The sequence below is a fragment of the Notamacropus eugenii genome, chromosome 4 (assembly GCF_028372415.1).
Source record: "Notamacropus eugenii isolate mMacEug1 chromosome 4, mMacEug1.pri_v2, whole genome shotgun sequence".
NCBI lineage: Eukaryota > Metazoa > Chordata > Mammalia > Diprotodontia > Macropodidae > Notamacropus > Notamacropus eugenii.
The window spans coordinates 164,270,038-164,551,136 of NC_092875.1; the positions used below are offsets into that span (position 1 = coordinate 164,270,038).

The following is a 281,099-nucleotide window of genomic DNA, read 5'->3' on the forward strand; positions in this document are numbered from 1 at the left end:
TGATGGTCTATGAGTGGAAAGGAGATGAATGTGTGATACTGAGGAGGTAGACTCAAAAAGCCTTTGCAAATGGTGGGATAGAGAGGAGGTTCGGAGAGAATGGAGTGTTGAGGATGTCATAAAAGTTGTGAACCTGAGTAATAAAATGGATGACGGTGTCTTTGACAAATAGGAATGTTCAGAAAAGCAAAGAGTTTTGGGGGAAGAAAGAATGAATTCTGTTTTACACATGTTAAGTTTGACGTATTTGTGAAATATCCATTAAGAAATGTTCAATACACAGCTGGTGTTGCAACATGAGCTCGAGAGAGAAACTAGAACTAGATATATAGTTTTGGCATTAATCTGTATGGAGTTTATAGTTAGTTATTTTTCCCTGCTGAATAATATTCTATTATATTCACATACCACAGAGTTGTTTTTTCTTTTTAGACATTCTCCAAGCTGATAAGTACACATTTTATTTCTAAATCTTTGATACTGCAAAAGATGTTTCTATTTTGGTACTTCCTTGGGATGCAAACACATACACATACACGCACACACACACACACACACACACACATATATATATATATATATATATATACACATATATTATGTGTATAATATATATATTCAGAAGTAGGATTGCTGGACCAAAGAGACATGTTAGCCATTTTGCATAACTTTGAATTGAACTCCTTTTGTAGCTTCACCAATGGTGTTCATTGGTTTTCTCATAACCAACATTGATCTAATTTTTGGTCATTTTCTTGCCAATTTACCTAATGTGGGTAAAATATTAGACTTCCTTTAATTTACATTTTCTAAATATTAGGGATATTTTCCTGGGATCATTTAATTTTTAATTCTTTTTTAAACTTCATATCTTTTGGCTTTATCTGTATTGGGAAATGACTCCTGGGTTGTTTAAATTCCTTATCTATTTTGGATTTTGAACTTTTATCAATGATATTTGCTGTGAATTTTAAAATTCTGTCTATTTAAGATCAGGAGTAGACTGTGTTTGGGAAAGTATATGTCTATAGATGGATGTATTTATGTTTATCTGTATGTATATATTTATAGCTATAGAGAAACATATCCAAACTTTATTGTAGCCTTCGGGGGAGGGGAAGGAGAGAAAAAAAGAACAAAGTAAAAAGGTGTATAGCAGAGAACAAATGAAATCACAAGGAAGCAAAGAAAATATGGACAATTTTCAACACAACAAATATTTATCATACAGGCTTTCTTGAAATGAAAATTTATTGTTACATAACTTGAATCCTCTCCTGTGTTCTGCTATGCACCTGACATTTTTTTTTCTTTTAACTTTGTATTTAAGTTCCATTATTTAAGTTTATGATATATTTTTAGTTCTTTTCTCTATTCTGTATTTGTGTTCTGGTGCTTAGTCTAAAATAAAATTTAAAAAAAAATTTTAAATTTTAGTTGTTTATTATTATTTGTTTTTCAGTCATAGTTATTTGAAAGAGAGAAAAACATTGAGAGACAACAGTTGAATCTGGGTAAGAAAGGACTAAGTGAAAAGAGATGGAAATAGAATGAATATTTAGAGGAAGGAGAAGCCTATACATATGCTACCAGTTGATGGCAGGGATGGCTGTGGTTTGAATGCGGTAGCATATGACTTCTAAAGAGGAAATTCTGCTTTGACTAATTTTGGAATATCTCTCCAGTACAGCTTTTGGCATATAATGACCATAAAGGCATGTGATCCTGATGGACTATTTAACACTGAAAGGAAAAATATCTTTTTTTTTGAAAATTTTGGGAATGTCCCAGTTTTTATTTTATTTGCCCATTCTACACTCAAATATGAATTAAACAGAGAGAAAAATGAATCTAGTAACTACAAGTGTAGTCAGTGTAACATTGTTCAGAACTTAATATTGAGGTGGCCTGTCATTATTACTAGATATAGGAAGAGAGATGCAAAGATTGAGGTTCAAATAGGAAGGCATCTCTCCTCTCATCCATGCTTGTCAGCTCCCTGGCTAATTTTCTTGCTCAAATCCTTTCCTACTCACAAATCTTCTTAGCGCCAGATTACCTCATACTCACATCTACTTGTCAATTTATACATTTTAATATCATTAGTCTTTTACCAAAATCTGTCTACCTAAGTTTTCCTGTGATGCTACATCATGGTATGGAGTTGACTTTGGATTCTCAAAGGCTCTTGATGTTAAAAAGAGTACAAGGTTATGCAAGTTATCCAAGGTGAAAAGGATTTTGAGTTCAGATCTGGTAATGGAAAATGTACCTGGCCTCCAAAGGTCAACTTTGCTAAGTAAGGATGTGCTCATCAACCAGAAGGTTGGCCAATTGGTGTGAATTTTTTTTCTCTCTTATGGTAAGCAATGAAGACCACCTAATGAACTAAAGAGAACCACATCCATGAAATTATGGGTCTGGCTAACTACAGGCAGCCTCCCCTTGGCCTGATAACCTCAAGATACTACTGGCTCTGCTAAACTTAGTGTTACAGAATCCTTTTGAATCAGGAGTTCTTAACCTAAATTTCAGGGGGTCCTATGAACTTGGATGAGAAAACAAATAAAACTAGGAGATTTTCAGTAATAACAGATAAGGGGCAGCTGGGTGCACAGTGGATAGAATGCTGTCACTGGAGTCAGAAAGAATCATCTTCCTGAACTCAAATCTGGCCTCAGATACTTACTAGCTGCATGACCCTGGGCAAGTCACTTAACACTATTTACATTAGTTTCCTCATCTGAAGATGAGCTGGAGCAAACCACTCTAGTATCTTTAACAAGAAACCCTCCAAAAGGGTCATGAAGAATCAGACACAACTGAAAATGACTGAACAGCAACAATAACAAAATAACATAAATAACTAACTGTCGTGAATTATTTTAAAGAGAGGGATAACCAAACTGCCAACACCAAAAGTGAAAAACAATTCCTACCAAATGAAAGGAAAACAAAGGGAATTGTTGGAAATAATTTTGCCTGATTATATGCCAACAATTAGCTGGTCAGCCAGCTATGTGCCCTGCACTAATTGAGAGCTTAAGGAAAATGCATGATTTAATTATAAAACCCCTAAATTAGCAGAGAAAGAAACAGAGTCTCAGAAAAATAACTAAAATAAGCCATAAATGAATCCCTGAAGAAAAAAAAAACCTAAAGCCAGGATCAGGTAGATTATGACACTGGAGTGACCTGGTGGACAAGTTCAGGTCTTCACTTAGATACTTAAAAACTAGGTGATTTGGGGCAAGTCCCTCCTCTCTTAGCCTCAGTTAACTTTGGAGAGGCAATGTGGTATAGTGTATAGATCACTGGGGTTTTGGAGTCAAGAAGATCTGGGTTTTAATGCTGACAGAGGCACTTACCAGCTGTGTGACCCTGGACTAGTCATTTACCCTTTCTGGGTCTCAGTTTCTTTAACTGTAAAATGAGGAATTTGACTTAATCACCTCAAAAGCCCCTTCCATCTCTAAAAATATGATAATATGATTTACAAATGAATTATGTATAAAATTTAAAGAACAATTAACTCTAATATCATATAAGCTATTTATTAAAAAGTGAAAAAGAAAGGACATTATTAAATTACCCCTATGATACACATACAGTATTGACACCTAAACCAGAAAAAGATAAAATAGAGCAAGAAAAGTATAAACAAATCACACAAAAATATTACTAATGACACAAAAATATTTAATTAAATATTAGCAAAGAGGCTTTGGGCAACTAGGTTTCATTGCGGATAGAGTGCCGGACCTGGAGTCAGGAAGACTCCTCTTTCTAAGTTCAAATATGACCTCCGACACTTACTAGCTGTGTGATCCTGGGCAAGTAATTTAACTCTGTTTGCCTCAATTTCCTCATCTGCAAAATTAGCTGGAGAGGGAAATAGCAAGCCACTTTAGTAACTTTGCCAAGAAAACCCCCAATGGGGTCATGAAGAATTGAACAGGACTGAAAATAACTCAGCAAAAACAAAGAACAACAAAGAGGCTTTAGCAACACGTTAGAAGATAATGTACTTTGACCAGGTTGAATTTATATCAGGGATTCATTCAGGATTGATTCAACATTAGGAAATCTACAAATATAACAAGAACAATGAAAATCAAATCATTGTATTAATGGATATAGAAAACATTTTTGACAACATACAATACCCATTTCTGTGAAAAAAATGAAGCACTTAAGAATTTATAGACCTTTTCCTAGTCTCATAAATAGGATAATAGTTATCATTTATGTGACGCTTTAAGTTTTGCAAAGAATTTTACATATTTATGTATTATTTTATGAATTTTACATGCATTCCTTTTTTTTCTTTCACTTTGGATAACTTGTCAGACATCAAGAAACTTTGAGAATCCAGTATCAATTCCACACTATGATAAAGCATCAGAGGAAGACTTTAGCAGACAGATTTTGGTATGGGGCTAATTACATTAAAATGTATAATTTTCATTTTAATTACACTTGATCCTCACAAGGAAGTTGACATATATAGGTGCTGTTATTTTATTTTTCTGCATTTTACTGATGAAGAAAATGGGGTTGAATAAGTTATGTAGCAAAAAAGTATCTGAACTCAGATTTGAATGGAAATATGCCCAAAGGGCTATAAAATTGTGCATAACTTTTGATCCAGCAATATCATTTCTAGGCTGTATCCCAAAGAGGTTATAAAAACAGGAGAAGGACCCACATGTACAAAAATATTTATAGCTGTTCTTTTTGTGGTGGCTAAGAACTGGAAATCAAGGGGATGCCCATTAATTGGGGAATGGCTGAACAAGTTGTGGTATATGAATGTACTGGAATACTATTATGCTATAAGAAATGACAAACAGAAAAACCCGGAAAGACTCATGTGAACCGATGCTGAGTGAAATGAGCAGAACCAGGAGAACATTGTACATCGTAACAACCACAGTGTGCGAGGAGTGTTTGTAATAGAGTTTGCCCTTCACAGCAGTGAAAGGACCTAAAACATTTCCAAAATGCAATCCACATTCAGAGAAAGAACTATAGAACTGGAGCTCAGAATAAAGCAGATTATTTTCTCTTTTGTTATGTTTTGTTTTGGCTTTTCTCATGTTTTCTCCCATTCATTTTAATTCTTCTATGCAACATGACTAATGTGAAAATGTGTTTAATAAGAACATATGTGCAGAGCCCGTAAAAGATTACCTGCTGTCTTGGGGAGGGAGGAGGAGAAAATTTAAAACTTATGGAAGTGATTGTTGAAAACTGAAAACAAATTAATATTAACAAAACAACAAAAAAGAATGGACACTTTTTGTTACCTATTCCATGTCAAGGTTACAGGGCCAGTATTCCATAGCATTTATTTCTTTCCTCAGGGGCATTCAGAGTCTTCAGTTGGAGTTCTGAAACCAGAAATTCTCCAGTGAGTTCATTGCCTGGTTCCTTTGATATAGTCTTAGACTCAGTCTCATCTTCCTTGTTAAAATCAACCAAAAGTTTTCTTAGAAGGTCTCCAGGCACTTGAGCTACATGCTGTAGCATCTTCATATCTCTCTTTCTGCATTTCTAGAGATGATATAGCTAGGTGATATAGTAGATTGAGTGATAGGCTTGGAGTCAGGAAGACATGAGTTCAAATCCAGCTTCAGACACTAGCTGTTTGTTTGAACTTGGGCAAGTCACTTAGCTTCTTCCTGTCTTAGTTTCCTCAGTTGTAAAATGGGGATAATAATAGCAACTACTTCGTAGGTATTTGTAAATCACTTAGCATAGCGTGTGGCACATAGTAGGTACTTAGTAAATGCTCCTTTTGACATTGATGCAAGAGTTCTTCTGCCCCCTGGTCATTGTGTGTACTCGTTGCCAGTTTTGTGGGCCCCCTTTGCTAGATATCACAGGGTCTGGCCCAAAACTTGAGCAGAGGTATGGCCACAGTTAGCAGCAACCATATGATAGATTCTTAATAAGCGTTTGTTGAGTAATTGATTGGTTGATAGTCAGTGGCAAAGTTAGGATTTGAACCTTTTTCTTATGATATCAGATTCATGATCCTTTATGTGGGTCCTTGCTATTGTCCAGAAGGAAAATGATGATGATAATACCACTTTAATCTATCCTGCACAAATCCCATTTGGAGTATTATATTCAATTTTGAGCATCAACTTTTGAGAAAAATAAACTTTGAAAAATTAGTGTACCCAGAAGTGGGTGCCTAGGATGTTGAGGAAACTTGAAGTCATACAGATATGAAGATCTGGAGAAGGAACTGAAGACATTTAATCTTGAGAAGAAGAGACAAGAAAACTTGAAGAGATGTGATAATGGTCTCCAAAGGCATAGAGGCAGCTAAGTGGTACAATGGACAGAGAGCTGGGAGTCAGGAAGACATAAGTTCAAATCTGAACTCAGAGTATTACTAATAGTGTAACCCTGGCCAAGTCAACTTCTGTCTGCTTTAGTTTCTTCATCTGTAAAATTAGAATAATAGAACACCTACCTCCCAGGGTTATTTTGAGGATAAAATGAGATAATATTTGTGAAGCTCTTTGTAATCCTTAAAGTGCTATAGGAATGCTAGCTATTACTCTATGTGGGCTCAGTTGTATATCCAATTAATAGAAGATACACTGAATCAATTATTAGACTATATGCCCACTTTCTTATCTCTGTGAGAATGGTTCTTCAACTTATAGAGGGTATCCTTAATAAAGACAAAAGAAAGCAAGAGCTGTGCTTTGACAAATGATTTTCCAGATCACACCTTTGCATTCACCCAATTGTCTTAGTAGGGGGACAGAATATAACTATGTTTATGTTTTGCTGATCACAAAAAAAATTTCCCTAAGCAGAATTAAATTTAGCCTTAAAAATATTTCTTTTACAAAGTCTTTCCCATTTATATACTAAAATTATAAGATTGTTAATTTGTTAATAGATCAAACAACAGAGATGACTGTTCAACAGTCAAGCAAAGAATGCTGGAGAAAGATTTGCTTACCATAACTGTCTACTGGAATCATGGGAGATGATTTACTTAAGGTCCAAGTAGAAGAGGGAATCCCTGTAGATGGTGAGGTTTTCCAGATAGGAATGGAGTTTGCAGATGTCATTTTTTAGAATGTATCCCTGGAACACTACATAACGTCCTGTTTGAGATCTGTGGCCCCTCAAAAGGGACTGACCTAGCAGTCTTCACAAGGAGAAAACAAGTGGATAAAGAAAATATATCACCCTCATTTTGACATGTATTAGGATGCTTTAGAAAAAATTCCAGGCTTCTCTCTGCCACAAAAGCCTGTGTTTTTCTTTTTTTTTAATTAAAAAGTTTTATTATAAGTTTCAAATTCTCTCCTTCCCTTCACCCTTTCCCACCCATTGAAAAGTTATAAAATATTACATTCAATTTACATATGAAGTCATGCAAAACATATTTTCATGTTAGCTATGTTTTAAAAAAATCAAGAAAAATTAAAAAAAAAACACCACCTACTGCATTCTGTACTCAGAGTACATCAGTTCTCTATCTGGAGGTAGATAGCATTTTTTATCATAAATCTTTTGGAATTATTGTAGATCATCATATTGATCAGAATTACTAAATTTTTCACAGTTGATTATTTATGTCATATTGCTCTTACTGTGTACATAGTTCCTTTAGTTCTGTTCACTTCACTTTACCCCTATTCATATAAATCTTCCCAGGTTTTCCTGAAACCATCCCCTTCCTCATTTTTTATGGCACAATAATATTCCATCATGATCATATACCACAACCATTCCCCAAAGGATGGACACCCCCTCAGTTTCCAATTCTTTGTCACCACAAAAAAGAGCTGCTGTTTTGTATATATGGGTCATTTTCCTTTTTCGTTGATGTCCTTGAGGTATAGCTCTAGCAGTAGTAAAACTGGGTCAAACTTTGCAATTTTATAGCACTTTTGGACGTAGTTCCTATTTGTCCTCCAGAATTGTTGGAGCTCCACCAGCAATGCATTAGCATACCTATTTTCCCACATCTCCCCCAGCATTTGTCATTTTCTTTTTCTGTAATCTTAGCAAATCTGATTGGTGTAAGTTGGTACCTCAGAGTTTTTAATTTTCATTTCTCTAATTATTAGTGATTTAGAGTACTTTTTGACATGGCTATTGATAGGTTTGATTTGTTTTCTTCTGAAAACTGCCTGTTTATATCCTTTGATTGTTTATCAATTGAGGAATGAAGAACTCATCTTTTTAAATAGCAGTGTTCTTTTGATAATGCACTAGAACATTATGGCCCCAGAAGAATTAAGATTGTGGGCTACACAAAGAGCCATGGAAAAATGGGCAAAAGCATCAGAAGATCATAAATTTATGTCTTAAAGGTCAAATGTAAGCCCTTTATTTTACAGACGAGGAAACTGAGATCTAGAGAGGCTAAGTGACTTGCTGGAGATCACACAGCTAGCACACGTCTAATGAGGCAGAATTTAAACTGAGATCTTCTTCTCACTCACTCATTGTCCTCCTGGTCCTCTTCATGAATTTCTGGACTTCAAAATCATGCCTCCTCTACTGCTGGTTCAACCTGGAACGTCCCAAGTACCTGGGCTTCCTTGTCTTAAAACCACCTGTGACCTGTTCAATATTAAATATTTCTGCACAAGAACTGTCCCCCTTCTCCCATTCATGAGTTCCTCCTAAAACTTCCATTTTGTGGAAGGACCTAGGCTGATCATGCTTCATTTTTTATCCCAGTTCTGTTTCTGGCCTCCTCTCTCCTTCCCTGCCCATGTCCCCAAGTTTTCTGCTGCTTTTTGCGTGTTGTCTTCTCTCATAAAAATGTAAGCTTCTTGAGGGCAGGAGCTATCTTTCTTTTTGCTTGTATTTAAATCCCCAGCATTTAGTGCAATGCCTGGCATATAGTAGGTACTTAATGAATGTTGTTTCTTTCCTTCCCCAAAATAATCTTCTGGCAATGAAATATGGCAGTAAATCATAAAACATCTTGACTTTGGAAGAACCAAAATTGTGGTTTACCCAAAGGGTTACATTTTCTTTAAAATAAAAATAACAGCATCTACTTTCCAAGGTTATTAAACAAGATAATATTTGTAATGTGCTTGGCAAACATTCAAACGCTCTGTAAATACTAGTGATGATGATGATGATGATGATGATGATGATGATGATGATGATGATGACAACGATGATGATGATGGAAAGATGGAAAGTGCCCTGCAGTATATTTCCAACAATAACTCCAATGTGAAAAGTGATGCAAAACATATCACTGACATGTCAGGACAAGAGACGGACTGCTCTCTTGTGGTATATGAATATAATGGAATATTATTGTGCTATAAAAAATTATGAGTAGGCTGTTCTCAGAAAAACTTGAAAAGACTTATATGAACTGGTGCTGAGTGAAGTGGGTAGAACCAGAACATTGTACACAGTAACAGCCACATTGTGCAATGACTGACTTTGATAAGACTTAGCTTTTCTAGGCAATGCAAGGACCTAAAACAACTCTAAAGGACTCATGATGGAAAATGCCATCCATATCCAGAGAAAGAAATATGGAGTCTGAATTCAGATTGAAGCATACTACTTGCTCTCTTTTTTGTTTTGTTTTATTTTTTCTTTCTCATGGTTCCTCCCATTCATTGTAATTCTTCTAGACAACATGACTAATGTGAAAATATTTTAATAAGAATATTTATGTAGAGCCTATATCATATTGCACACTGCCTTGGGAAAGGGGGAGTGGAGGGAGGTAGAGAAAATTTAAAATTTATGGAAGTGAATGTTGAAAACTAAAACTAAATAAATAAATAGATTTTTAAAAAAGATGGGCTGCTCTTGTACGAATGGGCTGATTATCGTATGCAAAGTATTCAAATACTCAGAGGAGAGCCAGTAGTACATTGGGTCCATCCTCTAGTGGACCCAATGTGGAAGAACATGAACAAGAATTGCACAGAATGAGTCTATATAGAGCACTTCTCAGGTAGGGAGCTGGATTGGATGATCCCCATCTTTCCTTCTGACCTTAAGATTCTATGGTTCTGTGATTTAAAGTAAAGCAGAGTTGTTGAGTTATGGTGGGAGGGGTGCTGATTTGGAAATGACCCCAAGAAACAGGGAGAAAGTTAGCTTCTAGCCCGTTGGCTCAGCATTGCTAGGTTGGCTGAGGCCATCTTGTCCATTCTCATCCTGTTGTCAGGATCTTTCAATTTGTAATATTTTTCTAAGGGAAAGAGATACCATAAAATTTTACGGAGGTGATACAAAGGGCATATGTAATGACATGAGCTAGCATCTATGTAGTGCTTTAAGGTTTCTAGAATACTTTACATATATTGCCTCATTTGGTATTCACAACAACACTGTGAGATAGATGCTGTTATTATTCCCATTTTACAGATGAGATAACTAAAGCTGAGAAAAAATAAATGACCTGTCCTATGTCATACAGACAGTAAGTATAGGAGACAAGATTGGAATTGAGGTCTTCTTGATTCTAAGTCTAGCACTCTACCCATGTGCCACCAAGCTGCCTCAGCGAGAACTAGACAAAAGAATGACAACATTCATGTGATGGAAAAAATAATCCTAATAACAACAATAACAACAGCTAACATTTATATAACACTTATTATGCAACAGGCATGGTGCAAGCACTTTATAATTATTATTTCATTTGATCCTCATAATCCTGGGAGGTAGGTGTTATTATTATTCTCATCTTACAGGTGAGGAAACTGAGGCAAAGATAGACTAAGTGTACTGCCCAAGATCACATAGCTAGAAAGTATCAGAGACTATATTTGAACTCAAATCTTTCTGTCTTCAGGTGCTCTGTCCACTGTTCTACCTCGTCAAGAACGTGAAGGAAAATATTTAAAAATTGTGGAACTAAAGAAGACTTGACATGCACATATACCAAACTATATTATAAACAGTAATCATCAGAACTACTTGGTATTACCTAAAATAATAGTAATCAATGGTCAGCACTGATCAGTAATATTGATCAATTGATTATTAGACTGGAGAGGGAGAATAAGATCCAGACACAATGGTAGTATTCAAGAAAGTCATCAACACAAAGCAGTAGAGCAAGCAAGGTCTTCTTATTTGACAAGAGCTTCTAGGGAAAAAGATGAATAAGTTACTGGACATTTATTAAGTGCCTTTCATGTTCTAGGCACTGTGCTAAGCCCTAGGGTACAGAGAAAGGTAAAAAAACAGTCATTACATTTAGAGAGCTCAAAATCTGTCAGGAAATATACAAATAACTATGTACAGACATGTTCAGGAGACATATGGTGAATTCCAGGAGGACTAGCACCTCTGATGTGAGGGCTAACAGAGCCCTTTTCAGGGTCGCTAATCTACCTTTGATGTCCACCTTCACCCAACTCTCACCTATGACTCCAAGATGCTGTTGCATATGCAGCAGCATATCCAAGTAAAAAAACTGTCTGGACAGATGGGCTAAACCAGGTTGAGGATAACCAACCACCCTCAAATCCATTGGTGAGTTACAGAAATGTCTAACTCAAACACATGAAGAATATACTTGTCGGAATGGGAAGATGTGGACAATGTATTATAATAGCCACGAAGGCAGCTGAAGCAGGCACTGTGGAGAGTGGAGAGCTAAGAGCTTAGTCAAATATGGAAGATGCTAAGGTTATCCATTGTATCCTGGGCCATCGCCAGTCATTCTGACTTTTGTCTTGTAACTGGACTGCAGTGACTCTGGAAAAGAGAGTGAGTGAGGCTCATGACTTTGTGCAACTCTACTTCACTTAAATCCAATTCAGGTGCAAGTCAAGACATCACCCTGTGATATCATTGGTCCTCTTTGAAAATGAAGGATGAAGAGTAACAGCATAAATTGGAGGTAATCAACAACAGAGGAAAGGCACTAGTGTTAAGACAGGGATGGAGAAAGGCTTCCTGTAGAAGACAGAATTTTAGTTGAGGCTTGAGGGAATCCAGGGAAGTAAGGGAAGTCAGGAGGTGGAAATGAGGAAGAAGAGTATTTTATGCACAGAGGGACAGCCAGAGAAAATTCCTGGAGGTAGAAGGTGGAGTGTCTTGTTCACGGAACAACCAGGAATCAATCCAGGGTCACTGGATGGAAGAATATAGGACAGGGGGTAGAAGGCATAAGAAGACTGGGAAAGAGGAGGAGAAGGTTATGAAGGGCTTTGAATTCCAAACAGAGAATTTTTATTTGATCCTGGAAGTGATAGCAAGACATCCTACATCACACACTATAATAAGCTTCAAATAAATATGTGAACTAAATATAGAAGTTTGCATTATTTAAAAAAGTAGATGAAAATGCAAAGAAGTACCTTACACAGCTATGACTAGGATGATAATTCTTTTATTTATTTAGTTTTAGTTTTCAACATTCATTTTTAAAGATTTTGAGTTCTAATTTTTTCCCCTCCACCTCTACCATTCCCGAAACAACTCATGTGATTGTATTAAACATATTTCCATATTAGATATGTTGTGAAAGAAGAATCAGAACAAAAGGGAAAAACCATGGGAAAGAAGGAAAAAAGGAAAATAGTATGCTTTGATTTACCTTCAGACTCCATAGCTCTTTCTCTGGATGTGGATAGCATTTTCCATCATGAGTTTTTTGAAATTGTCTTAGAATCAGATTTGGATTTAGTCTAAGGGCTGCCCTTGAAGACTTAGAGGGCTACATGCAATCTCTAGGCTGCAGGTTCCCCACCTCCATCGCACTGCTAAGAGTTAAGTCTATCAAAGTTGGTCATCACACAATGTTGCTGTTACTATGTACAATGTTCTTCTGGTTCTGCTCACTTCATGCAGCATCAGTTCATATAACTTTTTCCAGGTTTTTCCAAAATCTACCTACTCATCCTTTTTTTTGGAACTATAGTGTTCCACTGCATTAATAAGCCACAACTTGTTCAGTCATTCCTCAATTGATGGGCATCCTCTCAATTTCCAATTCTTGGCCACCACAAAAAGAGCTGCTGTAAATATTTTTGTACAAATAGGCTCTTTTCCCTTTTTAATGATCTCTTTGGGATGCAGTGGTGGTATTGCTGGATCAAAAGGTATGCACAGTTTTATAGCCCTTTGGGCAAAGTTCCAAATTGCTCTCCATTATTGTTTGGATAAATTCACAACTCCACCAACAATGCATTAGGTTCCAATTTTCCCACATCTTCTCCAGCATTTATCATTTTCCTGCTCTGTCATGTTAACTAGTCTGATAGGTGTAAAATGGTACCTCAGAGTTGTTTCAATGTGTATTTTTTTAGTCAATAGAGATTTTAATTATTTTTAGTGACAATTATTTACCAGAAAAAGGACAGACATTATTTAAAAATGTGAAATAGGTAATTATGATGAAAAAAACTTAAGCTTTCATATGACCAAAATCAGTATAGCTAGCTAGATTAAGAAGAGAAACTATCAATCAAGGAGGGAAATATTCAAATTCAATATTTCTAATAAAATTCTGATATCCAAAATATATTGGGAAATAAAATAAATAAAAATATATAAGGAAAAGATCCATTATCAAATATAAGTGGTCAAAATATGAACCAGAAGATTTTTTGAAAAAGAAATGAAAACAACTATAGAAAAGAGTGTTCCAAATCACTAGTAATTAGAGAAAAGTAAAATAAAACAGCTCTTGTCACTTCAGCTTTCACCCAATAGATTACCAAATGTTATAAAAGTTACATTTGGTAAATACTGGAGGGCCTATAGGAAGATAGGCATACTAAAGCACTCTGATTGGAGCTGCAAATTGTTCTAACTATTCTGGAAAACAATTTGGAATTATACTAGATAAACCACCAAACTATACATACTCTTTGATCTTGCAGTATTATAGGGAAGCCAAAGTCATGACATAAAAATATCTATAATGGTACTTTTTATAGTAGCATCCTTATAGGTATAAAATGGGTACCCATAAAGTAAATTGAGGCATATGAAAGTAATGGAATATTATTGCATTGTAAAAAATTATGAATATGAAGAATTCAGAGAACTTTGGAAAGAAATAAACTGGTGAAGATAAAAGCAAAGCAAAACTAATTTACATGATCATCACAATAATGTAAAAGAAAGCATCACTGAAAGACATCAGAATTCGGATCAATTTTGTGACCAATAAACTATGCATGAAACATATCTCCTTCCTTTCAGCAGAAAGGTGGTGGACTCTAGATGTGGAATGAGGCATACCATGTTGGACTTTTTTTTTTTTTTTAGTAATTTTTCAGTCATGTCTAACTCTTCACAACCTCTTTTGGGGTTTTCTTGGCAAAGACACTGGAGTAATTAATCATTTCCTTCTCCAGCTCATTTTACAGAGCAGAAACCTGAGGTAAACAAGGTTGTGACTTGCCCAGTGACACACAAAGACAAATCTATCTTTGACCAGATTTGAACTCAGGAAAAGAAATCTTTCTGACTCCACTCTGAGCACTTCGACACTGCACCACCTAGCTACCACCAAAGAGGAGTCTCAAGGTATTGTTTTGTTAGGATATGAAAGAATGTAGGTACCTCAAGGGTAGACATTGTTTTGTGTCCATCTTTGTGGTCATGGCATCTAGCACAGTGACTGGTGCATAGCAGGTGCTGTTTGAATACTATTGAATTGAACAGTATTTGTTGTTACAAAGGAAGGTTCTATATAAGTGGCGTGTTTGAAAAGTGATAGCATTTTTAAAAAATCCTTAAAATTTTAAAAAAAGTTGCTATTGAAGATGCGACTTTCTCTGATCTTGTGACCCAGATTTCAACCTAGTCAAATCTGTTGGTATCTTGGTCCCAAAGATGTCAAGTAGCTTGAAACCTTAGTTTAGCACATAAGAAACACTTGGGGAAATAGACCTGCAACACAAGTTATTTTTAATTCTCTGGTACTTTGTTGCATCATCTTAGACTTTTGGCTAAATGATCTCTGACATCCTTTCCAACTTTCAGTTTTGGCATTTCTGTGTTATTCTCAAAAGCTCTTGTTTGAGATTTTAAAAAAAAATCCTTGGAATAGAATGATAAATTGCTATATTTAAAGAACAGAAAAAAAATGATTTTCATCCCTAAGTAACCTTATTAGAACTTTTCTTCTGCCCATTGCTGCATCATCATTTCAGTTAGACTTAGATCATGTGATCTAACAGCCTTGTTCTGACTGTAAGAGTGTTACATAGAATGACAAGTTGGAAGACTATTGTAGCTTATTTACAATATGTTGTTATTAATTTATTTTCCAATCATGAGAGTTTCAAAGAAATATGTTGGTACATTCCTAAAATTCATCTTTTGGGAGCTTTCTCTGAATTTGTCCACATGCATGTATTTTCCTCCCCTCTCTCGGTGCACACAAACAGGATGTTGAGCAACATCTGAAAAACCTGCTCCAGCTAATGCGTCACTGAAATGGGAAATTCTTTCTCATTGTGCTCAGACAGGAATGGCTTCGGATCTGTTGAATCCCTTAGAACAATAAACACTCTTTAGTGATATTGTAAATTGTGATGCTATTCCTTGATATCAATTTTTCCTTGATGAATCCCTAATAGTAATTACTCATTAGCTATAGTTGATTTTCCCTCAAATCCCAAACTATGCTCAGTAAAGACAGATCTGAACACAACAATATTGAAGTTTGAAATATTTTAATCATATAAATATTGAAAACTCAGTGGCATAGGTAACTGACAAAAGGAGTGAAAGGGTTAATATCAAAAATACAAAAAGACATGGATACAAAGAATCAAGGTTGTAGCTTAATCTCATTCCATTAAAAATGGTATAGAAGGTAAACCTTAAGCAAATTCTATTGGGCTTTTTCTTCTGTTTTCTCCTGTTTGACATCCAGGTCTGACAGACAACAGTAGCACAAATCTGAACATACTTTGTAGTTGAAACTGCAACATACACGATCAAAAGTGATTAAGTCAAATTGGTAAGATTAAACCTTTTAAAATAATACCCACATGCATTATGAAACTAGACTAAATATTTTGCTCAGCCATAGATCTGGAAAAATGTAAAGTTTTTCAATGGCTCCTTTACCTTTCTGCAAACTTGTATCTCATCATTCCATCATGATATATATGAATATATCTCATTTAAAAAAAATCTTGGAAAGTCAATTCTGTTAGTATCATTACTGTTATTACCTCATGAATTCATCTTCTATATAACTACCCAAGTGGTTTTCCTAAAGTATAGGTCTGAAAAATATGACTTCACTACTCAGTACTTTCCAATAATTTCCTATTGCCTCGAGGGTCAGATAAAAATTCTTATTTAGCCTTCATAATCTGACCCCATCCTACTTTCCAACCTTATTATAAATTATTCCCTTTCCAGTCACACTGGCCTTATTATTTTTCATACATGATATTTATTGTCCTATCTCTTTGCCTTTGTACTGGCTGTCCCTCATTCCTGGAATACATTTCCTCCCCCCTTCCATCTTTTGAAAACATATTTTCTTAGACTCAGCTGAAGCACCATCACCTATATTTGTATCTTCATCTACATGAAGAAACCTTTCATGATTCCTTCCCTTCCCAATTTCTTACTAGTGACCTTCCAAAATTTACCTTGTATGTCTTTTGTGTGTATTCTATATGGTTAAGAGTAGTTGTTCAGGATGCCTCTCAACAAATTATTTCCTCTAAGCCCACAGAAAGGAATCACAGAAAGTAAGGGAACAGGCAACACAGACAATAAGGTATTATGATCTTAAATGAGTACAAAGAACGGTTTTCGTTCTGTTATTTCTTTATGAAGTACGACAGATCTCTTTTTGATGGAATTAGAAAGCAGCTAGCTATTGTCTATCAAAAGCCTGAACACATCCCTAGGAGTCCTATACAAAATTAAAGCACATTCTCCAGTGACTCAGTCTTCAAAGGCACTGTTCTACAAAATGGGGGCCAAAACATCCACCATAACCTCAACTCATGGTATGTGGAAAAGGTTTGTACTCTCCTCTTCCTGTGATGGGACTCAACTTCAACATAGCCACACCTACCCTTATCCCCCATTACTCTCCCACTCTTATTCTTGTGCTAGGCTCCAGCCTCCCCACCCTTTCTTTGCTGGGTCTCAAGACCCTCAAGAAAATTATTTAATCATTACTTGGATATTTACAGCAAGAGCAATGCATCTGTCATTGGGAAAGTCAATACCTTTACCCCCAGTATAACTATCTGCTGAACTGTCCCCTCCCCCCCAGATCATTCAGTAGCTATGGTACACACCCCTCACAGGGTGAGTTTGATGTTTCAAGGAAGTAACTAAACAGTAAACCTCACCTCTCTCTTTTAATTTTCAGTAGGACAGTCTTATTCTATGAGTAGTCATCAATAGGATGTGACATCAGATATAAACTTCCCCCTCAAATCCACCCCTTTTCTGAGTTTCCCTAACATTATTGAAAAATCCATCCCTCTTCCAGTTTCCCAGGCACACCTTTCAATTCCGTCTCTCTCTCTCTCACCTGATATATCCAATCTATGGTCAAATCTTGTTTGTCTATCTCTACAACCTTTCTTGAATACATTCCTCTAGTTTCAAGGCTGTCCTAGCTCAAGATGTCGTCATCTATCACTTGGACTATTACGATAGTCTCCCATTTGAACTCCCAGTCTTAAGCTTCTCCCATCTCCAATCCATTCTCCATACAGCTACCAAAGTGATTTTACTAAAACACAGGTCTCATATCACCCCCTCTCCCTCATATCCCCCTCTCAGTAAGTTCTGATGGATCCCTATTGATTCTAGGAGCAAATATAATTTCATTTTATCTTTCTTGCAATTTCTATTCCTATTGTGGAATTTTTGTGGGGATATGGACTAGATATATAGGATGTTTTTCAGTATTTGGAACTCCTGGATGAGGAAACTTTCTCTATCAATGTAGGTCAGCAACTTCTCTGTAATTTATTTTCTGAGAGAGTGGCCTAGAATACTGAGAAGTGACTGCTGGGTGACATAGTCAGCGTCAGAGGCACAGTTTTTAGAGTAGTTTGTTGTCGTTCATTAGTTGTGGAAGAGGACCAATGATATCAGCAGCATGAAGTCTTGACTAGCAAGTGAATTTGATTTAAGTGAGAGAGAGCTGTGTAGAGTTATCAGCCTCATTTCTCCTCCAGAGTCATTGGAGTCCAGTGGTAGGACATAGGTGAGGACGACTGGTGATGGTCCCAGATGCAATGCAAGACCTTGATCTGTTTAAGCTAAGGTCTTTCTTAGGTCTCAGTTTGCCTAAGGCAACACTCCTTTAATAGTTAAAGGCTAGGTAAGAATTGAGGCAAAAGAGGACCTAGTTTGTCTTCACTTACACAAAAAATTCAGTCTGGAAGGGGAAGATGCTCAGAGATTCTGAACAGAACAGAAACAACTGCTATTTACACCCACTTTGAGACATCAAACATAAACAAGTGAGGTTTGGGCTGGGACCTATTATGAGCCAATCAGTGAAAGCCAGAGTGATTTGAGTTTAAAGACATAGTCAAGTAGCTCCATTTGAATAATAATCAAGAGTATGGATGTTCAGAGTACCCTAAATTGGGGAGGGGGCATAATTGCCCTCTTAGGCACCCAAGCTGCAAGTATTAGATGGGAGATAGCCTCAGAGGAGGCCATTACACCTCTCTATTCTTATTTGGATGCATATTGGCCACAATAGAATGTGAGGTCTTTGTGTGAAGGCACTGTTTGCTGTATTTATTCATTCACTTATTCATTCGTTTGCTTTTTTATTAGCCCCAGTGCTTAGTAGAGTGCCTGGTCTATAGTAGTCACTCACTTAACAACAGGCTTGTTGATTGATTGATTTTCCTTAGCAACTAAGTTATTGGCCAATAATCCTCATTCACCTTAAACAAATATTTGTGAAATGTTTACTTTGTGCAAAGTCCCATGCTAGAAATTCAAAGTGACTCAAAGATAAATAATGAAAAGTCTCTGACTTCAGTGAGTTAAAACCTGGACCCTAGAAGAAGATATCTATATCTATATCTATATCTATCTATATCTATATCTATATCTATCTATCTATCTATCTATCTATAAACATATATATATGACACAATACACATTAGAATATAACAGCATAAGAAAAATAAAAGTATACTTGAGTTCAGAGGGTTTTGATTAGTATGATAAAGCCCAAGTATTGAGAAGATTGTTCTAACAGCATATGTAGCATAGATAAGAGGGTAAGGAGAATAAATGTAGGGCATTACAGTAATCTAGACAAAAGGTGACAAGGACCTGAATTCTAGAGATGGCGGTGGGAATGGAAAGGAAAGGCTTGATATAAAATATTGCAGAGATACAGTTGGAAAAACTCAGAGACTGATGTGTGGAATAGAGAAGAGACAAAAAGGTTATGTGACTGGATGACTGGGAGAATAAGCATGTCAAAAGAGGAAAGGGGCTTTAGAGAAGAGATGAGTTCTTTTTTTTTTTTTTTTTTTTTAAAGATATTTTGTGTTTTGAGCTTGGAGTGCTAATGGGAAATCCAGACTGATTTCTGATAATTGGATTTGGGAATCTAAGTTTGGAAAAGAGGTCAGTGATAAAGATATAAATTTGAGTGACCTGAAAAATGATTTTTTAAGCTGCTACTATCTACTACTGTAGATAAAATCATCAAAGGAAAAGATATGGATTGAGAAGAAGGTTGAAACTAGAACCTTGCTGAATGTTCATATTTAGAGGACAGGAGGAGCAGTCAGTGAAGGAATCAGAAAAATAGTTAGGAAGCAGGCAAAGAATCAGGAGCATATAATAAGCTGGAAACTAAAGGATTAGACAACATTGAAGCATTGTTGGTTAAAAGTATCATTGTAGGTCAGTGAGGACAAGGCTTGAGAAACAGCCACTGAATTTGGCAATTAGGAGGTCATTGCTGACCTTTCAAAGAAGGACTTTAATAGAGTTCCAAGAAAAGAAACTGAAAGAGATTAAGAAAACTAGTGACTAAATTCATTCTTTCCTGCTTCTTATTTCTCCTGCCCTTTCATTGGTTTTGCTTTGCTCTGCTCTATTTCTGTGGAACTAACTACTCCCATATAATGAAAAAAAAAATACATACTACTATGTATTCCTGGAGCCAATTAGAGATGATAGACTTGGTATGTCTGTATACAAATGAACAGTTTTTAAAGAAAATAGCTATTTACACATTAAAGCTACATGGAACATAATGCAATGTGCTTTTGATGATAAAGCCTTGGTTACTAATTTCCTGTTTCCCCATAGAGAAACTAGTGACTAAACTAAATCTGTGATAAAATGCTCATGGGAGTATACTGTTCATTCATAGACATTTACAAAGGTTAAAATGGGTTATTATCCTCTTATAGCTTAGAAGAGAGTTCTGTTCTCTCTTAGGAGTGTTTGAACCTATTTTTAATTAATCCCTGAATCTCTTCCATATTCTTCCTTACTATCTATATTTCTCATTCTAAAGTGATTAGGTAATGGACCCAGCCAAATGCTACTTATGTGAAACTAGCTACTCTTCCATAATCTTTTACTCCTGTCCTTCCCCCCATCCTTCCCTCCACCCTTTCTCTACGGCGATATAAGAACACAAATGATTGACTGTCCATTCTACATATACACATGTATATACATTGTTAAATATCTTTTTTTTACTCTTGTCAGGGTAAGTTCCAGGACTCTCCTTTTGGTTAACACACAGACTTAGAAACCATTAGGTAGCAAAGCTAATTATGAGAGAGAGTAGTGAGCAGTCAGTAAACAAATACTTATTAAGTGCCAGGTACTGTTCTAAACTCTGGTGATACAAAGAAAGGCAAAAAAAAAAAAAAAAAGTCTCTCGGAGCTAACAATCTAATAGGAGACAACATGTAAACAACCATGTACAAATAAGATATATACAAAGTGTAGATAATTAACAGAGGGAAGGCACTAGTATTCAGGAGGAGCGGGAAAGAAGACTTCATACAGAAGGCCAGACTTTACTGGGACCTGAAGGAAGATAGAGAGGCCAAGAAACAACGATGAGGAGAGAGAGCATTCTACGTATGGAGAACAATCAGTAAAAATGACTAATCAGGAGATGGTGTGTCTTGCACAAGGGCCTGCAAGAAGGCCAGTGTCAATGGACTGCAGAGTATGTAGAGGGAGGGAGAAGAAGAATGTATAACAAGACTGGAAAAGTAGGAAGGGGTCAGGTTATGGATGACATTGAATTCCAAACAGAAGATTTAATGTTTTATGAAGTTGAGCTACTGAAATTTACTGAATAGGAGTGGAAATGTGACATGGTTAGTCCTGAGGTTTGGAAAGATCAATTTGACAGATGAGTGGAGGATGTACTCAAGTGGAGAGAAAGCTGAGACAAACAGACTAAACAGAAAGCTACTGCAATAATACAGGCATGAGTTTTCCATTTACCAATAGTGATTTCAGAATGGGATTTTTAAAGACCAAATCATGGGATCTCATGGGAATTTGAGCTCATGTTTCTTATCATAGAACCTTTGGAGACATGGAGGTCTCTTCTCAGCTGATAAATACACTCCCAAGAAATATACAGGTATTTAAATAAACTCCCAAGATATATATAGGTATTCCAGACAAACCAGTTCCAATTCCAATGAAAAAATTAATAGTGTCACTGTAGAGAGGTATAATCACCAGGAAAAGAGTACACAGGCAATAAACCACTGGAAAGAAAAGGCTGAGGTATTATAAAAGGTATTAAAAGGAAACAAAAAAAATGGAAGAAATTAAGTAGAGGGGGGAAAACAACCTTAAATTGCTATTTTTCTAACTAGGGTTTATAGACCTAGGGAGATTACCAAATGCTAGATACCTCTCTTCTCCCCACAGGCTCTCACTCATGTTCCCACCCCATCCCTCAATGAATGTTAAGTAGGTTATAACACTGATGTATAAATGAGAGGAATAAACCCAATGGATCCATAAATGTTATGACCTCAAACTGGGGCAGCTCTCATGTCCAAATTAGATTATTACTGTTAAATTAATCAATGGTGTCACAGGAGATAGCCTAAAGAGAACTGACTGAAAAATGAATCAGTCAAGGGCCATTTATAGATCTGAATTAGCCTTGTCAACACTGACATTTCTAACTTGATTTTTAATCTCCACTTAAATGAGAGAATAACTGGGTGATGAGAAAAATATGAATGATAATATGTGCATTATAATTAAAAAATATAAATCATTTGATTGTTGATGTATTACCACATTTATTATGTTCTCCTGTCTCTGGAATCTGAGAAAAAATAGACAGGGATTGTCTAATGTTATTGTTTAAGCTATTAACAAAAGCTGGATCTCAAATTGTATTTAAACAGCAATTATCAAAACCACTTGGCACTGGCTAAGAAATAGAAGGCTAGACAAGTGGAATAAGCTAGGTACTCAAGACACAGTAGGCAATTAATATAGTAATCTCCCGTTTGATAAACCCAAGGACCCCAGCTTCTGGGATAAGAACTCACTGTTCGACAAAAATTGTCGAACTGGATAACAGTGTGACAGAAACTAGGCATAGACCCATGCCTGACACCCTACACAAGAATAAAGTCCAAATGGGCACATGATCTAGGTATAAAGATTGATATCATGGACAAACTGAAGGAGAAAGGGATAGTGTATTTATTAGATTTATGGAGAAGGGAAGAATTTTTGACTAAAGAAGAGATAGAAAGCATTATGAAATGCAAGATGGATAATTTTGATTACATTAAACTGAAAAGTTTTTGCACAACCAAACCCAGTGCAACCAAAATTCGGGGGATATAGTATATTGGGAAAAAATTTTTATAGCTAATCTCGAGGATAAAGGCCTCATTTCTAGAATATATAGACAACTGAGTCAAATGTACAACAATACAAGTCATTCCCCAATTGATAAATAGTCAAAGGATATGAACAGGCAATTTTCAGAGGAAGAAATTAAAGATATCTATAATCATATGAAAAAATGCTCTAAATCACTTTTGATTAGAGAGATGCAAATCAAAACAACTCTGAGGCACCACATCATACCGATTAGATTGGCAAACATGACAGAACAGGAAAATGATAAATGCTGGAGAGGATGTGGGAGAGTTGGAACACTAATTCATTCTTGGTAGAATTGTGAGCTCATCCAACCATTCTCGAGAGAGGTTTGGAACTATGCCCAAAGGGCTACAAAAATGTGCGTACCCTTTAAGGGTCCCATATGTACAAAAATATTTATAGCAGCACTCTTTGTAGTGGCCAAAAACTGGAAATCAAGGGGATGCCCATCAACTGGGGAATGGCTGAATAAATTATGGCATATGAATGTAATGGAATACTATTGCACCATAAGAAATGATGAACAAAAAGACTTCAGAGAGGCCTGGAAAGACTTATAAGACCTTATACTGAGTGAAACAAGCAGAGCCAGGAGAACTTTATGCACAACAATGACCACAGTGTGTGAGAGGTTTTTTTCTGGTAGACTTGGATCTTCATAGCAATGCAAGGACATTAAAAAAAAAAAATCCCAATTGTCTTCTAAGGCAATATGCCTTCCACATTCACAGAAAGAACTATGGAATTCAATTGCAGAACGTAGCAGATCATTTTTTTTTTGTTTTGTGTTTGTGTGTGTGTGTATTATGTTTTGGTTTGTTATATGATTTCTCCCATTTATTTTAGTTCTTCTACACAGCATGACTATAATGAAAAAGTATTCAATAGGAACGTATGTGTAGATCCTTTATAGAATTGTATGCCATCTTGGGGAGAGAGGAGGGTAGGGGGTAGGTAGAAGAAAAAAAAATCTAAGTTTTATGGTAGTGATTGTAGAGCATTAAAAATAAATAAAATGAAAAAAAAAAGCTGGGTACAAATTTGCATAGTTATTACCAAAAGTGTTCAGTATACTTAAGTTTATATTTAAAAGTATATGTCTCCTGATAAATTTTGGAAATGACACCATAAAAATGATCTTCTGTGTTCCTATCTTACCACAAAAGTGATATCATTAATGGAGAAACAAATGAATCCATTTCTCAGAATGAAGAAATAACTGAGAGATTACATGCTATGCTGTTAAAGAGGTGCCTGAGGCAAGTGATTTATATGTGGACACATGACTAGTAAGCGTCAGAGGCAGGAATCTTGACTCTAAATCCAACACGACTTCTATTACGAAACATTGCCCATTTTTCAGTCTTGTTACTGATTCATGTAAGCAGTGGGCTGAACTAAATACCTGAGCAAGAAACTAGCAAACCAAACTTTCTCAGAGGCAAAATCATTTTTCTCTTCCTAGAAATTTATGTTGATTTTGGTAGTTCTTATTTAGCAATTAGAAGTGTTTAAGGAAATAAACTAGTTTTATGGTGTATAAGGATCTGTGTCCATATTATCTGGTTTTTAAGGCGTCTTGAAGGAGATATAGAGTTCTTTCCTTCTTCGATTTCATGACCTTCTCCCTCTACAATTCTTCTTCCCATATTTTCCTTTCAATCGACTTTTGTATTCTATCCTATTCCTTCATGTTCTTTTATTAACTCTTTTCCTTCATACCTCTTATCTCTGATGTAGTCTCCCTTTATCGGTTCATCTACTTTCAGAAAACTACTTGTATGTTATTTCCCCAAATCAATCCTTTAATTAAAATTAAGCTTTCCTTTTTTGGGGTGGTGGTAGAATAGACTACTAAAGGAAACAAAGAATGAAATGCACTACAAAAAATAGAATGAATGTCATGTGTTTGCTGAGAGCTAGGTGGCACAATGAATAAATAGAGTGCTATACCCAGAGACAGGAAGAGCTGCGTTAAAATCCTGCATCAGACAGTTACTAGCTGTATGACCCTAGGCAAGCCACCTAACCTGTTTGCCTCATTTTCCTCAACTATGAAATGAGGATAATAATAGTATCCACTTCATAGGGTGGTTGTGAGGATCAAATAAGATAATACTTGTAAAGTGCTTAGCACAGTATCTGGCATGTAGTAGGCACTATATAAATACTATTATTGTTGTTAATTTCTGATTATAAAAGAAATCTCAGATGTGCCCACAAAATTTTATTTTATTTTTTAAGACTGCATCTCCTTATCTCATCCACACTGGAAGTTCAAGGGCTACTCATAGGGCTACTCTGATTGATACAGGTTTGACCTGCTCCCCTTCTGAGAGCTCATTATATTCATGCTGAACGTAGTGTAGATACCCTCTCCTCATGGGTCGCTATAGTTTGGAATTCCTGAGTCTGAAATCTCCTAGCCTGACTGTCCCGACCCTCCCTCCACCCAGTAGCTGTGATTACAGGTGAGAGCTACTTTCCCAAATACGTAGTTTTCAAAGGAGCAATTTGTGTACCAGACACTCAGTTGTAAAGAATTGTTCGATAAATTTTACTCACTTTGATTGGCCTTGGCCTATTGGGCTCTAAATATCTCAGGTACATTAATCCTGCAATAGATAGCCTGAAAAATAGCCAATAGCTGAATGAATAGTAGTTTATGAGTTGAAAAACATCTTCCACCAGGAGATAAAGCAATGTTGTCAATCCGTATAAAAGTTTTAAAAATCCATTAATAGGGTCAGCACAAATGATAATAACTGAAATGAATATAGAACTTTGAACATATTGTACCATTGGATCTTTCCAAAAGCCCTGTGAAGTAGGTCCTATAGGAGGATTTCAGCCTGCAATTATCAGCGATGTAAGGACTTCCTTGGTGTAAAAGCTCTCCACTCTGATACAAAACAATCAGAAAGCCCTAAAACACTTCAATAAACTGCTTTCTCCATCAAAGACACTGGAACAACCATAGTTTCAGTAGTGCCCATAGAGGAGCACTAAATAAATTAAAGATGGGAAAAGCAGCCAGATTTGACTAAGTGAATATAAAGGAAATTTGTGCTAAAGATGAAGCATCTGTGAGAGAGTTGAGGACATGATATACAAGATATCTGAAGGAGGAGAAGATGTCAAAGGAACATTAACAAATGGCAGACCTTAAATACTGAAAGAAAAGATGACTAAGGCCGTCGATAATTACTCGTCTATCTGCCTCTTCTCCCATCTGCACCAAATCTTAATGAGAATCATAAATGCACAAACAAGTACATTTTCAATGAAGGTAACAGTTAGGGAACTAGAGGGCTTTCACAAGCAGTATTCAACAACAGATCACATCTTTATCATTCCACAGTTAATGGAAAGATGCAGAGAGAAGCAAATCCCATTTTATTAATTGTGTATTGATTATGAAAAAGCATTTGATTTGGTAGAACAAAATACTTCTTTTTAAGCTCTTTTACTACAAGATTTCAGGAGATGAAGTATATTGTGAGAGCAACAGCAAAGAGGCCCATGTCATTGGATTGCAAAGTACAGGGGAGAAGTAAGGTGAAGGAAAACTAGAAAAGTAGGAATGGAAGGGCTTTGAATGCCAAACAGGATTTTATATAGATCCGAGAAGTGACAAGGAGTTACTAGAGTTTATTGAATAGCGGGGATATGGTCAGATCTGCACTTTAGGAAGATAACTGGACAGCTGAGAGGAGGATGGGCTAGAGGAAGTAAAGATGCGAGGCAGGGAGACCAACCAGTAGGCTATTGCAATAGTCCAGCCTTGAGGTGAAGAAGGTCTGCACCAGGGTGGTGGCAATGTTACCTATAGATTATATCCAACCATATGTATATCTGAGACAGACTATGTAGATGAACCATAATCTGGAGCTCAGAATTGAATTGGAAGGGGAGAGCAGACTGGATTGCTCTAAGGAAATTTCAAAGGTCTTTCATTGATCCCTCATGACAGGGAAGGCCCATCTTAATGCTAACATTTTTCTAGTGTTGCCATATGACAGCAAGACAGGGAACACCACTGTCTCTGAAGGACTAAAAATAAGTATCATACAGAAAGCAATAATGATCATGATGATGATAGCATTTGCATAGGACTTAAAGGTTTGAAAAGTGTTTTATAAATATTAACTCATTTGATCCTTACAATGATCCTGGGAAGTAGGTGCTATTATTATCTCCTTCTTACAGATGAGGAAACTGAGGCAGACAGAGGGTAAATGGCTTGCCCAGGGGCACACAGCTAGTAAATATCTAGACTTGAACTCAGGTCTTCCTGACTCCAAGCCCAGTGTCCCAGTCACTGCAATGGAGATGCACAAGACGGGAGTATGCAGGCTGTGACATGTAACCAAGAAGGGATTCCAAAGAAGGAGAGGGGTAAAGGACATTACCAAGGAGTTGGATATAGAAAGGGAAGATGGACTGATCATGCGGCAAGAGCTAAAAATAACTGTTGGACAGCCGCAGTCCTCCACTGATCCCTTTGAGAAAATGGAGGGAGGAAGGCCTCCAACCCTAATGAACCTCTTTGGGACAAAACTTTGTGTGGACATGGAAAAGAGTTTCACAAGGACATATAGTCTTGGACAGCTCCTGATTTGTGTCTTTGGAGAGAACTTCTGGATTGATGATATCATTGATCCATTTGGGTATCACTTATTTGGTTTATAGTTCCTGCCTCATCTCTTGGTAGAGAATGCCATGGATAGGGGGCTCATGCTCTCTTTGCATACATGCATGATTCCTGCAAACATTATGCACTCGATCTGGGAGAACAAGGAGTGTCAGAACCACATGTGACTACTGCTACACAAGCCTATGCATGTATCTTTGCTTCCTGTCTAAAATACTCTTTTCCATCCTTCTTGTCAAATTGTCTGTTGTTATGTGGACTGGAACTTGTCTCTAACCTGTGGATGGCTGGAGTGGAACAGAGCAGGATAGAGACAGCAGTCATAAATCAAACAGAATTTTAATTTCAAAGTGAAAATTTTAATTTTCAAAGTGCAGAACAATTTGCAAGCAAGGACACATGTGCTGGAGCCTTGCCTCTAGAGGGAGGGACCCAAAGCAGAGTGGGGAGATCTCCATACTTGACTACACAATGAACTGTTTGATTCTTAGCAGGGCTTCATTACTGGAATATGGGTACTGAAGGTTCTTGTCCAAGCTCAGAGAATGCCTGGTGCTGGTATGAAATAATTTTGGGATTTTGCTGTGACTGAGATCATCCAGAGGGTGAGTGCAAAGGATTGTTGTTATGCCAAGCTCAGGGCACAGCCTACTTTCTGGGCTTTAGCTCAGCAAAACAGGGTATCGCCTAATATATTTCTTGACACTATCAACTCCATCAATATCCAGATCAAAATCTACCTCTTGGAAACCGTTCTGAATCACTTCAATCTTACTCTGCCTTCCCTGTTGAGTTTGTCTATACTTTTCCAGGAACCATCTTATCCAACATTACCTGTAACTATTTGTCATTCCATGTAATGCATATATGTTTTGTCTCTCTCATCTAGATACTTCCTCCCACCCCTGATGCACCCTCTAGACAGGCAGAGTGGTATAGTAGATAGCTGACTTCAACATTAGAAAGTTTAGGTTTCAAGGTTTTAAGTCCTACTTCTGTCTATGTGACCCTGGGTAAATTAGTTAACCCATTAGATTATGAATTCTGAAGGACAGGGACTGTCTTCTGCCTTTCTTTGTATCCCCAGCATTCATCACAGCCTTAATAAATGCTTATTGACTAACCGATTGAATTAACCTCCCTGGGACCCAGGCAATTCTCTAAGAACAGTTGTTGATTTGCATTGGTAGAGGAATTTTCCTTACTAGAAGTCCTCTCCCCAATCAATCTGTCTATTAGGGCAGACCATGTTTTCTATTCTTTTATCTATCTTCTCTCAACACTGTAGCACCAGTACCATAATCTACACAGTACAAAATCTTTTATTAATAGGAATTAATTTCATAGAAATGAAAAATTCCCCATCATTAGTTGTTCTAAGAGTCATATAGTAGGGATAACTTTAAATTTTTCTAAAAGAAATACTAGACTAGTAGAAATATATAAGCTATAGTTCTCTATTATGCAACACAGAGGACAGAAACGAGCATTGAAATGTCAGAGTTATGTGCGTGACGCATGAGTCACAGACCTGAATTTCCCCCTGTCCAAAGGGAATAGAAGAGGCAACCGCTATGGCTTGGCAAACTCCAGTTAATCAGAATAACTTGCTTTAAACACTCCTGTTAAGAGGAATACGTTTACGTTTATATTAAAAAAGAATTGTGATGTTCCTCAAATAATAGCAAAACTAACGTACAAAGGGCAACTTGCGAACTACCCTTCTTTTTCCTTTTTGAGACAATTGAAGTTAAGTGACATACCCAGGGTCACACAGTTACTAAGTATCTGAGGGAGAGCTACCTTTTCAAAATTAAAATACATAGTCTTTATTTCTTTTTATCAATTGGCAAATAATGGAAGAGTATGGTTGCATATGCCAGTGCTTACAACTTCTTTTTTATGCCATTTTGTTTAATTATGCATGAGGCTGGGGGTTTATTGTTTGTTTATTCTAGGATTGGTTTTGTTGGGAGAAATAAGTTTATTCCCTTAAAGATGATATTCCATAGCTTCACATGTAAGATATATAAGCAAGTTTTCCCAGTCAAGAAAGATGAGACAGTCCTTAAGCCTGAGTCTCCAAAGCTGTGGGAAACAGGCTGAGTTGAAAATAAAATCACAAGTGACAATATCTTAGATTTGGGAAAGAATCTTAGAGATCACATAGTCAAACCTGTAGCTCTAACTATGCAGGGATCTTCACTACAATATCTTGAACAAGAGGTCATTCAACCTCTGCTTGAAAACTTCCAATAACAAGGATATTCAGTACTTCCCAGGGAAACATTACAGGTATTTGTAGGATTACATTTACAGGTATCTATATCTATATCTATATATTTATATTAGCAGGGCCTGAAGTCAGAAAGACCTGACTTCAGATCTGAACATAGACTTATTATCTGTGTGACCCTGGATAAGTCACTTAACCTGTTTGTCTCAGTTCATTTATCTGTAAAAGGAGCTGGAGAAGGAAATGATAAACCACTTCAGTATCTTTGCCAAGAAAATCCCAAATGGGGTCACAAAGAATCAGATATGACTGAAACAACGGAACAACAACAATATATGAAAAAATTCCCTAATATCTAGCCTCTCTGCATCATCCAACTGTTACCCCTGATTTTGTCCTCTGGGGCCAAGCAGGGAAAGTTAGATCTCTCCTCTATATGACATCATTTCAAAAGCTTAAAGATAGCTATTTTATTTTTTTAAGTTTTTTCTTCTCCAGGCTAACCATTGCCAGTTCCTTCCACCGATCTTTATCAGACATGGAATCCAGTACCTACTCAGTTGCCCTCTTCGATCCAGAACATTTAAAAAATCATATGTTAATAGCATCCCTAGAAAGTGTCTAGAGTTGCAGAGAAAGTTCTCCAGAGAGCCTTCAGTTATTCCAAAGCACTACTCTGTGTGAGATAGGAAGAAAGATCATGGGATCTGGAGTCAGAATATGAGTTCAAATTTCAGTGCTACTGATGAGGGCTGGAAAGGGGGTGTGAGACCCCCACAAAGACCAGGGTACCAAGGGCAGGTCATCTGGAGAAAAATTTACAAACTCAAGCATTGTTGAAGTCAAGGTAAAGATTTATTACGCTTTTCAATGGGCAAGAAGAACTCTTGCAGCCTTAAAGGGGTACAGGGAAAGTTTATATAGGATATTCTATACTTGTGCCAAATATGCTAACTAGGTGTTTTGGGGTGGGATTAGGGAGGGGTTAAGGAGTAGTCAGTTCTTAAAGGAACATGCACTTTTGGTATCTACTGCACAGGCATTTTACCTGTCAGGTCAGGACTGACCAGGAAAAATCAGGCTTCTCTCGTTAGACAAGATTAATGTAAGGGAGTATAGATATGTCTAAGTCTAGAATACATATGATCGGTCAGTGAGTAGTAAATGTCGTTACACAGTTCAGTACACAGCTGGCTCATGCTAATGATTTCTGTAGATGCAGGCAACTATAGCAGGAAAGGAGATAACGGCTGTTGCTAGGGCAGGCTGTGTCCTTGGGCTGCGGAGAAACTGCCTGAGATACTATTTTGAGGCTAGGGAGAAATGTGATTTTTAAAGAGAAACGTGATTTTAGAATTGAGGCCCAAGTACGTGCACACAAGCACCCCATCACCACCATTAAGTAACTTTGGGCAAGTCAGCCTCACTGATCTTTGGTTCCCTCATCAATAAAACACACAAAAAATTGATTAGATAATTTCTGAAGTCCCTTCTAGTTTTAAAGTACTATAGTCCTGTAAGTGACAGAAAAAATGTCCAAGTCAAGGGCCACATATAGACATGACCATTGGCTTCTATGTCTGTCTTATACAGACTGAATCATGAGTTCTGATTTTTTTTTCCTGGTTCCATTTCCAGAAAGGATGGTTAGGACATATACCTTCTGGGAATGGTATGCAGAGCAGTTGCACAAGAGTCAGTCATATCTGACTCTATGTGACCCCATTTGGGGTTTTCTTGGCAAAGATACTGTAAGTGTTTTATTCTAGGATTGGTTTTGTTGGGAGAAATAAGTTTATTCCCTTAAAGATGATATTCCATAGCTTCACATGTAAGATATACAAGCAAGTTTTCCCAGTCAAGAAAGATGAGACAGTCCTTAGGCCTGAGTCTCCAAAGCTGTGGGAAACAGGCTTTTTCCAGCTCATTTTACAGACGAGGAAACTGAGGTAAACAGGGTTAACTGACTTGCCCAGGGTCATAGCTAGTAAGTGTCTGAGGCTGGATTTGAATTCAGGTCTTCCTGACTCCAGGTCTGGTTCCCTATCCGCTGTGCCACCTAGCTGCCTGCTGCAGGGCTAGAGCTGCACATTCATGCCTACCTATCACTCTAAGCACATTAAGTAAATAAGTTCAACTGAAGGTCTTCCCTGGGAAGAAACCCAAGAAGAGTCAGCCCAATGTGCCTCATCCTTTCTTGCTAAATTAAATTTATTTCTTAATTTAATTCTCACATAAATGAAAGAAAATGGAGGGGATGGGAGTCTGTTAAAAATCTGTTTTATGTAATGTAAGAAGCATTTTTACTTACACTGAAGAGCAGAGCAGGAACTGGAGTGAAACAGTTGGCATGTATCATACTAGAGTGGCAGGGGAGGTGCCTTCTCTTGAGCCAACATAAAACAGCCTGGAAAACAGGTGGGGGAATTGGGAGGCTTGGATTGACATTCGCTAGATTTGTTTTCAAACTTTTCTTTTTTATCTTGAGCTTACCAGGTATGAACATTTCAACTCACAAAGGACATAGGAAATGGACTGTAGATGAAACTGTGAACTATTATAGGGAGTTTAGTTTTTTTTTTTAAGTGTAAGCAAATAAAATGTAACTTACATATATAAAGGTAGTGTGTAGTAGTGGATAGAGAGTTGGGCTGTAAGTCCAGGTAGACTTGAATTCAGGATCTCCTGATATCCCTGCTGTCTGACCCTTTCCTCACTCTGTATTTCCCCTGACATTCCCTATCCCTATAAATAGAACACAATAGTAACAAAATTGCTTGTCTCTGTACAAATCTGAACTCTCTTTTGTGAACTTTAAAAATTGTTTCCTTGACTCATTTCTTTCTCCTCCCCGCTTTTTTGCATCACTTATCCCTGCCCACCAACTCTCCTCCCCCACAATGTTTAATTTGTATTATTAACATTTTCTCCATAACTTCTTTAAGTCTGGAAATCAACCAGAGAAAATGAGAGGGGGAGAGAGGAGAGAGGGAGAGAGGGAGAGAGGGAGAGAGAGAGGGAGGGAGGGAGGAAGGGAGGGAGGGAGGGAGGGAGGGAGAGAGAGAGGAAGTTTCATTTCATCAATGGAAATATGTCATCAAACTTGGGGGCTTCCCTAAGGAACTAATTCTCTTTCCCAAAGCTGATCAGCATCCGGAGCACCGGGAGGTGCCCCAAGGAATGACAGAGGTGGGATCTCGTTGCCTCCGAGGCTAGCTCTCAGTTCATCAGCTCATTCATGCGCCCCGCTTCTGCTTCTCCTCTGCTGTAGTAACATTAGTCAGTGAGATGCTGCTCAGTTCACTCTGAACTCTCTCCCACTCAGCCCTTTTGTTCAGCAGTGCTTTTTCTTTTGGCAGTTTCCTTGTCTGCAGCAATCTTTTCGTGCAACACTTCCTCCTTTAGTTGCCTGAAGACAAAGGACACTTTCCTTTCAGTCCTGAAAGGAAAATTAGATTCTGCTTTCACAAGGGCCACAGTCGCATAGAACTAAAGAGGGCCATGAACGCTCCCTGGTCCTCTCTCGACTATGCCCTTCCTCTCGAAAGCCCCCAAATAAGTCTGCAACGTAAAACGTGACCGAACACTCATTGTGCTTTGCCACTTTTTGTTCAGTTAACGTGATGCAACATAGAAACTATGGGTTTCTGTTAGATTAGCTTTAAAAACAACACAAAAAATCTTATTGGGGGACATTCAAGTTCTATTAAATGCCCATTATGTTCAAGGTACAGCTACCAGTTAGAGAAATAGAAAGATGACTGGGAGGTGATGGATCTCCTAGTAGCTCTGGGGCTCTCCTGAGGGAAGGGGTCGCCACGTGCACAGGAATTTGCAGACAATTGCAACAAATTAGAAGAACGAAATCAGTATAAACTATGGGCTAAAGGTTCAGGAAAGGGCAAGGTCTGCCAGGTCTGGGGGGGGGGGCAGGTGAGAGGGGCATTTTGTGGACACCTGGAGCTTTTCCTACCTGGAAGCTGCAACGAGTGATGAATTGAATCCATTGAAACAAGACATGGCTACTACAAGAGGAATTAGCCCCTGAGCATAGTAGAAGACCTTGTTGCCAAATGTCTATTAAAAAATAATAATAAAGGAGAAAAACAGTATAGCAATAAGCATATTTCTTAAAAGTAAAACACACTGAAAAATAATTTGTTAGAATGAATCTCATGAGGAAACTTTTTTAGAAAAGTCACATTAAGACAGAATGGATTAAAATAGAATGGACTGACGAGATTATGAAATGACCAAATTTGCCAAAAAAGCTTGCCTGATACGGCATATGTTAAAGGGAAGTCTGCAAAGGCTGCTCCTTCCATTCTGTTCTACAATAAGATCATAGAATAGGAGACTGAGAGATAGAAGGGACCTTAGTGGCCATCTAGTTCAACACTCTCATTTTACACTTGAGGAAACTGAGGCCCAGAGATGATAAGTTACTTTGAGGCCCAGAGATGGCTTTTCCAAAGTCATACAGGTACCCCAAATCTTCTTCCTTCAAGGGTGTGCTGGTAAATACAGGGGAAATGTACATAAAATTCACTTTAAAGTTTAATCTATTTATTAACATTTTCTCCATAACTTCTTTAAGTTTAGACTGCAGGGATGGGGAACCTGTGACCTCAAGGCCACATGTGGCCTTCTGGGTCCTTGGGTGCAGCCTTTTGATTGAATCCAAGTTTTACAGAACAAATTCTTTTGTTAAGAGTATTTATTCTGTGAAATTTTGGTTCAGTCAAAGGGCCACACCTGAGGACCTAGAGGGCCACATGTGACCTTGAGGTGGCAGGCTCCACACCCCAGTTCTAGACAATCAACAGAAAATAAATCAAGGCTTGATCTGTAGCGTTTGCTGATTTCTGAGGTATAAATGCTCACAATGAATATTTTAAGTTAGCTCTCTTAAGCTGTATGAACTGGGTACAGAAAATCCCTTTATAAAGAACAGCTAGGTTAAAATTAGAATTAGACTACTAATAGCCAACAAAAAGTCTTTGGTCTAAGAAAATGACTTGAGTGCTTGACTGATAATCAGCAAGAATGCTTTTATTTGTAAAAGAAAAGTTCTGAAGCAAGATAAACCAAGATCACATAATAAGACACTATTGCTTTCATCGTATGTACTACTTCTCTGCTAAGTTATCTTATGTAAATAAATATACTCCTAGTTACTTGGTCAACCAATTGACTCATAAGTAATGACATACATTTCTCTAGCACTTAATAGCTTACAAAGCACTCTGGCCAATAGAGGACCACTGAGGCCAAGAATATATCATCACAGTATGATCAGGCATTACCGAAAGGTCAGTTTGACCCATTATGGCCCATTTTCTTTGGTCTGTGAATCAAAGAATGATATACTTCGAATCAGAAGGGACCTCAGAGGACATATCAACTAACTTCTACCTAAATCATGAATCCAGTCTTTAATGTTTGTTTCATGGTTATCCAACTTCTGCTGTAAGTCTTATAACACAGAAAACTAACCCATGAGGCAGCTCATGTCACATGAGCACCTGGGTCCTAGAAATACTCGTCATGCTACTTGTAGGACTATCTTAAGGAGACACAGAAATAGTGACCCTTTTTTTTTTTATCATTTCTTATTCTGTCTTGTTTCTGTTACCATGATATGAAAGAAAAAAATAATTGCAACATGGGATTGTAAGATTTAGAGTTGGAAGAGACCTTGGAAATCCCCTGGCTTCATTTTATGGTTGAGGAAACAGGTCCAAAGAAAGAAGGTGGTTTTTGAAAGATCATTTAGGTAGTATGTAGTAATCAGCTGATGTGGAATTTGGATCTAGGTTTTCTGATGCAAGAACCAGTAATCCTTCTGCCACACTGCCTTGAAATCATAACTTCCTGCTGACCCAAAATCATGACAAAAGCAAGTCCAGGAAGTTGGTGCCTGAAATTGAACTCAACAAACATTGATTAAGTATTTACTATGTTAAGGCCTTTGAAGGATGGGATTGTTTCATTTGTGACTTTTATGACATCTAGCACAGAGCTTTATGTAAATAGGAGGCTCTGAGTCCATGTTTATTGAACAAATTTATTTGTTTCAAGTGGGTGAGTGCAAAGAAGAAATTATACCCTTCTTTGGGGGAAGAGAACACAGCACATGCACAGAGAAAGAAAGATAAAATAATCTTAGGAGTATGGGTTAAAAACTAGGGACACTGAGTACATAGAGAGAGAATCAGGAAAGACTGATGGTAAGAACCAGTTGGCACCTGAGCTGAGACCTGAGAGATTTGAGGGATACTAAGGGTGAAGGGAAGAAATAAAACATTTTAGGCATGGAGCTTGGATATGAGAGATCAAAGATCAAGTTCATAAAATAGCTATTCTAGGAGGTCTTCACCTTTTTTTTTTTTTTTTTGGTCCTTGACCCCATAGGCAGTCTGGTTAAGACTTCTAAGAACAATAATATTTTTTAGATACATAAAATACAAAGGAAACCAAGTATATGAGAATACAGTTATTAAAATAATAAAAAACAAAAAATTCATGTCCTTCTTCCTATCCCTCCCCCCATGTTAAGATCTCCACAGCTAGATGTTTACTTTGGAAGAAACAAAGAATGAGTGAAGGAGAGTAGTATGAGAAAAAGCCTGGAAAGGTAGGTTAGAGTCATATTGGTTGAGTTTTAAAACCCAGGATAAGGAATTTATATTTTGTCCTCTAAGCAATAGGGAGTCTAGGGCAGCTAGATGATGCAGTGGATAGAGTGCAGGGCCTGGAGTCAGGTGGACTCCTTTTCCTAAAATTCATCTGGCCTTAGAGACTTACTAGCTGTGTGACCCTGGGCAAGTCACTTACCCCTGTTTGCCTCAGTTTCCTCATCTGTAAAATGAGCTAGAGAAGGAAATGGCAAACCATTCTGATGCAGTTTGAGGGTGGGTTCAAGGACCCCTCAAAGACCAGAATATTGGACAAGGTCATCTGGGATGAATTCACAGACTCAAGCATTCTTTAAGTCAAGTTGACAAAGATTTATTTTTACCCTTTTCAGGAGGCAAAAGTTCTTAAGGAACCTGTGAACTTAAAGGGGTATAGTTAAAGTTTATATAGGATAAATATAGTAAAACATGTGCCAAATATGCTAACTAGGTGATGTGGGGTGGGACTAGGGAATGGTTAAGGAGTGGTCAGTTCTTAAAGGAGTGGTCATTCACTTTTTGTATCTACTATGCAAGTGTTTTACCCAGAGTTCACCAGGAAAAGCCCAAGGGGGAGCCACAGGGAGGTATGGGTTTAGGCCTGCTATTAAGTCAACTGGCTGTGAGGATTGGCTGAGGATTTCTCAGTCTGCCACCAATCAATCAATATCTTGTTTGACAAGCTAGATATAGGGAGTATACATATGCCTGAAGTCTAGGATATACATAATGAGGACTCCAGGATGCATATAATGAGGTAGGGAGTTAGAATAGATAATCCATTGAGTACAGGATATCTTTACGAGCTACTACAAAGCCAATTCACACTAATAATTCTTGCTGGTGCAGTTTGTTACTATAGCGGGGAGAGGTATAAGTGTGTTGCTGGAGCCCACTCATGAGTAATTGCTAAATCATACATGAGGATTCTTGTGGACTACATAGGCATAGCATCCTTGGGTTGGGGAGAAGCTGCTAGGGATAATGTTTTGAGTCTAAGGAGAAATGGGATCTTGGAATTGGGGTCTAAGCACAGACACTCAAGTACGCCAACAATTCCAGTATCATTTCCAAGAAAATCCCCAAATGGGGTTACAAAGAATTGGGCATGAATGAAATAACAAAATAGCAAATAAGGAGCCACTGAAGATTTTTAATATGGCGCTAACAAAGTCTTGCCTGTGATTTAAGGATTTTATTTGGCAGCTGTGATTTGTGAGAGATTAGAAGCAGAAAGATGAATTAATAGGATGTCTTATCATGAAAGATAATAAGGTGGTGAGGGCCTGAACTAGTGTAATGGTGGGGCCAGTGGAGAGAAAGGGACAGATGTGATAGAAACAATCGACTTGACTTGTTGACTAATTGGCAGCAGGGGTTGATGATGGAAAGGGCCATGGATGATTCTAAGGTTGCAAACCACAGTAATTGGAAGAATGGGGCTACCCTCATCACACATATGAAAACTTGGGGGATTGGCATATTTAGGAGAAAAATAATGAATTCTATGATGGCAGTTCACATCTGAAGACTCACCACTGCTACAGCATCACTTCCCAGAACTACTGACATGTCCAGGACTATATAATAAGTCACATTAGTCAGCAAATCAATGATGGTGACAATGGGCATGGATACTGCAATTGCCAATGGCAGGTTCCTAAGAAGGAGAATGTAAAGGACACAGTAGTTGTAATTATTTTTAACTAGTAAAGAATTTTGATCAACTCTTAAGCATCTGCTATATTTAAGGTACTGTGGGTGATGTAGTGATAAGAATTTGAAGACCTCTCAATTCAGTAGAGAGAATAGGACATAAACACAAATAACCACGGAAAAACTGGAATGAGATAAGTCAATAAGAAATGTAGAAATAAAGTGCTATATGTTTAGAGGAGAGAGAACACTATCTCCTGGACAGCTCAAGGAACGCTTCATGAAGAAAGAATATTTTAAGTGAGCCTTGAAGGATGGATAGGATTTTAGCAGGCAGCTGTGAAAATGAGGGACATGTTTGGTTGATAAATCAGTTTAATTGTAGCAGATGGGAGGAGGGAGTAGGGTGAGCTAAGACTTAGGTTAAAACCATATTGTTGATGTCCAGAAGTGCTGGACTAAGGAGTTTAGACTTTATCCAGTAGGTAGCAGGTTCATCAAATGTGATGATCAAGCCTGTTAATCTGGAAAATTAGTGTGGTCTACAGTATGGATGAGAAGGAGGTGGTGAGATTGGAGATAAAGAAATGTTTCTTCATCTCTAAAGTCGGGGTATTAATACTGGGCACTTCTCATATCAAATTGTGATTGTGCAGATAATGTCAGGTAAAGTGTAGAGCATTATAGAAATGGAAGAAATTTTTGTCATCGTCTTCATTCAGTTACAAAATTATTACAATATTCCAGCTAAAATAATGAGAGGCTGTGAGAGCCTGAATTAGGATGGGGACAGATTTGAGAGCTATTGAGGAGATAGAATTTGATAGGACTTGGTGCCTGATTAGATATCAAGGGTGGGAGAAAAGGGAGAGTCAAAGATGACTTAGAGGTTATGAGCGTGGGTAACTTGAAAAATGAAGGTGCCATTGAAAGAATGTAGGAAGTCAAGAAGAGGGACAGGTTTCAGAAGAAATTGATGAACCCAATATAAGCAGACATATTTTGATCAATACTGTGAGTCTTGTTGTATACTACCATATTTCTCTCTAAAAAGTTCATTCTGACTAATCTCAACAATCATGTAATAGAGTATTTCCTTAAAGATACAGTAACATTGAACTTGATCATTTGTTTTGCTACTTTTTTTTAATTTAATGAGCACAAAGTGGTAATGTTACATTGTCTTGATGTATATTTCTCTGTGAATTTGAGACTACAAACAAATTTTCTTGTGATTATTAATAATTTGTAATTCCTCATTTCAATTTAACAAGCAAATTGATTAATTACCAATGGATAGCCTAACCGCTGGGACCAACATCATCACTAAGGATCCTCCTTTTTTTTGTCCCAGACTGCCAATGTATAACCTTTTCACAAGGATTATCCCCAGAAGCAATTTGGGGAGGCCATCAACCTTCTCCTCCAACCTAAGTCCAAATACCTCACTTCCCTGTTCTTGTCATGCTGGATGCTGAGATTTCCTCTAGTGCCATTTTCTACCAGGAGTATTTTAGAACTCTATTCTATTCCGTTGCTTGGATCTACCATCTTCTTGTACCAGCCTTTGCTTCTTCCTCAGGGCACTTGTCATTTGTCCTCCTGTTTGTCTACCAGAAGTCAAGTACCACTTAGTGTTTCTGTCTGTCATTTACTGAACCCTCCTTTACGTGTTCCCTCCCCAAGTTAGACTGTGAGCTTTTTGAGAGCAGAGTTTGTCTCATTTTTCTACTTGTATCCCAAGTAGTTGAGAGGCAGCATGGCAGTATAGTTCCTGAACCTACATGTCACCAGAACACTACCAAAAATGGTCCGCACTAGATTAAAGTGTAATTGAGAATTATTTAACAAAATAGTAAAATACAATAAACATGTAATAACATTTAAATACTAAACTAATATGTAGTCCACAAGAATCCTCATGTATGATTTAGTGGCCCCATTTCAGCTTGACCACTGATGTAATTAGTGGACAGTCTAAGAGCACAGGTTTCTGTTCTGACCGCTTTCACACATGCTGGTCATGTGACCCGGAGCAAGTCACTTACATTCTTTGTACTCTAGGCAATTTTCTAAGAACATAAGTAGTGCAGAAAGTGCCAATCTGCTATAGTAGATTTTCTTCTCCTGGCAGTTCCCTATACCAAGGAAATCACAGGTCTAGTCCCTATCCCCTGTTTCCAATGCTTAGCCCTAATAAGCTCTTATTCAACGCTTTCCCATCCCATTCTACCTACTGTGTACTAGACACTGGAAATACAAAGGTAGAAATGAAACACTCTCCTCATTATATTACATTCTAATAGAATATAATTTCTAGTACTGGAATTTTCCTCTTTTAGAAACTGCTTATATCATTTGTCCAATATTCAATTAAACAGTGTATTATCCACTCATAGATATGTTCTTTTCTTATAAAATCTAGAAGTTAGATCTCCATCATGTTTATTTACTACATATTTTTCCACAATATATTTTCTTTTAATTTTAGATATTTTTTTCCTTCAATAATATTCTTTTGTCTTTATGTCATGGAGTCTATCAACTGGAACAAATAAACCATTCCTTTTTCTTTGAGGTTTTGGGTTGTTTTTTAACATTAAGATTGTAGATCCAATTAGAATTTATTATTTAGAAAGAATAGCATAGATTCAAACTCTTTTCGTGCAATCCCCTAGTCAATAATTTTTGCCAAATTGAGTCCATTCCTTGGTATTTTTTGTATGGGGGTTTCTCAACTCAAAATTCTAGTTCTGAGTTTTATATTCTATCCCATTGATTCATCTTTCTAGAATTAGGTAGATTTTATAAAAGCAATTGCTGATTTATAGGTTCTTCTTGATATTTTGCCCATTTTGATTGGTATTATTGACATTTTTACTATATTTCTTTGATCCAAACACAAAACCATAACTAGGAATTCTAACAAGGATCTGTACTGACTGAGTTAGCTTTAAATGAGGAGAGATGGTTGTTGAGTGATGGTAACAGAGGAAGGAGGAGTATATCAAATCTTTCTACTGTATGTTAAAGGGTGTATGAAAAAGAAAAGTCAGCTTCAGAGAAGATTCCAAAAGATGTGGTGTCTAGTGGAAAAGGCTAGGTTTCAGTGACACATAAGAAGTTGGAAAAAATAGGAGATGAAGGCCAAAAGGATGAAGAAGAACTTGGTAAAATCTCAGAAGTCAGAATAGAAAGGGAGAGTAGAGGATTATAGAGCCTGGGAGGGTTAGATGGGAGCAGAATGAAAGTTAATAGATTCCCCCCCAACACGCTTATTCTGCACTAATTCTGCTTGTCCTGTGTGGTATGAGTTCTCAGTTCACACATCCTATCAGGGGTGAGCCATGTGAGTGGGAAGGAGAGCCCCAGCAAAGAGGCATCATGGTTAAGTGATGCTTGGGAATAGCAGCCAGGTGGTCAAGGAGGGAAAGAATCAGTCAGGTGATTAGTGTTCCTAGGAAGGAGAGGAGATTGGAAGGATAAAGGGGAGATGTAACCCCTAGGACAAGAAAATGCCAATGTTGGCATCTGGGGCAGATCCCTGATCACCCTGTGATATTTTTTATTCTGTCCACTTATGATTTCAGGATATGCCTCTACTTATTCAGATATTGATTTCTGTTAACAACCATTTTAAAGTAATCTTTGCTATATTGGCTATTGTTTATAATAAAATATCCAGCAATTAATTCATTAATAAAGTTTTATTACAATCAAACAATCTAGAGTTTCCTTGGATTTTGTTATAATATTATTCTTGTAGTAGCTATTATTTGAGGAATTCTACACTTCAGATTTTTATATAATTGTGGATATAGTACCTTTCAGGATTCCTCATTTCCTCAGTGATAAAATTCAGTGTATCCCATCCAGAGTAGGAAAAAAGAGCTGAGTATAGAGCTTGTGCCATAGGTCCCGGGTCACTGGTGGAACCTTCAAATGGATCCTTAAAATTGTCTGTTTCTCCTACAATAATTTAATAAGTCAGTGTTTGGGTATAAGAAAATACATTTCCAGCTGATATCTGTGTGAAGTGAAGGGATAAGTAAAGAAAGGAAGGAAATAAGCATTTATCAAGCATCTGCTGTATGCCAGGCACTGTGCTAAGCACTTTTCAAACATTATTTCATTTTGTCCTCACAAAAACCCTATTAAATGGGTGCTATTCTAATTCTGATTTTACAGATGAGAAAACTGAGGCAGGCAGCCATTAAGTGACTTACCCTGCATCATACAGCCTAGCGCTAGGACTCACTTAGCTTGGGTTCCAAATTAAGATGAAATGAGGCACCCATAAGTTATTGAACAGTGGTAAAGTGGTTTTCTTTACCATTATAGAATAAGGTGTTACAAGGTATGAAGACCTTCAGATGTTGCAGAGTCAGAGAGGCATCAAATCCATGTGAATGGGAATTTTTATGACTTCAGATGACTAGGAAATTGTGTCAAGGAAGGTGGGGATCAGTTAAGTCTCAGCGACATCTTCATTACTTTTAAGGAAAATTAATCCCTAGGATTTAAAGGAGCTCTGGTCCTGTTATAGGGGTACATGAACTATTTCTGGCCATTATACTCATGGCCCTATGAAAAGGCAATGAGAGAAGTGAATATCTTTAGGTTAATAATGGTTTTATACACAAAACATGTTATGTATATGATTTATATATGTGTGTATGTGTCAAATATATATTTGATTGTTATAAGGAGTTCAGGAGAGTCAAAGAGGTAGGAAAGAGTTTGCAAGAATATAGGCAAATCATATGTTTTATCACTTTACTGAGAAGTTATAGGCAATTCCCCATATCCTACAGCAACAATCCTAATAGCAGAATTACAGTTATATGATCATAAGACTTGAAGCTGGCAGGGAAATTAGAAATCATCTGTCTAATCCCCTCACTTTCCAAGTAGATGTCATTTGAAAAGAGGTATGAGACTAAGGATATGTAATTTGTGTTGACTTATGCCAACGTGGAATATTTGGAAAGATGCTTTTGAGTTGTGGTGCTAGTGAAGAGTTTTGAATGTCCCTTGGATAGCAAGAATATCAGGTCAACCAATACTCAAAGAAGTTAATTCAGGTTATTCACTAGAAGGTCAAATACTGAAGTGGAAGAGTAAATACTTTGATCACATAATCACAGAAGACTGGACTCATTAGAAAAGACCTCGATGCTGGGAAAGATTGAAGGCAAAAGGAAAAGGGGATGGTAGAGGATGAGGTGGATAGATAATGTTATAGAAGCAATGAACATGAGTTTGGAGAGACTTTGAGGGATAGTGGAGAGTACAAGGACCTTGCCTGATATGGTCCATGGGTCATGAAGAGTCAGACATAAATGAACAACTCAACAATAATATGAACAACAAATATAATAACATGATTCCTCTCCCTCCAGTTCTTCCCTTTTCTCTTCAGACCCAGCCAGAATAACAACTGTGTCTGTCAGTTCTTTCAGCACCCTGGAATGCAGTTCATCTGGGTCTAATGACTAGAGTTCATCAGTGGTAGTTAGGTCCTCTCTACTATTTTCCTACTTGGGTTTCAACTTTGTATTAGCTATTTTAGTCCTACTTTAGTTTAAACTCATTCTCCTTGGTAAAAAACAATATTGTCAGTTATCATTGTCTCATCAGCAATGATTCTGAGAATTTTTTCTTTTTGTTTACCCAATACAGCTCAAAAAACGTGTTTATTTCGTCTATATCATTCTTTGTCAGCCTCAACTCATGATTATTGTCCTCCGTTTTCAAAGAAGACCAAAATGATATCACCATGATAAAGTCAAATTTCAATGTGTCCAACTGGCTGATAAGACCAATAAGAGCTCGAATGGGCACAGATGGACTTCTGAACATTTGGGGTGGATATTCCAAATTTGCGCATTCTACATTTCCTTTGTGCTGTTTCAATTCTGCTTTGCTCATAGAGCACAGTATCTTCTCTCATGTGGGCACACCATGCTGAGCAGTCCTGTGCCAGTGTCTCCCATGTCACATAATCAAATCCAAAGTTCTTGAGAGAGACCTCGAGAGTGTCCTTGTATCGCTTCTTCTGCTCAGCATGTGGTCGCCTGCCCCATGCAAGTTCTCCATAAAATAGTCTTTTTGGCAAGGGTACATTGTGCATTTGAACAATGTGGCTAGCCCATTACAGTAGTGCTCTCTGAAGCATAGTTTGAATTACTGGCAGTTTAGTTTGTGCAAAGACCTCAGTATCTGGAACCATATCCTGCCAAGCAATCTTCAGAATCTTCCTAAGACAGATAAAATGGAAGAGATTCAGTTTCCTGACATGGCACTGGTAGACTGTCCATGTTTCACAGACATACAACGAGGTCAGCACAAAGACCCTTGTAGACCTTCAGTTTGGTGGTCAGTCTAATACCTCTTGTCTCCCATATTTCTCTTCAGAGCCTCTCAAACACAAAGCTAGCTCTGGCAATGCAGGCATCAACCTCATTTTCAATGTATACATCCCTGGAAAGTACACTACCTAGGTAAATGAACTTATCCTAGCATTCAAAATGTCTCCATTTCTTGTAACTGATGGTTTCATGTATGGATGGTGTGGGGGTGGCTGATGGAGTGTTGGGGGACAGCTCTGGACCGGGGTCCCCCGTGAGGAGCGTGAGACGCCTGAGGGTCCGAACCTGCTTACGTGGCAGGCTAGCTGGTCTAGCAAGCCACGAGGTACTGGGATGGCCCTGGTAACAGGCTGGCTCCACCCACGGGGAGGCACTTGGGAGGAGCTCGCCCACCCATGGGAGGTACGGGGGAGGAGACAGGGGATAATAAAAGGGGATGACCATGAGAGCTGGAGAGAGAGAAACGGAATAAAGCTTGCTGGCTGCAACTCCTTTCGGGTGCTCTGCCTGTTTATTCCCCTTCCCCAACAGGGAGAGGGAATTCCCTCCCCCGAACCAGGAGGAGGGCTGGAGATGTCCGAGGACGGGGATAGGTAAGTAGAAGGCGAAGGCCTGGGAGTCGCCCCGGGCAATGGAGCACCTGTGTTTTCTTGGTGTTAATTGTTAGGCCCAAATTAGCAGAGAATTAGACAGCAGAGAATTGATCCATACTTTGTCACATCTCAGCCTCAGAGGCTGCAGTGAGTGCACAATCATCTGCAAACAGAAAATCATGCACCAACACTCCCTCCACTTTAGTCTTGGCTTGGAACCTTTTCAAATTGACCTTGAAGCCATGTTCATCCTCACTGAAAGCATTTGACAGCATGACTGAAAGCTGCATGCTAAAAAGCATGGGAGAAAGCACACAGCCCTGTTTCACTCCATTAGTGTAGGAAGGCATGAGAGCATTGTCTACTATTCAGAACCCAGACAAATATGCCATCATGAAATTGATGTACAATACTGGTGAACTTCTTTGGGCGGCCAAATTTTGACATAATTTTCCATAAGCCCTCATGACTGACAGTGTCAAAGGCCTTGGTCAGATTTACAAACATTGTGTACAGACCTCTGTTCTGCTCCTGGCATTTCTGCTGGAGTTGTTGGGCAGGAAACACCATATCGACTGTTCCTTGACCCTGTCTGAAACCACACTGGCTCTCAGGTATACAGCCATCTTCCAGGTGAAGGATCAGCAAATTTAGAAGAACTCTAGAAAGAATCTTGCCATCAATGACTAAGAGAGAGACCCTCCCCCACCCTCATGATTGTCAGAGGACAATCTATTTCCTTTACCTTTATAGAGATGGACAGTGGAGGCATCCTTGAACTCCTGGGGGATAACCTCCTATTGTCATATAGCCTGGAAAATTTCAGTCAACTTTTGTATGAGCAATGATCCCTCTATCTTGTAAATCTCAGGTGGAATAGAATCAGCACCAGGTGCTTTGCCACATGAAAGGGTCCTAATGGCCCTCAAAACCTCTTTTTCAGTTGGAAGTTCATCTAAGGAAGAATTGACTTCCTCAGCATTGATTGATGACAGTCTGTTGAGAACACTATGGAAGTGTCCAGTCCTCAATTCATGACACAATTCTGTTAGGATCACGATATGCTTTCATATTTTTCCTCCACATTTGTCCTTTGGAAGCAGGGGACTACAGGTGGTCCATTTGATCCTAAAGCATAGGCTGTATCACAAATAATCAGTAATTATAGAATGATAAGATCAGAGATGTAGTGTTTGAAGTCACCTTAAAGACCATTAAATCCAATATTTCTTTTTACAGGTGAGGAAACTGAGACCCAGAGAAGTAAACTGACTTGCCTAGTCCCACACAGCTAGTTAGTGTTTGAGATGGAACAGAAATTTGTCTCCAGGCTTTACTGACTCCAAATCTAGTATTATCTCCAGTACAACTTGTAGACAGAATCCTTAAACCCACAATGGTTTTTTCACTAGCGTTTTCTAAACATATGTTTTGTATAAACATCTATCATCCAGAGGCTTGTAGATGATGCAGTAGAGAGGCAGGCATGAAGTCAGGAAGACATGAATTCAAATCCAGCATCAGATACTTACTAGCTCTGTGACCCTGGACAAGTCACCTCTGTCTCAGTTTTCTCAATTGTAAAGTGAGAATAACAATGGCATCTATCTCATAGGTTGTTGTGGGTATCAAATGAATTAATGTTGTAAAGCACTTAGCACAGTTTCTGGCACATAGTAAGAGCTTAATAAATACTTGCTCCCTTTCCCCATCTAAAAGAAATGAGCACCATTAATTTTTTTTTGAAGTTTAATTAATTAATTTGTTTTCAGTTTTTTTACAATCACTTCCATAAGTTTTAAATTTTCTCCTTCTCCCTCCTAACTCCCTCCCCAAGACAGCAGGAAATCTTTTATGAGCTCTACACATATGTTCTTATTAAACACATTTTCACACTATTCATGTTGCATAGAAGAATTAAAACGAATGAGAGAAACCATGAGAAAAACCAAACCAAACCAAAACATAACACAAGATAAAATAGTCTGCTTTATTCTGTGTTCTGATTCCATACTTCTTTCTCTGGATGTGGATGACATTTTGCCTCAAGAAACATTTGGAAATGTTTTAGGTTTTTGCATTGCTGAGAAGGGCTAAGTCTATCAGAAATAGTCCTCGAACACTGTGACTGTTACTGTGTATAATGTTCTTCCAGTTCTACTCATTTCACTCAGCATCAGTTCATATAAGTCTTTCTAGGTTTTTCTGAATTCTGACTGTTCATAATTTATTATAGCATAATAGTATTACATTCCATTCATATGCCATAACTTGTTCAACCATTCCCCAATTAATGGGCATTCGCTTGATTTCCAGTTCTTGGCCACCACAAAAAGAGCTGCTATAAATATTTTGTACATGTGTGACCTTTTCCCATTTTTATGATCTCTTTGGGATACAGCCTAGAAGCGATATTTCTGGGTAAAAGGATATGCACATTTTTGTAGCCCTTTGGGCATAGTTCCAAACGAGCATCATTAATTTAAACAAACATAGATCTAAATTTGTGAAACTTTTTTTTCCAGCGTGACTTCTAAAGTTCTTGAGTTTAAGGGAAGAATTGATTTGCATAGCAGGAAGTTGATTAAACGGTGATCTGGGAAATCTTTACATTGTGATCATAAAGCAATAAGGAATTATAGACATCACAGGTGGAATAAATCATAACCTCTGATATAATCATAAAAATTACAGAATGTCCAAGGTGAGATATTTTAGAAAGTCATATAATTTTAGGACTGGAGAGAAGCTTAAAAATGATCTACTTCATACCCTTCGTTTTACAAAAGAGACACCTCCAGCCCAAATTTTGGAAGTAACTGGCCCCAGGACATTCACAGATAATGATAGAATGAGGCCTAGAACCCACCTCTCTTGATGCCAGGTCCAATGATCTTTCTACAACAAACATCTTTATTTCAATGTGTCTTTTATGGTTTTTTTTTTAATACTCAGAGCCATAACTAGTGAACTCCTGTGGCAAGGAAAGCCAACTGGGGCAAGCAGTATATTCATTAACTTTGTGATTCATGATGTGAAATAATGAAAGAAACAATGAAGATGAAGGGAGAGAAAATCAGTCGTCAAAGTAACTGAACGAGTCAAATCTAAGAATCAGAAGGAGCTCTGGAGGTCATCTTGTCCAGTCTACAGGATGTTGTTTTTGCTCCACCAGAGAGATTTTCTCAAATATCTATTAGCTGGGAAATGACTGAACAAATTGCGGTATATGAATGTGACAGAACATTATCGTGCTCTAAGAAATTGATGAGGAGGGTTGGGTTCTGAAAAAACTGGGAAGATATGTGGAATGATGCCAAGTAAAGCAGGCAGAACCAGAACATTGTTTACACAACAATATTGTTCATGATAACTAATTGTGAAAGACTTAGCTAACTGATCAATACAAGGACTCATGATGTAAAATGCTATCCATCTCCAGAGGGGGAACTGATGAACTCTGAGTGTAGATTGAAGCCTAATTTTTCCCCTGGCTTTCTCTATTTTTCTTGCATTTTTTTCTTTTTCAACATGGATGATACGAAATTATGTTTTGCATGATTTCACATATATAATGGTTATTATGTTGCTTGTTTTTTCACTGAGAAGGGGAGGGGTCAGAGGGAGGAAGAGAATTTGGAACTCAAAATAAAAAAAAGAAAAATTTTAAAAAACAGAGTAAAAAAGAAGAGGCTTTTTGAAGAGAATCCCATCCTCACAACCTGGGAGAGAGAAGTTGGCTTTGGTGTTAGTATTCACCCTTCCTGAGGTAAGAAGTAGGTATTAGTGGAGGGAGGGCAGAAGAGAGGGGAATGGGCAGGAATGGACTAGTTGGTGATCTCTTTATAGGATGAGCAAAGATGGAGGGAGTGAACAAGTTTCAGTCCAGGACTCCACAGCAACCTAGAAACATAATTTTTTTTTTTTTTTTTGCTTTACCCCCTTCCCTTGGTCAGTCTCAGCTCTGTTCCCCTTACCTCCTAATTTGCAGAAGGAGAACTTAGATTACATTTGTGCCATCTAAATTTTCTACCCTAAGGCCTAGCCTTGTCTAATTTTGGCTTTACAAATGGATCTTAGCATGACTCAAGGTGTATAGAGTTTTTGTGCTTCAAAAGGGTGGGATGGTGGTGGTAAGAGAATCAATATTGTAGTTTTAGTTCATTAAATTGGTAGGCTAACAAAATACTCCTAAAGGTCTTTGTAGCCTATACAGTACCTTTTCTATAGGGGGGTTTTATTTTTTAATCTGGATCTCTGAATTAATTAATCTAGGGAACTCCCAGTAAGAAATCTCTCTCAAGAGTGAATGAACTGGGGTCCGGAACATCTTCAAGAATAGACATAACTGGTCTAACTTTGGCTTCTCTTTTAAGTATTCTGCTTACATATTTGATTTTGTTTACTCACATTGTCATATTCAATCCTGCTTTCCTTACCTTTACAAATTTTATAGACACCCACAGATATGTTCAGGATGAGGGTCAAGATCTTGGCAAATGTGAAAATATCCTGCACTCTAGTTCCCCACTTCAGATTGATGCAGTTAATGAATGTTAAGGAGCCTGTGGAGGAAAAAAAAAAGTCTTAAGGTATCTGTGGAGAAAATGGAAATAGAATTGACATAACTATAGTGTTATAAATTTTGTAAGGTACAATGAGTGGATTATCTCAGTAAAGTCTCCCAACAATTCAATGATGTAATGAAGTTCAGACAGTAAATGATTAATTGCCAAGGCCACACTACTTTTAGGTTCTAGAAGCAGTATTTGAAGGAGGAGTGTGCTGGTAAATGTTTAACAACTGGCTCTCCAGGAAAAAAAAAATATATATGTACAGCACACTTTTAAGTTCAATCTGCATTATTGACATTTTCTCCACACTTTCCTAAGTCTAGACAATCAATGAAATGACAAATCAACCTCTTATTTGTAACATTTGCCAAATTCCAAGATATAAATGCTCCCCCTGAAAATTTAATAATTGACTCTTAGGAGCTAGTTCAAACTGGCTCCATCATTCTCTTGATTTGAATGCTGATTTGAGAAAGGTGGAGTTTATCACTCCAAGTGCAGCACCCCATACACTACTATAAGGCTGTCTCTTCATGGAATGGAACATTATACTAATCAGTCATATTTCAATGAAAACTCTTAAAAGGACAAATGTGTAGTTGTCAGCTTTTTTAAAGGCAATACAGCAAAAGAAATAGGATAATAATGACAGAAGCTGCTAACATTTAGATACTATTTTAAAGTTAGCAAAATGCTATATATAAATACATATATATTATCTCCTTTGATCTTCATAACAACCCTGTATGGGAGCTGTTTTTATTATCATCATTTTACAGATGAGGAAACTGAGGCTACGACAAGTTAAGCAACTTACCCAACATACAGCTAGTTGGGTCTGAGGTGTGTCTACCAAAATAATCCTTCTTTCTCTAGGAGTTTTCTGTCTCCTTGCTTCCCTGTTTGGTCATCTCCCCCCAGTAGCTGGAGAAGTGCCACATGCCCCTAAATACAATACTGCTAAGATTATAAATTGAGCCACAGCACTGTGAGATTTCAGAGCTGGAAGGACCTTAGAGATCATCTCATTAGTGTGTCATAGATTTAGAAAAAAGGACACTACGTAAGAAACTCAATACTACACTTATTCTATGATTTAAGGTCATCAATCTCATAGGCCAGTCATTCAGTTGTATTTGACTTTTGATGACCCTGTTTGGGGTTTTCTTGGCAAAGATACTGGAATGGTTTGCCATTTCCTTCTCCAGCTCATTTTACAGATGAGGAAGCTGAAGCAAACAGGGTTAAGTGACTTGCTCAGGGTCACACGAAGTGTCTGAGACTGAATTTGAACTCAGGTCTTCCTCACTCCAGGTCCAGCACTCTAACCACTACACCACTTAGCTGCCTAGAGGTTAATTAAGTACAATTGAAGATCTTTATAGACCATACAGTAGCTAGACTTGCCCAGGGCACCCAGGAGAGTAAGTCATCCTCTTATCCACTGTGTCGTGCTGCTTCTAGTGAGTTTATCTTAATAATTAGAAATCTTTGACTGAGGAAATTTCAAAGAGGGTCCATGAAATCACCTTAGATAAAGAAAAGTTGTAGAAGTAACAAAGATAACAGGAATTGTACTCACATAGGCAGGCAGCTACGATCCATCTGACAGCCGAGTACTGGGGGCTCAGAGTATGGGAAAAGGGGTTGAACAATATAATTAGCAAAGGTAATGGCTATGACAGCCTGTGTTGTTGGCTCAGTGATGAGTAAAGATGACCACAGTCTAATAAAGGCTACAAAACCTCCAAAGGCTTCCAAGAAGTAGGCATAGCTTGCTCTGGACTTAATGATAGTGGTCCCCAGCTCTGCATAACACAAAGCTCCAAATAATGAAAAAATCCCTCCAAGAAACCAAATAATCAGGGAAAGTCTGTAAGAAGTGCTGTGCCTCAGAACCCCTTTGGGAGACACAGATATCCCAGACCCTATCATGTTTCCCAATATTAAAGAGATATCATTCAGCAAGGTGATACTTTGTTTCATCTGTATCTTAAACCCCTGCGCATGATCTGGTTTTCTTTTTTCCAATTCTCCATTATTACAAGGGGTGTGTTTTCTGCAGCACAGAGTGGAAGGATTTGCCATTTTTTGTAGTTTTCAGACCTGTGGAGGAGGAAAGAGGAATCCTTATTAATAGCAACCTTAGCTTGACATTGGGGATGAACTGAGTGCCTAAAATAGTTGAAAAGCAAAATTAAAAAAAAGGAACACTTGGCCACATCAGTAAGCAGTCTCTCACGGTACCAAAGCTTAGTACAAAGGAGAGGGCACTAGGCTGAGAGTCAGAGAGCTTGGGTTCAAGCCCTGGCTCTGGTAAATGCTAATTGTGTGACCTTGGACAAATCACTTAACTTTGCTGGACTTCAGTTTCTTCTCCTAAAATCAAAGAGGTATGAACTACATATCTTCTGAGACTTATGATCTTCCAGACTTATGATTTTGGGATAAGATAACCACGAAGTTGGTGAAATGCCCCCTTATTGATAACCCTGTGCATGTCTCACAATCTGTATTTTATGATGGAGAAAATAAAATAAATTTTGACACTAACTACACCAGCCATATGTCTTGACCTATTGATAAAAATCCAATTGAACACACATTTATTAAGTACCTACTCAATGCTAGACACTATATTAGATTGAGGAAAAGGAAACAAAATAGTCCTTGATTTCAAGAAACTTAAAACCTTAAACTTTTTGGTTCTGAAAAATGAAAAAAAAAAAGAACCTTCAGGACAGATTTCGCGCATCCCAGGAAAGGCAGGTTACACAATCATTTGGGTCTTTATTACCCTGGGTAACTGTCAGAGGCTACATTTGAGCCTAGGTTTTTCCAGCTTCAAGCCTAGCTCTCTATCCACTTTGCAAGGATGCCTGTTCAAGTTATTATTTTTCTTGTTACTGGCATTTAGAGAGTCATCTTAAAGAGAAAATCAATCAACTCAGGGTTTTGGAAAACAATGTCACAGTCATCCTCTTAAGTGTAAGGATATGCTACGGATGAAATCAATGTGGCTAAAGTCATAAAACCTTTCATTCAAAGTCAGAGCAAAAACAAGTCAACTCTCTTCTCTGGACAGTGAGCAAACTGCAAAGTTCATCAGCAAACAAAGGGATACAAGGGGTACTCTGTGTCCCTGAAAATGGACTTCAAAAATCAGACTTCCAAACACTTCCAAATGAGCATGAGTTTCTGCTATGGAGTAAATTGAGCCTTTGTGATGAGTGCTCTGAGGAACTATGTCCAACTTTACAATTGCTCAGAGAAGCCAAATCCTATTAATCACTGGGGGAGAATACTTAAGTTCTGAAGTTAACTGAGGAAGAAGAATGGGAACAAAGAAAACCTGAATAGACTGAAGATTAAAAAATATAAAGATCCCAACCCTACAAAATGAGCCTCAACTTCTGGTCATATCAATATTGCAAAATAAGTCTGAACTACTGGGTTTTTGGTTGGTTCGTTCCCTACTCTAAGCAGTGACAACAGTTCTGTTGCTACGAAAGTCCACTGGTGACTCTCATCTAATAAAGTAAACACCTGAAGAAATAGGGATACTTTAAAGAGGAAGCAAAGGCTTACCAGGGTACGTTGGCTATGTGGCTTTGTTTTGGACAAAGCGTTTTGGAATTTCTGGAAGGAAAGATTTTGACCTTGTGTACTTTCCCTGTACAAGTGAATGAACAGCTGCCTTTCTGTGCCTGGAAACTGACGTAAACAAGTAAAGTCATCCCACCGCTGGATATATGGGCCTGCCTCTTTTTGCTTCTTCTGTTTTTGAGAATATCAGTCCTTAGATGCAAATGATACTGATTTGAGATGCTGGCTTGAGATAAACTGGAGGAAGTTTCAACTTTCTTGAGCTGAACTGTGTTAACCCACTAATGATGATGATAATGATAACTTTTATACAGTACTTACTATGTGCCAGGCCCTGTGCTAAAACTTTACAACTTTGATCTCATTTGATCCTCATAATAAACCTGGGAGTTGGGTGCTATTATTATCCTCATTTTACAGATGAGAAAACTGAGGCAAACATAGGTTAAGTGACCTACCTGTCCAAAGTCACACTGCTACTAAGTATTTGAGGCTAGATTTGAGCTTAAGTCTTCCTGACTCCAGGCTAGGGTTCTCCTAGTCATCCTGATGCGTATCAGGCCACCCGACCCAGATGGCTCAGGAGAAGAAAGTGAGGTTGGTGACCTTGCACAGCCCTCCCTCACTCAAATCAAAGTCAGCTGCAAGTCATGCCATCATCCTGATATCATGGTCCTCTTCCAGAACTAAGGACAAACATAACAGTTGCCTGACCAATTGCAAATTTTTGGAGTTTCCTCTTTTAATAGTTCTTAAAAAATGGGTTACTTACTTTTTCCAAAAGCAAAAGGGACTTTTTGTATTCAGTAACCCTAGCCTTACTGTTGCCAAGCTATCCATCAGGAATGCCTTTGACTTGTCTAGAGTTAAATCTACTCATTTTTGAAGTATTAAGAAACATATTTATCCAAGTTGACGGTAAAATAGAAATCAGAGCAAGTATAGATAGGAGAATATATATCAAAGAATAGAGTGAGCAAATCTTTCATGGGGAGTGTGGTAACTCAGCTCAACCAAGAAAGTCCCAGATTTTACCCAAGGGGAAATTCTCCAAAGTCTCTAGTATAGCAAACCGGGGAGAGGGACATGACGGAGAGGACATAGACTTCTTCCCAGTCTTATTCTGCCTGCATCTATCTGAAAGGTGATTAGTTAGCACCATCCATCTTCTATCTCAAAACTGGAAGCCCAAAGAAGACATAGAAACTGAATCCTGAAACTGGCAGCTAGCATTTCTGTAGCCCTTTAATGTTTGCAAAGCACATTACTTCTATCACCTCCTTTGATGCTCATCAGTCCTGTGAGGTAGGTGCTAGTATTGCTCTATTTTAACTGATGAGGAAACTGAGGTTGAGAAATTAGGTGATTTGTCCAGCATCACACAGCTGGTGAGCAGGACCTGATCTCAGGTCTTCCTGCCTCAATCATTACAGCACTTATTGACCGTGGAGGTAGGAGAGTAGGAAGAGGAAGAATTAGGTGAGGCAACGTAAAAGAGCAACCAATATGATTCTTTTTTTCTAGATTTTATGGATTAAAACAAGCATTGCTGTAACATGATTAACATAATAAAACTGCAAACCTGTTATGTACAACTTGTTATTCCTTTTAAATATATAATAGTCATCATATAAATTTATTTTTTTTCCTTTCCTCACCCCACCCTAGAGATGGCTACTATTAGACATAAATGTCTTCGTGTGTGTGTGTGTATGTGTGTGTGTGTGTGTGTGTGTGTGTGTGTGTGTGTATGAATTAATTCTATACATCTATTTATCAGTTCTTTCTCTGGATGCAGATAGGGTCTTTCTTTATATGACCTTTTTAGTTAATTTAAGTACTTATAATAGTCAAAATGACTCAAAGTTGTTCTTAAAACAGTATTGCTATGTATAATGTTCCCTTGGCTCTGCTCACTTGTCTCTTCATTATTTCATGCAAATCTATCCAGATTTTTCTAACATCATTGGGCTTATCATTTCCTATAGCACGGTAGTATTCCATCGCAATCATATACCAAACTTGTTCAGTTATTCACCAGTTATATAGTACAGGTTCTTACCAGACAGTGGCAGAAAAACTAGAGGAAATGGCTCCGTTCTCTACTGGGGGAGCTGGTCTTCTCTTCTGTGTCTTCTTGTCACATATTTGTCTCCTTCTGTTCTGTCTCCATCTGTAAAATCTCTTTCTCTGTCCCATTGCCAGGGCTGCTAATGTTAGAGAGGATACTGTCCATGCCTCCTTTGGGACAGCATTACTTCATACCTCAGGGAGTTTTATCCTGATCTGAACCACTCAGATTTCCTAAATCTGCCTCTTGTTTGCATTGTACTTTATCAGGAATTAGAGTAGACAGAAAGGCTATTTAATCAGCTATCATTGGGAGGATTTGCTAATTCATACAGAGATTATTCAGAGTTTCAGGATATTCTAAATAAATTCTATTTAACTGGAAAATCCTTTCAACTCTAGTTTTGAAAAAGCACTATTAAACTATAAAGATTATTCAGTGTATCAGTACAGCATTCTCCAGTTCTTTCAAGCAAGAGTGAGGATAGGATCTAAGACCTTTAGAAATATGGAAGGAATGAGGCAAGAGCTACAGGTATCTTAGGCTTTACCTACTTTATTACTTTATTACTACTTTATTATTACTTTATTACTACTAAGGAGCTAGGTGGAGTGGAGAGAGAACTGGACCTGGAATTAGGAAGACCTGAGTTCAAATCAAGCCCCAGATATTTACTAGCTACAAGATCCTTGGGCACTTAATCTCAGTTTGCCTCAGTTTACTCAGTTGGAAAGTGGAGATAACTGTAGTTACTTGCTCATGCCCAAATGGCCTACAAGCATCAAAAACATATTATTAACACAGTGAAAAAGTGAAAGATATGTGAGCATAGATATTCTAGACTAAGTCTGGAACTCAGTCCACACTATACCACACTTCATTTCAGCATTTGTATCTCTTGAAACCAAGCATCTTTTATGTTCCTACTTTTTTTTTTTTGTCATAACAGAAGCACTCAGCCTAACTCCTTGAAAAAGTCACCCACACTTGGTAAGGCTTTATTTCCTTTCCTCTTTCTCTTCTTTGTTGCTAGTTTAGTTGTTCTGAGTTGTGATTTACTCTTTGTGACTCCTTTTGGGGTTTTCGGAAGGGGATACTAAAGTGGTTTGTCATTCCTTTTCCAGCTTATTTTACAGATGAGGCAAACAGGGTTAAGTGACTTGCCCAGGGTGGCACAGATAGTAAGAAACTGAGGCCAGATTTGAACCTGACTTCAGAGCTTATACTCTATCCACCCTGCCACTGGCCTTTGACCTCATAGCTCAACTGAAACTGCCCTCTCCAAAGCCCTCTCCAACTATCTCCTAAAAGCCAAGTCTAATGACTTCTCCCAAATCCTCATCTTTCACCTCTTTGCTGCAGTTATTATTGCTGACAGTTCTGTTCTCCTGGATGTTCTTTCCTCTGGATTTTCAAGACACTAGCCTTTTGATTCTCCTCCTATTAGTCCAATTACCCCTCTCCATCTCTGTCTGATTCTACAGACTCCGATTGTGCCTTGGAGACTTTTCTCTTTTTTTCTGTATTCCTTCTTATCAACTCCCAAGTTTAATCATCATCTCAGTGCAGGTGAATCCCAGATCTATATAAACATTTCCAATCTCTCTCCAGCATTACTAACCTATTACACATTTTAAACTGGATGACCCAAAGTCATCTTTAACTCAACATGTTTAAAATAGTGTTCATCATTTTCTCTCTCCCTCCACCCCAAACTTTCTTCGTTTCCAAAGGCATCACTATCCTTGCACTCATGCATGTTCTTACCCTAAATGTCATCCTTAACTCCTCATTTTCATTTACTCTGTATATTCAATCAGTTGTCAAATCTTGTGCTTTTATCTCCACAACATCTTTTCCATCTATCTCCTATCTACTCTTGCAGCCAATACTCCACTTATCCCCTCTTGGCAAGACTATCGCATTAACCTATAATTATTTTCTCTGCATCAAGCCTCTCCCCACTGAAATCCATCTTTCCTTTGCCAAAGTGACTTTCCTACAGCACAGGTCTGATTGTCTTACGACTCCTACTCAGTAACCTCCAGCAGCTTTCCTATTGCCTCCAGAATCAAATATGAACTCAGGATGACATTTGAATCTGTTTACAAACTGGCCGTTTCCTAGATTTTCCATCTTCTTGTAGTTTACTTCCCTTATTGCATTCTGCCATCCAGTCACAGTGGCCTACACACACACACATACACATACCACACACACACACACACGAGTCCCCATCTCTGCTTTCTGTGCCCTTGTACTTTCTGTCCACCTACGCCTGCAATTTGCTCCTCTTTCACCTCTACCTCTTGGAATTCCTGGTTTCCTTCAAGGTTCAGCTTGGGTTCCACCTTCTGCATGAAACCTTTCCTGGTCCCCCAGGTGCTAGTGCCTCCATTCTTCCTTATCAGGGGTGGGGAATTGGCCTTAAGGTCACATATGGCCCTCCAGATCCTCAGGTACAGCCTTTTGACTGATTAGGGCCACATGTGAGGACCTGGAGGACAACCTGTGGTCTCAAGGTCACAGGTTCCCCACCTCTACTCCACACCTTCTATTAATTTCATTTATATTCTTCATAGAAATTTATGTTGTTTCCCTTATTTCAATGTAAATTCCTTGTGGGCAGAGATTACTTTACTTATGTTTTTCTTGTTGCCATCACTTGTTGAGTGATTGATAAATAATTTTTAATCCTGAAAGGATTATTATGGTGACTTTTTTTAAAGCATTATTTCCAAGGGTCCTGATAAATCCTATTATGATGCCTCATCATGGCATAGAAGTGGACCTGGTTTCTTAAAGCAAACTCTAGCAAATTCTTCCACATTGGAGAGACTTCAAATCTTGTTCCCAAGACAAACTGTGTCTGCTATCCGAGAATTAACCTTCCTAAGTACTGAAAAGCTCATTACCAGTATGCTTATCTTTAGATAAAGAATTCTCTGACCATGGAAACACATGAAACAAAGAAAAATACCTAATGTCTCTCTATCTTCTATTATACTTCTGCCTTACAGTGATGTAAGAGAGTTTGAAAAAGGAGTAGAGGGGGCCAAGTATTACAATTTTTAGACTATCTTTAGATATTAATTCAACTGTTGGTAGTTTAAAAGTGAGATCCCTTTCCAGTACCCAATGAATCTACATAATACTGAAGGCAGCTAGGTGGTGCAGGGGACAGGACACTGCCCCAGGAGTAAGGAAAGACCTGAATTAAAATCTGACCTCAGACACGCTTGCTAGCTGTGTGACTTTGGGTAAATCACTTAATCTTTGTCTGCCTCAGTTTCTCAACTATAAAATGGGGCACATAATAGCAGCTACCTTCCAAGGTTTTTGTGAGGATGAATGAGATAATATTTGTAAAGCACTTAGCGCAGTGCCTGGCACAGAGTAGGTGCTATATAAATGCTAGCTGAAGGAATTAGCTATTACTGAAGGAATTAAACCTTATTAAAAAAAATAGATATTCTTGCTACAAATCATGGCAGATTATATATGCAAGTTGCAGCTAAGTACAAGAATGACTTACAGGTTCTTTTTGAAGAGACAGAGGATGCAGAGGATGAAGAAAGTGGTAAAGAAATTCTATAAAGAACTTTACAAACTTACAAACAAAATAAACACACACACACATAAGATATTATCAGTAGGAAGGTAGAGACGGAGTCAGGCGAAAGACATGTTGGAAAGTGTAGTTCGGGATTAAGAAATGAGAGAGGACAAAGGTTATTGACTTTTCAAAATGCCTCACGGTGGCTAATAGCAAACATATGTAGAAAGAGGTTCCAACACAGGGTTGTGTGCTGAATAGGAGCCACTGTGCACTTTTGGGCTCTGTACTTCCATGATTCCTTTTGGAGATCTTCAAGAACCAGCATGGGATAACTTGTATAACCATGCCTAGTGACCAGAGAGTAAGACTAAGAGACTGAAAAAAGATGTGACAGAGACTCATGGGGAGTTCTGATTCTTTTTGGAGTGCTAGATCAGGGACTGGGTAATCAAATGATCGTCAATCAATGAGCATTCCTGTTTTCCTTAATAGTGTTTTTTTTTCTAATTACATGTAAAGATAGTTTTCAACATTCATTTTTGTAAAATTTTGAATTCCAAATGTTTCTCTCTTTCTCCCTTCCTTCCTCCCTCCCAAGACAGCAAGCAATCTGATATAGGTTTTACATATACAATCATGTTAAACATATTTCCACATTAGTCATGTGAAAAAAGAATAAAAACAAAAGGAAAAAAAACACAAGAAAAAAAACAAACAAATAAACAAAAAATGTGAAAATAATTTGCTTGATCTGCACTCAGACTCCATCAATCTTTCTCTAGATGTGGTTATCGTTTTCCACCACAACTCTTTTGAAATTCTCTCAGATCATTGCATTGCTGAGAAAAGCTAAGTGTATCACAGTTAATCATTGCACAATGTTGCTTCAACAAGCATTCCTAAGCACCTTCTGTGTGCCAGAAACATATTGAATGGCATGTGGGTGAAGATCTATAGAAGCAGAAAAAGAAGCAATATTGCCATCGGGAGCACTTGGACAAAATAAAGAAATAAATGAGGAAAGGAGTAAAAATCACAAGCTTGGCATGGAGGCTTGCTGTAATGGTGACAATGGACCTGTATTTTTGGGGACATCTACTGTAGTCCTTTCTCTGCCAGTACTGATGCACCTAATAATTTCCTGGCTTGTCCTAACAACAGCTTCATCCTTCAGAGGGTGGAGGATTCTCCCCTCATTTTTACTCTCTTTTCCTCTCCTTCTTTCTCCTCTCCTTCCCTCTCCATCCCTTTCTCCTCTTTCCTCTCCTCCCCTCTTCTGCCCTCTACTCCTTTCTCTCCTCCCCTCTCACCTCTCCTCTCCTTTCTTCTCCTGCCCTTTCCTATCCTCTCTTCTCCTTTCTTTCTCTCCCCTCTTCTCCTTTCTTCTCCTCTCTTGTCTTATCAATTTATTTTTTAATGAATGAATAAATCTTGATGTAGCTTTCTTTTTTAACTGTTGAAGAACATTTGGGTGAAGATCATTAGGGGTGAAAAGAGAAGTTCTATGCCATTACAATATTCTCCAGACTACCTAGAACAACCAATGTGTTGCTAACTCTTAGAATTTTAGAATTGGCAGGGAGTTTAGAGGTCCTCAACTAATTTTCTTCTCAAGGCAGGAATCTCTTCTGTGGCGTTCCTCATAGGTATCACTAACACAGCCTCTGTTGAAGTCATTTCAGTGATAGACTATGTATTTTGCCTCCTCCATTTTTTAAAAAGAGCTCTAATTGCTAGAAAGTCATTAATCTAGTATCCCTTTTATCTACAACCTCAAAAATCCAAGTTTACTTTCTAGGGGTATTAGCATACCATTTTATTGGTCCCACTTGGAAACTTGGAATACATTCTCTCTTAGATATCCTTACAGTCTGTATTTAAAAGCCCATGAAGTTCAAGTGGCGTTCTTTGTCACAGTTCTATTTCTCTCTCCCACCCTACCCTCCACCCCCACTAACCTCAACCACTCTTTGTAGCTCTTTTTAAGGCATTTAAGCCTACTTCCCCAAATGGTCTACTATTTTGGAAGCAGTTCTAATGGTACTTCCTACCTCTGCAGTTTTCTGCTGTGGGGGAGGGAGGAGGAGGAGAGTTAAGGATGTCCCAGACCAAGACTCATCTGCACTTTCCAGGGGTCTGCAGCTCCCCCAGTTTGTGTTAGTCCTTCCTTGCTGAAGAAGACCATGCCATCAGAGAAATGATGACATGACTTGCACTTAACTTTGTTTTGAGTGAGGGCGGGTTGTGCCAGCCACCAGCCTCACTTCTCCTCCAGAGTCATCTGAATGCAGTGACCAGATATTCATTAGGATGACTGGAACTCCCCCAGATATCTGCATGCTATAAGAAGAGAGCCTGGAAGTTCTCTCAGTCTAATGAAGGCAGACTCTTCCAACCAAAGCTTCTGATCTATGTTCAACTTGTATCTTGTATGAGCGTGCATGTTTGTATTCCCCCCCAAATTCTGGCACTCATGGTTGATGCTATTTATGTAGCATTTACATACTGCCTTTAGTATATTACGTCTTGCTTCATAGTTAGTGTTAGAAATAACTAGGTCATGAGTGAATTAAGGAAAAAAGATTATTTCATGTCATTATCTGACAGCTGACTTGGCCTCTAAACCCTTGGGAAGAGGGGCTGGGCACAAGCAACCTTAAAATAGTTACGAAAACCATTTTATAATCATCCAGATTTGAATTTCACACCTTGAACCCTATTGGCCAGCATTCCAGTGTTCACTAAATCTCACCCCTTGATTGCATTTTCTCATTTCCACATTTCAATCCCCCCTCCCTTCTCATCTTCATTTACTTTATTCTTTATTTAATAAAAGAAACACTCTCAGCCCCCTCCCCATTTGTCTGCATCAGATAACATGAGAGAGGAATTTTCAATTGCTAAGAGAACTGGCAAAAGTGTGAATTTGAAGATCTGAACCCAGGATGTCTATGATAGAAGTCCTATTATAATGGACCTAATTTTCATTCTTTGTGAATGAGACTGGGCCTGGCAGCTCTTTTGATATACAGAAAAAATTCTTCTCAGAACAAAGAATAGTAGTAGATATGCTGATTTTCAGGCAGTCAACATCCACCATTGCCTTCTACAAGCAGTTTTTGTCTCTGACATTAGCCGTCAGTATGAATTACAATTTATTTTATATAATGTCTGTAGAAACAAAATTCAATCATACCTTACAGCTAAAGTATGAGTGACCTATATCTTATAAGTCTTTGTATTCCCCAACAGTGCCTTTTATATGGTAGACCCTTAATAGAGGACAGCATCATAGAATAGTAGAGTTGGAAGGTATGTCAGAGGCCTCCTCATTCATTACATGTCTGACCAATAATCACTTCTATATCATCTTGGTTGATTTATTCTAATGTGATCCTTCTTGGTTTGTCAGCTGTACTTGCTCATAGTCAGGTAACCCAGCAAGGATTTGCATTGTCAGTTCTAAAAAAACAATCCTGTGTGATGCCTGTAATCCACTCTCCCTACTCCCTATTACTGCCTCTTAAAAGGCACAATTCAATTGACATCTTCTCCATAAAGCATTTCAGATCCCTTTAACTCAGTGGGATCTTATCCTTCTCTCTTTGCCTTTTATCTGAATATTTCCACAGTCTATTTTGTATTAAAGCTATTTGATCATATGTCTGATAATAAAGGGTAAGCTAGTAATGGGACTATTTCTTATTTTCCCAGGGGTATTGTGAGATTGAAATAAGGTAATGTATGTTAATATTTCATATGAGATAATACAGTGTAGTGGTTAAAAAGCTGTCCATGGGACCAGGAAGACCTGGTATGAATCCTGCTTCTGATACATATTAAATGTATGACCCTGGGTGAATAACTTAATATATCAGTGCCCCAGGTTATTGCTTAAGATTACTAATTGAAGAGAAAGTTTTGATTTCATGCCCATGAAATCAAAGGCTTGGTTATGATAATCATTTAATATAAATTTTGGACTTTGATAAGGGCCCAAGCCTGAACTAATCACTCAGACTGCTTTGCTTTGCTCTAAAAATGTCCTTTTCTGTGTCATCAACTTCAAAGACCTGTTTATGACAGCATACCTACAACCAGAGTGATGGGATTTTCTCCTTATCTTGTGTCACAGAGATATATACTATATAGAGGAAATTCACACATCCTGGAATCATAAATTCCAACTGATACCACTTTGTTAATCGTCTTGTCTCACTAAATATACAACTTATTCAACTGAGAAAGTTCCTTTCTTGTGGTAAAGTGTATTTAAGCCTGATCATTCTTGTATCAGACAGTCAGAATTCTTTTCTAGGCACCTCAGGATTCTTTTTCCTGAAATCTTAAGCCTTGACAGGGTTGGGGTAAGTCTTTCTATTCCCAACTTCCAAAGGATTCCCACTGGTTTGGTTGAAGTCTGAAAATTCTCTTTAAGTTAGCTTTGGGGATGGAGACCAATTCGCATTAAATCTCTTTGTACTAACTGGGTCTCCTTTGAGGAGCGATCTAAGAAAATTAGCTAGCTATGTGTCAATCAAAAACTAAAATTAGAAATCTAACTGACAAGACCCCTGCTTCTTATATGTCAAACCATTACCAACCTTCCCTATCACAAAATATCAAAATCACCCAGCAGGAGTGGCAGTCTAAACATCCACAGTTTGTAGCTTAACTTGCTTCCCAGCTCACCCAGACCCTAGCAACACAGACTGAGGAAGACTTAGACGCAAAAAGCGAACTTCAAACTAAAAAGGAAACCTTCTCCCTTAAGACTCCCAATGCTGCTTCAGCACCAGCCCAGTGCTGGCTAACTCCCTCTACCTCAAGGGCCCCAGGCTGTCATTCCCTTTCACTCCCTTGGCCCCATTTCTCACCTCCTTTCTTCCTCCCCTTCCCCTTAAAGGCTTTGATCTAGGGAGGATGATGGCACCTAGCCATTATCTCCTCCCTCCTCACCTTCCCTTACTTACTCTAACAATGAGGAGGATAACTTTGTTCAAGCCTCCATTGCTTCTTCCTCCTCCTTCCCCCATCCTGCTTTTCCTTAAGGACTCTGGTCTTGAGGAGGACAGTTACAATCCACCTACAGATTAGAGACCTGAACCTATTCCCATGGGGCCTATTTCTTTAACGTAGTCAGAAACCATGGCTTCACACCCCTCCAATGACCATAGGGGTGCTCTGAGCAAAGGTTGCAGGATCCACTCTTATTCTATCAGGTCTTGAATCCTTGCAACCTTCTTTCCTCAGAATAATAATAGCCAATTCATGATGGAGATTTCTAACAAGTTTCTGATTCCCCCTCTCTCTGTTGTTTACTGTGAGCTCTGTTTGTATTTGTCCTGTCATTAATTGTCAGTTTGTCTGTCAGTGTACATCTCTGTCTGTATCATGTGTGCTGTGAATGAGTCTGTTATCTTGCAAGGAGCCAGACTTCTAAGGGCTGTAGCTATGGAAATAAACAAACAAAACTTTAAGACTTTTTCTTGTTGTTCTGGTCTAGCCAATCTGGAATTACAGTGAAAAGTTAGACCATCTTAGGTAAAATCATTTTAGCAGATTTGTAGGTTGTGAGATTAATCATTAAAAAGTTTGAAAGCTTATCATTTGGAATTGCTAGAAAAGAACTCCTAAGACTATAGGTAGCTCCAGGAGCTCACCTTGCTAAAACACCCCTTCACAATCTTGATCACTTAGCATTCCCCACTCCCTCTCAGAGTTAAGAAGATATCTCAGAATGGGGATTTTGAACAGCTATAAGGGTTCATGTTAATCCCTCTCATACCAGATCTAATTATAGAGAGGAGAATGTAGGAGAAGTTTAGTGGCAGCAATTCACAAACTGGCAGTGATTCTAACAATCCTGTGACCTTGGGCACCTTGTAGCCCACCCTTCTAGGTAAAGCTTGGAAATGTCACCTAGGTGATATACATTCTGCCCACCCTGTCCCAGCAGCTGCAAACTGCTCCAGGCTTAGTAAATTCTGCAGCTGTGGGAGAAAGGAGAGGTGGATGGATCAGGCCTTTGGTGAACATTCCCTAAGCTCTGCAGATAAGAATCATCACCACTGGGACACCAGCCTCTCTGCTCTTGGTAAGCTTCGCTTTTCTATTCCAGTTGCAAAAATGTAATTTTTCTCTGTTTGACCCATTTCCTGATGTGTAAAAGTAAAAATAGTAATGGTTGTTGTTATGGGATCAAAATGATAAAATGATTGTAAAATGCTTAACATAATGACTAGTATATGTTACATACAATATTATTATTATTATCTTTCTCTAATGTAATTGTCAACTTTGAAGTGGTTTTAATTACCAAAAGCAATAAGAACAATAATTTCTGGAAATGAAAACGATATCATCTGAATGTATTGTTGTGTTATTTTTAAAATTATATTGTATTTCTGAATTTCTCTTGGATTGTAAAAATTGAGTGACCACTGTAATTCAGAAATAGTGTTAGACAAAGAAATTTTTAATCTGAATTTTGTTGAAACTAAAAGATGTTGGTAAAATTGTGTAAAACCAGTTATGTTACTTTATCAGTCCTGCTAGCCTTGTTTTATAATGTTTTGTAATTGCCACTTAGAAAGACAGGTATTTTCACCTTTGCCTGTTAAAGAGGTTAAAGCTAAAACAATTTGGCTATCACTTATGAAAGCTGTAAGATTGTTAACCAAGTTATTTGGGATTACTATTTTAACACTGAAACCTAAAATTGTTAAGTGATTACTGTGTATGGAAAGGAGGGATTTGAGTGAAAACTTTATTTAGATTTGTTCTGCCCATTCAGAACAGTCCTCCTGTATGTTGGCAGGCAGGGGAAGTAGCATCAACTCCCTCCCTGGGGTCTGTGCCAATTCCCCTTATTTTGTAAAACTGACAAGGCCCCTGGAAATCATCCATGTGGGCAAGGTCATCAGCCCTAGGAAAGGAATTTGTTTGGCTTATGTGTTTCCTAAACAATGAATATGACTTGCTCAAAAAGTTGTAATAGATAGAAAGGATTTTTAACACTTTTAACCATCAGGACAAGTTTTAAATTTGAGAAGGAAAGATGTCAAATGGAATCCCTTATGTACGTGTGTCCTGGTAAATCTTTATTGCGTATTACAACTCCATGATAATGGAAAAAAGCTGTATCTGGCTCTAAGCTGTGATTAGTGAGACTTTCTGTTTAAGGTAAAAGGCATTTGGGACCATAACTATTTTTGTTTTGAGTTTGAATTTGGGTATAGCTATCTGCATTGAATCAGTATCTGAGAGAAGTGCCACAAACTAAGAGGGAATGTGATCCTGTACTATTAACGGGTAAAGTTTGTATCTGGAAAGGAAACACTGGGGGGACAATTCTAGACTCAATCTAGGATGGGATCCTCCTGGTCAGTTTTCCCATTGCGCTCCTTTAAAAAGGAGTGTTTTCCACATCTGAAAAACAGAGTTTTCTTGAGTCTGGCTTTGAAACAGATACTTTATGATTGGAGAATTTTACTCTCATCTGAATTCAAACCGAGTAAAGGATGTTTTATCCTGTCATATTTGGTATGTCACATGTCCCTGCTTTTTCCTTCGGTAGCAAATTTCTATGATCAATAGCATGTGAACCCTTTTGTGTAATCTTACTGGGAAATCTAATATTATTTTTATCTGAAATTAGAACATGTGCAGAAATTTGTGTAAATTACTTAAGACCTACCTTAAGATGTTCCCATTGTTTAAAAGGATTTTAAAAGTACAAGTGTTTTTCTGTGATCAGTCTCTTACAGTTACCAATGCGAGATTCCATCACAACATCGTTTTTACTAAAGTATTTTGTGATATCTAGGAATTCTGCAATAACTTAGAATTCAGTTTGTTATAATACTTTGGGAATTCATGTTACTTAAGGACATTTTTATAACAACTCAGCTTCAATGAATTTCAATTTTAAAGGTTTATTTTTGTTTTAAGGAGGAAGAAAGAAATATCTATCATTTTAAAAATTTCCAACTAATTTTCTTCATAACAGTTTAGTGAACATTAGAATAAATTTTAAACCATTTTTAGAGAAAGGGAAATACTTTTATAAGAAACATTTGGAAAAATCTTGTGTGATTTTTAGAAGGCCTACTAAAATTTCAAAATAATTTACTGTTAAATTATGCTAAAAAGCAGAAGAGATCTTGCTGTTTTCATCTGAATTTGTAGTCATTCTATGGCCTAAACAAGAGTTAAAATTTGTGTTTGAATTTACCTTATCTGAATGATACCAGCCAATTTTATTTGCTATTTAAGACTGGGACTGGAATTTACTATTGTTTGAAGCTCTGATTACAGGAATAGTTGTCTAAGTTATCATAAAGCCAATTGACATGTGCCACAAGCTGAGAATGGTGGATGCCTGGAAAGGTTTTGAAGATGATTTTGGACAAGACCTAGGTAGGATCTTCCTAACTCTATCTCCCACATGTGGTATTTCCTTTCTGAAAAAGCAAATTCCTCTCCTGATCACTTCTAAGTCTTGCTTTCAGCACCTGGTGACTATATGATTGGCTGTCAGATAACGGTTCATTCCTGGAATCAAACAGGACTAAGGAAGTTCTTTCCTTCTGTTAATGTATATGACATTGTCCCTCTTTTTCTTTTATAACAAATCTCTATAATCAATAAGTTCTGTAAGTACAAGACTGAATCCATTAAATAAATGGAAATTGGAATATCTCTGAGTTACTATAATGGGATGCAAGAATGAACAGAATAGCTTACAATTTTCACCTATATTCATGGCCAAATAAATATAATATAGAAATAACATCCTCCAAAGGAGGAAATGATTAAGACCAAGTAATAAGATAAACATGTAAGGTGATAGATGTCTAATTAAATAGGATAGCAGATTTTGAGGAAAAACAGGATCAGACTGATTTTTCTAAGAATTATATACAGATGTACATGATTGGCTTCTAGAATTTGTCATGTTTTGATAATAAATTTGGATTTTTGCACAAAAATTGTATAAGATAGTTGTAAAAGTAAGTGAAATTAATTCTTCTTTGTTAAAATATCTGTCCAATAATTTTAAAGGGCAAATGAGTTTACTTTATGGTTGAACTCTCACATTTTAAAAGATTCTTATTCCATGTACAGGATTTAGGTAAAGACAGAAACAGCAAATAATATAAACTGAAATTCTCTGAAGTTTCCAAAAATAGAGAACAAATTTTAAGTGATTGTACTAATTTATATTGTCAGAAGTATCTGGGAACTTCTAGATCTGAAACAAGGAAGCAGAACTTCCTTTTTGAACTGTCTGAAGAATAAAATCTATTGTCAAAGAAAGGATATCTAGGCATCAGATAACTACATGAGACATCTGGGATTCAAAAAAAAGTGATGTTTAAATGGATTAAGAAAGGATTACTGGGATACAAAGAGCTTAATGTTAATTAACATTGGAAACAATGATTGCATTTATTTGTATGGTTCATGTTTAACTTTCTTGTTTAACTTGGTGACATGTAAATCTTCCTCTCAAAAGTAATCTATTGTGAACCATCCAAGTTTAATCTGTATCTGACAATGTAAAAACGCAATTTTGTGAACTGTGAGAAAAACTTCAGTGTGTTGTTTGAACCTAGCCCTGCATGGCTGGGAAACTGAACTATTTCTATGTGCCTTTAACCATGTTAACTTTGTTGTACTGTTTTATCGTTTATCATCAAATCATATGCTTTTTGGCAGCCCCTGTCAGGTTTTGCTGCATAGACTCTTTGATCCATATGTCACTTCCATTACTCCTGCTCCCGAGTGGACCGTGCCCTCCAGTTTTGAAAGGAACTGAAGAAGATGACATAGACAGCTTTCCCCAGACCTGCAGGAAGAACAACTCCCTCCCTTTCTTCACTTTTGCATACCTAGGACTTGTTATTTAGACGTTTTTTTCATACCTTTGTTGAGGTGAAGCCTTCATCTTGCCTTTGACCAAAAGGAAGGATGATAGTCATTTAATGTAAATTTTGGACTTTAATAAGGGTCCAAGACTGAACTAATCAATCAGACTGCTTTGCTCTAAAAATGCCCCTTTCTGTGTCAGCAACTTTGAAGACCTGTTTATGACAGGATGCCTACAAATAGAGTGGTGGAATTTTCTCCTTATCTTGTGTCACAGAGACATATGCTATATAGAGGAAATTCATACATCATAAATGTATGGATCATAAATTCCATATCATAATCATAATCATAAATTCCAACTGACACCACTTTGTTTATTGTCTTGTCTCACTAAATTTACTACTTGTTCAATTAAGAAAGTTCCTTTCTCATGGTAAAGTGTATTTAAGCCTGATCATTCTTGTATCAGACAGTCAGAATTCTTTTCTGGTTCCATGATTACCTGATGATAACGTAACTGCTGACTTTAAGGGAATAAACTGTATGCATTTAGCCTGTTGCCTTTTTCTTAACCTAACTTTCAGGTTGACAGTTAAAAACAACTTTAAAGTGTCTTTTGTCAGTTTTTATGAATATATCATTAATTATATTTGTCTTTCTTGAGCATAAAGCCTACTGCTTTACCCATAATAGGTGCTCAACCTATGCCTGTTGAACTTAGCTCATTTGGAGATCACAGATTGCTTTGTGTTTTCTTTTAAACAGTGTTGAGGACGTACCATACTGGAAGCCCCAAAGAGGAAGAATTTAGAAGTCAGGTGAATGTTGGTTTACTAGGCCAGGAGTAATTATTTTAACAGCAACTTTTATTTATATTATTTCTTACTTTTGAGGAATTGATAGGTTTGAATGAACATTGTTATTTTAATCTGGACAGCATCAGTGAAGTGTCATTATCTACCCTCTCAAGAAGATCTTTGGGTACAAGAAATTGATCAAAAAACATTTGTTAAACACCCACTACATACCAACATTTTTCCAGATATTGAAACAACCATGAAACTGACCCTTGAAGCTTACATTTTAATAAAATCAATGTAGCCTAGATGAGAAGGAAAGCAGAAAATTGGGGAAAAAAATTTTATAGGCAATTTCCCAGATAAAGATCTTATATCTCAAATATATAGAGAACTTTGTCAAATTTATGAAAATATGAGTCATTTGACAATTGATAAAATGGTCAAAGGATACGAATAGGCAATTTTTGGATGAAGAAATCAAAGCTACATATAGTCATATGAAAAAATGCTCTAAATCATTATTGATTGGAAAAATGCAAATTAAAACACTTTGAGATATCATCTTATAGATTATCTAAAATGATAGAAGGGGAAAATGACATGTTGGAAGGGATGTTGAAAAATTGGGACCCTCATAAACTGTTGGTGGAACTGTGATCCAGCCATTTTGAAGAGCAATCTGGAATTATGCCCAAAGATTTATAAAACTGTGTATATCTTTTGATCCAGCAATATCCCTATTAGGTCTGTTTCCAAAGGTTACCTGGGAAAAAGGAAAAGAACCTATATGTTCTAAAGTATTTATAGTATCTCTCTTTGTGATAGCAAAGAATTAGAAATTGAGAGGATGCCTATCAATTGGGGAATGGCTGAACAAGTTGTGGTATGTAATTGTGAAGGAATACTACTGTGCCACAAGAAATGATGAATTGAATGATTTTAGGAAAACATGGAAAGATTTGCATTAAATAACAAAGAGTGAAATGAGCAGAACCAAGAGAACATTATATACAGTAAACAACAACTGTTGAACAGCTAAGTTATTCTGAGTATTATAAATACTCAAATCAACTACAAAGGCCCATGAAGGAAGATGCCATCAAAATCTGGAGAAAGAACTCATAAACAGAAGTATGTATAGCATGGTTTTACAAATATGTATGTAGATGTAAAACACACATATGTATATATATATGCATATATATATACATATGTGTGTATGTATATATATATACATACACACAAAAGTACATTCAAAAGTGTTTCTCACCTGTGGCCCTCTCATGCCTAATTTCTGTACTTAAGTTACTTTACATATTGGTTGAAGAAAATATGGTATTGTATGTTTATGAGAGTGAACTCTTAAGTTTATTGGGGTTGTGGCAACATTGTGGTAGAGTTCCAACGTAAATATTACCACACTTTTCCAGTAAATTCCTTTGCTTTGGCCTAATTATGTCCTCTAACAAGGTAAGCAAATGCCTTCGTGATGACTGCTAAGCTATAGTGTTGGGAGTTCAGCCCATAATGTACTGTATCTCTGGTCAAGTTGTCCTCTGAGGAACCTTTTAAGTTGAGGGGGTAGGAAAAGGGATGTTATACAAAGTTAATACAAGCAGCAGCTAAGTATTGGATAAGTATCAGTGGATAGAGTGTTGGACCTGGAAAACCTGAGTTCAGTTCTGACCACGGATTTTTAACTAGTTATGTTACTCTGGGCAAGTTATAATCTCTGTCTACCTCAGTTTCTGTCTCTGTAAAATGAAGATAATGATAGCATCTACTTCCTAAGTTGTCCTAAGGATAAAATGAGACAATATTTACAAAGCACTTTGAAAACCTTACAGTGCTACATAAATGCTAGTTAGCATCATCATCACCAACAGTGAAGGAAAGGATTAGTAACTGGGGAGATGAAGAAAGGCTTTATGGAGGAAGTGCCGATGAAGCTCTACCTTGTAAGAGTCTAGGGGCTCTAATTCTCAGAAGGGAGGAGGCAATTCATTCTCAGCTTTGGGGATAGTCTGTGCAAAACCCAGGGACAGGGGAGAATGTTGTGTTTAGGAAATCATGAAGGCCAGTATAGCTGGATCAGAAAGTGAGTAAAGAAGAAAAATGTATAAACAAGAAGTCTAGAAAAATTAGTAGGAGCCAGATGATAAAGAACTACATATGCCAAACAGAGTTTGCTTTTAATAGAAAAGTATGTGTTTACTTTGCCTTCTCAGAAGCCATCTGTTTTCTTGACACCATTGCAAACCATTTCTTTTACTTTACTATAAACAATAGTGAATATGTCTCTTATACTTCAAGGGTCAATACAATAAGGACAGCAAAAAGCGTTTATTAAGTGCTTACTTTATAGTAGACACTACTCTAAGCACTTTACAAATATCTCATTTGATGCTATAATACCCTTTCTATTCTTTTTAAAAGATTGTCCCAACATGATTGATTCATACCTGTGCCCTCTATCTATGTAGACACCTTCTATCTATCCAGAAATGATTAGGTTCTTAGGAGTTACAAGTATCATGTTCCTATATAGGAATGTAAGTAGTTTAACCATATTAATTCCCTTATGATTTTTCTTTCATGTTTCCTTTTTTATGCTTCACTTGGATCTTGTGTTTGAGTGTTCAGTTTTCTATTCAGCTCTGGTCTTTTCATCAAAAATGATTTAAAGTCCTCTATTTCATTTAATATCAATTTTTTCTCCTGAGAGATTATACTCAGATTTTTCTGAGTAGGCTATTATAAATTGTAATCCTAGTTTTTTTGCTTCCTGGAATGCCATAATCCAAGCCCTCTGCATCATTACTTTGGAAGTTGTTCAGTCTTTTGTGATCCTTTCTGTGACTCCATGATTTTTTCATTGTTTCTTTCTGGATGCTTACAATATTTTCTCCTTGACCTGAGAGCTCTGGGATGTGACTATAATATTCATTGGGGTTTTCATTTTGAGATCTCTTTCAGGAGGTGATCAGTGAATTCTTTCGATTTCTATTATACTCTCTGGATCTAAAATATCAGCTTTCTTTTATAATTTCTGGAAATATAATATCTAGCTTCCTTTTTTGATCATGATTTTCAGGTAGTCCAAAGATTTTTAAATTATCTCTCTTCAATTTGTTTTCTAGGTCAGTTGTTTTTCTGATGAGATATTTTACATTATCTTGTATTTTTCCCCATTCTTTTAACTTCCTTTTATTGTTTCTTCATGTTTCATAGAGCCTTTGGCTTCCACATGTCCAATTTTAATTTTTTAAAAATTAAAATTTTTTTTAACATTTCTTTTTTCTTTAAGTTATTAATTAATTAATTTTAAGTTTTCAACATTCATTTCCACAAAATTTTGAGTTCCCCTCTCTCCTCCCCTGCCACCCCAAAACACCAAGCATTCTGATGACCCCTTCCACCAATCTTCCCTCCCTTCTATCACATCCCTCTCTTCCCTTATCCCCATCTTCTCTTTTGTCCTGTAGGGTAAGATAAATTTGTATACCCCATTACCTGTATTTCTTATTTCTCAGTTGTATGCAGGAACAATACTCAACATTTGTTACTAAAACTTTGAGTTCCAACTTCTCTTCCTTCCTCCCTCCCCACCCATCTCTACTGAGAAGGCAAGCAATTCAATATAGGCTATATATGTGTAGTTTTGCAAATGACTTCCACGACAATCATGTTGTGTAAGACTAACTATATTTCCCTCCATCCTATCTTGCCCCCCCATTTCTTCCATTCTCTCTTTTGACCTTGTCCTTCCCCAAGAGTGTTTACTTTTAATTGCTCTCTCCTCCCATTTGCTCTCCTTTCCATCATCCCTCCCACCCTCTTATCCCCTTTGCCCCTACTTTCCTGTATTGTAAGATAGGTTTTCATAACAAATTGAATGTACATGTTATTCCTTCCTTGAGCCAAATGTGATGACAGTAAGCTTCACTTTTTCCCTCTCACCTCCCCCCTTCTTCCCTCCATTGGAAAGGCTTTTTCTTGCCTCTTTTATGAGAGATAATTTGTTCCATTCCATTTCTCCTTTTCTCCTCCAAATATATTCCTCTCTCACCCCTTAATTTTACTTTTTTAGATATGATCCCTTCCTATTCAACTCACCCTGTGCGCTCTCTCTCTCTCTCTCTCTCTCTCTCTCTCTCCATGTACATATATATACATACATATATATGTGTGTGTGTGTGTGTGTGTGTGTGTGTGTGTGTGTGTGTGTGTGTGTGTGTGTAATCCCACCAACTACCCAGGTACTGAGAAAAGTTTCAAGAGTTACAAATATTGTCTTTCCATGTAGGAATGTAAATGTAAATAGACTTACTTTAGTAAGTCTCTTGTGATTTCTCTTTCCTGTTTACCTTTTAATGCTTCTCTTGACTCTTGTATTTGAAAGTCAAATTTTCTATTCAGCTCTCGTCTTTTCATCAAGAATGCTTGAAAGTCCTCTATTTCACTGAATGATCATTTTTTCCCCTGAAGTATTATACTCAGTTTTGCTGGATAGGTGATTCTTGGTTTTAGTCCTAGTTCCTTTGACTTCTGGAAAATCATATTCCAAGCTCTTCGATCCCTTAATGTAACAGCTGCCAGACCCTGTGTTCTTCTGATTGTATCTCCACAATACTCGAGTTGTTTCTTTCTGGCTGCTTGCAATATTTTCTTCTTGACCTAGGAACTCTGGAATTTGGCTATAATATTTCTAGGAGTTTTTCTTTTCAGATTTCTTTCAGGAGGTGATCAGTGAATTCTTTCAATGTTCATTTTACCTTCTGGTTCCAAAATGTTAGGGCAGTTTTCCTTGATAATTTCATGAAAAATGATGTCTAGGCTCTTTTTTTTTATCATGGTTTTCAAGTAGTCTCATAATTTTTATATTGTCTCTCTCGAATCTATTTTTCAGGTCATCTGTTTTTCCAATGAGGTATTTCATATTATCTTCCATTTTTTCATTCTTTTGGTTTTGTTTTGTGATTTCTTGGTTTCTCATAAAGTCAATAGCTTCCAGATGTTCCAGTGTAATTTTTAAAGAACTATTTTCTTCAGTGAGCTTTTGAACCTCCTTTTCCATTTGGCTAATTCTGCTTTTTAAAGCATTCTTCTCCTCATTGGCTTTTTGAACCTCTTTTGCCAATTGAGTTTGCCTATTTTTAAAGGTGTTATTTTCTTCAGCATTTTTTTGGGTTTCCTTTAGCAAGCTGTTGACTTGCTTTTCACGATTTTCTTGCATCTCTCTCATTTCTCTTCCCAATTTTTCCTTCACCTCTCTTACTTTATTTTCACAATCCTTTTTGAACTCTTCCATGGCCTGAGACCATTGAATGTTTATTTTGGATGTTTGGGATACAGGAGCCTTGACTTTTATGTCTTTCCCTGGTGGTAAGCATTGTTCTTCCTCATCTGAAAGGATGGGAGAAGGTACCTGTTCACCAAGAAAGTAACCTTCTGTAGTCTTATTTTTTTCCTTTTTGAGGCATTTTCCTAATCAGTTATTTGAATTTTGGGTTCTTTGTCAAGAGTAGGGTTTACTCTGGGGACCTGTAAGATCTCAGTTCCTCCAAGTTGGTACAATCAAGCCTGTACACTGATCTGGGAGGAACCAGAAACTTTTGTGCCCAGAATTTGCGAGTGGTAGAATTTCCTCTCTACACAGCCTCACCTCCAGTTCTGCCATGACAGCACTCAGGGCTGAGGTACAGATCAGCTGCTCAATTCCCCCAGGGGCTTTAGACAGGGGTCAGACCAGGGCTGTAACTCAGGGTTGCGGGTCAGATCAGCTGCTCAGTTTCCCCAGGGGCTTTATAATGAGGCCTCCAACAAAAGATATTGGCTGCTGCTTGCCTTAGGAGCCACTGCCTCCCACTGTGGCCTCTGCCGCCACTGCCTGGGGCCAGAGTTATGGGGGGAGACCTGCTCCCTTATCGGCCAGCTGGAAAAGCCTTGTCACTGACCTTTAGCACCTGTGGGTTGAGGGATCTGCAAACCACCACTGCTGCCACTGGGGATTCTGCCCCTGAGGTCTGCTCCTGTCCTGGTCTGCAAGTCTCCTCCACTCTGTCATTCTGTGGCTTCTGCTGCTCTAGAATTTGTTAAGAGTCATTCTTTATAGGTATTTTATGGGCTGTGGGGGAAGTGCTAGAGTATATGCATCTTTATATTCTGGCATCTTGGCCTTGCCCCTCCAATTCTAATTTTTAAGGATTGATTTTTTTTCAGTGAATTTTTATACCTCCTTTTCCATTTGACTAATTTTGCTTCTATAGTAATTATTTTGTTCATTATTTTTGTACCTCTTTTACCAAGCTGTAAATTCTCTTTTCATAATTTTCTTGAATAGCTCTTATTTCTTTCCCCAATTTTCCTCTACCACTCTTATTTGACTTAAAACCTTTTTTTTTTCTTTTTTACTTCTTTAAAAAATCTCTTTACTTTTCTCTTCTAGGAATTCTTGTTGGACTTGTGTCCAGTCTGCACTCTTCTTTGAGGGGAAGGGGTTTTGCTTGTAATGTTTTCATGTTGTTATCTTCTGAGTTTGTTTCTTGAGCTTCCCTGTTTCTTGACTTTGAACTTTATATTAGAATTGTTCTTTACTCAATTCTGAAGCAGGGATGGAGATGACTATCCCAAACATCTGGTCCTGCTTTTTTTGCAACTACTTTTAGGGATCTGAAAATTTTCAATGCTTCCAAGATAGTGTGATCTGGGGAAAGGTGAAGTCACTGATCTTTTGTGCTCTCTTGGTCTGCACTCTGGTCCTTAACTATGAAGGGTACCTGCTCCCTTATGAACACAGTCACTATGCTCCTCTTTCTGCCCTGGAATTGCTACCAGGAACTAGAACCCCATTTTCTCTCTCTCTCTCTCTCTCTCTCTCTCTCTCTCTCTCTCTCTCTCTCTGACTTAGAACTGGGACCATGGCCCCTGCTCCCTTGTGACCTATCCTGGAACTGGTACTTGGAACTGGGTAGTGAGCAATGGAGTTACCAAGTGGCAGCTGGTCCTGCCTCCAGTGCCAGCACAGTGGTCCCCTGTAATCTCTTCTGACCAATTGTCCAATCCCATTACTGTCTCTGGGCAGTAAGCTCCCCAAACTGCTGCTACTTCTATTACTGTTGTTGTTGCTGCTGTTGCTGCTGCAGTCTCCAAAATCCACAGCTGGTATTGCCACCTATGCTCTGGGTCAGCTCCCACCCCATACTTCTCCTTTTTGACTTCCTAAGTTGTCTTGGGCTGGAAAAAATGTCTAAATTGTAAATTGGCTAAGCTACTCTAGAATTAGACTTATATTATTTGGATAAGTTTTGGAAGGGAATGTTCAAAGAATTCACCTAGAGTGCTCTTTCGACTCCACTGTTTTGGCTCTACCTTTCCAAATTTGCTTTTCTTAAGGAAATGTGTCTACAGCTTGTACTTCCTCATTTTAATTGAGGGCAAGCTTTAGTTATGCAACACCCTAGCTAAACACATTACAGTCTACCGAGAAGGGAAGGAACCCTGGGTTTCAGACTATTTTCTTTGTCAATGCCCACTAAAAGATCGTGTTATAGATGTGGTCTATTTTAATGGGAACAATGGAGCAACTGGGTAACTTAGAACTCCAAGTGCATAGGATCAGGAGCCCTCTGGCGCTTTAATTTCTTGTGGATTTAGATAAGTACAAACAGTATTATGAAACTACCATTCTCTTAGGAGAGTTTACAACAGTATAACATTACCTTGGGGGAAAACAGTCCTGGGATTGTGGTTTTTATCACTTCTAGAGGCTGAGAATAATCTGTGAGACCTACAATTTATTTCCTAGGGGAAATAGTTTTCTTTCTATTAATTCCAAAAATTGTTCTCTACCAACAGAAAATCACGTGTTTATTTTAGGAAATTTAAAAAGTTTCTTCCCATCCCCCACTATCTTTTTAAAAATCAGTATGATTTTACAAAAATATGTGTTTAGATGATGGAACTTAGGGCCATAATATGAAAGAATTGGAAAACACCTCAGAAATCAGATAGTCCAGTGACCCTTACCTTAAAACATGAATCTACTCAACAACATTATTTGTGAATAGTTATTGGATCTTTTACTGTGAAAGGGAACTTACTACTTTATAAGGCAGCTCATTACAGTTGTATATTTTTCTAGATCGATTCATTTATTATCATGTAACACACATTTATGAAGCATCTAGTATGTTCTAGGCACTGTGCTAGTGTACTAGGTGGTTACAGATTATAAATCTTCTATGTGTTTCTAAATTAGAATGTGTGGAATCACTCATACCATTTTAGAATAGCTAAATGATTTGATCCTCATTATTACTTAATTATCCACTAACAAAGTATTCTACCCAAAGGAATCTATCTATCTATCTATCTATCTATCTATCTATCTATCTATCTATCTATCTATCTATGTGATTGATGAAACCTCTAAAGATATCTTGGGATTTAGTGGATAGAGTTCTTAAGAACCATGCTTTAAACTCAATTCACCCTAGCTCTCATTCTGACCAACAAGAGATCGCAGCCCAACCTTCGTTTAGGGGTCATTGTTTGGACCCAGATGACTCAAAGTGAATATAAATAGCACTTGTTTCTGTTTTGGCCAGAAACCCTGAGGATCTTTCCCTCCCAGATTGATTTTTTTTTAATAGTTAAAAGAGGCCATTCTTTGTCTCATTTCTTACCTAGCCTTCAAACTGAGATCTGAAAAAGACTTTAGCTTTAGAAAGGTCAAGGACTCCTACTGCATCCAGTGCTATCTCTAGTTGTCCGGATTTATATGTTGTCACTGGACCCAGATGGCCCCAGAGGAGAAAGTGAGGCTGGTGATGCTGCACAGCCCTCCCTCACTTAAATCCAATTTACTTGCAAGTCATGACATCACCTTTCTGATGCCATGGTCCTCTTCGAGAACAAAAGACAAACAACCCCAATCATCAGCTCCCACGGACCATCTTTATGCTGTTGTGGTTCAGTCATTTTCGGTCATGTCTGACTAAAAATATTGGAGTGGTTTGCCATTTCCTTCTCCAAATCATTTTATAGTAGAACTAAGGTAAACAGGTGTAAATTAAGCCCAGGGTCACACAGATAATAAGTGTTTGAGGTTTCATTTAAACTTATGAAGGTGAGTCTTCCTGATTCTAAACTCAGTGCTCTATCATTCCACTACCTACTTGCCCATGTCCCATCCTTATGTTCATACTTACATAGATCTTTTCTGCCCTGATCTCTCTGTTGACCTCCAACCTCACATGTCCAACTGCCTTTCACACCTGTCCAACTACATGTCCAGTAAATATCTTTAACTCAATATATCTGAAGCAAAACTCATTATCTTTTCCCCTAAACCCACCCTTCTGGCTTACCTTTTATGTTATTGTAGAAGGCAACACCATCCTCCCAGTCCTTCAGGCTCAAAACCTGAGAATCATCCTGGATTCCTCACTATCTCTCATCCACAATATCCAAATTGTTGCTAAGCGTTGTTGATTTGACTTTTGCACCTATCTCGAATACACCTCCTTCTCTCCTCTGATGCTTTGACCACTCTAGAATAGGCCTTCATCAACTGATACCTGGATTACTGCAAGAGCTGACTGGTGGATCTGTTTGCCTCAAATTTCTTCCCCTTCCAATCCATCTTCTTTTCAGCCTCTAAAATGACTTTCTTAAAATGCAGGTCAGATCATGTCACCTCCAATGCTGCTTCTCAATAAACTCCAGTAACTTCCTATTGCCTCAAGAAGCAAATATAAGATGTTACATTTGGCATTCAAAGCCCTGCATAACCTCACCCTCTCCTACCTCCTGCCTTCTTATACCTTAATTCCTGCCATTTACTCTTCAATCTAGTGACACTAGATCTTACTCCATCTCTTGGCTCTGGGCATTCTTTCTAGTTGTTCCCTATGAGTGGAATATTTTCTTCCTACACTCTATAGATTGACTTCCGTGCTTCCGTTAAGTCTCAACTAAAATCTCACCTTCTACACTGTCTTCTCCAACTTGTTTTCATTTCAGTACCTTCCCTCTGTATCTTGCTTTGCATACATTTGTTGGCATGTTGTCTCTCCCATTAGATTGCTGTCCTTGAGGACAAAGACTATCTTTTGCCTTTTTTTGTATTCCCAGTTTAGCACAGTTCCTGTACCATACTTAAGAAATGTTTATTTATTGATTGATAACATGTAAACTTCATTTGACACATGTACTTATTCAATAGGTGCTTGGAAGTCTTGTACATGGCTGTTCAAATATTTCTATCTTCAGTTATTAGTTCCTAGAGATCAGAAGGCAAGTCTATAAATTCACTTGGTGCAGCAGCACTTAATCTGGCATACCACACACAGACTTGTCAATGTTTCAAGGATCTGTGATTTTGTACAGGTGAAGTTTCTCCACCAATGAACATTATAACTCTTCTTTGAAGCAGTGGCTTTCTATTTTTGCTATGATACTGTACTCTTTGCCTTTTAGCATCTGAAACAACAATTTTCTTATTATCATGATCTCTAATTCCTTTTCAGTTCTTATCTATCTACTTTATGATCAAAAGGCTTTCATTGTAGTTTGTTTTTCAAATTGTTCTACATTTAGTAATCTCAGCTCAGCCAGATGTTGAAATTTAACCCAGCCAAGAGAAAGTGATTATATTAACTGAAGCCCCAAAGACTGAAGAGCTGTTTTTTGGAAGGAGGTTTGGCAACACTTCTTTTGTAAACATTTCACATTCTAAACAACTCATTTAGGTCAGATCAGAATGGTTGTGAATACACTTGCAATTAGAGATCTGATTTCCTAACGAGTCTTTAGGTTGCTGTCATCTTCTTAAAGGTTTTTCTCTGAGAACGATAGGATGGAGTAATGACATTGCATTTTTGTTTGTGATAAACTATCTTAAGAAGTTTCTGCTCAGGGTATTCCCAAAGACACCATGGAAAGGGCTAAAAAGAACTGAGGTCTCAGACAATTGACAAGAAAGGACTGGTACATCAAATATCAGTTTGGATTCAGATCATAATTTACATAGAGGAATTTTTTTTGGTCTATACCTTATTCCCTAAACATATGGAGATGAAGCTATAAATAAGGTTTATGCTTTAATCTGGCCCTTGGAATCCTATATCCAGGCATTTACTGATGTGACACAGTACAAGCAATCTAAATACATATGTGTGGCTTAATGCCTACAGTAAGCTTACAGGATGATAGTGTATCATTTTATTAATTATCCAGTATCTTAGTTGCCCATCAAAGACTTTTCTTGAGCCATCAGACCCAGTGTTTTCATTGGTTTCTCTTTGAGGAACGTATAAGAGAAATTTTCTAAAAGCCTATATACTAGAAGACACTCACATGCAATTGCCCAGCCAGTGCCCCCTCACCACCAAATCCATGGTTTTAAAGGATACTAAATTTAGAGTTAGGAGGGATGTAAGAGTCCATGTAGACCAGGCCCCTCATTTTATAGGTGAGGAAGTTGAGGCACAGAGACATCAAGTGGCTTGACTAGGGTCACACAGCTAGTTAAGTATCTGAGGTAGGATTTTAGCCCAGGCCTTCCAGAAGCTTAGTATCCTATCTGTTGTAGTCTGCTGTTTTAATAATAGCACCAAGTATTTTACCTTAATCCCAACTGGCCATATCTAGAATTAATCTGAAAAATGGAATAGCACTAAAATAACATTTCTGACCTGTACATAACTCATAAAGTGCCCCCCTGGCTGGATTCCCTTCAGAGCCCACTATACTCACCTCACCTGTATACTTGTCTTGTCATATAGTATACAGCATCAAGTGAAAGGAAGTAGATCAAACACTCCTGATTAGAGTTGCTTCTAACTTTTCCTTTTTGTCCTTTCTAGTTTTTGGAGAGATCAGTGGGAATTTTGGAGAGGGATTAGAGGGAACCACTTGCATCTGTGGCACCTTCAGGAGGGGGATAAGTGACAGGAAGGTGTTCATCCCTTCCTCAGGATGAACAAGACAAAGTAGGAAAAGGAGGGAGGGGACTCCTAGGTAAATGGAATTTACAACAGCTGGTTGTCCTGGCAACTTGGTATCTTCTTTTTCCTTGTGGCTGCCATCCCATCTCTCTGCTCCAGGACAGGAATCTCTCCCACATTTCTGATTTCCAGTCTTTCACTCACACAACAGTAGCATTTCTTGCTGTAGCAGTGACAGCAGTCGCTGCCGCAAAAGCCCAGCAGGTTATAAACAAGATCATTAGTCATTTCCCCAGTTATGGTCATGGCAGCCAAAAAGTCTGATGCTCAGAAGCAACAGGAGGAAAAGAGAATGTCAGCCCTGGATGTTGAAGAGTACAGAATGTGTCCCTCTCTTTCTTTCTCGAGACTTCTGATCAATTGGAATCACATGTTCCTTGAGACCCCAAAGACATTCACCCTCTCATGTGTCAGGATCATCAAAAAATACTGTCAGTCTCTTCCTCATGGTCCCTGTGGGCTCAAGGATAAATGACAATTCAAAGAGATAGAGAAAGACCCAGCACGCACAAAATAAACTAACCCAGATTAGATAAAATTGTCCACAATCACCCTTGCTCAGCTGCGCTGGAAGTTGGAGAGTGAATTCTTGGTCCAAAGCCACTCTGCCATTTATAAATCTTCACACCAAAACATTGAGAAACAATTGTTTACACTTGCTGCTTTCACATTTTAAACTCATTCACTTCACAACACCTTGAAAACACTGACCTCACCCCTCTATTGAAACTGCTCTCCTAAAGAATACTAATGATAGCTTTACTTGCTAAGTCTGATGGTCTTTTTTCCCTCCTCATCCTCTTGGACCTCTCTACAGGCTATGACAGCTGACCACCCATAGTTCTTGGATATTCTCTTTCCTTGACTTTGCACATACTCCTTTCTCCTTTCTGTTTGAAAGCTCCTCTTCCTCCTTCTCCTCTATATCCTATTTCCTTTAGTGTGAGTGTCCCCCAGGTCTCAGTCTTGAGGACTCTTCTCTTTCCTCTAAGATCTCTCCCTTGAGGATCTCTTCAGCTCCCAAGGGTTCAATCAGTTACAACTGGTAATGTACAACAAAATGAACCTCCTAAAGTGATCACATCTTCAAATATGTACTATGCAGAGTTATAATTATATCAACGTAGCAATTGGTTCCAGCACAGTGGAAATATGTAGTGCTAATCCAAATAGAACTAAATTCTGATACTAATATATAATGAGATAAAATGCAAAATGGCTGCAACTATTTTAAAGATTAAACCGTATTTTATAGACATCAGAATCATCATTAGTCTAGTGGAAAGCACTAGATTTTGAGACCTGGCTTCAAATTCCATCTCTGCCCATCTCATGGGCAAGTCATTAAGGGTTTCTCTTTCCTATAAACTAATGAGGTGGGGCCAGGTGATCTCTGAAGTCTCAGATTAGGAGATCAGTGATGTTGGACAGGAAAGGCATTTCCAAGTTCTTCCACTCAGTCAATCTTGCTTAATGCACTACTACAGTGTCAGGCACTGTTCTAAGTGCTGGGGATACAAAAAGAGGCACAAGATAATCCCTATCCTCAAGGGACTCACAATCCAATGGGGAGGAGACCACAAGCAAATGAATATATATACAAACATGCTATATACAGGTTAAATAAGAAGTAATCAACAGAGGGAAGAACTAAGAGGGATTATCCTATTGCTTCCGGTAGAAGGGAGGAGGGATTTGAAGAAAGTCAGGGAAACTAGGAAGGAAAGCATTGCAGGCCTGGGGGACAGAGAAAATACCCAGAGCTGAGATATGGAGTAGCAAGAGGTCAGGGTCACTGAGTCAGAGCACATTTTGGAGAGTAAGGTTTAAGAAGGTGAGGGGAGGGGAAACCATGAAGGACTTTGAATGCCAGAAAGATAATTTTTTTATTTGATCCTAGAGGTAACAGGGAATCACTGGAGTTTGTCGAATGGGGGTTGGTCCAGAGGGTACCCCTAGATCTGGGAGGTTATGACAGGGAAATGCAAACTAAATTCTTACTAAGATGGAAAGGCTTTGACTATCAGCCTAAGATGGACTGCCTGGAGGATCACATATCTAAAGCTAAAAGGCATCTTTGAGACTATCTAGCCATTTTGAAGATAAAGATATTAAGGCCCATGGAAATTCAATGACTTATCCAAGGTTGCACAAGTATTAAGAGTCCAAATTAGGATATGAATCCCAGATCCCTGACTTGAAAACTAGACGACTTTTCCCTGTGCCACACTGTGGTCTAAGGATCAGGCTAGTCAAATTCAAAGAAGGCACAGTTATTTTTTTTTTAGCCACAACAATAACTAGAAACTATCTAAGAGAGGTAGTGTGTCGTAGTGGATAATACTAATTATTATATATACCAGTTCATATTTATATAGCACTTCAAGGTTTCCCAAAGACTTTGAATCATGTTATTAACTAATTTGATCTTCAAAACTATCCTTTGAAGCAGGTGCGATTTGACATGTGAATAAACTGAGACACAAAGAGATTCCTTTGGTGTCTTGCCCCAGGGTCACACAGCAAATAAGTGTGGAAGGAAGGTCTTTCTGACTCCAAGGCCCACGTTTTACTTATTGTGCCATCTTGCTTTATTTTAAATAGACTGTCTCCATGTAAGGAAGGCCTGGGTTCAAGTCCAGATTCTGATACATACTTGTGACTCTGGGCAAACCATTTAAACTCTCAGTAACATCCCCCAACTACAAATTGCAGAGGTGTCAAATTGCATTGGTACAGGGAGTTTCCTTACCTAGGAGTTCTGCAAACCAAAGAAATTAATCACAGATTTGATTTTAAAACAAAACAGACCCCCCAAAACTCCTAAACTGAAAAGGAACTTCCATCTTGCATTGATAGTGGAAGTGGTCACCTTTCCAAAAGACAGACAGATCCCTGAAATACTGAAGTATTTTTGTCCGATAACTTGGCCTGGAGTCAGGAAAGCCTGAGTTCAAATTTGGCCTCAGACACTTACTAGCCGTGTGGCTCTAGGCAAGACCTTTATCTTCTGTTTGCCTCTGTTTTCTCATCTTTAAAATGGGGATTAAAGAGAACACCTACTTCTCAGGGTCACCATGGGATCAAACGAGGTAATAATCACAGCACTTAGCCTAGGGCTGGCCTATGGTAAGTGCTACAGAAGTGTCAGTTATTCTTATTATTTCTTCTATTCTTGCCCTGCGATTTATTTGATGAACAAAGAGATGCTTTTTGAAACCTTAATGTACTTTAGACAAGTAATAAATGCTTTACAAAGCTAACAACTGTAGAAATGACTTGCATCAGGAAAATACAATATCACACAGCACTTTTTATGAACAAGTACAATGCCTTTATCCTTAAAACAACATCAATTTACAAAACGCAATATAGTAAGCTACCTACCACAATGAAAGTTTTCCACTTATATTCATAAAAAAATACTTTGATGTCCTGTGGAGTTGGATCCAGAAATAATTATATTAACTTTAAAAGAGATCTCAGTGATATACCTAATTCTCAAAATATTGTTTATAATTAAAGTTGTAGCTGAAGCATGGGAGAGAAGAAAAAATGTCCTTTCATAAATCGACTTTCCCTCCTGGTAAGCAAATATTTAAAGGCTTTTATTTTGGAATAAATTTAAAGATGTTCCTCTAGAAACCACAGTTATTTCTGGGTAAGGCTGAAGACCCAATTGTCTGTTATCTTTCAATTTCTGTACTATAATTTTGGCAAACTCTTCTCCTTGAATGTCAGATGTATCCAGCATTTGCCTGACTTTTGATGTCCTTGTAGGCTTGGTGCTAATAAGTTCATAGTCTTCCTTCATAAGCAAATCCTTAGACAGAAGGGCATCCAGGCACTGGTTGAGGCAAGCTTCTGTCATCTGGTTCACAATGTCTTCCCTTTTGCTTTGGATCCACTGTTGGGCAACACCATTTCCCAGACTCTCTGGCAGTGTATCTAATGGGAAAAAATACAAAAGGCAGGTGTACACTTACAGTAAACTATTTTTACTTTTTTCTTGCAGAAATCCTAGCAGTTTTCTGCTTAAAAAATCCTCTAATGGTTCACTAGCATGTGCAAGTAAGGATTATATTCATTAGGCATGGCTCTTCTAGATGGAGAAAGGGAAATGAAAGTCACAGTGAGGACAATGGTGGAAAGTTGGGATGTTCTTTTCATGCCCAGATCATCTTTCCCACTTACTCTAAATTCACCAATATTTAAAGCAAAGATGTGTATATATTTTTTAATTTAAGAAAATGGTCTTTCAGTTTAAAATGGTTCTCTTTTCTAGGTTAAAATGTGATTTTGTTCTTGTCATAAAAACCTATTTCCTCCATTTTAACCATGTCTGAAGGGTACTACTGACCAACTCTGTTGAAATCTTACCCATCAAAACCCACCTCAAATGCCACCTTCTCAAGTACCTTTGTCTTATCTCATTTTACCTCAGTTGAAAATGATCTCTCTTGCACTTAAGAGTCTAATGTATACTGTAAATTTTTTGAGCATATGTTAACTCTCCTAGAAGCTTCTTGAGGACAAAGATCAAACCTTATTCATTTCTGTATCACACTATGTGACTAACACAGATGATACATTCAAATAATATTTATAGAATTCATTAAAATTTCTTTTCTCCGAAGAAAATATGATTTAAATATTCTGATGCTTGAATACGTCACAATTTTAAGAAGCATTAAATTATAGGAAATTCTTAAGATACTGTTCTTTACCTTTCTTCACAGTCAGATATTCATGCAACATCATCTTGACCAATGCTACTGATTACATTTCAGCATGGTAATGTATAATGTGTCAACGAGTATAGGCAGCAGATGGTACAGTCGATATAGCTCTGGACTGGGAGTTAGGAAGACATGAGTAAAAGTCTGGTACCAAGAACTTCCTAGCAGTGTGACCTTGAGTAAGTCACTTAAACTTTGTCTGCCTCAGTTTCCTCCTCTGTAAAATGGGGATAATAATAATGCCTACTTCCCCCAGGGTTGTTATGAGGTTCAAATGAGGTAACATTTGTGAAGCACTTTGCAAACCTTACAGAGCTACATAAATGTTAATTATTATTATTGTCGTTGATATTGTCATCATCGTCATCATCACCGTCATCATCATCATGATCATCATGATGGAATTAAGGACAAAGCAATCAGGCTTACTATGAGACACCCTTATTGATTATTCATATAGCCAACAATGTCATTTAAAAATATCAAGTAGCAAATATTTTACCTGAATTTCCTTCCGTTGTGAGTGGCTGTATTACTGCTGAAAAAAAAGATGTCTGGTGGTTGCAAAATTTAGCCTTTTGGACTGAAGAAATGGCATCATCCCAGCTGCGATTTACTGCAGAATGAGGCAGTGTTGAATACTCCTGATTTTGTACTGTAAGACACAAAGTTTTCATTAGGTCATCTTATTGCAAAATATCCCTTACATCACTCTGGAAGTCCCATTCCATTAAGTTCATATCAAAAGGCACAGCTCAAGGCTAAGAATATAAAGCTAGATGAAAACCAGTCCTTGTGCTCAACTTAACTTTGTCCAGGGAATACAACACTGCTTAGAAAAAGGCAGTTAACATGTCTTTAGGAGAAGGAGAATATTAAAAAGAAGACTAGGAAAGTCTTCCTGGAACAGGTAGAGACTCATTGTGTCTTGAAGTAGGTAGGAAGGAGTGTTTTGTGAAATGAAGATGAGTATCTAAAGAAAGAGAGCATACAGTACTGGCTGTAGAGAAAGAAATGCTATGGCGGTTGGCAGCTCACTGCTGACATAATTCATATGACTTAGCATGAAAAAAGAGGAGGTATGCCATCTTCTCCAGACAGACCAAGGATATCATAGAAAATCTCCCAACACTTGCCAAACTCAACAACTGATAGGAACATCTGGTGATTCACATGAAGATATAATACCAAAGAAACCCTTCAAGCATCCCTAGAGATTTTGAAAGCCTGGGCAAGAAACTAAAGAACAGGTGGTATTTTTGTCACAGTTGCTCAGTTAAAGGATGGGCTTCATTTACAAAATGGGGTTAATAATAGTGTCTATCTCATTGGGTTGTTGTAAGTATCAAATGAGATTGCATGGTTATATATGTAGCAGTGGTGGTAGTGGTGGTGGTGGTGGTGGTGGTGGTAGTGGTGGCAGTAGTACTTGTGGTGACAGTGATGGTGAGGGTAGTGGTAGCAGTAGCAGTAGCAGTAACAGTATTAGTAATAATAATGGTGTTAGTAGTAATACTAGTGGTGGTAATAGTAGTATGCAGAAAAGAAAAAGATAGATATGAGAAGAGAACAGCTGTCTATGAAGATGGTGTTTCAGAATGAGATTTGGATATGAGAATAGGAGACTCCTGGGCCAATTTGATCTAGTCTAATCTAATTAACACTGGCCAGACATAGAATATATTTAATATAGGCCACAAAGAATATATTTGCCTAGAGACTTTTATATATGATCAAAAGAATTTTAACCTGAAAATCAAAAAGGAGACCTGGTCAAAGACTAACAACTCCTATTTTTTCTTCTAAAGATAATTCAATTTGGATTGGAAATGACAGAATAAAAATGGGGAATGGGAAATTGAAACGTGAGAAGATGGAGATAGACAGCTTTGCTTGTCAAATGACTACAAGTCACCATGCCTATGGAAGATACCTCCCCAATTAGTGAAACAATTTGAGAATGTTATTTATTGTTATTATTGTTAATAGTAGTTAGCATTTATATGTAGTTATAAGGTTTTCAAAGCACTTTATTGATGTTTGTCATTAAAAAAATTATGGTGCATGGGAAATATGTTGTAGGACAAGAAATGGGGGCAACATCTTCCTGACTTGCAAAAAGAAGGTACACTTTTTAAACTATTGGTATATGATCCTGACTTCTATTTTTGACAAAATTGAAGAACATAGGATTAAAGGGAAAGTTTATGAGCCCGTAGGGAAGTGGTCACTAATATGAGTCAGTCTGGGTTGCCAGATTAACCTAATTTCCTTTTTTTGACAGGGTCACTTGATTGGAGCCTCAAAGGAATGGTGTAGCTATAGTAACCCTGAGTTTCTGTAGAATATCTGAGAAAGTACCTCATGATGATCACTATGTACAAAATGGAGAAAAGTGGGCTCTATGATAGAATAGCGAAATGCATTTGAAACTGGTTGAAGAAACAGACCCAAAGAAGAGTCATCAGTAGATTGATGTCAACCTGGATAGAGGTCTTCAGTGGAGTACCTGAGATGGGATGTAAAGACTGATACAAAGCTGGGGGTAGGTGTTTGTTAACACAGTGGATGAGAGGTAAGATCCTTTTCAACAGATTAGAGCAGGGATTCTTAACCTGGGGTCTATGAACTGTCAAAACATTTTATTGACATTATTTCAATATAATTGGTTTCCTTTGTTATTTTATGTATTTAAAAACATTATTCTGTGAAGAGGTCTATAGGTTTTATCAGACTGCCAAAGGGATGCAGGAACCAAAAAAAGTTTAAGAACCTCTGGCCTAGAATAATGGACTGAAATTAATAAAGAGAACTATAACAGAAATAAATGTAAAGTCCTACACTTAGGTTGAAAAATATAGTACAGGATAGGATAAATGTGGCAAGACAGTGTAGGTGAAAGAACACTTGGGTCTTTCATGCTCTGTATGAGCCAACTACATGATATGGCAAAGGCATAATTTCATTCCTGGTCTCATTATTAAAAGTATGTTGTTTGGTTTTTTCAGTTGTGTCTCACTCTTCACAACCCCATTTGAGGTTTTCCTGGCAAAGGTACTGGAGGGGTTTGCCATTTCCTTTTCCAGCTTATATGACAGATGAGGAAACTGAGGCAAACAGAGTTAAATGACTTGCCCAGGGTCACAGCTAGTAAGTGCCTGAGGTCAGATTTGAACTCAGGAAGAGGACTCCAGGCCCTGACTTTAGGTCCAGCACTCTATACAGTATGCCACCAAGATGTCCATTAGAAATACAGCATCCATAAAACAATGAAAGTCATAGTTCTACTGCTCATATAACATCTATTTTGTTCAGTTCTGGATGCCAGAATTTAGGAAGGTTATTTACATGCTAGAGCAGTGGTGTCAAACATGAGATTACTCCCTATATTGGTGCAGCTGGCACCCTACCCATACTTCCTTGCCCTGTGCAATTATTATTCCTGTCCTCTTAAATCTTTCAACATATTGAAGACTTCTTCCTAAGGTCTTTCTTTATAGTAAATTGTGATTGTTATTACTGCCCCAAATCTGTTATTTCATTCATATAGGAACTTCTGGTGAGGCAATTGCTTATACCAATTGTATCGGGAGAACTACTCTACAATTTACAATCTTAAGCAGTTCCCTTGGGGCACTAAGATGCTGAGTGATTTGCCCAGGGTCAAAAAGCCTGTATATATCAGAAGTAAAATGAACCACAGTCTTCCTAACTTGGAGGGTAGCTCTCTGTCTACTACTCCATGCTGTAGCTCACTATCTTCATCATCATTATTAACATTAATATTGCAATGGACTTTGAATATACATAGGAAATATCTACTATATAAATGAGAGCTGCTTTCCAAGAATGTTGAATTTTAAGAGAAAAAAGGAAAACTTTCAAATTAATACTGAGTGACAAGCTTACACACCAGAAGAAAAGAGGTTGTCTTGAGTGGTCGATACGGACCTTGCTATTTCAGGATTACTCTTTATATTAAACTGAGTTCCACAGGATTCCTAAAATGAGAAAGAGACAAACCAAGTAGTATTATTTTTTCAAAGCTGTTCAATAGCATAACTTCTAAAGGATCTGAAGTCTTACATTTGCTTTTCAAATGTAATATAATTGATTAAAGCACTATTATTTATCTGTTTTTTTGTTCTGGAGCTAGGATTTTGACTGTAAATAGAACTGGCACCATCTTGTCTTAGATGGGCAGCGTGACATAGTGGATAGGATGTTGGTCTTGGAGTTATAAACACCTGAACTTGAGTCCTGCCTCTGACTTCTACCAGCTGTATGGATAGGTTATGTAACCTCACTTTCCTCCAGACAGTTATCTGATTATCACAAATTGGACAATTAAAAAAACAAGCAAACAGAAAAACAAGTAAATAATGAACATGTCTTAAATATTTAGGTCTATTATCCACAAAATCCAGGGAGTGATGGCAAAGAGAGCATCTCTTTTCTGCCCCTTCCCCATCATTCCTTATGAATGAAAAAATTTTTTATTTGGGATAGAACATTGAATAAAATGTCTGAAATTGGTGACCCTAACTGTTGGTTTACAGAAAGTAATTAAATCTGTTCACATTTGTGTTTCACCATCAGAAAGGTAATATAGTTTCATGAAATGAGCACTTGAAATGAATCAGTTATTCATATCTTACAGTCTGACAAAGAAACTATAAGGTATTGATATTTAATTAAATCCAATAGAATTAAATCAATTAATTAACTAATTAATTAAATTCAATAGAAACTATTTAAATGCTTGACTTACTGTGTGCAAAGCACTGTGCTAGGCACCAGAGATACAAAGATGAGTAATGGCAGTCTTGGCTCTCAAGGGTGCTATATTTTTCACTTGGAGGATATGAAATTTTCATGAGTACATATACTATTGAATGTTATATGTGGGTGAAAGCTCATATACATATGAGGGAGAATGATTCAGACAAAAATTTTTTTCCTAGAGCACCAGGAAAATTTAAAGAGAGAAAGAGTAATTTCTGCTGAGAGGTCCAAAGATGGCTTCATTGGAAGATCAGGAATCTGAGTGAAATCTTCAAGAGGATTTCAATAAGTAAAAATGAGCACAGAAACATATTTCAGGCATGAAGGGCAGTCTGGGTAAAGGTGGGAAATAGGAGACAACAGGACAAGAATGTAGAGTAGTCCAAGTTGACTGGATCACAGAAGGGAAAGGTAGGTTAGGGCTAAAATGTGCAGAGTCTTAAATGCCAAGGCAAGGAGTTTATCTGATAGGCTATATGTAGCCACTGGAGGTTGTTGTTGCAGTTTCTAATTAAATTCATGATCAGACCTGTGCTCAGGGAAAGTTGGCTTGACAGTTATGTGAAGAATGAACATAGAAATTAAGAAGAGGAAGGTTGCTATTACAATAGTCTAAGGGGAAGTGGTTAGTGTGGAAAGAAGACAGATATGAGAAACAGTGTATAAGTAGAATCCATAGGGTTTTGTAACTAATTGGCTGTGGGTCATTAGGGAAAGTATCTGATATGACTCCAAAGCTTTAAGACTGGGTTACTAGGAGGATAGTAGAAATGGAAAGTTGGAGGTAAAGGTATATTTAAAGAAGATGAATTCATTTTGGCACATGTCAAATTCAAGGTGTTGGTAGTTAGAGCTGACTAGGAGGCAATTAGAGAGATGAACTGAGAAGGGAAGATTGGAGATCTTTATATGCAGATTTGGAAGTTATTAGCACAAAACTGAGATCACCAAGGGATAGAATATAGAGACAAGTAAATAAAACTCAGGACTAAGCTTGAAGAAAGGAGTAGGAGGAACCAGAAAAGGAGATGAAGGAATAGAGAGATAGGGAGGAGAAACAGGGAAAAGCACTGTTATGAAAGCCAAGAAAAAAATAGAATATCCCGAAAGAGATAGGGGTGAGCAGTATCACATGCCACAGAAAGACCATGGAGGATGAAGACAGAGGAATAAAAGTATTTGTATTTAGCATCTGAAGGTCTTCAGGGACACTGGAAAGAGTTGTTTTAGTCATGATGGGAGAGAAATACAAATTATAAGGAGCTGAAGAATGGATGGATAGATAGATGTGTGTTCGTCCTTTGTTGCCGAAGAAGACCATATCATCAGAGAAATAATGGCATGACTTGCACTTGACTTTGTTTTGAGTGAGGGAGGGGTGTGCAGGTCACCAGCCTCATTTCTCCTCCAGAGCCATCTGAATCCAGTGACCATATGTTCATCAGTATGACTGGAGATGACCCAGGATGAGGCAGTTGGGGTTAAGTGACTTGCCCAATGTCACACAGCTAGTGAGTGTCAAGTATCTGAGGTGAGATTTGAACTCAGGTCCTCCTGACTCCTGTACTGATCCTCAGATAGATAGGTGGTGATGAAGTAGAGGAAGTGATTGTAAATTGCTTTTTTTAGACACGGCAATCAAAGGGAGATGATGATTTCTTAATGTAATGGTAAGGTCAAGGGAAAAATTTTGTTTATTTTTCTGGAGAGTAGAGACCTGAGAACTTTGTAGACTGAAAATGTAAGAAGGGGGCAATCAATACAGCAAATTTCTGAAGAGAACAAGAAAGTCTAAGATAAAGATCCTACAGGCAGAGGTTGCCCTTGCCAAGGAGGAGAGCCACCTCATCATCAGACTGAAGCAAAGACTGTGTGAAAATACAGAGGACAGGAGATAAAGCAGCTTATGACTGATGGTTTCAATCTATGGAAAAAAACTCAGAACAAGAGTGATATACTGGGAGAACAGGAAAGTTTTTAATGACTAGAGGTCATGGTAAGAATGGACAGCAGATTCAGGAAGAGTAGGAGGGTGAGGAGGAGGAAAAATAGAACACTGTTATAAGACACGTTTGAGGACCCTGTTGCCTTGAGTCCATGACACATGTAGTCTTCTAGGTCCTCAGGTACAACTTTTTGACTGAGTCCAAGTTTTACAGAACAAATCTTTTCATTAAGAGGATTTGTTCTATGAAGTTTGGATTCACTCAAAGGGTGGCACTTGAGGACCTGGAGGGCTCATACCCATTATAAGAGAAGGGGACTTGAGAGTTCAAGATCTTGGAAGTTGTACAGTTTTGAGTAGTGGTGAGGCTTAAGCTGTTATGATCCTTATTAGTAGCTATCAGGAGGCCAATTCTGGAAAGCATTTTGAATCTATGTCCCCAGTGTTACTAAACTGTACATTTCCTTTGACTCAATGATACCACTAGGCCTACACTGTAAAGAGAATTAAGAAAGAGGAAACAGACCCATTTGTGCAAACATTTTTATAGCAGCTCTTTTTGTGGTAGCCAACAAAACAAACCCTGGAAATTAAGTGCCTATCTACCACTGGGGAATTGCCTGAGAAAACTACTGCATATGAATTTAATGAAATATTATTGTGCCCTAAGAAATGATGAAGGAGATGATTTTAGAGAAACCTGGAAAGACTTGTATGAACCAATGAATAGTGATGTGAGTGAGACCAGGCCAATTTAAACATTTACAACACAAGTCTTGAGAACTCTGATCAGCCATAATTCTAGAGGACAGAGGATGAAGAGGAAGGATGATTAAGAGGTACATACCTCTTAACAGAGAGAAGGTGATGAACTCAGGGTGCAGAATGAGACATGTCATTTAGACAGAATCAACTGGGAATTTGTTCTGCTTGACTATGTATATTTGTTAAAACGGTTTTTCTCTACGTATTTTTTTTATTTGGTGAAAGGGGTGATGGGGGAGAAAATGAATGTGTGTTAATAAAAAAAACTTAAAGAAGAAATTTAAAAAGAATTTATAGAAAGGTAATCAATAAAATGTTTTCCTTAAGATTAAAATAATAAAACTAAAATTAGTGATGGATTTGCTGACTGTCTCAAGGATAACTTCATTACTTTGATGGATGTGTGATCTCATGAATATAAGCAATCTCCAACAGTGTAAAATATGCTGCCTTCTCATCCTATGTGAATATCGTACATAGATCTTCCATAACTTGTTTACAGAGGATCAACCAGTGTTCTAGGGAATCTTCCTCTACATCTCTTGACATTTTGTGGACACCACTAGAGCGTGCAGGATGTCGATTAGCTATCACTTGCTGCTGTTACATGACTTACTCATTTCTCTTTCTGGTTTATTTCTCTTGGATAATGACCTTTATGCAATTTTTGTACGAAATTCTGCATTGATACAATGCTGCAGCCTATTCATGCCTTCCAGTATACCTCTTCATTGCCCTTTGGGTGATCTACAACTTTAATTCTTTGTTCAGTGACTTGAAGTGATAATCACTGGAGGAAAGCTGATAATTAAAAGGTGGGCTTTTTTTTAAGGAGAAATATTTTACTGAGAAAATGGAGGCCATTCATTATGAGCTCCTTCTTCTTCCTTTTTTTTAATCTCAAAACTAACTGACCTCCAGCCTCTCTTCCTTTGCCCCAGTCTAGGTTGGAAGAGATGGCCATGTTCCTTGCTAAAATAAATCTCTCTATCTGTACCCTTAATCTCAGCCTCTGCCCTCTCCTGCAATAGGCTGCCCACCAAATCACTCCCCCTACTCTTTCACCTTCAATAGCTTTCTACTGGCAGCTTCCCTGTTGCCTACAAACACACTAAACTTTCCCTATCCTTAAAAAACCCCAATCCGGTTACTGCATTCCTCCTTAGCTGTCCACCTTCATTACCTCCCTTTCTTATCCCCTCAATCCCATTTTAATCCCTGAGCCTCTTGCCCACTTTTATTTCTTTGGAAAGAAAAAGAAAAGAAATACAATTGCATTTTAAGTTTTATCCCCGGAACTATCTATGGATTTGGCTCAGGAGAAGTTAAAATCAGAGACAGATGGAACTGAGAGAGATGTGTGGGCAGCAGCTACTCTGTGTGTGAGTGTGTCTGTGTGTGCAGTTCATGTATGTATATATATGTAGTGTATACACACACTGTATACCATATACAAATATATACACACATATTGTTCTATCTCTAATTTTAACTTCTCATGAACCAAATACACACACACAAATATACCTACACATCTATATACATATATATACACACATATACACCTCTAAATACCATGTTTGTATGTGGTTGTTTTCATGTTAACTCACTCATTAGACTGTGAGCTCCTTGAAAGCAGGAAATGGTATTGTTTTTTTCTATTCTTTGTATTCCCAGAGATTAGCACAGTGCCTGGCACTTACTTAGCAAATAACACACATACCTGTATTTATTTCTATATGGGTGTAGGTATGTGTTTCTATAACCCTGGGTCTCTTTCCTATTTCCCTATCACCAAAAACCTCTTTGACATTTTGAACTGGATGCCCTGAAAAAAATCTCAAACTTCAAATGACCAAAACAGATTTTATTATCTTTACCGTTAAACCTATTTTTTTATTTGCCCCATTTCTATCAAGGGTACCACTATCTTGGACATGAAGGCTTGTAACCTTAGGAGTCCTTCCCAGCTCTTCACTCTCCCTCACCCACGTTCACTCTATCCCATTGAATCTGCCTCCATATCTCTTGCTTCTTTCCCCTTACATAGTTACTGCCCTCATTTAGGTCCTCATTGTGTCTCACTTGGACTATTATCATAGCCTCCTACTTGATTTTCCTGCCTCATCTTTCCCTTCTTGAATCCACCCAATGCACAGCTATCAAAATGATTTTTTTTAAAGCACAATGGCTAATAGGTGGCATTTTATATAGATATTTAAAGTTTGCAAAGTTTTTTTAAAATATGGTCTCATTTGATCCTCCTAACAAGCCTGCGAGGTAGATGCTATTATTATCCCCATTTTAGAGATGAAGAAACTAAAGCCAACAGAGGTTAAGTGATGTGCCCAGGGACACACAGCTACTAAATGTCTAAGGTCAGATTTGAACTCAGATCTTTCTGACTTCAGGCTCAATATTATCTCCACTGCACCATGTCATTTCCCTGCTCAGTACACTCAAGAGCCTTCTCATTATCTGTTGATAAAATACGAACTCCTGTTAGACATTTAAAGCCCTAAAGAATTTGGCTCCAGTCTATCTTTTCAGGTTTATTATATAGTATTATGCTGAATTTGTTATATTTTATTTACATTATTATGTTTAATTTATTATATATCTGTTTAATTATTATTATGCTTAACTATAGTCTAGTCACAATGTCCTTCTTAGGCTTTCTCATATGTGATATGCCATCTCCCATCTCTCTAATTTTTCACTGACTGTCCCCTATGCCCGAAATGTACTCCTTCCCTCATCCCCGTGCCTTAAAATGACTAGTTCCCTTCAAAGCTCAACTTAAGTGCCACATGAAATCTTTCCTGATCTCCCATGTTACCAATGACTTCTTTCAAAAAAAAATCTTCTTTGTCATCATTTTTCATCAGGTGCCATATTATAGTCTAGACCACCAGTGGTGTCAGACTCAGACAGAAATGAGAGACCACTAAACCATATACAAGGATTCCTGTGGACTGAATATTGACTTAGATAACCACATATTAGCTTTATCTATGTTTCATCATATTTTTACTTATTATTAAAGAATTCTCAGCTATATTTTTTCCTTGTTATATTTTAATGAGGTTTCAGCCCTGGGCCGTGTGTTTGACATTTTTGGTCTAGACAATAGGCAATCTTTAACTATTATTTTCTCTATGGACAATCAAATCAAACTCTTCTGAGTGATTTTGTTCTCATTTGCTCTGCAATATGTTGGAGCTCAATGCAGTCACCACTATGTCCCCTACAAACTGGAACCCCTGGAGGATCTTAACATTTGGAAGGAATCCCTCTTCCATTTAGAACTGCTACTGAATATCCTAGTTCCACAGTGGATAGAATGCCAGCCCTAGAGTCAGAAGGGTCCAAATCTGACCTTATACACTTATTAGCTGCACAACACTGGACAGGTCACTTAACCTTGTTTGCCTCAGTTTCCTCATCTGTAAAATGAGCTGGAGAAGGAAATGGCAAACCACTCGAGTATATTTGCCAAGAAATCCCCAAATGGGGTCACAAAGAGTTGGTCATAATCAAAGAAAGACTAAGCAAAAAACTGAACATCCTTCATGTCAATATATACTTTTGGAAAGATTATGCCTCCTTGTTTTATGTCTTGCTTCATGTTCATAGTCAGAGGGGTTTTAAATAGCTCTCTGTGGTTACATCTTTCAAAGAGTCTTTTATGATTTTAATATATGCAAAGGAGACAACTTGTTGGAGGAGAGTCTTTTTGCTTTATCAAATTGAAAATTTTTTACAGACAACAAATAGTTTTCATACTGGGGTCTTCTATCCTTGGCACCATGAAGTCAATTTCTGGTAATGAAAATTCTCCATGGCATCTAGCAGAAAGATATTTATACTCTCTTATGCAGCAAAATAAGATGATAACCATAAATGCTCACTTTCTCAATCATCACAGTCATTCTGATTTGCATCCTGGCTAACAATGGGAATCAGAGCAAAAATGGTAGAAAGGAAACCAGTATTACAGAAGCACCACTAGTTTTATAGCGTGAAGACTCCAGTTGTAATCCAAGCTCTGCCAGTGGCTAGCTCTGTGACCTTGGACAATTCAAGTTATCCCTTTCCGTCTTTGTTTCTTCGCTTGTAAAATCCCTGAGACAAACTATGACTTTTTAGTGCCTTTCAGACTAGAGAATCTATAAAGTAATATTTTACCTCCTGTGGACCGTGACTTAGAGGTATGTTGAGAGGGTACTCCATTGTCTTCTTGGAACATAAGGGAATGATACTTGAATTATTCTGTAACAGAAGAAAATAGATTTGTATTTTTAGTTAGAGATGAATATGAAATTACAGAAAGGCAATAAGATCTACTTAAAACCTAAATTCAATTTATTCTCACTTTTTGCTTTGATCATTTGAACTACAATGAAGAGAAAATTCAAGATACTTTAGGGTAAACTTTATGTAAAATATTGTTTACTTTTGGATTTTAAAAAAATCAATGACTTTTCCTTTAACCAGTTAGTTTAATAAATTTTCAGACCTATCTGTCATTGTTATTTTGTGCTTATAAAATTCAGCTAAATAATTCTGATGCTGAAAAAAGTTTCTTTGATTAATGTAAATTGATATACAGATAATATTCCTTGTCAACTGTGGTAAACTCAAAACAGAATCATGAGTTAACTAACTAATGAGAGAAAATACAGTGAATTACCAAGGCATACTTTTTTGGGGGAGGAGGAAAGTCTCAATTTTTGCCATTAAAGGAATAGGAAAAATTAGCTTTAGAAAGCATATGCTGTTTGAAGCTAGAAGAGATTTAAAAGGACCTAAAATTTTCAAACAGAACAAGTCAGCAAGAATGGTTGATTTTTTTTCCCAAAACATTCTAGAGGAAATAAAAATGCTAACTCATCAGGAAACCTGGGTTCTGTTTCTGGTATTATTTTTAACTAGATCTCTTCATGGCTCTGTGCTTCATTTTCACTTAGTGGCTCCATGGATAGAGTGTTGGACCTAGAATCAGGGATACCTGAGTTCAAATCTGGGCTCAGATACCAACCAGCTGTGTGACCCTGGGCAAGTCATTTAGCCTGTTTACCTTAATCCAGTTGAGAAGGAAATGGCAAACCACTCCAATATCTTTACCAAGAAAACCACAGGGACAGTACAGGCATGCTATGGTCCATGTGATCATTACAAGTCTGACATGATTGAATGACTGAACAACAGTATTTGCCCTATTCTGTTTCTCAGGGTAATTATGAGGACAAAATAAAATAATTGATATCATAACACTTAGGAAAAGTTAAATGCATTATGTAAATAAAAAACATTAAATAGCAAACATATCAAAATGTTCCCAAAGTAATAGGTAGTCCTAAGCATATAATCTATTTTGAAAAAATCCCCAGTAGTGGGGATTGCAAGTCACACCTGTCAAAGTATTTGGAGGGAATCCCTCTAAACTCTTTGGTATTCTAAAAACATAGGTACACTCTTAAGCACAGCCTATTCTATTAATATGGGACTCCAGGATAGACAACAGACATATAAATATACGGTCAATTTCAAGCTTTAAGTCAATCATATAGAGAACTGGAGTTTGTTCTAGAGCAAAACTTCACTTTGCCAAATTACCTGGAGCTTTTACGTGAAAACAGTTGATTTTTGGACCTAAATCATCCAATTACTCCATTGCCAATATTATTTCAGTAGCAATGGCATATATAAATACAAAATTTAACCAGCAAGGTAAAGGATAGATATTTAGGATAGACATCACATTCTCAAAATTGCATTATCAATTATTTTTACACCTTTAACATTACAAAAGAAATAAATACTGTCTTTCCAACAACTCTTGCACAAGAATTGGTCCTCCGTGAATATTTGTTCATTCGTTTTGCTTTAATAAAAAACCTGCTGGGAAAAGTTGTTAGAGTCTCCAGAATGTGGTAGAAGACAAAGGTGATCTTAAGGGAGGGGAAAACTAAATTATTTAATATCTATTTAGTTGGAAAGTGAGAAAGGTACTGGTGATAGGCTCTGAGAATTGCTGTCTCCTTTGCTCAGGCCCAGCTATATACATAACAGAAACTCCCTGTCCTCATAAAAAAACAAACAAAAACCAAAAACACAAAACAAAAAAAAAACTAAACAGATTTAGAGTTAGAAAGGGCCAAACCTAATCCTTTCACTTTACAGGTGAAGAAAGTGAGGCCCAGATAATTGCTTAGGTTATACAAGTAGTAAATGTCAAGAGCCAGGATTTGAATCCAGGTCTCCGGTTACAAATCTAACATACTTTCCATTGCTAAAATATTTCCTCCTGAGTTAGCAGAAAGGACCAAGGTAGGAAAAGCTGAAAGATCTTTTGGAGAAGCTGGGATCCTTTCCCTAAGGTCTGAAGCACAGTGAATAACAGTTAATGTTTAACATAGATACTACTTGCCTTAGCTTTCTTCAGCTGGAGAACAGCTTCCAGAATGCTTATGTCTTCAAAGGTTCTCATAACTGGTTCAAGTTCTATTAAACATTCTAAGTAAAAAAGGAAATTCACATGTTCAGCTGCTAGTTCATAAAAGAAAAATAAACAAACAAAATAGTAATTTCAGCTACAGATGACAGTTCAATTCTATTTTTAGCCTAAATGATCTGAACTCCCTTATCTACTTTTAAGATTTTATTCTAATCAAGTCAGGGAATAGGGAAAGGACTCAGTCTTCCCTGAATGAATGATTGTTCTTGGATGTTTTTGGAATGACTCTTCTTAAGATAACTCCAATGACCAGAACTCAGCATCTTATGAGAGAGTTTGAGGGAACTAATAGGAAATTCTTTCTTATATAAATTCAGAATCTGCCTCCCTTTTATTTCCATTCATAGTTCCAAAAGGTAGAGATTTTATAGTGCTCTTTTGTAAATGAATGAAATTATAGTTAGTGCAAACTAAGAATGAAGAGTTGTCTCCTTAGAAAAGACAACTGCATACTTCAAGTTCAAGTTTCTTTATTTTTGGCTTAAGATCAAATTCCCTAACAAAGGTTAGTGATAAAAACTTGCAAATATTTAATAGAATTGAGTTATTCAGAAAAAGATGCTCAAGACCACAGTCTTTGCTACACATACACATATCCTTTAAATCATGTTAGAGGTTCTTATCGTGTGTGTATGTGTGTGTGTGTGTGTGTGTGTGTGTGTGTGTGTGTGTGTGTGTGTCCCCTTTGGTAAGTCTATGAAGTCCATTTCAAAATAATACTTTTAAATGCATAAAATAAAATACTTAGGATGAGAAAAGAAACCAAAAGTAATGGAAATAAAGAGGTAATTTTTTCTCTACATCCAAATTCACAGATCACCCGAAATATTTTCATAGAAGTTAAGAATCCTTGCCCCAAATTACAGTAACAAGGGAAAGTGCAATTTGATTTATGGAATACTTGAGAAACTTCAATCTTATTACTTTTAAGTACACAAGGTACTGCCTAAGTTAATTCTTAGACTTGCTTCAGTGAAACCATGTGAATGATTTTTAACTAGCACAGCGACAATAAATGACACAATCAGAGCTCCTGAAGGTACTCAAAAAGTTTGCCTTTTCTCTTAGACATTTTAAACACCTTCCAGAAATTTAAACATTCTTCCCATAGCCATGTTTACAATTTTAATCTGTACTGCTTGTGAATAAGAGGTCTGTCAAAAAAGGGAAATTTCAGTCCATCCTATGATCAATGAAAGCCAATTCTAAATGAATGGAGTTTAAACAAATAACAAAATTCAAAGCAAGTTCAGTGTTTCTCATTATAGTTTGATGATGGTGCTCCTTGAAGAACATGTAATGACATAAAACAATCACATTACTATCTGGGGTACCTTGCTATTTTCATAGCCAACTCTAGTTTCAGAATCAGGATGATCATTTATAAAGGTTTTTGATTTGTTTGAAAAGCTTTAAAGCAGTTATGTCTGGATTAAAAGATATCCAAAATTAAGAAACTATGCTTGAACTTTCTCTTCAATAAAAACCTCCAATAAATTCCCTTTTTTCATTCAATTTATCTGCAATTCTCATAAAAAATAATTAAAACTTCTTTAAGATTTGCGATGTTTCTATATTTCTTTTTTCCCTTGAGATAATGATGTAGCTCTCTCTGGAATTCTAAATTTTGCACATGGAACAAACACCCATTCCTTGTTGTATATTTCCATCTCAATTTTAAGTTCAATCCAATATATGTAATCTTCTAAAATTTAGACAAAAGTTTCACAATATGATATAATTTAGATAACAAAAAAAGAGTTAAGTAGATTTGACGCTAGTCAATCTCACTTGCAGGACTTTACCAGGGTAAAAGACTTCTTGGAATGTCACAATTACAATATTTTGGTGATTTGGGAGAATTTAAGTGACTCAAGATTAAATGAATAAACTCACTTAAAAAAGATGGTCTTTCATCTGGATTTTGTGCCCATCCACTTTCAATTAGGGAAATCATCTGAGCTCGATGTGGAATGTCAAGTGGTAAACTTTCTTTCTCAGTGTCAGGTCGATTTCCCTTTGACACACTATACATTATCTGCAAGGGGTTGATAAATTCTGTCAAAACAGATATCACACATGTATTAGACATTAATTAGGATCTGATACAATCAATGTGATCAAAACTAACCAAATAAAAATGGTCAAGCCTTAAAATTTCGCAAAAGGTCATCAAGAATCTTAACTGCTAACTGGAAAAAATAGCCCTCTCAAAACAACTACCTAAAAAAATGAACTTATCTAGGTTTGCACAGTTACCTCGGCACAGAGCTGGTACTCTAACCAGGAGTGTGCTCGAGTCAGCTTGTACTGGCTCTCAGGCGCCAACTGTTTTACAAATCAGGGATTGAGATTTTTTGTTGATTGTCTAGATTTAAGAAAGTGATGGAGAAAATGTTAGTAATGCATATTGTTTGTAAATTTTCAGAGATCTTGTTGTTAAACACTTATCAGCACTCTCCTGACTAATTTCCTCAGTCGTGAACCAGTGTACTCATTCCACTCCACTATACATGGTGTCTCAATTAGTATCTTTGTTAAATATTAGGTACATTCAGACTAAGATAATTTTTAGTTGGTGGTGCATATAATCATTTAACAGGTCTTTTAAGCACAGTAAGGTGGACAAAATGCTCAAGCTTACTTACCTTCAAAGGGCTGTTTTCTGGACAATACCTCCCACATGATCATAGCAAAGCTGTTTAAGAAAGAAACATATTGGAACATTTTATAAACTCAATTTACACATTAGAAATAATAGATTTTAGATGATGACCATGGTGCTGTCTTTTCTTGAAAGAGGTACAGTGGTGAAATGTAATAGAAATGCTAAATGTCCAAAGAGGCTAGGTGGCTAATGTTTGATTTTTTTTTTTGTTAAGGGAAGAAAATTAGCTCTGCTTTCTCTGAGTTGAATTAGTTTTGTAGATATGTTGTAAATCTTTATTACTAGGAGATCTTTAAAGACTGGGCAGGAATTAATCATTCTAGATTAGTTTTAGTAGTCATATCTCAAGAACTAGAAAACCTGACCAAGTATCTTTAAATATGAGGATTTCATTATTTAGGCAAAACTAAAACCAAAACTATAACAGTTTTACAGTCTAACTGACATCTTGATTTTTCTTTTATATTGAACAAGATGCTTTTCATTCCCCAGTGTCAGAGAAAATTAGGGAATCCAAATATGACCCTAACACCTCTCTTTTGGAATAATCCTTCCTCCAGAGACTGTTTAAAAAGCTGACTAAGTCTTGGTGGAGGAAAATGATTTCAGCTATGTGAGTATGGTTCACTTTTGAAATAAAAGCTTCATCATTTTCAGACTTCTAATTATCTGTGAATCCACAGTGAGAACTGTGGAAAAACAGCCCACCACTTACTTTTGGTGGAAATTGTCTTTTATAGACATTCTCTATGTAAAGTGTTTTTCTTATTTCAAACCTTAAAGAATTCTGGAAAAATCACTCATCTGGATTAGGAAATATTGAATAGGTGTGGAACATGAATAAGGAACCAGAAAGAACCTAGGGAAGTGGGAAGACCTGGTAACCTGAGCATTAAAGGACCTATTACCATTGGATTCAGGGTATGCCAGTAATTTCTGCCCTGGAAATGAACCCAGAACTAGACTAGACTCCCTCCGATCAGATATAGGACAACAATAATTAACAATGATGATAGTAATGACAGCACTCATATAGTGCTTTAAACTTTGCAAAATGTTTTACATTTGATAGGATGAAGTGGAAGGTCCAATGGCGGTGCAGGCTTTGACAAAGAAGCAAATTTTAGAAGAGATCAAGAAATCTACCAAATGGGGCAGCAATGTCAACCTGGATTGACACTAAGAGTCTTGATAATCCAACCCAGAGTTGAAGTGAATAGGAATGAGGCTTGGGTATGCTGTACATTGTGTCAGAGAGGCCAGCACATGGCTAGACTTTAGCTATGTCACAACAAGGACTGAGTTCTACAAATGTGGATATTTCTAAGCTTTTGTAATTTTTTTTGCTTTCCCCTCCCTTCACTTGATCTGACTGCTGTGGCATGAATGTGACTCTGGGTTCTCAAAGGTTGTGCTAGTGGATTGGAGGTGCTTCATCAAGTGCTATATCAAGAAAACTTTCAAATGGGGGCCTAGAGATGGTGTGAATGGCAGTTATCTGAGGACATGCTTCACTAACTTGGGCAAGGTTCATCATCAGGTTGGCCAAAGGATGGTAGATTTCTTGGCCATGTTAACTCTTGAAGATCATTTCTTAAGACAGACCTCATATTATTACACTTTGTTCTACAACTCTGGAATGTACTTATCATGTTAGGTTATATAATTAGCACTAAAGGGAAGACTTGCCCTGATGGGAGGCAAACCTGTCCATCCCCCAAACAACAAACTACCCAAACCAAAAACTATCATGCTTCCATTAAGCACTAAAAAGAGTTTCTAGGGTAGGAGTTCTTGAAAAAACATCATGCTTGTTTTGACTGAACTAAGGGATCTATCCATGCTTAAGTCAAGATAGACTAGGGAGGTATGCATATCTAAAGAGGTCAGGTATGATGGTAGCATCTGTTGTCATGGTTCCAAGGCCAACGAGGGTGGAACAGACTATGAAAACATAAGATAAGAGAACAAGTGAGATTATATATCCTGGGGTTTTCCCTCATGGGGCCTGGGGTTTTCCCCTTATTGAATCCTAGATACATAGAGTTTATTGTCTTGGGCAAATATTTAATACTCAACTGTCTTGGAGTATTTGTGTGAATATGTGTTTGTTGAAGGGAGGTACTATAGAGATTTACAGGGGAAATCCCTACTGACATCACTGGAGCACTGGTAATCCCCTCTGAATCTCCTTGTGTAATGTAGGAAGTATGACAGAACAGAATCTAGTGATGTCTAACCCTAGTTCACAACTCTAGAGGACAGTCAGTTTTGATTAGTCCTGAGGTTATCAATTCAGACTAGAACAAAGTTATTCAATGTTAATTTTAAATTCACCCCAGACTCAACTCATAGTCTCAGGAGTACAAGGAACCAACAAGATCCCAGTATTAGCTGGGAAAGGGTCACTTAAGTCAGTTAGTCAAGACATTTTTTAAGAGCTTACTATGAGCTAGGCACAGTACTAAATTCTACGGATTAAAAGAAAGGTAAGAATAGTTCTTGCCCTCAAAGAGCTAACGTGCTAATGGAAGATACACTGTGCAAACAACTAAGATACATACAGAATAAATGGAGGCTGTTCCATGAACAAGATGCTCATCTCTTGGCTCCGGGCATTTTTTCTGGCTGATCCCTCTGCCTGGAATGCTCTCTCTCCTCCACTCCAACTACTGACCTCCCTGGCTTCCTTTCTTGTTTTTGTCCTTCATTCTCAAAGAAGGCCAGTCACATTGGGAAAGTGATGTCTTGATTTTGCAGTGAATTAGATCTAAGTGAGGTAAGGCTGTGCAAAGTCACCAGCCTCACTCTCTCCTCAACAGCCAGTGGCAAGACAGATCAGAAGAACTGGAGATGGCCCTGGAAGCAGTGGGAGACCTTGGCCTTTTTAGCTGAGGTCTTTTCAGGTCTCAATTTGTCTGAGGCAACACCCATTTAATGATTAAAGCTAGGTCAGAAATGAAGCAAAAAAAACCCGTTCTCTTTTATCTACTCAGAAAAAAAAAAATCAGTCTGGGAAGAGAAGCCCTTCAGAGTTTCTAGCTAGAACAGAAACAAATGCAATTTGTACTCACTAGGAAACAACAAAACCCAAACAGTGACCAAATGGGGCTTGGGTTGGGGCCAATACTGACCAATCAGTGACAGCCAGAGTGTTTTCTGTTTAAAAAACAGCCAATTAGCTCCATTTGAATCCCTGGTTTGCTTTAAGTCCCAACTAAAATCCCATCTTCCACAGCAAGCGGGCCCTTCTTAATTCTAGTGCCTTCCCTCTGTTATTTCTTATTTATGCTGTATGTAGTTTGCCTTGTATGTACTTGTTTGCATGCTGTTTCCCCCACTAAGTTGCAAGCCCCATTGGGGTAGGGATTTTTTCTTTTGGCACCTTTTGTTTACCCAGCAATTAGCAAAATGCCTGGCTCATAGTAGGTAAATAACTAATCTTTGAAGACGTATTGAGGCAATCTCAGAGAAAAGGCACTAATAGTTGAGAGGGACTGGGAAAGGCCTCTTGAAGGTCATATTTGAGTTGAATCTTTAAGGAAGTCAGGGAAGCAAGGAGGCAAAAGTGAGGAGGGAGACCATTGCAGGTATGAAGGACAGCCAACGAAAAGTTAGAGTTGTGAAAGGGAGTATGTCAGAAACAGCATGGAGGCCAGTGCAGTTGCATGGAGAGTGCAGAGGAGAAAAGGGAAAGACTGAAAGGTAGAGAGGAGTCGGTTTGTGAAGGGTAGTAAAAGCTAAATAAAGGATTTTATATTTTTTTCTCCGGGCAGCTGGGAACCACTGGAGGAGACTGAATAGGGGAGGTGACTTGGTTAGACCAGCACTTTCTCTTCAGTCTGTTGGACTCTTCCTGACTCCATTTGGGGTTTTCTTGGCAAAGATGCCCGGAGTAGTTTGCCATTCCTTCTCCTGCTCATTTTTACAGATCAAGGAACTGAGGCAAACAAGGTTAAGTGACTTGCCCAGGGTCACACAATTAGTGTCTGAGGCAGCATTTGAACTCAGGAAGATGAGTATTCCTGACTCTGGGGGTCTAGTACTCTGGATGTAGCACCACCTACCTGTCCCCTGCAGGTTTGGAAACAATGAAATTCCCTAAAGGTAGGAATATAAGGTGATGCCCTGAAGTAAGATAATTAACATGCTAAAAAAGCTATTAAACAAAGAGCCCCAGATTTGGCATCAGAGGGCTTGCTGCTTAGTCTTTATTGGGCTATGACTTTAGATAAGTCACTCCACTTCTCTGGGGTTCAGTTTCCTCATCTATAAAATAAAGGAATTGGACTACATGATATCTAAGGTCTTTTTCAGCTCCCAAACTATGAAATCTCTTAGACATTAGGCAGTTACATAGGGGATGGAAAAATTTCTCAGATCCTGTGTTTTCTATATTCTTTTTCTCTTGCCAAATAGCCCTATTTCTTTGGAACATCATAGTGTGATATGTGTTGCTCTTTACTGTTCTAACAACACAGGTGTGGCCTGGCATCTATGTAAATAAAAATCCCACATTATGAAACACATGTATATATTGGGCAGTTATTTGCATTACAAGATTTCTTCATACATGAAAATATTCAGCACAGGAATGCTTTAAATAACCTTTCCCCTAGTCAATTTAAGAACATGTTAGCTTGTCTAAAGTGAATTGTTAGTGGTCTTCCTTCCTAGCTACTTTGCATTTGCTTTTATTAATTCTTTTTATGACCTGTTTAGAGATGTATTTTTTCCTCTCTTCCATTACAAAGTAAACTCCTAGCCAGTAGGGATTATTTCATTCTTGGATTTTGAATCTCCAGCACCCAGCACAGTAACTGGTATATAACAAGCACCTAATGTTTGTTGATTGATTTAAAAAACAAACAAACCACCTCTGATATTGTAATGTAAAGCAGCAGGAAAACAGATTGTGATTAACACAACCTTTCCAGAATTTGTGTTGCATTAAAATGAGATATATCTGTAGTTAAAACACTTGCCCATTGAATCTCAATAATTTTTTTTTTTACCTCATCTTGAAATAAGGGAATAACCTTCTAAAGAAGTTAACTATAAGCCAAGGCAATGTACTGTACCTGTATATATCATGTTTGATGCTGGCTCGAGACTTCTGGCTGAGGTCATAGTTTTCAGGTGGCATGTAGATGATGGTCCCGCCCCCTGGGGTAGATGCACTACTCCTTGATTGTGATAAAGACATCTGTCGCCATTTTGATAAACCAAAATCTGCAATCTGTAAATAACCATTAATAACCATATAATAACCATTTTCCCTTGGATTCCTATGCTACATTAGTCTCCTAAATCTCTATTTCACTTACCATTTCATGTTGTATTTTATAGTAATCTGCATTTTTATGTCATTCCTCTAGTAGAGTGAAAGTTCTAGGAAGGCAAGGATCATGTCTTATCCAAACTTCATATTTTCCACAGTGTTTAAGCACAGTTCTCTATATAATAAGAATCTCAAAAGAAACTTTCTGAATGAACTATGTTTTAAAAATAGACTTTATACTTTTTTGCTATTAATGTCACAGAAGTGACTTACTCTTGGTACGTAGCAAATCTCTCAATATCACATTTTTTCTAACATCTTGCTAATTGAGATTTCATCATAAATGCTGATAAATTCATATCCCTTTCATGATCCCAAGTTGCATTCTCATAGCAAACTAGCAGCATTAGAAGATCAACAATTTTACAAGATAGCCTGGTAACCCATCTGGATCCCATTATTAAGGATATTTGAATGTCTCACATTTTGTTAATTTCATTGGTGTGGACACTTCCAATCAGGCACTGTATCCTTTCTGCTTTTTGGAGACTATTTTAATAGTTGTAGGTAATAAAAAAATCACCTGAAGGCTAACTTCTGGGAATGAGCCTCTTCAAATTTAGCAAGGCTTATCCCTAAATGCCAGTGTGTCTTCTGGCATGTGCTGGCAATCTTTTCAGCCTGTTAAGACCTGACAAAGCTTGGCACAATCATTTAAAACAAACACACACACACACACACACACACACACACACACACACACACACACCAAAAAACCCAGGTCACTTTCATGTAATGATGAATTCTCATACAAATTATATGAATAAAAAATTTTGCTTTTCAAAACTGAGTATTTATATCTGTAGAGAAAACTGCTTCTATTGTATATAACTTCAAAATCTCTCTATCTACTTATATCTCACAGACCTGGACCTATATTTTACATATAGGTCCGCATATACATATATATACATATGTATATATGTATATATATACATACATATGTATATATATACATATGTATATATGTATATATATACATACATATGTGGAACTGATATCATACATTAAACTTAGTTGCTCTTATTGTAATCAACAACGGGCCCTCATGTCTAAAACACAACAAAATACCACTCTAATGGAGCTGCCAGTTGCTGTAGTTCTTCCTTCATCTTCAAACAGAACCAAAGACATCATGAGGTGATGTCTTGTCTTGTGCAAGAATTGGATTTAAGGGAGGTGGAGTCGCACAAAGTTGTCAGCCTCACTCTCTCTTCCAGAGTCACTGAAGTCCAATGGCAGCAGAAGTGTCAAGACTGGCAATTGGCCTGGCATGCAGTGGATGCCCTTGGTGTCTTCTGTTTCTGACTAAGCTCTAAGCACCCCACAATGCCTGCTTTAGCCACCTTCATGGAACTGCAAGTAATATGATTTTGATAGACCACTGGTAAGATAACACGCCCAACACCCTAAAGCGAAACACCACGGTAAGTCAATGAAGGAAATAATTACAAGCTCTTTTTCCAGGGCCAGGATTATAAAGAGACCCTATCATTAACCCTTTTGTCCATGAAGTTTCTATAGCAAAATGGAAATGAAGACTGAAAGTCCGTGTCTACACCCACATTCAACAGACAACATTCTTCTGAAGTTTTTGCTGGGGATGACTAACAAACAATTTACCTAACAAAGATTTAATAAATGTTTGTACTATTTAAAGTTGACCTTAATTCAACGGGGAAAGCTAGGTGTGTGAATCATTTGTATATATTGTCAGACTTGGTTGATAGGTTGGTTAATTTTGCTGAATTTTTAAAAAATTCTTTTTTTATACTTTATTACAAGGGATGAATTGCTAGTGAGAGGCGATAAGAGGGGAATAAAGGCGATGGAAAACAAAAATGCATCAATAAGATTTTTTTTCAAAAGAAAAATTATTTGTCCACCTGATGAAATAAACTTTATTCAATTCTCGGTAGATACAATATTTGTTATTTGCCCCAGAAAAAGCACTTGCTTTGAAGTCAGAGGCTCTGCCTCTGATTTGGACTTTTGCGACCTTGAATAAGTCGCTTAACTTCCCAAGGCCTCCCTTTCCTTATCTGTAAAATGAGGGGGTGGACTAGATAGTTTCTGAAGTCTTTTCTAGTTTTGAGTCTATGATCCTAAATTTGTCAGAAAATGTGGAGTTTGCATTACCAAGTGAGAACAAATAAGCAACATCGCCCTCAGGACTTTTTGCCTGAAAAAGTGACCCAAAAAAACCTGAGAAGCACAGTTTTATGTTAATAGGAACAGTTTTTAGAGACATTTCAAATCCCTACTCTTCTTAAATTAAAAATTAAGGTCTGAACAATTGATGAGCTCTGTGTGAGACATCATGCATGCCAGGAAATGGGAATACAAAGACAAAAACTCATCTCTGGGTGCTTAATCTCTAATTGGCAGAGGAGGAAGACATGAATTAAAATTGTTTAATGTCCTGACAGTTTTGTAATCAAATGTAATTAAATGTTAAAAGGCATGTTCTTCCATGTTAAAATGTTCACTCATTCATTCAGTGAACATTTATTAAGGATTTGTTCTGTGCAAAGTACTATGTTAGGGAATAGGGGAGATATAAAGTTGGAATGAGACATAGTCCATTATCCTTATGGGGAGGCTTTTTGGGAGGGGTTGTGTCACAAACACAAATAATTAAAACATCAATATATGGTATTTTCAGGCAGGACTATATACAACATTTATTAATTTGATTAAATACTGCCATTGCTTCTATGATGTTCTTTTGAAAATGTTTTACTTTGCAAGTATTTCTATATACTTCCTCTGAAGGTGTTGAAGCAATACATGGAACTCTACTGGGCTGGCCTGGGGATGTTAGTGTACCCTATCACTGGAAATCTTCAAGCAAAGACTGGATGTCACTTGTCAGAGACACTGTTAAAATGATCCCTGTGCAGGTGCTGGCTGGACTCATTCTCTGAGATTTCTGGGTGCCAGTGAGAGGGAAGAAGAAACACCACTAAGGTAATTAAGGTGACTGCTCAAGGACTCCAGGACTCTGCTCTCAGGTAGTAAGTGACAGCAGCCTCTCAGTTTGGGAAAGAGAAGCTTCTTGTTCTCTGAGAACTTTGTGCATTCCAGAACTGACTTTCTGTTGCCTGCCTCTGCCTCACCCCAGATTCCTGATGTCTGTGTTTACAATTGAAGACGAGTAACCAGACCTGATTTCTGACTGCTCTCTTTGTTAGAGGGTTTGTTTTTGCCTCTGACCTTGGACTGTGAGCCAGGACAATAATTAACAAAGCCACAATCTTAGGTGGGAAGGGCCAGACACAAAGGGCTCACACCAGAAAATGTGACTCAGTGAGCCTGATTCTTCATCAGTGCTGGAGGGGAAGGTAGGAGGAACGATGGTGAAGTCTACTATCCAGACATAATAGTAGCTTGTGGTTGGAAATTTTCAGTCATCTACTCAATTCATTCTGATGAATGGGAACAAATTCTTTCACTAACAGAGGAAATAAGACCCACCGCCATGCTGCTTTACTGTCAATCAGTATCTCCTTAAGAGTTGATGCTATCCATAGGTTTAGCAAGTATTTGAAGATAGTAGGATACATAGTAGAATGGTGTAGTGGATAGGGCTCTGGGTCTAAAGTCAGGAAGACTCATCTTCCTAAGTTCAAATCTGGCCTTAGATACTTAGCTGTGTGACCCTGGGCAAGTCACTTAACTCAATTTCCACATCTGTAAAATGAGCTGGAAAAGGAAATGTCCAACCACTCCACTCTCTTGGCCAAGAAAACCCCAAATGCAGTAACAAAGGGTCAGAGACGACTGAAATGATTCAACAAATGGTTAGGAAGTTTCCTCTTAGATCAAGGCTAAATTGGTCTTTTGGTACTCTCTACTCACTTCCTGAATCTTGTCTAAGACACTTATAGCAACATAACTCTGGGAAAGTAGCTTAACCTGTTTCCTCATCTGCAAAATGGGGATCATAAGAGTTCCATCTCACAGGGTGCTGTGTGGATCATGTGAGAAACCTTACACAAACCACTGTGTAAACCTCAAAGCAACATATAAATGCTGTTATTATTATTCTAGCATCACTGTTGTGGTTCACTTGTTATGTTGTATGCTACTCTTTGTGACCCCATTTGGGGTTTTCTTGGCAAAGAAACTAGAGTGGTTTGCTATTTCCTTCCCCAGCTCATTTTACAGATGGGAATACTGAGGCAAACAAGGTTAAATGATTTGCCCAGGGTCATACAGTATGAGGTGGGAGTCTTCTTGACTCCAGGTTGGCATTCTCTCCACTATGCTACCTAGCACCCTTCTAGTATTATTATAATATTACTAACAGGACGTGATAATTATTTCTCCCCTTACTTTCAGAGACTCCCTGAAGAGGTTCCCAAACTTAATTGGCCTGCCACCCCCTTTTCAAAAAAGAAATTACTCAGCCCTCCTCTGCCCCCTGGAAATCTACTTTTTTAACCCCTTAGTGGTTTTTTGAAATTTGTGTCACCCAAGACTACTACTGTGCCCCCCCCCCCCATTCTTTGAGTGCCCTTCAGGAGGGCAGTATCACCCACTTTGGGAACCTATGCTTCTAGACTCATATAGAAAAAGCTTATTCCCTTTTACAGATTAGTTTCTTTTCCCCTTTTATTCCCTTTAGACTATTTAAGGACAGTTATTTCCCTCCCTAAATCTTCTCGTCTCTGGGCAAAACAGCCTCAATTCCTTCAACTGATCCTCATGTGACATGATCCTGAGACCATTCACCATTCTGACGGCTTTTTTTTTTGGCCTCTCTCCAGTTTGTTGATGTCCTTTCTAAAATATGATGCCCTGGACTGGACACAAAACTCCAGCACTTGTCTGACCAGGGAACTGGACAGCACAAATATACACCTCTTAGGCCTGGACATGATGCTTCCTTTAATGCACATAATGCATATGGCTGTATCAACTTGCTTGGCTATCATAACTCACTGGTGACTCATACAGAGCTTTTTAAAAATTATTACTTTTTAGTCATTTCAGTCATATCCAACTCTTTGTAACCCAATTTGGGGTTTTCCTGGCAAATGTACTGGAGCAGTTTGTTATTTCCTTATCCAGTTCATTTTATAGATGAGAAAACTGAGCAAACAGGGTTAAATGACTTACCCAGGGTAAGTCATTTACAGTGTCAGCCTAGATTTGAACTTGGCTTCCTGACTCCAAGCCCAGCACTCTATCCACTGCACCACCTAGCTGCCCAGTCACCCCTGGTCTTTTACAATACAGCCAATAAGTTTGAAGCTGATTCTTTCAACCTAATTCATCTCAACTAAACTCAATCTCATTTGTTTTGTCTTATCATTTTAGATTGGAAAGAAAGAATTCTGAAAGTTCTGAGACTGTCTCTCTTACCTCTGTGCCATTTATATATCTTAATCTAAGTCATGGACGAAGATGTTGGATCAAGGACAAATTCCTGAGACACTCTACTGGAGATCCCCATCTGAGATAACACTGAAATATTAATGATTGTTCTTTGGGTTTAGCCATTCAATTAGTTCTAGATCCATTTAGCCAGTTAGCTATGCTATCACCTACCCCTACTTTTTTGTCTCTGTCTCTGTCCCTATCTTTCTATAATCCACAAGAAAATACAAGAGACTTAGTGAAATATTTTGCAGAAATTTAGGTAAACTAAATCAACGCCATTTCCTTGTTCTACCAGTCTGTTAACTATTAAAAAAAGAGTTTAGTTTGTTATGACCTTAATGAAGCCATGCTGACTCTAGGATCAACACTCACTGTAATAGGTGTTCTAAACCTCCCTTCCATATTACTTTCTAAAATCTTATTGGAAATTAAAGCCTAGTTAAGACTCCATCCTTTTTTTTTTTTTTTTTGAAAATAAAGAAAATATTTGCCCTTCTTAAGTTCTAAAGAGCTTCTCCCATTACACATGGTCTTCCAAAATCATCAATCCCATCTTCCAGTTCTCAAGGATGCAGTTCAGTTGAACTTAACTTCATCAATAAGCTCTTTTACTATCACTTTGCTTATATTGGATATCAAATCCCTATTAGCCATGTTTATTTTGGTTCCATCCTTTCCAGTTCAAAGATCAATCTCTTTGGTAAGAAAAAACAAAAGCTCTGCCTTCTCTCTTTGGTGGTAGGTATCATTCTACCCACCCCTAGCATAATTACCAACTCTTCTTTAATCCTTCTCTCCAACAAAGATATGCCCCCCTGCTATTTTTAGTGTATTTGTTTAGTCATGTTCAACTCTTCATGACCCCATTTGGGGTTTCTTTGGCAAAGATACCAGAGTGGTTTGTCATTTCTTTTTCCAGCTCATTTTACTGATGAGGACACTGAGACAGATAGGGTCAAGTGACTTGCCCAGGGTCACACAGCTAGTAAGAGTCTGAGGCCAGACTTGAATTCAGGAATATGAGTCTTCCTGACTCCAAGTTTGGCACACTATCAACTGTGCTGCCTAGCTGTCCTTTGGTGTCTTTGGCTTTCCCAAAAAGTTCCAGTGCATTCTGAGCTTTTAGCACTCCTGACATTATTTTTACAGAACAATGATGTTTCTGACCTTCCAAAATTTCCATGTGGCTCTTCTATTCTAGCCCTCACTGAAATGTCTAGCCACTCTATCCTTTTCTAGCCACTCCATTATGTTCTGTCATCCCTTTGAAATCTTGACGTCAGTTTGCCAGTTTAACTTTACTCTCACCATTACTCTCAAATCCCTTGCCCTCTTGTCTTATCACTTCCTGTCAGTTTCCAAACCTTGACCTTGTATTGCTCCCACATTCCACTAGTCCTACTCAAGAACTGCTGAAGACCACTTGAATGATCACATTACTATGCTAACTGCAGAGTCTACTAAAAATTTTATTAAATCTCAACTGGGCTCTGCAGGCTGTTCCTTTTTCTATCATTTTATTCTTCACGGTATCTGTTCAAAACCTTCTCTAGTCATCTATAAAACTCCTCTTCCTCACCATCCCAGCAGAGGACCTTGTCTCATTTAGGCTGTCAGAAGTTCTCTCTTTCCATTTATACAACTCAAAGTCCCCCAACAACATTCCCTACTGTTTTTTGTTTCCAATATCAGAGGAAGATATGGCTCTTTTCCTGGATAAGGCCAAATCCTTTCTGTTTGTGCTTTTGATTGCATTCCCTTTATATCATTTAGAAACTTCCTCCTTTAATTATTCTCTTTTTATAATTTTCAATCATTCTTTGTCTATTGGTTGATATCCTACTGCCTACAAATATGTCCAGATTACTCCAACCCTTAAACAAATGAAAGCTTTTTCCTTTGACCCTTCCTTCCTTCCAACCATCATCATCTATTTCTTCCCTCTTGTACCACCAAATTCCTAGAAAAAAAGCTGGCTATACTCATTACTTAAACTTTCTCATTACCCACTCATTTTCTGACCCACTACAACCTGGCTTCTGACCCAACTCATTCAATTAAAGTCTCTTGCCAAGATCACCAATGATCTCTTAACTGTTAAATCCAATGATCTCTTCTCAGTCGTTATTCTTCTTGACCTCTTTGCAGCTTTTGGCAATTGACTATACTTTCCTCTTAGGTATAATCTCTTTCCAGTTTTTCTTGAAACTGCTGTAATGATTTTCCTCCTACCTGTTCATTCTCAGTTTCCTTTGCTGGATCATCATCTGTGTCCCACCTCCTCTGTCTGAGTGTACTCCAGATCTCTGTCCTGGGCACTCTTTTATTGTCTGTTTACATTCATTTTGGTGATCTTATAAGTTCCCACTATCATTACTATGCAGATGACCCTCAAATATATAGATCCTCATCTCTCTTGGGTTCCAGTTCTGATTCATTAATCACCTATTGGATAGCTTAAACTGGATGTCTCATAGGCACCTCAAAATTAAATATGTCTACAACGGAACCCATTGTCTTTCAACCTTTCCCCATCTCCGAGCAAAAAACCAAAACAAAAAACAATCCAAACAATAAAAAATAAAACCCCTAGTCCTAACTTCTCTATTTGCATCAGACACTACTATCCTTTTAACCACAAGGGTTAGCAACTTGAGAATTATTCATCACTACTCTCTTCCTCTCTTTTCTTTGTTAATCAGCTGTCAAGTTTTGTTAGTTCTATCTTCATCATCATCATCATCACCACCATTATTATCATCATTGCTAGCATTTATGTAGTTCTTTTAAGTTTGCAAAACACTTTACACATTATCTTTTTTGATCCTCACAATAAATCTGGGAGAAAAGTGTAATTATCATCTCCATTTTGCAAATGAGGAAACTGAAGCTTCAAGATTAAGTGACTTTTTCAGGATCACACAGTTAGCAAGTGTCTAGGACAGGATTCAAACTCAGATCTTCCTATGTTCAAGTTCAGCACTCTCTACACTTAGCTACCCAGCTGTCTACAACACCTTCTCATTCATGACCTCCTTTTCACTTATACAGTCACATCTTTATTTCAGGTACTTATCATCTTTCTTGTGGACTGTTGCCACAATCTCCAAATTTTTCTTTTGTAGTATGTCTTTATTCTTTCCCCTCTCATATCCATCTTCCTCACAGATACCAAATTGAATGAATGAATAAAATATGCATTAAACACTTACTATGTGCAAAAGGGCAGCTAGGTGGCATAGTGGACAGAGTGCTGGAACTGGAGTCAGGAAGATTCATTTTTCCAGGTTCAAATCTGGCCGCAGACACTTGCTAGCTCTGTGTCCCTGGGGAAGTCACTTAATCCTGTTTGCCTCAGTTTCCTCCTCTGTCAAATGAGCTGGAGAAGGAAATGGCAAACCACTCCAGTATCTTGGCCAAGAAAATTCCACATGGAGTCACAAAGAATTAGACAAGACTGAACAATAAAAATGGGCAAAGCCCTGGGAATTTGTCAGTCCCTGCTCTCAAGGAGTTTGATTCTAATGGGGAGGATAAGGAAGGTTTCAACTGAAACAGATGGAAAGCTCCCATACTCCTTAGGTATTAGCAGCAAAGCAGATGGTAAGGCCTCTCCTTTAACATCATTTCCACTGATAAAATCATATCAGTTTCTCTTTAAACCATCTGAAAGTTCCAAGGGCCTTGGGACAAGAATATTCTTTTCTTGGTCTTCAATAGATATTCAAACAATGTTATTAAAGTGCAGGTCTGACCATATCACACTTCCCTTCCCTCCAATTCCTTCCACTTAAGATGATTCAGACTACCCCAACTGTCACCAGGATAAAATGCAAACTTCAGTACATTAAAATATTTCACAATCTGGTTCTAATTTATCTTAACAGACTGACTACTCATTACTCCCTCCCCCCACACACATATACTCTACATTCCAGTCAAACCAGCCTCCTTGTTGCTCCCTGTACATGACATTGCATATTTTGTATCCCTGACTATGCCTCAGCTGTCCTTCAGTCCTGGAAGGCTGTCTTCTCCTACCTACCTCCTAGAGCAGCTTCCTTCAAGGCAAACTCAGATGTTACCTCCTGCAGGACACCTTTCCTGATCCCCCTAGTTGTCAGGACTCCCTCTACCATCTGAAATTATTTTTATCTACTCTATATATTTTGAAAACATTTATTTGCATATACGCTATTTTTCTCCATAGAATGAAAGTGGCGTGTTGGAAGGATGTCTTCCATTTTTATATTTAAACATTGCTTAGGGCAGAGGAAGCACTCAGAATTTCTTGCTGACTTGAATTCATCCTTTATTACTTGCCCTTGCTTCCATTTTCAGTATATCTTTTAAATACTCAAGTTGGTTAGCTGGTTCCCTGTGCTTTTTTTATTATTCTCTTTAGACAACTTTTCTTGTTCCCCATTAGAATTATTTCTCTTTGATCTTCAGAATTCCATTTTTAAAATATATATTATTTTCAATTTATGGAATAAAACAGGCATTTCTATAACATAATATAATTAAAAATGATTGCACATGAAACTACAAATCTAGTATATACAACTTGCAATTCCTTTTAAATATATGATAAAATAAATTAAATATATGACTATATAGTAAAATTTCATGTAAATTTCTTTTTTTCTTCCCATCCCCAAATATGTGTATATGCACATATATGTAAAATCATTTTATACATTCTTCTATTTATATGCAAGTTCATGAAAGGTGCACAAAGAAATATAAACTATGGACTTCATGGAGGTGGGGACATCTGAGCTGAGCCTTGAAGAAGAAAAGGATTTTGATTAGGTAGAGTATATTCCAGAAAATAGGTGAGATGGATGTTTGAATGACCTGAATTAGAAGAGGCAACATTAGGCAATATCTTGTAGCCCATGAAGGGGAATAAGGGAACTAAGGCTGGCAAAAGCAGGTGTAACTAGATTACAGAGGTCCTTAAGTACTAGCTAAGAATTTTGTAATTTATAATCTACTGAAGATTTTTGAGCATGGGAAGGACATGTGCATTAGGAAGATAATTCTGTAAGTTGTATGTATGAAGGATGGGTTGGAGAGAAGAAGAGGTTGGAGAGAGGAAGACCAGCTACAAAACTTGTAATAGTTCAATTTATAAGCTATGATAGCACAAAGAGAGAATTCAGTTGAATTCATCTTTAGTATAGGAAAAAAAGGACTGACTATAATTAGTATAGTTTCATTCTACTAACGAAACTTAAACCATTCTATAATGAGATAAAAACTTAATTATCAGTTGTCATTGACTGATCTGGTCAAAATTCTTATTTTCCTGTATGATCCTGCTTCTCCTACTTGAGGTTCCTATTAGGATGGACCTGATCAATTGAAATTTCATCCCTCTAGGTCTTTTCCTTTTAGGGGATACAATCTAGAGTTAGAAGGGAACAGTGAAGTCATCTGCTCGGAGTCTCTGACTGAAGAATCATCCCTCGACAACATCCCAAATAAGTGGTTAGTGAATAGTAGCTACTTTAATAACCCAGATGGATCTTTGGTCTCATTAGGTGGAGAGGGGCATGCTCTTCAACATAATAAATTGCAAATTATCCATACCATTCTTGTTTTTATCCCTCTAAATTATCTCTAAGGAGTCCACTCTACATACTTTCTACTAAAGTAGGCATTTGCAACCTTTTTTTCATGTCACAGACTCCTGTGACAATCTGGTGAAGCCTCTGAATACCTTCTCAGAATAATGTTTTTAAAGGCATAAAATAAAATGCTTAGGATTACAAAGGAAACCACAGGTTAGTGAAAATAAAGCTGAAATTTTTTTTTCTCCACTCAAGTTCACCAGATACCTGAAATTTCTCCACAGACTACTTTAACAACCCTTTCTCTACAGACAGATTTCAGAAAAACTGGGAATGACTTATATGAACTGATGCAAAGTGAAATGAGAAAAACCAGGACAATATTATACATAGTAACAACACTGTATGATGATCAACTATGAATGACTTAGTTCTTCTCAGCAATTCAATGATCCAAGACAATTACAAAGGACTCATGATGGAAAATGCTATCCACGTCCAGAGAAAGAACTGAGGGACTTTGAAGGCAGACTGAAGCATGCTATTTTCACTTTATTTTCTTCATGTTTTTCCCACTTTTGGTCCATTTCTTCTTTCACAATTATTACTAATATGGAAATATTTTACATGACTGCAAATATATAACCTAAATCAAATTGCTTGCTGTTTTGAGAAGGAGGAAGGGTGGAGAGAAAAATTTAGAACTCAAAATTTTGTAAAAATGAATGTTTAAAATTGTCTATATATATATTTGTAAAAAAAAAAAAATACTATAAAAAAAGAATCCTTGCTCTGGATCTCTTGATATTACATGGGTACTCCTGGAGCACATGAGATGCCTATTGGTTATCCCTTATTCATTACTTAATCAGCTAACCCCCTTTTCTAGTTGCACATTTATCAGATGAAACTATGAAGTTATAGAAAGGATAAAGAAATCTGATAGCTACTTTGTTCAATTCATACTCAAAAGGAATATGCCTCTGCTTGAAGACCTTCAAGGAGGAGGACTCCATGACCTCTTCGGATATTCCATTTTATTTTTAGACAGCTCTGATATTTAGGAATTTTTTCTGATGTCAAGCCTAAATTTGCTTTTTATTACATCTCTCTCCATTGCTCCTGGTTCTTCTCTCCAGAGCCAAATGGGACAAGTCTACTCTTTCCTCCTCATACACAAAGTCATTTGTATACAGTAAACATTTAACAAATGTTTGTTGAGTCAAGGCTGGCCTTGAACACTGTCCAGTACTAGCTGCCTGATGAGCCAGCTTATTCCATTTTTTTTTACAGCAACCAGTGTTACGGAGTCTTTCTGTATTATTGCCTTTCTTCTTTCATTATGCCATTTAAACATTTTAAGAAAGTGACCACAGCTCATCTCAATATTTTCTTTTACAGACTAACACTACTCAGTTATTGCAACCCTAATACATGGCTTCCATCCTGGTTGATCCTCTTAAAATGCAATGTTGTTGTTTAGTTGTGGTTGTCTCTTGATGACACCATTTGGGGTCTCTAGGTAAAGATACTGGAGTGGTTTGTCATTTCCTTCTCCAGTTCATTTTATAGATGAGGAACTGAGGCTAGAAGGGTTAAGTGACTTGCCCAGGGTCATGTATCTAATAAGTGTCTGAGGCCAGATTTGAACTCAGCAAGAGTCTTCTTGACTGGCTCACCAGTCTATGCACTATGGCACCACTACATTGCTACAATGGAATTATCCTTAATCTCATACCAGGCATGACTTTTATATTAACGAGGCCTAACAGAGCACCTCCACTAAAGTCCCACTCTCCTATTTTGGTACCTCATGGTGACACATAAAGGTAGACTTGGGTTCTATGAAGGCATGCCAATGGAATACAAATTCTGGTAGGTTCTGCAGGGACAAGAAGTATTTGAATATGATCCTAGTTATGACTGTTATCCAAGTACCAGCCTAAGTCTAGAGAGGTTCATCACCATGTTAACTCTAGGGTGAGAAATTTTCTGACCACAGCAACTCTTAAAAACCATTTGCTAAGTTACATTGATTTGTGATCTGTGTGATCAATAAGAATACCCACAAGGACAAAAATCACAGAACTTTTAAGTATCCAATGACACTGATAACAGTTTTGCTGACAGTCATATTAGAGTGCAGGCTCATGCTAAGCATGCCATTAACTAAAACATTGAGGTCTCTTTCAAATAAATTTCTGTTTATTGTGGCTTCCCCTTCATGTACTGGGTTTTAAAAAATCAATACAGACTTTTCCATTTATCCCTATTAATTCTCCATGTGTTAGTTTTAGGCCACTGTTCTATCCTGTAGAAATGTATCTTTTTAGAATCTTAATTCTGTCATTCAGTGGGTTAACTGTCCCATTCACCTTTATCTCTTCTATAATTTTGTCAAACATGCTATCTGTGCCTTCTATCAATTATATCTCTCTATATATATCTATGTATATGTATATATATATATATATATATATATATATATATATATATATATATATATATATGTACGTATGTATGTATGTATGGACTCTTTGGGTCCATTTGTTCAGTAACACTAACAATTCACATTTATATAATGTTTTAAATCTTATAAAGATTTTTCTACCAGAAAAATCCTATAAAGAATGTAAAGTGGTGTACTTGTGGACTCTATATTCTTACAATGCCTTCGACTAAGAGAAAGCCTCATTAATTGCAAGGAAATTCTTTGAAGAATACCTCCTAGAAGGCTGTGTGGCAATGTTACTTAGCGTGCACTCTGCACAAAAGAATGTTTTCAGCAGGTGCAATTTAAAAAGAGATTTGTCTTCCTGAAGATAGGAGTGAAAGGTGGAATTTTGATAGCTGAGGAGGGGATGCAAAGCTTCCTAGGAGATTCAGTTCAAAAAATCTCCACAATGAGCGAATTTCTCTTTTGGCACCTAAACACTGTAAAAGCTAGAGTCTACAAACAACTCTATATAGTGACAAATACTATCACCCCTTTTGTACAGATGAGGAAAATGAGGCTCAGCGAAGTTTAAGAATTTGCCTATGCTAGTAAGCATCTGAGTTAGGATATGTTACAGTCTTCTCCTGATTCTAAATCCAATTCTCTTTTGCCCATGACACATTGTTTCCAATCACCCTGAACTGTCTAGTTATTCTGTCATCCAGCACCCATCTTTCCATATAGCCCAAAAGGATATCATGAGCTTTGGCAAATGCCTGGATGAAACTGAAGCATATTCTATACAAACTTTTAGAAAGCTAACTATTCAGCAATTGATTTCCCCCTGGTTTAAACTAGTAACTAGCAAAAGTTTCCATCAAGGTTTTAGTCCATAGGCTCAAAAACTGAGAGCTAGAATGGATCTTAGGAATAATTTCACCTAACTCCTCTCTCTTTATAAGTGAGAAAACTGAGGCACTGAGAGGTTAAATTAATTGTCCAAGGTCAGCAGAGAGGTAGGAGTTAAATTCAAATACCATGATTTATGGTTAAACACTTTCCACTTAGTCAAGTTGCTTCTGTGGAATTTTCATGAACATGTTTAATACCAAAACCTGTACCTTCAAATTACTTTTTAAACAACAATTAATTACTTTTGAAATTAGTATATTAAGTGCTGCAAGTACTCAGCACCCAGAGTTAACTGAACCTATCACCATGAAGAATAATAGACTTTAAGAACCTAGTTCTTCATTTAAGTTCATTAAAAACCATTTCTTTATTTCTTCTACTGTTATTTCTATTTTATGAATTTATTGTTGTCATTTTCATTTTAAATTATTGCTTAGTTGATATTTACAATCATAAGATTACTACAGAAAATGTAGTGAAATAGCATCAAAGGAAGGCATACCTTCTAATACCATAGTCTCAATGCCTAGTTTTTGATTGGATGTTTTTTCAATGATTATCAGGGGTTCTAATTATTTTGTGTCATGGACCCATTGACTGTCTGATGAAGCATATGGCCTCTTTCTCAGAATAATATTTTAATGAATAAAATAAATTAGGATTACAAAATAAATTAGTTTTATTGTAATGGAGTTATCAAAATACTTTTTTAAAACAAGTTCATGTACTCCCTGGAATTTATCCATCTATCCCTATGGATCTCTTAGGGGTCTGCAGAACCCAGGCTAAAAACTTCTGGTTTAGATGAATGATAATTATTGAGTTTCCATGGCACTTATTTGTCTGTCTGTCTGTGACTCTCTCCCTCTCTTTCCTTCCTCAGCATTCCTCATGAGAAAGTCAATGAAAACTCGATATGGCACTTTTTAAAATGTTGGGTCACTATTTACAGACGCAGGTAAAAAGTTATTTTCTATCTTTATGGCAAGTAAAATATTTTTTCATTGCTGTGTTATCTGTGATTTCTATAAACCTTCAACAAAACAAAAAGAGGGGAATCCAAGTTTCAAAGTATAAGAATGAAACAGAATAAGGAATTATCATTGATTCACACACTGAAAAACATGCATACATGTACATGTACACACATATATACACATATACATAGATTTGTGAATACGTGTATGTGTGCATACATACATACACACATATATGTTCTACTCTCTTTATGAACTAGAAAACACACTGAGTACTCATACTATAAACAAGGCTAAGGCAGCTTTTAAAAAATATATTTTGAATATATGTTGTTTAACTTTTATAGGTTATACTGCTAGTTCTATAGCTAGCAAATCATTTAAAATTATGACTGGTAATCAAGTTTAATTTGTCAGGTATCTTAATTATATCTAAGATATTGTTGTAATTATCCAATAGAATAATTGCTAACTGAAAATCACTGACAGTTACAGACAGAAACCAAAATGAAAATCGTGGTACATAATAAAGCTTATTAACTTTACAAGCTTTGGAATCTGGATTTTTATAACCCTTTTGACGCTGACTAATGTTTACTTCCTCATATTAATGTTCACAGAGCTAATCTAAGAGGCTTTCACTAAAGCCCAACTTAGATTTCTCATCATGGCAAAGAAATGACCTTGGGTTCTTAGTGGAGAACAAGTTTTAGCAAGTACCTGACAAGTTGCAAAGGCTCTGAGTATGACCAGGCGATGAACTGTGTCTGTTGTACAATTAACAGCTGAACTGAGCTGAACCAAGAATGGCCAAGAAGAGTGGGCACCAGGGAATGAACACTTCTGGTCACAGGAGTTCATTAAGTACACCTCCCTGGGCAAGGAGGTAGTTAATCTGAGGTCTGTAAATGTGTTTATAAAGTGTATTTCAGTACAACTGGTTTCCTTTGTAATCCTACGTATTTCATTTTGTACACTTAAAATCAGCATTCTGACCAAGACACACAAAAGCAGTTAAGAACCCCTGAACTAAGAGGGTGGAAGGGATTTTTTTTACTTTGGAGCAAATACTCACACTAATGAAACCACAGACAGACCTTTCTACGTATTGGGGAATTATAACATAATTCTTTTGTCTACAATGCCAAGCAGATAGGAAATGTTGAATACGTTTTTAGAATCAGAATGTTAGGGTTTGGTAAGACTGTAATAACTTAGTGCATGAGAGGAGGGATGGTGGACAGAACACTGGACCCAACTTCAAAATCCAGTCTCAGATACCGAAGAGTTGTATGACCTTGGGCAGGTCACTTAACCTCAGTTTCCTCAACTGCAGAATGTGAATAGTAATAGTACTTATTTCCCAGAATTGTTGTGAGAAACAAAATATTATTTGAAAAATGCTTAAAGTAGTGCCTGGTGCAGATCACGTGCTTAATGAATGCTTGCTCCTTCCTTCCTCTCACAGAGACTTTAAAGTGATACACATACCTCAGTTAGTGGCAAAATCAGGTTCTGAGACTTTTGCTGCTGGTTCTTTTATTCCATATATTTGAATACATTTCTCTCTATTTTTCACTTTATCTAATCCTTAACAGGGTTTGTTAGAAAATATAACAACACCTCACAGTACTGTTAATACATTAAGGTTTACAGAATATTTCTTCAAAAAAATGAAGAGCTTATGGTATTTAGTATTGGAAGGATCCTTAGACATCATCTATTCCCATTCCTTCATTTTTTTACAGGTTTAAAAACAAAGCCAAATTGTAGCTCAGAGTGGTTAAGTGGTCTGTCCAAAGTCACATAGCAACTAAGTGACCAAACTGGGATTCAAACTCAGGTGTGTGGACTTTGGGTCCAATACAACTATCGCTCCTCATAGGTAAGGCGGTGATGCAGCTTCTAGCATGTTGGGCCTGGAATAAGGAAGGCCTGAGTTCAAGTGTAGCTTCACATACATACCAGCTGTGTGACTGTAGGTAAGTCACTTAGCATCTTTTTCCCTCAGTTTCCTCGGCCTGCAATAGGTATAATAACAGCACCTACCTCTCAGGGTTGTTGTGAGGACCAAATGAGATAGTATTTGTAAAGTGCTTAGCACAAGGCATGGCAACATGGTAGTAACATTGCTTAATAAAAGCTTATTTCTTTCCTTCATAATTTGTCACTGGGAATATATTGCAGCTCAGCTATGCCTAGCATGGGCCTTCAGGTGATTTTTTATTTTAATTCATCAGAGAATATTGTATTACTTATGAATATCTTAACGATGAGGCAGCTAGATGGCACAGTGGATAGAGACTTCGGACTGGAGCCAGGAGGACCTGAGTTCAAGTCCAGTCTCAGGCATTTATTGGCTATGTGATTCTGACCAAGTCACTTAACCCTGTTTGCTTCAGCTTCCTTTATCTGTAAAATCTATATCATTTGTAAATGATCTACAGAAATGGCAAACCACTTCGGTATCTTTGACAGGAAAACCCCAAATGGGATGACAAAGAGTCAGCCACAACCAAAATGACTCAACAACAAAAACTGAAACTCTTGCTTTCACTTATTCTTAATCCAGCATCACCATTTTTTTCTTTATGGCCTTCTGTAATACTATTTCCTCTTATCCACTCCACCCTCTAACTGAATTATATACCATTGTGTCCCATTTCCATACCTGGGGCTTTTCTACCTGCATGCCATTGCTCACAATTGTCCCTGTGGTTGGTATATTCTCTAACCTTTTTGCCTAATTGAAAACCTGCTTATCCTATAAAGTCCAATTAAATACCATCTCCTCATTGAAGTCTTCTCTGATTCTCTAAGTTGATAACAATATCTTTTCCCATATACCTTATTGCTAGAGGTAGCTGTGATATAACAAAATGGGTATGACATTAGGAAATCTTCATTAAAAGCTTTTTCTTCTCCACTGAATCACTTAACTCCACTGTGCCTCATAGTTCTCCTCTGTAAAATGGGGGTAATACTACTTATACAGATGTGAAGTACTCTGTAAATTGTAAAATACTCTGTGTCAGCTATTTTTGTAGAACTTGGCACCTTCCCAGGGTGCTATTTTGTATTAGAGCTATTTGCATACTCAGTGATGAGCATTTGCACGATCCTTGAATACTGTCCAGTATCCTAAGCTAGATTCATAATCACTCAAGAGTTAGTGTAACTATCCACTCAAGAAAAACTAAGTGGATAAAGACTACCTACTGTTTAAGCTATAAAATGCACTTAGATGGAAATGTATATTGTCCACCTAACCCTGTAGGTGGATAGGGAATTTGGTCTCAAATTAATAAGAGGAAAATAGTTGTCTGGTAGCTTATCTTTGGAAAACTAGAAAAAGCTTTTATTGATTTCCAGCCTTCTTGACACAGATGTTCATCATTAAGTACCAATATTTTTGTGGTAATGGTGTGGAGGCAAAATATATAATGCTAAAATTTCTGAAGAAATTAAGTTGAAGATCACTCAAAGGGTCATGGAGAGGTCCAAGTGACCTTCAATACATTACCAAAGACAAACTGTTAGAGGCTATGGGAAGACAGATAGATATATGACCAGAAAAGAAGGCATGCTGGTCATAGATATTCATCCACAGCATATATAATCTACTGAAATGTATGCAGTGTCAAGATAATTAGAGGAAGGCTTCAGACATGATAGGCAGATCTCCTATGGAGGATTTTTGGATGGATATAGACAACACTAGTATAAATTAGTGTGTGGATGGGCTATAATCGGCACTTGCTGGAAGCGTAATCTACATGCATAGATCACTGATTCAATGAAGGTTACTAGATCGTCAGCCTCCTGAGAACAGAGATCTCATCTTATGTAAACTATGTATTTTTATTGGTACACAGCATAGTGCTCTGCACACAGTAAGTGCTTGCTACATATTTGTTAAGTTTGTTTATCTTGAATCTGTTCAATTTACAGGGAGGTAGATTTCAGATAGCATAATGAAAAGCTTGACAACCAAGGCAGTTCAAAATTAGAATGAGCTGTTTTAAGGATGGTAGGGAAAAAGGCTGATGTAGTGCAGGGATTTTCTGTTCACTGGAGGTCCCAAAATGTAGGCTAGATGATCGCTTGATAGAGCCACCGCAGACAGAATTCAGGTTGGAGTTTGGGGTTATGCCAGTTGATCTCCCTTCCAACTCTCAAGCTTCAAGTACGGCAAAAACCCCTCAGATGTTAAATGTACACTCAATGCTATTCATTAATAATTTTCTAAAACAGAATTTAGTAGCAGTTATATTTCCTGTGAGTTCAGGAATATATTGCACCACCCTTGAGTTTATATCAAGGTTATTAGCTTAATTATAAACTATGGAACACTTGGTGTAGGGTGCTCTAGAATGGAGATAGAAGGGGAATAAAATTCTATATTTACCTTAACATGAAATTCATTGTCCAATAAGATGTTCTGAGTCTTCAAGTCATGATGTAGCAGTGGTGGATTCATATTGTGAAGATAATTTACTCCCAGTGCAATTTCGTGGAGAATTCGGAATCTCAGTGCCCATGCAAGGTTGGGATAGTCATTTTTCTTTATTAAAACAACAAAATAAGCATATGGTGACCAAATAGCTAATATTTTACACTTGAAACCTTTAAAAATGTTGGATAAGAAGACTTAATTCAGGGCAGCTAGATGGCACAGTGAATAGACTACCAGCCCTGAAGTCAGGAGGACCTGGGTTCGAATCTAGACTCAAACACTTGACCCCTATTAGCTGTGTCTCCTTGGGCAAGTAACTTAAATCCTGATTCCTAGCCTCCCCACTCCGGGAGCTGAAAAAAAAAAAGGCTTAATTTTCCAGTCCTGCGTTTATATAAAAAAATCCACAATTTCTGTGATTCAGTCATTTAATTTCTTAGTACCTGACCTGCACACCCTCCCTCACTCAAAACAAAGTCAAGTGCAAGTCATGTCATTATTTCTCTGATGGCATGGTCTTCTTCGGCAAGGAAGGACAAACACACGCACCTGAGCTCCTGAACCTTTAGGAGAAAAATGGCCGAAGAGGGGGAGGGTGCTGGATTTGAATCCTACCGAGGAGCCAGAGCTAATTATTAAATTTTCAGTGTGAGCATTTATAATTTAGATATCAACAAGGGCTGCAAATCAGGGCTTAATTTTTTTGTTTGGTTGATTGTCTAGACTTAAGAATATGATAATATGTTAATAATGCACATATGTATGTTAATAATGTTAATTATGAAAATGTTAATAATGCACATATGTATATTTTGTCTTAGAGCAGAGGTTCTTAATCTTTTTGGTGTTGTGGAGTCCTCAGATTGCTTTTGAAAGCATAACATAAAATACAAATAATTGCAAATGAAACCAGTATTGAAAGCTAGCTACCAAACTATCAAAACAAACAAATTCAAGGTCTTTAGGCTAAGGATCCCTGTCTTTAGTAAAAACATAAAAGCCAGCAAAAGGGTAATTAAATTTAAAAAAAAGATTCTAGATATATTGAAAAGGTACTATCCCTTCATTTTATCTCATATATACTCACTCAATTGGTTTAGTCAGAGCTACACTTTTAACCCGAATTTCTCTTATGATAAAATTGACTTTGGCAATGAGCAGTGAGCTGCAAAGCTTGTGGATGAAAGCTATTACCAGCAGGCTGCTGGTAAATGATTAACCACCACTCTCCAAAAATGCATGACATACTTTTAAATTTAATACTATGAATTATTTTATATTTAAATATGTTAACATAAAGAAATATAATGAATACCTTAATATATTACATTACATTTTAATACTTTTAAGTATTTTATATCTTAATATATTAACACAGTAATATATAATTTATTTTAAAATATTACAACTACATTTTAATACTTCTAAGTTTTTAAATTTATCATTTTCTTAAGTCTGGACAATCAAGGCAATAAATCAAGCCCAACAGGTAGTATTTGCTGATTTTTGAGGTGTAAATACTTACCATTAAAATGTAATGATTGTCTCAGGAATCCTCTGGCAAATCCTTAGCTGGGTATTAGCTTGCACTTTCCCTCATTTCTGCCCTTTCCCTATCAGATCTCTGCAAGGGTGAATACAGACGAGCATGAGGGGCAGGTGTTCTAAAGGTAAAGCACTAGAAAGCCTTCCTAAAAAATATTTTGATCCCTCTCTCACCCAATGCAGAGGCGACCTCCACAGTATTTTCACTTATGTATAGAGCAACATCAACCGCATATATACTGGCAATGATGAAGGCTTTACCACTGAGGGCTTTGATGACTCTTGTTTTCATTCAGCGAGGTTTCCCTTCCCCAACCAAGCTGAACAAACAGGAGTCACTCTAAGCACCACATCAACTTGGTGCAAAACAAAGAGAAAGTAAAGAAAGCCTTCCCTTACCCTGTGCAGGAGCTCGTTGAGTGATCCATTGCTCATGTATTCAGTGATTATTCCCAAGAACTCAGGCTCGTAACAAATTCCCAAAATTGGAAGGATATAACTAAATCTTGCTTTGTGTAAAATCTTGGCTTCTTTTAAGATATCGCTTATTTCACTAGAAGAAGAAAACGCATGATTTATTTTAAGTAATGAAAAACAAATACTTACAGCAATTCCAGTAGCTAGTCCTGATTCATCACTAATTAGCCGTGTGAACTTTGGCACATTTTTTTTTAAAATGCTCTGTGTTTTAACTTCCTCATCTTGAATGTACTAAAACAGCTATCCTTCCCACTGCACAGATTATCATGGGCATAAAATAACATCAGGGAAAGCATCTGAATGGTAAGAAGTGCTAGACTAATGTATGGGACTACTATGAGTATTAAGCTTTAGTTAGAACAAGAGAAAAGATGTGTTTGGAAAACACCTAAATTATCATCAGTTTAGTGAGTGAACCATAATTAGTAAATACTGTAAATTGAACAAATGACTGAAGAAAACATTGCATTTATCTATAACATGAAGACAGCAGGTTAGAGAGTTGGCCTTAAAGCCGGGGAGACCTGACTTCCAGTTCTATGTCTAACAGCTACTTGAATGTCTGACATTGAGCAAGTCACCATTACCAACTCTCTAAGATTTAACAGATTGTGAAGAAGTTATCTACCTGCCTGCACTGGTAGAGGAAATTTCCTCATCCTAAAGTTCCCTATATAAAAAAAAAAATCCCAAGTCCAGTACCTTTGCTCTCTGTATACTAACTTACCCCACAAAACAAAATTCTCATTATCCTATTAGAATGCTGTGAATTTTGAAAATCTGAAGGGATTAGCTGCACAAGGCTCAAAGGCCCCCAAACCACATTTTGTTAAGAAAAGAATATTGGTCTAGAACTCCACCCAGTTGGTTCCATACCTCAAGTTCCCCTTTTGGAATGAACAAAATTTTCCCATAGGAATTTATCAAATGGGTACTGCCATGCTAGCTAGATATGAGTGATTTTTTAAAAAATGATACAGTGTGCTTTTAAGGAGTTTATAATCTAGTAAGGGAGGAAGAAAGAAAAAAAAACCTATAGTACAAAGTAAAAAGCTCTATAGACTCATAGATTATTAGCCAAGAAGGGACCTTGGAGATCATCAAGTGTAAATCCCTCATTTTACAAATAAGGAAACTGAGGTCTGGAGAGTGAGTGATTTGCTTATGGTCACCCAGTGATACAATGGAATTTGAACTCAAGTCTCCTGATTCCTTGTCCAAGAAAGGGCCACAGAGGCCATATAATCCACCCCTTTCGTTTTACAGATGAGGGAATTGAGTCTCAGAGAAATTCAGTGATTTGACCAAGGTCATATAAGAAGTAAGTGGCAGACCTGGGATTTCAGCTCAGGTCCAATAACTTCAGATTCAGTGTTCTTTTTGTTTGTCCTGGAAAAAGTGTTAGGATATGGACAGGTGGAGATGTTGCTGGGAGAGGGCAGATGGAGAGAAAGATACAAACAAAAGGTTAGTAGGGTTGAGACCTGTGAATTCATTGCCATATGGACCTCGTGAGTGAGTAAACTCCTTCAAACATTTCAGGAGGGCCTCTTCTTGTGTGTCAAAGGGTTGCCTAGAAGATTGAGAAGCTTAGCTTTGGCTCAGGGTCAGACATTCAAGTATCTGACTGAGGTAGGATTCAAACCTGGGTCTTCCTGACTCTTAGAAATACTATGTAATGTTTCCTCTTGATAGAACAAAAGAACAGTTAAAGGAAATTGTTGGGTCTTTTTTTTTTTTTTTGACAAGTAGCCCCGTTGAGTATGTATCAGAGAAAAAATAGGAGATAAGGAGCCAAAGGCTAGCTGGGGCATAATATTGGAGAGTCTTAAATGTCAGGCTAAAGACTATGGACTTTATCTGGTAAACAATGAGGAAATGACAAGAGTGTCTGAGAAGGGGAATGACATAAGTAGAGATATGCTTTTGGAAGATTAATATAGAGAAGGTTACAAGATAAAATTAGAACCTTAGAGAGAGATTGGAGGGAATATTTTAGGGAAGATATAGTGAGGGACTGATTTGGGGTTGGAGCAGTAGCAAAGGAAAGGAGAGGATGGGTTGAATTGACACACAATGTGTCACAATGTGAAGAATCACACAGGATAGGGTGATTAATCGGAGACCAGCGACAGCAAGCGGTCAGGAGTCAGAGGACTCCAAGGTTTCTAGTCTAAGAGGCGAGAATGGCAGTGTCATTAATTGAAAAACAACAGGAAAGTCAGGAGGAGGAGCTGGTTTCAGGGTAAAGATGAGTTGACTCTTCAGCCACTTTGGCATTTCCTGGACTAAGGAGAATGAGAGCGATTCCAGATCAGACACTCAGACTTGCCCTGAACTATTTCAAGAAGTAGAGGCAGGGAAGATAACATTTATGAGATAATCTCACGGCCCAAAAGCAAGAAAGAAGGTAGAACTGAAGACTCCTGGGCAAGGAGACATAATGTTAGATAGTGGTCCTGGGGCTAAAGTTTCAGTTCAGCTTCAAACGATACCTAGCATAGTGACCAGCAAACAGGTCTCAACTAATGTTTACTGAACTGAATGGAAGCATCCCTCTTCTACCCTGACCCTTTACTTTTACCAAAAGTGAGATGAGGATTCCTGCTAGGCAGATAAATGGGTCGGGGGAGGATAGCATATGGTAGCAATGTACTTTGTCAAGTTTTATGAAGAAGAACAGAGCTAATTTTTTTTAATGATTTTAATACACTTCAGGATTTCAGAGTGGAGGAAATAAGCCTGTCAGATTTAATCTATCTAATATTAAAACATGCACTTGGAAAAAGAAAAATCAATTGTTCTGTCCACAGGCCACCAAATATCTAGCCTGGTTTTCTGCCTTCTCCATTTTTCTTTTTCCTTTTGTCTTTTCTAGAGGAGAAGGAGGATCTATCATTTCAACCACAATGCTGATTGGATAGAAGGTAGAAGTTGCACATTGCCACCTTGCTTCTGAAATAAGAATGAAGAAATTTTATGGCAGTATAAATATTTTCCCCCTCTACACTTCTCCCTATCCCTCTCTATGATCACAAAAGACAAAATGGTACATGAGTTCTCACAGTCACTATTCCTAGATGTCTCAAATTTCCAGAACCAGTACTAAGACAGTCAATAAAATAAAAGTGAGGTTTTGCAAAAGGATTTCAGTTCGAGAGGTGAATGGGATGTCAGAGGCTATTTAGTTCAGCTCCTTCATTTTACAGATGAGGGACCTGAGGCTCAGAGAAGTTAAGTGACTTTTTCAAAAGTCGTGTAGATCTTATCTAAGGTGAGATTGAAGCCAGGTCCTCTGATTCCACAACCAGTATTCTTTCTACTGAAAACTGATTCCTCTCAGACCATGTTTTCTTATTTTTGGTTCCAAAAAATGGTCACTGGCCAAGAAGCAAGAATATTATTATCCTCAGTTTATAGATGAGGAAAGAAACTGTGAGTCAAGGCCTGCCCAGCCCTGCATTTAGCCTAAGTAAATGCTGCTTTCTTAACGACCAGAATGAAAGCATTACAGTCAGACCTTAGCAACAAGTGGGAGAACAGGATGCACTGTGAAAAGTTGCACAGGCTTGAGAGGAATTTGATTCACTGTTGTTTAAAAATTCTTTCAGATGGAGTGTTGTTCAGGAGAAAGTACTAAGTCCAAAATTATGAGGACTCCATCAGAGTGCCCTGTGCCATCACATATTAGCTGTATGATCTTGGCCAAACCTTGTAGAGACTCTCTGGGACTCCATTTATCACACAGGATAAAATTACTTGCACACCCTACTTCACAGGCTTGTCTTCTGAGCCACAATTCACACTTATGTAACATGGTAAGTTGTGCAAAACTCTCAATTTACAATTTAGTGAAGTAAGGGGTACAAATATCCTCACTTTACAGATGAAGAAATTAAGGTTCAGACTCCCTTATGATCATGTAGGTAGGTCATGTCCAAAGCAGGATGCAAACCCAGGTCTCAATTTCACTCTATACACTACCCCGTGTTGCCTCGGAATTGATGAGTGTAAGTTACCTTATAGCTATAAAGTGATATTCAAACTCCCATTACTCCTACTCAGGCAGAATCAGGTATCAAATATCTAATGGGCTCATCAGTGATAATTATATGTAACATTTGCAAAGGAAAACCTAAAATATATCCACTCTTATCAACAACTACTTGGAGTCAGCTACCGATAAATTCCTAACATCAGTTCCTCCAAAACAAAGGGGGCCAGAGTTAACAAACATCAAATCCTACACATCATCAGATTTGACTCTAGCGTAAAAGTGAGAGGAAGCAAACTTCATAGATGCCCGAGCATCTAATGCTGCCTAAGAGGGCTACTGAAGCCTTAATAGCTGGCTACTTCCCATTTTTAGATGTTAATAGTTGAAGATAAGGTGGGAATGGGGGTTGGGGAGTGCAACAAGGGGAGGGGATCTTGACAGCCCTGAGAGGTAGAACCTGGCGGAGACTGAGCAATATTTTAAAAGAGGATTTAGAAAGAAAACACATACTACGTCTTTCACTAGGCTGTAGTTTAATATTACAAATCTACATACATTTGTAGCAGAAAGGTCCCTTAACCTTGAAGGTAAAACAAACAAATAAAAACCCTGAGTTTTCTGCCACCATCAGACCTTGGGCAAATCACTTAACTTCCCTGGATCCTCCTTTTTACTCTTGTAAAATTAAGAGGCTGACTTGCTTATGTCTCTTATAAGTTTAGGCTTCTATGATTCTGTGGGAGAAGAAAGTGTTTAGGTCATGAAAGTGAGACCACTGCAAAGTGACTGTAGGGTACAGTGAAGTTACAAAGGAAAGAACAGTGTACACACAGACTAGCATCTATGTCTAGAGTTGGCACAAACAGAATTGAAGGCTTGTGTTGCTAATATTTCTGGAACTGAAATCGAAAGGAGAGTTTCCTCAAACTTTAACCATTTCCCTTAAATCGACCAGTGGCCATTAGAGACAGTCTCCCACCAGTTACCACATACAATAAGAATGAGAGGTAGGTTCTCCAGCCTCCAGTGACTTCAATTCCAGAGTGGACTAGGAGGAATAACTCAAGTCTAATGTGCTATGGTATTTAAAATTTCTTAAAGTCAATCAACAAGAGGCACAACCATCAAAAACAAAACAAAAACCTTACTGTACCTTTACAATTATATATATTTTAAATGGCATATCCATAAAGGCCAAACACAAAACCAAAGCAAAGCAAAGGGAGGTGCATTTAGGGATGGCGTGGCAATGATGTGGGGTTTGGGATTTAGGAGACGGGCTGAAATCTGATTCTGGTCTAAGAAAAGGGACAAAAGAGCTGGATTTTCCCCACTCCCCTCTCCCACCTGCTTCTCCTGTAAATCACACGGCAGCCCGATTCAGGAGGAGGTGCCCGGCGGAGCAGGGAGGCGCTCACCTGCATAGGAGAGCATGTGCGCGCGCGCCTGTTACCTGACCACATCCACGAGCCACAGAGGGTATAGGGAAGGATCGGAGTGGTGGGAGTGCACCTTTAGGTGGCGGAGACCTGTGGCCCCCGAGGAAGGGCCGCGATGGTGAGGGTCATTACCTTTCCTGCAATGGGGACTGGAAATGCAGTTGCTTCACTGCCACCTGGACGCGCCAGTCGGAGTGGCGAGCCGAGTACACGGTGCCTGATGCCCCCCGGCTCAGGAAGTGCAGATCGGCGAGCTTGTAGTAAGGGATGGTGGGCAAGGAGCTGGAGATGGCTAGGCTGTCCCCGTTCATCCTCCTAGCCAGACCGGGAGGAGACAGCCCCAACTCTTCCAGCGAAAGTCCGGTGTTTCTGGAGGGACGGTTCCGCTTTGGCAGCGCTACTACGCTCCCACCTCCCGCTGCGGGAGCGCGGGCATTGGTGCTTCTCCCCTCCCCCCGGAGGGCAGCGGTCTGAGACTGGCTCCCTCCCCTTTAGCACCCTGAGAAAGTAAAGTCCCTTTTCCCCGACTCCGCTAACCCTCCCCGGCTGCAATCCAAACAGCCTCTGCAGTGCTTCGAGCCGCCCACAGCCCCGAAGGTGCTCCCCAGAAAGCGAGGGCAAAGTCCCGCCGAAGCTGCTCCGGTCTCAATGGGTGCTGCTTCTCTCCACCCGAGACCTACTCCCCCAGCCTTGGAGGAAACTGAAGAATTCTCCCGAACTCTGTGTGGGTCCGGCTCCGGCTGCTCCTCCCTTCCCAAGCTTGCCAGGCTACGTCAGCAGCTTAAAAGCGTCTCCAGCCTTGGATCCTGGCACTGGCCGCTCAGCGCACACTCCTCTTCCTTCCCCTCCCGGCTCCTCCCGCGCCGGGATCACCCGATTCAGTCCCTCACCCCCTGTGCCTCCGAGATCTCAGGCTCCGTGCCAGCCCTCTCAGCGTAAGAAGCCAGCCTCCAGGTCTCCACCCTGGGAAGACGCCTCCTCCTCTGAAAGGACTGTGGGGATGCTGCGCACGTTGTATGGGCTGTGGGGGAAAAGTTTCGCTCTAGAGTTTTAAAGAAGCGAGGCGATCGATCAGGAAACTCCTCTTTTGTTTTTTTTGTTTTTTCCTTCTACTCTCCCTTGGCTTCAGGAAAAGCCACACTTTCTTTTTGGGAAAACCCCTAAGTGTGCCCGGCCGGTTCTTTTCCGCTTGGTCAGCGGGATCTTCCATTCTCATTCCAGACTGCACGTACAACTCGGAAATTGCCAAACTGGAGAGCCAAGTCTGAGGTGGGGGAATTGGTGGGGCGGCTAGGGGAGAAAGTGCCAGCTGAACTGGATGGAAGACCTTGGTGAGAAACACTGGAAAACGTTGTTTTTGGAAGGGTTTATAAAATAATAAATTCTGACCTTTTTGGAGGGCGCCACGTGTTGGAGAATAATAAAGTCCCAGTCCCAGAAATCAGGTATTGCTTGTCCTACACTGTCTTTCCCATTGCTCCATCGATATAGGAGCTGCAGGGAAAGAAACCTATCATAATATATTATAAAGACATTTTACTCTTTTAATTCTTCCCCTCGAATCTTTTCTTCCTTCTCTTCATCTTTATTCCCCTATCAGCATATAAAAGTAGGATAAATGGAAAAGAAGGAAGGAAGGAAGACATTTCTCTGAATTTGCTCAGGGCTCCAGCTTTTGTAGGTGTCTAGATTTAGAACTGGAAAGGATTTCTGAGGTTGTATAATCCAACTTCACTTGGAGGTGAGGAAACTGAGTCCCAGAGAGTTAAAGTGACTTATCCAAGGTCACAGAGTGTCAATAAATGTCAGGGATTTGAATTCTGGTCTTTTGGCTTTGAAAAAATTGGGTACCTGAATCATTACACCAGGCAACCTCCCTTTGAGGGAAAAAAAAAAAATCTGACCAGTTAATTTTTTTTTTTTTTTTACAGAAAAGATGGACTAAATTTCTCATTGTTTTGTTTTTTTTCTCATTTGCCCACATTCCTTTGATGAGGATTTTGTAACTTTGTCTCTTTAGAAGGAAACTCAGATCTCAAATCTTGTATTTCTATCAAACCAAGCTTTGGCAATGAGTTACTTGTCCCTCTTTTATGGAAGGAATTGGGGTAGTTAGGGAGAAGAGAGAGGCTTTATGTGAGATTTCCAGTTTTGCTGATGGGGAAACCATAGTCCAGAGAAGTAAAATGACATGCACAAAATCGTCAGGTGCTATTGAGCCCACTGTGGGATGAATGTGGCAGCAACAGCAGAGGTAATCATCTAAACAATAGACTTGTAGATGTGGAATATCTGTCTGCTGTAGGCATCCTCATATTACTACTGTTACTTGAAGGTTGAGTAGCCATTATTGGTTTCATCAAGTATAAAATTATAACAAAAATCTTAAACTTCTCTTCTACTTTAAAATGTTTTCCTTTAGAGCAGCCGTGCCAAACTCAAAAAAGAGAGGATCATATATTGACTTAGAAAAAGGCAAATTAACATTACCTGTGTTGGATTGTATTTTTTTTTTTTAATTTTGTAAAACATTTCTCAATTGCATTTTGATTTGCTTAAATGGGCATTCAGCTAGGCCTCTTGTGGCCTATAGACTTCCAGTCTGATAGCTTTGCTTTAGAGAAATAGTTTGATAGATGGTGCTTTATCACACACTTGATATCCCACTGCTGATGGTGATCTAAAAGAATTCTACTTATGACCCCAGCCTGTAATTTAATTTTCCTAGATCACCATGTACTCCTCGAGTAGGTAGGATTTATGGAAATGAGCTGTAATTGGACTTCTAAACCTTTTCAGGTCTACCCAAATTCATCTTTATTTTTGCAAAACTCTAAACAATAGCCTATTTATTTGAAATATTTAAGAGAAGGCCCCTAAAGGAAAATCTAAGGTGCCTCACTTTACACCAGATCCAGGACACAGCCTTCATCTTACAGAATTAATATCTCCATGTCCTACAAAGGCAGACAGGCTTGGAGGGGGACACAGGGTGGCATGTGGCCAGGGAGCCTCTATGCACAGAAAGCTTATAGACCACAGGAATAGAGAAATCCAGGATGGTCTTCTTGAGCTCTTAGGAACATGCTTCAGACTACCTTGAAGTTCAGACATCTAATTAATTAGCTCCAGTACTTTGGCCATGTCAACAAGTCTAGCATCAAGCATTTGTTCATCTTGTTATGTTCTAGGCACTGTGCTAAGTCCTGGGGATACAAAGAATGAAAGAAAGAAATATAGTTCTTGCCTTCAACGAGCCTAAATTCTAATTGGTCATGATGTCGCTCAGTGTTTACTGTATTATTTTTGAAATCTTAAGGGTAGAGGCAGAATGTGATGGTCTAGTCCTTAATGGCCTCAGGAAGGATAGAGACCTTGAAGTTAAGAAGATTTGGATTTAAATCTTGTCTCTGACACATATCTGTTATGTAACTATAGACAAGTAACTTAAACTAACCTTTGATGCCCCGGGAAATTCTCAAAGATTAAAATATATACATGATTTGTATTTACAGATGGATTTTGCATGCTGAGAGTTCTCTACATTGATGAACTCATGAGTTAAGACAAAAACAAAGACAAAATATTTGTATATTGTGTTCTGCTGATTGCTGAAGGATTTGACTACTAATCATCTAATATGCTGCTAAAATTCTCACTGTAGATCTAATAAAATTTAATATAGAATCTCAGAGTTTGAAGGAATTTCACCAAACATCTAGTCCAGTCCAAACCTTTAAAAGAATGCCTCCTACGTTTTGCCCAATAAATGGCTACTCAGCTTTTGTCTAAGAACTACCTGTGAGGAGAAAATCCATTACTTTTCAAGTCAATCTGTTTCACTTTTAAAATTAAAAAAAAAATGAGAGCTAACATTTATATAGGAGTTACTATGTGCCAGGCACCTTAGTAAGTGCTTTGCAATTTTTGTCTTATTTAATCCTCACAACAACTCTGGGAGGTAGGTGTTATTATTATCCCCATTTTACAGATGAGGAAACTGAGGTAAACAGAGGTGAAGTGACTTTCCTGGGGTCACACAGGTCATAAGTATCTGAGGTCAGATTTGAACATGAATCATCCAGATTTCCCACCTGGAGCTCTATCTACTTCTCCATTAATCTTTTAAATTGATCCAATAGTAAGGAAGTTTCTTCTTGAAGTCATGCCTTAATTTGCCTCTTTGAAAATTCCAACCCTTACTACTAGTTCTGCTCTTTGTGATCAAATAAAACACATTGAATTCCTTTTCTACGTGAAAGTCTTTTTTCTTTTTTATTAAATTTTATTTTTTCAATGAACAAAAATCTATTTCCTTTCTACCCTGTATCACTGAAAAATAATTTTTAAAAAATCTTTCTTGATAACCTTTCAAGTTCTTGACACCTGTCATGACCCTCCTGCGTCTTTTCTTCTCTAAATTAAACATCTCAGGTCTCTCAACTGATTTTCATATGTCAGAAAATTAAAGCCCTTTACCATACTGGTTTCCTCTTTTGAATATTCTTAATTTATCCATATTCTTCTTAAAATGTGCCCCCAAATGATCACAATACTCCCAATATGGTCTTACCAGATCAGAGTTCTACCTCCTTGGGCTAGAAGTAATGCCTCTTTTAATGTTATCTAATTTTGTGTTAGTGTTCTTAGCTTTCATTTAGCTTGACTCATATTATTCTTGTAGAAAAGACGGCAAGATAATGAGATAGACAACAGTATAATTCTATGGATTTATAGCTGGTTAAATGGCCTGTCATTAAAGGTTTATTGTTAATTTGGAAGGAAGTCTCCTGTGGAGTACCAAGGGATCTGAGCTTAGCTTTGTACTGTTTAACATTTTTTGTCATTAACTCAGATTAACTATAGATGACATGCTTATTGAATTTACACATATCATAGAACTGGAAAGAATTCTTAACACAATGAATAACAGAGAAAGAATCTAAAAAGATCTTAGAAGGCTAGAATTTGGGGTCAAATTTCACAAAATGAAATTTACTAGAAATAAAGTATTGCACTAGAATTAAAAAAATCAAATTCACAAATATAAGATTGTGAAAGCATATTTAGGAAGTAGTTTGAAGAAGGAAAAAAGGCAGAAGGGGCCATAAACAGGAGTTTTGCTATCTTATTAAATTATATATTATATGTATACTTGTGTATATCTTAAAAAGAAACTGAACTAACAGAAGTTTGGTTTCTCATATAGATCTGTTTGCTCTCTGTTAAAATATCTGTGTTGTGGAGGTTTTGGTGGACCATAGACTAAATATCAGTAATAATGTAATGTGACAGCTAGAAAATCTAGTATGATCTTGGACTGCATTAAGAGCAATATAGTTTCTAAGAATAATAAGGAGGTGTATGGTCATGCTGTACTTTGCTCAGGTCAGACCATGTCAGGGGAAGAGCAGGCAGCATACTGTAGCTAGAGGCATGTCCTGGGGAGCGTGGAAGTCTGTGATTCTGGGACAGAACTTTTCTGTCTACTATCTTTGGAAACGGTGATGAAATGAGAGAAGAGAAAAGAATATTGGATAGAGCTTTGTGGTGTACTTACAGTTGGAGGCTGTGTTGTGGCTAATATCCAATAAAGGATACTGAGAAGGAGCAGTCAGTTAGGAAGAGAAGCAAGAAATTGTCCTGAAAACCTGGAGAGGAGAGCTAGCCAGGTGACGGTCAACAGTATCAAATGCTGCAGAGATGTCAAGGAGAATGAGGATTGAGCATGCTTCCTGTTTGATAACATTAGACAGGACAAGAGCCCTACAGTAAGCTACTCCAGGCCATTATGCTGGTTCATATTCCACTGGTCCCTTCAATTCAGCCAATATTTATTGAGTACCTGAAATTAAACTAAATAATTTTTCCTTTAAGAAGTCAGGCTATAACCTGTATTAATCTCTCTTTAAAATTATGCATGGTTTTGTGCCAATAAAAATTAGGGATGTAGAGCTCAAATCAGTATGAAACCTGTGCTTCACATGACAAGTTCTCTGTAGCAACATCTATGCAAGTTCCAACTTGGAGGGGAGCGTAAAATTGTGGCTCATATTATGTGGGTCAAAAGTGTGTCTGATATGATTGGGGAAGGTGTGTCCTCTAGAAAGTCTGGAGGATTTGTTGTGGTGAATCACGATAGGGTGCTGAATAATGACAGCAGATGATGCATAATGCTTATTGGGATAATAGGACATGAATAACCACACTGTTTTTCCTGCAATGGATTATGTAATATTGTATAGCAACATAGATGTAGTCATATTGTTAACAAAATGCCATGTAGAGATTGAGGTAGGTCATTCAAGATAGAGCCGTTGATTCCTTATCATAATTAAACACCCTAAAGAAATGGAGATGATTTATATGGTGTAAATATTTCTAAAGGCATTCTTTCTGTAAAGGGATTCTCCCTCTCTCTCTCTCTCTCTCTCTCTCTCTCTCTCTCTCTCTCTCTCTCTCTCTCTCTCTCTCTCTCTCTCTCCATCCATCCATCCATCCCTACATCCATCCCTCCAAGAGAATGAGAGACAGACAGACATAGTCCAGGAGGTCTGGAGGAGGGAACATCTCTTCACCTCCTCCTCTGCCTTCCTTTCACCCCTCCCTTCCATAACCCCCATTAATCATATCACTTTGAAGTGGTTCTATACACACTAGACATGCAGATAGAGAGAGGTAGTTATTCTAAGAAGGAAGCATCTTTAAGGAGGAAAGGGACTTCTGGCTGCAGAAAGGGAAGCCATCTCTATATCCAAGAGAGAGCTAGCCCTGGCATTTGAGAATTGAGCTGAAGAGCAGACCCTTAGAACGCACCTGAGGTAACATGGAGAGAACTATAGCTGTAACTGTCGCTCCCTTCTGCATCAATCTAGGATACTTTCACTAACACACATGGCATCTGTGGGAAAAAATAGGCACAGACTTAAAACATAATGGCAGTGAGGTGCCAGTGTAACAAATGTAAATCCAGGCTACTGATGACTTTGGTAATATGATCTGGAAGTCTTTTCTCTCTTAGGGAATCCTCACAAACTTCTCCCTTGGGCTCAGTGTTTCCCTTCCTAGGTTGGTTGCTGAGCTGATTAGGGGAGAGGAGATTGAAATCCCTCCTCTTCTCACTGCAGGTGTATCTTCTACAGGCAACTCCTAGGCTGAATCATCTTCCACTCTTAAACTCCTGGATGGCTTTCTTTCTTTTTTATGGGCTCAAGATGGTTTTGGTGGTGTTGGTGTGTGTGTTGTAATTGATCTGGCTAATCATTGTTTTCTGTGTGGTATCAGATCCCTTTTATACAATGAACAAGGCCTTATGATCCTCTCCAGTTGAGTTACGACCTTCTTCAAACTTTCTTGTGGAGTCTAGAAATATTTCTAATACATAATTATGCTTTTTCACACCTTGTTGTAGGGCTGTGGTAAAACTCTTCAGACACCTCATTATACCTTTAATATTACAAGGGGTTTTATAGCTCAGCAAGAGGTGATTATATACTTGACAAAAATATGCTTAAATCAGCTTAGCTTTTAATATAAAATGTAATTGTAAATTACACTTTCCCCCTTCATGTCTTTCTTCAAAAGAGTTAAATGGAAACTTATTTCTATTAGCTGGGCTGGTGGCATGTGTCCCTGCTACTGGGAAGCCTGAGGCTTGTGGATTGCTTGAGCTCAGGAGCACCAAGCTACAGCAGTGTTAAAGCCCACAGGCAAGGACCCTCCTAGAAGCATGCATTAAAGTACTGGAAAGAAAGTCTTGTCTTAGCTTTTTTTTCATTTTGAAGAAGTTGATAAACTTCACAAGTGGTAGCTAGAATGTCTACTCTCTTAACTGTAACTGACAACAGCCCTGTAGAAGAAACTAGCCATGGCTATAATTAACAACCACCTAATGGCTCTAGTCAGGTGGCCACAATGACAGCAGATGATGCATAATAGGGTTATTGCCTAACTTGGGAGTTTAATTAGATGCCCTAGTGAGAGGAGTAAATAGCTTTCTGAGAAGTTCTGCCAGGTTAGGAATTTCCCCAAGTTTATCACTAACTGAAACTTTGGAAGCTCTATTCTGAAGACAATTTTTGATATCCACTCAGCCACACTGTACAGAACAAGAATTCTAGCTGAATCTGTGACTAAGTACCATTTGGATCATCATCTCCCCTAAGATCCTGGGGTAAACAGACTAGGACCCTGGACCCAACAGCCTTGAGATTAGTACTCCCCAAATCACCTGACTTGCTTCCAGCTTAACCCAAACTGCCACTAATGAGGGAAGAAATCATTGTGGAGAGGGAACCTACCTTCAAATAAGATAATATTTGTCAAGTGCTTAGCCTAGTGTCTCATATGTAGTAGTTGCTTAATAAATGCTTATTCCTTCCCCTCCCTCATCACCACTGATAACAACTGCTGATGAGTTGAATGGCAGTACCCCTTTAACCATCAGTCCTGAGTCTAGTCCCTCTATCACAGGCATCATCTGGGGAAGCAACTCCTGTGGAGAAGGGGCCAGTCATCCCTACCAACTGCCGTAAGCTATCCCTACCATCTACTTTGCTGCTACACTTGAAAAACCATGGGATTTTCCCCTCTGATTTATAGCAGAAATCTTCCACATGTGTTGTCTCACTCATTAGAAAGTGAGCTCGTAGTGAACGTATATTGTCACACTTTTCTATTTGTATTCTCATAGTAAGCCCTTAATATATGCTTCATTCATTCTTGCTACAGAAAAAAAATGAGAAATTGTTAGGTGTCTTGGGGTGAAGGGAAAAGGTAGGAGCTTTGAAGGGGCCTAGCACAACAATCAGTCACTTCCCTTATTGTCTAACCCCTGCCTTTTCCTGGCCAACCATCAGGTTGTGTTCATCTTTCATTTTTGAAGAAGACTATGACATTATAGAAATGATGACATGACTTGCACTTGACTTTGTTTTGAGTGAAGGAGGGTTGTGCAAGGTCACCAGCCTCACTTTCTCCTCCTGAGCCATCTGGATCCAGTGACCAGATATTCATCAGGATGACTGGAGATGGCCCAGGATGCAATGGGAGACCTTGGCTTTTTAGGCTAAGCCCTTTTCAGGTACTCACTTAAAGTGAATTAAAGAGGCCATTCAGTGAATTGGCCTCTTTAAAAAGTAGTTGGGGAAGGCCTCTTTAAATAGAAAAGAAAAAATAAAGAAAGAAAGAAATCAAGCTGGGGGGGTGGGGGAAGGAGCCAAGCATCAGGAGGATTTGCAAACACCTCAGGCCTGGGTTTATTCTGCAAATGAACTTGTTTAAATTCTCATTAAACTCCAGTTTGCCCAGTCACTCCCATCTTCCACTTTCCTGAATGACTTTCAGAGTGGTTAATCAGTAACACAAGCTAATTAGTGTCCTCATTAAGTCCAGCACCAATATGGTGGGAGATGGAGGGAGTGTAATGAGGTTGTCTAAGGAAAGATGAAGAAGTTTAGATAGGAAACAGAGCAGGTTAAAGTTTCTGTGCAGCAGGATTGGTCTGTGACTGGCCTTTGCACATCCAGCCTGGGTGTAATAGAGAGACCTAAACTCAAAAGTAAATTAAAATAAATTAAAGCATGTGCCTAATTCAGTGTGTGTGCTTTTTTTAGCTATTGGAAGTGAACATAGAGATTATCTGCCCCAAATGCCTTATTTTATAGATAAGGAAACAGATGTATAAAGAGTAAGTTATTTGCCCAATGTCATATGGCTAGTTAATAGCAGATTGAGCCTAAAAGCCTATTCCACCCTCCTTACACTATTTCCACTAAATCTAATTTCTCATATTCAAAGATGTTGCTGCTGCTAACAGTGTTACCATTTGTAGTAACATTACTAAGAGAATAGGTTAAAAAGCCTCTAACCTTACTAAGTACATAAGATGACAGAGAGTTGACTACATTTGAGACCTGGCCTCATCATCTTAAGGCTTTAGAGATTCTTTTTTTTTTTTTTTAAATAAATTACTACTCTAAAAGAAGATAATGTTTAAAGATTTAGCGGCTATTATATTATATTATTCTTTAAATAGAGATATATAGATTTCTAATGACTTCGTTATTTATAAATGAGGGATTGTTAGATGAGATCTTTTGCCTTATCTTTTAAGCAGCATTCATTTTTTTCATTCTTCTTAGACTTTTTCATAAGTTATCATTTGATAAAGAATTGGAATATGTGAATCCCTAAAGAAAATCTTTGTCATATCACCTGCAAAAAATATGAGAGTAATAAGCTGTATTCTAATTCCTAGACACTTTTAAAAATAATAATGAACATGAAATAATGAAAAGTGAAATGCGTAGTATCAAGTGAATGTTGTACATAGTAACAAATTTTGTTCTAAGAACAACTTTGAATGAGTAATATTGCTGGGGATGGAAGCTCAATTCCATGTGGACAGTCTCGGGCGGGTAAAGGTGGGAACTTCTAAATCTTAGAGTTCTCATGAGGCCCCCCATAAAACACCAGGGAATCGAGGAGTGAGACCGAGCAATCTCGTGTATTTCCTCCTCTTCCCGTGAGAAACGTGATGGGAGGAGCATCCCCCTGAGACTGTCCCGGATCTGGGCACACCTATTGTTATCTAACAGGCTCGGTATTCAGGTGCAAAACTATGCGGCCGGAGAGCTTAATTAGGGTCAGGAAAGCCTGAAGGCTCTCTTAGCTCGGGAGGGGCCCTTACAGGACAGAGGGCTCCGTCCTCTCTTCGATCTCCCCTCCCCCTCTCTCCCCACTTACACTTCTGCTTCCAATCTCTTATTATAAGATCTTTGCCTCCTTGGGAGATTTTCTCTCTCCCTCCTAAGGAAGAGCTTCCCCTGCACATGTAACTGAGACCCTGAATAAAGCCTAACCCTTGTTCGACTCCGGAAAGTCTCTTCTCTCATACGTTTATCTGGTTTGGCCAGCCGAAGACCTGCGATAGAGGTAAGGTAAGACTCGGGTAGCCCTCAGGCCTCTAGGCCTGGCATAATATATCTTGAGTTTCATAAATACTCAAACCAACTACAAAGGACTTATGAAGAAAGATGCTATCTCCAGAGAAAGAACTGGTAAATAGAAGTATGCATAGTATGGTTTCATATGTGTATATATCTGTATTTGTGTTTAATTGTAACCTTTTCTAGGGTGGGGTAGGGAGGAAGGGAGAAAAATATAAAAAATGTGTAGCATAGAACAAAGGAAAATTTCGAAGGAAGCACAGAAAAGGAGGGTAGCTTTGAAAACAATGTGTAGTATTTTTTACATTTTTAAAAAGTAAACAGTTTGAAATGGAAATTCATAATTTTATACTGAATCTTCTATGTTGTGCTGTATACATGGAAATGTTCTTGTTTTGGTCTTTTTGCATTTATGTTCAAAATGAATTAAAAATTTAAAAGATAAAATAACATTGAAATACAAGATTATAATCAAATGATGAATAAAAATTAAGAAAATGTATTAAAATACAGGAATGGAGCGAAAACTCCATCTTCGAATTTGCGCCTTCATACATCTGCAGCATACTGTTGTCCTGTTTCATTTTAGAGAGAATGAGAGAAATATAGTAAGAACTGGGAATTCCCCTCCAGCACAGACTGGATGAGGAAAAGATTTGTTTATTGGTGGAATTTTCCTGGGAAATTCCATTGTCTTTGGTGTTCCACTGGACATTTCCCCAAGGACATAGAATGAGGTTAGATCTAAAAATTCATTTCACTATAACAATTTTACACTGAGATAAATGCTATGTTAAGTGTGTGTGTGTGTGTGTGTGTGTGTGAGTGTGCGTGCGCACGCGTTTTTAAGGACATTTTTTTTTTCCCCAAAGACTCAAGCCCCATCCTGGCACTAAGTTAAAAATTTAGAGAGAAATATTGACTTTTGCAGACCGTTACGATATCATTTATTGATCAGTTGTTTAAAACATCATAAAAATTAGGCCAAAGTCCAATGTTTAGTATCCTTATGGCCATATTGACTTGGGTAGGCAAAAAATAGGGATATGATTATTTGGTGTGAGGTAGCTTATTGGGTTTGACAAAGGACATGTTTAGGTTGGCGTATACTGTCTTCAGTTAATCAAGCTAATAGAGTAACCTATTAAGAACAGACTTGTTCTGAGCCTAGAATGTAGTTAGCTTCTTGACTGCCTGAAAGGAAAAGGGAGGGGAATAAGCATTTATTAAGCTCCTAATATGTGCAAGGCACCTTATGAATATTATCTCTTTGGATCCTTACAACAACCCTGGGAGACAGGTGCTGTTATGATCCACATTTTATAGTTGAGGAAACTGAGGCTGGCAAGTAACTTGCTCATAGTCACATAGTAAAGACAGAGCCCAGATCTGAACTCAGGTCTATCCTGATCATAGGTCCCACACTCAATCCACTGTATCACTCAGTTGCATCAAAAGGGAAAGGCTTCGTTGAGGATGACGAAAACGCAAGGGAGCTGAAGGTCAACCAGTCTGTTCTTGCCACATTTAGACTTTTCTAGTCTTAATAACAGCTCATATTCCTATAATATTTGAAGGATTGTAAAGTAATTGATGTCCAGTATCTCCTTAATTCTCACAACAACCCTGTGTAATAGGTGGTATTGTTACTGCTATTTTGTTTATGTGGGAAGTAAAGTTTAGAAAGGTTAGGGAATTGTCCAGGGTCACAAATTTCGTATCATTTTGAGATAAGATTTGAACCTTGGCCTTTCTGATTTCAAGCTCAACACTATGTTACACCATACTGGATCTTGGACCAGCTCAGGCAGTGCTGATTCCCTTGAGGGACGTTATAATCATCACAACCTTCATTGTGATCGAAGGGATAGCTACAACCTTTGACCAGTTAAAGGGTTTAATTGGGGTGGTTTATGTTTTGGAGTGTGCATGAAGAAATTGGTTCCTGAGGTGGATGGTTCAGTTCCCAAGAAAGGTTACTTGCTAAAGTATTACTTACTCTCCTATCTATTATAGTTTTCTTCTACTGTGACCCTGTCACTATCCAGGATGGGAATAGAGGTTTGGGCTTTGTAAACTGTAAGTGCCATGATTAATCTCATATTATCTTGTTTGGGGTTTCTACCCTTCTATATCATTAATTGCAACCCTTCCTCCCTTGCTGGGATCTCTCTATATTCAAAGTGTATTCTCTTTCTCCTGTAGCATTTTAGTATGCATCCCTATGTGGAATGCTAAGGAGGGAAAAGCCATAAGCAAAGGACTCTGATTCTCATTCTAGAATATGATTCAAAGCTATTCTCCTGGCTTTGACCGGGAACTTAGAGGCAGATCTTCCCAGAAAGACCAATGTCACTATATATTGACTATAATCACGTGGTTTTTATTATATATTGCTTTTACTTTCACTCCTGAAACAAGCCTCCACTTGCTTTCCCAATTATAACTCTGTAGATAAGTGTTTATTTGGACCCAAATAACCTCACACCTGGAATCTTAGATAAGAACCACCACATCCCCTTTGTTAGCCAATCCTGAGGAAAACTGTAAAGCATAAATCAAAGGCAAAGAGTTAGCAAATAAAAATACCTTGCTTCCCTATGAGTGACCATTCCTGAGCCACAACTAAAGGAGTGAGGATTTCTAATGTTACCTTTTCCTATATGAAAAGGAAATCTGGGAAGCCATCTTTAGAGAAGCTGCCACATCAACACATTACGTCAATCTGAAAGTGGATTTAGAAGACTGTGACACCCCTCCACCCTCCATCCCCACCCTAACTCCTGTGACCTAAACAGAAGTATCTTCTAATAAAACTGCTTTGTACATCTAAGTCTTATGTGTGGACCTTCTCCTTTTCTTTCTCTAATGAAGATATTGAGTCCCCATATAATCATTTATTTGGAGAGGACTTGCTGCCTAATCTAAGAATTAACATGGGCAGGAGAAGTAGATCATGTCTTGTTTTTAAAACTCCATATACTTACACAGAATCCTCATTACAATTTTTGCTGTGAGTGGCCCTAATTTATGGCACCTGGATTCTGACAATGAGCCAGTTGGCTTTGTATATAGAAAGATAATCTCGTCACTACCTGCTGCATCTCTCACCTCTTCAGCTGTCATAAATTTATGCTATTGGTCATAAGGGTGTAGTGGAAGGAGCACCAAATTTGGAGTTAGAAGATCTGGATTTGAATTCTACCCTGCTCTTTACTCCCTATGTGACTTTGGGAAACCATGACACTTTGAAGTCCATATTGTTAGGTTATGACAGTTCTGATGTCTCCTCCTCTATAAAAAGAGGGACTCAAACTTGATGATCTGTAAATTTCAACAAACGTTTATTAAGTGATTACTTTGCATAGAACATGTCTTAGGATAAATGCAAAGTTTAGAAAAAAACAATACTTGCCTTTCTGGGGCTTACAGATGTAACCATAATACATAATACATAACATTACATGTCAAGTGAATTAGAAAGCTACAACTTCAGGTGCCATGTGAGGTCCTCCCACTATAAATTCAAGCATCCTATTGGACAACTAAATAAGAAGATATAACGATGCAGTACAAACTAACATAGTACTACTGAAAAAGGAACTACATATATACATGGTAACGTGAAGCAGTTCAATCACATGGACCGAAATTGTTAATGTGTAGCACTAAGAGCCTACTAGGAGTGATGTGGTGAAATCCCTATGACTTTATAAATAATGCTAATTTTGTCACCTTTCAAAATGATTGATAGTTTTTATATTTTAGACTGTTAAGTTTTGGCTTAAGGCTTGGTTTACTTTTGTTTTTGTCAGAAAAATCTTTTTAAAAATGTGCTTAAATTGATACTGATTTGGCTTAAGATAATAGCTAAAATAGAACTACTTGGGGTTCATGGTTTTTAAGTAGGGATATCAAATATGTCTGGTAGTTGTTAAAATTTTGTTTGGCTTATGATATTTCATATTTATGTGGTGCATTAAGGTTTGCAGAGCACTTTGACACACATTATCTCATTTGAGTCTCTGTCCTGTGAGGAAGATGTAATTATTATTATCTCCACTTTATCAAAGAGGAAATTGAGACTCAGAGATATTAAATGACTTATCTAGTGAGTAACTGACACAAAATTTGATTAGGTAGTTATTAACATACTGATAGTCAACTCCATTCCTTGGAGGAAATCACCCACTGCCAATGAAGCCACATACCTGTTCATGTTCTAGCTCTGTGGTCTTAACATTCACCTTGATGTTGTTATCCAGTTCATCTTGTATTTCTAGTTTGTGCTATCTTTGACAATCCATATTCACTTTTTTTTCTTTACTTACTATTCTGGATCTTTTGGACAATCTGCATACACTTACTGTACGTGTCCTGGAGAAGAACTTAAGATATTTTATCATCCATCACCAAATTACCTGGCTACACTTCCTGCCCAGAATTACCCAGAATTTTATTACAAGTTACTCTGTTCATCTACTTGCAATATCATTTCATGTGAATGATGAGTTTTACTTAAAGTTTGTTCTTTCTTCTCCTCACATTAGAATTCTCTAGGGGAGACTGTCTACTCTGACTTACAAACCACTTTCAGATAATAACATTTATATATGTTTTAAATTTCACAAACATTATTTTATTTGATTCTTACAACAACACTGAGAGATAGGTACTATTATTGTCCTCATTTTACAGAAGAGAAAATTGAGACTGAGAAGTTTAAATAACCTGCTGAAGGTCACATAACTAATAAGTGTCTGAGGTGGGATTTAAATTCAGGTCTTTCTGACTCCAGGTTCAGTGCCTATTCCCTGTGCCACCTAACTATCTTTACATTGTGGGATCAGGGCTCTTTGAAAACGTAGACATATCAATTTCACTTGACCAGGAAAGCCTTGCAAGTTAAGAACTTAGCCTTGTCCATAGGACTTAAAAAAAGAAGAAACTCTAGTTATCAGTTTCCCCCAAAAGAAGTTCCTTGAGGGGAGAGACAGTATAATTTTCATTTTTGTATCCCCATTTTTTAGCAAAATATCTGACACATATTCAGTTGTTTTAGTCATGTCTGACTCTTCTTGATCTCATTTGGGGTTTTCTTGGCAGAGATACTGGAGTGGTTTGCATTTCCTTCTCCAGCCTATTTTACAAATAAGAAAACTGAGGCAAACAGGGTTAAGTGACTTGCCTAGAGTCACACACCTAGTAAGTACTGAGGCCAGATTTGAACTTCCAGATCCTGCACTCAATCTATGGCACCATCCAATTGTTCTAAATATAAGGTTTTGTTGTTGTACAGTTCTTTAATTGTGAAAAACTCTATTTATGGAATTTTCTTGGCAAAGATATTGGGACAATTTGCTATTTTTTTCTCCAGTGGATTAAAGCAAACAGAGGGTAAGTGACTTGCCTAGGGTCACACAAGTCGTCAGTGTCTGTGGGTGAATTTTTGAACTCAGGTCTTTCTGACTCCAGGCCCAGTTCTTTATCCTCTGTGCCACCTAACTGATATACCATATATGTTTAGTAAATACTTGTTGGCTGTTCAGTTGATCTAGTTCAACCTCCCCTAGCTCCATTTTACAGATGAGGAAACTAGCTTAGAGAGTTTAGTAACTTTGCTGCATGAAGCCTCTATTCAGATTTCCCTTTTGGGAAACTAGTTGATCAGGCAATCAGCCCATTCCTGGTAGAGAAGCTTGTTGGCTGTGTGGTCAATTGTTAAAAGCCACCAGCCTCTTTCCTGTTCCATCCCATAAATCCTTGCTCTGGTCTGCATACATAGGCCAATCTATATCCATTACATCTACATGTTTCCTCAGTGATGAACTATGCTCATTGGAAAATCATCAGAATGATAGAATTGGACTCTTGAAGGCACCATGGTCCCTTAAAATATTTTTTACACCAGGAAGGTTGTGCACCTGAGGAAAGAACCTGGGGATTTATCTAATATCTAACATATAAACTTTGGTGTTTATAGAGGCAATCTACTGTCAAATCAAAATCTTAGAGAACTGAGAAACACCCAAAGGAAATGGATGGTATTAGAGTTACCACAATCCACTGCTGTAGTATGTTAATCAGTAAGGGAAGGTGTGCATGTGTGTGTGAGAGAGTGAGATAGAGACCCACCCTTAGTACAAAGCTGACGTAGCTAATCAGATAAGGAACTAGTCATATGAGTAGGCCTGGCAGCTCTGACACCTCAGATCTTATCTCTTTTATTCTTTTCTCAATTGATTAGCTTTTTTTGGAACTTAATTTTTATCTGCACAAAGTCCTTTCATTTGTAGATTGGTTTCTGAGTACATTTGACTTGATATTTTCCCCCACCCTGACGAAGAAGCATCTTATTCAGAACTCCACTTTAGTTGATCACCTTAGTTTCAGTTTTTGCTTTCCTTAACAGCACAGCTGGAAGCAAGGTTGCCTCTACCATTGTCTGGACAGATATTTGTCTACAATGAACCCTGCTCCAGGGTTTGCATTTGTCTTGTTTTTCATCAACATGAACTCACCTCTTCATCCAGTCAGCTGGTCCCCCAAAAAGTCATATGGTCTTCTATTTCCTCATTGGTAAAAAAGATAGTATTGAATCAGATGATTTCTAAGATCTCTGACAGCAGTGTTATTTGATGACTCAAAAACATCCATCTGAAGTCAGACCAATCCAATCTAATCTAATCCAAGAAGCATTTATGAAATACCTGTTATACACCAGACACCATACTACATACTGAGGACAAAAGTGAAAAACCAATCCTACCCTCAAAAAGTTTTATGTTTTATTGACAGGAACACTGGTTTAGAGCCTAAAAGGACCTTTGAGGTGATCTAACTCAGCTCTCTTAAATGATACTAAGACCCAGAATGTGAAGTAATTTGTGCAGGTCACCTAGGCAAAGTGGCAGAGCCAGGATTAGGACTCATCTGCTTTAACTCCAGCTCCAGGACCCTTTCTACTGCATTAGCCTTGTACCCTTTTGTTTCAAAGTAGTGGATGTTTACCTGAAAGTTTGGTTAAAGGAGGCAAACAGGCCATGTTTATTTCCTTAAAGCTAGCAGATGCATGTTGCATGGAGGAAAAACATAAATTCTGACTGTCTGATACAAGAATGACCCGTCTTAAATATGTTTTAGAACAATCCCAACTCAGGGTCTCCATGTCACTGAAATTTATGATCTCTATGCTTAACCATATTACGAGAAAGGAATTTTCTTAATAGAATTGGTGATAAATACAATAAGATAAGAGAGTTGACAAAGCATCAGTTGACATTATGGATACCTGTATTTTCTTTACCATTAACATACCACAACACAGTGTGTTTCCATAAAATATTAAGATAAGAAAAAGTTCCATTATTCAAGATAGTGTCTCTGGCTAAGGGTCTCATCCTTAAACAGGAAAAATACGCTTAAACAGCCCCATCTGGCCTTGTTGACATAGGATGGGGTATTCTCTGAGTTTACTCAGAGAGCAAAGAAGATATTAGATCCAGGCTTTTCTTCTGGTTGACTAGTTCAGGCTTTAGCCCTTATTAAAGTTCAAAAATGACATTAAATGATTATCGTGGACTAAACCACACATCAAAATAATGAGGATCTTGAACCTCTGTGTCCTTAGCGCAATGTCCATAGTAGGTGCTTAACAAATGTTTATACATTGACTTAATTAAAATCAGTCAGTTCCTTCAAAAATTATCTTGGAGCAAATAAAAGGCAGACAGGCATGAAACAATGAATGATCTCTTTTTTTAGAAACACAGGCCATTTTCTCACTTGGTCATTGATATTATCTGACATCTCAGAGAGAGAAAGTTTATTTAATGATGTTCATAAAAAAGCTTTAAAAAAGTTTTATATCAAATGTACCCCCTCCCTAAGTCTTTAATCTTATGAAATTATTCTGTGATTTTGTATCTTGTCTCCCAACTTTGTCCTGCTGTTGGGGTATAAAATTTATTCAGTGTCTTCTTTTGCAAATTGTTCATTTAGCCAAGACATTTCTTGAATGCCTTGAGGATATATAATGTGTATTTATTGGTTTGGCTAAAAACAAGGATAATCCTCTGCCCTTAAGAAGTTTATAATCTAATAAAGGAAACACAAACATGCAATCAACAGAAAGACTTTATGTAAATCCTACAATTATGATGTAGCAAAAGAGGGAAGAGGTGGGTCAGGAATTGTGCAAGTAGTTTGGAGGGTGTGGTTAATTAGGGAAAACCTGCAGAAGCAAATGATGGGAAAAAACCTCAGAAAACAGTGAGATTGGACACAGCCAATGCTGCTAGACAGTTAAAAAAAACATAAGAACCTGTTTCCAAGGTCCTCTGGGAAGGCTTATGTGGTTGCAAGGGAGATGTAGGAACTTAATAAATGTTGGTTGGCAGATTGGTAGGGTGATTAGTTCCATATTTCATTGCCAGTCTGCTTAATGACATAGCCTGGCATGGCCTTCAAATGTAGTCAGTGTCTTCTTGCATTCCATATATTTGCTGTCGTTTCCATGGGAGTCAGACTGAAGCCAGACAAAGCCCCCAAGAATGAATCCTTGGGAAGAAGAGTTGATTAGAATGCAAAAATGGTTTCTTTTGAAGAGAGGACAGAATTTTTCATTTAGATTTGTTCTCCTTCCTTAAGGTTAGAGGATCCATGCCTCAATGATCCTGTGGAATTATGATTTTTATAATAATCAATATAATGTGTATAATGTATATACTAATAAATTAGATTTTTCAGAATTGCCTCTTCTAACTGGTGAGTCAGAGGTCACAATTCAGTTTAAAATGATCAATCAAACTTTGACAAGGCTTGCAATCACTGGCATTCTTGTGCCTATGTACCTGAAGTGAAGCGAATCAAAGATTATAGAACCTGTTACCATCATACAATTCTGGTCTTGTGAGCCACCAAGTAATGACCCCCAAACACTTGAATAATGCTGTTCACACAGAGAACATCAATACTTTAGTATTATAGGATTTGTGAGCTGTTCCTGGGAAATCATTGTTTGTAATTCACCTTTCCCCTCCCTTCTCTTTGTGATTTATGTATTGTAATCTCTGCCTCCACTTCAGTAAGGTGGAATTCTGATCAGGAGAATTCCTTGCAACTCTGTTCCTCATAATGAAACTAATTCATTAAATGGCTATCTGACTATTGGAACTTTGTCTCTGGCCTGTTCTTTTCCTCATTCTCGGGATAGAGATTGGTTCAGTAAAATCCTGTTAACAATCCCTACCCTCACAATTTATTAACCATAGACCTGGCTTAAGGGAAACTACAAGATTATGTCTTCTCAACTCCAAGTGCTTGGGCAAAGCTGGCTAGTAAAAAAGAAAACAAGGTAAGAAGAAATATTTAGTACCTAATAGAAATAAATCAGGCTAGGTTGACTTTTGGTGGGAGAAATGACACTTCTGGTAGGAGAAATAAAGGAGGGTATAACTGGAGATCTTGGGAGAAGCTTTCTTTTTCAACATAGTTCTATGGGGAGGCAGCATATGAGAACTGGAGTCTTTTACATACTAATGGATCTCAGATCCCTGCACAAATGGGTGCCAAATGACAATGGGGTTCCTGGGAAGGTAAAATTCTATATTCTTTCTCTATGCATGCTTATTATGTGAATATTCATAGGATCCATAGCTCTAGCTGGAAGGAATCTCAAAGGCCATTTGGTTTCACTCTTTCATGTTAAGGATGAAACAGAGATCCAGGGAAATTAAATGACTTCCCCACCATTCAGATAGTGTTAGGGGTAGAATTTGAACTGTGGTTCTCTGAATCCAGACCCTATGCTTTTTCTGCTAGAGCTAAAGAAATTATCTGGAACACTGATTAATTTTGTTAGAGCTAAAAATATACCCCAAATAATCAGTGTAATGTATTATCTTTAATAAATATAAGCTATTTTCAAGGAGAAATTTGTGTTAGGTATGATTTACTGCTGCAAAATGTACCCTTGTTGAAGTAGAAAAATTTCAACTTAACCTGGAGTATAGATAGATTTTAGAGAATCCTGTGAACTTGGCTGAAGTCCATATCTATTTTCACTAACTTTTCACTAAAATTTAGCATCTTTTTCAACTATGAATAAAAAAAATATTCTGAGGAGGGGATATGTAGGCTTCACCATCTTGCCAAAGGGATCCACGAAACAGAAAAGCCCCCCAAAGAAATCTGGGGAGCAGAATTCTTAATAGACTTAAGACAGTGCTAAGAATTTGAGTGGCCCAAAACCTGAACAATTCATCATGACTTGGGTTGATTTTTATTAATTTTAACAAATTTATGTATAAATTTCTAAAATATTTATCATTTTTTAACATTCATTAAAATTTTTTCTGTTCCAAATTCTTTCCTTCCTCAAGCCCTTCCTCTCTTTAACTCCTCCTCTCCTCAAGCCATAGGATATCAATTATATATGTGAAGTCCTATAAAACATTTCTATGTTAACGTTTCTGTTGATTTTAAATGCCTTTGTTAGATATACTTGTTCACATGCATATGGTTCAATCTGTAGTTTGCTTGAATTCCTGTATTGTTTAAGGTTCATTCTTAACATGATTCTTACCCTCTGAGCATTTGGGAGTGAGGGTGGGGAAGGACAGTTGCTCTGGATTTGGAAAAGGCTAGGTCAGGTGGTGTTTACTTGTTCCTTTTGGTTACAGCATTGTTCACCTTTGAGCTCTCAGTAAATTCTTCTTTCCTGAGTAGTTTGTAAAAGGCAAAAGAACCTGTTGGATGCAACACTTTCTTTCATACAATGTATCATATGTTCCTAAACTTCAGTTTTACCAAATGAATTCATAAAAAATGTTCACAGAGTTACTGAACTGGCTTTCTGGAGTTAGGCTATGCCCAAGTCCATACTTGTTCCCATCTTTCCAATGCCTGTTGTGACTTGTACTCCTTTAAAGGTTCTCAGAAATAAATCTTGGCATCCAAGGAAGGGCTTAACACCATCCCTATAAAGACAAAGTTACATCTCAGTTAAGGAACACTTTGCTGGAGTAAGAATATGTGTGTCTGTATCTCAACAAATAAACATACATATGTATATGTTTCCATTTGAATCTCTTTATATAAACACACATATGTTTATATTTCTAGCTAATCTGTCTCTATAAATACGCATATATGTATGTATTCATCTCCATATAAACATGTATGTATATATCTAAATAGACATGTTTATAGATTTCTATATAATGTCTCTTTATGAATATACATATATCTATTTATATCTATTTATATTCATGTTTCTTTCTATTGGTATATGTCTCTATGTAAACACAATATATCATATATATTTCTACCTGTATCTCTATATAAGCACACATGCATGCATATATTTCTATCCATCTATATATCTGTCTCTCTATATAAACACACACATTTCTATCTAGCTATCTCTTTGTAATTCACAAATTATTTTGAGAAACCTTTCTGTTTGCCTCTGGTATCCCTTGGTGGCAAGGATATTTTAGATCATCTACCACTCTGTTATTATTCTTAGCTTTTATTATTCAGCTTTTGAGTAATATTATTCAAGAAAACATAGGTAATTACAGTGCAAAGAGGACTGCTATTCAGATTTTAGCATTGCGAAGTAATGGCACTAAGAACTTGGGAAAGTTACTTACCCTACAGAGGTAAGCTTCCTCATTGGTAAAATGAGGGGGTTGGACTAGCTACTCTCAGAGTACCCTTCTATTTCTAAATGTGTGAGCCACTCATTCTATGAATTTCTCTTATCTGTTCCTCCTCCCCTGACTGAATAATTCAACTGTGTTAAATCATATTTTATGAAATAACAATAGAATAGCTAGTACCTTGGAAGACTAGTTGGAGGGCAGAGAAAATGCTTTATATACTACAGACTATTGGAAATGTGTAAGTGTGTATTTTACTACCAAGTTTCTGTTTTGTAATTTTGTTATAATGGGGGTCTTACTGATCTGCAGCTAGCATTTTTATTAGCAGAGGTGGCCTATATATTTTCAAATTGACTGAATTGCCTTTAAAGGACATTCTAATTTGGCCGAATCATTGTACCTATGAAGGGAGAATAATTCAAAATAAGGCTGGAAAAATGGATTGGAATTGGTTGGATTATACAGGCCTGAAAAAGCACATTGAGTAGTTTGTATTTTTGTCTAGAGGTAAATAGGGAATTGCTGCTGATTTTTGAGCAAAGGAGTTTGGTTGGATATGTTCATTATGATTATTTTGGCATCTGTGTAGAGTAGGCCAGCATGGTCAGGGGCTCACTTGCTGCTCACCAAAGGATTTCTGGCAGCCAGTGAAAAATGCTGGGTTGCCATTGCGCATTCTCCTGTTTGTCATGTGACCTGCAGCAACCATTGACGTCTGTTTCTAGTTTAACCTAGCCACAATCTGAAGAATGTAGCCTATTTTAATTTTGGTTGCCAAATTGTGCAGGTCTGGCATAGAGGGTGGATTGCAGAAGAAAGAGATTGGAATGAGACCAAATCAGGAGGCTATTTCAGTAGTCCAACTGAAAAGTCACTGGGAACTGGTCAAGTAACTTAAAAGGAAGGTATGGATTTGAGAAGCATTGTGATGAAATGAATCATTCAACCCATCCCTTAGTAAGTATTTATTAGGTAGTTATGTACAATGCAGTATGCTAAGCTCTGGGGATACAAAGAAAGGCAAAAAAAAAAATGGTCCCTGCCTTCAGGGAACTCTCATTGTATTGGGGGAAATGATGCATATATTTATAGGATGTTTGTTTGTTTGTTTGTTTGTTGTCCTTCCTTCTCTAAGAGGATCAAAATGACATCACTGTGATAAAGTCAGGTTTCAATGAGTTTGACTGTGGCTGATCAGACCACTAAGAGCTCAGAATGCTCTGCCACAGATTGGGCACAGATAGTCCATATGAACATTTGGAGTAGATACTCCAAATTTGTGCATCTTACATTTCCTTTGAGTTGTTTCAATTCTGCTTTGCACATAGAGCACAATACCTTCTCTGATGTGGGCACACCATGCTGAGCCGTCCTGGGTCAGTGTCTCCCATGTCGCACAATCAGTTCCAAAGTTCTTGAGAAAGACCTTGAGAGTGTCCTTGTATCATCTCTTTAGACCACTATGTGATGGCCTGCCCTATGTGAGTCTCCATAAAAGAGTCTTTCTGGCAAGCATACATTTTGCATTTGAACAATGTGGCCAGCCCATCGTAGTTGCACTCTCTGAAGCATAGTCTGAATGTTTGGCACTTTAGTTCAAGTAAGGATCTCAATGTCTGGTACCTTCTCTGGCCAGGTGATCCTCAGAATCTTCCTAAGACAGTTCAAATGGAAGCGATTCAGTTTCCTGGCATGGCACTGGTACAATGTCTGTGTTTCACAGGCATACAACAATGAGGTCAGCATAACAGCTCTGTAAACCTTCAGTTTGGTAGTCAGTCTAATACCTCTTCTCTTCTAAATTTTCCTTTGGAGTCTCTCAAACACTGAGCTAGCTCTGGCAGCATCTCATTCTCAATGTGTACATCTCTGGAAAGTACACTACCAAGGTAAGTGAACTTATCCATAGCATTCAAAACTTCTCCATTTGTTGTAACTGATGGTTCCATGTATGGACGGTGTGGTGGTGGCTGATGGAGCACTTGTGTTTTCTTGGTGTTAATTGTTAGGCCAAAATTAGCAGAGAATTAGGCAGCAGAGAATTGATCCATGCTTTGTTGCATCTCAGCTTCAGAGGCTGCATTGAGTGCAAAATCATCTGCAAACAGAAAATCACGCACCAACACTCCTTCCACTCTGGTGTTGGCTTCAAATTGAAGAATTTACCATCAGGGCTGTAGCTGATCTTGATGCTGTGTTCATTCTCATTGAAAGTATTTGACAACATGGCTGAAAACATCATGCTAAAAAGCATGGGAGCAAGCACACAGCCCTATTTCACTCCATTGGTGACTGAGAAGGCACATTGTCCACTATCCAGAACCCAGGCAAGCATGCTATCTTGAAATTAATGTACAATGCTGATGAACTTCTTTGGGCAACCAAATTTTCACATAATTTTCCAAAAGCCTTCATGACTGACAGTGTCAAAGGCCTTGGTGAGATCTACAAACATTGTATACAGACCTCTGTTCTGCTCCTGGCATTTCTCCTGGAGTTGTCAGGCAGCAAACACCATATTGACTATTCCTTAACCCTGTCTGAAGTCATACTGGCTCTCAGGTATATGACCATCTTTCAGGTGAAGGATCAGCCTATTAAGAAGAACTCTAGCAAGAATCTTGCCAGCAATGACTAAGAGAGAGACCCCCACTGTGATTGTCAGAGGGCAATCTATTTCCTTTACCTTTATAGAGATGGACAATGGAGGCATCCTTGAACTCCTGGGGGATAAATTCCTCTTGCCATATAATCTGGAAAATTTCAGTCAGCTTTTGTATGAGCAATGGTTCCCCTACCTTGTAAAGGTGGAAAAAATTCCACCTCAGGTGGAATAGAATCAGCACCAGGTGCTTTGCCACATGAAAGGAGCCTAATGGTCCTCAAAACCTCTTCTTCAGTTGGAAGTTCACCTAAGAAGAGATTGACTTCAACCTGAGATCAATGGCCTCAGCCTCAATTGATGATGGTCTGTTGGGACCCTATGGAAGTGTTCAGCCCCTCTCTAGGATCATATCTTTATCACTAATCAATGTGGCTCCATCAGGACTGAGTAGTTGTGATGCACCATAGGTTTTTGATCCATAAATAGCTTTCAGTGAATCATAAAAGTGTTTTGAATTGTTACTATTAGCATTCATCTGCCCTCTTACTGAGCCAGGAATCCTGAATCTTTCTAAGCTTTGCTTGTACTTTACTTTTGATGAAATTAAATGCTGCCTTCTTAGAAATGGATGAACCATCCTGTTGGTAAATCCTGTGTAGTTCTCATTTTTCATTTGGCAGCTTCTGAATTTCCCCATCACTTTCATCAAACCAGTCTTGGTGTTTGTGAGGGTTCTGACCCAGATGAGTAAATGCAGTGCTGTACACTAAATCTCTGGAAGCTGCTCATTCCTTTTCTGCTCCACTGTTGGACCTGTGTGTTGGCTCAACTTTCCTGCCAAGTCAGCAACAAACTGTTCATGCTCAGAGAAGAGCTCTGATGTGTTGACATTAATTCTTCTGGTAGTCATTTTGCCTTGAGAGTGGCACTTTTGATGAATGCAAATATTTAGCCTGGAAAGGATAAGTCTATGATCAGTCCAGCACTCTGCACCACACATTGCCTTCGTCAATCTCACATCTTGTTTGTCTCTTCTCCTTGTAGTCATATGGTCTATTAGATGCCAATGTTTGCTGCAAGGGTGCATCCATGAAGTTTTATTGCATTTGATTAAATGGAAAACAGTGGTGCTGATGAGAAGATCATGTGATGCACAAGTCTTCAGTAGTAAATGACCATTGTTGTTGCTGTTTCCAACTCCATTCCTCCCTAGGACTCCCTGCCAAGTCTGGTAGTCTGAGCCTACTCTAGCATTACAGTCACCCAGAATTATAAGCTTGTCCTTGGCACATTGATGATAAGGGTCTCTAGGTCTTCATAAAATTGTTCTTTGTCCTCATCAGGGTTTTTCATGGCGGGAGCATAGGCACTGATGGTGGTGGTATGACATTTTCCTGCCAAGTGGCAATCGCATTGTCATGAGCCTGTCATTCACTCCTTTTGGGGGGCATAGAAGCTTGCTGACTAGATTAGTTTTGATTGTAAAACTTACGCCAGCTTCTCTGTGTTCCCCTTCACTGCAGCCACTCCAGAAAAATGTGTATGCAGCTCTGACTTCAGTAAGCTGGCCTTCATTTGCCAACCTTGTTTTACTCAAGGCTGCTATTTGTATGCGAGACCTGTTGAGTTCTCTTGCAAAAAGAGCAGTTTGTCTTTCAGGTCTACTGGATTTTGTGTTGTCTATAAGTGTGCACATATTCCATGTGCCGATGGGGAGTGGAATCATCTTTGCAGATATTTTTGTACATTTTTTTGTGTTTTGACCCCAGAGTGGGATTCCCTGCCTGCTGCGCTAATCAGCATGGGTTGGGTAAGCAGACAATGTTTAGGACACCTTTTCTAGCCCCCTTTTTCACACTAGGAGGTGAGTGGTGTGATCCTTACAAGGCAGCTCAGACACCCAGGGGGCTGCTGAGTCCCACTGCTGCTTCCAGTGAGAAATGACCCTATGGCCTGGGTCGCCTGTGTGCAGGGTTGTGACTACAGCTCCTAGTGTATCCACACCTGCTGCTTCATCACTTGCCTGTCACCACAGGACTTTGAGATACATATAATAGTAAAATGGTATGGGTGATGATGTTTGATTGGTGCATAAATTGGATTTAAGTGAGGCAGAGTTGTACAAAGTCATCAGCCTCAGTCCTCCAGAGTCATCACAGTCCAGTGGCAGGACAGAATTAAGATGACTCCCGATGGCTTAGGGTGCAGTGGATGACCTTGGTGTCTTCTATGTTTAAGTTCTAAGCACTCCACATCACCTGCTTCAGCTGCCTTCGTGGCTGTTGGAACAAATTGTTCTCATCTACCCATTCTACCAGGTGAAGTCTTCGCATGCTTGGGGTAGACACCTCCCTAATTCACCAATGGGTTTGAAGCCCTTTGCTTACTCTCAACCTCATATGGCCTGTGTGCCAAAACCGTTTACTGGGGTATGGATGCTGTGTATGCTACGGCTTCTTGGAGCCACAGGTGAAAATTGGGTGGAACAGGTGGACATTAAAAGTGGAAAATAGCCCTGAAAAGGGCTCGGCAGCCATGGCAGCCAGTATATCAAAGATACTGGTCCTCCCTGAACATACCCTATACCCCATATTTATAGGTATATACAAAATGAATGCACAATAATATATTGGTAGTGGTGGGGAGGCATTAGCTGCTAGAGAAATTAGGAAAGGCTTCATGTGCAAGTTTGATCTTGAGTTGAGTCTTGAAGGACATATGCTCTTGCCATTACTTCCTGGCGATTGCTCTCTGCTCAGCCTTTCTTCACCAGTAAGGGGAGGGCAAAATAATAGGAAGAATGGAACTGCTGCTGTTGAGATCATGATGATGAGGGATGACAGAGTGAAACCATCACAGGCCTTTTTTTACTGTTGAACCCATTCAGTGATAGCACCAAGGACTGTGATGGGGAGTAGAATGTAAGCTCAATAATGGTGGAGAATGCTTCATTTTTTAGGTCTTATATTTCCAAGAACTAGCATAGTGCCTGACTCAACATAAATAAGTGCTTGTTGAACTGAATTAAGAGGAACCAAAGAATGCGTCACTGCCCTACTTGCATGCTGCCTGTTTTTGTTATGTTTGACTCTTCTGACCCTATTTGGGGTTTTCTTGGCAAAGATTCTGGAGTGGTTTGCCATTCCCTTGTACAGCTCATTTTACAGATGAGATAACTGAGGTAAATAAGGTTAAGTGACTTGTCCTGGGTCACATAGCTATTAAGCATCTGAGGCCATATTCTAACTCAGGTCTTCCTCACTCCAATTCCTGTGCTCTATCCACTTCACCATCTAACTGACCTGCATGCTGCCTAGATTAATACATTCCTTGAGGGAAGGGACTATTTAATTTTTCCTTTTGCATCTCTAGGACCTAGGATCTAGGATCAATAATTTCATTGGTATAGGGAACTCAGTCTACAACTGGCATCTTCTCAGCAATTTTGTCTTAGAAAGTTGCCTAGAATATTGAGAAGTTAAATGACTTACCCAGTCATACAGTACATGTCAGAGGTGAGAACTGAACTCTGGTCTTGGCTCCCTATCTACTATGCATGCTGCCTCTAACTGGCAAATGGTAGACATTTATGAGATGCTTGTTGGTTGGTTGATAGATTATTGGCCTTTTTTCATCACACAAACTTCCCAACCACCTCTATCATTTTTTTTTCCTTAATGGAAGCTATGTAATAAATCTTCATGGATCAACTGATTGATAACAGTGGTAGAGGACAGAAGAGATATCATCACAATAGCTGCCTGGAGGGTTATTTGGGAAGGATGTCTGTTATTCCAATCCCTGTGAGGAGCTTAGGTCCTCATCCTCATAGATGGAATGAAAAAGGAGGGAGGAGTAGGTGCTAGGACTTCTGCAGCCCCAGTTATCATCATCATCATCATCATCATCATCATCATCATCATCATCATCATCATTTCCTCTGTCCTCTCATGAAGTGAGGGAAAAAAAGACTGAAAGAAGCTAAATGACTTGCTCAGTATTGACAACAAATTAGTGGAAGAGTTTAGATTAGAAATTAGGTCTTCTGATTCATTCTGGTGCTCTTTCTGCCATACCACACTATTCTTGGGAAATGTTCTGGGTTAAGGTAATTTGACTTTCCTGTTCAATGCCAAGGCCATAATACACTATTTATGCCGCCTTACAGGTATGGCTTTAAAAAACACTCTTCAAAACACCAATATACAACACATGACCTGTGGTCCAAATGTGACCTATTTAGTCCTAAGAGAGCAGCCTGCCTGATTTTTTTTTTTTAGCAATTAAAAAAAAACCTCATTAGCTACCATATATGAATTAGCAAGACTGTGGGTCTGACCAACCTGCCTGTAGCTACCATTGAGTAAATTAGTGCTTGCTCCCAGATATCAAGCTAGCAAACTTGGATCACTTAGTAATTGTAATTGAAGATGAATGTGATTAATTCTATAGACACATTTTTTTTAGCTATGTAATAGCTAAATGTATTTCTGATTATGTGGCCCACTGTTTAGAAGTGTGAATGCTCTGCTACAGAGTATAGATATAATTTTTTAAATTTTAGGCACTCTCTCTGACATATTGATGGCTTCTACCAGGTGATCAGTGTGGCCTAATGAGACTAATGGGTTTCCTGGGTCCAGTGGACAGATTCTTAAAGTCAATTTAATCATAATTACTTTTAAAATAATAAACCCAGGTCTCCTGACCTCTAGGTTGCTATACTTTCCATTAAAACATAAACTGACTATTTGCTAGGTGTAAATATAGGGATACTATGTGGAATAAGATTACAAATACAAATAGATACAAGTTGATTTTTTAAATAGCTCCTTTTTGCCAAATGATCAAGCAATAAGCAAATACATATTAAGAGGCTGCTATGTACCAGGCACTATGCTAGATACAGGGCATGTAAGTATAAACAATGAAATGATTTCCTCTTGCAAGGATATTGTATTCTAGTGGGAGGACAAGGACATGTATACACATACATGTTATATGTATATACTATATAATATATATGACTTTTTAAACATACTTAGTCTCTCTCTGATGTAATAAACAACTCTGATGGAATAAATAACTTTATGTATTTATGTGCAGAATAAATATAGAGAGAATAAATGTAATTAAATATAAAGTAGTTAAATAAAAGATAGTTTGAGAGGAGGAAGCTAGTAATTGAGGAAATAATGAAAAACTTTGTGTAGAAGGTAGTGCCTGATGGGAGTATTTAGAGAAGAGAGATTCTCTGAGACAGAAGAATATTTTCTCAACATCAGGGACAGCCAAGGAAAAGGCATGGGGATAGGATATGAAGTGTTATATGTAAGGAACAGAGAGAAGGCTTGCATTTATTCTGTACATAAATGTATAAAGTTAATATCCTTGCATCTCAATACTTTTCATTTTATTACAAAAAGCAGACATTTTATGTACCTGTCAATTGTCCAGATGCATAAAATGTCTGTGAGCTCACCTTTTATAGGATGACTGAAAACATGTTTGGAATAAGTCTAGTAAGTAAGTCAGTGGGGATAATATGTACCTAATCCCCATTCCTGTATGGTTTTGATTACTTCCATTAGATCTCTACATTTTTGAAGGCTTTTCATTCCACTTATTTTGGAGTTTCTGAGTATTTGATATGGTGACATCTATTGTTCAAAAATTTTTATGCATCTATGTTATGGTTAGGAGATAGTGGGCAACAGTTTTGCCTGTGATTACTCCAGATTTCAGTACAGTTTGCTGAATTCTTGAGCATAATTTGGAGTCTATTTATAGCACAAAGATGTGCCTTTTTGTTAGTTTACCAAGGATAATGACCTAATGGGGAATGATTCTGGCCACCTGATTGTGTCTTTGTAGGGATTCAGTAGGTGTGAAATTTTGCAAACTGAAATAACATATCCTTGTTTTTTTTGCAAAACCTGCATCAGTGCAAAGTCTGGGTGCCATAAGAATAACTTTATGGAGGGTAATTTCAGGTGACATGATGATTATGATAAGGATCACAGAGTCAGATTCATAGAATTGAAGAGTTGGAAGTGATCTTAATAGCCACCTAGTCCAACCTTTGCAGAAAAAGATGATGTTGCTGGGCAATGTGATAGAGTGAATAGGAGTTAGCTTGGGAATCAGAAAGAATTGGGTTCTAACCCTGACTCTAATAATAATATACTGGCTGTGTGACCCTTGACAAGTCCCTTAATCTCTCAGTGTCTTAAGAAAACTCTCTAAGAAGCTAAATTACCGCATCATTTTTGCACTGCATTGGGTGGGGGAACTTTCCTTTCCAGGAGTCACTCTTGTGTACCTGAAGGCATGTTGTAAGCTTTAACATATTAAACAAGTGTAAGGCTTTGTTATTGTTTTAGTGGAGAGCCCCAAGACCAGAGAAAATGTGAAAATTTCTGTATTACTAAAACAGATAAAAGGCACCAGACTTTACAACCTAACTTTTTACAAACTGGTGTATATACATAATGTATTTCATGAGTGTTTGTTTGGAAGGATGATTGGTTGGGGAAGTTAAACGTGTCTAACTAGTTCAAAATATTTACCTAACAATTAAAGTAAGAAAATAAGGTAACAAACTTCCTCCTAGTCCCTATCTGATGTAAGACCTCTCTGATGTGCACTTAAGGAGGTTGGAAGGAAACAACATTCTCAGCATGCTTTTGGGAATGACTGTGCCCAATCCAGCATGCACCTGCAAAGAGTGCTTTGAGGACCCTTGGATTACTTGTGATTGAAAAGTTTAGGGTAGTTCTAAGTCTTTTTAGTTCTAGCTTGCCAATTTCCTTGAAGATTAAGTTCTCCAGTACAGAGCATAAGTTAATTATTTCCAGTTAAAATTATTTATCATTAATGTTTATATTTATTTGTATCCCTCATGGGTTTGTTGTATAGGTCAGATGAGACAATTCCTGTAAAGTTCTAACAAATGGGACTTAATATTTTGAAGGCTTAGATTGGGGTTCTCAAATTTTTTATGTTCCTTTTGACCATCTGATTGAAGCCTAGCAACTCCTTCTGAGAAAACTCAATTAATCAACCACTAAGTCCATAAACATTTATTAAGCACTTGCTATGTGCTGGGCACTGTGCTTGGCACAAGACAAGTCCTTGCCCTTGAGAACATTATAATCTAATAGGGGAGACAACATGCAATCAACTACATGCAGTAGGATAAATAGGAAATAATTAAGAGAGGGAAAGCACTGGAATTAAGAAGGTAAGGAATGGTTTTAGTAGGGACTTAAAGGAACCCAGAAAAGAAAGTTTTTAAATACATAAAATACATAGGATTGCAAAGGAAACCAATGACATTGAAATCGTTTTTTTTAAACAAGGTCATAGAAACCTGGTGAAGAGCCCCTGATCTAGATCTTGAACACTTTGTTTTGTTCTCAGTCCTTAGTATATACTAGTTTGTATTAGAGGAAGGTGTTGCTCTATTACCTCACTAGTCCTGTCTCTAATAGCAAGCTGTCTAGCCCCATTGCTGTCTCTCTCCAACTGAAAGCAGTGCTGAAATCTCAGAGTTGGAAGGGAAGAAGGAGACCATCTAGCCCTCTCTGCATCTGACCAAGAAACCCTTCTCAGATGTACCTGACAAGTGGCCATACAGAATTCATGGAGATACTACTTCTTTGCAAGGCAGTCCCTTCTACTTTGTATTGCTCTAATGAGTAGTTATTTTTATTTATAGTAAGCTGAAATCTCTCAGCAATTTCCTTTGCTACTTTTGTTTTTCACTTCTGACTGCAGTGGGACAGGGAGGGATAACCAGAGCAAGTCTAATCCCCTCTGCTAACCCCAATTTTTGCCTTCACTAAGACCCCCAGTACCTCGACTCCTTAGCATTTTCTCTAATTTCACTTTTCTCATCTCCAGCCTTCTCACCTCTCATGTGAAAAAACCTTGATATTTATTGATATATATTTTCATATTGCCTAGATTTCCTTCTGTATTCTCCTTTTATTCCTGCCCTAAGTGACATGTTTTACAACAGAGAATTTTTTAAGAGGAAAGAAAAAAAATCAACAAAACCTATCAAAACACTGAAAAAAAATCTGATGTTATATATGTTATATGCAACAACCAGGGACCCTTGCTTAAAATAGCAGCAGAGGGGTCTTAACATATTTCTTTTGGGGGGCCAAGTAAATTTGTTCTTTATACTTCTCAAGCATTTAGCTTTGGTTATTTTGGGGTTATTTTGTTTGCTTACACTGATGCAGTCAGTCATAGTTAATATTGTTTTCTTAGGGTGGTATAGGTCCTGTTAGCCACAGCTACTGAAGACTCAGTAGAGAAAATTCTCTCCACAAGAGTCCTTGGCATTGTCATATGATTTAAGATTGGAAACTGATCTGAACTGATCAGTTGAAACGACATTAAAAAAAGAGGCATTAGCATCTGCCTTGCCACTGTACCATAAGAACTGTAGGGCTTTTCCATCTTTCTTATTCTACTGCTTAGCATAATACTTTGTATGGAGTAAGCACTTAGTATTACCTCACACTTCCATTCATTCATAAACATAGGGTCAAAGCTCTAGCAGTCTAGAGCTAGAAGATGCTTCAGAGGCCTCTAACCCAACCCTCCTTATTTTCCAAATGAAGAAACTGAGACCTAGGGAGACCAAGTAATTTACCAAAATGACTTACCATAATATAAGAGCTGGAATTTGTATCTAGGTCCTCTGAATCCAGAATCTCATTTTATTATATCATATACTGTGAGGTAAACTATCTCAGTAGATAGACTAAAACCAGGTTGAGAGTAACTGACAAATTGCAAACCAGGTAGAGAACACCAATGTGCTGATAAATTTTTAACATTTATTTATTTTGTTTTTATTTTATTATTTAATATTTTACTTTTTTCTGGAAAAATATATATGACAGTTTTAAGTTTAATCTGCATGATCAACATTTTCTTTATCACTTTCTTAAATGTCTAGATAAATCAAGCCCCAATTTGTAACATATACCTATTTCTGGTCTGTTCCAGTTAGGCAACGCAGCTGCTTCCTCACCTCTCCTGTCCTCTCCTCCAAACAACAACATTCCTGATGTGTAAGTGCTTATACTGAAAATTTAACAATGAACTCTTAAAAGCCAGTTTAAGCTGGCTCCTTCACACCCTTGGTTGTTTAGGTACCTAGACAACTTGAAATATGGGTTTAGTGTTCAAGGGAAAAGTTAGGTCTGGAGATAAAGGCTTGGGGTTCTTTGGGGGAGACTATCAGATAGTCACTCAGTCTATCATATTACCATGGTGGTATTTACAGATCAAGGCCTGATGATTCTACATCCACAGCAGCTCATATTCTATATAGCACTTCAGGGTTTTTAAAGGGCTCTCCTCTATATGCATTATCTTATTTGATCATAACAATCCTGTTAGGGTTGGTAGTAGAGATATTAACTCCTCCTCTCTCACATTTTTTTTTTTTCCACAAATCAGAAAATTGAGGCTCAGAGATTAGGTGACTTGCCATAAACACATGGTCAGTAATCATTAAAGCTGAGACTCCAGCTCAGATCTTCTGACTAACACATATTGTCTCTCTCCCTCTGTTCCCAATGCCATGAGCTTAGTATGGGTTATTCCATCTCATATGCCCCATACATTAATAGAGATGAAAATTGAGGTCAGAGACTTGACAGGAATTACAAAAGGAATGTATGTATGCACATGCACACTCATTTGGATGTATATAGATGTATGTATATGCACACATATTTGCATATATTCATACGTGCATACCCACCCACACATACATACTGTGTCCTAAAATTTTTAGTTCAGTTTGAAGCCTCAATAGCTTAAACCTGCACTGTCTTTTGGTGCACCCTGTATATATGGCAAAAAGCAAGCTAAGGACAGAACTTTGGTGACTATGTATGTTAAAAGGGTCATAAAGCTGAATCAGGAAAAGAGAAAGAGGAGGAACGATTAAGAAAACCTTACATTGCTGCATGGGAAGCTACCACTGTATCTCACTGGCCCTTGATGCTCTGCATGAAAATCCTGTTGTCAGTGAGTGAGATGAGGAGATGGTGAAGGCTTTTCATGATAAAAATATGGGAAATATTGGATTTTCTAAATAAAATTTCTCTTCCATAAGGCCTCTCTCCTTGGATACCTGAGTTTCAGGTATCCAGGGCTTGTGGATGGTCAGTTGGTTCCTCCCCCTTACCAGCTACCAGCTTTCTTTGTGAAAGTGCTGTGGGCTGTAGCCGAAACTTGGCAAATCTCCCCTTTGTTTGTTGTACTGTTGCCACATCAACACTACCAGCTCCCACTTCTCCCCCTCCCCTTTTTTCTAAAGCCACACCAGCAGTTAAGTTGGATATTAGATGAGGTAATTGTGTTGGGATAGGTGAAGATTTCCTGGGGTTTGTCTAGTTTTTCGCACTTAGATTGTGAGCCTGCTTCCCAGCCAATGGAGAGATGGGATAGTGGGGAGGTAGGATTCTCTGTGTTAGGGTATAAAAATTAGGCTTCAATTTCTGTAAGTTGCCTGCTTCCATCAGATTCCCCGACCTGGTGGAAGGATGTCCCTTTCTCGATAATTGTAATAAATCTGTTTCTTTCCGTTCTTACTGAGAGGCCTCTTCATTTATTTAAACTTTTGAGTAAGGGTCTTTTTATCCCATACAGTTTGGCGCATTGGCCGGGAATGCCCTCTAGTGGCAGCTCTTTCCCATTTGGATCAGGGGTAGGAACCTGTCAGAAACTTTCTCTGATAGTCCCTGACCTAAGGGGGAGGAATTCCTGCCCTGAGGGGGCAAAAACCCTGGAGACAAAGAGGTCCTCAGAGGAACAGACAGAAAACAAACAAAAAATTAAATGGTAAGAAAAGGGTAAAGGCTCCAAATACTTGAGGTGAAAGCAAACTCCAGCCGGCGGATGAGACAGTCATTGAAAGTTATGCATGCATAGCCCGGAGGTAAGCACTCAGAGGTATGGAGGTCTATTCGTTGAGTCTCAGACTTGGGACGTTCAGCGATGGCTTTCGTCTAAATTTATGGGATTTAGGAAAAGGATTTAGGAAAACCTCAGTGCAAGGATGCTGCTGAGAGGGGCTTCCTGGGGACTGTTGGGAGTTAGGGCAACCTCTCCCGAAAGGTTTTTGCCTTGAGAGAAAGAAAAAGCCTTTGAAGCTCTTGTGAGGGACTTGATAAGTCCAATGGGAAAAGAGCACTCACTGCGGAGCAAAAAAAAAAAAAAAAAAAAAAAAAAAATTGAATGATATTGATATACTGGTAAATAGCTCCTTGGGTAATAGACTTCAGAGTTGGAATGAAGTAACCAAAATATAGGGGAAAAGATTAAAAAAAAAAAAAGATAAGATAGTGTTGTTTTATCTGGGGTGAAGCAGATGTAGGAGGAGTAATATGCCCAAATATGGGTCTTTAGAAGATTGGATATGCTAAAAGTTGAATCTGTATGTAAATGTTAAAAACCCCTTGAATTCAGAGGAAGGCACTTATGCTGCCCTTTGGATGCCAGAAGCCCAGTAGACGGTATTGAAAGGGAAAGAGGGGGAGGGAGAGGAGAAAGGATCCACTCCTCTCCCTCCTCCCTACTCAGCGGGTTTGGTGGCTCCACTTCTCCTCCCCCCCCCCCCCCCCCCCCCCGAACCTAAAGAAAAAGAGGTGGAGGACTTATATAGTTCTAGTGGGCTACACGGTCCTCTGTTTAGAGAATTGGGACAACTTTTAAAAGATCAGGAAAATTTACCCTTGAAAATGAAGCCAAATGAAAAAAAAAATCCCCTGAGTTATTTTCTTTAAGAGAGGTCCAGCCAGCACAAGGAGGCTTGATTTATGTCAATGCACCTCTTAGTGCAGCTGAGGAGAGAAATTTTAAGAAAGAAAGAAAAGCCCTAATGGCAGACCCACAGGGCTTATCAGAGCAATTAGATCAGTTTTTGGGACCTAATAAATATATATTTGAAGTGAATTAATGAATGTCTTAAATATCCTATTCTCTCAAGAAGAAAGGGACATGATATGGAAGGAAGTCCCTTTCTCAAGAATTGTAATAAATCTTTTTCTTTCTGTTCTTATTGAGAAACCTCTTCATTTATTTAAAATTTTGAGTAAGGGTCTTTTTATCCCATACATCAGCAAAGACTTATTTCATAGGGTCCAGGGAAATAATAATGAGACTTTCAATTATGGTCATGTACATAATCCTTGTTGTCTGCAGATTAATACAAGATATCACTAAGGTACATGTTAGTCATTTACAAAGACATTCCATTTCTTCATCCCCTTTCCATTTTTCCAAACATTAATAGTAATATGGAATCTTGATATTGGTAGGAACTAGGAGCTGCTAGCTTCTGTCTACTCCCTACTGTAAAACATCTGTTGAAAACTTACATCAAAGAAAGGGCTAAGTTGCTTTACTTGTCCTTTGCTAGTTGGTTTACAAAATATTTTTAAAGACTTTTTGTTTGCCACCTTGTGGTCATTATGGAGACAACACTTTTAAAACTGGAGAACAGCAAATACATCTTTTAGCTCAACAAATATTTTTTATAAGTTCTTTGGTGAGGTAATTTCTTAATTAGATAGTGTCTGTGTGAGTCTCTGGGCTTTCTTTTCTCAGAGTGGCTAACATGATCCCAGAACTGATCTCCTTTTACAGCTCTAACCATTGGCCAATCAATACCAACATGATTTCCATTTTGATTTTTGTTGTTAAATTTCTAATTTCCATTAGATTTTCTTATTCATACCTTTTTGGAATTTGTATATCAATTAATTCTTGTTTTAATCATCTGTTAGTAACCTTAGATTTTTTTACTTTGTTTTTTCTCTGTCACTGGACTTTTTTTTTTTGTTTTTGGTGGCACTTAATTTTCTTTGCATTACAATATTTGTGAGATGGATAGGGTCCTCTAGGACCTCTGGTGTGAGGGCTTGCTAAGCTTTTTTCAGGGCTGCTCATTCACCTTTGGGGTCCATCTGATTCACCCAACTCTCACCTGTGGCTCCAAGAAGCTGGAACCTGAGGCTACACCCTGGTAAACTGTCTCAGCAGATGGACTAAACAAGGTTGAGAGTAACTGACAAACTTCAAACCTGTTGGTGAGTTTGGGGATGTCCACCCCAAGCATGTGAAGACTTTCCTCAGCAGAATGGGCAGATGAAAACAATTTGTTCCAATAGTCAGGAAGATGGCTGCTGAAGCAGGCATTGTGGAACACTTAGAGCTTGGTGAGAGACATCAAAGAGAGACACCAAGATCATTCACTGGATCCTGGGCCATCACCAGTCTTCTCAACTTTTGTCTTGCCATTAGACTTTGATGACTCAAGAGAAAATGAACCTGATGACATTGTACAACAACGCCTTATTTAAATCCAATTCCTGCAGAAGTCATATCATATATAAAGGTTGTTTGTACGTTATCATTTGTATCTTGTCTCCTCCATTAGATTATGATCTTCTTGAGATTTGGGAATGATTTCTCTCCTACCCTTCCCTCCTCCCCCAACCCTTCTTTGTATCCTCAGAGCATAGCACAGTGCCTGGCATATAATACATGTTTAATGACTAACTGACTGGGGCCAAACAGAGTAAGTCTCACCCTTCTTCCACATCACAGTTCTTTGAATGTTTAAAGGCAGTCCCCTCTCCCCACCTCCAATCTTCTTTTCTTCAGGTTAACTATCTCCATTTCCTTCTAGTGATCTTTATATATAACATGACCTTGAGTTCCTTCATCACTTTGGTTGCTTTCCTCTGACTACTCTCAAGATTATGAATGTTGTTTTTAAACTATGTTGCCCAGCAGTGAACACATATTCCAGGTGTGATCTGATAAGGGTTTAAGTGCAGAGGGCATATTATCTTTTTATTCTGAAAAGCTATGCTGTTGTCTTCAGAACCCAGGACTGAAATAGTTTTATTGGACTACCATATGAAATCGCTACCCTTTGGACTTGCTGTCTCCTAAAACTCTCAGATCTTTTTCAGGTAAGCTGTTGTCTAACCAAATGTAGCCTATACTTGTAGAATGAATATTTTGAACCCAAGTGTAAGACTTTATAATTAGCCATATTAAATTGCATCTTAGATTCATCCCAATGTTAATAAGTTGACAAAGTATTTTTGGATTCTGACTCTGTCAACCAATGTGTTTCCTTCCTCTCCTAGCTTTATGTCATGTTCCATTTATGTGTTAATTGAAGTCATTCATAAAAATGAGATCCTCTCCAAATTCAATTTTTGGCCTTCCTCACCAATCCAAACCCCTCCAAATAATTTTCACTCTTTTTCTTCTCCTCATTTAGCTCAAGTCCTTTTCTCTTCTTCTATGGAACTGTCTGTACCTGTCTCTAGATGTTTCTCTCAGCTTTGTTTTAGAGGACAATGATTGTAGAACTTCGTTGTTGTTCAGTCATTCAATTGTGTCCTACTTTTCTTAACCATGTAGACCATAGCATGCCAATAGTGCCCATAGGGTTTTCTTGGCAAAGACACTGGAGTGATTTGCCATTTCCTTCTCCAGTGGATTAAGGCAAACAGAGGTTAAGTGACTTGCCCAGGGTCACACAGCTAGTAAGATTTGAACTCAGGGCTTCCTGATTCCAGGTCTAGTGCTTTATCCACTGAACCACCTAGCTGCCTCTATTACAGGACGTAGGAGCTCCCAAAGCTGGATCCATACTGGATTTTGGTCCCCGTCTCATCCGTATTGGGCATGGATGCCACAGCAAAGTCCCTAGGTGGATATGACTTTCTACTCAGGTACAAGACACTGAGAGTTTTTGATTTTTGATAGATCTCAGAAGCTTTGTCTCTCTCTGTTTCTCCCTATCTCTTTTCTTCCCTCTATTCTTTTCTCTGATTCTCTTAGAACTAGTGTTACAGAAGCTAAGTATTTTAAGAACAGAATGTTTCACATGATTTACCCATTATAAGTATCTTTAGTCTGAAGAATTTCTTCAGTGACTTCTGGGTCTTGTGTAAGATGGAGGACTAGACACTTTCTCTTTTCTCATGATCTCTCAAACCTCTCCACAAGAGGAATTATTCATAAGAAATAAAGCAATTTTAGCAACCCAAGTAATTAACAGCAGAGAAAACTAATTCCTAATCCCTAATGCTCATGTTCAGAACCCCCTTCTTCCTGGGCACCACATTATGGCAGGGTTGTACAAGCCAATCTGTGGACCTGCAGAGATCTCAACTCTGCCCCTTCATTACCTGTCCTTCCTTCAGAAAACTGCTCTGGCTGGAGCAGCAGTGTGGCAGTGCTTTGTGCTGCAATAGTACTCAGAGAAATGGGAGACAAAAGGAAACTAGGGCAGGATACTAGCGTGTAATTGGGTCTGTCAGACCTGAAGCAAAGGAGACTGGGATTCAGCTATGGCTGGTTCTATCCCACCTGAAATCACTAGGAGCAGGGACCAAGGCTGGTGAACCATGAGCTGCCCATTGTGAGCAGTAGGCTAAAATAGTTTTGAGGTCTGTCCTCTTTCCCCACTCCACAACTATCACTAAAGGGAAAAGATTCAAAAAGTGAGCAATAGGAGAATATGAGGGGGAAAAAACTGAAATTACCAAAGATCTCAAGAGCACGAAAACTCAAAGACCTTGAACACAGGCAGATCCACCAACAGGGAAGCTATTAATAACAAAAAGAAATATGGCTTTTGGACCATCTAAATGAGTTGAGCTATCCATGAGTAAATATTGCAAGACAAAGGAAAACTGATGAAACACAGGACTGAGCTGACTACCAAGAAAACAGGGAACCCCAGCAAGATTTTCTGAATGGTTCAAGAAAATAATTTCTTCTTCAAGAAGAGTTGTTGTTCCTTAGAACTTGCTGAACTAAGACCAATCTGATGTTAGTTTGACTGCCTCCTTTAAAGTGGCTAACTTTGAATATCTGACAAAACTCTTGGTCCTTTCATCAGAATAGAGGTCAGCACACTATGACCCATGGACTGCTTCCTGTTTTTATATGACCCAGGAGCTTGCTGGCCATACAAAAATGGGTAGCTGAATTTGGTCCTTGTGTCATTGTTTGTCAGTTCCCACATTAGAGAAAAATTAATGGACAGTCTCATATCTTTTCAGGATTATATGTTTGTGTGGATGAGGCATTCTCTCCTCCTTTGTTACTTGTTCCTTCCCTGTCCTTCTATATTATCAGTCTCTTTGCTATCCTCTGTCTTTTCCTTTTTTACTCTCTCCTTTCTTTTCTCAGTTTTAGGAGAAAACTGTAATAGTTTTGTTTGCATTTTTGATTAAAGTTTAATGTTTCCTCTCCCAAATTTTAAAAAGTAGGTGATTTGAATATGTTATATGTAGCACCTGGAGCACATTCTCTTGCATGTACTCCTTCAGAAAACTTTCCAAAGGGAAGCATCCTGGAATCTGACCCTTTGAATTCATGATTTCTCTTGATATACTAACAAATCCTTGGTTGTAATGTACTGCCTGCATATTGGGCTCTCTGGTCTTTCCCACTATCTGAGAACAGTACTTTCCTTCCACTTGCTCTAAGGTCATGGCTCCCAGTAAAAGTTAATAGTTAGCTGAGTGACCCTTGAAAAATAATGCAAGCAAAATGTAAATTTCAGTCAAATTCTAACTTAAGTATAACAAATTTGCAGTGGGGGGAGGTATCTGAATTAATTAGATTTTACTCTACTTTTATTGTGGAATAAGCTTGGGACTTCCATATTAATCATGTGTTGTGCTTATTCAGCTGGCCCTCAAAAGAATGAGCTGACTCCAAATTACATGCTTAGTTACATTAAAAAAAATCATCTAATTTATAAATTGTAGCTCAATAAAAGAGAGCTGAGATCTGGTTAAAATTGGGTGAGAATGTTCACCAAGGGCTTACATTTGAGGTATTGTGGTGTAGTGGATAAAGTACTGAACTTGAAGTCAGGAAGACTTGATTTTGAGTCTCACCTTGAGCATACTACTTGGGAATGTTAAGAAAGTCACTTAACCTTTCTGAACCCACTTTCTCCATCTGCAAAACTGGGATAAAATTGCCTTTCTCACAGGCTTGTTATGAGAATGAAATGAGACAATGCATGTACAGTGCTTGTAAACCTTAAAATACTGTAATAAATATTAACTATCTATATAGATATGAGTTACTCAGGTTTAACACTATTTTTGGTCTCTTTAATGAGAATTGTAATTTGTAAATATGGTGTAAGAAGATTTTGACAACTAACAATAAAATAAGACATAACGCGATGTGCACTAAAGTGTTATTATTAAGATGTGCTGAACAAATGCAAATTGTACCCATTTGTAAATTATAATATAAGTTATCATTCATAAAATGATAATTTCATCATATGCTTCACAGGATGAAAAACAATCACACGCCCTTCTCTTTGATAACTCCAAGAGTGTGTACCCTACATCCTCTTGTGTAGTTGCTGGTTTGAAGCAGTAAGAGAGATTTCAGTCTTTGAATAGTAACCTCCTATGACTCCTCCCCCCGCTCTCTCAGCTGCCATATTTCATATGTTATGGAAAAAAAAATTGAGGCCATTTGCCATAAGCTCCCTCTTCTTCACCTTCCTTATTTCATGTTACTCAGATGACTTCTGTCACTATTTTCTTCTTTACCGTTGTCTCACATGAAGAGGTGCCCTTACTCCTTACCAAGGACAACCCCAACACCTGTACAAGTGATCCCATTCCATCTCATATTTTTCACCAAATTATCCCCTCTGTCATCTCCATTTTAACATCTAACTTCAGACTTTGCCTACTGGTTCCTTCCTTACTGCCTAGAAACAGGCCTCTGTCTCTTCCATTTTCAAAAACCTTGCCCCTTCCATCCCTCCTATCATTCTTTTTCTCTTCTACTCTTTTGTGGCTAAATTCCTTGAAATAGGTGACTCTACTTTCTTTCCTCTCACTCCCTTCTTTGGTCCTAACAATGTGGCTCCTGACTTCGTTATTCTACTAAAGCTGCTCTGTTCAAAGTTATCCACCATCTTTTAACTGCCAGACTTAATGGCATTTTTTTCGTCTTCATTTTTGTTGACCTCTCTGCTGCCTTTGAAACTGTTGAACACCCTCATCTTGAAATTCTCTTCTCTCTAAGTTTTCAGAATAATGTTCTCACTACTTATCTGAAAACTCCTTTTCAAAGTCTTGCTGGATCTTCATTCAGATCATATTCTCTTATTACAGGTGTCCAGAAGGGCTCTCTCTTGGACTCTCTTCTCTTCTTCTTCTGTACTATTTAACTTGCTGATATTATCAGTTTCTGTGGATTTTCTTACCATCTCTATACTGATGAGTCCCAAATCTATCTATCCTGCCCTAACCACCCTCCATGTCATACCTCCAACTCTGTCTTAGACTTCTCAAATTGGATGTCATGTAGACATTTTAAACTGAACATGTTCAGAATTGAACTCGTTATCTCCCCTCTCCCTCAACAAACATCAATTCCTAATTTTCTGTTACTGGAGAGGATAGCACAATGAAAACTCAGTAAGTTAGCATAGGCCTAGAGATCTAAGATCTGGAGAAAATTAGGCTGATCCTAAAAAAAAATCAGCTGTGGGAAATTCAGGATTATTTCCTTAAACTAAAAGTGCTTTTTTATTTTTTCATTTTAAGGGTAAAAGAATCATAGAGCCTTATAGCTATGAGGAATTCAAATGTTATTTAATAGTGAAAAAATAGATTAATTTCACCAAATCACCAAGTTGGAAGGGACAGAGAGAGGTTAAATGACTTGAGCAGGGTTAAACAGCTGGCAAGTGTTTAAAGCTAGATTTGAACTCAGAACCTCAACTCCAAGTCTAACACTCTCTCCACTCCTCCACGTAGCTTCTTCTAGTTTGACTATGTCACTTATGCCTTTATCCTAGTAATTGTCAATAGTGTTAAATAGCAAAGAATCAAATATAGATCTCTGTAGTTTTCTACTTAGAGACCTCCTAACATAGTGACACTGAATCATTAACAACTACTTTTTGAATTCAGTCATCTAGCCAGTTCTGAATTCTTCTGAATATCATCAAATTAACTTCTCATCCTCTTCCCTGTAAGACTGGTATGAGGTACTTTATAAAAAGTTTTGTGAAAATTTGGGCAAACTATATCCATGGCATTCTCCCCACTTACAGGTTTACTAATTCTATCAAAAAAGGTTCATTAGTTTGGCATATTGGTCTGATCAGCCACAGTCAGACACACTGAAACTTCACTTTATCATACTGAAGTCATTTTGATCCTTGATGACAACAATCATTTTAATATGGTTAAAGAAGATCTTCCCTACCCATTAATGGGCCTGGGAAGATTTGTAGGAAAGCCCACACCTTTTGTTAAGTTTCTAATGAGGCACTGGTTCTCAAGGGTTGTGATCTCTGGTTTTAAAAAATGTACAAATACTCTGAGGGTGAGGTTTTACTTTGGGATTTATTCTTTGGAAGTGTTTCTTTGGTCAGAGGAGACTCTGGGAAGCCATTAAGGAGCCCCTCATCTTTGAAAACCCAGATGTTGGTGCTTCTCTCTCTGGTAACTATGTATGTATGTAATGGTCAGACAGTTGGATCTGTCTGTTGATTTATGATGTATGTATTGCTTATGTCAGACAGTTGGAAGCCATGTGTGTTGATCTGTATTTTCTCTGAAGATCAGGGTGCTGACTTTTCCCCTGAACTAAGTGAATGATGCAGTGATTGTTGACCTCCTGAAAGTTGCCTTTCCTTTTAGAAAAGCAGATCTAAGAACCTGTAATGGCAGGTCCCCCTATGTATGTTGGGATACTTGCTTTTGCACTCGGATAGCTTTTTCTCTGTCTTCTGAACTGGATTCTTGCTCTTAGAGTGACTCCATTGGATAAGTGTTCCAATGCAGATGATTTCTATATATGTTTCTCTGGGCAGTCAAAGCACAGAGTGCTGAATACAGATTCAGGAAGATCTGAGTTTGAATCCCACCTGCACATTTACTAACTGTGTGTTCCTAGGCAAGTTGCTTTACTTTCTGTCCTTTAGTTTTCTAACTTGTAAAATAGGAAAAACAATAACATATACACTATAGACTTGCTGTTGGGATTAAATGAGATTACATATGTAAATGTGCTTTGCAGACCTTAGAGCACAATTCCAGCTATTCCTACTATTATTACTGTTATTTCTAGCCCAGATTTCTCTTCAGTAATCAAGAGCAAGAGATGCTCCACCAATATCTTGAGCTTAATATATGCCAAACTAATCTTTTCATTTTTCTCTCTAAATTGGTTCCTTCTTTTGACTTAAGTATTTCACTTAATGCCTGTAACTACTATTTTGTCTGGAAATTCTTGTATCTCCATATATTATTGCATCACATAATTATTTCTGTATATGTATTAGCTACAATAACAACAACATTTAGGTAATACTTCAAAGGTTTGCAAGGGGCTTTACACATATTATCTTATTTGATCCTGCTATACCACAAATACTAGGAGAGCAGGAGTCAACATCTTATTTAAGCTTTTTGTATGTTTGATAACTTTAGCTCAATGTTCTTTCCGCAGTTGGCACTTAATAATTTTTTTGAATTGAGTTAAATTTACTAGCTTAGAGCAAAGAGGCTGGACATCAGTATCATTTAATAAATTAAATTCAGCATGTAAATATTTCTGCCAACTATGAATGATAATATTGATAATGATAATAATAACTGACATTTGTATAATGCTTTAAAGTTTACAAAGTATTTTCTATACAACAATTTTGTGATCTAGATAGTAAAAGTATTATCATTTTATAGATGAGGAGATTGGTGCTCAGGGAAATGAAATTAATTTCTAAAGGACACATATTTAGGAAGAAGTATGATGGGAATATGTTGTGTGAACCCTGAAGTTTAGCTACACTTTAATGAACTGGAAACCCCAGATAGAAAATCAATAACCAACCGACCAAAAATGGTTAACTCAGCATTTTAAACTGCCTTTTAACAACATAACTAAAACAACTATACAAAAAATGTTATTGACATGGTTTTTAAAAATTATGCTCCAAATCATGAATTCAGCTCTTGCATAGAGATAGAACTTAACTTCCTTGTGGAGTTCATATATTCAAAGTACCTGTCTTGCTGTCCCCAAATACACATTCAACACTAATAATTAATAAGTGGTTAAGATATTTAAAGAGTCCAGGTCTTCCATCTGTATTTTTGTTATTTTTGAGTCCTGTTAAGTGAAGTTATTTAAATATAAAGCCCACACTATTTATATAATTTGCTTTTATCAAAATAAATTTATTCTCTGGAAAGTCTTTAGAAAGTAGAGAAATGCACATTAGTCATCTAGCCACTGGATGTCACTGTTGTAACACACAAATTTGAATGAAACCATTTATTTCTCATTTAGGAGATGGCACTAAATGAAGGTTGAATGTGATAGTTTCAGATGTGCAGCAGTTTAAATAAAATAGCCTTGTTTAATACAATTCCAATCACACTTCTTTTTAATATTGTTCAAGAACTTGTTGAAGTCAGGCAGGCTGATTTGGCGAGATTCTTTCTTTAATAGTGCCTTGTTAGCCGTTGACTGTCTGTGAATTTGGCTCATAAAACTGCAATATTCCTCCCCCCTTCAGACTCTGCAAATTTATATTTTGGTTATTATCATCATACTTTCATGATATTCTTTCCCCCTTGCCTGCATCCCTTGTTTTACTGAAGTCTTAGCTTGCCAAGGTGCACTCAGGAATTGATTTTTTTTTGGTCAATTTCATGATCCCTGTATTTTGCAAAAAATGACCTTTCACCATAAATTGGTCTAAAAATATGTGGAGATCAATGGCAAGACAATAGCTATTCATTTGTATTCCCTATTCACAGGTTAGACGTCAAGCATTATATACCAATAAAGGACATCCTTTCAAGGTTTATATGAAGAGGGGAAGAATTTTGTTCACCATCCCTCAATGTTTTCTGTTCCCATTGGGAAGAATGGCTCTCCATTTGATCTTTAGGTTTTATAGATTACTTAGGGTGAATTCTCTCCTCCTCACAATGTAACATTTCAGTGAATACTCAACTGTGAGACAAAATTGAGGAGGAAATGTAAGAGCTACAACTGAGGATTTGGGTACCTGGGGCAAATTCAAGTGAGGGAGGAAGGGGAGAGTCAGTCGTTCTCAGTGATATAATGTCAGCAGAGTACCATCAAAGGTAGATCCTTCCCATGTTAGGGTCTGGGGCTACTAACACAACTGTAGGGAATACAGAGCAAGCTCTTTCCTCTTCTCTAGTCAAGCAGTATATGTTCTGAGAGGCAGCATGGTAGGATGGAAATAAGTCAGCGTAGGGCTCAGGTGACCCCATCTGAAACACTTGATAGATGCATGAATATGGCTAAGTCACTTAATTTCCCTGAGTTTCAGTTTCCTCATTTGTGAAATGAAGATAAAAGAATTAACGAATAAGTTTTTTTTTTTAAATTACTCACTAGTGCAAAGCAATGTGCTAAGTATTGGGGACACAGTCAAGCAGCTAGGTGGCGCACTGAATGGAGCACAGGCCCTCCAGTGAGGAGGACCTGAGTTCAAATTTCACCTCAGACACCTGCCACTTACAAGCTGTGTGACCTTACCTTCCCCCTCCAAAAAACCAAAAAGTTAATTAAGTGCTCACTATATGCCAGGCATTATGCTAAGTTCTGGGTATTAAAAAAAAATCATTCCCTGTCCTCAAGGAACTTACAGTCTAATGGGAGAAGACAGCAGACAAAAGTAAGCTGAAAACCATGGAAATGTGATGGAGTCCAAGTCAAAGGAATGTAGTTGGTAAGAAATGAAGACGTGGATGGCCTTTGAGGCCTCCATAAATGGAGACTTTGGGAGGAGCTCTTTGCTCTGCCTACCAGACCTCTGATCACAAGATACTAAGGGTAACGAGAAGGTATGAGTACCAGAACTGACGCAATCTCACAGGATGATAAGTCTCTTGATGCTGAGGTTTCTGGGCGCCATGATGGAGTCTAATTCAAAGGAGTACAGCTGGTGGGAAATAAAGACAAATAGAAAAACAAGACATAGAGCTTACATTTGAAAAGATATAGAAGATTTCAGCTGCAAGTCATACAGCAAAACCCCATGGCTTTTTGGCTGTGGCAGCAAAGCAGGTACTCATGCCTCTTCTTTAATCTCATTTCCATTGATAAAAATCATATCTTTTTTCTGATATGGAACAACCTGACAGTGTTAAGAACTTCATTGCTGAAAACGTTCTTTTCTGAGTCTCAAAGGGTTGATAATGCTTATGCTCTGAATCTCACAGGGTTGTTAGGAGTGTGCTGTGCAAGTCTTTAAGTGTAATATGAATGTCAGTTGTTATTATTATTCCTTGGGGTATCTGGGAGAATCAGATATATTTTAAAAGCCTGGTAATTTTAAAATAACTATTGAAAACCAAAATTATCATGAGCACTGTTGCCATTGTAAATGAGTATGCATTAAAATACCATCAGCTCATGGTTTAATCTACATAAATAGTTAGGAGACATAGTCCACCCCTTCTGAAAACATGCCATCACATGCTGGCAAAATTGAGGACAGTAAAGCCCTACATACAGACGAATAAATGCACACTGAACAAATACATTCATTCAATGTGAAATTTTGTGTCCTAACATATGAACTGGTCAAGGGTTTATCCCATGCTCCCTCTCTCTTCAGTGCAAAGTATTTATTTTTGGTCAATGAGTACAACAATGGGGATGTTGTAGAAAGTGTCATAGAGTCAATGAAAATTGGAGTATATAATAATTAACTGAAAACATCCGCTATCCTGCTCATATTCTATAGGATGTGTAACATGAGATTATACAAGAGAATTTTACATGGCAGTGATTTGTAGGCCTTATCAACAAAATGATGGCACAGTTATCAGAAAGAGTATTAGAAAGAAAACAGGAGATATTGTATTACATTTCCTAAAAATCAGACTGTGTCTGCAGTGGAAAGATTGTGGGCATTTGTGGTTCTTTCTCTCTCAGAAATTTATACTGAAAAAGATCTAGAGAAAAGCAACTAAATGCTCTAAAAGGTAGAGATTCTGGATCTAAGCTCCCCTTACCTCTTGTGAGTTTAACACTATTTCCACAATGTCATGTTGCCTCTCAGAATATAAACTCCCTGACTACAGAAGGGAAAAGTGTTTCCTTAGTATTTTCCAAAGCTGTAACTAGTATGGGACAACCAGGACTTTGTCCTAGGACATTGACTTAGGAGATCAGTTTCTGATGGTCCTCTGCTCTCTTCATACTACCCAGCCCGACTGCCCTCTCCTAATCCCCTATTATTCTACTCAGTTAAAATTTGCCCCAGGTATCAGAATCTACCCCTAAAAGATAGTTGTCTGAAAGCTCTAGTTAGATAAGAAGATGGCATATGGAAATGAGCCTAGACTGGGAGCTAGCAACCTGTTTTTATATCCCCATTACTCTTAGTTAGATGCAGGAACTTGGGCAAGAAAATAATTTCATATTTCTGGGCTGTAAAATGAGAGGAGAGGACCAGCTGATCCCTTTAAAATCCATTGCCCTGTGACATTATGGCTTAGAAAACATCTGGAAAGATGAAAATTGAGAAGGGATTAAGTCAAAAATAAAAAAAACACCATCTAAGGTATGGATAAAGTGAATACATACCCAATTCATCAAAATTTAAATGAAATTCAGGAAGCATTTATTTTTATTTAACTTTTAACATTCATTTTCACAAAATTTTGGGTTACAAATTTTCTCCCCTTTTATCCCCTACCCCCCCCAAACCCAAGCTTTCTAATTGCCCCTGTGACCAATCTGCTCTCTCTTCTATCATCCCTCTCTGCCCTTGTCTCCGTCTTCTCTTTTGTCCTGTAGGGCCAGATAGCTTTCTTTACCCCTTTACCTGTATTTCTTATTTCCTAGTGGTAAGAACATTACAGTTGATCCTAACACTTTGAGTTCCTACTTCTTTACCTCCCTCCCTCTCCACCCCTTCCCTTTGGAAGGCAAGCAATTCAATATAGGCCAAATCTGTGTAGTTTTGCAAATGACTTCCACAATAGTTGTGTTGTATAGGACTAACTACATTTCCCTCCATCCTATCCTGTCCCCCATTACTTCTATTCTCTTTTGATCTGATCCCTCCCCATGAGTGTCAACCTTGAATTGCATTCTCCTCCCCATGCCCTCCCTTCTATCATCCCCCCCACCCTGCTTGTCCCCTTGTCCCCCACTTTCCTGTATTGTGAGATAGGTTTTCCTACGAAAATGAGTGTGCATTTTATTCTTTCCTTTAGTGGAATGTGATGAGAGTAGACTTCAGGTTTTTCTCTCACCTCCCCTCTTTATCCCTCCACTAATGAGTCTTTTGCTTGCCTCTTTTATGAGAGATAATTTGCCCCATTCAATTTCTCCCTTTCTCCTCCCCATATATTTCTCTCTCACTGCTTGATTTCATTTTTTTTTTAAGATATGATCCCATCCTCTTCAATTCACTCTGTGCACTCTGTCTCTATGTATGTGTGTGTGTGTGCATGTGTGTGTGTGTACTCCCACCCAGTACCCAGATACTGAAATGTTTCAAGAGTTACAAATATTGTCTTTCCATGTAGGAATGTAAACAGTTCAACTTTAGTAAGTCCCTTATGACTTCTCTTTGCTGTTCACCTTTTCATGGTTCTCTTCATTCTTGTGTTTGAAAGTCAAATTTTCTTTTCAGCTCTGGTCTTTTCATCAAGAATGCTTGAAAATCCTCTATTTCATTGAAAGACCCTTTTTTCCCCTGAAGTATTATACTCAGTTTTGCTGGGTAGGTGATTCTTGGTTTTAGTCCTAGTTCCTTTGACTTCTGGAATATCCTATTCCATGCCCTTCGATTCCTTAATGAAGAGGCTGCTAAATCTTGTGTTATCCTGATTGTATTTCCACAATACTTGAATTGTTTCTTTCTAGCTGCTTGCAATATTTTCTCCTTGACCTGGGAACTCTGGAATTTGGCCACAATGTTCCTAGGAGTTTCTCTTTTTGGATCTCTTTCAGGCGGTGTTCTGTGGATTCCTTGAATATTTATTTTGCCCTCTGGTTCTAGAATCTCAGGGCAGTTTTCCTTGATAATTTCATGGAAGATGATGTCTAGGCTCTTCTTTTGATCATGGCTTTCAGGTAGTCCCAAAATTTTTAAATTGTCTCTCCTGAATCTATTTTCCAGGTCAGTTGTTTTTCCAATGAGATATTTCACATTATCTTCCATTTTTCCATTCTTCTCTCTTTGTTCTGTGATATCATGGTTTCTCACAAAGTCCTTAGCCTCCATCTGTGCCATTCTAGTTTTGAAAGAACTATTTTCTTCAGTGAGCTTTTGAATCTCTTTTTCCATTTGGCTAATTCTGCTTTTGAAAGCATTCTTCTCCTCATTGGCTTTTCGAACCTCTTTTGCCAATTGAGTTAGGCTAGTTTTCAAGGTGTTAATTTCTTCAACATTTTTTTGGTTCTCCTTTAGCAGGGAGCTGATCTGCTTTTCATGCTTTTCTTTCATATCTCTCATTTCTCTTCCCAGTTTTTCCTCCACCTCTCTAACTTGATTTTCAAAATTCTTTTTGAGCTCTTCCATGGCCTGAGCCCATTGGGTGGGCTGGGACACAGAAGCCTTGATTTCTGTGTCTTTGCCTGATGGTAAGCATTGTTCTTCCTCATCAGAAAGGAAGGGAGGAAATGTCTGTTCTCCGAGAAAGTAGCCTTCAATAGTCTTATTTCTTTTCCCTTTCCTGGGCATTTTCCCAGCCAGTGACTTGACCTCTGAATATTCTCCTCACACCCACCTCGCCTCCTGGTCTTCCCAGCCAGCGTTTGGGGACTGAGATTCAAATGCTGCTTCCAGCCTTAGGGCTTTTGGCGGGGGTAGGGCTGCTATTCAGTGTGAGAATTAAGTTCAGGTGGTCAGGTCGGGGCAGGGCCGCCTCTCAGGCTCAGTTCCCTCAGGGGGTTTGTGCACAGACCTTCCACAATGGATCCAGGCTCCCGCCTGCTTGGGGAGCCCCATTCTGCAGCCGCCTCTCAGCTTCTACCTCCCGGGGGGGGGGGCCCAAATCATGGGGGCACCCCATTCCCCTCTCGACCCACCAAAGAGACTCTCTCACCGACCCCCGTCACCTGTGGGTGGAGGAACTTGTGCGGCCGCTGGAGATCCCGTCCCTGAAGCCTGCTCGGGTCTGTTTCTCTTGGTGCCGTGGCCGCAGCAGGTCTGGGCTGGGCTGGGCTCTGCGTCTGCAGCGTGACAGACCTTTTGCGAGAGGTTTGCAGGTCCCTCTGTGGGTGGAGGGACCCGTGTGGCCACTGGAGGTCCCATCCCCGAAGCCCGCTCGGATCTTTTCCTCTTGGTGCCGCGGCCACTGCAGGGCTGCCCTCAGCTCCCAGTCTCGGCACCCAGTCCGCAGCACGAAGGACCCCCCGCGAGAGGTTTGCAGGTCCCTCCGGAACAGAAATCTCCCTCGCTCCAATATTCCGTGGCCTCTGGGTGCAGAATTCGCCGTGAGTTGCTCCCCTGTAGCCGTTCTGAGGGTTGTGGGTTAGGAGCTATGTGTATGTGCGTCTTTCTACTCCGCCATCTTGGCTCCGCCTCCTGAAGCTTTGTCAAGAAGCATTTATTAAGTGCCTATCATATGTCAGGCATTTTGTTAGATTCAGGAATACAAAGACAGAAAGTATAATAGGTTTCAAGGAATTTGCATTCTTTTGAGAGGAATCAACATACATACAGCTATATAAGAAATGCAATAGGTAGCTAGGTGGTACAGTGGATAAAGCTCTGGACCTGGAAGTCAGGAAGATATAAGTGCAAGTCCTGCCCCAGATACTTTCTTGTTGTGTGAACCTGGGCAAGTCACTTAATTGCTATGTGCCTCAGTTTCCTCATTTGTAAAATGGGGATAAGAGCATTTACCTCCCAGGGTTGTTGTGGGATATTTGTAAAGTATTTTATGAACCTTTAAGTGCTCTATAAATGACAATCGCTATTGTTGTTAGTGTCATTTCATACAAAATAGGTTATTATTAGTGTTATTGCATAAAAGTGATCTTGGCAGTGAGGGATTAGAAAACACTGGATGCAGGGAAGAGATGGCACTGGAGCTTTAATGTGAGAAACTTGGGAATTGAAAAGGTAGCAGTAAAAAGGGAAAGCTATCTAGGCATGGAAAACAATCTGCCCAAGGGCAGGAAAGTAGAAAATGGTGCATGGAAAACAGAAGATGGGACGCCTAGCTTTCTAAATGGGTTAAAAAAGTCCTTATTGTTTCATTACTATTTCTGAAGCAGCATATTTGATTTCATTGATTTATACAACCTTGATTTCCATCCAGTTAATGTATATTATTGAAAGGGGACAAATACATCTGTGATCTCATTGATAGGAGTATTTCCTCCTGTGATGCTAATTCTAACCCATCCACATATTCTCATGCAGGCATATTTTGACTAGTTTAGAGCTCTGTATCGTTGCATTCCTGGGTCATGCAAACCCCAAGAAGATATCTATGGCCCCAGAAGAGGATGGATCTTTTTCATTTTGATACTTTGACATGATAGATTGACATCTACAGATGCTTGTCAAGTGAATATTTTTGATAACTTTGGATTGTGGGCAAATCACTTATTCTCAGTTTCTTTACTTGCCTCAGTTTCCTCAACTGTAAAACAGGGATAACAAGATACTGCTTAAGTAAAAAAAAGGTATAAATAGAAACAATTACAAAACAGTTAAATAGAATGCAGTTTGGAAAGGAAAATGCTAGCAATTAGGTGGGCATGAAGAAAAGCTTCTGGCAGAGGGCAGTGCTTAAAATGTGTATTAAAGAAATACAGGGACTCTGTGAGACAGACATAAGGAGAGAGTGCATTCCAGGCATGCAGGATGGTTAGTACTAAGGCAAAGAGACAAGAAATGAAGTGTTATGAGTGAGGAATACAGAGGAGATCACTTTGGTTGGATTCCAGAGTGTGGTAGTAGAAGTAATGTCCATTCAGAATGGAAAGATAGGTAGAGGTCATTTTATATGGGACTTTAAAATCTAAACAATTTGCATTTTATCCTAGAGATGATCAGAAGCCCCTGGAGTTGATTGCATAGGGGAGTCACATAGGCAGATCTTTTCCTAAGGAGAATAGCTTTGGCAGCAGTGTGCAGGATGGCCTGGAATACTGAGAGAGGAGGAGTTAGGAAACCAATCAGAATTATTTAAGTAAGAGGAGATGAGGGTCTGAATTAAGGTGATGTCTGTGTGAGTGGAGAGTGACATGTGAGAGATGGGGTGAAGGAGAGTGGGGACTCAAGAATTTTGCTCAGGCTACAAACCTAGGAGATTGGAAGAAGGGTAGTGTCTTGGAAAGAAATACAGAAGTTTGGAGGAGGGCAAGGTCTTTGGGGAAAGATGAATATTTGCTTTTAAATGTTGAATCTGACAACTCCAAAAGGCTCATGATGGAAAGTGCTATCCGCATCCAGCAAGAGAATGATGGGGTCTGAATGAGGATTGCTGCATACCATTTGCTCTCTCTCTCTTTTTGTTTGTTTCTTCTTTCTCGTGGTTCATTCCTTTGGTTATTCTTCTGTACAACATGACTAATGTGAAAATAAGTTGAATATGAATGTATATGTAGAGCCTGTATCAGAATGTATGCTGTCTTGGGGAAGAAGGAGAGGAAGGAGAGGGAGAAAATTTAAAACTTGAAAGCTTGTGGAACTGAATGTTGTAAACTAAAATAGATGAATAAACTAAAAAAAGTGATAAATGTTGAGTCTGAGATGTTTTGGGATAACGTAAAAAAGGCAATTTCTGTTGTGGGACTAAAAATTAGGTTTGAGACTGGAGAGTCACACACACATGTATTTACATATATATATTATGTGTGTGATATGTGTAGAGATAATATTTAAATCCATGGAGGGTGATGAAGTGACCTAGAGAGAATGTAGAGGTAGACGAGAAGAAAGTATAGGGCAGAACCTTAGAAAAATCTACATTTAGGGAACATGATAGATGATGAACCCATAGAGGAAACTGAAAAGGATCTGTTATGTACAGAGGAAGAGAACCAGGAGAGAACAGTATAGCAAAAATCCAGAGAGCAAAGCCTATACAAAAAGGAAAGGGTGAGCGTGGCTGATAGGTGAGAAAAATTAAGCCTAAACACAAAAAAATCATGTTAGGCAATTGAGATCACTGGTAGCTTTGGAGGAAGGAGTTTCATGTGAGGAATGTGGTTGGAAGTCAGGTTTTATGTTTGAAGAGAAAATGAAAGGAGAGGAAGTAGAAGTGGAGTTTGAAAAATAGAAAATAGAGAATGGTAGTTTAAGAGATGATTATAGGATCTAGAGAACATTTTTCAAGGAGTGAGGAGCCTTGAGTATGTCTGAGGGTGGTGGGAGGTCAAGCGGAGAAGTTGAAGTTTAGGGAGAGAGGAAATGATTGAAGATACAGTCTGCCAGAGAAGACAGGAAGGGGTGGGATCAAATGCAGATATAGAGGGGCCAGCCTTGGCAAGGAGATGATCCTACTACAAATTTAGCATCTCATCACCAGTGTATCATTTTGGGGGGTATAGGGTGTGTTCAGTGAGGACTAGTACCTTTGGTGTGATGGCTGCTGAACCCTTTTCAGGGCTCTTTCCACCTTTGGCGTCCACCTGTTCCATTTAACTCTCACTTGTGGCTCCAAGAAACTGCAGCATGCACAGCAGCCATTTTGGCAGATGGGCCAGATCAGGTTGAGGGTAACTAAGGGGTCTCAAACCCATTAGAGATTTAGGGGAGTGTCTACCCCAAGCATGTGAAGACTTCCTCTGGTCAAATGGACGGATGAGAACAATTTGTAGCAACATCCACGAAGGCAGCTGAAACAGGTGATGTGGAGCTCTTAGAGCTTGGTTAGACACCAAAGACACAAAGGTCATCCACTGCATCCTGAGCCATTGCCAGCCATCTTGACTCTGTTCTGCCACTGGAGTATGATGACTCTGGAGGAGAGAGTGAGGCTGACAACTTCATGCAACTCTGCCTCACTTAAATCCAATTTATGTTTGAATCAAAAGACACTGCTGCAGCAGCCTGCTGTTTAGTCTCTCCTGGTTACAAGTCTCTTCCCACCCCAGCTCATCCTCAGCTCAGCTGTCAAACTGATCTACCTAAAGCACAGGTCTCACCATAAAACCTGCCTATTCAATAAACTTTGCTATGGCTTCTAGGGAAGTGAGAGGGAGTCACTATGATCCCATCCCTTCCTGTCTTCTCTGGCAGATTGCTGCCTTTTTGGCTTTTAAAACTTTCATAACCTGCCCCCTTTTTACTTTTCCAGTCTTTTCACATATTATTCTCCTCCACGTACTCTGTGAATCAGTTACACTAATCTCTTTTCTGTTCCTCTCATACTACCCTCCCATCTCCCAACTCCAAATTTTTTGCTGGCTCTTTCTTGTGGTTGGAATGCTATCATTTGTCATCCCAGGCTTTCTTCAAATCTCAGCTGAAGTCCCACCTTCTGGGAGAAATATTTTCCAGTCTTTTTGATCCTAGTGCCTTCCTTTTGAGACTACCTCAAATTTATCCTGTATGCAACTTATTTGTACATTTGTTTGCAGGCCTCCCACTTTGAGCCTTAAGAATAGGTACTATTGAAAAAATTATATATATTATATTATTACATAATATAATATATAAAATTATGTAATATATCAATATTACATAACATAATGTTGAATAATATATAATAATTATAATATATAATTTAACATATAAATATACATCTGTGTGTGTTCATCCTTTGTTGCTGAAGAAGACCATGCCATCAGAGAAATGATGACATGACTTGCACTTGACTTTGTTTTGAGTGAGAGAGGGCTGTGCAGGTCACCAGTCTCACTTCTCCTCCAGAGCCATCTGAATCCAGTGACCAGACATTCATCAGGATGACTGGAGATGACCCAGGATGAGGCAATTGGGGTTAAGTGACTTGCCCAAGGTCACACAGCTAGTGAGTGTCAAGTGTCATATCTATATATGTATATTTACCTTTCTTTGTATCACCATCCCTTAGCACAGTGTCCTAGAACATAGTAGGAACTTATTGTTTGTCTTTATTTTGAAGAGGACAAATGACATCTTGTGGTGATGTCTTCACTTGTAAGTGAATTGGATTGAAATAAGACAGAGTTGCACAAAGTTGGTAGCCTCCCTCTCTCTTCCAGAGTCATCGAAGCCCAGTGGCAAGACACAAGTCAGGACAACTCGTAATGGCCTGGGATTCAGCGAATGACTTTGGTGTCTTTGATGTCTGACCAAGCTTCAAGTGCTCCACACTTCAGCTGCCTTTGTGACTGCTGGAACAAATTATTGTCAGCTCACTCCTCTGAGGAAGTCTTGCTATGCTTAGGGTAGGTGTCCCCCTAGCTCACTGATACATTTGAAGTCTGTAGTTACCCTTAACCCGGTTTAGCCCATCTGCTGAGACAGTTTACCAGGGTGTGGCTGCTGCTTATGCTACAGTTTCTTGGAGACACAGGTGAGAGTTGGGTGGAGGTGGATGCCAAAGGTGGATGAGCAGCCCTTATAACAGAGGTGCTTGTCCTCCCTGAATAAACCCATATACTGCATCACTTAGCATAGTGTCCTGGTATATAGTAGGCATTTAATAAATGCTAGTTCATTGATTGACTGATTAGACTAGCACCAGGCTCTGCTTTCTCTCTAGATTCTATGGTAGGCCTTGATAACTGGGATATTTTGAGTTTGGGGTCCCACAGCTATTCACTTTAAAGATCTCCACCTGATTTACTTTCCCTTCCTGTCTGAAGAATATTCCATGTATTATATCTCCCAATATGTCTTCTTTCTAGGTCACCTTTGGTTCCTAGCTCACTGGCAGAACTGAAATGATTGACGTTCTCAGTTTCCAGTGAGTTTCCTGCCTATCTTTTATAATACTTCTGGATTCCTTTCCATATCCTCTGGAGAATGCCAAAAAATGAATTCCTAGAAAATGCTTTTCAAATGCAATAATTGATGACATATAATTGTTCCTTCTTCCCCAACCCCTCTCCCTGTTCTCAACTACCATCAGTTAAGGTGATAATAATAACTAGTATTTACATAGCACTTAGAGGTTTGCAAAGTACTTTACAAATATTATTTTAGACTTACAACATCCCTAGGAGGTAGGGGCTATTATTATCCCCATTTTTGGATGAGAAAACTGAAGCCAACAGTGGTTAAGTGACTTGCTCAGGATCACAAAGATTATTAAATGTGTGAGGCAGGATTGGTTTAATTCCTCTTGACCCCAGGCTTAGCTCTACTGTGCCACCCTTGGCAAATTGTATAATGAAGAAATGACCCTATTTTCTTACAGAGACAGAATTTCCATAATAGGTTATTAGTAATGATTTTGCATGAATTCTATTATTTGTTGTCCCTTCTTGATGCTATTATTTGTTGATCTAAACATAGTTGTCAATTTCTTCTCTATATAAATAACATTATAATAGAATAATAATCCTTATTTCATATGCTGAACATGTATAAAAATTCTTTTTTGATAAGCTTCTGCTCCCTAGGTTTAGAGGCCACATGTGTATTTTCAACCCATCTCTTTGACTTCCAGCAAGCCACAAACTCTATATAAAAAAGAGAGAGACAAGCAGATTTTCTAACAGCCTCAGGTAAACCAACATATCTACAGGCACAATAGCATGCACCTGTAAATAACACTGCACACACACATGCATTTGTTTTATCTACTTTTAAGAATGCTGGGCTTGGTCAATAGTCTAATTTTCCATTTAGCACAAATGAATCCATCATCGCCTAGTTGCTGATGTTATTGCTTTGAATCAATATCATGAAGAGGTAAATGGACGTTTTGGAGCCTTCAGCAAACCTGTAATGTACAGTCCAATTGAATTCTATTTCTGTAACCTGATCTAACACCTTTTGGGAACTCTGGCCATATAGTTGTTGTAGGAATGTTTAAGGGTAGGTATGAGAATTCTCCCGTCACCTGTGATTATTGGGTAAGCAAAAGACAGAGAGGCAAGCATTAGTAGCATGTGCTAATCTTGTAATGATCCCAGAATGTTTAGAGGAAAGGTGGATTGTTGGGGAAAGCTGAATGTATGTAGAGGTTGAACCAGGATTTCCTTCTCCCTGATTATGGTAGAACGTGGAAAAGTCATGTTTCTTCAACTTCTTGTCCTTCTGCCCCACACCTAATGCCTTTGCTCTCTTGTAGGTCGCTCACAATCTATAAAGTGGAGGCAAAATATGCTACAATGATGTAGTCTACTTTCTTATTACCCATTTGTGGGTATAGTAGAGGGTGCTGGGCTTTGGAGTCAGGAAGACTTGAGTTCCAATCCAGCCTCAGATACTAGCTATGTGACTCTGGGGAAGTCATTAACCTCTGCCTCACTTTCCTTAATATGTGATGGGGACCATAATAGTGCCTACCTCCCTGGGGTATTGTAATGATGAAATGAGATAATATTTGAAAAATACTTAGCACAGTGCTTGCTACATGGTAGGTATTTAACAAATACTTATTTCTTCCCTTTGTTCATTCATTCTTTCCTTCATTCCTTCTTTCCATCCTTCCTTCCATCTTTCCTTTACCAATTCACATTATAGATATGTGAAAGCCCACGATTCAGAAAACTCTGTTTCTATAGAGTATAACTGCAACAGCATAGATATAATTGTGTGTGTATGTATGTATGTGTGTGTGTGTGTGTGTGTGTGTGTGTGTGTGTGTGTGTGTATGTGTGTGTGTGTAGAGGTTAGAGTTTTCACAGAGGGCAATATATGGTGCCTGGTCACCTTGGGATGGCTGGAATTTTCTTTCCTATTCTCTAATCTCTGAACTATTTTCTGTTTTGTGTACTTAAGGAATGCACTCTAATTAGTCTGTCTAAATATAATTTGCAGCCACCTGGAAGGCAAATTTTCTAGGGGAAAAACCTGACAACCATAAAACACATTTAATATACACAGAATTTGAGAATTGTAAGGAACCATGGAGAACATTTAATCTGATCCATTCATTTTACAGATAAGTAAACTGAGACAAATAGAGATTCAGTGATTCACTCAAGAGTAGGTAAAAGATTCAGGGTTTGTAATTCCCAGCCCAATGCCCTTTCTACTATGCCATACTGCCTCCATCTTTCACTATTACTTTGGGTTATGCAAGCCATTGCTTCTGTTCTATTAAGGTAGATATTTGGGAGTTTACTTTTATTGTTACCATTTTGTGGTGTACTGTGGGGTATTTCCTGCTCATTAGAGATTTCTTAGCCTGCCACTTATTCAGACACTGACTTCATAAAAGAAATGTTCGTTTATTTTATTTTATTTTTTAAAAAAGAGGTGATGGGTTGGTCATGTGGCAAGGGTGACAGATGGCAGGTCGATAGACTAAATTTTCACTAATCTTTATCCTTGTAATATCAGGATAAAATGAGGAAGTTCTCCAGCACATTGAATGGACCTACTCTATCTATGGCTAGGACATAGAAAAGATTTTCATAGAATGAACAGTCATCTGTATCATTGGAGGGAATGTATATAGATCAGTTTGTGTATCCAGGAATCAGCATGTCTTTCTTGATCAGATATGGTGTGTAGTATGTTGGATTTGCTTCTTTTGACCTCAAAAAGTTGAAATTTTTGTCTTAGACACTTAAAAGCTGTGTAAACCTGGGAAAGTAAATTACAACCTGTCTGCCTCAGTTTCCTCATGTAAAATCAGAATAATAACAGCACTTACTGCCCAGGATTATTGTGAGGATAAACTTTTGTAAATATTTGTAAAGTATTTCGCAAACCTTAAAGAGCTATATAAATGTTATCTATTATTAACAAGAACTGTGAAGTCCTGGAATAAACACAGTTTGGGGCCCATCTTGTTGAGTTGAGTTGGATACACTATGCACATAACTGTTCTTTTCTTTTCTTTTTGTTGGGACCTATGATTTCAAAAAGTGAATGCCTAGTGCAGACATGTCCTTCACTTATACAGCTCAGAAACTCTCTGTAGCTTATTATCTTAGAGAGTTGCCTGGGAAACTGAGAAATGGAATGACTTGTCCAGGGTCACACAGTCATTATGTATCAGAGACAGGGATTGAATCCAGGTCTTTCTGATTCCAAGGCTCATTCTCTATCCAACATAACATGCTCCTTTTTTGTAACAACTGCTGTAGTTTAAGATCAAGGCACAAATATCAAAAGATCATTCCAGAGGCAATTCTACTGATGTGGCATTTTTGCAAATGTATGGAAACAATAGAAGTGGACAGGCCAGTTTGATACTTGGCAACTAAGGAACAAAGTAGCTCCTTTTGAGCAAAAAAATGGCGTGACCACAAATCAGAGACAATGACCAACGTTGTGAAATCCTTCGACAGCCATGGTATCCTTGGATCCAAGGACAATCCCTGCCCAGGTGAGGTTGTTGCATCTCTCTCTGCCAGCTATGCCCACTTCCGCTGAGTGATAATTGCCAGTGCTTTATCTTTAATTTCAACGAAGAGCAGCTATGTGCACCCACAACTGAGAGATGACATGAGGCAAGGTCCCCAGATCCATCACAACACTGTGAAAATCGCCTTTAAACAAGGGAGAATGCTGCTCATGAAAAGCCTGCAGGATTAGACTTCTATTTAAAGCACAGTTTTCCAACAGCCAGTTTTACCCATCTTAAGCTAATGTCCTGTCAGAGGAAGGATGATTGGAATCAGTCACTTCCAGAAATGAAATGTTTGAGAGTCAGAAACTGACAGCTTGAGTAAATCTTCCTGGCAAGCGAGCTTATTTAAAATAAATGTATAAAAGATTATGAAGCCAGGGAGAGCTTAATTAAACTTTAGTGAAGATTGCAATGTAAATGTTTAGGAACCCAAATTCCCTTTTCATGCTCAATATCCATTAATTCTCCTTGTCCATTTCTAATTTATCCTCTTGCTTCTTCCACATTGATAATGTGGTTACAGTTTTCAATTTGGTAGTTAACATAATCCCAAGGAAGTAAATTTGCCTAGGTGCTGAACTTGCCAAAATGGAACCCAATTCACTGTTCATATTAGTCAATGGTATTTCTGATCTCATGATGATCAGTGAACTGGGAGCCTGAGGGAGTTCGTATCTTTGGGGAAAGAATAAAATAGGTTTTTAAAAAATTGAGCACTTCTATCATGAAGGTCATGTTCTTGTTCATTACCTCCCTCAGAAAAGCACCTTGGACATTAAAATGGAGCATCAAAAATTGATAGGGTAGCTAGCATGCTGAATTCAAGGAGTGCTGGAGAGATTCTCGAAAAGTTGCCCATCTACACTTCTGGGATGCATGGGCATGTTTCCATGAATTCCATTAGACTTCTTCTGGAATTTTAAAATTGAAAGTCCTATTTTCATTAAGTATTTGTGAAATGTTATTGCTATGATTATATTAGCTATTCAATCTAATTCTTCACTCTTTTCCAAGTGTAAGACTGTATATTTTCTATATACCTCAGAGACAGAAGAGAGTCTCCTTTGGCAATACGACCAAATTCCTATTTGCTTGGCTTTGGCACTTGGGTGGAAGGGATAATGAGCTGACTGTTCCTTTAGGAGTCATGTATCTGATGATACAGCTATCTTTGTAAATCCTATTTAATATGTCTAGAAGTAACTATACGTAGCAGAGAAGACCTGGAACCTCCCTTTGAAGACTACAGATCTCTTCCTGGAAGTAGGAATAACATTAAGGAAAAGGCATTATCATCTACGTTGCTGCTATACCCTAAGGACCATGGGACCTTTCCATCTGACTTGCACTTGAAATCTTTCATATGTATTACTTCCTCATTAGAATGTAAGTTTCCCGACATCAGGGTCTTCTTTAATTTTCTATTTGTATTTTCATTGTTTAGCATAGTGCTTTGCATCAGGAAATACTTAATAAATGCTTAATTAATTAATTAATTGATTAATTTAATCCTTCATCTGTCTTTTCCTGCTTCCTGTCACACATTTCTATTTTTTTTCTTTTTTAAGAAGGAATGGCTAAATGCTTTGGCCATACTTGGTGCTACAGTATTTGTGTATGGGAGTGCTTTCTAGACAAGTCTTTAAAAATTTTGTTGTTTTCTCTTGCTTTTTCATAAGACAATCTATGTGAATAATTTCTTAGTTCATATTTTATTCAGAAAAATTATGAATTTAATACAATGTTAGAACAGCATACAAAATCTTAAATAATACAAAAATAATGGAACATACACAGATATGTATTGATTCAATACATTATAATTTTTTTATTTATAGCCTACAAAATAATAACAACCAGGTTATTCTTGTGATGAGTGGGCTTACTTTTGCTGTAGTGTTTCTCAAAGCTAACATTGATGATATTGGTATCTGTCATTCTTTTTCCATCACCAATCAAGATTGATATGTTTGTTGCCTTTGTAACAGTTATAAGAGAAAAACCCATTTGAATAGTAATATAATATTATAGAATCATAGATTTTGAGAGATGGAAGGGAACTTTGTGATCTTCTAGTTCAGCCTCTGCATGATAAGAACCATCAATATACCATAACCAACAAGTGGTTGTCCATCCTCTGCTTGAAGACATCCAAGGACGAGGAACACACCACTTCTCTAGGCAGCCCATTCTATTTTTGGGTAGCTCTGATTGCTAGGACTGGGGAAGGTAGGTGGTACAGTGGATAGAGTGCTGGGCCTGGAGTCAGAAAAATTCATCTTTCTGAGTTCAGATCTGGCCTGAGATACTAACTGAGTGGGCAAGTCACTTAACCCTGTTTGCCTCAGTTTCCTTATCTGTAAAATGACCTAGAGAAGGAAATGGCAAACACTCCAGTTTATTTGTCAAGAAAATCCCAAATGGGGTCACAGAGTAGATCACAACTGAAAATGAAACAACAAATTATTAGAAACTTTTTCTTCACATCAAGCCTAAATTTGTTTCTTTGCAACTCCTCCCCAATTGGTTTTACCCTCAGAGGCCAAGTCAAATATCTTCGCTAAATGTCCCTTCATATACCTGAAAGTAGTTATAACATATCATTTCCCATACCCCAGTCTACTTTTCAAACTAAAGATGCCCATTTCCTTTGCCTAGTCCTTATATGATATGTACTCAAGGCTCTTTACCATCCTGTTTGTCTTCTATACATTCTAGAGTTTATCAATGTCATTCCTAAACTGTAGTGATCAGAAATGAACATAATGCTCCTGGTCAATGGGATCATCACTTCCTTATTCCTGGAAACTAAGCCCCTCTTAATGCATCCCAATTTTTCATTAACTTTTTTTGGTTTCCACACTACTCTGCTGAAACATATTAAGTTTGTAGTCCACTAAAATCCAAAGATCTCTTTTTTAGTATAATTGCTGTAGATGCTTCCCCCATCTTACACTTGTGAAATTGATTTGTTTTTTTTTATAGTAAGTGCAAAGCTACATTTATACTTCTGGAACTTTACCTTATTAGATTCCACCTAATGTTGCAGCCCATCAGGATCCTTTGGATTCTGATTCTTTTATCCACTCAGTTATGCCTCCCAGAATCATGTAATGTATAAATATGATGAGCACATCATCTCTACTTTTATCCAGGTCATTGGTGAAAATGTTAAACAGCACAGGACCAAGCAAAGATCCCTGGAGTTTTACACTAGAGTCTTTCTGCCTCTCTGACATGAAACCATTAACAGCTGCAATTTGAGATTGATCTCCCAACTATTCTAAATCTATGTGATTGTATTATTGTCTAATCCATATCTCTTTATTTTCTCCACAAGAACAGCATGCAATACGTTATCAAAGGCTTTGTGAAAATTTAGGTACATGGTGGTGCTGAAACAATCCATCATGTGTAGGAGGCTAGAAAGTCTGCTTCTGGAAAGGTATTATAAGATTCAGAAAATGCCTGGGAGAGAGTTTGAGCATGTACAGCCATTCTTTTACTGGTTCTGGTTTTCTAGCTATGTGATGAAGATGAGCCTGTGTGATTGGCTACAGAGATGGAACTTGGGAACATTCAAAAAAGGCACTTGGCTCTTGACAAGGGTTCTTTCCTGATGTGGTTGTATTAGAGAAGAATGAGATGCTAAGGGCTTCTGAGTTGGGGAAGGACCCCACGTCTCAAGAAGGCATAGATCTATTGTTGCTCCTATCTATCTTATGTCTATCCTTCCCCATTTTTAGGGGAAAGAGATTGGGGTTGGTTGGGACATTGTCTGCTTAAAAAGGTCAGGAAAGCAAGATCCAGAGGTAGAATCCATGCCAGATTTTGCAGCCAGCCAGTGCAGCATGGAGGCCCTGGGGAGCCAGGAAGATTTTCAGATCAGCAGCTAACATGCTGGATCATCCAGCAGCTATGCTGCATTTGGGTGTGACCTTGGTGGGGCCAACAATGTTATGTTTCTACATTGTATTGAATCTGAGGCCATTCTTCCAGGTAACTGAGATGGCATGAGGGGAGTAAGCCCTTCAACCAGGGGGGTGAAATTTTTATCCTCTTCTTGCTTTATTTTCAAAGTAAATATCCCTTTATAAATGTCCATTGATTACGTATAACTGGGGAATTAATGTTGGATTGGAGGCTTGAACTGATAGCATTAGAAAAGAAGTCTTCCTCCTCTCCTACCCCCCATCCCCTCAAGAGTATCCTTAGAACTAGAGGGAAGATGTAGTTAGCCTTCCTCTGGGAGTGTGAGGCTAGAGCCATTACTTCACAGATTAACCATATCAAGAACATTCTCCTCATCAACTAATTCGATAATACATACCATCAAAAAAGAAAATGGGGTTAGTCTGCCCTTATCCTATTCTTGATGAAGTTTTGCTGGCTCTTTGTAATCACTGATTTCCTTCCTAGTTGTTTGCCATTTATCTCTTTAATGATTTTTTCTAATTTTTTTCCCCAGGAAATAAAGATCAAGCTCACTGGCCTATAAAGTATCTGTTCTCTTCCCATTTTTTAGAACTGGGACAGCCTATGCCCTTCCCCAATATTGTAGTACCTCACTTATTTGTCATCATTTCTAAAATGTCTCTGACACTGGAATTACTTTGATAAATCCGATAATTGTAAGTAGCTAAAAGAAAATAAGACTTTTGGGTTCAAGTTCTTTTTCTCAAAATACTATCATAAGACAAGTCTATTAATTGTTCTTGTTTAGATGCATTATAAGTTCATAGGTTTGAAACTGTAAGAGACTTCAGAGGCTATTTAGAGTAACTTTCACATTTGATATTTGAGAGAAACTGAGGTCCAGGGAGGCTATATCACTAGCCAAAGGTCACACAGAAATTAAGTGTCAGTGACAAGATTTGAACCAAGGTTCTTTGATATTAGAGCCAGTGCTCTTCGATTTATACCATGATGTAATCAAGTGAAAAGGTATGTGGAATTCCTCATTCCTATTTTTTGATATAATTATCATGTATAGAATGGGTCTAAATTGCATGAAATGCCACCTTGGAAACTTAGTGTGTATAGGAGTATGTTTCTTTCTGACGCTGACTCAGCTCCAACACAGTCCAATATAATCCCATTCATGTAATACAATTTTCAATGAAAAAAAAGCTGTCAATTATATTAAAAATTTCTCTTAGTGTATCATTGTCATCGACAGACTTGCAAAGTAGAAAGTCTTACCCTAACGTTAGTTTCAACCACATACTTCACAAATGAAATCAATTGCACATCTTTTGATATTTTTGTTACTTCATCTCCTTGTAATGGAAAATAGAAAGATTTCAGTTTCTTAAGTGATCACAAATGTCTTCAAACATACTGGAACTTCTCCCTATATTATCCACAAACGGAACCATGCAAAGTTGTTTTGCATATAATTTGCCCGTAATCATTTGGGTCATAGTAACAGCTGAAGGTAGTACCAATATTTCTTTTCTCTAATGAGGATTTTTACACCTCGTAATTCTGTAAACAACCTTTTATGATTCAAGAAATTTTTCTGATGCCACAGACAAGATTTTCAAAGAGTTTGTTTTTGCTTATTACAAGCATCTAATTTTCATTGGATAATTATTTAAGGTTGCTAATATATTCTGTGTACACATTCTTGTATTTGTTTTATTGAGGCTTTCCTTTTTTTTTTTTTTTTAAAGTTATCCACTATTTTATTCTTTGGGACAACTGGGTGGCACAATGGATAGAGTGCTGGGCCTGAAGTCTGGAAGACTTATTTTCCTGAGTTCAAATCTGACATCAGACATTTGCTACCTGTGTGACCCTGGGCAAATCACTTAATCCTGTTTGCCTCAGTTCCTCATCTTTAAAATGAGGTGGTGAAGGAAATGGTAAGCCATTTTAGTATCTTTGCCAAGAAAACTCCCAGTGGGGCCATGAAGAATTATACACGACTGAAATGACAAAGCAACAACAGAAATTTTATTCTTTAGTTTTGCTTATATTAATGACAAGTGATTATTTTTTTAACTGGACTGAAAGTACATATCATGAAAAACTGTTTATATTAATTAGAATCAGCAATTTTGATATTTTCATGTCAATCTAGCCTACAAATAGCTAGCATTCATAGAACGCTTCAAGACTTCCAAAGCACTTTATACGTTGTCATTTGATCCTTGTAACAACAACCTTACCAGTCAGATATCATGATTATTGTTATTCCAGTTTTATAGATGAGGAAACAGAGGCTAAGAGAAGTGACTTTCCCTGCCTATAGGCAGGATTTGCTTTCAGGTCTTCTTGACTTCAAGTCTTGCACTCTATCCACTACGCTACCTAGTTGCCTCATGTTCCTCTGAAATCAAAGAATTATGCTTGCGTAACTCAGTCCTCAAAGGAAATGTCACTTCTGAGTCTGGTGATTTGCCTTTTTCTTGAAGCCCATCAAACTACCTTGCTTATAAACTATCGCCTTTTTTCTTTGACATTTACACTTTTGCTTTGCAGAAGACTGTCCCCTGTGAAAATCATGTGGGCAATGTTAGAGTCTTTTAGGAACAATAAAATCTTGAGATATGGTGTGGCATAATGGATATCTAGTCTGAAAGACCTTCTTACATATACTAACTGTGTAACCGTGGTCAGATCATTTAATTTCTTGGTGCCCCAGGCAACTCTGTAAGACTACAAGATAAAAAGAGTTGCTGATCTGTATCAATGGAGATAGTTTCCACAATGGGATTTTCTCACAAGGATAAAATTATGGGTCTGGAAAAATCCCTAAAACATGTTTATTTTCCATTCACATAGCACTTTATGGTTTACCAAGTTTTTCTGACAATGATTCTGTAGTAGGTTGTACAAAATATCATTATTTCTTGTTTACTTTTTAATAGGGCTCCCTGTTTCTTGCTGTCTTCTTCATCCTCTATAGAGTTGCTAAATTTATATTTCTTAATACTCTCTGACTCAGTCTTCAATGACTTTCTATTGTCTCTAGGATAAATGAAAAATTCCTCTACCCTGTCATTTAAAACCTTTACATTCTGGCTCCAGCCTATCCTTCCTGACTTATTTCTTATTACTTTCGTGCAAATCGGATTCTGTGCTATTCTCTGAACTTCATTTCACACCTTTCCATTGACTAACTCCAGTGCCTAAAATGCTCCTCTTCCTAGCCACTGTATAGAATCCTCTACTTTTCTTCAAGCCTCAACCCAATCATTTAGTATGAAAACCTTTTCCTGTCTTCCTTAGTTCTTAATATCCTATCCTTAAATTTATTATATTTATTTACCCATGAATATGCTGGACTTCCCTTATAGACTGTAAGCACTTTGACAACAGATTTGTTCAGTCATTTCAATTGTGTCTGACTTTTTGTGACCCTATTTTGGAATTTTCTTGGCAAAGTTACTGGAGTGGCTTGCATTTCTTTCTCCAGAAAATTTTACAAACGAAGAAACTAAGGCAACATGTTTAAGTGACTTGCCCAGGGTCACACAGTAAGTGTCTGAAACTAATACTGAAAAAGACATTGTTTCATTTTTGCTCCAGTCTATAACAACGCCTTGCACATAGTAGGTGATTAATAAGTGCATGTTGAATTGAGTGGCATTCTCATTTTATACATAATGAGAGTGAGTCTTTGTGAGACTATAAGGGACACATTTGGCTAGTTAGCAAGGAATTATCCTTCCATCTACACTGAAATGATATTCTTCCTTGAAAGGCCTCCAGAAGATAGGATTCACTTCATTGGACTTCAGAATTGTACCCACTTTTCCTATTTCTCCTCCTGTCTCTTCCTCCAACCGTCCACTTCATTAGGGCCTTCTTTTAAAAGTTTTCAGTCTCCAGAGTCTGTTTTGTGCATCTTGTACTGATAACAGCGCTTTCCCCTGGCAGCTGTAATGCTGTGGTTCAGTGGCCCATACATCTTTTAGCTGTTCTGCCTCTACTTAGATCAGGCCCAATCATAGGCAGAGAAGCTTAGAAACCGCCAGACTGGCAAAACAGAGCAGCTGTCAAGGGAACAGAGCATGGCATTTTGGAGATGAGGAAGAAACAATGATTTCTTAGGTTTGGAACATCTCACCCAGAGAGCTTTTAATGCATAACTTAGTGTCTGAGTTTGGCAAATCTATGCAGTTTGACAAGATGGAATCTTCCTAGGAGATAGTCTTTCCCCCCTCCTCTTCTCCTTTTCTCGTTAACACTTGAGAAGTAGAAGTTCTTTTTTGGGGTGGAGAGTGGCAAAAAAAAAAAAAAAAAAAAAAAGGAAATATTCCTTGCTCTAGTTTCAAAGATACCTTTGATCAGAATAACTGTCATTACCTACTCTCACAAATTTGTGGGGCTGTTTCTAAGTAGGACCTGTGTCTCCAATCCATTAAACCCTTTCCTCTTTGGTAAGTATCCCTGTGTCCTTTGATTTGAATCCTTGGAGATTCACATTCCTTAAGACTCTTCAAAGCTCCAGCAATCTCATTTTGTCTCTTTCTGTCCCGTGTGCTCAGAACAGTAGCATTTCACTTGATGGGATTTCTGCCAGGGTCCCTTTGCATAATTCAGATCTCATTGTTGGAGTCTTGGTTTCATGCAATAGTGTTCTCTTAGTCAGGAGTGTGCCTTTGTGAGTTCTATACTGTGTCTTTCATGAGAACCTTTGTTCATTAGAAAGTCTTTCCAAATGTCTGTCTTATTGTCTAGATTTGTTCTCATGAGGTACTCTTGGTCCTTACCTGTCAGCTTACCTTTTTTTTCCTTTCCAGATATACTACATTATGCAAATAGATGGAATGAACATATTATTCCAAGTAGTGAAATGAGACTAATCTTAATAAGCCTTAGGCTAATGGCAAAAATTCCAAAGACTTGATATCTGATTTCACTTGGGCGATTAAATTTGGGTAAAAAATTGACAATATTTGCAATTTAAAAATCTACTACCCAGCAGCCTCTGGTGAAGGTCAGCTCAGTAAAGAAACAAAAGCAGAAGGTGTATCATGAAAAATTTAAAAAGTATTTTATACTTTTTCCTGGGATCATATGCACTTTTGAGTAGATATGAATAGTAGAAAAGAATGATAATTGGCCTCAGGCAAAATTATGAAGTAAGTTAAATTATCTTTGTTAGTTCCAGCCTTTCTGTTTTCCCACCTTGTGCATCTCCTCCCAATCCCTGCTCTCCTATCTACCCATCTCTGATATATGATGCCTTCAAACTTCTTCTTCCCCCAAAAAGAACTTTTTGGATGCTTTATTCACATCAATGTATGTAAGAAAGAGAGAGGAGTTTGCTCTGCGGGTGGAATGCTAGTACAAACAGCCAGGTGGTGTGCCTTCTTCCTCTCCTTTCCCCCAAGACTCCCATTTTAACTATTTCTGTCCTGAGGTCTATCTAGCAGGATACACTTGTTTTCAAGACTGTGAAAGAGATACAGTAAGACACACAAACTAGTTTGTCCCTAGCAGCAGAGGAAGGAAGTATAGATCCAGTGGGGAGGGGTGGTCACAATGCCTGTATCCTGGGGTACAGAAAAAAAGGATGAAATCATTTGTTCCAACCAGGCTGAGAGTAAAGGTTGGGTAACCTAAGTTTAGACATTGGAAAGCTATATGAATACAGAAAATGATGGGGACAATGGCGGGAAGAAGCCATGTTTCTGCCACTCCATGGCAAAACAGAAAAATAAAGAAATTTAACTGTGTTTCTCTGGTACTTGGCACTCTGTGGTATATAGTTCTCTCTGGTATGTGCCTGAGACTGACTCTGAAAAAGATCATTTTAAAAGAGCACTAACAGTGGGCATGGGACTTGGAGGGGAGTGGCAGGGAGGTGTCTAGAAAAACCCCATAGATTCACTATCATGGACTAAAGTCATAGAGGGGAATTCAGTCCAGGAGGAATGGAAAACTCTCAAGAATGAAATTCTGAAGACTAAAATGTGAAGAATTTTGAGGAAGATGATAAAGGGGAGTCACCTGAAGAGATCACTAAGGTTGCATAGAAAACTTAGACTTTAAAATCTTAGACTTTAAAAATTCATGTAAAGTGGATGAAAACATAAGAGAAAATGAACAAAAAGTATGTGGCATGAATCTGAAGGAATGATGTCAGAAGTGCTCACATTTGGAATGAACTGAGGACAAGAAAGGACAACCAAAAAATATGATATTGGTGAAAAAAGGAGGATCAAAGAAGGCATAGAAATACTGCTCGGTGCGGCTGTGGGGTGTGAGATGATAGAAAGAAGGAAGAGTTATTTAATTCTAATGTTGTTTCTTTGGTTTCTTTGCCAAGGAGAATCCCAACAAAGATAGCAGAACAAAAATGACTAGCAGGCTAATAGGCAAGATAAATATGGATAGAGTTATGTAGGATTTAGGTCAGGAGTGGGGAACCTGTGGTCTCGAGGCCACATGTAGCCTCCAGGAGGCAGATTTCCTGCCCCTGAATTCTAGATGATTAAATTCAAGTCAACTGACTCAGATAAACTACATCCTCAGGTACTGAAAACAAACAAATAAATAAACCAAATAAACCTTAGTAGATGCTATGGAGTAGGGGACACTTTCAATGACATTTCAAAGATTATGGAGAATGGGAAATATACAACAGGACTGGAGAAAGGCATTCATTGAACATTGCCCCAATTTTCAAAACAAGGGGAAGAGAATGTAATACTCTAATGATGGGCTAATGTGTTCAATTTCAATTTCTAGCAAAACTATAATTTATTATCAAAGCAAAGATTGAACATTTAGGTTTCCAAAGTGGTGGTGAGATACTCCCAGTAAGTTGTGATCTGACTAAAAGGAGTAACCAGTTAGAAGATGGAAAGATTAGTTGTGTTCCAATCTTGAGACTTTCTCCAGAATAAGTGAACCTCCATTATCATGCAGTGCTTCCTTTAGTAACCTCTTTTTCACAGCTAAGATTCCATGGCTGTGCAAACTTCAGACTTCTTCACTGATGGGTCAAGTGTCAAACTTTCAAGGCAGATCTGAACCGCAGCACCCACAGCAACTGTGCAGGTATCTTTTTAGACATACCCTCCTTCCCCATTGTACCCACACTCCAGCCCCAAGATTCCTTGTATCTATGACAGATGCTACTTAATGGGGTGGGATCTGTTCTCTGGGGCAGTGGCTGTTGAGTGAGAACTGTTCCCCCCTCTCCTTTTTATTTTGAGTGGGGCAGAGTGAGTTCTACAAGATGAACAGATGTAGTACATGTAGTTTTGCAGTATAAATCACAGATCTTGTTACATTATCTTTCTCCCCAAACCCATTCCTGTTCTGGATTTCTCTATTTCTTTTGAGGACATCCATTATCCTTCTGGCTTTCCAGGTTCTCACATCCTTCCTAATCTTTCTTGATTCTTCATTCCACTGGAATTGCTTTCTTCAAAATTACCAATGATCTTCCTTCATCCTCACCCTTTTCGACCTCTCTCCGTCATTTCACAGTTGGTCACCCTTTTGTTTGCAATACTTATTGTCTCCTCTCCGAGTTTATGAAAAGTAGGTAAAGATACTACTTATAAAAACACTCATGTCTGTAAACTTAGAAAATTTGAAAATAAAAATTTTAGCTTATCTGAAAATCTTCCACCGAAAATGTTCCAGTAAGTTTTGACTCATTTGTTTATATATGTGTATGTATATGTATATATACATATATATGTGTGTGTGTGTGTCTATGCATGCATATTCATGTATGTGAGATATATCTATATCTCACCTTCAAATTCATTTGCAAGAACAATTCATTGACTTCAGGAAGATGGACCATACAGGCTTCAATAAAAACTTTTGTATAATTGGTGAATGGGACTGGAGTGAGTGCCATTTTTGAGTAAGCCCAGATAATTTTTTACTTATTCCAACTGGATCTTTGTGAGGCATTCTTTTTATTTTCCAGCTCTGAAAACCATGAAAACCAAGTATCAAAAGAAACTGAACTTTGAGCTAGACCTTTGAATTGCTCTATCACCAGCAAAGATAAATAATGAAATATTCAATTACATTGTCCTAAAATAACATTATTAATACTATTTTAATAACAGTAAAAATATTTTGCACCATTTATAAACAAAACATTTGCAAAATACTATCTTATCTTTATCTCACACTTTTAAATTTCTATTTTGTGCATTTTAAAACAATTATCACAGAATTATGAATAGTGCAGTTCATGTGTATAATTTAGGGTGGCATCTCAAAACCCTTGATATCACTTCCCCTCCCTGCCTCCTCTTTGCCCATAGTCTCTGACAAAGAGGTGGTCCTTATTCTACTCAAGGTCAATTTCTTTATACATGCGCTTTCTTCTGTCCTCTCTGATCTTCTCCAGTAAATTGTACCCTCAGTCATCACCTCCTAATCTTCAACCTCTTTCCTATTTTGCCTTCAAATGTACTTATCACACCTATCTTAAAAAAACAAACAAAAAACAAGCAATCTTTCACTAGATCTTGCCATGCCCTTAAGCTATCATCTTATATCTCTCTTCCCTTTTTCAGCCTAGAAAATGTTGTCTATATTTATCACTGCCCTTACTTTCTTGTAACTCACTCCAACATTTTTGTAATCTAGCTGCTAACCTCATCGCTCAACTGAAATTGCTCTCTCCAAAGTTACCAGTGATCTCTTAATTGCCAAAATTGATTATCTTTTATCACTTCAGACCTCATCTTTTTTTAATCTATTTGCTGTATTTGACATTGTTGGCCACAGCCTTCCAGGTACTTTCTCATTTCTGGGCTTTCATTATACTACTCTCTCCTTTTTCTCTTACTCTATTAACCATTCCTTCACAGTCTCCTTTGCTGGCTCCTCATCCACCTCCTAACGGTACATGTTCTCCAAGGCTCTATCCTCAGCCCTTTTTTTCTCCTTTTACTTTCTATCTGGGTGATCTCATTAACTCTTCTGCATTCATTTATCACCTCTATTTTGATGATTTCCAGATCCAGATATATCTAGTCCTAGTGTCTCCCTTGAGTATCATCACCGTATACTGTATCATCACTTGTACTGCTACTTTCCAAGTATCGGATCAAATCGGATGTTCCAGAGATATCGCAACATGCCCACAACAGAAATAATCTTTATCTCCAGACATAGCTGTCTTCAAAACTTAAGGTATGACCATCTTTCAAGTCTGCCAGGATCAAAATGTTGGTGTTATCTTTTCAGTCTTTTGAAAAATTCTTTGGTGTTAACACTCCTTTACCCCCAATCTCATCAGATGCCAAATCTTGACCTTTCCAAATTCACCGTATTTATAACAGACAATTGTTTTCTCTACTCACACAGCGACCAGTTTATCTCATGCCCTCTTTACTTCTGAAGTAGATTATTCCAACAGCCTCCTAACTGGTCTTCCTGCCTTAAGGCTCTCAGTTCTTTTAGCCTGTCTTCTACGTGGTTGCCAAAGTGATCTTTCTGGAGTGCAGATACAACCACATCACTTCCCTACTAAATCAACTCTAGTGGTTCCCTGTTCCCTCTAGAGCTTCTAAAGCCCTTTTCAGTCTTGCCCCAACCTATCTTTCCAGTCTCATTATACAGCAGTGGTAGCAAGCTGTAGCACCAATGCAATACCAGCAGCAGCTGCTGTGGATATGCATGTGTATTTCCAGGGTAAATTCATAAAAATATATATATATACTCTTCCTCAAAGATGAAATCAAGACATTTATTCAGAGACCAGAAAGCCAGATCCATCATAATAACAAAGAAATCTATACACATTATCAATACAGGGAGCATGACTATCCCCAAATCTTCCCTCCATCAGTCCCCTCCCCCCCAAACAAGTTCCCTTAGGCAAAATCACTCCTTCTCTCGCACACACTAGCTGCTCTGCTCTGCTTCAGCTCTGCCTGCTTTCTCTCAGTGCTGCCTTTCTTGCTACACCCTTTTGCCAAGTTCCTCCCACCATCGGCTTCGTGTGATTCAAGCTGTGAGCTGGGTCAAAACTCAAAGCAGGTCACATGGACCTATCAAGTGGCAGGGAAGATCTTCAAATTCCCTTAACTTTACACAAACTCATATAGAAACAGGGGTCTCTAAACCATACATAAGCATCCCTGCAGGTGACATATTACCTTGGAAAACTACCTATTAACATTATCTATGTTCTACTGCATTTTCATTTATTTTGTTTAAAAGAATCTTTCCAATTCTATTTTAACTTAGATCTGGCCTGAAGGGAGTTGTGGTGGGTTATGTTGGGCAATGTGTTTGTCATCTTTCTTGCACAATACTCGCCCTCCCACACTGTAATCCAGACAAAGCAGCCTTCTCTGTTCCTCATACAAGATACCACATCTCTCATATTCATGCCTTTGTACCAACTGGTCACCATGCCTAGAATGCCCTCCCTCCTCACATCCGCCTCATAGAATTTCTCGCTTTCTCCAGAACATAGCTCAGGTACAAACTTCTTCAGGAAGTCTTTTCAGATCCCTTCAACTATTAATTCCTATCCTCTCATAACTACATTCTATTTAACTACTTAGTATATATTCTCTTTATATTTTATTTATTCCTATACTTGTTAGGAATTCAAGCTCTTTGACAGTAGGGATTCTTTCATTCATTATATTTGTATCCCTGGTACCTAGCAGAGTGCCTGGAATATAGAGTACCCTTAATAAACTTTTTGATTGGTTGATTGATATCATTATTTAGTAATTTCAGTCGATTTTTCATGACCCCATTTGGGTTTTCTTTTTTTTTTCAGCACAAGAATGACTTTTTAATTTCTTTGTTAGAAAACTTACTTTTCCTTGAAGAAGTAGGATATGAGAAATTGCAGACAAAAATTTTCAAATATGTGAAAATATTTGCAGTTAGTCTGACATAAGAATAAAAAAGATGTCCAAAACCTGGTTTAAAGCAGAGAGAATCATTTTGGAAAGCACTATCTTTTTTTGTAACATTTATACCCAATCCCATCTAGACTTTATTGTCTGAGAAGTGAAAAGGTCCTATCTCAAACTGTTTGTCGTACCTTCTCTCAAAGGAAAAGGAACATCACTCTACCCTCACCATCTCCAAATAAATTGAATACATATCTGAGCGTGGGCAATAAGACTATTTTCATATAAGCATGTTTCATTGCAACAGTGTGGAAACTAAATGGCTGAATGGATAATGCATATGTGTCGACAGCTTCTTTAAAAACAAAATGTCAGCCTTTCTCACCTAAATGCCTCCTTCAAGCACAAAGAAAAACATACATCAACAGAATGATGCCCTCCAAGCTTCATAACATAACATTCTAAGATCATTACTTGCTATACCATTACTGTATACAAACATTTTCCCCAAGTTCCCAGTTCATAGTTTCTAGTGAAAATAAAGTTATAAAAGACTCTGAAAATAAATTTTAAAAAATGAATGGAAATGGAAATAGGTAAAAAGTTGCCTTTTCTAGAAAAAATTCAGTAAGGTCTTCCCTCTTCATAGTATTTCTGTCTTGATAACCAATAGGGCATTTGTATCTTGCCCTATGTTGAGTAGATCAGCAACTGACTGATTCTGCCAGGACTGCCTGACTGCTACAGCAAGCTGAATGGTCCATAGAAACTGGTCTTTGGGGACAATCAGAGGTTCCTTTCCTTTAAGCATTCTGAGAAAGTGTCAAGAGTCCTCTTTATGTTTCTTGGGTACTGATCAGTACGCATGTGTGAATATATGGTCACACTGGTTCCATGCTTGGTAATATCCAAGGGATTCTGATTACTGACCCAAAATGCTCCTTGAGAAGCATAGATGTCCACTCTCTGGTCATAGTTCTTGGTGTAGTGTTGACTGAAATCCAAACTAACAATTCCCCACCCTTCCCTTCCCATCCTCCCCGAAATTTCATGCTGATCATGACACTACATCTTTCAAAGAGGTTACTTCTGACCAGAATGTGTGTCCTAAGGAAAAGATTGTATCTGGAACACTTTCTCCATTTGGGGTTTTCTTGACAAAGATACTGGAGTGGTTTGCCATTTCCTTCTCCAGTTCATTTTACAGAGGAAACTGAGGCAAACAGGGTTGCCTCAAGGTGACTTGCCCAGGGTCATAATAACTAATGAGTGTCTGAGGCCAGATTTTAACCCAGGTCTTCTTGACTCCAGGCTTGGCACTCTACCCACTCCATCACCTAGCGGCCCTTTGCCACTTAGCTGCCCTAGTTCATTGAAGAAGTGTATATATATATATACGTATATATACATATGTATATATACGTATATATATCTGATATAGCATATTTATGTAGATATGTGTATATGTATACATGTATATATTCATATAATATACATATACATACATACATATCTATACACACACACATACACACTTCTTTATATCAATCAACCAGGGCAGCTAAGTGGCACAGGGACACACACACACACACACACACACGCACACACACACACACATATACATATATATATATATATCAGTATATAAACAATTTTTACTGATAGACAGGCATTGGAGACCACAGAGCTAGAAAAGGATGTGGGATCACAAAGAGCCGGAGGAATTTGTGCCAGACTTTCCTTCCTTTTCTGACAGTTACTAAATTGGTAGATGAGGGGAATGTCACATGTGCTTTACCTAGATTTTTGCAAAGCACTTGATAAAGCCTATCATAAAATTCTTATAAAAATATGGAGCAACGTGGGTTAGACGATAGAATGATTACACGAAGCCAGAACTGGTTGATTGTATCTTAAGAGTAATTCTTGGCAGTTTGATGTCAGAACGGAAGGATGTCTAGTTGGAAATCAGCAATCAATATCTGTTCCAAGTAGATGACTTGGGATTAATATGTAGATGTCTTGTTTATCAAATCTGGAGATGACGCAGAGCTAGCTAACACACTGGATGACAAAAATCAAGTTTTGAAAACATCATGACAGGCTAGATATTTTAGGCCAGGCCTACCTCAGGCTTGGCCGGTGATTCACATTGAATTAGAATTAGAATTCAGGGGCCCTATAAATGGGTCAGAAAATTACAATATAAACAACTTTACTCGTGGTAAAATTATAAATAACAGTTTTAAACTAAGTTAAAATAAAATGCTACCTCTCTCTGAGTTCACATAGAAATTGGAAATATTCTGTCAGAAACACAAGCCCAGAGCCACAGGAATTATTTTAAAATCTCTAGAACATCCTTTCCCATTACCTGTTCCTTTTAAGCCTCAATATTGGGGTGTGGGGAGGAGAAGAAGCCAAATCAATCATTTAATCCTAGTCCCTGGGCCAACTAAATCTAAAGGATGGCACAGCTGTCCTCTTAAAAGGAAAATAGTATAGTCTAAATCAAACAGATGTTGCTCCTACCACATTAGAATATTGAGATGCATCTGATGAAATGATGCTTAGTGGAGACAAGTGTAAAGTCTTGCCCTTGGTTCAAAAACAGAAACTTGACAACCGCAAGATAGGTGAAATATAGATAGATGGTAGTTTTTCTGAAAAAATGTATAGAGCTTTTAGTGACTTCAAGCTCAGTGTGATTCAACTATCTGATAAGGCAGATCAAAAGGCTGATGAAATGCTGGGCAAAGGAGACAGCTTCCAGGAATGAAGTGGTGATAAACCTGCTACACTCTGACCTTGTAAGTTAGCCACATCTTGAATACTGTATTTAGCTGGGTATCATATTTTAGGATTGACATTATAGCCTGTTATTCAAAGAAGGGTAACCAGGATGGGGAAGGGCTTTGAATTCACATGAGCATTGATGTTTAGTTTAGAGAAAAGTAGACTTTCAAGGGACATGATCAATATCTCTGAGTATTTGAAGCATGGTTTTGTATAAGAGTGATTAAGTTATTCTGTTTGAACCTCAAGGGTGAAACTTGGAGTAATGGGTAGATGTTGTAAAATTTAGGTTTGATACAAGATATAAATTTAGGTATGATATATGATATACATTTTACTATTAGCATTGTTCAAAAGGGAAATGGAACACTTTGGGAAAGAGTGGGGTCCCTCCCTCTCATTAGAAGTCTTCAGGCTAAGACTGAATGACCACTCATTTAGCCTATTATAGGATAAATTCTTAATCAGAAATGATTTGGACTGTATGTCTTTTAAGTCTCAACTCTGAACTTCTATGATTTAGTGAGCTCTTATTTGAGGCAGAGGTAGTATGTGTATGTTTGTGGGGGCAGGGTGGGGAAAAGGGTGAAGGAGTAGCCTAAGATCAAGGAAGCCAGAGGTATTGGCTAGATGGAGCAACAGCTGTACAGGTGGGATCCCTTGTAGCTGAAAGAAGAGAAGGGATGACTTCCTTGAGTAGTAGCTGGGAAGGCAAGAAGCTCCCCAGAATGCTGTGCCAGTAGTTACTTCAGGTAGCTCAGTCTTCTTAAAGCTATGCCTTATGTGCTGCTTAGAGCAGTTTTCCAGCAGGAGGACCAAGTAACCTTTCTTCCAGTGTCTTTGGAGTAGGACACAGCACTCTATGTTTCATTCCCCAGCCCTTGGTGATTGGTTCCTTTTTCCTACTGGTGTTGGAGTTTGTGGGAGGAATTTTTTTCATCGGTTTATGAGAAATTAAGAAAGATTGTTTTACATAAGTTTCTCTATAATGTTTTGTTAACACGATCGAATTTAATACTTAGTTTTGTGTGATTTTTAGTGATTTGTCTGAGCTGAGTAGAGACTACACTGGATAGAGGCTCAGAACATATATTTATATATGTATATGCATATATTTTACAAAAATATATATACACATGTACACATACTTTAAGTTATATCAAATATTTATATGTAACAAGGGTATTCTGGAATCCCCATTGGTATACTCAGGTTAATGTAGGGTAAAGGAAATATTAAGCTGTGTGTGTATATATATATGTATGTACATTATATATATATGTATATACTAGATATACACATACATATATATGAGGCATCAACTGAGATAATAATTTTATAGTTGTTATTATAATGCCTTGTACATAGTTAGTGCTATATAAAATTTAGTCATTAAAATTCCTCGTGGGGAAGGGAAATATATGTGTGCAATATATATTAGGTTTAGTATGGGAGAAGGCAAATATATAAATATGTAATAAATATAAATATATTTATATATTAGATATATAAACATATGTACACATACTGTACACATATACAGTCTGTGTCTAGCTATACGTTTCTCTTTCCTTACATAAACTCTAAGAGGTATATATCATCAATATGGTATTATATATGCATATTTCCCTTCCCCATAATGAGTATATATGCATATATATGTAGTACATATTCTGTATATTTTCTTTTCCACACACAAAACATATGAATGTATGCATGCATATGAGTATACATAACAATATTTTTTCCTTCCCCTGTTGTTGTTCAGTGGTTTCAGTCATATCTGGCTGTGAATCCATTTGGGATTCTTGGCAAAGATACTGGCATGATCTGCCATTTCCTTCTCCAGCTCGTTTTACAGGTGAGTAAAACAGGGTTAAATAACTTGCCCAGGGTCACATAGCTATTAAGTATTTGGCCTGGATTTGAATTCAGGTCTTCTTGACTCCAGGTCATTGAATCTAATCATAGCATGGGTACTATAGGATTACCCTTGAGTCAAGATGGTAGATGTTTAAGAATTGATTTTAAAAGAGTACACATAGCACACTTTTAAGTTTAATGTGTATTATTAACATTTTCTTCATCATTTTCTTAAGTCTAGACAATCAGGAGAAAATAAATCAAGACCTGATTTATAGCATGGGTCAATACCTTAGGTGTAAATGCTCACACTGACAATTTAACAGTTGGCTCTCGAGAGCTGATTAGAGCTGGCTCCAGCAGCAGTGCTTGCCCCTGTTACATATACATAACATGTATATGTTCCTTAAGTTGTTGTCTACCTTAAGGAACAATTAAGGTTACATTTTGTTATGACTTTTTGTAAAAACAATTTTTAAATCCTGAAAACTCCATTCTCTATGGTAATTTGTTACTTAGTTTGTGACAAATTAAGTCTTACATATTACAGTAAAGGTCAAAGCCTCCAGTGGACAGTAACATAAAGGGATGACAATGTTTTGATGCTGAAAGGTGTGCCTGGCATGCCCAAATGCCAGCTTTATCAAGGGGCACACTCATTGCTAAAATTAAAGCTTTAAGCTAAAGGGAAGAAATTTCAGTGGTGGTATTTCAGGCATCCAAGCATGTGAAGCATTATTTTATTTGTGGCATAATCCCCACGCCCCTTGCATCATACCCCATGAGCAAGTACTTACTCTGCCCGCACATAAACACTTCATGGAATCCATAGCAAACAGGACCAGGCAACCAGAAGCTGTGATTGATTATCCTTGATTCAAATACGTTCAACCCAATGGGCATCTATTAAGCACCGACTCTATAAAGCACTGTTTGGCTTGTGGGCTACCAGATGAGAAAAGACAGTCCCTACCCAAAGGAGCTTACAGATGGATAAGGACAAATAAACATGATAGAAGATCCTATGTGATCAGGGTACAGGCATATCCAGAGGGTGAGTAAGGTATGACAGCACTGTGCTAGTGCTTGGGCAGGTGAAGAACAGTAGATCCTGCTCTCATGGACCCCATATTTTGCACACACCTAAGAATAAAATGATATTCTAATACAATCTGAGGAAGGAGAGACCACTTATATTAGGAAAGATTTCATGGAGGGGGAGACATCTGTTCTGGGCTGAAGGGAAGGACTTAAAGAGGTAGAGATGAGAAAGGAATGTTTTCTAGGCATAGGAGACAGACTTTGTAAATGCATGGAGACAGAAGGTAGGATGAAATCAGGGAATAGTTAATGGACTGGTCTGTCTGGAACACAGATTGTGTGAAGAATTGTGTGAAATATACTTCAATGATTGCCAAGGGCCTTAAGTAGAAGGTTTAGGAGTTTGCACTTTTATTCTATTAGTGTGGAGCCACTGAAAATTTTTCAGGAAGGAAGTGATTTCTTCAGACACGTACGTTAGAAAGATTGATTTGGCAGCAAAAGGTAAAGAGTAGATTGGAGAAGGGAGAAGCTAGAGGCAGGGAATTCAGTTAGAAATTTATTAATCTAGGCAAGAAATTATTAGAGCCTGAAGCAGCGCAATGGTTGTGTGAATGGAAAGAGAACACATAGAATATCAAAGATGTGGAATCAATAGAACTTGTAAATTGATTGGATATGAGAGGTTAGGGAAAGGGAAGACTCCAAGAGAACTCCATGTTGAGAAATCTGGGTGTAAGACAGATAAACACAGCACACTTGAGGACTGCTAGCACATGTTCACTCTTGATCTGATCAGACAGGAAAGACACTAAAAAGGGGTTGATAATCTTACTTTATTCTAGTCCAGTTTTCTCAGCAGAGGATTGATGATAATGGGAGCACAACTCCTACAGCATTCCCTAATTACCCTTCTTGCAGGGGCTGGGAGAGCAGGGCCAGGGGCAATTACCCCTACATCTTGATGGGGTCAATAGAGATAAGCACAACTTGTGTATCCCCTAAATCCCCTCAAGTCTCAATAGGGGCCAATTGAGGCACACATGGCATTCCAACTTGTGCCTTCAATCCTAAGTTTCCCTATTCACTGACCAGTGGCCACCTACTTTATAGGGCAGCAGAAAAAGAAGGTATATTACCAGCAATAGCCTCATAGGTTTATTCATCAATCATTCCTGTATCACACTGTGTAGCCACAGTGGATGTTTGTATTATTTATCATTATATAATGCTGTGCAAGCAGGGTGGAGATGTTTTGAACCATTATTGTGGGAACTCATATCTAATACCTGGGAACAAAAGATTGTTATGGTTATAGGTCTTGAGAAACTGAACTCTAAGAAATAATTTACGCACACTAAAATCCACCTTACTTACACTGAAATTCACTTTACATACACTGGGTCATTGGGATTTTGGTGATACCATGAGCAGAAATAGGGAAGGGTAAGTTTAGAGGGGGAAGTGATAAATTCCATTTTGTACATGTAGAATTTGAAGTACATGGAAGATATCTATTTTGAAATATTTAGCAGGCAATTGATAATGAGGGAATAGAATCTGGAATAGAGGAATGTATGTAAGGTAGATTTTAGTGTATGTAAGGTGAATTTTAGTGTGTGTAAAGTGAATTTTTGTTATTATTTCTCAGAGTACCAATCCTTCTCAAATGTGTTGCTTATGCAACCATGAGTAAGACACTTGCCCTTTCTGTGCTCTGGGCAACTCTTTAAGGCTTTAAATTACAGATAAGTTTCAGAGGTGACTTGATTGGAATCTCAGATCCAAATCAATAACGAAAAAAACTATGAATTTTTGAGGTACTGTGAGTATAAGAATAAGGCAACTGTCTTCATTCATTAGACAAACCTAAGAGAGTGGGAAACATTTGTTCTTATGTGGTAGAATTGTGAGATGATCAAATTCTCTTCCACTAGAATTCAGGATTTTTAATCTACAAGAATGGCTTGAAATATGAAAAAGTATTTTGCAATTTTTAGTTAACTTTTATATATTTTCTGGCTTAATGATATTCTCAGAGCAGCAAAGAACACATTTAAAAATAATGAGACATCAATTCCCTATAATTACTCTCCTTTGAGTGCCTGTCATTTTGGATTAGAATCTGGCTTGATGGGATTTGTGGTATTTTAAAAACCTTGTTGTAGCATTCCTTCTTATTTCATATAAAATACAGAGCTGACAACAGTAGGTGTATTCTGGTCATTTTGTTCAGTCATTTTAGTTGTGTCCAACTCTCCTTGAGCTTTTCTTGCAGAGATACTACAGTGGTTTGCCATTTCCTTCTCCAGCTAATTTCTCAGATGAGGAAACTGAGGCAAACAGGAATAAGTGGCTTGCCCAGGGTCACACAGCTTGTAAGTGTCTGAGGCCAGATTTGAATTCAGATCTTCCTGATTTCAGACTCATCACTCTCTCTGCTACACCTAGCTGCCCCTCATTTTATAGATTAGAGCCTTTAAAACCAAGGGAGGATAAACGACTTTCCACAGGTCATAAAGTTAGACTTAGTAGGGACTATAGTTGAGAATTCCCAAGAATGCAATGCCTTTTCCTATAGCACTCTACCTCACAAATATTAACAATTACATCACACAGCAAAACAGCATTAGCCTGAGCATCACAGGCCAAGACAATGGTAAGGGTATAATTTAGATGCCTTCTAAGGCACCACCTCAGTCTTACTTCATTCTGTCTTTCCCCCTTCTCCCAAGCAAGGGACAAAGACATCTTATGTGTCATTGGCATGAAGGACCGTGCTGAAGAGAACTCTGTAAGTTAATTAGCATCTATTTTTAGAGCAACATAAATAATACGCAGCTGTCAAAGTCAGTCATACGATAATCGAGCAAATGCGGAACTTAAATGTGGAGAATTTGGGAATTTTGAATCTGGAAATAATCAAGCTTATTATTCCTTGAATGACTCAAGATTTTAAACTTTTATTATACAAAGCTACAAAAATGCATAATGCAAAAAAGTTTGGCATTATTGACAGGTTATCTAACATTACTGGGGCAGCTTTCTTCTATGGAGTAAGTACTTGCTTTTCCTGTGCCCCTCTGTGATTTCCCTTTCTTTAGGAACCAAAGAGACAGGGAGACATGGAACTGTATTATAACTCTGGCATGGGGACTGTCCTGAAGGAGAGTCCTTTGTCACTATCAATCTGACTTAAACAGTATATATGGTACTGTGTCTCCTGTGTTCTTTTAGGGATTTCATCTGGTATTGGGTGCACCTTGAGTGTTTTGAAGCTTTTCCTGACTGAGGCTCTGAGGAGGTATGGCTGTGACCCTGGGATCAGATGTAGGAAGTTGATTGTGTGGTAATTCAGTTCTTTCCCTAGATGAATGATTGAAATTTTAAGCTGTAGATTAGTCTGTTGGGGGTTAGGAGAGAGACTTGGGAGAAGGGAAATAAAAGGGGAGAAAATGAAGCTGATCATTTGTCTTACCCCTTTCCTTCACTCCTATGACTTGATGTGGTGAACATTGCGGGGAGGGGAGGTGTTGGAGAATGCCTGAAATCTGTTTTAAGGTCCAAATTCTTTGGATCTTAATTTTCTCATCTTTATGACCAAAAAAGATGAATGAGGAGCTAAATAACTGTGGTGGGACTAGGATAGCTATCAGAGATTGCACGGTTATGATTCACAGGAGCTTTAAAAAGGATTGATACTGCTCTTTGAAGCTCTCTCTCTCTCATGCTCATTTTATTAACATCCTTGCTAGCTCTAGAATAAGTTAACTGAAGAGTGCCTACATTACGATATGTCAGAATATTGCCCCTGGAAGTGGATTGTATCCAAACAGTAAGAATAGCAGGCATTGATTGATACTAATAATAGCTAACATTCCTACATTTTGCAAAGTGATTTATATCTATGATCTCCTTTGATCCTTAAAACAGCCCTGTTAAGTAGGTGCTTGTATCATTCTCATTTTACAAATGAGGAAACTATAGAAGATATTAAATAATTTGTCCAGGGTCATACAGCTAGTAAGTGTCTGAGGCAGTGCCTACTCTATAGATTTTCAGTTTCTCAGTTTGACTGGATAATTTGCCAGGAAAAAACACAGCCCCCTGACCATGAGTATGGCAAAAATGTAGAAGCCAAGCCATTATGAAATACTGAGCTTCCAGTTGTATTAGCCACACTGGGAGGAAATCTGAAGAGGGAAACTGACCACGTAGAGGGGCAAATCATTCACTTGGCTTGCCAACCAATTGCATAGATTCGTAGAATCATAGATTTAGAGCTGGAAAGACCTCAAAAGTCATGTAATACAACTGTGTCTCATTTTACAGGTGGGGAAACTGAGGCATAGAGTGACACCAAACTTGGTGGCATTAGGTGGAAGAACAAAGAGGTCACATAGTAAGGTCTGTGGCCAAGGAGGGTAGGAGGAATTTGGGTGGGGCTGTTGCTGTTGCTCAGATGTCTTGTTGTTTACACTTTGTATCCAGGCATGTGCTGGAGCCAGTTGACATCTGCTTAATGAGTGCTAAATTTTCACTGTCAGCATTTATACCTTAGAAGTATACAAATATTACAAAATCAAAGCTTGATTCATTGTTTGGAATGTCTAGGCTTCAGAAATGAATGTAATGGAGAAAATAATGCAGATTAAATTTAGATGTGTGTCTTGTATAGATTTTTTTCAGAGAGCTCATTATTAAACATTTGCTGGCACACCATTCAGTAAATAGGCACTGCCTCAGTCTGAGATCTTATTGAAAAGGCCAAGGTCTCTCACTGCATTCTGGGTTATCTCCAGCTGTCCTCATATATATTTGGCCACTGGAACCAGATGGTTCTGGAGGAGAAAGTGAGGCTGATGACTTTGCACAGCCTTGCCTTGCTTAAATCCAAATCACTTGCATATCATGGTGTCACCTCCCTGATGTCACAGTTCTCTTCAAGAATGAAGGACAAATACCACACTCACCACTATATAATAAATCAAGTTCAATACTGATTTAGTGAATATTTTGGGAGGGCCATATACAACCACCATGACTCAGTTCCTTCTTGACCCCCCTCCTTTGAGCCCCTTCTCCCATTGATGAGTTCCTCCAGGACACTTCACTTCAGGGAAAGACCTCCAGCTCGCCATTCTTCATTTTTTGGGCCTTTCTTATCCCTCTTTCCCCATCTCCTTTCCTTCTCCTTCCCACTTTTCAGATCCTTTGGTAGAAAGGATGCTCCTCAAGGGCAGGAACCATCTTTCTTTCTGTTTGTGTTTATATCCCCAGTCCTTGGTACAGTGCCTGGCATATAGTTAGCACTTAATAATACCTGTTGACTGAATGATACTAAGGAGGGAATCAAGGTAGGGGATCCAGTAACCAGGGCAATAATTCAAGTGAGTTATGTTATTACTGGAATATTCGTTCCATTAGATAGGAAATGAGGAATGCCCTAGGGAGGTATAGAGGTTGACAATACTGGTTGACGGCAGATATTAGCCTTATACAGAGTGAACTGGTCATGTTATATAGGCTTGTGAATGGCCAGGGGTGTTCTTACACAGGTTGGGGTTGATAAACTGATATGACTCAAGGGCAGAGTATCACCTAGCAGCTTGCCCAAATATCATACCCCAAGTGGCTATTGTGACCCAAACCTTAGCTCATGGGTAGGGAACCTGCGGTCTTGCGGGCACATGTGGCCCTCTAGGTCCTTCTAAATTCTAGCTTCTAAGTTTGGATTCAGTCAGAGGGCCTCAACTGAGGATCTAGAGGGTCACATGTGACCTTAAGGCTATAGGTTCCCTACCCCTTCCTCTGTGCTACATGAAATATGCTTGTGTGTGAGTAAACAATGATTCAGTTATATTTACTCTTTGAAAAAATTCAGGATTACAAAGTGGATACAGTACTTGGTTTGGAGTTAGGAAAATCTTGAATTCAAATCTTACCTTTGGCATTTACTGTGTGAGTCAGAAAAGAGAGCAGACTTTTCTGTGCCTCACAAGCAATTCCTAGAATTTATTTACTAAGTCATAGAGAATATGCTCTGCTGAAGAAAGCATAGATCCTTGGGTATTTACCATTAAATGCATCTACAGAATGGTAGAGTATCTTTAAAGAGTTTGTTAAAATGATTCTGCAGCCACTTTTGGGCCCTTCGTTGCCAGAGAATTATCCCAGTAGAAACTATGATTTTTCCCAAAAGTCACCAGGAGGTGAGACTACAGAGAAACTTAATAGAAGCAAATAATGATTTGAATAAAGCAGAATTATCCCAACCCACAAATTTGTATGTAAGTGTGAGGACCACCCACCAGCCTAAGGCTTTAAGGTTTGTGCCAGGGCTTGGCAATGTATACAAAAAAAAAGAGGAAATAGCTGACATTATCTTTCTGAGCAAAGTAATAGTCCTACAGAATCTCAGATTCTGTTCCAGTTCCTTGGCTCTGGTTTCTGTGTGCTTTCTTCCTTGGATTCAACTTGGCTTAGGTCCTTGATTGTGGTTTTCTTGGCTCCCCCTCAGAAACTCTCACTTGCTTCCCTCTTCCCCCAACCCTCTTTTTAGTCTCCCAGAATTTACAGAACTCTTACTTAATTGGATTGGATTGTATTTGTTCTTCTATGATTTTTTTTTAGCCTGTCCTCAGGCACTATCACCTGGTTTCTTCCTCTCCTCCACCATCTCTTCAATTCTTCAGAAACCCTTACTGCTACAGATTATTTCTCCCCAGCTGAATCATGGTCATGCCATGGCTAAGGATTTCTCCATTTTCTTTCCTCCCCAAAAGTGGTACTCCCTAACTGACCTAACTCTGAAATATACAAGTCATTGAGTCTGACTCTTACCTTTCATTAACTCACATTACATGGTGATCTGTGTTAGGTTGAACTATTTTCTCGCATAAATGGAAGCCCACACCCCTCACCCTTTCTTATGTTCAAATTAGCTCCCCCCCCAAATCACTCTAGTTTTGATAAAAGCAATTTTATAAGATTTAAATTCTGGTTTTTGACCAATCTTGTTATATCCAGAACATATTATCATGGTCCAGATATAAATGGTATTTAAAGCTGGAAGAGACCTTAAGGACAATACCTTCTTTTTGTACGTGCAGAAATTAAGGGCAAGAGACATTTAGTACCTGCCCAAGACTATAAAGGTGGTAGGAAAGCTCAGATCTTATTATAGTTCCTCTGACTAAAAATTCACTGCCCCTTTCATTCCATAACACTTCTCTCAAAGTCTTTTATTCTCCAAAATAAACACAGGTGATTAAAAAAAAAACCCATAACTGCTCTTCCTATGACATAATTCCGTATACCCTCATTCTCTTCTAGTTGTCTAAGTTTCTCTTGAAAATATGATGTCCAGAATTGAACATGATGCTTTTAGTGTGGTCTAGCCAGACTATGGAAGTATTTTTCTTCCCATTAACCTGGATACCATGTACTTAATCCACATAGCATAAGATGGTGTCTGCTCTGAATAGTCACTACTCTTGGCTCATATTAAAGTTCTGGTCAATTAAAATTTCCCACATCTTTTTTTATATGAACTTGTCATACCTTTCATCCTGTTAGTCGATAAACATTTATTTAGTACTTACTATGCGCTACGCACTGTGCCAAGTTCTGGGGATGCAAAGAAAGCTCAAAGTAAAAGACAGTCTCTTCCTTTCAGAAACTCCCAGTATAATGGGGAGACAACATGCAAACAATTATATACAAACAAGGTATATATGGGATAAATTGGAGATAATCAACAGAGGAAAGACATTAAGGGGGATCAGGAGCAGTTTCTTATAGAAGGTAAGATTTTAACTGGTCCTTGTAGGAAGCCAGTCAAACCAAAAGGTAGAGAGGAAGAAGGAAGGAAGGCATGAAGGAAATTCAGAGCAAGTTCCTGGAGTCTGGAGATGGAGTACCTTGTTTGAGAAACAGCAAAGGAACCAGTGTCACTGGATCACAGACCATGGGGGAGTATGTAAGGTATAAGAAAACTGGATAGGTGGGGAGAGGGATGAAGGACAGGTTATGAAGATCTTTGAATATCAAACAGGATTTTATATTTGATTCAGGAGGTGACAGAGAACCACCGGAGGAGTAGAGGAGTGGCATGGTTAGACCTGTATTTTAGAAACATTGATCTGATAGCTAAGTGAAAGATGGACTGGAGTGAGGAGAGACTTGTGACCAACAGATCTATGAGCAGGCTATTGCAATAGCCAACATGTGAGATGATGAGGGCATGCTCTAGGATAGTGGCACTGCCAAGAGCATATATACGAGATGTTAGAAAGATAAAATGGACAGAACATGACACCTGATTGAATATGAGGTGTGAGATTTGAGGATGATACCTAAGTTCTGAACCCTTGATTAGGAGTATGGTAAGGAAGAGGAGGGGAGGATGAGGAGATAGTGAGTTCCATTTTGGATATTTTGAATTTAAGATGTATGTTTGGAATCTAGTCGGAGATGTTCAGTAGGCAGTTGGAGATGCTGGACCAGAGGTCAGTAGAGGGGGTCATTTTTTTTAAAAAAAATGACCTTATAAGATAAGTAGATTTAAGACTCTTTAGCATAGACATAGTTGAATACATGGGAACTGATGAGATAAACAAGTGAACTAGTATAGAGGAAGAAGACAGTGGGAATGATTGGGGTGAGCAGTCTGCTAGAGAAAAAGGAATGGAATGTGATCATTTGTGCATGTAGAGGAATTCCCCTTGTTAAAGACAAGGACCATCTCATTATATGAGACAAAGGTGAAGGAGGAGATAGTAGCAGAAGAGGCATTTGTGTGATGGGGGATGAGGAGGAAGGAAGAAGAGAGATCTCTCAGTGTATGGCCCCAATTTTTTTCAGTAAAATATGAGGAAAGTTTCTCAGGTTCTGGGGGGAGCCGTGAGAGAGATGAGAAAGAAAGTTTGGAAGAGCTTCTGTGGTGAGTGATGTAATGAGTTAATTTGTTGTTCAGTGATTCAGTTGTGTTTGACTCTTTATGTTCCCATGGATCATACTGGCCATGGGTCTTTCTTGGCAAAGATACAGGAGAAGTTTGCCATTTCCTTGTCCCATGGATTAAGGCAAACAGAAGTAAGTGACTTGCACAGGTCACACAGCTAGTAAGTATCTGAGGCTGAATTTGAACTCAGGCCTTCTTGATCCTAGGCCCAGGGCTCTACCCACTAAGTCACTTAGCTGCCTCCTAGTGAATTAATTAGGTGAAAAAGTATTGCCTTATAGTAATGATGGCTCAATTGAAATTCTGTAACACAAATTTGTAATGGACTCAGTCAGAATGGTTTCATCATTTTTTCCAGTTTCATTTAGAACACATGTGGGAGAAAAGACATTGGATAGTAGGAGTGATCTAAGACTGAGGCTTAGCTGGGAAAGACTGTCAAGATGATAATAGGGCAAGATACTCAAGAGAAGGAAGTATAAAGTTGAACTGGTTCATCAAGGGGTCAAGATTGGGAAGGGAGGAAAGTGTAGCTAATGCAGGGGGTGATAGACTGTGAAAGAGCCAGGGGTTAAGACATTAGAGGTAATGGAGCAACATTGGAGACTCACAAAGAACAGGTTTTGGGGGCACAAAGGGGAGTTAGAAGTATAATGACAACAGATTATGATCAGATAAGGGGATTTTAGAGTTCATGGACGTGGAAGTAGTGTATTTGTGAGTGATGGCAAGATTAAGGGTATGACCCTCTATAGGGTCTACGTTCTTTTTTTTTTTCACACTGAATTTTGTCTTGTCAGTTTTGGTCCAATTTCCAAGCCTGTTCAATATTTTTTAAAGTCTTAATTTTGTTACCTATCATATTGGATATATCTTCTTTATATTATGTCAGATTTGTGTAAGTTGAACATTTGAGCATTTGCACATCCCTATTTTATCCAAATAATTGGTAAAAATGTTGACTAGTATGATAGTAGAAATCTCCCCCTTTCCCAAGTTGATATGGGACAGTTCAGTGAGAAAAAAATCTATTTTCTTACCTTGCTTATGTAAATACCTTTTCATTTATTAGTATATCCAAGGAAGGCAGCATTGATCTATTTATCTGGTTGATCTCGCATCACTTCATGGTGGACACAGTGAGCAAAACAGGGCAGAGCTCAGAGAGGAAAAATGGAACTCAGACAGATGCTACAGGACAGGAATCCTCTTGGGGGGGGCTAATTTTTTTTTTTTGACTTGTTTGGTTTTTCCTCACAGGTCAACACTGAGCAAAGTTTTAATCTTTTTTTCTTAATTGCACATAAAAACAATTTTTAACATTCATTTTTAAAATAAATTTTTGAGTGCCAAATTTCCTTCTTTTCTCCTCCCAATCTCACTCCTTGAAAAGACAAGAACTTTATTGTAGATTACACATATGCTGTCATGCAAAACAAATTTCTGAGAACACAGACCAAAAAAGAAAAAATAAAGAAAAAAAGAAAGTGAAAAAGTATGCTTTGATTTGCATTCAGACTCTATCAGTTCTTTCTCTGGAAGCAGATAAAATTTTTCATAGTAAATCCTTTGGAATTGTCTTATATCATTGTATGGCTGAGAAAAGCTAAGTCACTGTTAATATTCATTCCATGTTGCCATTTGCTGTGCACAATGCTCTCTCGACTCTTTTCACTTCACTTTGCATCAGTTCATATAAGACTTCTCAGGTCTTTTTAAATTTCTGTGCAGAATCCTTTGAATTAATCTTTGGAGGTAAATATTTTCCCAGGAGCTTCCTGAATCCAGAAGCCTGTGTCTTTGAATTGAATGAATTGGTGATGATGATGATGATGACAAAGACAGAGGAATTGTAGAAGATGAATTGTATTCTGTGAAAGAATGCTACTTTGAGGAAATTATGTTTCAAATTGATATAGATGGCCATCTGTATACTATTTGTGAGATTTGGAAAGGCATAGTGTATCCTGTGTTGGCAGAGTACTGGAGATATTATTCAAGGTTTTTAAGGATAATATGAAGATCCTATTTAACTGTTAAAGAATATTATTTAAACTATTTCTTGGAGAAGAATCATGGTAGAGCAGATAGAGTACTGGATATGGAGTCAAAAGATTTGAGTTTAAATTGTATCTCTGACATTTACTAGGTACATGGCTATTGATTTCTCTGAGCCCTGGGAACTTTCTAAGACCATATGTTATTGCCTCTGTGGTGGGAGTTCCCAGGAACTATAACCCTTCAATTTGTGGTGCTAAATTATAGGTGATCATTGAAAAACCATTTAGGACCTCCACCCCTGCCCCTTTTATTTTCTGATGGAGTGCATGTAGAAATTAGGAAGACCTGAGTTCAAATTTGACCTTAGGTACTTAGTAGCTATATGAACTAGGGCAAGTCACTTAACCCCTATTTGTCTCAGTTTATTCATCTGTAAAAAAAGGGAAAATAATAGCACTACCTCCTAGAGTTGTGAGGATCAGATGATATAGCAATGGTAAAGCACTTAGCTCAGTGCCTGGTACTTAGTAAATTCTATATAAACATTAATTATTATTACTGTTATTTGCCTTGAAATATTATAGTCATTAACATACAAAGGTCACCTAAACTACATGCTTATCAGAACACTTTGATGAATTTTCTTTTAGACTTTGTTATAGAAGGAATAGGGACTGGACTTATGATTTCAGAGGGAAAGAGAACTCTCCAGTTAACAATTATTTATTAAGCACCTGCTGCATGCAAGGCACAATAACAGGGGTATTCAAAAAAAGACCTTTCAAAGAGCTTTCGGTCTAGTGGGGCGAGATAAGACACAAACAATTAGGTACAAACAAGATACAATTGGAATAAACTGGAGATGATCAACAAAGGGAAGGCGCTGACATTAAGGGAGATTAGGAAAGCCTTCTTGTAAAAGACAGGATTTTGACGGGGACTTGAAAGAAGACAGAGAAGCCAGGAGGTAGAGATGAGGAAGGAGAAAATTCCAGTCAGGGGGACAGCCAAGAGAAAACGACCAGGGTCACAGGATTGTAGATTGCATGGAGGGTTTGAAAAAGTATAAGAAGACTGAAAAGGTAGGAAGGGCTCACATTCTGAAAGGTTTTAAAGTCATCCTTGTTGAGTAATTTTTCAGTCCTGTTTTACTTTTTGTGACCCCCCCCCCCCCCCCCCGATTGGTATTTTCTTGGCAAAGATACTGGAGTGGTTTGCCATACTTTTTCCAGCTCACTTTACAGATGAAGAAATTGAGGTAAGCAGAGTTAAGTGACTTTATCTGGATCACACAACTAGTAAGTGTCTGAGGTAAAATTTGAACTCAACGTGATGACTCCAGGCCTAGCACTCTTATCTGCTGCATCACCTAGCTGCCCTAGCAGAGGATTTTATTTTTGTTCTGGGGAGTAATAAGGAGCCACTGCAGTTTATTCTTCACTGATGAGGAAATTCCCTCTTCATATTGGTCAGAACCTTCCTTACAACTTACAGTTTTAGAAAATTGCTTAGAACAGTGAGAGGTTAATGAACTTACAGTCAAGTTAAGGTTATGCAGCCAGTATGTATAAGAGGTGAGACTTTAGTCTAGGTCTTTCTAGTATAAAAATGAGTCTCTATGATGTCATGTCATTCAATATGTCATGCAGCTTCTTCATTATAGTAAAATACAAAATAGAATGCTCATTCCTTTGGCTCAGAATTTAGATCATTTACGTTAACAGGCAGCAAAATACTTGGCTCCCTTGTGATAACCACAGTCAATGCTCTTCATCATTCTTCTTTGTGTCAAATAGGTTTAGGCAGCATCACACAGAGCAAGGCTTTATTTTTCACCTTTGAATCACGCATACGTTATTTTCTACCTGTCAAAAAGAAGATCCACAGCTAAATTACTGAAATAATGCTCATGTAAGCAACTTTTTATGAATTGTACTTTCAGGATGATTGATTATAACATTATAGCCTCCATTGTGACATGCGTTCAAAATTATGTTTAAAATAATAACACCTTTGTAGTGTGACTGTGGTGAGAGTAACCAAATAGTCTGGCCAAGGAGCCAATTTGTGAGCAAGATCTCTCATTTTTCTCCACCTCATTTTCCGTAATAAGTAATAGTCTAATTTTTTCTGCTTGAAGATTCAGCTGCTGATGTTGATTAGCTTTTCCTCTGAGTTCATGTTCCTGAAAAGATTGATACAGGACTGTTAGTTGCTTCTACACTGTGCATACACAAGGCCAATTTCTTTAGTTTGTGGCCTGCAGTTAGCTATTTTCAGAGCCTGACTATGTTTTATCTCTGCCCCACCATGTACCTGACATTTTTTTGCAAAAAGTCACATCATTTTTTTTTTTTTTTTGCTTGTTGCTTTTCAGACTGATGCATAGTGTCGTGACTCTCAATTAACCAGTGAGAGGTTGCAGATAGCTAAGAGGCAGCACCAGGCTTATGAAGAGTGATTGCTGATGGGATGCAATTTTAGAGGCACTGGAATAGCCCCTTGGGCTTCCTCCTTGGGGAAGGAGATCAGAAACTAGTAGGCATGTCAAAGGCCAATTAGGCCCACTTCTTCATTAAGAGGCAACTCGGTAGAGAAGTGGAGAGGACATACCTGGCCCTGAATTCAGGCAGACTTGAGCTTGAGTCCTGCCTCAGACACTTACTAGCCTTGTGACCATAGGCAAGCCACTTAACCCCTGTCTGCTTCAGTTTTCTCAACTGTAAAATGAAGATAATAATAGCAGCTATTTCTCGATGTTGTTGTAAGGATCAAATGAGATAATATTCATTAAATATTTAGCATAGTATCTGGTATATTGTAGGTGCATAACAAATAGTCATTTCCTTCCTTCCTTCCTTCCTTCCTTCCTTCCTTCCTTCCTTCCTTCCTTCCTTCCTTCCTTCCTTCCTTCCTTCCTTCCTTCCTTCTTTCCTTCCTTCCTCAGGTGAGAAAATTGAAGTCCAGAGACTTCAAATAATTTTCCCATGGTTACACAGGTAATAAATAATAAAGGCAAGATATGACCTCAGGTCTAAGTTTAACCTTCCAATTTCAATGCTTTTGCCATTGTACCATGATACCTTTTCCTGCCCTAGTTTGTAGTCTAATTATACCTTGGAAGACAATGTCTTTCCATTGTTCTTTGGGTCATTCTTTGAGTTATTTGCAAGTTTGATTCTTCTGATAACATGATATTCCATGATGCACAGCATCATTGGGAGGATATTGATGTTAAAAAGATGGGATTTTATGATGGAAAATACCTTGAGGTCTTTGAAAACACTGCTTAATTTTATAACATAACATAGCTTCATGTCTTCCTCTCATTCAATTTTAGGTCTAGTTCATTGTCCATTTAATGTACTTGTCCAAGATTATTAAAGAGATAGTAAATAGCTGGAGAAGGAAGTGGTGATTATAAAGAACCAATATAGTTTCATTAAAAACAGGCTTAAATTTATTTCAATTTTAGAAAGGGTTAGTAAATGTGTAAATTAAGGGAATAATGTGGATATAATTTATCTAGATTTTTACAAACATTTGATAAAATACTTTTTGCTTTTTTAAAAAAGTATAATAGAGGGAGTTGTGCCCTAGCCAATAATGCACTTTAGTGACCAAACTCATTAATAGGTCAATGTCAATTTGTCCAGATATCTTCAGTGGAGTTCCCTAAAGGACCTCTGTTTGTCTCCTTGTTGCTTAATATTTTTGTTGATGACTTGGTTAAACATGTGGATGCCATGCTCATCAAATTTAGATGATATAATTTCTTTCAGTTACTCTCATTTTGGCTTCCTTTTAGCAACATTTTTATTTATAGTGCTGTCCTTCTGTATATTATTCTCTTGGTTCTGCTTATTCCAAATTCTATCAGTTCATATACATTTTCCCATCTTCCTCTAAATTCTATATAATCAACATCTTGTCATACAATAATATTTTATTGCATTTGCATATTATACATATCTCACATATTTACTATTTTTTAATTGATTGGCATCTACTTTGTTTCTAATTCTTTGGTATCACCAAGAGAACTGTTATGCATATTTTTTGTGCATAATGGCCTTTGTTTCTATCTTTGACTTCCTTGGGGATGTGACGAGTAATAAGATTGCTAGGTCAAAGTCATAATCATATTAACACCATTTCTTACATAATTTCAAATTGGTTTCCGTTTTTTTTGCCATCCCAGCAAGAACTGCTATAAATATTTTTGTACACATAGGACTTTTTTCTTTTCCTTTGATCTCTTTTAGGCACTGGCCCAGCAGGGATGTAGCTGGATCAAAGGACACGTATTGTTTAGTAACTAGTTGTGTCTAATTCAAATTGCTTTCCAGAATAGTTGAATCCATTCACAGGTCCACCAACAGTACATTAGTGTGATTGTTTTCTCCCTCCAACATTTGTCCCTCCCATGGGTATCCCCTCCAACATTTCCCACTTTTCTATATTGTCATCTTTACCATTTTTATAGGTGTGAGGTGGAATCTCAGAATTGCTTTAATTTACATTGCTCTAATTAGTAATCATTTAGAGCACTTTTTTCATAGAGAGCTTGGGTTTCTTTCTTTGAGAACTGTCAATTAGTTGATATTTCCTCTTATAAATTTGAATCAATTCCTTATATATTTTGGAAAAGAGACCTCTATAAAAAAATTGCTGCAAAAGAATTTTCCCCAGTTAATTTTTTAAAAATCTTGGTTTTATTGTATTTGTTTTTGCAAAACTTTTAAAATTTTATCTTATCAAGATTATATATTTTATATTTTTTATACTTGGCATCATATGTTTAGTCATGAGATTTTCTTCTATCCATAGAGATGATAGGTGATTTTTCTCCATGTTTCTCTAATTTGTCTTTAATGTAGCTTTTTATATATAGGCCCCATATCTCTTTAAAGTTTATCTTGGCATAATGTATGAGGTATTGGTTTGAATTTCATTTTAAGGCTGCTTCCCAGTTTTCCCACAAGCTTATTTGTGTCTGTTTGCAAATAATTGTAAATTAAAGGGATGCCCATCAATTAGGTAGGTCCCAATTAGTGCAAATAATGAATCCTGTGAAGGGGTCATGTTAATTAAATTTTACAACTTCCATTGGGTTGGAACCAATTACCATACTTCATATAATCATAACTTCAAATAGTACCTACTTCATGGGCAAAAATTGTAAAAATCATGCATGGCTTGAAAGAAGAGATATGAAAAGACACCCCTATCCCAGCTCTTTACAGAAGTGGAGGATCCATAAGTGTTTCATATTGCACCCATTTTCAGACTTTTAAAAAGTATTGGATGGTTATTTTTTCTTTTCCTTTTCTTTTTTTTAATCTTTAAAAATACTATTTGTTATATGGGGTGACTCTTTGGGGGTGGGAAGATCCTCAGGGATATATAGTAGAATATAAACTTCATCCTGTACACATATGCCATTCTTTGGTGGCATATATAAATATATATATGTATATGTATATATATAAAAGAGATCAGTAAAAATTTATTTTAGAAAATAAATAAAAAATAAATTTCACTGGGTAAATATGCTGAAAAATCAATATTTCCTACCAAATAACTAGTGGAAAGGCATCAAGGACTGAAGGTATTTTCTTTCTCATGATTCCATATTTTTGCTTTTTGTTTTATTGTTTGTCCTTTGTTTTCTAAGAGGATCAATGACATCACGATGGGTGAATGTCTTGCTTTGTATACTTGTTGGGTTTAAGTGAGGTATTAGGAACAAATTTCAGAACATTACTCCTACACTACTCCAAAGAATGTGCTTGGGTTGATACATGGTCAAAAGTGATATTGACACCTTTTCATTCAGCTATACCACTGGTTATGCCCCCAAGAAATCAATGAGAGAGAAAAAGGAATTATATATACAACATTATAGCAGCTCTTTCTATAGTAGCTACCAATTGGGAACTGAGAATGTGTTCTATTGGACAATGGCTAAGTAAATTGTGGCTTGAAAGTAATGGAATTATATGGCATAAGAAGTGATGAAAAAGACACTTTCAGAGAAAACTGGGAAGACTTATATGAATGGAGGCAGAGCCAGATGAGCAGAACTAGACCAACTTGTGCAATGCCAATAACATTAAGGAGAAAAACAACTTTGAAAGAACCGAGAATTCCAACCAACACAATGATCAAACCACATACAAAAGAAAGAAGAGGAAACTGACAGAAGTGATGACTTAAAATGTGAAAAAAAGAGACATTTGTTTTCAGAGATTGCTGATATGAGCATTTCTTTTACTAGACTACACACCTCTGTATTGAGGGCTTATCTCTTCTTTCTAAAACATTTTCTCAATATTGGAAGGGGGCAGTTGGACGGAAGCTTAATTAAAAAGAAAAAACCCAAAGATTATTTATGCTATGCTACCCTACCTTTTATTTCTTTAAATTTATTGCTGTGCAGTTGTATTGTTTTGAGTTAAAATGAAGGCACTGAAACCCACTGCAAAAGAGGAATGGTGAAACTATATTGCATCATCTTGTAACATATATAGAATATTATACTAATTATACAAATATATTAATCACAAATATTAATTAAAATACATTAATTGCTAACACTTATCAATTATTTTATTAATAGGCAATGATATATTTCCATGTACTGCTTTAATAGGGTAGGACTGATACTACTATAATTAGGAATGAACAGGGAGTATTTATTGAAAAAAATGTGTTATGTACAGGATTTAAAGTGGGCACCATTTGTATTTTTAAATAATTGTTTTGCTAAGGCATATATGTAATAAAATAATAAAGAATACACAGAGACATATATACATATACATACACACATAATACACATATACATACACACATATACACACACAGAATTTACAGAGGGATGACAGAGAGAGATCATAGAAGCCTAAGAAGTTTGGATTTAGTTTGGTAAGCAATTGGGAGCAACTGAATGTTTTTTTGAAGAGGGGGTTGCCATGAACAGAGGTATAGAGACGTTTTCCACAACTTCTGAAATATCAAAGAAAGACAAAAGCTTTTAAATGTAACAGGATTTCCAAGAAACATTGTGAGAGAACTGTTACATACTGAGTTCTTTCTTACTGACAAAATAGAATCATGATGTGACTTAGCAATCATGAGGTGAAGAGGTGCACTTGCTACATAGCAACTGTAGAAAAAGGGCAGAGAGTAAAAGTCTATATTACATTCCTTTTAAAAAAAGTTTTTGATACTGTAATTAGAATTAGACCCACTAGTTCCTAATCATGTTTGGGTTACTCCTCTCCCTCCCCCTTTTTGTGACACAGTCTTGCTCCCTTTCCATCTGTTTGACTGGTCTCTCTTAGTCATCATTTGTATCACATCCACTTTCCATAGGTGTGCCCTGTGGCCCCATCCCACACCCTCTTCTCTGCTCTAGGGTCTCTTTTCTAGAGATGTCATTAGGTTGTGTGCATTCAACTATCATCTTTTTGCAGATGACAACAAAGCCTACATATCCATCCCTTGTTCTTCTTAGCTCCAGTCGTATTTCCTTCTGCTTGCTTGGCATTTCCACTTGTGTGTCACCTTGGTATCTCAAATGCAATAAGCACAACTTAGAACAAATAATCTCCCCCATCCCCAAATTTACCCTTCTGCCTGTTTCTATTGAGGTACCCACTATCCTTCAAGTCACTCAGGTTTGACATTTAGAAGCCTTCATTTCCATGTGCCTTCCATATTGAATTAGTTGCTAAGTCTTATCAATCCCACCCTCACAGTATGCCTCATGTTCATCATTTCTCTATTCATAGCACAATCACCCTCGTCCAGGTCTTTGTCACCTTTTTCCTCAATCATTGTAATAGCTTCATAATTGGTCTCACTTTCTATCTCCTTTCTAATATATCTTCCACATTCATACCAAATTTATATTCCTAAAACACAGGATGTACCAGATTGTTCCCCTGCTCAAGAACCTTCCATAGATCCCCCTTGCCTTTTGGATTAAACAAAACCAAAACAACTCTTTTGTTTGTCATTTAAAGTCTTTTACAATATCATGCCTGTCTGTCTTTCCAGGTGGATTTCCCATTGCTCTTTCTTCCTCCTCCAGTTTCTCATCCATTACTCATTACAGCCAAATCAGCCTACTTATACAGATATAATATTCTGTTGCCTATTTCACTGATATTGCACAAGCTTCCCCTCAGTCTGAGATACTTTTTTTACCTTTTGTAACTTCTAGCTCCCTTCAAGGATCAGTTCAAATGTCATTTACTAGAATAAGCATTTACTAATATAATAACGACATCTAGCATCTATTATACACCAAGCGCTGTACTAAGTACTTCACCTATATCATCTCATTTGATTTTCACAACAACTCTGGGAAATAGGTGCTATTATTATCATAATTTCCTAACTGAGGCAACAGAGGTTAAATGACTTGCCCGGGGTTATACAACTAGTGATCGTCTAGAACCAGGTTTGAACTCAGGTCTTCCTGACTCCAGGCCCAATGCTCTATCTACGGTGCCACTTAGCTGCCCCATTTTCATAGATTTACCAGGTTGTTAAAGCCATGCACACACTGTATGTGCAATGTGCTTATGCGTACACACATATATACACATATATGCATATATGTATTGTATATATATATATAATGTATATACATTCTATCATATACAACATACACAATGTAGATATGCAGTATATATGCTATGTATGTTATATTATAAACTATAACTATGCTATGTAACAATAATACGGTAACTTAATTACATGATGTGTGCATACATGCACACATATTTATGCCTCTGTGTGTATGTATACACACATGTGAATATCTTATATTTACTTAGCTTCTAGAAAATAAGCTTCTTGGGGGCAGAGACACTCTTACTTTTGTTTACGTATCCCTGGTGTCTAACACAGTGTCCTGATCATTTTAAGATGGATTTGGTGGATTAATTTGTCAAGCGGCTTACTGAGATCTTAAAATATCATCAACAGCAGTAATAAAATGAATGATACAACTACTAATAAAAACATTTAAATAGTTGTATGTGTATAAAATCCTTATAATTTGCAAACTGCATAGAATGAAATTTAGAAAAAAAATAAAGATATGACCAAGAAAGCCCAAATTAAGTGCAAGTAGGGTGAACTGCAGGTCATCTTTGTCTTACTTTGTGCTTCTGGAATTCTTCAGAATGTTTTCAGTGAACCAAGAGAGGATATTTACAATTTAATACACTTATTCAACTACATTTAGCAGATATTTTATCCACTTGTGTAACATAACATTACATATATGTATTGTAATGTCTGTACATATGTACTCTGTATAACATTAAATATGAAAGAATAAAAGGATAAGATATCCTGTTCCAGGGCTGTTTTTTCTGAACTCCATCAAAATATGAGAACGATATAATGACAACACTAATAATTGTTAATATTAACATTGTAATATAAGTATAAAGTATGTTGCACATATTGTCTTCTAAAAATTCTCATATCATCCTGTAAAGTTGATACTAAGGGAATTATTATCCAAGTTTTGTAGCTGAGGGAATTGAGACTTAGAAGTTAAGTGGCTTGTCTATGGTCACAGAGTTAGTAAGTTTCAGACATGGGATTTAAATATAGGTTTCTGTTAACATCAAATCCATTGTTGGATGGTTTCATTAGAGTTTGTTTTCATTGCTCATTATAGGTGATATGAAGTTCTCTCAATCTATTTAATGTTCACAGTGTTTTAAGAAGACAATGAAGGGCCTGGAGACTTTCCAGCTGTCTGTGGAACATTCTAATCTCAACAGTCTATGAACATCATCTCACACCCAGCTAATTGACAAGGCTGATGAAAAATGGAAATAGTTAATGCTAATGGAATTACTAGATGTCAAAATTACTAGTGTATTGTTGGTAGAATTATAAATAGATTTAAACATCAATGTGAAATTATTCAAGAAAAGTTACTAAACTCTTCTTCTGACTCAATCATCCCAATCATATACTCTGGGACAGTCAAAAGAAAGATCCTATCTGTACACACACCCACACCCATATAAAACACCATATATTCATAGCAATATTCTTTTGGTAGCAAAATCTAGAAAGGAGATGTGCAACAACTTGGGACATGATTGAACAAATTGTGGTGTATGAATGTGGTGGTATATGAGTTTGTCTAAAGAAATGATGACCATGAAGAGTTCACAATAATACAAGAAGACTTACATGAACTGATATACAGTAAAGAAAGCAGAATCAAGACAACAAAATATTCAATAATATAAATGATGACAATACTACAAAGAAGTCAAACTGATTAATTTTAATGAACAAGCCCAGTCCTGGGGAACTGAAAAGGAAATACCTTTTTCTTCTCTCAGTAGAGAGGTGGGGACTATGTTTGTTGGAATAAGATAATGTCAGGAAAGCTGTTTTGTTGTCTGATTTTGCTGACGTTTTTATTTATTGCCAGGAAAGGACTCAGTAAGAAATAGCATGAAGGTAGAGCATTGGTGTCTCAGATATACAACCAAAAAGAGCAGTAAAAGATGTTATATGATGAAAATTCAAATACTTCAGAAAAAAAGTAGACAAAAGGCGGGGCATGATGTGTAATGAAATATACTAAAAGAAACAAAGGTTAAACTGAAGGATTTTGGCAAAGTTTAATGGATTTCACAGAATAAAGTAAAAGAAAGCTGGAAAACCTATCAATGGGCATCACTTGAAGTACTTGGGAAGTTTATAAACTATTAACAGACTATATTTGAATTTTTAATATATGCCAAGAAATAATGCTAGTTCATTTACTATTTCATGCAGCTGCTGTGGTCCAGCTTACTTTCATTGACAGTCTTTATGAGTTGCTGTGGCCTGAAGCAATTGTCATCCCTTAACCAGTTGTGTGCTCATGGATTTCACTGTATTTCTCTATTTTGGTCCTAAGGAGCCACACAGTCTGATTCTAGGTTAGCACTTGTAATGTTTCCTGTTTATTGTGACCTATCAGAGCATTACATTTCACTAGTAATCTTTGTGAACCCATTCTCACCTCCACCTTCCCATGAGGCATTGGAGAAAGGTTCCAGCAGATGATGTTAATAATTTACTTTGAGGAAATGCATAGTTGAAAACTTTTGATTGGCAACCCAAAGAACAAAGTGGTCACTGAATTCTGCTGCCTAGAGAGGCCATTTCTGTGGTACTGGTTGATAAAGAACCATGAATCAAAGCGGTATCACATCATTAGGAAAACTGAATGGGAGTGTGGCATCAACATGACATTAAGCTTTGCATTTGACATATACTTTGAAAAGCATGTTCATGTTTAATATTTTATATGAATACAAGCTTTAAACTACTCTAGAGGCCATATCTTCTTTTTTGAGTAGCATTATCTGTATCACTGTAAGCACCATGTGTTAAAGCAGGATCAGTGCCGAGAACCTGGAATTCATTCAGTCTGCTAGCACTGATATGACATTTATTGATTCCCAAGTCTAATTTCACAACGTTTTCCATATTTGTCCTCTATTCTGACTTCTCACTGCTACCATCCTAGTTCAGGCCCTTGTTACCAGGACTTTTGTGGTATTGCCATGGTGTTAGTTCTGGTCTTATGGTCTACTCTCTTATCCTTCACCTCTCTGTCAGAGTAATTTTTTTATACTGGTTTATATCACTGCTCTTTTCAAATTCCTTCATTTACTCCCTTGTAAATGAAAATTAAATTCACTAGGAAGGTATTTGAGACCCTCTGAAATCTGACCTCAGACTCTTAGAGAATTTGTAGTTGATACTACAAAATTTAGCACACAATTTTGTATCAGTTTGTCTTTTCTACAGCTCACATATAAGCTATGTTACTATAGTTATATAATAAACTCTTTGAGAACAGGGGCCACATTTTAGACTTTTCCTATGTCTCTCCCCCAGGGACCTAGCACAGTGGTGAGCACATAGCAGACATTCAGTTAGATAGCCTATTGACTCCCCAAAGCAGTACTCTCTACATTTTTAGTCATTGTGTACTAGAATACCAGAATTTAGTAGCTTTTGATATCACTTTTTCCTCCCTTCTTTCTCTCCTTCACACTTGATCCCTCCCTTTGTCAGAATATGCCTTGAAGATGGTCATCCCTCTGAAGGAGTCAGCATGGTATGATTGAAAAGCACTGGCTCTAGACAAAGTCACCTCATCTCCCTGGGGCTCTGTTTCCAAGGAAATTGGACCTGATGACTTCTAAGTTCCCTTCCAGTCCTGATTCTATGATCTAATATTTTACGTGTAATCGTGGGTTGCATCGCACACATTATAGATACAGAGTGTTTCAAAAGTCTTACTCTAGTTTCAAGCTTTATTGGCTTACCACTACACTAAGATTTTTGGAAAATCCTATATAAGCATATTTGTATACATTTAGAATCACCAATATATATGTATTTATAGGAAAAGAAATTATACATATATTACTACTACTAATGATAGCTAACATTTACAGAGTTTGATGTTTTGTCAATGTATTTAAATATATTATCTTATGCGAACCTCCAGCAACCCTGAGTCTGAATTATTCCTACTTTCATTTTACAGATGGAGAAGTTGAGGCACAGGAAAATAAAGTGATATACTCAGGGTCACACAGCTAGTATCTGAAATTTTCTTGTTTATGTCTACTTCATCATAACTGACTCCATATCTGTGAGCATGCATGTATATGTATATGTATATACATATATCTGAATGTCTACATATCTATCAATCATATTTATTTTCATCTATCAGTTATTTATCCATCTATCATCTATCTATCTATTTCTCTACCTAATCCAATGTGGCTAGACCTGTGATATAAGGACCAGAATTTAATTTTAGAGAGGAGAATTGACTTTATATTTCTGGAAACAGCAAAGTGCTTAGTAACTCTAGATTCCTCCTTAAAACAAGGGCTTATCTTTAAAAGAATATTTTTCTAGGTAAACTGCATGGCTGTTAATCATGGAAGCTTTTGAAAAAATAAGGTTATTGGCTAGCCAAAGAGCAATGGAGGGAGCCATGGTGGGGATAAATTAGTTATATCTTCTTACTAATTAATAATAAAACACCAGAAGCATCCTTAAGGATATAATAAACGAGTTATAAGATGAGGTCGACCACTTATTTAATGGGAGTAGGCAATAAAAAATGGTGGTCTGTGTGTTCCACTGTTAGTCATATAATGCCAAGATATCTAAAGAGTAGGCCATAGCATACTATCTGGATATGGAAAGCACTTCCATGGGGAGAAGTTATGGGTGGATTTCAATCTGTTACTATGGGAGATTATTTAGGGCAACAAGGTGGTGCAGTGGATAGAGCACCAGTGCAGTAGTCAGGAGGACTTGAGTTCAAATCTCTCCTCAGACACTTGACATTCACTAGCTGTGTGACCTTGGGCAAGTCACTTAACCCCAATTGCCTCATCCTGGGTCATCTCCAGTCATCCTGATGAATATCTGGTCACTGGATTCAGATGGCTCTGGAGGAGAAGTGAGGCTGGTGACCTGCACAACCCTCCCTCACTGAAAACAAAGTCAAGTGCAAGTCATGTCATTATTTCTCTGATGGCATGGTCTTCTTCGGCAATGAAGGATGAACACATGGGAGATTACAAATCTCTCAAATCACTTAAGAAATGAATACTACTCTCTCTTGGGTATAGATGCCTTGGATTAGGTGACTTCCAACTCTGGGTTTTCTGTGATTCTGTCTTTCTTGCATATGGAAACGAATAGTCTAAAAAGTACAGGGAAGAGTTCATCTCAGCAGAATTATTTATAAAATGAACATTTTGTAAAATATTTGGAAGTGTTTCTAAGGAGAGCTCAGAGATCTAGAATTGGATGTACTTCATTAGATAAGAGTAAAACAAAATAATGTAAAACAGAATTATTTTCCTTTTCTAATTATATAATATTTATAGAATAGAGAGTTCAAGCAGATATTTTTCACAGGAACAGTTCAAAATATGATTTTGTATGGTAGCACATTTTTCTTAACATTTTAACATTGCATAAATCTATATATATTAACTTGCTGTAGTTTATGTGTATGCTACATTATGTATGTATGTGATATAGATGTGATACTGTAAACAATTAACACTATGAAATTTTTTAAAATCTGAGTTTGTTACCTTATAAATGTAGAAGAACTCCAAGAGAACAGTCTTCTTCTATTAATGCAGGTTGCCTAGAGCACTGAGTGATTGTGATTTTCCAAGTATTACTGGAATAATATATGTCAGAAGCAGCACTTGAACCCAGATCTCCCTGACTGTGAGGGTAGTCCTCCATCCACTGTCACTTGACCTCCCAATATTAACTTGGAAAGCAAAAATGGGCATGAAATGTAGGATTAAGGTATAACCGGTAAATGAATTTGTATGTTAGAGATAAATGATATGTTGCAAGGTAGTAAGAACTTTTTTTTTCCCTTTTCTTGGTATTTATTTCATATTTAATTTCCCCCCAGTTACATGTAAAAACAATTTTTAACGTTTGGTTTTGAAATTTCAAGTTCCAAATTCTCTTCCTTGTTCCCTCCTCACCTTCCCCTCATTGAGAAGGCAAGCAATTCTATATAGGTTATATATGTATAGTCATGTAAAATATATCCATTATAGTCGCCTTGTGAAAGAAAACATAGACAAAAAAAACTCAAGAAAAATAAAGAAAAGTATGCTTTATTCTGTATTCAGAAACCATCAGTTCTTTCTCTGGGTATGGATAGCATATTTTATCCTAAGTCCTTCAGAGTTGTCATAGATTGCTGTATTGTGGAAATAGCTAAGTCATTCACAGCTGATCATCTTACAACATTGTTGGTATTTTGTACCTGGTACATTTCACTTTGCATAAACCTATGCAAGTCTTTCCAGGTTTTTCTGAGAGCATCCTGCTCATTATTTCTTATAGTACAATAGTACTCCATCATAATTACATACCACAACTTGTTCAGCCATTCCCGGATTGATGGGCATCTCCTTAATTTCTAATTCTTTACCCATAGAAAAGAGTTGCTCTAAATGTTTTTGTATATAGTGATCCTTTTCTTTTTTGTTTTTTTTTTTAATCTCTTTTGGGATACAGGCATAGTAGTGGTATTGTTAGGTCAAAGAGTATGCATGGTTGTATATCCCTTTGAACATAGTTCCAAATTGCTCTATAGAATGGTTTAATCATTTCACAACTCCACCAACAGTACAGTAATGTCTCATTTTTCTCACATCCCCTCCAACATTTGTCATTTACTTTTTCTGTCTTAATAGCCAATCTCTTAGATATGAGACAGTACCTCAGAATTGTTTTAATTTGCATTTCTCCAATCAATAGTGAGCAACAATATTTTTTAATATGACTATAGATAGCTTTAATTACATCATCTGAAAACTGACCTTATATTTTGATAATTTTTCAATTGAGGAATGGCTTATTTTTAGAAATTTGAGAAATTTATCAGAGAAACTTGCCTCAATTTTTTTTCACAGTTACTTTTGCTAACTGTATATCCCTCCATCCTATTCCCCCTACTTCCATTTATTCTATTCTTTCTTTCCTTGGACCCTGTCCCTCCTCAAAAGTATTTTGCTTCTGACTACACCTTCCCTAGATCTGCTCCCACTTCTATCACACCCCTCCCTTCACCCCTTATCCCCTTTCCCTTCTACTTTCCTGTATGGTAAGATAGATTTCTATCCTCCATTGCCTGTGTATCTTATTCCCTCTTTGAGCCAGTTTTGATGAGATTAAGGTTCACTCACTCCCCCTCATCTCCCTCTATTGTAAAAACTTTTTATTGCCTCTTTTATGTGAGATAATTTACCCCATTCTACTTTTCCCTTTCTCTTTCTCCCAGTACATTCCTCTGTCATACCTTAATTTTATTTTTTAGATGTCATCCCTTCATATTCAACTCATACTTGTGTCCTCTGTGCATACACACACACACACACACACACACACACACACACACACACACACACACACACACACATATTCCTTCTAACTACCCTAATAGTGAGAAAGGTTTTTTGAGTTAAAGATATTATCTTCCCATGTAGGAATGTAAAAAATTGAGCCTTATTAATAGCCTTATGATTTTCTTTTCCTGTTTACCTTTTTCTGTTTCTCTTGAGTCTTGTATGGTAAAGTCAAAATTTCTATTTAGCTCTGGTCATTTCATCAAGAATGCTTGAAAAGTCATCTATCTCATTGGAAGTCTATTTTTACCCCTGAAGGTAAAATATTCAGTTTTGCTGGGTAAGGTATTCTTCTTTGTAATTATAGCTCCTTTGCCCTCTGGAATGTCATATTCCAAATCCTCAAATCCTTTAATGTACAAGATGCTAAATCTTGTGTTATCCTGACTGTGGCTCCACAATACTTGAATTATTTCTTTCTGTCTGCTTTCAACATTTCCTCCTTTACCTGGGAACTCTTGAATTTGGCTATAATATTCCTTGCAGCTTTCATTTTAGGATCTCATTCAGGTGATTGGTGGATTTTTTCAATTTCTATTTTACTCTGGTTCTAGAATATCAGGGCAGTTTTCCATAATAATTTCTTGAAAGATGATGTTTATGGTCTTTTTTTTTCATCATGGCTTTGAGATAGTCCAGTAATTTTTAAATTATCGCTCCTGAATCTATTTTTCAGATCAGTTGTTTTTCCAGTGAGATATTTCACAGTGTTCTATTTTTTTTCATTCTTTTAGCTTTGTTTTATTGTTTCTTGGTTTCTCATAAAGTCATTACCTTCCATTTGCTCCATTCTAATTTTTAAAGAATTATTTTCTTCAGTGAGCTTTTGGATCTCCTTTTCCATTTGGCCAATTCTTCTTTTTAAGGCATTCTCCTCATTGACTTTTTTGGACCTCTTTTGGCATTTGACCTAGTCTGTTTTTTAAGGTATTATTTTCCTCAGTGTTTTTTGTGTCTCCTTTACCAAGCTGTTTAGTCTTTTTGCTAATTATTTTTTGTATCACTCTCATTTCTCTTCCTAACTTTTCCTCTACTTCTCTTACTTGATTTTCTTTTTTTCCATTTCTACAAATGTTTATTGTCTGCTATATGCTATATACTAAGCCACAGAGATACACTCTTACTTGATTTTCAAAGTCCTTTTAGAGAGCTTCCATAGCTTGAGGTATGTGTTTTGATAACTTTTTATAGTTAGAGTGTCCTGGGTCTGTCCCCGGGACCTTCGAGTGAGAATCTCCCTTCGGTGGGCACCGCTTCGGACGTCTCCGGACCTACCCCGGGGGACACGGCGGCAGGCAATAATCAGGCAATGCGCAGGAGGTTCATAGCTTTATTGCATGGAGGAGTCCCCCGAGCAGTTCAGGGCGTTGTCTTATATAGGGAGGTTCTTCCGGGCTGCCATCCTAACCCGCCCCGAGGGCGAGGCCTACCACCCGATTGGATCCAGCCCACCCGACCAATCCCGTGGGCTCACAACTCCTCTATGGGAGCCGTGTCTCCCTCGGATTGGTGGGCTGCCACTCCCGGGGAGGCCCCTATCCGCCCAGGCGCCTAGGACCGACCCCCGTCAACTCCCCCTTTTTGTTTTATTATAAGGACATCCGCCTTTACCTGCTCTAGGACCCTCTTCCAAAGTTTTATCATGCAAGAAATAAGGCAGGGAAGCAGCACACACAAGAGTATTACTATCACAACCATTCCAGCAGCAACCCCAATGGTATGCAGAAATGTGGTAAAATCTAATCTGGAAATCCAGTCAGGAAATGTCCCATGTTGTTTCTCCAAGTCCCTCTTATATATCTCAGTTACATTCCTGATCTGTCTTACAATGTCATCTAGGTGCTCTATATAGACCTCTAGATTTCTGTGGTCCTGCAATCGCCGGATCGCATCGTCCAGCTCCTGGCTGGCGTTCAGTCTGAGCGCCGTCATGCACAGGGGCCGTGCCAGCCCGACGTGACATGGGAGTCCCTCCAATATGGCGTTTACTCGGAGGAGTGTTGAGATCGCCTGTACAGCATCAGTCAGCGCACTGAGCTCTAGGGCTACCCGCCTGTTAATTTGCTGTTGCAGTGCCCATGCCCGAGCGGACGTTGCCATGAAATCTGACAGGTCGGCAGCCATCATGTGGACCTGCCGCTGCATGGCAGAGATTTCCACCTGCTCTAAAAGGCTAGCCACTAACCCTACCATATCTATGGCGGATATTTCCAAGCCCCTCTTCTCCCTGACCATCACAGCCCTAAGGAAATCAGAGTCGGCAAATGCCTCATCGGACCCAACAGGGAGAAAGGTAACTGGGGGAATGGATAGAAGTATGACAAAGGTGGTATTGGAATGTACATCATTGGGCGTCAAGGTGTTAGAGAGGGTCCCATTGGAGCAGGATACATTGTATTTTTGCCCCCTGTCTGAGTAATGTTCCCTTCCCTACAGATTAGAAACATATCAGTCCTTTTCAGGGTCTGGACTGAAAGGGAGAAACGATTGCAGTGTCCAGAGACCTGACCCTCGTGGCAGGTAAATCCTTTCTTCATGATGAGGTCCCACCTTTGGGAGCGGATGGTGTCATTGTCTGTCAGCGGCCCACTATTGTCTGTCATGTGGGTGGTGTTTCCAAAGGCCGCTGCCATTTTCCAGAGATGGCTTTGGATGACTACGCTCCCATTTCTCGCCAGGACGTGGGGCACTGGAGCTGCATAATACGGTCCTGGCGCTCCATCCATGAAGTAGATCTGCTGGGTGTCGTTCCACTGCTGTCCCATTACTGCATGCCCTGTGGAACAAACTTGCATACCAATGAACATATTGGGTGTAGGCACGCAGGGGGGTAGAGGGGAGTAGGGGATCTTTCCACTGGGTAGAAAGCTAGATTGAAGCTGTCAGCAGCAGTGTCTGCGGTTGTGATGAGGGCTGCTTCCTCTCTGGGCAGCAAGGTTAAAGCTGTCAGCAGGTGGTGTATGATCCTTCTCCGGGGTCTCCGGGCTCTCCGACATCGGTTCCCACTTACGGATCCTTCTAATGGGAATCCACGCATGACCTTTTCCTATGGAGACACAAACATACCCTGGACCCCATATTAGTATCTTATACGGACCTTTCCATTTCCCTGAGGCCATATCCTTTACCATGGCCCATGTGTCTTTATATCCAGCCTGGGTATTACTTTCCTTGCGGGGTTGTCTTGGAAAAGTCACAAAATGTCTCATAGCTGGAGTAGTATGTGCGCTTTTTGAGACAGCTGTATCAAGCTCTGATTGTATTAGGCTTCTTGATCTTAGCTCTGATTGTATTAGGCCTCTTGATCTTAGCTCTGATTGTATTAGGCGACCTTTTCCCCTTCTTTGTTTAGCGAGGATCGCCTTCAAGGTAAGATTGATAAGAATGCATACTGGCTCTTTACTTAGGTATAGCTGCTGCCAGGTGCTTACAAATGCTTCATTAACATCTGTAAGGAACCTGACTTTTCCAGATTTTTTCTTTATAACAAACACAGGAGCATTCCAGGGTGCTAATTGCTCCTTATCTGTCTCTTTTGGGGGGGCAGCGCTACAATGTCTCATGTCCTCCCAGGGGTAGAGCGAGAGCGGTAGCGCACCCTCCTCCCCCCAAGGGGGCTCCTTCTCCCCCGCCTCGGACCTGCATAGAGAGGGGCCAATCTGTGTACTTATGGCTTGTTCTAAAGGAGGAGGTGAAGGCTGGAGTGCAGAGCTAACCGTGGCATATATAACAAAATCTCTGGAGCTCAGGAATTGAGGATCCTCTTTTTGGTAGGAAGCCATCTGCTGTCCTACTACCCTCCACTTATCATGATCCAAGCCTGTGTGAGCCAACCATGGGGAGACTGTTAGAATTTTCTGCACCCACTGTCTACAATCCTTTATGTGTATTTTTATTCCCACCTGCTTACATATCTTGTACACTTGGCAGGCGAGAACTCCTGCATCCTCCGGTTCCATTCCCTTGGAAATCTGAGAGCCCATGTTTCCTCTAGATAGCCCCGACTATCTAGGTTGCCTGACTCTTCTACCCTTAACTGGGTAGGGTTATACTCACCTCACTCGGCGGGGGCTGCAGTCCCTGTTCAGGCGCCAGCTGTCCCGGGTCTGTCCCCGGGACCTTCGAGTGAGAATCTCCCTTCGGTGGGCACCGCTTCGGACGTCTCCGGACCTACCCCGGGGGACACGGCGGCAGGCAATAATCAGGCAATGCGCAGGAGGTTCATAGCTTTATTGCATGGAGGAGTACCCCGAGCAGTTCAGGGCGTTGTCTTATATAGGGAGGTTCTTCCGGGCTGCCATCCTAACCCGCCCCGAGGGCGAGGCCTACCACCCGATTGGATCCAGCCCACCCGACCAATCCCGTGGGCTCACAACTCCTCTATGGGAGCCGTGTCTCCCTCGGATTGGTGGGCTGCCACTCCCGGGGAGGCCCCTATCCGCCCAGGCGCCTAGGACCGACCCCCGTCATAGAGTTTATAGTTAGAGTTTTTTTTCTGTTGTTTGCTCTTTTTCCTAGCCTCTTATTTGACTTTTTTACTGTTTGTAAAGATAGGCCTCTGCTTCCAGGGTGGAGGGTGTATTGTCTCAAGCTTCAGGGTGTTTGTGCATCTCTTTTCAGAGATACTTCTAGGGAACTCTAAGTTTTCAGTTCTTCTAAGGTGATATGATCTAAGGAAAGGTGTGCTCTGGTCTGTGAGTGACCACAAGCACTCTTTTCTGCCTTGGAACTGGGAGGAGGGTCCCCCCTCTACTGCTACCTCAAGCTGTGCTATGCTAGTGCTCCTCCTCACCCTAGGACTGCTACCAAGGACTACTACCCAGATCTGAATGTGGGCAAAGCAGCAGAGCCCTGCCTCAGTGCTAGCAAAGAGACCCTTGTAATCTCCTTTTGACTAGTTGTTTGTCTGTGAATTGGGAGCCCCGGAAATAGCTGCTACTGATTCAGTCACTCCCAAGGACTGCTCCTGGCATGCTAGGGCTGTGCTGTGCTGGTAGTGCCTGTGTTGAATTGCACTCCATTCCTACCCTGGCGCATCAGACCCTTCCATCTGATCTTCTAAGTTGTTCCTTGGTATCTTTGGGCTGAGAGGTACAGAAACTGCCACAGTTATCAGAAATTCAGTTGCCCCAGGGTTTGCTCCTGGTTTGCTGGGGCCCGTTCTGCATGAATACATCCTGCGCTAGACTGCACTCCTTTCTCAGCCTGGTGCAACAGACTTTTCCTGCTCATCTTGTAAGTGGTCTTGGACTGGAAATTTGTTTCACTCCATCTCTTTATGGGTTCTGCTGCTCTAGAATTTGTTTTAGTCATTTTTAAAAAGTAATTGGAGGAAAAAAAGCTCAGGCAAATCTCTACCTTTACTCTACCATCATGGCTCTGACCTGGTAATAAGAACTTTTAAAGTTATTGTTAAGAAGGTGGACTATAATGAAATAGATAGAGGTGTCCTATTAACTGTACTGGGTTTATTTATATTCTACTGTTTTAAACTGTAAGAAGCAGTTTGGGATAGTGGCTAGATATGTGGCCTTTGTGTTAGGGAGACGAGTTCAAAGCTTCTGACACATACTGTCTGTGTGGATCCTGGACAAGTCATTTTACTGCTTAGTGAGTTGGGTAGCTTTCTCTGACTATAAGTTGCAAGGAATGTACCATGTTGTATTGATAGAGTTTCCTTACTAGAAGCTCCCTGCACCAGTGAAATCACCCATCTATTACTTACCCCCATGGCATTTATAGTTTCTGCCAGAAATATTTTCTGTCTTAGAAATTTAACTCAAAGTACCCTTCTATATTTTCGAGATTACATATTCCTTGCTGGGAGTATTACCTGACTCCACATTTTTATTGGCAGCCTCTGACACGCATAAAAGCCAACACATTATTCTACTTTTCTGAAAATAGAAACAGAAGAGTGTTGGGGAATATCTATGAGCTCTATTAGTTCTTGAACATGAGCAAGTCTGAATCCTGCCAATTACTCTAAGAACTCTTAAGTAACTCAGAGGTTCTTAACCTGGTGTCCTTTAACTTGTTTAAAAATTTTTTGACAACTCTATTTCTATGAAATCAATTTCCTTTGTAATTTTATATATTTTTATGCATTTACAAACATTATTTTGAGAATGGATCCATCAGACTGCCAAGTCCCTGGACAAAAAAAGGTTGAGAATTCTTGAAGTCTGGGCTTTGAAGCTATTTCTACTACATTCTATAGAGAGTCAGGGTCACACGGATTCACATGAATTGAATAGTGACTCTCTGTTATGTTTGGAATACTACTTTTCCTCACCTCTACCTCATGGACTCCTGTTTTCTTTTAAGAAGCAGTTTAAGCAGCATCTTCTACATGAATTCTTTCCTGAATCCCCCGCTACTAGTGCCCACTTCCCTAAACCATCTTGTACTTTGCGTTTATTTGTATTTATTCACTATATATTCATGCTGTATGTGTTTGTGCATGTCTTTATTGTCTCCCCATTAGATTTTAAGGTTCTTACAAGTAGGGATTATTTTGTCCCTTATGCATAAGTCTTCTACCTAGTACAATGCCTTTCACATAGTAAGCATTGAATAAATACTTGTTGATTGATTGACTAAAAAAAGAAGAATCTCTTGTTCTTATGTCCTGGCACAGTCACAGGAAACAGAAGTGTTATATCAACACAGCATGATAAACCACCCTATCATCATGAAAGATCTTTTATCTCCATTCACTTTCAAGATATTATTGCAGTTTAAATCCTCTCTTTATATTAATTTTTCTCTATTACCAGAGATCCAGGGGAATTTTAACCTGTAACAACTATTTAAAATTTTGTTTTCCATTGTGTGCTTCTGTGCTTGCTAGTCCAAGTTTTTTGGTCAAGAAGAGTGGTTGTTATGGGAGATGAATTGGTGCAAAGGATGCATATTGCTCAATGGTATTGGCACTCTCTGCGAATACGGCCAACTTTAATTTAGACTATATCTGACTTGGTAGAACTCACCAATTCCAGGTCTTCATTTCAGATTTTCTGGTCTCTGACTATATCCCAGAAAAGCTTCATAGAAAGCTGTGTGTGTGTGTGTGTGTGTGTGTGTGTGTGTGTGTGTGTGTGTGTGTGTGTGTGTATGCAGAGATATATCTGAGACTAGTGATTTGTAAGTTGAAATATTGGACTCCTAAACTTTATTGTCTCCTCTTTCTGGGATAATCTTTGGTACCATTTTCCTCTTTAAGTGATATCTCCCTCCATGTTCACTATGTCTTCCTTTTCCTTTTCCTTTCTCTCCCCAGCTTCCCTGCCCTACCCTCTCAGCCTCAGCCTGGAGGAACCCAGAAGACTTCAGGTCAAGTACTGTCACTGACACATGCTAGTTTTGTGACCCTGGGCAAGTCTATTCACCTCTGGTGCTCTGGGCAACTCTCTTAGACTATAAGGTATCAATCTACACTGGTAGAGAAAGTTACCCATATACTGAAGAAATCTCTTATCCAATCCCTATCATTTTCTGTTGTTGCTGCCTAGTCATTTCTGTGGTGTTCAATTCTTTGTGACCCCATTTGGGGTTTTCTTGTCAAAGATACTGGAGTGGTTTGCCATTTCCTTCTCCAACTCATTTTACAGATGAGGAAACAGGCAAACAGGGTGAAGTGACTTACTAAGGGCCACACAATGAGTAAGTGTCTGAGGTCAGGTTTGAACTCAGAAAGATGAGTTTTGCTGACTCCAGGCCTGGCACTCTATCCACTAGCTTCCCTATCCTTCTCTATTGTCCCTCTACTAGAATGTAAGTTCTCTGAGAGCAGGTGCTATCTTTGCTTTATGTTTCTTAGCCCTAGTACTTAGAACTATGCCTGGCAGATATAGTAAGTATTTAAAAATGATTACCTTCATTTGTTCATTCTCATGATTTCTATAAAGAAATATTGCCCTGGACTAGATCAGATATACACAGCAAAGGTCCATGTTAGAAGGGGCACAATTCTGAGGGTGATGAAGGACTGATTCTCAAGGTATCAGAGATAGGGGGAACATACCAAGGCTTAGAAAAATTTCCCCTATTGTTAACAAAAAGGGGGTCAACTGATTACTGATAATTATTGATCCACATGCCTATTTTTCCACTGATACAAAATTTTATGAGAACAATTTGTATGCATTATGAGGACATTGGTGAAAGTATGAGAAGGCAGGCTTTCACAAATGATTCTCTGTAACAGACTATGTTTTTAAAGTTACTGAAAAATATAACAATATCTCCCATTGCATTTTTTTTGTTTTTGACTATTAAATAAACATTTAATTAAAAAAAATACTGCCCAACAGGTAGGAATGGAACAGCATACTCTAACATTAAAAAAACCCCAAAATCTGTTTTTGGAGTTTAGTAGACAGGTTCCTTATGTACTCTCTGGGATTCCTTTTTTACTTCTTGAAAATGAGAGGATTGAGTTAAACAATCTCAAAGGTTCCTGCCAACTCTCAATCCTATGATCTCTCTCTCTCTGTGTACAGGGTATATGCAAGGCATTATGTGGCAGAAGGACTCTCAGGTCACACACAACTCATGTTCTTGGAAATGAAATCTGGCCCTCGGGGTGTCAGGGCCAGGTGGGGCGACCCCTAGAAACCCGAATGTTGAAGGTCTTCCTGAGAGAACACAGGCTAACCTGACCACATGGCCTTCTTTTAGCTAGTACGCTCCCTGACAGAAAAGCCAGAAGGGAGGCAAACATCAGATTGGATGTTTTATGTACAGTACTCTACTTTGTTGAACTATATCATAATTGCCTTTTCCAAAAGCTTTATGGCTTTAATTAGTTTTAGTTTTAGCATAATTCTTTATACTGTGCAGTCTTAAGATTAACCCCATTGATTGCCTTTTTACTTTTCAAGTGTAGCAACTTATTAGAGATTTTTATTATTACCCTGTAAATTCATCAGACTTATACTCTGTGTGGTAGTAGCTGTATTTGGGTTCTTTTAATTGCTTCTCTGAAGTGTGGATGAATCTTGAGAGAAGGTCACAGTTGCTTTCATTAATCTAATGTTATTTTCAGAATCTTTCTGCTTTCATTTAAATCCAAAATTCCATTAGTTTTTTTCTTAATTATTTGATCAAATGAGCCCTGTTTTCCATTTTGCAAGGGAAACATTTCATTTGTTGAAGGTCAGTTACATTGACTTGCATGTCTGAATTCTTAAGTTTTATTTGTTCTTTTATATGTGTCCTACATAGACAATTCTATAGTTATTTTGAGATCTTTTAGGAGATAATTTCCAGTGTGTAGGTTAGCTCTCTCCTACATTTTTCCTTTCTCTTCCTATCCTTTCCTTCTGGGTTGTTTCATAGCACAATAGGCAGCTAAATGGTTTAGCTGGTGGTCAAGAACACCTGGGTTTAAATTAGGTCTCAGACACTTACTAGCTGTGACCTTGTACAAGTTATTTAACCTCTGCTTTAGTTTTCTTAACTGTAAAATGAAGATCATAAAAACACCTACTTCCCCTGGTAGTTGTGAGAATCAAATGAGGTAATGCATGTAAAGGATTATCATAGTGCCTAGCACAAATGCTTGCTAAATGTTTCCCATCTCCTATAATAATATATTCTTGCCTTAGAGGTGACTTGGAGGAGTGAATAGTCAGATGTATTTGGAGCCTGGAAACCCTGGGTTGGAGTTATGCCTCTGATACATGCTGGCTATTTGACCACAGGCAAATAAGTCACTTCATCTTTCAGTGTCCCATGCAACACTTTAAGACGGTAAATTGCAGAGGAGCTACAAGACAGCAGTGGTAAAGGAGAGTTTCCCCATCAGAAGTTTCCTGATAGGGAAAGAACAAATCCAATAAAATCAAAACAAAACATTAGAAACATCAAAGAAGAAAACAAAACACATTCTATAAGGCAGGGTCAGAGGAAGTGAAAATTAAAATACTTACTCCTTCTATTTATCTAGACTGTCAGCTAGGTGCTACAGTGGATAGATCTTTGGGCCTGGGGTCAATAATACCTGAGTTCAAATTCCCCCTAAACTAGCTGTTTGACCCTGGGTAAGTCACTTAACCCAGTTTGACTCAGTTTTTTCAACTGTTAAATGCATTGGAGAAGGAAATGGCAAACCACTTCAGTATCTTTGCCAAGAAAACCCCAAGTGGGGTCACAGAGAGTTGGACATAATTGAAAACGACTGGACAATAACAACAATTTGTCTAGGCAATGAGGAACAGAGTGGCATAAGGATGAAAGGCCAGTCTTCCAGGTGAGAAGACCCAAGTTCAGGACATACCTCTGACACATAGTAGTTGTGTGACTGGATATTCTTTCAGTCACTCTCTGAGACGAAGTTATGGTCGACTTGACGATCTGCATCGGTAGATGGAGTTTCTATACTAGGAATTCCTCACATTGATAAATAGTAGGTTTGTACCACCCCCAAATAATTTAGACAGTATGGTGAAATGGACTTAGTAGCTTGGGGGGGTTAGTCTTAACTCTGTCACTAAAAAAGATGTGTGATCTTAAGAAAAATATCTAACTTCTGTAGGCCTCAGTTTTCTCATCGCCAATATAATGGAGTAGGACCCTGTGACTTCTAAGATCAATTCTAGTTCTAGGATGCTATGCCTAATGAGAATTATGGTTAAAAAAAAGACAATGAAAGGTCATTGGGACATATGTTTAATACTAGTAATGCCTGATGTTTTCATAGTGCTTCTTAAAAATATGCAAAGTGAATTACTTTTGGATTCTTAAAACAACACTGTGAAGTAGGTGCTATATATAATAGTATTCACATTTTACACATGAGAAAACTGAGGTGGGAAAGGAGCAAGGGACTTGTTCATGGCCATGAAGTTATTAAGCATTCAAACTGTGATTAGAACTCATGTCTTTTCTGATTCCAAAACTAACACTCTTTCCATTGGGTCATTCTGCTTCTCATGTATCATTAAAACAAGTAGTCAAAATGAAGTCCTTTGATTGCCTGTGGATTCTAATAACCTAAATCATTTTATCCTCAATTACTACCATGCTTCAATGAATCTGTGTTTTTCTTGATGATGGAAGGATTCTTGGGATGGTTTGTAAGTCATCTGTACATTCCCTCTCTTCCTGTGTGTCTCTTTTCTATATTCTGTAGATTCTCCTCACAGTATCCACTTAGCATGCCAGAGCTTTCTTCAAGGTCTTTTACATTTTGCAGGTACAAAAGGACACGTTGGCTGTCTATCTTTTCTCCTTCACTCTTGTCCTATGACTGGCCAACTTCTCTTTTGGATTATACATTTCCTTAGTGATATCCCTTATGTCACTTTTTGAGAAACTGTCATCATTGGCTTTTGTCAATCCTGCAAATGTTTGTGGCCACCCTGGATTCCTATATTCATTAATAAGGATAGCTAGCATTTGTACAATTCTTTAAGATTTGAAAAGTGCTTAACAAATATTATTTCATTTGATTCTGGAAGGTAGGTGTTCTTATTAGCCTTTACAGATAAGGAAGTGAGGTGGTGGTGATGGTGAGGGGAAGTGACTTGCCCAGGGTCATACAGAGACCTCTGTTTGAGGCAGAATTTGAATTTAGGTCTTTCTGGCACTAACCATTGTAACACTTAGACATTGCTAAATTTATGGTAATGAGTCTCATTGTACGGTAGAATCTCTAGAGATTGCGACAAATTAGCATACCCAAGGTCAGCTCCATGCACCAAAATGAGACTTTTTTGAGGGTAGGCTTATCATACAGTAAGATTCAGAATAACTCTGATACATAGCCCAAGTGCTGCGTTGTTATCCAAACATATTTTAAGAATCAAGGGAAGGTCACTGGTACATAGAAATCCTGTTCTTAAGAGCTTAAAAATTATAGAGGAAGCATGAATCCCAAATGAGATAGTATGTATAAAGCATTTTGCAAAACTCAAAGTGTCATATAAATACCACATATTACTATGATTATTAATTAATAACTGTATCTTAAATCTCCCAAGTTATTGCTAGGTTGTTTCTATCATACTTTGTTTTTTGTTTAGTCCTTTCCAGTCAGATCTGACTCTGAGATCCCTTTTGGTGTTTTCTTGGCAAAAGTTCTGGAGTGGTTTGCCATTTCCTTCTTGAGCTCATTTTACAGATGAGGAAACTGAAGCAAACAGGGTAAGTGACTGGCCTATGGTCAAACAGCTAGTTTAGTATCTGAGGCTGGATTTGACCTTCAGTCTTCCTGACTCCAGGTTTGATTTTCTATCCTCTGTACCACCTAGTTGCCCCCTATGTTGCCTGGAAGAATAATTTAAGACACCTTCAAAGAAGGTTTAGTTTCAACAAAGAGAAAGAAAAAATACTGAGCAAGAGAACAGCTAAAAAAAAGTAGGTTAGGTCAACAAAAAGGCAGTTTTCAAAGAGAGTTTTGCCATGAGAGTTGTTCACAAAACTTGCCATGGATGTTACTTATTTCCTATATGCCTCACAATGACGAGGTTGTCGAGGTGATGGGGACCCCAAAATGCCGAGAGTCCAGGTTGTGCTCTAATGAATTCGACTCAAGCCTTCTTAAAGCCAAAGCAAACAAAGTTTATTAAAGATTCATCAAACTAGGTTGGCTCTTAAGGAGCCTATGCATTTGTAACGTGCTTGTATTCATTCACAAGTGGGCCAGATAGAATCCCAGCTAGACAAAGTCTGAGCTGGATGGAATCTGAGCGCCTTCGTGGAGGCGAGATGGAACTTAAATACAGAAAAGACTGTAGAAGGGATGGGGGGGGGGGGGGGGGTCTGCTAGTCTAGAGTGATGGGAGAAGGGGTCTAGGGAGGGTCCTGAGAAGAAGTTCTAAAAGGGAATCCCAGGAGGATCAAAGGCTGGAAACAGCTGGAGGCAGTCAGGAGACATCAGACAATGGAGCACCTAGGTGGGAAGCAGGTGGGGCAATCTAGAGGTAACAGATAATGGCCACAGATTTGAGTATGAAAAGCCAAGTTCTGTGGGAAGATACCAGGAGAGTTCAATTTGTATGTGAAAAGCCAGATTAAGTGGGGAGATTCAAGGAGAATTCAAGGAAGTTCCCAGAGTCTGAACCCCATCAACAATACCTGAGAAAATGAAAGCATTCATTCATGGTTTGGTTTGAAAAAAAATTTTTTTTAAAACCCTTTGTTTTTTTGCCCCCCCAGAGACAAATTTAGCCTTCTACCTGCTTTATAATGGCTTTTCCTAACTTGCTCTTCAAAATAATCTAGATAAAAAATTTGTGGGGTGATTATGTAGCACCCCTTCTGGACTACTTCCCAACTAATACTGTCAGATTATAATAGCATGTCCTCATAAAGGCCCCCTCCCTCATCAGAACGTAGATGTCTTTAGAGCCAGCATTGTCTTATATTTCTATGTGTCTTTTCAGTATACAGCACAGTGCTGTGCACTTAGTAAGTACTTCTGAAATGCTTTTGAAAATTCATTTCATTCATTCGTTACACAACCTTTGGGATATTGTGCTGATTCTTATTCAAGTGGAGGTTATAGTAGATGGCTTCTGGGCTCTCTTCCAGTTCTGAGATTCTCTAAAACCTTTCCAGTATCAATGTGCATGTCTGACATTTAAAGCCTTTCCAAAATCTGGCTCCATGCAGCCTTTCCATACACATTACATATTACTCCCCTTCATACATGCTTTAGTGCAATCAAATTGGCCCGCTTGCAATTTCTGGTACATGATATTCCATCTTCCATCTCTATCCCTGCCCCTCCCTGCACTCCCCCGTATTCTTCTTCAACTGCACCTTGTAGAATTCCTTGTTTCCTTCAATTGTCAGTCTGATCCTTCAGGCAGCATATAGTATTCAGTTATTTTCCTCATCTTACAAATGAGGGAACCGAGGCTTAATAAGGTAAATGACTTGCCCATGATTTAAGCCAGGAGTGGAGAATTTGCAACCTTGAGGCCACGTGTGGTAGCCACATTTGAGGACATAGAAGGCCACACATGGCCTCGAGGGTGCTGGTTTCCCAGTCCTAATTTAAGCTCAGGTTCTTCTGACTCCAAGACTAGCATGCTAAACATAATGCAGCATGGCCCCTCTAGGAAATCTTGCTAATGAGGCTTATATACTTAGTATGAAAAGATAAAAAGGGATTTGAGATATATTGGAAGTATGTTCCTCTTCAATAATGGTCTTCAAATGATGGCTGTATTCCTGTTCAGATATGGATTGAGCTAAATGGCTTTTGAGGTTACTTTCACCTTTAAGATTCGGTATAATATTTGGCACAAATGATATCTGTAGTCATGGTGATGTATGTGGTTTTGGGTATGGCTCCAAGTATTCAGCTAGAGTGCCCATCCTGTCATCTTCCTCAGCTGCTGGGGAACTGTTAAGCCAAGGCTTTGTTAAGTAAGGCTGCTGACTCCAGGTGAGTCCTCTCCAGTTTTGTCTTCTCTAGGAGAGATTCATGTAGGCATGTAAGGGGGACAATGTCTCCCCTTAAACCTTCTGGAAAGGGACTGTTGTGGTAAATTCTGAAGCTGAAGAAGAGGAACTGATAGGAACATTTTCTTTGTATGATGTGGTACTAATGTAATATTCTTAATTTTAAATCCACATTTGTTTCTCTATGGAAAAATCCAAAAAATTAGGTAATTTGCAGCTGGTTTCTTAGTTATTGATGCATGTTATTAAAATCTCACTGTTTTATTTCTTTAGCTCTATAAATAAAGCACATCAAGGTTAATAAACGTATGCTAAATATTTAAGATTTTTGACATGTGGCATGCCTTTCTTTGATTTTCCTTTCATTATGCTTCTCCACAGGTAGTAAAGATAGAGTTTTAAAAGAAAAAAATACTCATTTATTTCTTCGCCTTCTTAAAAATCCACTAAAATCTTTCACACATATTTCTATGAGTTATTATGAATTTCTTTTGCCTGATTTCACCTAAGTAGTAGACTTAAAAGGGGAGATGGTAAGAATGAATAGAAAATTTGCTGTATCAGCATTTTTTTGGTCAGATATTTTTCTCTCACTTGGCTCTGACGTCTTACTCTAGTTTTGGAGGCAAATGTATTTAGAGTACAGTCTCTTGCTTGTACATTCCAAACATCCTCTTCTATTGGAACTATTGCCCTGTTTTTAATGGCCAACCCCAGGGAGTTCCCACCTGGTGTCCTTGAGATTTATTCCTGCTCCGAATGAGTTAGTTATTCAACAAGAATTTATTAAGCATTTATTAGGCACCATGCTAAGTTCTGGGGAAACAAAGAAAGCAAAAAATAGTATCCTTAGCCCCAGTGAAAGAAGGAAGTGAGATTTTATTAAGCACTTATGACAGGCCAGGCACTGCACTAAGCATTCACCTATATTATTTCATTGGATCCTCACAACTACTCTGGGATGTAAGTGATATTTCTGCCTCTGTTTTATAGCTGAGGAAACTGAGGCAAACAGAGGCTAGGTGACTTGCCCAGGGTCACACAGTACAAATAGAAGGCTGGATTTGAATTCAGGTGTTCCTGACAGCAGGGCTAATCCTTTATCCATTGTGCCACCTAGTTACCAAGAAGCTTGCATCCTGAGAGGTGAGACAACATGTAAACAACTAGGGACATAAACTATATAAGGAGTAGATGGAAGGAGATCTCAGAGGGGAAAACTCTAACTAGCACTGTTAAGGGATGTTAAGGGGTTCCCTGAACTTGTCTTTTTGAGTTGTCATATTGAATGTGTCACTAATGAAGTTCCCCTGGGTTAACATAGTTTGTTGTTGCACCCCAAGCTGGATTTCCTGTGTGTCCTTGGGAAGCAAGGTAGGCATCAGCCAGTCTGTGCCAGGCTGGGATGCTGCTAGTGCAGCTGGGGTCCTTTGTAGATAAGCAGACCCTCTTATCTTGAGAGTTTAGTAGTTTGCATGGGAAAAGAATGAGCCTTTTGTCATCACCTTGCTCCTCCCAATGGGGAATGGTCTTGTCTTTTTTTCTACCTTTGCTGCACAGTTCCCCCCTGCCATGTCATGTCCCTTCCTGATATCCCCTCCTCCCATTTGTCTTGCTATTATAAAAATGTAATCTTCTGTGAGGACTGTGAACTCTTTGGGTTCCACATGCATGTGCATTTCTCTTGTAATGAACCTAATTTTCACACAAGGCTTCTTCTGACATTGTGATTGCCTGTTGACAGCAGATGTTGGGACTGGAAAGGCTTCGTGAAAAAGATGGGATTTGGATTGAGTATTGGAGGAAGCCAGTTAAGAAGTAGAGGTGAGGAGGGAGAACATTCCAGGCATGGGGGACACCCCAGGCAAAGTCATGGATGATGGAAATGAAATGTTGTGTGTAAGAAACAGCAAGTCAGACAATTTAGCTTGACCAGAGACTACGAGGAGAAAAAATAGAATAGAAGGAGTGGAGACTTAGGAAGTGGCCAGTTTTCAGAGCCTTAAAGGAAAAGCATATCATTTCCTGCAGGTTGGTCTTTAATCTTAAAGGCCTTGACTTTACTTCAGCCAAAATCCTTCTGACTACTAGTGGTTAAGAGGCTCCTATTGGCAGACTTGGAAATGGAATTCCCTTTAAAACGTTTATATTCAATAACATTGACACACACACACAAGCACATATATACTTTTGTCAAGTCATATCTACATATATCTATACATATATATCACCAACCTCACTTTTTCCTCCTGAGCCATCTGTGTCCAGTGACAAGTGCAAGTCATGCCATCATTTCTCTGATGTCATGGTCTTCTTTGAAAACAAAGGACGGACACAGACAGACATATACATATAGATATATGTAGATATGACCTGACAAATGTTTTGCAAAGGGCGGCCTATTATTCTCATTGCATCCTCACAACTACCCTAAGCCGCAAGAACTTCAGGTTTTATTATGCCATTTTACAGAGAAGGAAATGGAGGTTCATAGAGGTTAAGTGATCTGTTTTTGGTTTGAGAGTAAGCAAGTTATATGGGATTTGAATCCAGATTTCATTGATGCCACACGCAATGTTGTTTGTATTACACCACAAAGTGAGTTTATAATTTCAATAATCAACTTGACTAAATTAATTTTTGGAATATAACTTGTATCTAATAACAATAATAATAACAGCTGACATTTACATAGAATTTTGAGGTTTTCGAAACACTTTACACATATTACTTAATTGAGTCTTACTAACCCCCTGTGAGTTTAGTAGCTTATGAAATTAATAGCTAGCAAAATTCATAGGTCTTCCTGATTGTGGTTCAGATTTTTTCCCCCTATTGTCTACTGTCTATTGTGTCAGTTGCAATGGCCTTTGATTTTAGAGTTAATGAAAACCATAGTGTTAGAAAATTTTCTCCTGGGAATTTTCGTTGAACTTTAAGCAAGTCTACTTAATATGCAAATTGTAGGGAAGCAATCTTCTCTTTCCTAGCCAAAAATTCATGCTGTAACAGGATAAAGAAGTCCTGGGTCACCCCTGACCTTATCTTTGACTGATCTTTTCACTATGGCAACAAAACTAGAGCAGAAATTCTCTCTATGGGTGTTGACTTTGGAGTAGAGTGTTGGTCCTTTGTTTAGAGTTCTTAATGACCTAGCACTTTCCTCCTCCTCCCTTATTTTTGATCTCATTCTTGGTGTGATGGTCACCTTTGGTACTCTTTTTCTTCCTGTGATATTGGGGCCACTGAGGTTGTGGGGGTTCCTCTTCCATTTACCCTCAAGGCCCTTATCAGGCACAGTGAATGCCACTAAGACTCTTCTTCTTACGAGGTTGACAGGTTTGTAGATTCAGATCTGGAAGAGGCTTAAGAAGGCCTGTCCTCTAGCCCCCTTATTTTAGAGAAGAAAAAGAAAGCTGAGATGTAGAGGGGATGAAGTGGTTTGGTCATGGTCACGTACTGCAGGATTTGAACCTAGGCCTGTCTTCAAATTGAAATCCTGTTGTTATACCACATCCCCTGTATCAGTGGTACCCATCCAACAGGAAGGGCTTGGGCATGATTTGGGGAACTTTTGATTCTTTGCTGTGTTGCCACCACCAATGTGATCTGGGAATTTCGGGACCTGGAATTTTTTGAAGGTTTATCAAGGCTCACTTAACAGATGCTATAAGGCCTGCCCCACTTCCCCTGCCCTTCACAGAGCCTTTCTCCCCAAAGACCTGCACAGTACTGACCTGGGTCAGGGTTCTGATCTGGAGGTAATCCTTTGAATGGCAGTTTATCTCCATAGATGTTCTAATTGCGTTTCACTGCTTTTCTCCTTCAGGTTTCTTCTGTTTTCAGGTGCCACCTGTTTTTGATTCCTACTGGTATGCTCCTTACCTGTTCTACCTGTGTGATTTAACTCTTTTCTTCTCATCAGTGTCTCTTGGAAACCCAACTGCTCTCATGTGTCTGTTTTCCAGCAGATAGCATTCTCATTCTCCCCTTTCCTCAGGGAACATAATCACTAAGTTGTCTTTATTGGGCCAGTCCCAATAAAAGGATTTTATTGAGTGTTTTTTCACAAATCACAAAATCACCCAATCACCCAATCAATCAAACTCCCCCCCTCCCCCCTCCCCAGTTTTGGGCATGTCCTCTGCAATCCTTAAGGATCACACTTATTGGACTCTTAAGCTTCAAGGCTATGGGGACTCACCTTTATTTTTTTAAGTCAGTCTGTCACTGATCCCTCATGGTATTCTAATGATAGAAATAGTAATGCCAGTTAGGCATTACTACGGGCCATCTTTGTCCTCCAGTATCTGGAAAGCGCATCTTTTTGTTATGGAATCATTCTCCATTCCATTGGGTCTCAGAATCCAGGGGAGCAGTATTTCTCTTTCCATCCTTTTCTTCCTCCCACCCCCCATCCTAATCTTCTCTATTTATGTACTTGTCAGAGAAATTTTAAAGGTGATTCATTTTTATATCAGTTTGGGATTGTATTACCTTTCAGGTCTTTTCAAAATCCAAGATTTTGTGAATTTGTGAAGGTTGGATAGGAAGACAACATATGAAGGATATCCCAAAGAAACAGCCTCAGGAAAGGCATGGAAGTGAAAGAGTACAATGCATGTTATTCAGGAAGAGTAAATAGTTGGTTGTAACAAGGACCCTGACATACACAGGACTGCCTACTGTACAGGTTTTAAGATCTGCTTTTCTAATAGGAAGGCAACTTTTGAGGGGTCAACAATCTCCTTTAATCAAGCACATGTATCATTCACTTAGCACCATGAACTTCAGAGAAAATACAGAGAAATAAAAATCAATAGACAGGGCTTCCAATTGTTTGACCATAAGCAATATATACATAATTACCAGAGAGAGAAGCACCAACATCTGGGTTTCCAAAAGGGGCATTAGCTCCTTAGAGGCTGCTCAGAGTCTCTTCTGTCCAAACACTTCCAATGAGTAAGCCCCAAAACAAAACCTCACCTGGCAGTATTTATACACTTTTCAGAGCCACAGGGCATCATAACCCTTGAGAACCAGTGGCTCATTAGAAATCAGCAAAATCAAAAAATCAAAAAATCTCCCCTAATCTAGTTTCCCTTAATAGGCAGGCCCATAAATGGATGATTAATGGACGGGGAAGATCTTTAACTTTCATTAGCATAACATTGGTAGCAGCTAGGTATCATAGTAAAGAAAGCATTGGATTTGAAGTCAGGTGTTCCTGACTCCAAATCCTTCTTTAGAAATTTACTAGACATATAATACTAGGCAAGTCACTTAACCTCTGCCTGCCTCAGTTTTCTTATCTGTAAAATGGGAATAATACCAGTACCTCCATCACAGGGTTACTGAGAGGTTCAAATGAATTAACCTTTGTAAAGTGTTATATAAATGGTTATTATTATAGTATCAATTTAATGAAAGCTTAGAGTGGACAGAGATTTTATTTTAAGATAAGGAAAGGTAGCTAGGATCATATTGTGAAGGACTTTGCCTAGCAAAAGTGTTTGATCTTTACTCAGGAAGCAAGAGAAAATTACTGAATATTTTTAGACAGAGAAGTGTCATGACCAGATCTATGTGTAAATAGAATATTTTGTCAGTTTTATGAACGATGGATTCCAGAGGGTTTATAGTAGAACTGTGATAACTGTTAAGACACTACCAAAATAGTAGAGATGGGTCATAATGAGGACACGTACTAGTTCAGTGAAAATAGAGAAGAAGGGACAAGTAGGAGGAATGCTACAAGAAAGGAATTGGCAGGAGTTGGCAAATTATTGGATGGGAGAAGTTAGGGAAAGGGAAAAGTAAAAAAAAAATTAACTTCAAGAGTCTAATAATAGAAGAGAGGTTGACTGTACAAACCAGAATTGATTGAATGCTGAATAAATCAGTTCTGATTTTATCTCAGATTTAATAAAAACAAATTAAATAGAGCATTCTCTTTAGGGATATTTGTAATGGAGAATGTAACTTGTACTGAAGAATGTGACTTAGAGTTGAGCAGTATTTCTGGAACCTGTAGAACTCCAACAACTTTGACAAGAGAAAATATCATTTAAGTAAAATACAGTTGATCAATATTTTCATTATGGATGTAACTTTTTGCCACACTCATCCGGTTTGAAATATAGTGCAGACAGAAACACTGAACATGGAAATCCAAGATTAGGTTAACAGTACATTGTTACTCAATTGTCATGTTGTACCTCCAAGATGCTTTATGTGGTCTATTAACCATGGGAAGCCCAGAGAGAATTTCTTTGGGTTATCTTGAAAGCATTCATTTATTTTTCTTCACCAATCTGACCTTCATCTTTCTATAACTGCTTCAAAGCTATAGGAATTTTACTCTTCTTGTGTCAGTTATTTGGAGCAAGTTATCTTCACTTAAGTCAGCAATTCAATTCAGAAAAGCTCTCACTCAACTCTACTCAATAATTCCAGTTCAGTTAATTTATTCTGATCCATAAATATGCTAGGCAGGTGGGTTAATTAATGACCTTATGCTTTAATTTAATTGATTCATCTCACTATCACATATAATATCTGAGTTTATAGATTTTTTGTGTTTATCCTTTTTTTACCTCAATGGTTTACAGTTATTTCTTTTAATATGTTGTGATGGCAATAGAAATAGAATCTTTTGCTTTTTTTGTTTTAGTATAATCAAGTGCCTCTGACTGAACGTTTATGTGATTGCCTTTATCAATCAAGAGTCTTTACAAGGAGTAAAGTGCAGAGACAAGAGTTTCTTTAACTAGAAATAATATATGTATTTTTAATTATTTTAATGTGATTAAAGGTCTTTCCCACCCATTGATGGACCTGCCCATTGTGGGAAGCTTGATTAGGAGAGTTGTTTTGTTGGAGGGTTCCAAGTACCTTTTGTTTTCTCTATTGAGGCACTGGATCAAAGGATTATGATGTCCTCTGACTCTAAAAAAAGGTATAAATACTCTGAGTTGAGGTTTTACTTTGGGGCTTAGTTTTTGGTAAGAAGATATGAGTGCCAGATGAGGACTCTGGGAAGCCACTAAGGAACCACTCCTCCCCCCCCCCAACTTTGAGTACCCAGATGTTGTGTTTCCCTCTCTGGTAACTATGGTCACCCAGCTGGAGTCCAATTGTCTGCTGAATTTAGGCAGAGGAAGACATGTCTGTTGATCCTTTGATTTCTCTGTATTTTCTTTGAAATTCAAGGTACTAACTCCCTGAAATAACTGTGTAATATATGTACTTGGTTAAAGGAATGATGCCTGTGCTTGATTAAAGTGATTGTTAACCCCTTGAAAGTTGTCTTCCTTTTATGAATGCAGATCTAAGAATCTGTGATAGCAGGCCTCCCTGTGTTTGTTGGGGTGCTTACTGATACATCTGTTCTTTTCTAATTATTCAAAATTATTTTTAATACTATTGTTTTTAGTAATCTGAAATTCTATTAACAATGTTCTGTAAATGCTTCTTATCAAATATTTCATTAAATGTTGAGGTCATTTAAGTAATTCCTAATGAAATTCAAAATTTGTAATGCTAATTTGTAACAGATTAATTTGATACTAATGCCATGGTGATTTTATGAGTCCTATCAAAAAGAAAAAATAATCATCAATGATTTGTTGTAGGGATGGACATCTGAAAGGGTCGTTTTCTAACCTGATCCCCTAATGTGGCAGATAACTTTACAACTACAGTAATATACTCACTAGTTCTGAAAAACATTGAATTCTGAAAAGTACCTTTGCAAATAACATCTCAACATAGAATGATAAAAGTAATAATGAGAAGAATAGAGATTGTACCTGTGCTTTTATTTGTTTAGGGAACTCCTAGCCTTGGAAACTCTCAGCTAATCCAGGTAAATACTTTCTTTGCAACTCATAGCCTTAGAGGAAACCAGGTGGTTCAGTGGGTAAAGTGCTGGATTGAAGTCAAGAGGACTTGACTTCTATAATCTAGTCTTAGATTAACTGTGTGATACTAGACAAATTACTTAACCTCTGCCTGCCTGTTTCCTCATTTATAAGATGGGGATAATAATACTACCTACCTCCTAGGGTTCTTCTAGTTTTTAGCATAGTTCCTGGCACATAGTTGGTGCTTAATAGATGTTTGTTCCCTTCCCATTGTTAAGAGCTTCCTACAGCAAGGAGAGGTTAAATAACTTGCTCAGAGTCACACAGCCATTTTGTATCAGAGGCAGGACTCAGATCCTGGACTTCGGTCTTTGAGACTAGCTAACTTTGCACTATCTATACTGCCTCCAATAGTACTCATATAGTGAATTCAGGTTTTCAAATTGCTTTGTTTATTATTATCTCCTTTGATCCTCACAACATCTCTGAGGTAAGTAGTGAGGGAGGGACTTATTCTCATTTTGTAGAAGAGTAAATAGATCTCTGAGAAGTTAATGCAATGTTCACAAAGCTAGAAAGTACCAGGGGTAGAGTGAGAAGAGTGGAGAAGGTGGTATTAAATGCAAACCTAGCTAACTCCTAGTGCAGGTTCTATAAACTGTACCATGCATGATTCCTGGACACATTATCTCTGTATGCTGACCATTACCAAAGACTGAAGAGGGTAAGGGAATAAGCATTTACATAGCGCCTATTATGTGACAGGCAATGCGCTAAGTACTTTTTATAAATATTGTCTTATTGGTTATTCAAACCAACTCTGTGAGGCAGATGCTACCATAATTCCCATTTTACAGATGAGGAACCTGAGGCAGATAAAGGGTGAGTTGTCCAGGGTCATACAGCTAGTTATTAGTGAGGCTGCTTTTAAACTGATATCTTCCTGACTCCATGCTCAGAGCTCTATTCTTGGAACCATCAGCTGCCTTTATACAGAAGTATATTTAATTACCTTAAGTTTCTACAACAACCAAAGGCAGGTCATTTTTTTTTTTTGTTTTTGTTGGATGATTTAAGCTTTCTATATTCAATTTTTGTCCTTCCTTTTCCAAGCTGTTGACTCTCTCTTGCATACCTCTTGCTTCTTTTTCCCAATTTTTCTTCTCTCTCTCTTATTTGACTTTTAAAAGCCTTCTTGAAGTCTTCCAAGAAGAATTTTTGGACTTGGGGCTCTTTGAGGTTTTGGATTTGAGAATACTGAGGATGTTGTCCTCTTTTTTGCTTGTGTTTTGATCTTCCCTGTCCCCATGGAAACAATCTGTGGTCGGTGTTTGTTCTTGTTTTTTCTTTGCTTATTTCGTGGCTTTTAAAATTGAGCTCTCCTGCTGGAGCAGAGGGAGCACTGTCCCAAGCTTCTTTTACTGGGGGTCAGGGCCCTGGTCACTAGCTCTGTGCCCTGGGGTCTCAGGTGTAGGCCACTGGAGACTGTCAGTGTTTGGCAACTTACCTGGTGCTGAGGGGGGTCCTAGAGGTGGTGTCTGGTGTGTGCTGAGGCCAGATGAGTTTTTTTGCATTTCCCCAGGTCTGAGCTGCTGGAGGATGCCTTCCTTACCTGGGGCTGTGCTGAGCTATGTGGTGATCCTTCAAGCTGGAGTCTGACAGTTCCCTTGGCTATGTTAAGGCACATCGTGGCTGCTGGTGTTGGCATTTGCCTGCTTCAGCCCTCTGGGGCTCAGGATCTCTTGCTGGCTTGGGGAGGTGGAGCCTGCTGCTGTCTTGCTGGGAGGCCTCCTGTCCTGGAATGCTTTTGCCTTTTACCTGAGTTAAATGGACCTCTTTTGCCAATCCTCAAAATCTCCTGGACCAAAAGAATGCTCCACCCCATTTTTCCACTGGCCCCTCTATTGCAGGATCTGTTCTGGGGCACTGTTTTATGGGTGTACAGGGATGAGAATGGGAAAAAGACAGTAATCTATTGCTCACTCCACCATCTTGGCTCCTGAAAGTTGCAATCCTATCTAAGCTAAATAACCTTGATCTTATGACTTTTTACATATTGATGTGTTGGGTTTTTTTGTTTGTTTTGATCATGTGTGTACGCATGTCTGTGTGCTCCCATGTGCATGTCTTGGGGACATAACACATGCCTCTAAAATTTTCCTTTGAGTTGCATTGAACTTTTCAACCACTACTATAAAAATGTGCCAGATAGTATGTGGTTCTGCTGCCACAGCATGAGCTCAGGGTAGCAGAAAAAATTAAATAACAGCCTTTGGCCCTATAGATTTCATACATGAGTGGGAGGGTACAGAGAATAGGGGCAAAGCAGAGGAAAGAGGAGAAGGGGCAAAGAAGAAAGAATCTGTTTGCCAAAGTGGAAAGATAGAGCAACTTTGGGGGGAGCTGGAAAAAAATTTTTGTGACTGTGTGTGTGTGTGTGTGTGTGTGTATCTGTAAAGGAGAGAATAAAACTTGAAAATTGAGCTAGTCCAATTCTCTCCTTTATATAATCATACTGCATTTCATTTGTCTACTGTTTAAATTTTTGCAAAATGTTCTTAATAACTTATTTCATTTACTCCATTGGTGAAGGGAATTTCAACATCAGGAGTTTCCCTATGCTTATGAAAATTCATAGGACCTGAACAACAACAGCAATAATGCCTGACCAAACTACTCTGAAGGGAAAGCAGGTCAATAACGTTATTATAGGACCATGGGATTTAGAGGTGGAAGGGATGCTGGAGATCATTTCTAGTTCCTTGTTTTTCAGATGATGAAACTGCATCCCAGAGAGACTGAGAGGGACTGGACAATTTGAAAAGCATTTCTTAAGCACTTAATGCCTTCACAGTACTGAACTTGCTAAGGGCTGCTGACACAAAGACAAAGATGAAATAGTCCTTGTCCTCAGGAAATTTATATTCTCAAAGGGTTGGGGGAGAGAATACAATATTTACAAAGATAAGTTAATATTGATAATTTGATCACTAAGTAAAGCGTGATAATTTAGAAAGCACTAACAACTGGAGAGGCATCAGGAAAAAAAAACCCAAACTTCTATTAGAAGGCAGTATATAAAGTAAGCAGGAAGGAAGGAAGCAATTATAAAGAGCTGAGGTGATGAGTGGCTGTTTCAGGTATGAAATCACAAGGTATGAAATCACTGTGGAAATAGTCACTAATGAATTTCACATTACTTAGGTTGTACCTTTGATTATTAATAGTAGCTTATATTTATACATAATGGCAAGGGGGTGTCTTTTGAATCAATTGCCCCACCTGATTTAAAATTAATTACCTTAACCAGGTGAGAGCACCTTTTGAATCAATCAATCAATTAATCACTCAATTAAGGACTTTAGTCCTTGCTCAGTTTAAAAATCCTTGAAAACCATTGGATGATATGAAATGAGACTGTACAAAAGTAGGTTCAGTTTTGTTGAAGATTCTTGGTCATGCTCAACAAATTAGTTTGGAATCAAGTATTTGAGCATCAGGTAGCTTAATGATGAATGTGGTTCAAGCCAAAGTCCTGAGAATAAATCACTTGGATGGAGGAGAGAAGAGCCTTGGTTTTGATCTCTGCCCCTTTCCCATGACCAAAAGTAGACGCTGATTTCAGAGATTTGGACTTTTCATGGAGTGCCCTCACACTTTGCCTGGAGCATCAGTCACTGGTGGCGTTGTGTGCATGCACCAGTAGTCAAAGACAAATTAGATACACAGAAGAAAAACAACTTCAGTATTTTATAAGTAGCCCAGTAGAAAAGCTGTAGTACGCCTAAGGGGAATTTCCTGAATTTCCATGAAGGGGAGAAAAAAATTTCCAGCAGTTAAGAGCTATGAGTTATCTTTTTATTATCCTTTACCATCTTGGGTTGGACCTACTTTCAGCTGGTCTCTGTATAAATATACATATATATTTTTTGAAGGGGGAAGCCTAGGCAATTGGAATTAAATAACTTGCCCAAGGTCACACATATAAGTGTCAAGTGTCTGAGGCCAGATTTAAGCTTAGGTCCTTCTGACTCCAGAACCAGTGCTCTACTCACAGCACTACCTAGCTGCCCCTGGGTTCTGTATGTTCTTGTGGGAGAGTATTTCACATACTTTTAGGAGGATGTTTTAAGCCAGTTATTCTTACAATAATAACATTAAACATCCCCTTCTAAATGCTAATCGCCTAGCAGATTAATTGATATCAACTGATAATCATGAGGGAAAGCACACTGATTTGGGGCTTGTGGGCCATTATTAGAGAACCACCCTCAGTCATTTAAAGCCTGTCAGAACCCAGATAGGATGTAGTAGCTACCTTCTGGGGACCTAACCTGCCAGTGTGAGGAGGATTGGTGGAGTGGCTCCAGCAACTGTATTAGACATAAAAGGTTTTGCAGTTCATAAAGCATTTTACCTACATTATCTCATTTGGACCTCATAATCCCTTGTGACGTAGTACCAATACTTTTTACTCATTTTTCAGAAATAAAGAAACCAAGGCTCAGAAGTTAAGTGCCTTGCCCAAGATCACCCAACCAGCAAATAGTATAATCAGTACTGAACTCAAGTCTTCTCGCTCCAAGTTCATTGGTCTTGCCACTACATCACAATCCCTCTTGCATTTTCAAGGTTCTATAATTCATTGTAAGTGATATACAGAAGGTAGTTGAGCTAGGAGCAGAATTCAGGGCCATGCCCATTCTCCTGCCTATGGGAATGGGGTTGAGAATGATCCAGTGGGAAAGCTGCAAAGTAGAAAATGTCCGTTATGATTATCTCAAATGAGATAGTCAATGTCAGTCGTTTTGGAACTCGGAGATGTAAGCTGTACCTTATATAAATGTATATTTTACTTAAAATACAGATGGGGAGAATCATTTTTTTAAAAAAAAGTTTATAATAATTCAAAACGTTCTTATTTATTTTTAATTGATGAAATAAAACAAACATTTCCACAACATAGAAAAAAAAAGATGATTGTACATGAAACTGCAAATCTATTATGTAGAACATTCCTTTTAAATATATAGTAAAGTTGTAATGTAAGTTTCTTTTTTTATCTTCCCTCCCTGTTCCCCCCATCCTAGAGATGGCTACCATTAGAAACAAATATGTATGTATATACATATGTATATATATATAATCACTCCATACATAGTTCTATTTGTCAATTCATTTTCTAGTTGTAGATAGCATCTTCTTTCACATCTTTTGTAGTTAATTTGGAAATGTATAGTCAAAATGACTTAGTCATTCAAAGTTGTACTTAAAAAGATATTGCTGTTAGTATATAATGTTCTCTTGGTCCTGTTCATTTTGCTCTTCATTATTTCACACTAGTCTGTCCATGTTTTTCTAAAATCATTAAGCTCATCAATTCTTATAGCATAGTAGTATTCCACAGTAGTACAGTATAACTTGTTCAGCCATTCCCCATCTGATGGGTGTCCCTGAAATTTCCAGTTTTTTGCCACTACAAAAAGAGCTGCTATAAACATTTTAATTATAATCATTTAAAAAATCTTACAGTAGCTTATGGTAGCTACTCTCATGGTCATATGGCAGTTAGGAAAACAAGCAGTCCTCTGTGGCAAATTTCACTATAGAAATATCTACTTTGGCAAGAGATAGGATGTGTGGAGGATATAGGAGAAGAAGAGGAGCAAAGACTTGACAAATGTTTGCTGTATTGTTGAAGGAGACAATAAAGTACTGAAGAAATACAATGACGTAGCTTCTTTGATACCATCTTATTTGGCATTGGCCCACACCAACACTTCTCTGTCCCAAGACATAGATCCGAAGAGCTCTGCAAATATGTTTTGGAAACAGAGCTGAACATGTTGCAGTCAGGATGACCCCTAAAATTTCATAACAATGTGAAAAAGATAATTTCCCATAGGAAATCAGATTGAATCTCGCACGTTTGCCTTTCTTACTGATGTTTTCTCATCTTCTTATTCCATTAACACTATGGAATCAGCCATTGATGTTAAACCAAACTGTCAAACAGAATGCAGAATTCTATAACACTTACAAAATTGAAGCTTTTACTTACAACAAGGGGGCCAATTTCAGTTCCATTACATGCTTTGTCATATCACATGAGACTGTACTTCAAGTCTCTGTCAGTCTTATGGTTACTTTTGTACTACATGCCATTCTGGGGCTGCTGTATTTTTTGCCTTTTTCTTGCTTAACTGATGGCAGAGGTGTTGAATGAACAGTGACAAGGATGTCAGTACTTGGCAGTGCCAGACACATTCAGATAATTTAATCTTAGTTCTAAATATACAGTCACTGCCTCTGCATTGATATTTACGGGATTTCAGCGTTAGGGGAAATGGATTTGAAAGGTTCTAATCCTACAGTGGTCGATGCAATGGTGAGAAAGAAACTAGATTTATCCTAGGATCTAATGCTGGTTCTTCTGACTAAAAGCTGTTTGACCCTGGGGAAAGTTGTTTAACCTCTTGACCTCAGCATACACATCTGTGTATGAAAGTAGTAAGACCTGCTCTGTCTACCTCACAAGGTGGTTAGAAGTGAATGAGGTAATCACCGTCAATGGTTCTTGAACTTGGAGATGTATAAACTACTGTATGTTTGACTTAAAATACAGATTGGGACAATCATTTTTCAAAAAGTTTACAGTAAGAACAAGGAAGATTTACAACGATTCATTGATCTCTGTACAACTGTCACACCAACAGCAGCAATTACGCTTAAGCATGCACTATTACTTTCTCACAAAATTCTAACAAAATCTGAGGATGCTTTTGTTGCAATAATTCATCTTAATAGTAGGTAATATTTGTTACATGTTGCTTTATACACATTATCACACATGTGCTTACAACTGTCTTGTGAGGTAGGTGCTATAAAGGATATTATATAAGCCATTAAACAGATGAGGAAATTAAAGCTCTGGGAAGCTAAGGGGCTTCCTTTTGGCCACATGTAGAGTGAATGTTGGCAGCTTTCAAACCCAGTACTTCTTGACTCCATATTTAGCACTCTCTCTACCATTCTACAATATTATTAAAGATCTGTGGTGACCATTACTATTTCTTCCTCATGACTCTTTTGTCTGATTGACTTATTTGACCTTGTAGGTGCACTGGCAGAGCATTAAATTTTGGAAGAAATGCATTGGCCTATGCCTCCCAGAATAAGGCCTTGTCCTAGTTTCAGGACACTTGATGTGAACTAGGAAAGATTTCAAATCTCTGTTCTAATCATGAAGCAACTGTGGTCATCCCTTGTCCAGATGACACCTGGGAGGCAGGAAAGCTTTGACAGATAAACCAATAATATAGTTTTATTTTTTTCCCCACACTCTGAGAGCATGAGTGCTCAGAGTATTTCAAGAGTTGCCATGGCCTCTTTTGGAGTGGGAATGATTTGGAACCATGTTGGTTTCTTCAAGCCATACCCAATTTGAACCTATTTGTATTTTTTTTCAAATTATAAACTTAATCACGTATAGACACAAATATTTCAAGAATACAAAGAATATATAAATATATAAATGTGTGTGTGTGTGTGTGTGTGTGTGTGTGTGTGATATCATGAACTGTTGTATACAGTTTGTTTTCAAAAATTGGGTATCAAATTTAATGAGTTAGAAACAAAATTGCTCTGATCATTTGACCTACATTTAATTTTCTTCTGTGTATTCAAAAATGTTTTATTTATTCTTGTCTTCCTTTTGTTCTTGATGAAAAACTCAATTTTTTAAAGTGTTAGTAATGTAAGAAAATGGATTAAATTAAAACTCATTCCGTGCCATTCTCCTCACTAATATTTTAAAACCTTATACATGTATGACTTAAATTTTATTCAACTTGTATGTGGCGAAAAAATTGGTCGGGGGTCCACTACATATTTATGTTACATAGCCCCAATAGGTGCTTGCTTTAGCAAGGTAATTTTTTTCATATCCCTAATTACTGTCACCTTCACCATGTTGATATTCTAAATTCTTTCATCCTTGTACAAGCCTCCAATGGCTACCCCTCCCTTCACCATCTGAGTGGAGGACCTTGCCACATATTTCCCTGAAAGAGACCGAGACCATTTTCTGAGAGTTTCTCTTCTCCCCTCCTCTTTATTTCATGTCAGATTTCTTTCTCTCCTATCTCTTTTGACTCCATCTCATATAAAGAGGTAGCTCTTCTCTTTGACAAGGAAAACCTCTCTGTGTGCACTGCTAATCTTGTTCCATCCTATTTTCTCCTGTAGATTGCCCCCTCACCTTAATTATCCCCACTCTTTGACTAATCTTCAGTTACTCCCTCTCTATTGACTAACTGCTTCCCTACTGCCCACAAACATGACCGTGTCTCACTCATCCTTAAAAAATACTAAAAAAACCCCACACCATCATTTACTCCAACCATCCTCATTAACTGTCATCCTCTATCTTCCTCCCCTTTGTGGTTAACCTTCTTCAGAAAGCTGTCTGCAATCTGTGTCTCCATTTCCTCTCCTCTTACTTGATGCTAAACTCTCTGCAATGTGACTTTCTGACTTCATCATTAAAATGCTGTTCTCCTCAGTGATTTCCTAATTGCCAAATCTAATGGGCTTTTTTCAGGCCTCATTGCTTCTGACCTTTCTATAGCCTATGACACTTTCATCCTCCTAGTTTTCTTGTTATCTGTCTGACTGCTCCTTCTCGGTATCCTTGGTTGAGTGTTCCTTCAGGAAATTGAGGATGACTCCAGGGATTCAAACCTGAATGACTAGAGGCCTGATAGTATGATCTTCAACTATTTGCATTTACTTCACACATCTAATGTGTTGTTAAATCTTATAGAGGTTTGCTGAAAACTAACCAGAAGAAATGTATTAAATTACATTAACAGGGCATCCCATCTCCTGACATTCCCAAACCTACACCGTTCTTCAACCATGGGTCTGTAGAGGTGGGGACTGGTGAGCATGATGAAGGCCCCCTGTTCCAACTAAAGCTGGTCTATTATATTTTATTTTTCAATCAGTCAGTCAATCAACTCACCTCCATTAAGTACTGACTATTTGACACATACTACGCTAGGCACTGGAGGTACAAGTACAAAGAAAATCAAATAAGCCCTATTTTCAAGAATCTTACATTTTTTTGGGGGGAGGGAAGCTTTATATTTTTCGCTTGCACTGATAATGTATGGTGTGTCAAGTATTTTATGCAAGTCTAATAATTATATTAGTCGTATTTCAGATTTTAAAGCTTCTGATGTCATTTATTTAAGTTTAATACAAGTATACTCTTGTGAAGACTGAACTAGGGAGCCAGAGATTCAACTCCAGGTCAGCAACCCACTGGAGAAGCCTTGTGGCAAGTCACTTATTCCGAGTCATTGGAGATTGTAGAGAAGTGAGATTCTCAGTTAACTTAAATGTAATCTGTTAACTGCTAAAGTTATATTTTAAAGTTTGCTATTAGAAATATCTCTAAAGATTGGATTCTTTATTTCCCAGACTCAGGTCTTGCTGAGTCCAAGTCTGACTGCTATACACTATACCATCCAGTTGCCTCTTGATTATGTTCAAATCTTGACATTCAGAGACTTTTTCATATTATTGCATATGGTTTAATTCTTAGCAGCAACAGGCATGATCTCAACATACTCATCTAATTAAATAATAAACAAATAAACTAGAGAAGACTTCTTCAGGACAGGCAGTAATGTTTAGTCTTTTTTATATTCCTAAGTTATAAAGAACGTGATAGTGTTCTGTAGAGGTTATTAGGATCTTAGACCTTTCAACATGAAAATGAATTCAGTGCTGACTACTGATGTTCTTTATATATCCACACATACATATCTATATATCTCTTTATATATATAAATCTCAATATCATTTGGCATAACACTTTCTTTATAGTGTATCATTGTTGGGGGTGGAAGCTCAATTCCATGTGGACAGTCTAGGGTGGGTAAAGGTGGGAACTTCTAAATCTTAGAGTTCTCATGAGGCCCCCCAGAAAACAGCCGGGAATCGAGGAGTGAGACCGAGCAATCTTGTGTATTTCCGCCTCTTCCCGTGAGAAACGTGATGGGAGGAGCATCCCCCTCGAGACTGTCCCGGATCTGGGCACACCTATTGTTATCTAACAGGCTCGGTATTCAGGTGCAAACTATGTGGCCGGAGAGCTTAATTAGGATCAGGAAAGCCTGAAGGCTGTCTTAGCTCGGGAGGGGTCGTTACAGGACAGAAGGCTCCATTTTTCCTCTCTTCGCTCTCCCTTCCCCCTCTCTCCCCACTTACACTTCTGCTTCCAATCTCTTATTATAAGATCTTTGCCTCCTTGGGAGATTCCTCGCTCCCTCCTAAGGAAGAATTCCCCTGCACTTGTAACCAGGACCCTGAATAAAAGCTTAACCCTTGTTCGACTCCGGAAAGTCTCTTCTCTCATACGTTTATCTGGTTTGGCCAACCGAAGACCTGCGATAGAGGTAAGGCAAGACTCGGGTAGCCCTCAGGCCTCTAGGCCTGGCATATCATGTTTTTTGCAAAGGTCTCTTTTCTATTGTCATCCATAATGATCCTTCCTGACTTTTCCATAGGTGCAGGTTTACATAAACTTTGCATCCAGAGAATACTTTCTTTTAAAAGAGGTTTTCAGATCAGCATTCTCTCTCTCCCATTTCTCCACCTCCCAAATGAGAAAACAAGGAAAATCAAACACCTGTTATAGACATATGTACACTCATACACACACATATATATTCCCTATCAGGAGGTGGGTAGCTTGTTTCATCTTGAGTGCTCTGGAATCATGGTTACTGTTATGATATATTTTGTTATGGCTCCACTCATTTCACTCTGCATCAGTTCATACATGTATTCTCATGTTTTACAAAATTATTGTCAGTACTTGGGAAGAGTTATCCAGGATGATCCCCCATTCTGTAATTAGTAGATGGTTGATCAACATTTGTTAGCAAATATGATGGTGACTCAGTTTATAAAATGTAGTCCTTACTTACTACCTTGTTACAAATTACATGAGGACTGCTATTTGCTAGAAGTGAAAAATGAAATCAATTTGACTGAAACCCTTCTGTCTACAATTTACCTTTATTGGTGAATGGAAGTGAATGGAATGTGTAAATATGGCTTATGGCTCTACTGTCAAAGCTCTGTTGATGCCTTAATAATGATAATTCACATCTGGAGTTTCTTCTCTCAACAATTCTGCAACATAGGTAGAGAAAATATTATTATTCCCATTTAATAGACTTGTACAGAGGCTAAATTGGGTGTTCAGGGAGGACTAGCACCTTTGGTGTAAGGGCTTGCCAAGCCCTTTTCAGGGCTGCTTATCCACCTTTGATGTCCACCTGACATCCAGCACTCACTTGTGGCACCAGGAGGCTGTAGCATGTGCAGTAGAACCCCAGTAGAACTGTCTCAGCAAATGGGCTAAACCAGGTTGAGGGTAACCAATGGACCTCAAACCTATCTGTGAGTTAAGGGAATGTCTGCCCCAAGATCATCCCCTGCATCCCTGACCATCATCAGTCATTTTGACTTTGTCTTGCCACTGGATTTTGATGACTCTGGAAGACATAAGTAAGGCTGATGACTTTGTGTAACTCTGCTTGGCTTAATTTTAATTCATGCATGAGTCAAGACATCAAATTGTGATCTTTGGTCCTCTTCAAAAACAAGGGACAAACAATGGAAAGGCTAAATGAGCTGTCTGCGATTGTATGACTTGTAAGTGGAAGTGGCAGGGGTCAAATTCAAATCTTGATAGAAAGGCCAATACTCTTTCTACTCTATCATATTGCCTCTATTTGCATAAAGACTATTATAGTAGTGTTTTAATGGTCTCACTACAGTATACAGCTATAGTTACTATATTGTTGTTTATTTTGTCACTACAACTATTTATCCAGGTTTCTGCTTTGTACAATAGGGCATTGTAATGGTAATTTAAATGGGAAGATCTTTCCCATTCATTAATAGGCCCATGTGACCTGCCTGGGTCACATGGAAGCCTGAGTCACATGAGTCTGTGGAGGGAAGAGTTTGCTGAAAGGGTGGAACAGGAAGGGTGGAACAGAAAGAGGAAGAGTTAGAGCAGAGCTGAGAGGAAATTGGTCAGTCTAGTCAGAACTGAAGAAAGCAGGCAAGGAGGCAGCTGGCTAGCATGAATGAGAGAGCTTATTTGTGATTTTGTTTAAGGGAGTTGGTTTGTGGGTAGCCTAGCAGGGAGAAGACTTGGGGATGGTGGTGCCTTCTGCATTGTTATTGTGTATAGATGTCTTTGTTACTATAAAGTGACCTTGCACAGCCTTCCCTCACTCAAAACAAAGTCAAGTGCAAGTCATATCATCATTTCTCTGATGTCATGGTCTTCTTTGAAAACAAGCACAACAACAAACCTTGGTTACTATGATAGATTTGGCTTTCTGATGTCTGAATAAATGTTTTGGTTCTGCCTTCCATGTGGAAAGTCTGTTATGTTTTATGATACAGAATTGTGCTGGCATTTTCGTGGCTGCTGTAGGAGCTGTGAATGCTACGTTAGTGCTACAGGCGTGGTGGATAGAGTACTGGACCTGGAACCAGGAAGACCTAGTTTTAATTCCCACCTTCACTGTTGATTATTTATATACCTACAGGCAAGTCACTGACCTTTGTGATTCTGGGTTTCTTCACTTATAAAATGAGAATGATAATACTCGGGTAGCCCCGATTTAAATAACTCTCTCATAGATAACTTTAATATTGTTATTGTACCCTTAAGAGAGAAAGGGTATGGAATATTGGGGACTGACAGCTTAAGTACCTATCTGAGAGAGTCTATGTCAGGACTGAAAGAAGACAAAGAGAAATATCTTCTTGAGGAGGTTTGGAGAGTTAACTGCCATAGACAAAGAGTCTGTAGAGGATTATGAGAGTTAACTGCCATCTTTTAGAGAGTCTGGAGAGGGAAACTGAGAGAACGGAATTTAATTCTTATGCTGACAAGAAGACATTCTCATAGACTTTAACTGCCATCCTGAGAAAATTAAATTGCTGGATTTGGTTACTATATTTTAGAAGGATCGTCAGTTCTAGTTGATCTTTAGATGTGACTGGTTGAGACTTCTCTTGCTGCTATACCTTGTTAAAATATTAATATATTTCTTTGCATTATTTGTCACTGTTAATAAATTATGTAAACAGCAACATTGAATTTATCTAAACCCATGAAGCTGAGATTTGAGACTGAAAGCATTTAAGAAAAGAGATTTTCAATTTTATTTAAAATAGGGAGCAATCTCAGCTAATTAACTGACACATTTTACTTTTTAAAAATTATAAGCAAATATCAAAATATATTCTTTGCTCGTCTTTGAACCTGACATTAGAGACTTTATAAGGTAAAAAAATCAACTGATAGGCTGAAGGATGAGGGATTTGGTGTGTTTGTCCTCAATTTGTATCAGCCTGAGAATTATACCATACCTGCAAAGGGATCCCTACAGATGGATAACAAAAGCCTTATTAAGCATGAGATGTAGAACAAAACCTGGTACATCTGCAGCATGTACTTCACAGGGCTCTTTGGCTCAAATGAGATAATATCCATAAAATTCTTTACTAATCTTAAAATAAATGTTAGTTATAAGCAGAGTTCTCATAGTTTAAGAAATTCCAGTCTTCTAGATACTTATATAAGTACAAATGAAATGGATGAACCTGGAACTCTGCATCTTTGGGGAGAGCTTTTGTACCTTTTAGATCATGATCTTGATGCTATATTACTATAATATTAATGTTAAAATTCTTTTCCTTTCCTGCTCTCAAAAAGCCCTTATTTAGTGATTTTTGAAGAATATTTTCATCTATATTTACACGTTGCCATGAAGAGTAACATGCCAATGATTTCTGTATTTTCTAATGTTTGTTCATTAATGTTTTGCTAAATGAAAAAAAAAGAAAACTATTGCTGTCTTTAAACACACAATAGTTAAATATTCAGTGTCCAGCTG

The 281,099-nt window shown here is 38.1% G+C and overlaps 2 protein-coding genes and 1 long non-coding RNA gene across 5 annotated transcripts; 1 reads left to right on the forward strand and 2 right to left on the reverse strand.

Annotated features, from left to right (window-relative positions):
• Window positions 1–21,497: 21,497 nt before the first annotated feature.
• Window positions 21,498–51,721, reverse strand: LOC140502372 (Y+L amino acid transporter 2-like). The gene is given in 12 exon segments (XM_072606584.1): window positions 21,498–21,597; window positions 21,629–21,736; window positions 24,898–24,902; window positions 25,438–25,589; window positions 32,076–32,144; window positions 32,147–32,169; window positions 33,736–33,839; window positions 37,976–38,099; window positions 41,920–42,064; window positions 49,499–49,624; window positions 51,216–51,252; window positions 51,254–51,721. Coding segments are annotated over 12 exon segments (1,461 nt in total).
• Window positions 51,722–84,766: 33,045 nt separating this feature from the next.
• RIPK2 (receptor interacting serine/threonine kinase 2) lies at window positions 84,767–137,422 on the reverse strand. 3 transcript variants are annotated; one of them, XM_072603621.1, is made up of 11 exons: window positions 135,662–137,422; window positions 130,013–130,166; window positions 128,021–128,176; window positions 108,060–108,217; window positions 102,959–103,008; window positions 102,207–102,368; window positions 100,224–100,309; window positions 97,979–98,062; window positions 90,209–90,296; window positions 86,798–86,950; window positions 84,767–85,504 (listed from the first exon to the last, which is right to left on the reverse strand). In XM_072603621.1, exons 1-11 carry the CDS (start codon window positions 135,838–135,840, stop codon window positions 85,155–85,157), a joined length of 1,620 nt encoding a protein of 539 aa, XP_072459722.1. In that variant the 5' UTR covers window positions 135,841–137,422; the 3' UTR covers window positions 84,767–85,154. The 3 variants fall into 3 exon arrangements, with proteins under 3 accessions (XP_072459722.1, XP_072459724.1, XP_072459723.1); XM_072603623.1 differs by lacking the exon at window positions 135,662–137,422 and adding an exon at window positions 129,594–129,692 and having other exon boundaries at window positions 130,013–130,133; XM_072603622.1 differs by lacking the exon at window positions 102,207–102,368.
• Window positions 137,423–152,526: 15,104 nt separating this feature from the next.
• On the forward strand, window positions 152,527–207,603 carry LOC140500750 (uncharacterized). The gene is made up of 3 exons (XR_011965857.1): window positions 152,527–155,833; window positions 169,780–169,844; window positions 193,030–207,603. It is a non-coding gene; the product is annotated as an uncharacterized lncRNA (long non-coding RNA).
• The last annotated feature ends 73,496 nt before the right edge of the window (window positions 207,604–281,099 follow it).

Bases quoted from the DNA above. Each gene is read 5' to 3' on its own strand.
- RIPK2 (XM_072603621.1), bottom strand. From the start codon at position 135,840: ATGAACGGGGACAGCCTAGCCATCTCCAGCTCCTTGCCCACCATCCCT. The intron at 98,063-100,223 runs GCAAGTAGTATC...CTTCTGTTACAG, and splicing joins TCCAGCTGAAGAAAGCTAAG to AATAATTCAAGTATCATTCC. The intron at 86,951-90,208 runs GTGTGTAAGCTT...TGTGTCTTACAG, and splicing joins AGACAACCTCTTTTCTTCTG to TACAAAATCAGGAGTATTCA.